This window comes from Oncorhynchus kisutch, linkage group LG18 (genome assembly GCF_002021735.2).
Source record: "Oncorhynchus kisutch isolate 150728-3 linkage group LG18, Okis_V2, whole genome shotgun sequence".
In the NCBI taxonomy this organism is placed as follows: domain Eukaryota; kingdom Metazoa; phylum Chordata; class Actinopteri; order Salmoniformes; family Salmonidae; genus Oncorhynchus; species Oncorhynchus kisutch.
Genome location: NC_034191.2, coordinates 48,992,140 through 49,280,497, shown reverse-complemented (window position 1 = coordinate 49,280,497; position 288,358 = coordinate 48,992,140). Strand labels below are relative to the sequence as shown.

Here is a 288,358-nt window from a genome sequence, read left to right as displayed (position 1 = left end):
ACACCGGTCAGACACTATATCCTCAGGCACCCCATAGTGCCGGAAAGCGTGTGTAAACAGGGCTTCCGCAGTTTGTAGGGCCGTTGGGAGACCGGGCAAAGGGAGGAGACGACAGGACTTAGAAAACCGATCCACAACGACCAGGATTGTGGTGTTACCCTGTGAAGGTGGAAGATAAGTTAAAAAATCCACCGACAGTTGTGGAACGGGTAAAGGTTGTAGTTTACTTCTGGGCAGGTGTCTAGGAGCCTAGCACTGGGCGCACACCGAGTAGGAGGAAACATAAATCCTCACGTCCTTAGCTAAAGTGGGCCACCAGTACCTACCATCAAGACAGCTCACCGTCCGACCTATCCCAGGATGACCAGAGGAGGGTGACGTGTGGGCCCAATAGATCAATCGGTCACGGATAGCAGACGGAACGTACAGACGACCAGCTGGACACTCAGGGGGAGAGGGCTCTGCACGTGATACCCGCTCAATGTCCGCGTCCAGCTCCCACACTACTGGCACCACCGAACACGAAGGTGGGAGTATGGGAGTGGGATCCATGGACCGCTCCTCTGTGTCATACAGCCGGGACAATGCGTCTGCCTTAACGTTCTGGGAGCCTGGTCTGTAAGAAAGAGTAAACACACAACGAGTGAAAAACCTGGCCCACCTTGCCTGGCGAGGATTCAGTCTCCTCGCTTCACGGATGTACTCCAGATTGCGATGGTCAGTCCAGATGAGAAAAGGGTGTATAGCCCCCTCAAGCCAATGTCTCCACGCCTTCAAGGCTTTTACGACAGCTAACAGCTCCCGGTTCCCCACATCATAGTTTCGCTCCGCCGGGCTGAGCTTCTTCAAAAAGAAAGCACAGGTGCGGAGCTTCAGTGGCGCACCCTCTGAGAGAGCACTGCTCCTATCCCAGCCTCGGATAAATCCACCTCCACCATGAATGGCAAAGAGGGATCCGGACGAGCCAACACAGGAACCGAGGTAAACAGAGTCTTCAGCTGCCTAAAAGCCCTGTTCGCCTCAGCCGGTCGGCTGCAAGTGCACCGGGCACCCCTTTAGCAGTGAGGTAATGGGAGCAGACACCTGACCAAAACCCCGGATAAACCGACGGTAGTAATTGGCAAACCCTAAAAAACGCTGCACCTCCTTTACCATGGTTGGAGTCGGCCAATTACGCATGGCTGCAATGCAGTTGCTCTCCATTTCCACTCCTGATGTGGAAATCCGATGCCCTAGGAAGGAGATGGATTGTTGTAAGAACAAGCATTTCTCAGCTTTGACATATAGATCATGCTCCAACTGGCGACCAAGCACTTTGCGCACCAGAGACACATGCTCGGCGCGTGTAGCGGAGTATATCAGGATATCATCGATATACACCACTACACCCTGCCCGTGCAGGTCTCTGAAGATCTCATCTACAAATGATTGGAAGACTGATGGAGCATTCATCAACCCATATGGCATGACAAAGTACTCATAATGACCTGAGGTGGTGCTAAATGCCATCTTCCACTCATCCCCCTCCGAATACGCACCAGATTGTATGCACTCCTGAGATCCATTTTTGTGAAGAAGCGTGCCCCGTGCATTGACTCCATAACTGTAGTTATAAGAGGTAGCGGGTAACTATATTTCACCGTGATTTTATTGAGACCTCGATAATCAATGCATGGGCGGGCGTAAACCGCCATCCTTCTTCTTCACAAAAAAGAAACTCGAAGAGACGGGTGAAATGGAGGACTGAATGTACCCCTGACGCAGGGATTCAGAGACATATGTCTCCATAGCCACCTTCTCCGCTTGCGACAGGGGATACACGTGACTCCTGGGATATGCAGCGTCTACCAGGAGATCTATCGCACAATCCCCCCGTCGATGGGGTGGTAATTGAGTTGCCTTCTTTTTACAGAAGGCGAGAGCCAAATCGGCATATTCTGGGGGAATGCGCACGGTGGAGACCTGGTCTGGACTTTCCATCGTAGTAGCACCAACGGAAACCCCTAAACACCTACCTGAGCACTCTCGCAGCCACCACGTGAGAGCCCTCTGTGGCAAAGAAACAGTGGGGTTATGACAAGCTAACCAGGGTAGGCCTAGCACCACAGAATACGCAGGAGAATCAATAAGGAAAAGACTCATCTTCTCCTTGTGACCCTCCTGCATTATCATACACAAAGGAGCGGTGACCTCCCTGATAAACCCTGACCCTAATGGTCAACAATCTAAGGCATTAACAGGGAAAGGCATATCCACAGAAACAATAGGGATCCCTAAATAATGAAATTCCCAGCCGCGCCTGAATCTACTAGCGCTTATACTGGGAATGCAGGGAAAAATCAGGAAAAGTGACAGAGACAAACATTAGTGCAACAGAGGGCTCTGGATGAGAATGGTACCTACTCACCTGGGGTGATGCCAGAGTGCCCTGCCTGCCGTCTCTATTCCCACAGGAACCAACCCGGCACCGACCAGCAGTGTGCCCTCTGCGACCATAGATGGTGCTCGAGCGGGAACCCCCTCCGGTCTCCCTGCGCACCATCCCTCCCAACTCCATGGGTACAGGAGAGAGGGTGTGGGTGGATGGAACAACCAGACCCCGATCTAGACGTCCACGAGTAGCCAGCATGTTGTCCAGCCTGATGGAAATGTCCACCAGCTGGTCAAAGGTGAGGGTGGTGTCTCTGCAGGCCAGCTCCCGACGGAAGTCCTTGCGTAGACTACAACGGTAATGGTCGATCAGGGCCCTGTCGCTCCATCCATAATTTTAATGGTAGGTTTATTTGAACAGTGAGAGACAGAATAACAACAACAAAAAATCCAGAAAAACGCATGTCAAAATTGTTATAAATTGATTTTCATTTTAATGAGGGAAATAAGTTTTTGACCCCCTCTCAATCAAAAGGGAGTGCTCCTAATCTCAGCTTGTTACCTGTATAAAAGCCACCTGTCCACAGAAGCAATCAATCAATCAGATTCTAAACTCTCCAACATGGCCAAGACCAAAGAGCTCTCCAAGGATGTCAGGGACAAGATTGTAGACCTACACAAGACTGGAATGGGCTACAAGACCATCGCCAAGCAGCTTTGTGAGAAGGTGACAACAGTTGGTGCGATTATTCGCAAATGGAAGAAACACAAAAGAACTGTCAATCTCCCTCGGTCTGGGGCTCCATGCAAGATCTCACTTCGTGGAGTTGCAATCATCATGAGAACGCTGAGGAATCAGCCCAGAACTACACGGGAGGATCTTGTCAATGATCTCAAGGCAGCTGGGACCATAGTCACCAAGAAAACAATTGGTAACACACTACACTGTGAAGGACTGAAATCCTGCAGCGCCCGCAAGGTCCCCCTGCTCAAGAAAGCACATAAACATGCCCGTCTGAAGTTTGCCAATGAACATCTGAATAATTTAGAGGACAACTGGGTAAAAGTTTTGTGGTCAGATGAGACCAAAATGGAGCTCTTTGGCATCAACTCAACTCGCCGTGTTTGGAGGAGGAGGAATGCTGTCTATGACCCCAATAATACCATCCCCACCGTCAAACATGGAGGTGGAAACATTATGCTTTGGGGGTGTTTTTCTGCTAAGGGGAGAGGACAACTTCACCGCATCAAATGGACAATGGACGGGGCCATGTACCATCAAATCTTGGGTGAGAACCTCTTTCCCTCAGCCAGGGCATTGAAAATGGGTTGTGGATGGATATTCCAGCATGACAATGACCCAAAACACACGGCCAAGGCAAGAAAGGAGTGGCTCAGGAAGAAGCACATTAAGGTCCTGGAGTGGCCTAGCCATTCTCCAGGGAGGGAGCTGAAGGTTCGAGTTGCCAAATGTCAGCCACGAAACCTTAATGATTTGGAGAAGATCTACAAAGAGGAGTGAGACAAAATCTGTCCTGAGATGTGTGCAAACCTGGTGGTCAACTACAAGAAACGTCTGACCTCTGTGATTGCCAACAAGGGTTTTGCCACCAACTACTAAATCATGTTTTGCAGAGGGGTCAAATACTTATTTCCCTCATTAAAATGCAAATCAATTTATAACATTTTTGTTGGATTTTTTTGTTGTTATTCTGTCTCTCACTGTTCAAATAAACCTACCATTAAAATTATAGACTGATCATTTATTTGTCAGTGTGCAAACGTACAAAATCAGCAGGGGATCAAATACTTTTTCCCCTCACTGTATGTGTCTAAATGGGGGAGATAACAGTCCTCTGATGTTTTGGATTGAAGTTTACTCACCTAGAGTGATATGTGAAGGAGTGTATTGTTGTGTTGGTTGTGTTGTTTGTTCTGTTCTGTTTTGATACAAATCTCACACGATTAGGTTTGCTGGATTGTTGGGATTTCTCCCGATGGGTTATACGTCTAACTTCCTGATCCTGTGGCTCTGCGGTGAAGTTGACAGTGTGATGGGGAGTATAAGCCAATTAAAATAAAAAAAATATTTGATTGAATGTATTGTTATTCCCTTAACATATTATAGATATTGGTAGTAAGAATAATTGGTAAAGTTATAATTTATCATATACAGTGGTGTCACGTTCTGACCTTTATTTCCTTTGTTTTGTCATTATTTAGTATGGTCAGGGCGTGAGTTAGGGTGGGCAGTCTATGTTTGTTTTTCTATGATTTGGGGATTTCTATGTTTCGGCCTAGTATGGTTCTCAATCAGAGGCAGGTGTCATTAGTTGTCTCTGATTGAGAATCATACTTAGGTAGCCTGGGTTTCACTGTGTGTTTGTGGGTGTTTGTTTCCGTGTCTGTGTTTTTCACCACACGGTACTGTTTTGGGTTTCGTTCATTCCACGTTTATTGTTTTTGTATTCAGTTGTTCATGTGTACTATTTCTTATTAAAAGAACCATGGACACTTACCACGCCGCATATTGGTCCTCCGATCCTTTTCGCCTCTCCTCTTCGGAAGAAGAAGAGGAGGAAATCCCTTACAAGTGGTTCCTCCTTTAAAAGTTGCGAGCTTACACCGCGGGACTTAGAGGTACCCAACGGCTTCATTGCTCCAGACCACGACAAGGGGGAGTTAGAGCACTCATTATGCATTTGGGTCCCAAGGTTTTGATATGACCAATCATATCGAATGGTTCCAATGATAAATATTGATGCGAGCCACCCTTCCCTGGTGACTTTCTTTAGCAAATATGGCTGACAAAACATTACAGGGGAAGCAAATGTAAGTAGTTTTAATGTCAAAACACGTCAAACTGAAAATGTACAATTGAGAGGAATATGTTAGTAAATGTATGGACAATTGATTGTGCATATTTTTTTGTCACAAAGTTCATTTGCGAAAATCGCTAATTCGCAAGTTAGCTGATCAGCTAACATTAGCCAGCTTGCTAGCTGGTTTAATGATATGAGTATGACATTGTAATTTGTGTTGTTTCATGTTTTAGGGACTCCTGAGAACCAGCAAACCAGGCTGTCATCTTGGGAAACAGTGGATTTAAAGAATCTAGCTAGCTAAAGCATTTAGTGCAAATTTTATGTACAATTGTGTAAACTTGCCTTACCGTGCAATGCAGCTGAAGTAACATAGCTAGCTAACTATTTACCTGCTTATTGTGTAGTGGAGGATAAAAATAACTGTATGCCTATGGATGTGTAGCTAGCTACAGTAACGTAAAGTCGTACATCGCCTTGGTCCGTACAATTGCCCTTATTTTAGCGCCCCAAAACGTAATACTTCCAGATCAACTGTAATGTCAATACCATTGTAAAGCACAATTTCTCTCCTTTCGAACAGAATCAATTACATGAAACACTGAAACGCTGCATGAAACGCTGCCCATATCTGCCTAATTCAAGCAGGCAATGAGCCCCGTCGGGTCTTTTTAAAAATGGCGGGTGGGGAAGCGAAACTCATGCATGATAGTGACAAGGAGAGTTGTTGTGTGGGAAAATTGCTTTTTTTCCCTCGATCTGTCCAACTTATCGCCTCTAAAATGTAAATAAAACACTATAAAGAGTTTATATAATGTGTCATTACATACCTATTTGAAGGTTTGTGTCGAATTTGAATTGGGTTTTTAGGGCGGTGCTAAAGTGATCTTAGAAGTAAACAGCGGCTTTGAGAATGATGATCGCATGCAATGATGATGGAAAAAATGACTAGGTATCCCCCCCTTACCCCCGTCACTGTCCATTTCTTGTTTTTAAAGGATGATAGAAGTGCTACACCTGGTGGAGAGAGATTGTAAGACAGAAATAGTTGCTTTGTGCGTGCTGTACGTTATGACATGACACGTCAAGATGTAACAGAGGGTCAGTTTTTTTCAACTTTTCTCCAATACTATAGAGCCATTACCATGTCGATCAACGCTTGAATAGAAACCTAGTTCACACCCCCGATTTTGACGTCAACACAGTCGCTATAGTCCCATTTAGTTTTCTTTGTAGCCTCGTTTGAATGTTGCGGTTGCGCACATTTGTACGGAATGGGGTGAGTTTACATTATGTATCCGATCTGTGTATGGGCCCTAAAACGTTAGGTTCTGAACTAATATTCATACCAATCTATGAATCTAAGCTATCATAGTTTCTGTATCAAATTCAAGTCTGAATGGCATTAATAAAGCCTATGGATTGAGTAGAATATAATAACTTTGTTGTGCCAAGGATGCAAGTCCTACATACATGGACTGTAGTTATTACCAAGTATGAGATACCCACATTGTAGCCTGTACATTGAATAAATTCACTGATCATATACTCTTCCTTAGCAAATAAAGGTGTGGTTCAGGTATGAATCTCTGTGAGACATTATTTTTCAGTCATATCCAATACCATATGTATCAATCTCCATTCTTTGAATGATGCTGTGTCTGCATGTATGTATTGCACTTATACCCTTCAACAGCGTTTACCACTCCTGCTCCTGGGACATCAATGATTACACATTGTAACTATGCAATTGACTAGAAACATGATTTAAGCAAAGGCTGATTTGTAATTCATATATACAGAAAAAAAACTCCCTTCATCTGCATTAATCTGAGGACACCGGATAGTATTTCAATGAGACACTTAATTTCAACCAGTGGAGAATGTGAAACGTTGTATTGAAAGAAGTTCATTATCCAGGTGTTAGAAATACGTAATACATGCATTATAATTATGATAATTGTAATATTATATTATAAATACATGTTCAATCTGTACTTCAATGCACATATGGTGTGCATTATAAAATGAGGAAGAAAGACGAGGTGGGAGAGAGGTGTAGAAGACAAAGTGTAAGAGGTAAGAACAGAGGCAGACAGCATATGATTAATAAATTAGTGCTACCCTAATATTCTCCCTAGTTCATCACAATTACAGCGGTGTGTCCTAACCAGCCTTGGGCCCCCAGTTGGCTCGAAGGTTATCTTAAGAGAGGGTGAGGTGGCGATGATGGGACTGGCTTCCTCTCTCACATCAAAACGTACCTGGAGAAGAGAGACAGATGGATAGAGAGAGAGCATGATTAAGCCTTGTTTTTTAAATTCTAACACGGTCAGTCATCATAATCATCAGGAGGTGAAATGCAAAACTGACCTTAGATCATGAACTCTGGGACTACTACATCTCTATCTGTTTTTCAATGTAAAGCATCTCTTTTGGAATAGTTCCTGTTCACCCGACCAAGTGACCTCTCACCTATGATCATGCTGTGCCCTCTGTGTCAGCCAGATGCGGGAGGGGTTCACCAACACAGCTGAAATAACCTAGAGGATTTAGGGAGGAGAGGGATGAAGTGAAGGAGAGAGACTTATTGTGTGGGTGTGGTCTCACCTGGTGTCCACACTAAATGGCTACAGAGTACTTTATGCCGAAAAACAGACACATGAGGACAAACAATAGAAGATACTGTCATTATTAGACATAAATACCACTTGAAGCTTGATGATGACTTGATCATTTGAATCAGCTGTGTAAGTGCCAAGGCAAAAACAAAAATGTGCACAGGTTTTTGGAGCATTCCGATATGCCACAGCTGGTGAGGTGTCAGGTTCGCCTTTGTACTTAAAGGCTGATTATTCCAACTCTCTGTGAAATGCTGCAGATCTGCCCACAGACAAGGTAGGAACACATACCCCACACAGAAGAGGTGGATAGAATATGACAGGTCAAGGTATACTTCTTCCTCCAAACTGTGCATGTCAGACAGGTTCCATGTACAGCAAGACAGGCAGAGAGGAAGAGAGAAAAATAACACAGAAAGTTGAATTACCTCTGGTTATGGACACTTTTGCCAGCAATAAAGCTTCCACGGCCTGTACCTCGGACAGTGAACAACTGGCAATATCTACATTTTCAACCCCTTGATCAGCTCACACTCTGAAAGTTAAAAAAATAGCTTATTTTTTGTAGATATGAAAACAATAACTAAGAAATGACCGTTCCATCTAAAGCAGCAGATGTAATTTTCAGGATACGTCAATACGCTTAACACCAGACTGGTATTGTGGTTGTTCATTAAACAATGGGAAATATGCATACAAAATATAATACTTACCTGTTGTATCTTGAAAAAAAGCATTGGAATTAAAACCTGTTGCGACTCTAGGGGCAGAATTTTCATTTTTGAAAAAAAAAAACGTTCCCGTTTTAAACTGGATATTTTGTCAGGACAAGATGCTAGAATATGCATATAATTGACAGCTTTGGATAGAAAACACTCTAACGTTTCCAAAACTGTAAAGATATTGTCTGTGAGTATAACAGAACTGATGTTGCAGGCGAAAGCCTGAGAAAAATCCAATCCGGAAGTGCCCCAGGTTTTGAAAGTGCTGCGTTCCAATGAGTCCCTATTCAGCTGTGAATGTGCCATCAATGAGCTTATGCTTTCTACGTATTCCCCAAGGTGTCTACAGCATTGTGACGTAGTTTTACGCATTTCTGTTGAAGAATAGCCGTAGGCGGCCACATTGCGTAAGTGGTCACATGGTGGCTCCGAGAAAGATTCTCGCGTAAAATACAGAGGTATCCATTACTCCAATCGGTCCTAGTGAAAAACGAATTGTCCCGACGGATATATTATTGAATAGATATTAGAAAAACACCTTGAGGATTTGATTCTAAACAACGTTTGCCATGTTTCTGTCGATATTATGGAGCTAATTTGGAATATTTTTCACCGTTTTCGTGACTGCAATTTCCGGTTGATTTCTCAGCCAAACGTGAAGAACAAACGGAGCTATTTCGCCTACAAAAATAATCTTTTGGAAAAAAATGAACTTTGGCTATCTACCTGGGAGTCTCGTGAGTGAAAACATCCGAAGTTCATCAAAGGTAAACGATTTAATTTGATTGCTTTTCTGATTTGTGACAAGGTTGCCTGCTGCTAGCAAGGCATAATGCTATGCTAGGCTATCGATAAACCTACACAAATGCTTGTCTAGCTTTGGCTGTAAAGCATATTTTGAAAATCTGAGATGACAGTGTGATTAACAAAAGGCTAAGCTGTGTCTCAATATATTTCATTTGTGATTTTCATGAATAGGAATATTTTCTAGGGATATTCATGTCCGTTGCGTTATGCTAATTAGTGCCAGGCGATGATTACGCTCCCGGATCCGGGATGGGGAGTCACAAGAAGTTTTAAAAGTGAAATGTTTAACATATTAGCCTGCTTCATTATTTATGTATTACCAGTTGATGAAGAACAACTCCAATTTCATACATCATTGAAAATTTGTCTACGAATAAGTAAGAATAAAACAGTTAAAATAACTTCTTAGATTTGAAGGAGACATTATACATCTTAGTAACTTATCAATTTATGATTTGTGTCAATGTGGACGAGAGACAGGGGAGAAGTAACAGAGTATTTTTTCACGAGCTACGCAATGAATCTGGATCATTCTGGCAATGATACCTGCACCATCTACATGCTGCCGAGACTCCCGAACTCTTCGCCATTGTACACAATGGACCATTGCTCTGAGACTTCCTCTGACCATGTTAAAGCCCGCATGGGGCATCCTTGCCTTAATGGCGCTGACTTTCTGGTCTAACTCTTCATCTGACATATCAGAATAGCATTTCCTGACAGACATATTGAGTTCTTTCATCCGTCTGTAAAAAAAAAAGCTAACCGTTACACTGTCATAAAATACGATTATATATCAACTGTGAAACAAATAGGACATGGCCTGCTTATGAGTTGCCATGAAAGAAAGTTAGATGAATTCAACTGAAAATGGCAAGTACAGGCATTCACAGCTAAATGCTTTTGGTTAGCTTGAGAATTATAATTGCATGATTTATCATTCTATGGTATGTATGTATGTAATATAGTACAATGTTATGAACCAACACTGAATTGTAGGAGCTAACTACTATCTATGTAAAAGTTGGACGGAAGAACACTCAGTGCTGCTTACCTGAGATGCCATCATCACACAGCCCTTCTTCGTAGTTGTCTACTATGACTTCCTTTGTGTCGGCAAGAAAGGCTGAACAGTATTGGTTGTAGCCAAACTGACACTCAAAAATGGCCAAAACGGAAGGTGGATGATAGCGAAATTAAATTGGAGTTTTGTTTTCAAATACATTTTTTGTTCTGGGGAATAAAATGCATAAAGTTTTGCGCTTTACAAAATATTTGATTGCAACATTTCTTTTTTAGTTTGAAGCCTCGTTTTTGCCTTCAGAACAAGGATTTTTGATTGAAAATAAAAACGTTTTGCTCTTGTCAAAAAGACATCCATTTGTTGCAAGTTGGGGAGGGGGCTAATAGCTGAACAATAGACTATTCAACCTTTACTAAAGAATAGTCTAATAGCCGAGCTAGGTGTGAAAAACCTGTGTCCTATCACAGACCAGATTTGCCCTAACGACCAAGGGGGAGTTAGAGCACTGACTATGCTTTTGGGCCCAAATGCACTACTGTGTCTCTAACTGACAATGAATGGGCAATATAAACCAAATGATAAACTGATAATTGTGCACAACTTCAAATGAAACGAGCAGGGAGCAGGTTTCGACCCCTCAACCTTCGTGCCCGAAGTCCAGCGCGCTATCGACTGTTCCTCTCTGTAGCTTGCTACTCAACGTAATAAAGTAATTACTTTTCAAATAAGTTACCTTACACATTATGCTGGCTGACAATTTGTTAGCTACTCTGTCCTTACGAACCACATAGCATATCATTACAGCAGTATGTACCGGTATGTTAGCTATCTACCTAACGTTAGATTCCGGCAGCACCGAACGGACGGGAGATTCCGGCAGCGCCGAACAGACGGGAGATTCCGGGCGGGCGCCGGACAGGCGGGAGACTCCGGCAGCGCCGGAGTGAAGGGCGATTCCGGTGACGGGAGTCAGTAATACACAATAATACATTACCAAACATAAGCTCTTTAATCCCAACCCTCAGCCACTCTCAGCCCATCCCACCTATCACCATAAACCACCCATGTTTGGTTTCCATGTGCCATATATTTTTCAAATGTGCTGTGATGTTTTACTTATTCTTTTTACCTTTCTAATCATATAGTATCCACAGACTGTGAGCTAAAGATGAAAACCTTCCTATGAGTATTATTATATAATTTATTCACTGACTATGGCTTTCCAAATCACCCAACACTGTAAGGTTCATTTTAAGTGCATGTTGTGATTTTTGAACCATTCCTGGATCTGTGACCAGAAACAAGCTACATTGGGGCAATACCAGAATAAATGATCTATTGATTCTGTCTCTTCACAGAAAAATCTACAGAGCTGAGATTGTTGTATGCCCGGTATATATAGCATTCTGTTGGTGGCAAGAATTTTATATAATAATTTAAATTTAAAAACTCTTAAGTGTTTAATCAAATGTTGTTTTTTGTACAAGTTCATAAACAATGTGCCATGGAATCGGTACATCGAAAATCTCTTCTCATTTATTTTTAAACCTGTATGCGCCAGCTGCCAACAACTTTGTCCTGAAATGAAACTGGTATATTTTTCTATTTATGCCAATTCCTTTCAGCCAATTTGGTCTTTAATATATGGCAGGCAAACAAGTTCCCTACCTCCCCACCTTTTCCGCTTGCCTCCTCCATTTTTGTGGTAATGCTGCAATCAGTAGGTTGTACATTTGGATTGAGCAGATATTCCCATATATTTCCGATAGCTGCATATGTGACAAAACTCCTCCGTTTCTATTCATAATATAATTCATACAAATAATACCTTATTTTTTTTAAATTCCAGAAAGAATGATTTTCATTCATCAGTATATATTTGATTTTAGCCACAACATTTGTTGTAATATTTGTTCTATATTTTCTGTATGACAAAACTGAAATTGTAACCAGCTTTGTAAGGCTTGTTTAAGAAAGGGTGATTATTAAACAACATTAATTTTCAATTAGTCAGAAATGAGAAGTTGTAATCTGTATAAAGGCAAAAAGGCCATTTTTAAATAAAGGATGAGACTAATCTACTGGAGAACCATTTTGGGTTTAAGTATAACTTATATATGAGTGAAGCTTTTAGTGAGAGATTTAAAGATTTAATATTTAGTCATTTCAGCCCCCCCAAACTCATATTCATTATATAAAAAGGCATGAAATGAAATATTTTTTGCTCATATGATTTAAAAAATGACTTGTCTGGAGTAGGCAGTGCCATTAGTAAATAAGTAAACTGTGATTGGACCAAAGAGTTAATCAATGTGATTTGTCCATTAATAGACAATTATTTACCTCTCCATGTTTGCTGAATCTTATCTATTTTTGCTAACTTTCTATTGAAATTGAATGTGGAATTTCATTCATATTTTTTAAGATGTAAATACGAGGTATTTATACTTCACCATCCGCCCATTTTATTGGTAAACTACAAGGTAGTGTAAACACAGATTTTTAACGATCCAATGGGTAATATGGTACACTTGTCATAATAAGGTTTTAGTCCAGAGGCTAGAAAAGTGATCTTCAATGAGACTGTGCAGGGATCCAGATTGCGGAAATCAGAAAAAACTTGAGTCATCGGCATACACTGACTCTTTTGTTTTATCTCCTGGATTTCTAACTTCTTGATGTTCTTGTTGGATCTCATTTTAATATCTAGCATTTCAATGGCCACAATAAATAGATATGGAGACAAGGGACAGCCTTGTTTTACTCCTCTTAAAAGCTCAATACTTTCTGAGAAGTAACCATTATTTACTATTTTATATCTATGTTTGGTGTACATAACTTTAATCCATTGTATAAGAGATTCACCAAAATTAAAGTAAGCCTTCCCACTTTCTACAGTGTAATTAATCATAGCCTCCAGAGATAGAAGTACGGTAGATAATTAGTATGGAATCCATTGACATATCTACTGAGGGTCTGAGAGACAACAAGAGACATCATATTATTCATTATTCGTCATTATCTCAAAATTAGATGGGCTACTTCATAATCCTGACAGCTCATTAACACTAGTTGGAAGCTGCGAGCATGTTGCACTTTTCTGCTCCCTATTATTATCCACAGATCCACTGCTTTCTGAACTTCAGAGAGTTGACTGAATGGTAGGCCACTTCCCAGTTTTCAGTTAGTCCATATTACAGTGGCTTAATTGACACTTGCATGTGTTCAGCAGATTACATTTTTCTAGTCACCCCGTTGTCCAGGTATTTATGGATGTTCTCTACACTGAGTGTTCAGAACATCAGGGTAAGGACTCAGGGCAAGGTGGTAAAAGAGTTCCCATGTTAGCTCCAATGCTTAGCAGCGTTGCAGTTCTTGACACACTAAAACCGGTGTGCATTGCACCTACTGTACTACCATACCCCGTTCAAAGGCACTTCAATCTTTTGTCCTGCCCATTCACACTCGGAATGGCACAAATACACAATCCATGTCTCAATTGTTTAAAGGTTTAAAAATGATTTAACCTGTCTCCTCCCTTTCGTCTACACTGATTGAATTGGATTTAATAGGTTTTCCTAATGTTTTGTACACTCAGTATATATGACAGTGGCGTAGAACCTGCTGTCCATTGTGCACAATGGTAAAGACAGATTTGGTTTACAATGTGAGTGCATGTGTCAGTTGTGGGTGAAAATATATTTTATTGTTTCTCTTATGACAGAGGGATGGTAATTTTTGATCTAGGGTGAGCTCTAGTGGCAATACACAGAAATAGAGAGTCAAAACATCCAGCTATGCATAATCCAGCCCTACCTTCACAAACATTCTCCAATTGATTTAACATTCTCCACTATTTCCATTTTATTCCTCCATACTCCTACTCCATTCTGCACTATGTTCCCCTGCCTCCCTTGACAGACAGCTCAGAGAAACTCAGTGAATCCTAGAGGTTTTTTTTCTCTGTTTAGGTGTCAGATGGTGTTACAGTGTTGTGTTTTACCGTGCTTGCGGTTGATGTGTTGATGTTGCTGTTTTAGAGGGACTGTTGCTTATCAAAGGGATACCCTCGATGTATTACGAAACGTCTTCCATAAATAACCGCTTAACTGCACACAGGCACAGGCATCACCCATATACCGCCATCCCGCGGGAACATGCTATTCTGGGGAGCCTTTCCTTCTCCTCCTCTCTAATATTTCACAATGTGCGGGTGCAGTGTTTAATGTAGCTACGCTGGCTACACCATCCATCCGTCCTTCTCCTGAGGGATGGAGGGAGGGAGGAGGATGCTTTCCACAAGGGTTCCTTTTCTTTGAAGGCTTAAAGAAATTAAAATCGCCTGTTTTTCAGGGGGTTTTAAAGTATCGCCTAATATTGGCTTTTAGTTCAGAACTGTATGTAGGGCTTAAGACAAAGCCATCCAGTCCACAGGTAGTGTGTGTCCCAGATGGCCCCTATTCCCTACATGTACTACTTTTGACCACTACTTTTTGGGCTCTGGTCAAAAGTAGTACACAATGTACAGTCCCTTCAGAAAGTATCCACACCCTTTGAATTTTTCGACATTTTGTTGTTACAGCCTGAGTTTAAAATGTACTATATTATGTTTGTTTTTTTATCACTGGCCTACACACAATACCCCATAATGTCAAAGTGGAATAATGTTTTTCAAAAAGTTGACCAATTAATAAAAAATGAAAAGCTAAAATGTATTCAATCCCTTTGTTATGGCAAGCCTAAATAAGTTCAGGAGTACAAATGTGCTCAACAAGTCACATAATAATGGACTCACTCTGTGTGCAATAATAGTATTTGACATGATTTTGTAATGACTACCTCATCTCTGTACCTCACACATACAATTATCTATAATTTCTCTCAGTCGAGCAGTGCATTTCAAACACAGATTCAACCACAAAGACCAGGGACATTAAATATCCCTTTGAGCATGGTGAAGTTATTAATTACAATTTGGATGGTGTATCTATACACACAATCACTACAAAGACACAGGCATCCCTCCTAACTCAGTAGCCAGAGAGTAAATTAGATATTTGTGTATTACATTTTCAAACTTTCAAACATTTCTAAAAACATGTTTTCACTTTTTCATTATGGGCTATTGTGTATAGATGGGTGAGACCCCCCCCCCCCCCCCCAGATTTCATCCATTTTGAATTAAGGCTGTAACTCAACAAAATGTGCAATAAGTCAAGAGGTATGAATACTTTCTGAAGGCACTGGGTTCCATCTGGTATGCAGCTGAAGAATGATAAATTCCTTGCAATAGAAATAAACACCCCCCCATCTGATCCCTTCAATGTTTCTCTCAGCTCTGCACACTTTCTTTTCTGGTTGCACATGGAGATTTGATTGAGTAGTTTGGAGACCCGTCCTGACAGGTTAAGTAGGGCACAAGACGGTGCTTTCGGCAGGTCCCGACCCAGTACTAACTCAAATTACGACATACATCCTTTTCCAGCTTTTAAAAAAAGAGATCATAAGTCATGTCATGGGTAATTTACCTGGGCAGGTCTTCATTTACATACAGGACTTGTGTAGGACGTTGGACTTGGCAAACGTCGAGACTCGTGTGAGAATGAGATTCGTGTTTGAAACAGTCTTATTTTTTGAGTCAGAGCCGAGAAAGTCTACCCAGTGAATGACGCAGGAACAAATAGAAGATGCTTTAAAAATGTTTATTGAATCCCACGCAGAGTTGCCATCCTCCTCTTTTGATGGAGGGTAACCCTTGGCTTTTTTCCCAAGCATTTATTCAATTAGAGAAAATTAGCAGTCCTAAAATTTTGGCAGAGGACAAACTCAAGATGAGAAATGTGTGTTTATGTAATGTTTGTCCTTGTCCATTTCCAACGCAATCATCACAGAGACAAATCACCTGCAGCAAACATCTTTATTAGCCCCATTCATTCTTGTCTAATTATGAGTATGTCTTCAAATGTGTAAACTTGTTTCGTATCAGTGAAATTTTAAATCCTAGCTAACAATTTCACTGTTTATAGATTCTAATGCTTATTTACATCTAATTTGCCATTTGTCTAACTGACTAACAACAGCCAAGAGGAGGTAGATTAAAACTCAGCCAGTCTACACTACCCAAGTAAAGGAAAATCTACATTCATTACAGAAATACTTCAGAATACAAGGACATTATACAAAGTGCTTGAAGACCATAGGATTAGCATCTGTAACATTATCATGCACACATTAGACAATCATTGGATTCATGTTACAATACAACACTCCATAACACACATTAGTGGGCTCCCAAGTGAGTCAGCGGTCTAAGACACTGGATCTCAGTGCAAGAGGCGTCACTACAGTACCTGGCTCAAATCCAGGCTGCATCACATCCGGCTGCGATTGGGAGTCCAATAGGGCAGCGCATAATTGGGTTTGGCCGGGGTAGGCCGCCATTGTAAATAAGAATTTGTTCTTAACTGACTTGACTAGTTAAATAAAGGTTACACATTAGTTCCAACCACAAGGAACAATTGAATTAATCCCAGATTATGTTTGTGAGCCCGAACAGACTATGTATTTTTATATTTACTCATACATTTTTTGGGTGTGGCACAACAAGACAAAAGGTCCATAAGTAATGACCATGACAATAGGTGTTAATAATGGACACCTCGGGGTTCTAGCTGGGTCAGTGTCGACAAGCAGTGATGCACTGATGGATTGTCTAATTAGACTGGAATTAATGCAGGGACACTCGGCACTCGGAGCCCTGCCTGCTCCACAGGGATGGAGATGACTGTTTAGTCAATGGACGGGAGACCACAATCTGAACTGGGGGTTTGAAGGAGGAAACAGTCTAGGGTTACATTGGCAGGTAGCCTAGTGGTTAGAGCGTTGGGCCAGTAACCGAAAGGTTGCTGGATCGAATCCAAGCTGACAAGGTAAAAATCTGTTGTTCTGCCACTAAGCAAGGCAGTTAACCTACTGTCGATTAAGGCAGCCCCCTGCACCTCTGATTCAGAGGGGTTGGGTTAAATGCGGAAGACACATTTCAGTTGAAGGCAGTGGATGTCGATTAAGGCAGCCCCCTGCACCTCTGATTCAGAGGGGTTGGGTTAAATGCGGAAGACACATTTCAGTTGAAGGCATTTAGTTGTACAACTGACAAGGTATCCCCTTTTCCGAATGGTACCCAATTCCCTCAGGTAAAAAGTAGTGCACTGTGTAGGGAATGGGGTGCTAGTTAGGAGGCAGCCTTCGTCTGGATTGGAGGGCTATGTCTTACTTTAAAATCAAGCGATAAGTAATGCAATGAATAAGGAATTTGGGAGGCAACCACAGTTTAGGCTATACGAGTATAGAGGAGCGCAAGCTGGCCATAGGGGGAGAGCACCATCTCTTGTCAATGGTAAAGAGTCAAATTTGTGATTTCGACTCAAGGGAAACACAGTTTGGTATGGAGAGAGGTAGAGGGGGAATGCTGCACACAGTCTGGAGAGAAGGTGATGGAGGATAGAGAGGGAATGACGCACATGGGTTAGGCCTATAGAAAGAGAGAGCACAGTCTGAGGTATTGCGTGTGTGAGTGTGGGGGATGGAAGCAGTGTAAAGTGGGCTAAAGTCTGCTGTGTGCGAAATAGGGTGACACCGCACATTGGGAAATGGGGTGATTCTAGGTTTCTTTTGATTGGGTGGCCAAGGGGGGACCAATAACCAGTCATGGCCATTGAGAATTAGCCAATTGTATCACAAATAGCATTGAACATTTGCTCAAATTACAATGCATTGAATAGAATAAGTGTTTCAAGTGTTAATTTGTACCTGACCTAATTTATTCAAATAAATCCATTTGGAAATTAACAAAAGGAAAATATTCAAGTCAGAAAGAGCGAGTGTACAAAACATTAGGAACACCTGCTCTTTCCATGACAGCCTGACCAGGTGAAAGCTATGATCCCTTATTAATGTCACCTGTTAAAGCCACTTCGGCCAGTGTGGATGAAGGGAAGAAGACAGGTTAAAGAAGGATTTTAAATCTTGAGACAATTGAGACAGGGGTTGCAACTTTCACTGGGAAAGTCCCCCCCCCCACACACACACATTCTGAAGATGCGTTTTTGTCCTCGGAATGTGATACAAAATGAGGCAACGTTGTGCTTTAGAACCATGCGGATGCCTCCGAGCAGTCGGGTAGGCTGTTCGGAGTGTTTAATAATTATGTCCCCCCCTCTTCTAAAACCAGAGTTGCACCCCTGAATTGAGACATGGATTGTGTATGTGTGCCATTCAGAGGGTTAATGGGCAAGACAAAATATTTAAGTGCCTTTGAACAGGGGTATGGCACTAGGTGCCAAACGCACCGGTTTGAGTGTGCCAAGAACTGCTACGTTTTTCAAGCTCAACAGTTTCCCTTGTGTATCATGAATGGTCCACCACCCTAAGGACATCCAGTCAACTTGACACAACTATAGGAAGCATTGGAGTCAAGATGGGCCAGCATCCCTGTAAAACGCTTTCGACACCTTGTATAGTCCATGCCCCAACAAATTGAGGCTGTTCTGAGGCCAAAAAGGGGTGCAAGTCAATATTAGGAAACTGATCCTAATGTTTTGTATACTCAGTGTACATTGTGGTAACAGCCCCTCCAATAAAACATTTTTCCACAGCCTCCTGAGTGGCTCAGAAGTCTAAGGCACTGCATCGCAGTGTTGCAGCGTCACTTATTCTCACTGATTCCCACTTTAGTGACTCTCTGGCCCACTCAAAAATGCATGGACAGATACACTTTTAATCAGGTTGTTGCTAATAACTCATTATAAACTGGATGGTTCGAGCCCTGAATGCTGATTGGCTGACAACCATGGTATATCAGACCGTATACCACAGGTATGACAAAACATGTATTTTTACTGGCCTAAATACGTTGGGAAACCAGTTTATAATAGCTATATGGCACCTCAGGGGTTTGTGGTATATGGCCAATATACCACGGCTAAGAACTGTTGCGGCATCACTACAGCCTGGCGGACCTGCAGGCTGAATTCAATCGTCAGTTGAACTGTGTTTCCTCCAACACATTGGTGCAGATGGCTTCCGGTTGAAGCGAGCGGGTGTTAAGAAGCGCAGTTTGGCCTTCCGGGTGGCGCAGTGACCAAGGGCGCTGTGCTGCAGCGCCAGCTGTGCCACCAGAGACTCTGGGTTCGCGCCCAGGCTCTGTCGCAACCGGCCGCGACCGGGAGGTCCGTGGGGCGACGCACAATTGGCCTAGCGTCGTCCGGGTTAGGGAGGGCTTGGCCGGTAGGGATATCCTTGTCTCATCGCGCACCAGCGACTCCTGTGGCGGGCCGGGCGCAGTGCGGCTTGGTTGGGTTGTGTATCGGAGGACGCATGACTTTCAACCTTCATCTCTTCCGAGCCCGTACAGGAGTTGTAGCGATGAGACAAGATAGTAGCTACTAAAACAATTGGATACCACGAAATTGGGGAGAAAAAAGGGGTCAAATTCACACACAAAAAAACACACAAAAAAATCTAAGAAGCGCAGTTTGGCGGGTCCTGATTTTCGGGGGACACATGACTCGACCTTCGCCTTTCCCGAGCCTGTTGGGAAGTTGCAGTGATGAGACAAGATCTTAATCACGAAATTGGGGAGAAAAAGGGGGGTAAAAAATTACAACCAAAAATAATTGAAATAATAATAGTATTTTCCACTCCAATGAATTTTTACAAAGCTGATTTAGGCCTACTGCATTTCTACACAATTTAAGTGCTATTTGGAGAACAGCAAAAACAAACCATTATCACCTTGGCTGCTGTAGCTTCATTCACCTCAATCGAATGATTGATTGTATTTGCCAGTAAAAGAAAAATACATACGTATATACACAGTAGATTGATTTTTTTTAAGTCGGGGAGTTAAATCCATTGATGTCCCTATTATTATAATTATTAGATACAGACAAAAAATGTTTTTACTTTTCACTCATTGGCCAGCTTTTTACATTATTTTTGAAAGAGGGTAGGGTTGGTATGTCTTTGAGTTGCTGTAGTAGTTTGTTTCACTTAACAATGCTTGTATATAAAAGGGTTTTACTTACCATTACTCTTATATTTCAAACTGTGAATATTAGTATTATGCTGGTGGACAGATAACATTCTAGTACAAACACATGCCACACAGCAGTTAGCTGCTACACACTAGCTCAACACCGGGATTAAAAACTCTAGTTTCCTGTCAAGTCAAACAGCAGTTACCCAGCCATTTTCCACCTCTGCACTGCTTTTGTCAACTCAACTGAGAGAGATATTGTACGGTTCAAGATTAACTGACTGCTGTTGCCTCTCCATAGTCCTAAAGCCAGCCAGACATTCACAGATGCCCACTCCAAGGCATCCGCATGGCCCTAAAGCCAGCCTCTATAGTACCAGAACAAGCGCACCATCTTTTCTCTCAAATCTGAACCAGTTTGACTCAGGGTGGCCAATCATATTTGAGGGGTGGCTAATGCCAGCCAGGGCCTCCCTTCTGCTACCGCCCCTGGTGACTCCTACCATTTATACCATCAGCCGAGGCTGCAATTCACGTACTGAATTACCTGTCAGTCTCAGTGATCATAACCACGAGTCATACTGTACATGACAAGGAGTTCCAAGGGGAGGGGAAGAGGGAGAGAAAGAAAGGGAGGGAGGGAAAAAAATGAAGGAATTCATGGATAGAGAGAGAGAGAGAGAGAGAGAGCTGTGTGACTGATGCAGTAGTCCAACAGATGGTCTTTCAGATGCAAAATATAGAACATATGGAAACTGCATCCCAAATTAGCTCTTACATGACAAGTTGTACAGCACACCAATTAAATATTAAGATATGATTATAAAAGATGAAAACTTTATATGGTTTGAACAAATCTATGCTTCAGCTTTTTGTTTGTTGCTATTGTTGCTGCAGTGTCACATAACGCAATCGGCAGTGGAATCGCTAACAGGTTCATCCTTCCACTTCTGATTCCTCAACTTCACAAGTCTAAAGCAGCTACTGGTGTGTATCGACCCCTTTTGTTTTTTGCATCTAAACCAATATGGTATGACAATGATTTGGAAGCCAGAGAATTGAGTAGCCCAAACATTATCAGAGTGGTTGTTTTCCCTTCTTTTCACCTTGTTAAAGCAAAGGTCCAAACCCAGTTATGGTTCAGTCCTTGGGGGATTCCACTGTTGTGTTCAAATAAAGATAAACATTGGTCTGACAAAGTAGGTTCGATCATGTGGTGAGGTAAATGCCAAGGCTTTTGGACTAACCCTCAGATTCAAATGACTGTGGCCAGAAATGCCAGATGGGCTGTTCCATATTTAGCCCAGTGGCCCTGTCTACCATGTTTTTTTTTTGCAAAATTATAATTATTTGGCTAATGATGGGGGCCTCGAGTTTCAAAAAATGGGCCAGTGTGGGGGGTTAAAAGTAAAAGAAATTGGCCTGTGTGTTAGATTTCTGGTCCCACGCTGTCCCTGATTGTGGCCATAGCGGCATACTCATTACAGAGTTTTGGGTGAGCTACTACTTTGAAATAATAGTGTTTGCCTTTCACTTTTCAGTACCAAATGTACTAATGATGTAGCAAAAGGTGAACACCTTAGCACCTTAGGTGTGACAGACATCGCTGTTTGCGATTTCTCTTAGCTAATGAACCTTCTACCTGATATTGTAAGTCTGACTAAAGTCGCCCATGCATATTTTTTGCAGAATGCTTTAGGACCCAAGGAGTTACAGACTGACAGTAATATCGTGCTTCCTTCTCTTTTTAAGCTTTCAGGGAGAAAATCAATGGACATAATTAGCATGTGTGCAGGCTGTACATCATACTGTTTTATTCTCACTGATTCCCACTTTAGTGACTCTCTGGCTCACTCAAAAATGCATGGACAGATACAATTTTAATCAGGTTGTTGCTAATAACTCATTATAAACTGGGTGGTTCGAGCCCTGAATGCTGATTGGCTGACAGCCATGGTATATCAGACACGTATACCACGGGTATGACAAAACATGTATTTTTTATGGACTAAATACGTTGGTAACCAATTTAAAATAGCTATAAGGCCCCTCAGGGGTTTGTGGTATATGGCCAACATACCACGGCTAAGGGCTGTGTCCAGGCACTCCGCATTGTGTCGTGCCTAATAACAGCCCTTATCCATGGTATTTTGGCCGTATTCCACACCCCCTCGGGCTATATTGCTTAAATATAGCCTGGTTAAAGAGCAGCAAGATTAAGTTACAGGTCATATATCTTGCATATAAATAAATATATGTATTCATTTTTAAAATGGCACCTCACTTTGGATTTACTAATTGGAATGCTTGTTTGTTAACGCACAACAATGGGGCACTCAGAATAAACCCACGTAAGATGCAGCTTAAAAATGATAACAAATCTCGACGTTTCACTTATTTAAAGAATGTTCTGGCACAATTTTGTGTCTTTTAGGAAATATAGCCATGACTCTCTTTCAGCCAGTACATCAGTAGGGAGCTGAATGACAATTGAGGACCTTTTGCACAAGGATACTTAAAAGGCCTCCGAGCTGTGATAAAATATCCAAGGTCAAGACGTAATATTGCCACTGCGTGTGTGTGTGTCCATGTGTGCGTGCGTGCGTGTGTGTGTGCTTGATCCATTTACTTGAATTGGTGTGAACCACCAGCCCCCATAGTGTTCTATGAATACAAAGCCAACAGTGGGTCGGACACATGAAAACATTGGACTAATCAGGCTGAAGTTTAGGACGTGCATTATGAAAGAGGTAAAAAATTATAATAATGAAGTAGCACACGTAATCAGCACTTTTGAAAAAACTCTGAGAGCCTGCTCGCTGTTCCCTCGCCTGCTGTGCTGGGATTGGGCTAGCTCCACAAGGCTAGTCCCTGGCATTGAATGGGTGCTTACCAGCTTATTCACTGTGGCTCCACACTTCACAATGGATTAAACTCACCATGGCCTTCTGCCTGACATCTCTGCACACTCTCAGCTCTTACAGATTGTTGTTGTCTAATTGCCTGGAGACATTCTACACACATAGCGGTCTTTCTGGAAGTCTGTTTTTGAAAGATCAATCAGATAATTATGGGCTGTTATCTAACAGACAATAAGTAAGTGATTAACGCCAACGTTCTGTACATTATATTGGAAATAATGAATGACGCAACAGGACGAGAAGGAGACGACTCCCTTTGCAGAGTTCATTTTTACAAGGTAATGTACAGCACGGAGGCGTTAATCCTGCTTATACCACAGTTGCCAAAGAAACCAATATGAAAGCACACATCTAAGGGTAGAATAAAAAATCATCTTTGTAAGCGAATTCATGCGTTCCCATCTTTTGGTTGCCAGAGACGCGACCCAGTCGTTCGTTCGATTCGTTCGATATTTACAGACGCAGCCCAGTCGTTCGTTCTTTATGTTCCGTTGCCATGCTCAGTTGGAACGTTCTTATCCCTTGTTTGTTGCTAGCTAGCCAACTAGGTACAGCTACACAGTCACAACCTCTGCAGCCAGAATAAAAGCAAAGTTTATTGCTTTGCGTTTGTTTAAGCTGTTTATCTCACTTATACCACAGCTGCCAAAAAAAAACAATACTAAGCATACATTTACCGGTATTTTACATATATACAACACCAGTCAAAAGTTTGGACACACCTACTCAATCAAGGTTTTTCCTTATTTTTACTATTCTCTACATAATAGTAAAATAGAATAATAGTGAATAATAGTGAAGACATCAAAACTATGAAATAACAGGACCATGACCCAACACACCTCCAGGCTGTGTAAGGGCTATTTGACCAAGAAGGAGAGTGATGGAGTGCTGCATCAGATGACCTGGCCTCCACAATCACCCAACCTCAACCCAATTGAGATTGTTGAGATTGTTGGAGATGGTTTGGGATGAGTTGGACGCAGAGTGAAGAAAACACAGCCAACAAGTGCTCAGCATATGTGGGAACTCCTTCAAGACTGTTGGAAAAGCATTCCAGGTGAAGCTGGTTGAGAGAATGCCAAGAGTGTACAAAGCTGTCATCAAGGCAAAGGGTGGTTACTTTGAAGAAACTAAAATAAAACATATATTTTGACACTTTTTTAACACTTTTTTGGTTACTACATGATTCCATATGTGTTATTTCATAGTTTTGATGTCTACACTATTATTCTACAATGTAGTAAATGGTAAAAATAATGAAAAACCCTTGAATGAATAGGTGTGTCCAAACTTTTGACTGGTACTCCATGTATATAAATATATATTTTTTATATATATGAGCAAACTCATACTTTCTCATCTTTTGGTTGCCAGTCGTTCAATTAGTTCGATATTTATGGATGCAACCCAGTCGTCTGTTCTTTAAGGTCTGTTGCCATGCTCACTTGCAATATCCTTATCCCTTGCTTGCTAGCTAGCCAGCTAGCTCTGGCTAACACAGTCACGACTAGGGCTATTGTGGTGACTGTAAGGCCGCCACACCGGCAGTCGTGAGTCATGACCGCAGTAAAATTCAATGTGACTGTTGAGTTATAGTAGTCTCCTGTTATGCACTCTGAACATGCTTTGTTTGTCATGTCTGTTCCCGCTTCCCCCCGCCCTGCATCATGCACTCCTGCCATCTATTACGCACACCTGCCTTCCCTCGTCACGCGCATCAGCGATATTGGACTCACCTGGACTCATTCATCACCTGTTTATTTCCTCCCCTATATTTGTCAGTTCCCTTGCTCTGTTCCCTGCTGCTGCATTAATTGGTTTTTGTCTGTATTACTCGTTTGCTGACGCTGTTCCTGCCTCATTCCATGTCCGTTCCTTATTACATGTTTGACTCCCAGTATTTGCTTAGTCTCTCCAGCGTCATCCCATGTGACAGAATGCAGCAGCCAACATACGAAGCGTCGGGGTGTACAGGCGTTTCCGGTTGGTGGTGACATCGGCTCTGGGCCGCCGCCGATGGAACCGGGGGTGCCTAGCCAGCTCGTCGGGCTTCCACACCCAAGCTGGCTCGAGAGGTTTCCTTGCCTCGGTTGGCTCGGCAGGTTTCCATCCCACGTCATATACATATAGCATAGTTATATGGCATTGTTTAAAAAAAGTTTGCATTCTCGTCAGGACACTCATCAACACTGACTGTTAATTACGAGGAGATTGCATTGCATATCGAACACTAGGCTAGAAGCTAGCTAAATAGTTTGTTGCTAGCAAACCTGCCAATGACAACCGAATTCAAAAAGATCAGTTGCTGGAAACAGCTGGTGAAACTATAAACACGTGGGTGGATTTGACAGCTTTAGCGGCGGAGGGGACAGGAGAAATTCATGTTCATCACTCACCATGTTAGGTAAAGTGCTCCCCAAAAAATATGTCAATGCAATAACAAATTAATGCTCGCGTTCTTTCCTTGTTGGACCTGCGTTTACAATGTATCCAATTTCAGTTTGTGTAGTTGTTGGTTTAGCTTCCTGTAACTTTGTAGCAAGTATGGTCTGCATGTGTAGGCGCATATTGTGTCATGTTTGCAAGGTGTCCCTGTCTCATTATCTGGTTTTAATGTCCATTTTAGAATGCCATTCTAGCCAATCAGAAATGAGTATTCAACAACGCTGTGGTATAATTAAGCAGTAAGGCCCGAGGAGGTGTGGTGTATGGCCAATATACCACAACTAAGGGATGTTTTTAGGCCATATATATCACATACCCCAGAGGTCACTTATTGCTATTATAAATGGGTCACCGGTGTAATTAGAACAGAGAGATATATAGAGAGAGAGCAGGAGGGAGGGAGAGGCTTGTACAGTACATTATCTGTCCATCACTCTGCTTGTGTGATTGAACATGTACTGTTATTCCCAGACACATTTGTGAATGTGCCAGACATGAGAGGCTGGAAAGTATTCCCCTGAGTGAGGAGGCTAGGTGGAAACATTTAGACATCCGCTCCCTTTACACACCAAAAGGAACATGTTATAAAGTATTTTTTCCCCTTGTTACTAGATCACACGTTTTATGAGTGCTCTTTCAGTGCAAAAAAAAAACAAGGGAAAAGGTTCAAGCAAATTTTGCCAGAGGATGGTGTTGCTTGTCCTAAAGATATGTTTTCCTCAATTGGTACGACTGATAGATGGTAAACAAACCAATAAATTTAAAGTGGCAATCTGGGATTCAAACAACAGCAACGCGGTCGCCCAGCTACTTTAACTAAGCTCAGAGGCATTTCTAAGTTACATTTAAAAGTCCAATTACCAATCCCAGATTTCCCCTTTAAGCATTCTAGAACTCTCTGGTGAGCTCCCTGGTGTGACATAACTTTGAGGAAAATGTATGAATAAAAGTATAGTTTTGATGCTAACATCATTAAAGAGCTTTTACCGAAATGATGCCTGTGCCCTGAAATGAACTTGAATGTAAATTACAAATCATTAGATAAATGATCAGTATTAATATTGGCACCAATAAACCTAGGAGTGCAAGTTCTCCAAAGCTTCATCATATTACAGGCTATATACTGATTAATGGTTATCATATCCACAAACTATTGAGTGCAAAAACACCATCAGGTGATGGGTCTAGAGGAATGCAATCAAGTCATCATAATCTGTAATTCATTCATGACAAATTATTTGTGATAATGTGATCAGCATGGCTTGCTGATGTAACTCTGTATGATCTGATTGTATAGTACAGAGCAAATTGATAGATACAATTTTTTTTTAAAGCTGTTGTTGTCATCTAACTACTTCTCTAATAAACATTTGCTAATTACTTAGACTCTCCTACCAGATGCATTTGAACACATTTGTTGGTTTTAATGTTGTTATAACGGTATGCTATAGATAAGGACATGTGAGGAAACCTTTACAGTGTATAATAAATGCTTTTTACATTCTGGTTAAACCTGTCACTTTTTTCAGAATTTAGTGGAGAAGTTTTTTCTTTACAACGCATAATGTAGTCTAGTGGTTAAAGCCTTGGGCCTGTAACCGAAAGGTTGTGAGATCGAATCCCTGAGCTGACAAGGTAAGAAATCTGTTCTGCTGCCTCTGAACAAGGCAGTTTACCCACTGACTTGCCTAGTTAAACAAACAAAAAAAGCTTTTTTACAGAGTAAGCCTTCCACTTTTTTTCTCTCTTTATCTCTCTCTCTCCCTCTGTCAGTTTCCTCTTCAGTGGGTCCTCTCTAAAATAGAGCCTTAGAGCCCTGGAGAGTAGCCGCTGAAGTGTTGGTGTCATCCCTGTCCCATATCACTGACTCACTGAGCCCTGTGTGTCCCAGCCTGTCACAGACCTGTCGATCTCCAAGGCTACGCTGTCTACCAGGAGGACACATCAGCTCCCCTGTTGTGATTACCACGGAAATAGGGTCTCAGGGCAGTGGATTTATTGTTTCCTTGTTCGCCCTCTGAGGCATTTTACCTCAAAAATGTATCTTTCTTTCTTTTCCCCAACCATCCACAACAATCCATCACGTTCCAACCGTTCTCATTTAGGTAACATTTCCTTGAGTTGGAATTATTCACTGAAACACTTAACACAGTCCTGTACATCATTTGGCGATTTGTCTTGGATCATCTGCTCACTGCCAGACCTGTTTAGTAGTGGATTTGTGAGCTGTCAGGGAGGAGGGGGGGGTATAGGTGGGCTATAGAGTTTTAGAGTGAGTTTTAGACAGGGGCTACAGGGTATCCAGCTCAAAATGATTGAAAAAAAACTGTAATTTGTGCATTAATATAAGGTACAATGTGGGTGTAATTTGTGTCACTGATCTATGATGACGGATCCGAGTGGAACACTGGACTGACCAATATTCCACAACGCTTTGCGGATTGTGGGGGAGGGGGCGGGTTAGGTCCTATGACCATTTCATTTCCAAACGTCAGAAACTAACCTCTGAAGATCCACTGGGCATCTCTTATTTTGGCCTTTGGCTGTCATCGCAGTTCAATGAAATGACCCTGAGTTGAAATTGGATCCATTTGCCTCATCTCTTTTTGTTGTCTGTGTTATTTTGATAGGGTGCATTTTTTTGTTGATAAATGGTTTTCAGGATCTGAAACCAAAATGGACATTTCCCATCAACATACATTATGTGTTGTCAACTGTCATACTGGTATGTAACAATCCGTGACAGTTGGTTGTCCATAATGCAATTTAAATCAATGTAAGGAAATAACTTGCGACATGCAGCAAAATGAGGCTTTGAACTGAAGCGAGTAATTAAGCCCATGTAATGAGTTAACATTTCTGCGGAGCACTGTGAGTGAACCCTTCCGCTCTCTTAACTCAGGATGTACCGGCTTGGCCTGAGACAGATTATAGAAGGGTCCATCACGACCGCTCACCATTACGACCGCTCACCATTAAAGGTGAAACTAATTAATCTTGGGTGAGAAACAGCCCCTCTCATTGCATAAGGGTTAGGGCTCTGACTGATTGTTCTGCAGATGCCACCAACTTTCTTTTTCAACTGACAGGAGAAGAACAATTGAAACAAAACAAATCTTGGCAGCCATGATTGCTTCGTGATTGCTTCGTTAGCATTAATACTTAGCTACGAATGTAACCATTTTTGTCCAGTTGAACATTCTCACACTTTTTGTTTTGTTTTATGCATGTGAATATGAAAGAAGTGTCACTTTACTTTACATAAATATTTTTCAGTTAAAAGCAAAAGGCTCTATTGGTTTTGGTGGACATATACAATTTACTCTTTTTATAGCTGCGACAAGAGCATTGGCATCTTTTCACTGCAGGTCTTCATTAGTTGTAATGGCAAATCCTCTAGGTCTAGGACACTGCTCACTGAGGGGCTGGAAAATAGCTGAGTGTACGAAACATTATGAACACCTGCTCTTTACATAGACCAGGTGAATCCAGGTGAAAGCTATGATCCCTTATTGATGTCACTTGTTAAATCCACTTCAATCAGTGTAGATGAAGGGGAGGAGACCAGTTAAAGAAGGATTTTTAAGCCTTGAGACAATTGAGACATGGATTGTGTAGGTTTGTTATTCAGAGTACATCCAGCCAACTTGACACAACTGTGGGAAGCATTGGAGTCAACATGTGCCAGCATCCCTATGGAACACGTTCGACACTTTGTGGAGTCCATGCCCCGTTGAATAGAGGCTGTTCTGAGGGCATTGCTGGATGTGTAAACCATTGCTGGATGTGTAAATCTCCTCATCACTGTTTTTCTCCCCAAAGTGTCCACAGTGCAAGTCTCTCACAGCCCTCACTGTCTCCTCTTTCTCTGCTCTCCCTGCTGGCCTCCCTGACCTGAGCCGACACAGCCACTAATTACTTTCAGCCTGCTCCCTCCTCATAAATCATAGGAGAACTTTAAAAATGGCCGACGTTGTCTTTTGGTGGGAGTAGTTGGCAGCGACCTTTAATTTGGCAAACTTTTCTCAGTGACTTCAAACAAGCATGGATTTTTGAATGGAGTTGTGCACTGACGCATTTGTCTGCACTTAGGTGGTTTAGATCAGGTATTCCCAAACTGGGTTACACCCAATGCCGTCGGAGGTACGCCAAATAAATATGTGATTCACATAAAAATAAAAAAAATTATAACTTTTTTTTCTTCACATTTTCAAAAAGTCCATTTATATTTTCCAACGGGGCAATATATTTGGGTGAGTTTTTTTTCTTCTTCAAGCATGAGTAGCCTCATTTCACTGCCAAAAATAAAATTAAAACAGTGTTCAGTGTTCAGCGAAATAACAACACAATGTCAAATACAGGTAGCCTAGTCAAATAATTAACATCCAATCACATGAACCGTTACTCCACCTTATGTAGCCAAACATAGCTGCTGCTCATTCCATTTGCTCGAAATTTGATAAATGGTTAAAAAAAGTAAGGCCCGTGTTCATAGAGACATATACCAGCTAGATTGGTAGTACTGCTACTACCAACAGTACTACATCTGCACCTGTCGACGACATAAGTTGTTCTGCTTCCGCGAGCACCTCCAATGCTAGCATCAGTAATTCTACTGATGTAATTCTCTTAGCCCAGCTAGCATGGACACTGACAGTAGTGAGCTACCGAGTGGCTAGGACAGGCAAGCTCCATACTATTGTGGAGGACTTCATTCTTCCTGCTGCTGCGGATATGACTGGGACAATGCTGGGGGAAAAGGTTTTAAAAAACTACACAGACAATGCCTTCATCAAACAACACTATTTTACAACACATCAGTGACATAGCAGGAGATGTGTTGACACAATTACTGCTTCGCTTACAAGCCAGTGAATTCCATGCGTTACAGCTGGACGAGTCAACATGCGTGGCGGGCCTGGCACAGCTCCTGGTATATGTCCGTTACGTTTATGGGGGGTCAATTAAGGAAGACATCCTCTTCTGCAAACCACTGGAAACCAGGACAACAGGAGAGGATATGCTTTAAGTACTGGAAAGCTTTGTGACATAAAATGAACTTTGGCAGTCAAGATGTGTTGGTATCTGTACTGATGGTGTAAAAGCCATGACAGGGAGACATAGTGGAGTGGTAAAGGGCGTGCAAGCAGTTGCTCCAGACGCCACTTGGGTACACTGCAGCATCCACCGAGAGGCTCTTGCTGCCAAGCGAATGCCTGACAGCTTGAACGACGTTTTGGACACTACAGTGAAAATGGTTAACTTTGTTAAAACAAGGCCCCTGAACTCTTGTGTATTTTCTGCTCTATGCAATGATATTGGCAGAGACCTTGTAATGCTTTTACAACATACAGAAGTGCTCTGGTTATGAAGGGGCAAAGTATTAACACGTTTTTTTTTAAATTGAGAGACAAGTTTAAAGTTTTATTTACTGACCATAACTTTCACTTATCTGACCGCCTGCATGATGACGAGTTTCTCAAACGACTGGCATATCTGGGCGATGTTTTTTCTCACCTGAATGATCTAAATCTAGGATTACAGGGACTCTCCGCAACTATATTCAATGTGTGGGACAAAATTGAGGCTATGATTAAGAAGTTGGAGCTCTTCTCTGTCTGCATTAACAAGGACAACACACAGGATATGAACTCAAGCTTACGGACCATGTCAAATGTGATATAGCGAAGCACCTGAGTAAGTTGGGTGCGCAATGACGCAGGTACTATCCCGAAACGGAAAAGTACCTGCCTCCAGTCCACTTACCGATATCTGAACAAGAGAGCCTCATCGAAATTCCAACAAGCGGTTCTGTGAAAATGTAATTTAATCAGAAGCCACTGCCAGACTTCTGGATTGGGCTCCGCTCAGAGTATCCTGCCTTGACAAATCGCGCTGTTAAGACACTGATGCCCTTTGCAAACACATACCTATGTGAGAGTGGATTCTCGGCCCTCACTAGCATGAAAACTAGATACAGGCACAGACTGTGTGGAAAATGATTTAAGACTGAGACTCTCTCCAATACAAACCAACATTGCAGAGTTATTTGCATCCTTTCAAGCACACCCTTCTCATTAACCTGTGGTGAGTTATTCACACATTTCGATGAATAAATAAGGTTTTATATGTAAGATGGTTAAATAAAGAGCAAAAGTATTGATTATTATTATTATATTATTATTTGTGCCCTGGTCGTATAGGAGCTCTTTGTCACTTCCCATGAGCCGGGTTGTAACAAAAACTCACACTCATTCTTATATTTAATAAATGTATCATATAGTGTGTGTGTGACAGGCTTACAACGATGGCAAAAAAACAACATTTGAGAGTGTGCTGACCCTGGTGCTAGAGGGTGTACGCAGCTGGAGGCTGAATGTTTGAAGGGGTACGGGACTATAAAAAGTTTGGGAACTACTGGCTTAGATGGTGGGCAAACTATGTCTTATTATAACTTTCTAATTTCACCGCTCACTGCCCAAGTGGAGCTTTTAAAATATTTTTTTAATAAATAATTCATAAGGAAAGATATTGGTGATTGCCTTGATTTTAAAGGTACTTTGAATTAGGGTGTTGGAATTTAAGTGCATACTCACTGCCCAAGCTGTGCACGTGCAACTTCAAAGTGAGACGCTGCTCCTCATGACACATGGTAGAACAAACAGACACAACACAATCTTATAATAGATTCAAAATGCACGCATCCTTTTTTTCCAGCTTCAGTGCCCTTTCATGTAATACTGTAAGTCAAAAAAGGAAGTAAGTTGGGCAAAGGGATAAGTTGAGCCACCCTTGTTTGTCACGACTTCCGCCGAATTTGGCTCCCCTCCTTGTTCAGGCGGCATTCGGCGGTTGACGTCGCCGGCTTTCTAGCCATCACTGCTCCATTTTTCATTGTTCCATTTGTTTTGTCTTGTTCACCGCACACCTGGTTTACATTCCCTAATCACACTGCATATATATAGTCCTCTGTTCCCCCCATGTCTTTGTGTGGAATTGTTTTGTTTTGTGTTTGTTGCATCGCGCCAGTCTGGTTTTTCACCCTGGGCATTGCCTGTACCCTATTTGGGGAATTATTGGTGAACCTTATTGTTCTATTATTGACGGTATTTTGCGCTTGTCACTTTTGCCGGTTGGCTTGAGTTGTAGCTGTTTGCGCACGTCTGTTTGTTGCTCTTGGCTAATAAAGTCACCTGATCACCTGTTCTCTGCACTTAACTCGAATGACCAGCAGCGAAAACCCTGACATTGTTTCTCGGAAATCATACACAATATTAATCATTTCACCAAATATTTATGAAGAGGTCATCATTTCATGGAGTCTGTGCAAGAAGAAACCGCATGGAAAAAGTGAATCAAATGAATGTATTGTGTTTGAGGTTTCATGATGCTTGTATACATCAGGATCTCTTTAAGCTTCAGTTGGAGGTCCTAAACCTAGCATGAAAGTGCATCCTCAGCTGTGTGGGATAATATAGTCAAATGCTTGCTTTGGGGTAAGTTTAGACAATGGCCAAGGGGTAAGTTGATCCAATGGTTGAGCCAATGGCAAGTTGAGCAAATCTAAGTATTTTCTAGGGACATAAAGTGCAAAGAGTTTGTTAGGTGTTAAGCCTGTGTTTTAAACTATGCTTCAAACTATTAAAATACATTAAAGCGATTTTGATTGTGTTGAATTGTGTTTGGGAAATAAAGATAGACATGGTTTTTAAAAAGGTAATGGTAATATTTAATTCAGTACAGAAATTTGTAGGAAGTTTAACTTACCCTGTCCCGCAGGCCCAACTTACCCCACACCCGGGTTAGGTTGTGCCAACAGATCACTTTTTTTGGACAACCCAGTTTTCAAAACTGTAATGTTTACATGAATTCTAATTATTTCCAGGGATACACAACATCCTGAAATATCTGTAAATATCTTTGTTATAGAAAGAATATTATATTTCCCTTGACGGAGTGATGCTAAAAATAAAAATAAATAAAAATTTAGCCCACTCTCCCCTAGGTAATTAAAAAGGCAATGTAGGATTGATCCATCCATTTCTGGACTTTTAAATGAATTATCTATCGTCATTGATTCGTGAAGAATATAACTTAGAAATGCCTCATGAGCTTAGTTTAATATTTTACTTTCTACAGGTCAAAAATTAACTAGCATTTTGGAATTTAGATATATATGCTACACCTTCAAGGCACTACCCACTGGGCACCCACTGGTTGAATCAATGTTGTTTCCACATCATTTCAATAAAATTACGTTGAACATGGAATAGACGTGGAAAGACATCTGTGCCCAGTGGGAAGGTAATGTATTCTTGCACTGTCTTTTTGGCTAAGTACCTCATCTCAGTAACTGACGCCCATGTTGTGTTGATTTCATTGAGTTTTAGTCACTGAGCTGTCTACCAGACATGAAGAAACATCTTTGCGTGGGCATCTTTCTCTGGTCCAGCAGCTCCATGGAGAATGGGAGTCACTATCCACACCATCTCACATTCCTGTCTCCTCCCCTATTCTCTTTGTCTCTCTAACCAGGGGGACTTGGAGAAGACTCACACACACACACAACAGATGGTTATGTTCTCTTTGAATGCCCTCTGGTATCCACAGCTATTCAGAATGCATGATAAGTCTCGTTAGACTCAATACGAGCGATTCATCTTCCTTTGGTACTGTAAATTGGCAATAGATTATGAGACTATTCCTTTTTCTTCTCCTTGGCTCGCTGGAGGTAACGACTAATGTCCTCAGACCTCTCTTCTGGGTGGAGTAATCTATTTTGCAAAAAGATTAACACATTTTCAGCCCCCCCCCCCCAAATGCTCTGCAGAGGCAGGGAAGTTGTCTTTTCAAATATTGCCCTTGGACTCGCTAACACAAACTTGTTTACACCCACCACTGGTGATTGTTATTTTTGTGTTGCGTGACTAGCCTTCTACTTACACAACAAGTGCCAAGGCGAATGTAACAATGGCTGACTGTTCGATCTAAATCGAAAATGTTTAAATTACCTCGAGCCCTTGAACCAGCCCTTCATCTCCTTCGTACATGTTACTATTCACCTCTCTTCCCTTCACCCATTGCGTAAAAACAAGATGAGGCAAAAAAGAACAAAGGTTCTTCAGCTACAAAGTCTCTCTTCTCTCCTTCTCTCAGACAATGCCAGAGGATATATCAGAACAGTTGAAGTCAACCCTCTAAAGGAGCTAGCCATCAGCTTCTCCTTCCCATAACCCAAAGAATGCCAGGGAGGCATTTATTTCCTATTTATCAAAAGCCACCTTGCACGCCACGGCATTGCCTCTCAGTGATATCGGAGAGCTCTTACGGATGTGTGCTTTAAAGGTCACAGTATAAAATGGAGATCTCTGTTCTTGTCCGACTGGCAGGGTGGGGGGGTGACATACTGCTGGGATTGTGATTGATGGAATTCCCCTGGGCTGGCTCAATGTCTGTCTTATTGGCTCCCAACCGCCTAGTGCTACAGCCACCTCACACCCACACACTCACTCCCACACTCCTACACTACATACACAATGGCACGCTCACCGATGTAGCCTCATTCACACATATATATACACACTCCCACAGTGACAGCCATGTATAGTGTATTCATTTTCCTTCATATTTCACCGCAATCAAAGCAGAATGTCATTTTCTCCCGGGATCTCGAATATGATCAAGACTTTCTTTCACTGCTCTGTCTATTCTATTGCCATCCTCGTGGATGTTTGTGATAACATTAGGAAGATAGAGAGGAGGGGAAAGAGCAGGGGAATGGTTGGAACCTGGCCAATCCACAGCTGAGTGTGTATTTGTCCCAATGTGTTTCAGGTCAGTAGAGACAGGGATAGACGGGCAGCTCATAGAGAGGTGAGGGGATAGTGGAGGTGTGGACCATTGTGATCTTATTATTAGAGGCTGACAGTGCTGCTCTTGGAACACCACTGACCTTTGCCTGGGAGAGATTGGAGGATTGGTATTCTCGGCCTGAACCTTTCTCCGCCTGTCTCCAGCGCAGGAAGACCGACCGACATCGTTGCCGCCGGTGACTCAGTGCACTGAGCCCAAACGGGTAAAGAGATTTTGATACAAGCAATCCGGCCCTTTGGCGAGCCAGACCATCACCGCTGACACATTTCAAGTAACCAATTTATCCACATTGATTGTGTTAAGGAGGGGAAGTGTTGTTGGTGCGTGTACGTTTCCTGGGCTGACGCCTCTGCTGACCTCTGGTGAATACAGTGAGCCTAATAAGGCGAGGGAAGATTCACAATGAGGCTGCGTACCAAATGGTACCCTATGCGGTGCACTACTATAGACCAGGGCCCATGGGGCTCCCTCTGCAGTAACTGACAGAGAAGGGACACGGTGGTGATGGAAGGTTGGTAGCAAAGGACAAGCATCACATAGCGTTTGGAAAACAGTTTGAAGCGAGCAAGATAACTTCCACTATGTTGTTGCAGCCTGATGACTCATAGCACATTATGCCTGGGACAGCTCTATATTAAAACATAATCAACTTTAAAATGCCTAATTATGAAAACAGGCATTTAGCTCCTCATGCGTCTGTCCCATAACCATTTGCCATGGATTGATAACTCCAGATGACAGGTGTTTCCATTACTAAACTAAACTAAACCCAGGGCCCTGTGCCTGAGTTGTTCAAACATGTACCCCTGCATCAGAGGTTTTTTCTGCTGCCAGTGGAGAGAGAGTGGGCTCTGGAGAGCTGGGTAAAGTTATTGAGCCTTGTGTGGAAGAGTGAGAGTGAGAGAGAGTATTATCAACTGGCCAAGAACTAACGGTTGATCATCCTTTTAAAAAATGCCTCAGCTCAAGGAAAGGGGCATTTCACACCTATGGTCATACAACATTACGTGTAACACCAGCAGGCATTACAGAACAATGAAGTAGTATTAATCAAACATGAGTGCCATTTCATCATCTAGTCTAAATCGTATAGTCTCAGGTAGCATCTCACAATGGAAATCTGGAATGTCATATTTATTCAACAGAAGCCCTTGGCTTTTGTGCATTTGCATTAGATACATTTTTCTCCCACAGATTTAAAAAATAATAATAATAATAAAATAAAAATTCCTCTCCTGACTAGATTTATTTCCAACCCCACGGTGGAATACCCAGCGGCGGCGTAAATGTATGATGATGCAATGTGACCATGCATTGATTTGGAATCATTTTTTAAATACTTTGAGGCATAATTACTGTTTGTGATTCGTAACGTTGCACCAGATCAACAGCAGAACAAAAGCGCTGTATTTGTGTGTCTGTAGTCCCTTTTTGTTGTTTTATGTAGCTCTAAAACACTTAGGCTAGACACATAGGGAGGGAGAGATGGTAAACTTGCCTGTGCTTCCAACCAGGAGAAGAGTGTCTCTCATTTCAGGAGGACTCCACAGATGGGCCTCGTTCAAATCCTTTTAGATGAACAACTGGCACCTTGTTCTAACAGAGAAAAAAAAAGAGTAGAGGGGCAGCTGCTGTGAATCCTCTGTTTCAACAAAGCCAAGCCTTTGTACATCCAACCCAGAGTGTTCTCCCTACCGCCTGCTGTCACAAACTGTGTGATCATCTCTCTGTCAGTCATTCTGACATCCAGCCTGCTCATACTCCCCCATTTGTCTTTTCCCTCCTATTTTTAGGATGTCCACTCATTTTGAGATGCTCAAACACAGGCTTTCTTTTCTCTGAGTCTGAATCCCCTCATTGACTCACGGACACATGCTGCTGCTATAGTTGACAGACAGACCTGTAAATCCAGGAAAGACATGACTTCTGTTGTGAATGAATATGGATACAGGCCTACATCTGTCTACCTGACAACTGAACCTGCATGCTGAGTGAGGGACCTGATGCTGACAGATGAGCTGAACAGAATTGTAAAATTAATCTGATGTGAATCTAAAATATAGGTCTGATTTTTATTTTAAGATGGAAGGGACAAATACATACATTGCTTTCAGACCTTAAGGTGTCTTTTCTATTCTCGGCCAGACACCAGATTTTTAGATTGGCATTCATAGTGATTGATTTTCTCTAAACCCATGGCTCAATCGGACTTCCTATATTGCTCTGTAATCTAGAGAGCAAATATCAGCGCCAAGCTCTCCATCAGACCTGGCAAAGTGACTGTCTGAAGAAAGAAAGAAAGAAAGAAAGAAAGAAAGAAAGAAAGAAAGAAAGAAAGAAAGAAAGAAAGAAAGAAAGAAAGAAAGAAAGAAAGAAAGAAAGAAAGAAAGAAAGAAAGAAAGAAAGAAAGAAAGAAAGAAAGAAAGAAAGAAAGAAAGAAAGAAAGGTAGGGGACAGAGTGTCTGTGCGTGAATGTGTGCACGCCTGCATATGTACTTATGGAATGCATACGCTCATGATTTCCCCTATGTCTCTGGCATCTCTTCCAATAAGCCACCAGAGACATTCACTTTACCTGAAAGTTATTTTCCCAACTAACTTCAACTGGATATTGCACATGGCACAACGAAGACCTTTGACCACACCTCTCTCAGTCTCAAGCCACCTCCGCTAGTGGTGCTGCAATGTGCCCATTATGAACAGGTCAAGGTTTTTAAATCTCATTTGTGTATTAGTTACTGTTAAGTGTCTGACACACAGGGTTCAGGAACTGTCTGAATAGTGTACCATCTGAATAGATGTCTTAAGTTGGTTCTCAGCCTGGGAAAGTTAGAATCGGTGCCCCAACAGGATGTGCCATCTGCAATATATCAAATATACCCAAACTTGACTATATTACAGCCCCAAGACAGAACTTCTCTTGTATTTTTTTTCTTTATTTTTTTTTCTTCATATGTATATTTAATGACATCCAGATAGATCTGCATTTAGCAATGTCCCCTGGGTGTCTGTGAAACATTTGCAGAGGGAGAACAGCACCATTTTATATCAGATTAAATGACCAGATACTACATATTTAAGGGGGGAGAAAGATACCAAGAAAATCCACCATCTATTCTTATCCTAAATTTAACAGAAAGAAAGTCCTTTTGAAGAATAAAAATAAAAAAAACACTTAGTTGGTGGTATCGAGTGAAAAACAGATCTTAGCCTAACTGCGTACTGATTGCAACTGTAGCTATTTCGAGAAAATCTCGGTTTGAATCGATACATGGTGTAATACTCCCTCATGATGTATTTTTCTGTGTGCGTGCCAAGCGAGTGCTCGGGGCTATGTTCTGTCAAGGTCACACCATCTGACGGACTGAGTCTTTATTAAAGTTGATTGACAGGCGTACAGTGAGGTGCCGGGTCATCGATCATATTTCTCCTTCTTTGGAAAATGCAAATGTGACCCTCAACCCCGAGCTTGCCAACATCACACACACCACAAGCAAAATCATAAGCCACTCTTGGACTTGGACATCTACTCACAAGCAGATCCTAGATAGGAGCCTCAGTCAACACAATAGTGACTCATGCCGCAGTGACTTTCCCTATAAAATAGCAACTGTTAGATAATTATGTTTGATGGTAGTTTTGGTCAGTCAAATTGAACACTACCCCATTGGATGCTCTTTTCCGGGTTGGATGGTGGTAAAGGTGGTGGCAGTGGGGGTTAGTAATTGTGTGTGTGTGTGTGTGTGTGTGTGTGTGTGTGTGTGTGTGTGTGTGTGTGTGTGTGTGTGTGTGTGTGTGTGTGTGTGTGTGTGTGTGTGTGTGTGTGTGTGTTCCAACATCTGCGTGTGTGCATATGTGTGTTGACTAACTGTCCGTCGGTCAGGGTTTTTGGTGAGTTTCAGCAGACTGGGGCCTGGGGAGTCAAGACGACCAGGAAGAGCTGCAGCTCTGAGGAAATAATTATCTCTATCTCATCTTCTCCCAAGCCCCTCTGGGAAATCTAACAGTGTTGGCTGCCAGTTTGCTGTAGCGCTTTCTCAAAAACCTTTGTTTGTCTGTCTGAGAGAGAGAGAGAGAGAGCGAGAGAGAGAGAGAGAGAGAGAGAGAGCCGTGGACATAACTCTGTAATTCTTCCTTTAAAGTCCTCAGAACTGCACTGCATCCTCTATCTCCCTACCAAACAATGAAATTCAGTTGAAATAGACCTTTTGGTCACACAAAGCTAAACCAAGTGAAATTGTGGCACAAAGACAAGAGGCAAGAGTGTGACCAGAGGCATCCAAGTCCAAGCAAGTCCTAGAAGTGCCTCTAACAACCAAACAATTTCCCCTAATATTAGAAATGTATAAAGCATTTAGGAAACCTGTGAATAATTCATTTCCCAGAAGATGTGCTTAGACCATTCTGATCACAACTAGCTGTTTATCAGTTTTCAACTGACTTATTTCATGCTAAATAAATGGTTCTAAGACAACATATTTGTGGAACGTTAGTGTAAACATCCACTGATTTTCCTTCCAACTTTTTAAAGAGGAACGTATCTCTTCTTCCACCTTATATTTAGCCGTCTATGACTGGTGAGCTGTTAGAGCGCCAGACTGGAGGGGGGAGTGGTGTGCTCGGCTCCCTTTTCAAGAGCTTGATCCTGGGGTGGACACTTCCAGTTCCCTCTGGGCTGGCGCCTGGAGGCCTTAATGACCACAGTGACATCAGGGAGAGCAGTAAATTGGAAGTTTTGGAGCAAGCGTCTTCGTCAGGGATAGGGGGTGTAGAGGACGTGCATGGCAGGTACAGGGGACGGGGGACAGGGGGGAGGAGACCAGGGAGAGTCAAGAGCTCTTTATGCTGGTTAACAATCAGTCCCATAGGAGAGAGAGAGACAGAGGAGGAAGCAGGAAGGGAGATGTAGTACTTTTCATTCTTTCCTTTTTTTAATATAGGACTAAAACATACTGAACGTATTCACTCCCCTCCATATTGGAGTCACTTTTATTGTAAATAAGAATATAAGATGTTTCTGAACACTTCTACATTCGTGTGGATGCTACCATGATTACGGATAATCATGAATCATAAATAATGATGAGTGAGAAAGTTACAGAGGAACAATGATCATACCTGCAAAAATGCTAACCTCCCATGTCATTGTTAATGGTGGGAGGTTAGAATTTTTTGCGGTATGATCTTTATTCCTCTGTAACTTTCTCACTCATCATTATTCATGATTCATTCATGATGATCCATATTCACCATTCAGTTCCTATTGGGCAAACCATAATCTGAAACACAACCAAAACAAACTGCAAATGCATCCAACAAGTTTGTAGAGTCACACGCTTGATGTAGTCATTGCGTGCAAGGAATATGGGACCAAAGACTTAACCTGACTACTTTAATATACTAGAAGTGAATTTGTCTAAATACTTGTGAGAAAAAAAACACATTCAAATGATTTCTAAACGGTAAAACAGATATGCATGAAAATACCCTCAAATTGGTGACATTCTGTAATGTCGCCTCATATGAAACATCCCACTGGGCACAGACGTCAATTCAACGTCTATTCCACGTTGGTTCAATGTAATGTCATTGTTTATTTTAAAAAGAATCTGTAATACTACTAGTCACATAGAAATGTAGGAAGTAGGCTTCAGCTAGCCCAGATTGGGAACCTATTTCTCAACCTCATAACTAGCTACCAAGAAGCCATTTTAGGCTATCAATCAAGTTAGAGTAGCTAGCTTGTCTAACTATCTTAGCTGACATGCCTGCTGGCAAGATTGGTCAATTTTAGAAAAGCAAGCAATAACTAAGTAAGAATCACATTCCTTTAAATCTTTTACCCAGATTTTTGCAGGGAAGAATATTTAGTTTATATATATAAAAGAACCACCAGTCATGAGGATACAGACAGGTAAAGAGGTATGCTTAGATATGCAGAAAAATATACATACTTGTTTTTTTTTTTTTACACAGAATTAAGCATAATGATTATGGCTGTAGATTGCAGGAAAAAGCTGTTTCAGGTGTTTAAAAAATGGAAAATTCAGAGGGTGCCCCCCTCCGGAACATTCCTCCTACTTTGTGCCCCCTCAGATTTTTGGGGTGCATCCCTGTTGATTGGTGTTGAATCACTGTTGACCAGAAGTAAACGTATTTGGCCTTCCTCCTCACAGTACAGTCTTAAATTCATAGCCAAAATGAATGATGTCTGTGCGATGCTGTTGTGTAGAGATTATTTTTTTATATTTATTTTCTCAGGGTAATAATACAGACTAACCACACAATGGGAGAGTTGTGTGGGAGCTCGTCTGAATGTGGGGGCGCACGAGTGTGAAAGAAGAGTGTAGATCGACAGAAGAACTCCAAGAAGACAACTAAAGCCTAACAAGATCTTTACGAGGAGGACGAGGTCGATAAAGTGCGTGCTGGAATACCACACCATGGTTTGAGCTATTATCCATCTGAAAAACATTGAGTCAGTAGACAATTTCAAAATGGAGGCTGTCTGAAAAAGTCAAGGCTGAGGGGGGAGCATTTCTATGGCATGGCCTACGTTACCGTGGGAACGCACACAATACCTGGATCTGTGGCAGTGCAGAAATCCTTGGCGACGAGTACCTCAACCCCTCCGCCACCTGGCTTAAAGAAAGGCATTCCGTTGCAATGTGAAAGTCCAATCAGTATCCTGTTTATACACGTTTATTCATCACCCAGAGGCTTGTACAATGGCTTGAAACTTTTGAAAGTGAGGTATGCTGCGCGTGTCATAAAAGTGAAATAGCTGGGTGACCTTCAACAGTAGACATGTATTGGTAGTGAGCCGTAAGCACTGTGTGTACGCAAACCGAGAAGGCGAAGACGTCCGTTGCACTATTAACACGAAGACAGTAAAAAGAAGACAGTATTAGCTAATTGAAGTGAAAACACAAGGTCTTGGTTTCTATGAAAGGGTCTGGTACGGTGATGACGCACAATAAACACTGTAACAAAGCTCTTTGTGGATAATGATTACTGGTGATCATTACCCCAAGTGCATCATGGATCAGTTCAGGAAGTGAAACACTGTCATGGGAGAAGGAAGCAGGCCATTACCGATTGGATTATAATTTATTTTACATCATCTGGTCAGTTTGGTGCTTACGGATAGTGCCAAGCTCTACAGCAGTATGGTTCCGACCAATATTTTGTGTCAAACCAAGAAAATTCAGTCCTTATCCTTCAAATTACACTCTACAATCTTTAACCCCAAGTCTTCTGACCAGCACTGTTTTGAAACAAGTCACGGACCAGTCTTCCAGATAGTTTATCATTAACGAATTGAGTAAGTATGTCCTTTGTGCAACGACAGTTGAGAAACACTGCCCTATGAACTTCTCTCCGAAAGTCCATACCGATTGTCATGAAGTCCTTGAGTATCTTCAGCTTTCTAATTTCACCCCTTCCCCCCCCCCCCCTTGTTTCATTTTTCCCTTGTCTTTTTCTCTGTGTTGAAAAAGTATCTCTCGGGGAGATGAGTTGGAAAGCCTCCTTTCCTCTTTATGAGCTTTAAACATCTATTATTGATGTGACCTCCAAAATAAGTGTCCGCGGTAATTACAATATCTCTGTAATGCTAATGAGAGAAACAACAGGCCTCTTTTTTTTTACATAGTATTACAACACTGAGGGTTTTTGGAGACGTTCAACACTAATTGGCTGCCTTTGAAATTGATGCAAACAGAGTTGCAGCCTATGTGAAAGCCAATGCTCTTTATGTTGCTTTAACAATGACTCCAGCTACATTATAGTCCCCACATTGATTCTGCGAAGAAGTTTGGTTTTCAAATTCATGGTATTTATTTTTGCCACATCTCCATGGGGATTTCAAGGATGCAGGATTTTTAGGGGGGATTCAATGACTCCCAATGAATCAATCAGTTCCCCACCTGCAGAGCAGGCTAATAAGAAAACTCCTTTAATTAGATCTGTGTTAAGCGTCCAATACCTCAGTCTACCTTACACAGACAGGATACATTACAATACATCTAACCTCTCATTCGGCTGTTTCCCATTCATTCATTCTCCTGTTGTGAGGGAAGGAGGGAAATAAATTGATGGGGGATAAGAAAGGGAGAAAGAAAGAGAGAGAATGTGTCTAATGCCGAAATGATCCTGCAGGAGTACTGTTCTGGATTCATTAGTTGGTGATTGCTGTGCTGTGTGCTGCAGTGGCAGTAACTCATCCTCATCTGGCTCCGTGACAGCCACCCAGAGAGACCAGAGACCCATTAGACTAGCCCCACCTAGCCCATACTCAGACAGACAGAGAGGGGTCGGGGTGCAGAGAAAGGGATGAATGGGGGTGTGAGAGGTGGCAAAAAAAAAGAGGTGCGTTTAGGCACCTTCCAAACTAGTTGGTGGGAATAGCATGTGGGATGGTGTGAGGATGATGTAACCTCACAGTTTCTGGCTCAGCTACTATTTTTTAATGCGGTTCCAGTGCTTCAATACACGGGCTCTGTAACCTGGTCGACCATGACAGCCCCATTGTGTGTCCCAAATGTCACCCTAATACCTACATAAAGCCCTACCTGACCAGAGCCAAATGGGATACAGACGTACACATTGCACTCAGAAAAAAATATCAAAAGGGTGCAGGGTAGATCAAATCTGTCTACAAGGGGACAGAGCAAATGTCCTCATAGAATCCAAGCATCTATGGCTGCTCAGCCCACCCGTCTCAACATTAGCTTTCTTTATTCAACTCTTGGATGGAAATGGATACACATTACATAATACCTTTTCAGCACATTTACATAACATGTAGAAACCATGAACGTACACTTAGAGAATTATTACACCAGACGTTGTACCAGCAATGCTCCATCGTCAATTTTTTTATTATTTTTTTATTTTTTATTTTACCTTTATTTAACCAGGTAGGCAAGTTGAGAACAAGTTCTCATTTACAATTGCGACCTGGCCAAGATAAAGCAAAGCAGTTCGACAGATAAAACGACACAGAGTTACACATGGAGTAAAAACAAACATACAGTCAATAATGCAGTATAAACAAGTCTATATACAATGTGAGCAAATGAGGTGAGAAGGGAGGTAAAGGCAAAAAAGGCCATGATGGCAAAGTAAATACAATATAGCAAGTAAAATACTGGAATGGTAGTTTTGCAATGGAAGAATGTGCAAAGTAGAAATAAAAAATAATGGGGTGCAAAGCAGCAAAATAAATAAATAAATAAAAATTAAATACAGTTGGGAAAGAGGTAGTTGTTTGGGCTAAATTATAGGTGGGCTATGTACAGGTGCAGTAATCTGTGAGCTGCTCTGACAGTTGGTGCTTAAAGCTAGTGAGGGAGATAAGTGTTTCCAGTTTCAGAGATTTTTGTAGTTCGTTCCAGTCATTGGCAGCAGAGAACTGGAAGGAGAGGCGGCCAAAGAAAGAATTGGTTTTGGGGGTGACTAGAGAGATATACCTGCTGGAGCGTGTGCTACAGGTGGGAGATGCTATGGTGACCAGCGAGCTGAGATAAGGGGGGACTTTACCTAGCAGGGTCTTGTAGATGACATGGAGCCAGTGGGTTTGGCGACGAGTATGAAGCGAGGGCCAGCCAACGAGAGCGTACAGGTCGCAATGGTGGGTAGTATATGGGGCTTTGGTGATAAAACGGATTGCACTGTGATAGACTGCATCCAATTTGTTGAGTAGGGTATTGGAGGCTATTTTGTAAATGACATCGCCAAAGTCGAGGATTGGTAGGATGGTCAGTTTTACAAGGGTACGTTTGGCAGCATGAGTGAAGGATGCTTTGTTGCGAAATAGGAAGCCAATTCTAGATTTAACTTTGGATTGGAGATGTTTGATATGGGTCTGGAAGGAGAGTTTACAGTCTAACCAGACACCTAAGTATTTGTAGTTGTCCACGTATTCTAAGTCAGAGCCGTCCAGAGTAGTGATGTTGGACAGGCGGGTAGGTGCAGGTAGCGATCGGTTGAAGAGCATGCATTTAGTTTTACTTGTATTTAAGAGCAATTGGAGGCCACGGAAGGAGAGTTGTATGGCATTGAAGCTTGCCTGGAGGGTTGTTAACACAGTGTCCAAAGAAGGGCAATGCATAACACACCACTCTGAATTAACACACTGAATTGTGTGTCTGAACGTGACGTGGAGCTATAGGAGCGTCGGCACCAAATATCAACCTTGATCTGAGCTCCGGAGCGATGCACTTTCATCTCCCCTCCATCGCATCATGGGCTCTGTGATTCCCCACCTCCCAACATACTACAAACCAGAAACACAGATCAAGAGTCCCAAATGAAAGAAAAGAATAGATCAAAGGAGATGAAGATGGAGGGAGAGACTTCAGGGGCTCCTTGACTTTATTAAAACAAATTGGGGATTCGGATGTGGAAAGCCTTGACGGCACACAGTTCAACTGCATTCATTAAGTCCGGTGTTGGAGGTAGAGAGAAGAGAGGGCTCTTCAGGTGAGGGGTCTGTTGGCTTCACGGTGTAATAACTGACGTAACTGAAACTTGATCATCTCGTTGCCCCAGCTGGTCCATCCTGACTGCAGGCTTTCGGGCAAACAGTTCCAGGCACTGGGCGTCTACTGGTAGTGCTGCCGACTTCGGACAGCCTGTACCCCTTGAGGCAGAGTTTTGATCCGTTCTGTCACTCAGTTTCGGGAATTCTATCCCTCTAATTTATCTCCCCATCTCATTCTAATCTATTTGTCAATAAAGGTGACGATGGGGAGTTCAAGAAAGGATGGTTTCATTTTAATATACATTTTAGTTGTCCTCAGAGGAGATGTAAAAAATATAGATTCATCTGATAGGCAGAACTTTCTCAGATAAAAAAAAAAAAAAAAAGTATTAATTTATATGGGGGAGCTTTCAGTTGGTACAGCAGGGGAGTGGCAGCTTCATGTCTGGCTTGCCAATGAATGCTGGGTTTGTGTGTGGGTGTTCTGGCTGTCCTTGAGTGGGTGAACAATGGCATCCCAGGAACAGCATTCCTGAAAGATAGGCTTCACTTTATCTCTTCCCCTGTGCTGGGGCTGTCAGCTCGCTCACATGCGTGCTCACGCCCCGGTTGCACACTCCACTCACCCTACACTCAGCAGGTTAATGAGCGGCAAAACCCTGGAGTCTGAGCTCCCCCTTCCCCCACCAATCCCACCTAAACCAGCCCAGCCTACAACACTCTCCACCTCCTCTCTTACGAAACATGTCAGAAAGACAAAAGTTGAGGGCAGAGAGAAAGGCCAAACTTTAAAAAAAACTCAGACTCAAGACAGAAGAACAGGTCTGATCGGTGACTCAGCTCTCAGAATTTGGAGCGGGAATAAAAGCTCTAATTATCTATGAACTCAAAACAAGACACAAGAGGCAGGAGATCGGGTGTGAGACTTGCCGCTTGCCTCTCTATGGTGGGGAAAGACAATGTGCTCAACTTGTGCTCACAATTATAGGATTTTATGATGTTCCTCTCAGTCATGTCAGTATGGCTGCCTTGAGTTTAGACTCTCCACATTTTGTGTATGTCCCAAATGGCATCATATTGCCTATTCAGTGCACTACTTTTGACCTGGACCCATCAAAGGTAGTGCACTAAATAAACAGAGTGCAATTTGGGACAAGACCTCTGTCAAACTAATCCTGGGACAGTCAGGTTAAGGGTTATGATGACATCGCTGTTCTATTTACCCACCTGATCTCAACCCATTAATTTAGAATGTGAGGTATCTCAGGAAATGAATACTTTATGAGCAATGGAGATTATGGAAACCATACAAACACTCACAAATAATAAACTAAAATGTGTGCAGTCCTGTGTGGTTCAGATGGTAAGTGTGTAGCGCTAGCAACGCCAAGGTCATGGGTTCAAGTCTCACAGGGAAAACATACTACAAATGTATGCTCTCACAGAACTGTAAGTTGATTTGGATAAAAGTATTGGGTCTAAAAAGGGTGGAAATGTGTGCAGGAATACTGTAGAGTGAGTAATGTTTTCTTCCCTGCCTTTCTAACCTCTCCAATATCTCAGGTTCTCCTCTGTCACAAGGAGCTGGAATCCTTAATTGAAAAAAATAACAAAATGGTCAACCGGCCAGAGATTTGGTAAAAAGCTGAGGGATGGGCCTGGAGAAATTCATAGACAAAGCTATGGTTGCACGGATTGACCGTCCCATGATATCAACATTATAGTTTAAGAAATGAAATTGAGACTATACAGTGTTTGTTTACATTTACATTGTACGACATTTGACCTAAGCTCACGAGGCATTGATAAGTTATATTCTTCACGTATCAATATTTAACTCATTTCTAAATTACAAAAAATGGATGTAATGTACCAACTAAGGATTCTAGCTTTGACAGTAACATCTTTTCACCAGTCAATTAGAATTCCACACATGCTGACTGGGTGCCAATGCATTGGGTGGGCATGAGGAGGGCACTGCCAATTAGCCGCTGATTACAATACACAGCTGGGAAGGAACTATTAAGCTTTAGCCAATTACCAAGGATTTAGCAGCTCCAAATAAAAACAAACATCAAATTATGAGAGGCAGCATTGGGATCCATCTGCTCCCCCACTGCAGCCACACACTCATGTCTAATGTCACTGACAGGGTCCCTAGCGGAGAGGTGGACAGTCAGAGAGCTATTGGGTCACAAGGTCTCTCTCAACTCCTCACTCTGTGTTTAGGACATCCGTGCTGTGATGTCATACCGAGGTCAGGGGTAAGGAGTTGCCCACTGCTTCCAGACCTGGCACATCCAAATACTTGAACTGCACACATTATTGCTGCTTCAACCCTCTAATAGGGATAATGCCCTGTGGCAACAGTAACTGAGAAGGAGGTGTTTTAGAAGGGGGCGGTGTAGGGACTTGTTGGCACTGTTGATATTCACTATTTTCAAGCTGTTGCATAAGAATCCACCAGAGGGGGTGGGAGAAAAGGACAGCAGCCCAATTCCTTTTCTCTCCCCTGGGTGCTACAGAGTGAATATTCAGCAATAATTCCCACTTCCGTATGTTCCTTTTTTGCCAACTTCTCGATAGAACCTTTCGGAATCAATAATGGTCCGCAGTTTTATCATGGTTTATGTTAATGTGCCATGGCACCTCTTTGCGGCACCAGCTCCTCTGACATGTCATCCCGACAGCATTGCGTTCCACCACACCCGCCACAGCCTCCCTGCTACCCAGAGGAGGTGAAGGGGGATTTGCTATAAGGCCAGAGACAGGGATGAGAAGGGGATGACATCACCAAAAAGTGATATATCAAAACGCACAACGCATGGAATGATAGAGACTCGAACGCTGGGTTACTTGGAGAGTGTGAAATACCGTGCTCTTTGAGTTTGGCTATGGATTTAGACAGTGGACTTGCTATACAGGAATAGGTCTAAGCATATCTGAGCTTTCAACAAGTATCACACTGTCTTGCTACAACACTTGCCCAGCCAAAGATACAGTGTGTCCCATTAAAACCCTGAGACCCAATAGTTACAAAAAAAAAGCGGCAGACTTCTACAATCCCGTCATAATGAATTTAAATCTCACAATATCCTGCCATCTTTCCCAGTGTCATCTTGTACATCTAGCTGACAGGGCACTGACAAACCTCTTCCTTCTGCTCCCCAAGTAAATATAGAGTGCAATAAATTGCTTTCCCTAGAGAAGGAGAGTTGACGTCAAACCTCACTCATAAATAGACTCTGCATAATCATTGTCTTCAAGGCCTCTCATCCTTTCTTTAGAAACATTTGATGAATCCGAGGCAAAAGTTTGACTTGTTAATAATCAAATGCAAATCCGATCGTACAGATAAAACACCTATTTGGCGTGGTTAAGTTCTCAATCGGGCATTTGAAACCTATCGCAGGGCGTGAATTTAACACAAGGGTGCGTGTCGTATAATGCAGCACATCGTGACAAACTGTATTGCTAGTCATTGGGCCAGGTTGGAGTAGAGACCCTGCAGCCGATGTAATTCATTTTAATCGCAAGACATTGTCTTGTGCTTCTAGTGAGGGAGAGAGAGTGAGTCATTGAGAAGAGAGCACTGATACCGAGACCCAGATCAAAATGCAGTGCTGTCATTTTTGTCGCAGCATTGCCCTCTAGTGGTGAAACTCAGTTAATTCGAACTCTATTTCGCCAATTACTGTATGAATGTCATGACTGGAATTTCATTTATGAATTCATTCCTATGCACTTCACTACCATACTGGGTATTGATGATGCAGAAGTTCTTATGAGGCTCTATGACGGTGTTGGTAGAGCCAGGACGTGTTGTGAATATCTGACCTGAGAGTGAAGGTTCATGGGAGTGTAGTGCCGATGGGACACTGACGATCACACACTGCTCTTCCATAGGGAGCTCTGTCTTCCCCAGAGAGCTGCAAAAGAGACAGAAAGAGCACGTTGTGTTTCACAGGAGATCAATCGTTCCGCTAATGGAAACAAATATACAATTCATGTAGAAATGGAGTCTCGTAAGGCTTCTTATGTGGAGAGTCCAGTAGACTCTCCTTCAGATCTGGTGACCTGAAGGAGAAAACAAACAGACAATAAATCAGAGGAGAATTGATGCATATGTCCACATTCCATTTCAGAAACAAACTGTCAAGATTATAGGTCCTAGTTTAAAACATTCAGATATGGTTTCATTAGTGTCATGTAAACTAAAGAGATTGCATACAAATAGTCCTTGAGAAACAAGTATAATGACTTATAAAAATGGGAAAGCCAAATGGCACTGTGACCACTAACAACCACGCCTTCTCAGACACAGTGCTACAGAGGAGTGAGACTGACACTTAAGTGGATTTTAAGCCATCAAAAGGTAGTGAAGTTTTTTTTAGCCGCCACGGAGTTGAGAGCAGACTAGTATTCTTTAAATGAACCTACGAATTAGAAAAGGGAAAGAGTGTCACATCGCAGACACCGACTCCTCGCCCCAGAGAGGACATTTTCAAGTTTTAGAGTTAATTTTGTGTAATTCTACATATTTTGGGGTGTAGAGAGGATTTAGCAATTTACTAACTAATTTGATGCACATTTTTATGTTTTAGAGTTAATTTTGTGCAATTTTACTCATCTTGCCATGGGGGAGGAGAGGAAAATGTGAAGCTTTTACAGCTAATTTCCCTCAGTTCTAAACATTTTGCCATAGGGTGGAGGGAAAGGTTGGATTATATTTTTTGTACTTTTTACCCCTTTTTTTCTCCCCAATTGTGTGATATCCAATTGGTAGTTAGTCTTGTCCTATCCCTGCAACTCCCGTACAGACTCAGGAGAGAAGAAGGTCGAGAGCCATGCGTCCTCCGAAACAGGACCCTGCCAAGCCACATTGCTCCTTGACACACTGCTTGCTTAACCCGGAAGTCAGCCGCACCAATGTACAATTTGCTACTAAAGTCAGCGTCCATGCGCCCAGCCCGCCACAAGGAGTCGCTAGAGCGCGATGGGACAAGGACAACCCGGCCGGCCAAACCCTCCCCTAACCCAGACGACGCTGGGCCAATTGGGCACCGCCTCATGGTTCTCCCGGTCGTGGTCGGCTGCGACACAGCCTGAGATCAAAGCTGGGTCTGTAGTGACGCCTCTAGCACTGCGATGGAGTGCCTCAGACCGCTGCGCCACTCAGGAGGCCTGTTTGCAGTTTTTAATATGATGTCTGAGTGAGTCTGACTGAAAATATCAATGGAGTTACCCCAGGCTCTAAATCGACCTTGATTACTACAAGTTTAGATAGTCACTCAATTAGCCCATATCAGCCAGCTGTCAGTGACTGACATAAGAGGGAAAAAAACTGTTGATGCACGACCAAATTTCGAAATTTCACCTTGTGTATTCTACGTCGCAACAGTAAGTTGAGATCCAGAGAGTAGTTTTTTGGGGTAAATTGATCAGAGGGCCTTCAAAAGGGGCCTCCAGTTCCCCCATCCCTTAATTTTCACAGTTTGTATGATGGCAATTTGCATGTACTCCAGAATGTTATGAAGAGTGATCAGATGAATTGCAATTAATTGCAAAGTCCCTCTTACCCACGCAAATAAACCGAATCCCCCAAAAACATTTCCACTGCATTTCAGCCCTGCCACAAAAGGACCAGCTAACGTCATGTTAGTGATTCTCTCGTTAACACAGGTGTGAGTGAGGCTGGAGATCACTCTGTCATGCTGATTGAGTTCAAATAACAGACTGGAAGCTTCAAAAGGTGGGTGTTGCTTGGAATCATTATTCTTCCTCTGTCAACCATGGTTACCTGCAAGGAAACACGTGCCGTCATCATTGCTTTGCACAAAAAGGGCTTCACAGGCAAGGATATTGCTGCCAGTAAGATTGCACCTAAATCAACCATTTATCGGATCATCAAGAACTTCAAGGACAGCAGTTCAATTGTTGTGAAGGAGGCTTCAGGGCGCCCAAGAAAGTCCAGCAAGCGCCAGGACCGTCTCCTAAAGTTGATTCAGCTGCGGGATCGGGGCACCACCAGTACAGAGCTTGCTCAGGAATGGCAGCAGGCAGGTGTGAGTGCATGTGCACGCACAGTGAGGTGAAGACTTTTGGAGGATGGCCTGGTGTCAAGAAGGGCAGCAAAGAAGACAATTCTCTCTAGGAAAAACATCAGAAACAGACTGATATTCTGCAAAAGGTACAGGGATTAGAGTGCTATATCCATCCTGCCCTGCCTTTCTAAAGTATTTGAAAGCCAAGTTAATAAACAGATCACTGACCATGTCGAATCCCACCATACCTTCTCCCCTGTGCAATCCGGTTTCCTGGTCATGGGTGCATGGGTGCACCTCAGCCACACTTAAGATACTAAATGATATCATAACCACCATCGATAAAAGACAGTGCAGACAATACTGTGCAGCTGTCTTCATCGACCTGGCCAAGGCTTTCGACTCTGTCAATCATCGTATTCTTGTCGGCAGACTTAATAGCCTTGGTTTCTCAAATGACTGCCTCGCCTGGTTCACCAACTACTTCGCAGACAGAGTTCAGTGTGTCAAATCGGAGGACCTGTTGTCCGGACCTCTGGCAGTCTGGTTCAATTTCTCTGTATATATCAACGATATCGCTCTTGCTGTGGGTGATTCCCTGATCCACCTCTACGCAGACAACACCATTCTGCATACATCTGGCCCTTCTTTGGACACTGTGTAAACTAACCTCCAAATGAGCTTCAATGCCATACAACACTCCATCCGTGGCCTCCAACTGCTCTTAAACACCAGCAAAACCAAATGCATGCTTTTCAACCATTCGCTGCCCGCACCCGCCCACCCAGCATCACTACTCTGGACGGTTCTGACCTAGAATACGTGGACACCTACAAATACCTAGGTGTCTGGCTAGACTGTAAACTCTCCTTCCAGACTCATATCAAACATCTCCAATCCAAAATCAAATCTAGAATCGGCTTCCTATTTCGCAAACAAAGCCTCCTTCACTGACACCACCAAACTTACCCTAGTAAAACTAGGGGGATCACTATCCTACTGATCCTCGACTTTAGCGATGTCATCTACAAAATAGCTTCCATTACTCTACTCAGCAAATTATCACAGTGCCATCCGTTTTGTTACCAAAGTGCCTTATACCACCCACCACTGCGACCTGTATGCGCTAGTCGGCTGGCCCTCGCTACATATTCGTCACCAGACCCACTGGCTCCAGGTTATCTATAAGTCTATGCTAGGCTAAGCTCCGCCTTATCTCAGCTCACTGGTCACGATAACAACACCCACCCGTAGCACTCGCTCCAGCAGGTTTATCTCACTGGTCATCCCCAAAGCCAACACTTCCTTTGACCGCCTTTCTTTCCAGTTCTCTGCTGCCAGTGACTGGAAAGAATTGCAAAAAAAATTATATATATATATATATATTTGCTGAAGCTGGAGACTTACATTTCCCTGGCTAAATTTAAACATCAGCTATCTGAGCAGCTAAGTGATCGCTGCAGCTGTACATAGTCCATCTGTAAATAGGCCACCCAATATACCTACCTCATCCCCATATTGTTTTTATTTACTTTGCTGCTCCTTTGCACACCAGTATCACCACTTACACACAATTGTCTGCTCATCTATCACTCCAGTGTTAATCTGCTAAATTGTAATTACTTTGCTACTACGGCCTATTTATTGACCTACCTCCTCATGCCATTTGCACACACTCTATATAGACTTTATTTTTTTCCATTGTGTTATTGACTGTACGCTTGTTTATTCCATGTGTAACTTTGTGTTGTTGTTTCCGTCACACTGCCTTGCTTTATCTTGGCCAGGTCGCAGTTGTAAATGAGAACTTGTTCTCAACTAGCTTACCTGGTTAAATAAAAGTGAAATAAAATAAATAAATAAAAAGTGCTGAGGAGTAAAAGTCATTTTCTCTGATGAATCCCCTTTCCAATTGTTTGGGGCATCTGGAAAAAAGCTTCTCCGGAGAAGACAAGGTGAGCGCTACCATCAGTCCTGTGTCATGCCAACAGTAAAGCATCCTGAGACTATTCATGTGTGGGGTTGCTTCTCAGCCAAGGGAGTGGACTCACTCACAATTTTGCCTAAGAACACAGCCATGAATAAAGAATGGTACCAACACATCCTCCGAGAGCAACTTCTCCCAACCATCCAGGAACAGTTTGATGACGAACAATGCCTTTTCCAGCATGATGGAGCACCTTCCCATAAGGCAAAAGTGATAACTAAGTGGCTCGGGGAACAAAACATCAATATTTTGGGTCCATGGCCAGGAAACTCCCCAGACTTTAATCCCATTGAGAACTTGTGGTCAATCCTCAAGAGGCAGGTGGACAAACAAAAACCCACAAATTCTGACAAACTCCAAGCATTGATTATGCAAGAATGGGCTGCCATCGGTCAGGATGTGGCCCAGAAGTTATTTGACAGCATGCCAGGGCGGATTGCAGAGGTCTTGAAAAAGAAGGGGCAACACTGCAAATATTGACTCTTTGCATCAACTTCATGTAATTGTCAATAAAATCCTTTGACACTTATGAAATGCGTGTAAGTATACTTCAATATTCCATAGTAAAATCTGACAAAAGACACTGAAGCAGCAAACTTTGTGGAAATTAATATTTGTGTCATTCTCAAAACTTTTGGCCACGACTGTACATTGTCCTTGAACACTGGTCACTTTAATCATGTTTACATACTGTTTTACCCACTTCATATACATATCCTGAATTCTAGTCAAGGCTCATCCTATATAACTACTGCTGTACAGTGTACACCTTTTCTGTCCATACTCCACAACAACACACACCACACACTGAACAAAACATAAACGCAACATGTAACAATTTCAAAATTTTACTGAGTTACAGTTCATATAAGAAAATCTGTCAATTGAAATACATTAATTAGACCCTAATCTATGAATTTCACATGACTGGGAATCTATGGATTTCACATGACTGGGAATACAGATAGGCATCTGTTGGTCACAGATACCTTAAAGAAAAGTTAGTGTGGATCAGAAAACCAGTCAGTGTCTGGTGTGACCATAATTTGCCTCATGCAGAGCATCTCATCTTCTTTGCATAGAGTTGATCAGGCTGTTGATTGTGGCCTGTAGAATGTTGTCCCACTCCTCTTCAATGATTGTTCGAATTTGCTGGATATTGACGGGAACTGGAACACGATGTCATAGTCATTGATCCATAGCATCCCAAACATGCTCAAAGGGTGACATGTCTGAGTATAAAGGCCATGGAAGGACTGGGACATTTTCAGCTTCCAGGAATTGTGTCCAGACCCTTGCGACATGGGGCAGTGCATTATCATGCTGAAACATAAGGTAATGGCGGCGGATGAATGGCACGAAAATGGGCCTCAGGATCTCGTCAAGTACCTCTGTGCATTCAAATTGCCATTGATAAAATGCAATTGTGTTTGTTGTCCGTAGCTTATGCCTGCCCATACCATAACCCCACCATGGGGCAGTCTGTTCACAACGTTGACATCAGCAAACCGCTCGCCCACACGATACCATACTTCGCGGTCTGCCATCTGCCCAGTACAGTTGAAACCATCCGTGAAGAGCACACTTCTCTAGTGTGCCAGTGGCCATCGAAGGTGAGCAGATGCCCACAACGGCAAACTGCAGTCAGATCAAGACCCTGGTGAGGACAATAAGCACGTAGATGAGCTTCCCTGAGACAATTTCTGACAGTTTGCACACTCACTTAAAACTTTTTAGATTGGCCTTTTGTTGTCCCCATCACAAGGTTCACCTGTGTAATGATCATGCTGTTTAATCAGCTTCTTGATCTTGGCAAAGGAAAATTGCTCACTAACAGGGATGTAAACAAATTTGTGCACAAAATTTGAGAGAAATAAGCTTTTGATGTATATGGAACATTTCTGGGATTGTTTATTTCAGCTCATGAAACCAACACTTTACATGTTGCGCACACACATATATATACATACATACATATACATATACATATACATATATACATACACATATATATATACATACACATATATATATACATACACATATATATATACATACATACATACACATATATATATACATACACATATATATATACATACACATATATATATACATACACATATATATATAGTGCCTTGCGAAAGTATTCGGCCCCCTTGAACTTTGCGACCTTTTGCCACATTTCAGGCTTCAAACATAAAGATATAAAACTGTATTTTTTTGTGAAGAATCAACAACAAGTGGGACACAAGCACGCCCAATTTTTCAGTTTTTGATTTGTTAAAAAAGTTTGAAATATCCAATAAATGTCGTTCCACTTCATGATTGTGTCCCACTTGTTGTTGATTCTTCACAAAAAAATACAGTTTTATATCTTTATGTTTGAAGCCTGAAATGTGGCAAAAGGTCGCAAAGTTCAAGGGGGCCGAATACTTTCGCAAGGCACTGTATATACACACACCGGACTCTGACATTGCTCGTTCTGATATTTCTTAATTAGTTCTCTTTTTCGGATGTGTGTATTTTCTTCCTGCAATGTTCGAGCTACAAACATAAGCATTTCTCTGCACCTTTGATAACATCTGAAAAATGTATGTACTCAACCAATAAAATGTTATTTGATGTAATGGATAAGGGAGTAATGGTAAACTAACAATTATTACCTTTTGGTGGAAAGCCAGTGAATTGATTTCTCCTTGATTCAGAACATTGGGTTTTTCCTTTTTCTTTTCTGTGGGATTGAATGAACCAAAGATCAGTGGTGCAAACAAGTTTCATGGAATAAATTGGATCAATCTCCAGACAGACTTCTAGACAAGTAAAACTCCACAATGGCTGCGTTTACACAAGCAGACCAATTTTTTTCTTTTGACGATTCAGATCACCTCTGATAAAGATCTGATGTGATTGGTCAATATATATATATATATATATTGACCAATCTCGTCTCACTTCTTGGGGTAGACCTCGCTGAAACTGGTTGAGTACGATGGTCTCAACGATCTCGGCGGAAGACGGGGTCTCTGGTCGCAACCATTTCCGTGCCAGGTGAATCAAGTCGAACATCTGTGTTCGTGGGGGTTGTCCCGGTCGGTAGGACCACTGGTGGAAGCGGTGTGCCCTCACGGTATCGGTCACTCCCAGTCTAGTCAGGATCTCTCCCTTTAGTTTATCGTAATCATGTGCATATTTCAACTCCAGGTCGAAATACGCTTTTTGAGCGTCCCCTGCCAGGTATGGTGCCAGAAGCCCTGCCCATTCTTCTTTCGGCCACTTCTCCCTCTCTGCCGTCCTTTCGAAGGTGGTAAGGTATGCTTCCACATCATCCTGTGCTGTCATTTTTTGAAGAAAATGATTGGCCCGCCTCTGGGTATTTGCAGCTGGTAATTGAGCCCCAATTTGGTCCACTAGTCCCTTTAGGCCTTCTCTTAACTCCCGGGTGTTTCTCTCTTGCTCTTCTCTGAGCAGCTGGTTGGTGCGGTGCTGGACCTGCAATGTGTCCTGATACATTCGCATTGCATCCTGATGAGCTATTTGTTGAGCTCTGGTTGCCTCTTGTTGGGCGGCCGCCGCTTGTAACAGGCCCTTATGGCTCCCTCCATACTCATTTTCCTGAGAAGCTGTCCTAACCAAACAAAGCCACAAAAAAAACCTGACTCCCCTTTGGAGTGCTAACTGAAAAATTTTCTTTTTCTTCTACCTAACCAGTGGTATGGTTAGTCCATGCCCGCATTCTCCACCACGTGTGGCAAACCTCTTCAAGGTTAGGAGCGTTTGTCACAAATTAAGTGGTAAACTGTCACCAAATCACCCAAGAATGAGAGTTCTTTCGAACAGGACAGTACCTGTGCGTTTGTTTTTCCGTCCTGGTCCACCCAGGCCGTAGGCGAGGTCAAGGATAGCAGGGTTCGGTACACGAATCGGGTTCTCGGTAGGTCCAGGTCCAAACGCCAACAGGTAAGTCCAAAACAATCCAGCTCATACACGGTAAATCCAGACAATCTCTATGGTCTCTTTCTGTATTGTTCATAGATCCTTCCAGCACACCCTCTCTCTCTCTTCCTGGTTTTTCTTGACCCTTTATCTGTGGGTCGGCTCCACCTTCTGAGGGTTCCCCTTGCTTCTGGGACTTGTAGTTTTTGGCGGTCGGACATTTTGTGATATGTAGTTCTGACAGGGGTGGCCATTTTAGTGATTGGGCAGGGCCCGTTTATTAGTTCTGCTCTCACATATATGCCATTTATCACTCGACCCCCTTCTTCGCCACAATATATATATAGTGGGAAAAGGATCAGAATTGGGCTGCCTTTATAAACACAACTGATGTAGGCCAACTTCACCTAAATGGAGTTAAGCAGAGAGGAGTGGGCTGAGTGTACTTCCAAGTAGGCATCAAACTTGGAGATTTCATTTACCTTCCGAAAGTCGTTACAGAACCGCAAAGACCCATTGGGCTTGGAGACCATCACAATTGGGCTAGACCACTCACTATGTGACTCTTCGATCACTCCAGCTGTCAACATTTTCACTGTCTCTGCTCTAATCGTGGCCTGTCGAGCCTCGGGTACCCGATATGGCCTCATGCTCACTTTTCTCCCTGGTAGGGAAACGATATCATGAGCCGTAACCTCAGTTCAGCCAGGTACCTCTGAAAACACATCTCTGTTTTTCTGGATCAGGGTCTTTACTTCCTGTACTTGTGCTGGGGACAGAGTGGGTGAAATATTTACTTTGGCTGTCTCCTGAGTGTGTGTGGGGTATGTGACCATTAGTGTTTCTCTCTCTCTCCATGCTTTTAACAGGTTTATGTGATAAATCTGTTCCTGGGGCCGTCGACCTGGCTGTCGGAGCCGATAATTGACTTCTCCTATTCTCTCCAGTACTTCATATGGTCCTTTCCATGTGGCTAGTAGTTTACACTCTACCGTGGGGATCAGCACTAACACCTTATCTCCCAGTTGAAATTCCCTCAGGGTAGCCTGCCGGTTATAAGTGTGCCGCTGGTGCTCCTGTGCTTGTCTCATGTGCTCTCTGACGATGGGCTATCCTGTCTTGCATTGCCGTGACGTGCTCTATGACACTAGTATACGGGGTGGATTGGTGCTCCCAGGTTTCCCGGGCGATGTCTAAGATTCCCCGGGGATGCCTCCCATATACCAGCTCAAAGGGAGAAAACCACAGCGAGGCTTGAGGAACCTCTCTAATGGCAAACATCAGATACGGCAACATGCAATCCCAGTTTTTCCCATTCTTATCGATTACCTTCCTGAGCATTGACTTCAGGGTCCGGTTGAATCTCTCGACCAGCCCGTCCGTCTGAGGATGGTAAACCGATGTCCTCAACTGTTTCACCTGCCACAGTTTACAAAGGTCCGCCATAAGGCGGGACATAAAGGGGGTCCCCTGGTCGGTAAGGATCTCCTTTGGAACCCCTACCCTGGTGAACAAGAGCACTAATTCCTTTGCGATATTTTTGGAAGCAATCGTCCGAAGGGGAATGGCTTCTGGGTAGCAAGTGGCATAATCTAGAATGACCAGAATGTATTGGTGCCCTCTGGCGGATTTGGTTAGTGGGCCCACTAAATCCATGGCTATCCTCTCAAATGGCGTTTCGATTATGGGGAGTGGCACTAACGGGCTTCTAACAGCTGGTCGGGGAGCTGTTAACTGGCACTCTGGGCACTCTCCACAATGCCGAGCCACTTCAGCTTGAATTCCTGGCCAGTAAAACCTCCTTACAATCCGGTCTCAGGTTTTATCGATACCAAGGTGTCCACCCAGAATGTGCCCATGAGCTAGATCCAGTACTGTCCTCCGGTACCGGGTGGGAACCAACAACTGTTCCACCACATCAACCCCTATTTTCGAGACTCTGTACACCAAACCCTTTTTCATGATGAAGTGGGGAAAACTATAAGGCATCATCCCAACATTTATGGGAGTACCATCTATGACCTGCACATCTGCTCTGGCTTGCTGCAGGGTTGGATCCTGGTTTTGGGCCATCCCAAAATTTGTCAAGGACCCTGCCAGGTCTGCTGGTTCTAGATCGTCGTCCTCTGGACTCAGATCGACCCCAGCCCCACTAGTACCGGGCTGTTCGTTATCAGCGAGGTTTGCCACTTCATCCTCCTCCTCCCCTACTAGCACCTGTGATGTTGTCCCCTGGGAGATCTCTTTTCTTGGCTTTGGTTGAAGGCCCCATGCTTCTTCCTGCTTGGTCAGGGTTGTTGGCTTCTCAAATATGCCATTCTTGTGGCCTAACTTCGCAAAGTTAGGAAAGTATCTACCAAATATTACATCATATGGCATCTTTGGGACCACGCCGACCTCATAATCCAGCAGACCGTCCTCTGTTTGTATGCTCACTAAGGACGTGGGGTACAGACGGCTATCCCCATGAATGCATGTAACACTGATATCCTGTCTTGTATCCAGGTTATGATTTGGCACTAGGCTTGCAACGACCAGGGTTAGCATACTGCCGGAATCCAGCAGTGCTTCAACTTCTTTCCCTTCAACCTTCACCCTGCACATATGTTTGTTTATTGATCTTTCAAGTACAGTGGTTACAACAGGACATGCATACCAAATATCATCTTCATTTTCACCGAGGTTACATTGCATTGGCTCTTCTTTAATAGGGCAGTAGGCTGCAATATGTCCCGGTTGATTACAATTGTAACAGATAATAGGGGTTCGCGGGGAAGACCCCCTCGATACCCAGTCCCGGTTTCCGTTTTTTCACTTAGTGTCTCGGCCTGATTCTGATTCTTTCCTCATGGCCCCACACTGCTCTCTTCCCCCTCCATATGTTGGGACAGCCTTACCCTGTCCGCTGGTTCGCCCAGACCTGGGGAATGGGAATCTTTCCTCCTGTGCCTGCTCAGCTGTTCCTGCCGTACAATACCGTTCAACCAGGCCCACGAGATGGTCGGCGGCAAGTACCTCGTTCTGGCCAACCCATCGTCTCACTTCTTGGGGTAGACCTCGCTGAAACTGGTTGAGTACGATGGTCTCAATGATCTCGGCGGAAGACGGGATCTCTGGTCGCAACCATTTCCGTGCCAGGTGAATCAAGTCAAACATCTGTGTTCGTGGGGGTTGTCCCGGTCGGTAGGACCACTGGTGGAAGCGGTGTGCCCTCACGGTATCGGTCACTCCCAGTCTAGTCAGGATCTCTCCCTTTAGTTTATCGTAATCATGTGCATCTTTCAACTCCAGGTCGAAATACGCTTTTTGAGCGTCCCCTGCCAGGTATGGTGCCAGAAGCCCTGCCCATTCTTCTTTCGGCCACTTCTCCCTCTCTGCCGTCCTTTCGAAGGTGGTAAGGTATGCTTCCACATCATCCTGTGCTGTCATTTTTAGAAGAAAATGATTGGCCCGCCTCTGGGTATTTGCAGCTGGTAATTGAGCCCCAATTTGGTCCGCTAGTCCCTTTAGGCCTTCTCTTAACTCCCGGGTGTTCCTCTCTTGCTCTTCTCTGAGCAGCTGGTTGGTGCGGTGCTGGACCTGTAATGTGTCCTGATACATTCGCATTGCATCCTGATGAGCTATTTGTTGAGCTCTGGTTGCCTCTTGTTGGGCGGCCGCCGCTTGTAACAGGCCCTTATGGCTCCCTCCATACTCATTTTCCTGAGAAGCTGTCCTAACCAAACAAAGCCACAAAAAAAACCTGACTCCCCTTTGGAGTGCCAACTGAAAATTTTTCTTTTTCTTCTACCTAACCTAACCTGGTATGGTTAGTCCATGCCCGCATTCTCCACCACGTGTGGCAAACCTCTTCAAGGTTAGGAGCGTTTGTCACAAATTAAGTGGTAAACTGTCACCAAATCACCCAAGAATGAGAGTTCTTTCGAACAGGACAGTACCTGTGCGTTTGTTTTTCCGTCCTGGTCCACCCAGGCCGTAGGCGAGGTCAAGGATAGCAGGGTTCGGTACACGAATCGGGTTCTCGGTAGGTCCAGGTCCAAACGCCAACAGGTAAGTCCAAAACAATCCAGCTCATACACGGTAAATCCAGACAATCTCTATGGTCTCTTTCTGTATTGTTCATAGATCCTTCCAGCACAACCTCTCTCTCTCTTCCTGGTTTTTCTTGACCCTTTATCTGTGGGTCGGCTCCACCTTCTGAGGGTTCCCCTTGCTTCTGGGACCTGTAGTTTTTGGCGGTCGGACATTTTGTGATATGTAGTTCTGACAGGGGTGGCCATTTTAGTGATTGGGCAGGGCCCGTTTATTAGTTCTGCTCTCACATATCTGCCATTTATCACTCGACCCCCTTCTTCGCCACAATATATATATAGTGGGAAAAGGATCAGAATTGGGCTGCCTTTATAAACACAACTGATGTAGGCCAACTTCACCTAAATGGAGTTAAGCAGAGAGGAGTGGGCTGAGTGTACTTCCAAGTACATCGAGTCACAGTCCTCTACTCATAGTAACGGGAAGTAGTATCAGTATTCACAAAGAAATATTATTATTATTTTTTTTTTTTAACATTATTTTCTCTCCCAAAAGTAGTGTACTGGGCCTTTACGTGTCCTGCGCAGTGGAATTAGATTGGTGTCTGTAGTGCGAGCATGATTATTTTCTTCACAGTAACCCTACACAAAAGAAAATCCCGCTGCTATGCCTCTACTGTTCCCGTTCACATACCGTGAGTGTCCATAAGGCTTAAGTGTACCTTGGAGTTGACTGTCTAGCTGCTAGTACAACATAATATAGCATATTATTTTGTTTCTTTGATTTTCTACATGCACATGATTGCTGTGTACCGCCATGACTCTTATTGTCACGTGCATCGGTTTCTCCATATCACCGCGTGCAGTAGTCATTGTTATTATACCTCAGACGGTAGATGCTCAGAACTTGTTCATAAAGAAACATGGCAGAGTCAGGGGATGTGAAAATCTTTGCCAGTGACAAAAGATGTACAACACCATTTTTTTGTAAAAATGAAGCTAATGGGTCTGCTAAACCATTTAAAAGAGTGGTGGTATTCGACTGTCTCATTGAAATCGAAGATGCAAGTTCTGGACATCAATGGCTTGGACTTCAACGACTTCCTTCAAGTTGTATCAAAGGTAGCTAGCTAGTTATCCAGAGATCGGGAGATTTGTCATCTAGCCAGTTTCCTGCTTAATTGCAAATTTGCAACACCTTGCTCTTGCCAATGAATTCATTCCCACCATGTTTGCCAATTAACTAGGTGGCTCACATAGATGGCTTGGCTAACGTTATTTAACATAGCTAGGACAGAGGATGGCAAATGCGGTTGCTGAAAAAGTTCAGAGTCAACAGGCAAGACATTCCAGGGTTTGACTTCAAACTAGGATGCGAAATAGAATCCATCGTTCTATATTGTAGGCAGTTTTAGCAACAGCTGTGCTGGACTGTTGTCAACATGGATGATAGTTCTGATGATATGGGTCGGGATGATGAAAGTCATGGATCTGGATGGTCTGTGGTGAAAAGGAAAAATAATGGCCCTGCTATTAGTGCTACTGACAGCAGTGGCACTTCTACTAGTGTTGAGAACGTGAAGAGGGTTAAGGTGGTAATGATGTGTCGAGTGGAAAGTTGCGACCAAGGGGTCTCATCTACACCCCCACACAATTTGTTTATGCATGCTAGCAAAGCCACTAAACAATACATTAATTGTACTATAATGGTGACAAATGGTGCCCACAAACGGTTAGGACCTACATAAAGCTGTCCCAACAGAAGTGCTTTCTTTCCAGCACCTTCGTACCACTGCTACACCTAGTTATCAGCAGAGCCTTGTCTGGCAGTGCATTCAGCCTCATTTACTGCCTTTTAAAAAAGCATAGCTGATATGGCAGACTTGCTTAAACAAATGTGGTTTCTACTGACAATTGAGATGTACAAACTATGGAATAAGGGGACGACGAGCAGATAAGAGGCAAACTGTAATTTCGATGAAGACAATGAGTGAGCTAGGACAGACGTAGTCAATATAACTATTTGTTCAGCACTTTCAAAATATACAGCGACAGAATTCAGAACATGGGCTGTTCTTACAGTATTTTCCCTGTACAACAAGTCAGAACCAAATGATAAAAGAAGGGGGTATATAATCAGACAATGAAAGCTCTTACAATATTCAATGATTACATTTCTGTAAAACAGGCTATAGACTACATGTGCACCACAAAGTCAGAATAGTAGGCTAAATTATGATGGGGAAATGGACCAAATTATTAGGGTGTGGCACATTGGCTGCTAACAACTTACAACACAACATACACAAATTATTACTTTCTTAGCTACAGTATACATGTCTCACTGGCATATTACATAATATATGCAGCAGCATACAATACATTTTTGGACACCTTGTTGTGCTTAACTCACTTGAGCAGGAACTTGGCATGGTGGTCCTTCTTGTGGGCACATTTTGTCATCAAATTCTGGGGTTCTCTGGATATATGATGCTTTCAAGACCACTGGAATCTCGGAGGAAAAAACAAGGTCGAATCATGGATGTCAGTGATCTTCAGGTTGGAGCTCTAGAAAGAGGGCCAGAGTTCCCGACTTGGAATATCCAGAGTTGGATGACTGTTCAAAACATATTTTCCCAGTCGGCACTAAATTTTTTTCCACAGTCCCAGTTGTCTTGATCTCACTGAAGTCTGAGATTTTCCAATTGTTTGAACGCAGTAGAAATCATGCTGGATTGACAGCATGTCCAATGCCCATGGTGTTGAATGTTTATCCTTTTAAGCTTGGAAAAGAGACCCTTAAACCCAGACTTGGACCACACACACCCACTACACTCAATAGCAGGCTAGTGATTCATTTGCAATGCTTGCAGTTAGTCACTGGTTTCTTCCAAACCACTCTTTTTATATTTGCGATTTCCAACTTGTTGTGTAGTGTTTATGTACTATGGCCGATGAGAACCGATGTGCTTTATCTATCATTTATCTTCATATGACAAGAATTGAAAAGGATTTGCCAGTAGATTGTCGACGTGATACATGATGATCGCTTGTCTAGCTTGCTAGCTAATATTTTAAAAGTATCAGTCAGTCCAATCAAAGCTACTGTAGATTTAACATGATTTGACGTCATTTTATCTATGACCTTGAGCCTTCTTGGATGGGCACTTCTAATGTAACTCTATGGCAGCACCCAAGGGGCTTGAATTTGAGCTAACCCTGTAGATTTTGTGGCGATGTAGTGACAGAATACTGAGCCAATCACGGCACAACTAGAGAACATTACCAAAACCTACGCTCAGTATTTCCGCTGGCTGCCCCACCACCACAGAAAGCACTGAGCTAGGCTGAAATGCCTGAATTTCGGAGCTGCCTTACTCAAGAAAGCAAAAGACACCATGTTTGTATGCAGCTTTATTAACAACATTTTTGTTTTTTGCAATTTGATATTTCACACGTATTAATGCTAAAATAACATGCTAAATAGGTGGGGCTCAAAACAGGCTCTGCCCCACCTGCCCTGAATGAAGGGTCTCCACTGGTGCAGACCATGTTCAGCAAGGCAAGATTATGAAAATGAAAACTCTCAATGGGAAGAAAATCACAAGTCATGTCCCTGGAGCCTTTGGCTAAGCTGAGGGGGGTCATTTCTGGGGTTCCACTATCGATGTTCATGGATAATATAAAATGTAGAAGGGGTATAGTGGTTGAAGCCAAAAGGCTGTTCAGTGAAGGTGCAGCGAAGTGAAAGCCTGGCAGTACTATTCATGTATGAGAAAGTTGTACCTAAGAAAGTACAGGTGGGCTTCATGGCTTTAACTGTTAGAGAGTTTGTCCCACCTCCCATTAAGGTGTTTTAACCTGTAGTGGCTCTGTGCAAAGGAAAGAAAATGTGTGCCATGTGTGGAGGGGAACATGATTACGGTGAATGTGTGAACAATGTCAAGGTTAACTGTGGTAATTGTGGGGGGGGAACACAGTGCAGCATTTGGTGGATGCCAGAGAGGCCCAAAGATATAAAATCACAATGTATCTTATGCAGAGGCTGCAAGGCAGATTGGTGGAACTATTAAGCAGAATGATGGCGATAATAGGGTAAGTCTTGGAATAAGTGGGCCTACTGTAGAAAATGTTCCTTATGTTGGTCCTGACACAGATAGCAGACCTGTTTAGAAATCTTGTTCTCACAAATGTTGTGTCAAAGGACACCTTAATAGTTAATCAGATTGACTTTATAGCCTTCATTGGAAAGGTTATCAACCTGACTGCGTTTGTGGAAAGAACTGCCAAGTTGTGGAAGCAGCAAAATAGTTTTTTAGGAGTAACAGATGTTACCGTCGCCATTATTGTTGATATGTTGACTCCTAATGATGGTATGATGATAGTTAGTCATGGTTTTTGTTATCCTTCAGTGGAATGCTAGAAGCCTAATTGCTAACAGTCAGGACTTTAATAAATATATATATGCATACATACGTACAGTTGAAGTCGGAAGTTTACATACACCTTAGCCAAATACATTTAAACTCAGTTTTTCACAATTCCTCACATTTTAACCCTCTAAACAATTCCCTGTCTTAGGTCAGTTAGGATTACCACTTTTATTTTAAGAATGTGAAATGGCAGAATAATAGTAGAGAGAGTGATTTATTTAAGCTTTTATTTCTTTCATCACATACCCAGTCTGTCAGAAGTTTACATACACTCAATTAGTATTTGGTAGCATTACCTTTAAATTGTTTAACTTGGGTCAAATGTTTCGTCTCGCCTTCCACAATAAGTTGGGTGAATTTTGGCCCAATTCTTCCTGAGAGAGCTCTTGTAACTGAGTCAAGTTTGAAGGCCTTACACTCGCACACACATTTTCAGTTCTGCCCACAAATAACTGTCGTTATGGGTTATTGTGTGTAGATTGGGTGGGGGGGGGGACAGACAATTTAATCAGTTTTAGAACATGGCTGTAATGTAACAATATGTGGAAAAGTTATAGGGTCTGAATTAGAGGTCGACCGATTAATCGGAATGGCCGATTAATTAGGGCCAATTTCAAGTTTACATAACAATTGGAAATCTTTTTTTTTTTACACCTTTATTTAACTAGGTAATGACTGCCTAGGAACGGTGGGTTAACTGCCTTGTTCAGGGGCAGAACCTTGTCAGCTCGGGGATTCAATCTTGCAACCTTACGGTTAACTAGTCCAATGCTCTAACCACCTGCTTTACATTGCACTCCACGAGGAGCCTGCCTGTTACACGAATGCATTAAGAAGCCAAGGTAAGTTGCTAGCTAGCATTAAACTTATAAAAAACAATCAATCAATCATAATCACTTTTTAACTACACATGGTTGATGATATTACTAGTTTATCTAGCGTGTCCTGCGTTACATATAATCGATGCGGTGCACATTCGCGAAAAAGGACTGTCGTTGCTCCAACATGTACCTAACCATAAACATCAATGCCTTTCTTAAAATCAATTCACAAGTATATCTTTTTAAACCTGCATATTTAGTTAACATTGCCCGCTAACATGAATTTCTTTTTAACTAGGGAAAATGTGTCACTTATCTTGCAACAGAGTCAGTTTGGGCCGCCTGGCTCGTTGTGAACTGTGAGAAGCCAATTTAGCCAAATGGGGGATGATTTAATTAACAAAAGCGCATTTGCGAAAAAAGCTCAATCGTTGCATGACTGTCCCTAACCATACACATCAATGCCTTTCTTAAAATCAATACACAGAAGTATATATTTATAAACCTGCATATTTAGCTAAAAGAAATCCAGGTTAGCAGGCAATATTAACCATGTGAAATTGTCACTTCTCTTGCGTTCATTGCACGCAGAGTCAGGGTATATGCAACAGTTTGGGCCGCCTGGCTCGTTGCAAACTAATTTTCCAAAACTTTACGTAATTATGACATAACATTGAAGGTTTTGCAATGTAACAGGAATATTTTGACTTATGGATGCCACCGTTAGATAAAATACGGAACGGTTACGTATTTCACTGAAAGAACAAACGTTTTGTTTTCGAGATGATAGTTTCCGGATTCGACTATATTAATGACCTAAGCCTCTTATTTCTGTGTGTTATTATGTTATAATTAAGTCTATGATTTGATAGAGCAGTCTGACTGAGCGATGGTAGGCACCAGCAGGCTCGTAACCATTCATTCAAACAGCACTTTCATGCGTTTTGCCAGCAGCTCTTCGCAATGCTTCAAGCATTGCGCTGTTTGTGACTTAAAGCCTATCAACTCCCGAGATAAGGCTGGTGTAACCGATGTGAAATGGCTAGCTAGTTAGCAGGGTGCGCGCTAATAGCATTTCAAATGTCACTCGCTCTGAGACTTGGAGTAGTTGTTCCCCTTGCTCTGCATGGGTAACGCTGCTTCGAGGGTGGCTATTGTCGATGTGTTCCTGGTTTGAGCCCAGGTAGGAGCGAGGAGAGGGATGGAAGCTATGCTGTTACACTGGCAATACTAAAGTGCCTATAAGAACATCCAATAGTCAAAGGTATATGAAATACAAATGGTATAGAGAGAAATAGTCCTATAATTCCTATAATAACTACAACCTAAAACGTCTTACCTGGGAATATTGAAGACTCGTGTTAAAAGGAACCACCAGCTTTCATATGTTCTCATGTTCTGAGCAAGGAACTTAAACTTTAGCTTTCTTACATGGCACATATTACACTTACTTTCTTCTCCAACACTTTGTTTTTGCATTATTTAAACCAAATTGAACATGTTTCATTATTTATTTGAGGCTAAATAGATTTTATTGATGTATTATATTAAGTTAAAATAAGTGTTCATACAGTATTGTTGGAATTGACATTAATACAAAAACAAACAATCGACCGATTAATCTGTATCAGCTTTTTTGGTTCTCCAATAATCGGTCTCAGTATCGGCGTTGAAAAATCATAATCGGTCGACCTTTTCTCTGAATAGTTTCCTAATGCACTGTACAAAAGAAATAAGAAACGAGTGACAAGAAGTTGCTGATGTCTCATCTCTTTTAGAGGAACTTCAAGAAGGGAACACTCCATCTGTTGCAGAGTGAGGACCAGATTCTGCCAGTGGCAACTACGGAACGCATTGCATTCCTCCCTCACTACGACACACTGGTCCAAAGTGGCATGTATGAGTACTATGCTAGCAAGGGCCAGAAGTCTTTACACGAGTCCCTCAGTACAATATTTCAATCTCCAGGACAAAAATTATACAATCCTATTTGTATTCATTAGCTATATTCCCACTGCACTTAGCCAAGGGGCAAATTTGTACCCAGCGGATGCAGTATGAAAAGGTGTATTTTTTTTTCTCTTATCTCATATCTCTTATTCTCCATTGCTTTCTAGCTACTGACGGCTTCTTCACTAGTAGCCAGTTCAGATCTGCCACTTTCACACAGTCAGCTGCTGCACCAAGTACGTCTAGATACTGTGGCAAATATGAACTGAATGGCATTTTCCTTACTGTGTAAGCAGTCTATGGTCAAGGTATGGCAGCAATCAATGCTTTGGTGTTATGCCACAAATACAAAATAATTTGCATTTGAAACAGTGGCCAGGTAAACAAAAAAATTGCTTGCTGTCATACCTTGTCCATAGACTGCATACATGGTAAGGAAACCAATATGTAATTTGGGTAAACTATCCCTTTAAGTAACTCTGTAGATACAGAGTACATATGTCTTCCTACAGACACATTGTCTTAATTCTGACCTTGCAGTACTGGGTTCACTGTCTGGAGTGGATGGGGGATCAACAGAGTCGTTCCTGCTCACAATCTGTCTGTCTTTTTTCTGTCTGACCTGCCATTTTTTTGCTATAGCTAATTAAAAGCCTTGTTGTCCCTCCCAGCGTATGGCTTTGCAGAACTAATTGACAATGCACTGTCAGTGACATCACACAGCACAGGAGTGAGGACAATAGACATCCGATTGGTGAGTTAGTGTTTTAATATTTGTAAACCTCACTTTCGTTATTATGGTCTTGAATAAAAGTGATGCATAAGGATTGAAGTGTTTTAGTAGTCCTATGAAGTTCAGAACCTCAATACTGTGTCGATGGAATGGGACACAACAGTTGATTGTTTCTCATCTTTTCCCCCAGCTGTTCAACGAGTCCTTGGGGAAACCGGCAGTGGTTGCCATGGACAACGGCTGTGGAATAACCTCCAAGGAGCTCAATAACTGGGCTGTGTACAGGCTCTCCAAATTCAACAGGAAAAACAACATGTTTTCAAGGTTGGTTTACCAAGTGTAAAGCCAGGAGTTTCTGATCACATGACCTGGTAAGTCGATGAAAACAATGCTACAAAAAATATTGCGGAATGTATAATGGAAACAACAGCTATAGGAGAAATGTTCTAAAAATCAACAAAATGTTTATCCAATCGACGGGTGGAGATCTTTTGTGATTTTTTTTTTTTTTGTAACATTAGAAATAATTGAGGTTGAGTCATCAAATTGAATGATCATATCCTTAAAATGTTTACTAATGAATGTAGCAACATGTCATCGACGTGTGTATAGGTGGCAGGGAAGTCAGGCGTAGGAGAATCGAACTTGGTATAATGGAGTAGTTTAATAACTTAAAAACACAGCTCCAAAACCAACAACGTGGGTACGAGGACCCGTCGCGCACCAAATACAAACTACACGATCATGAACAACAAACAATCTCTGGCAAGGACTTGAGGGGAAACAGAGGGGGGGGGGGGGGAATCCGGAAAGGTGACAGACAAACATATGTGCAACAGAGGTCTCTGGGTGAGAATGGTGCCTACTCACCTGGGGTGACGCCAGAGCTCACTGCCTGCTGCCTCAATTCCCAGAGGAACCAACCCGGCACCGACCAGCAGTGTGACCTCTGCGAGCACATATGGTGCATGAGCAGGAACCCCCTCCGGTCTCCCTGCGCACCGTCCCTCCCAGCTCCATGGGTATTGGAGAGGGGGTGCGGGAGGATGGAACAACCAGACCCCAATCTGGAAATCCGCGAGTAACCAGCAGGTTGTCCAGCCGGATGGACAGGTGCACCAGCTGGTCGAAGGGGAGGGTGGTGTCTCTGCAGGCCTGCTCCCGACGGACGTCCTCACGTAGACTACAGCGGAAAGGGTCGATCAGGGCCCTGTTGCTCCATCCAGCACCGGCAGCCAGGGTCCTAAACTCCAGAGCAAATCCATGGCTGCGCTCAGATGGTAAATCTTCTCCTGGACGCGCTCCTCCACCTCCATGGCTGGGGTACCTTCTCCTGCTGACTTCATATATTTGGTCAGAGATTCTGTCATCGATGTGTCTGTATGGGTGGCAGGGAAGTCAGGCGCAGGAGAATCAAACTTGGTATAATGGAGTGGTTTAATAACTTTTAATAACACTTTCAATAACACAGCTCCAAAACCATAATACATAATCAAAGCAAAGTGGGTACGAGGACCCGTCGCGCACCAAATACAAACTACACGATCATGAACAACAAACAATCTCTGACAAGGACATGAGGTGAAACAGAGGGTTAAATACACAACAGGTAATGAATGGGATTGGAACCAGGTGTGTAGGAAGACAAGACAAAACCAATGGAAATGGAAAAATGGATCAATGATGGCTAGAAGACCGGTGACGTCGATAAATTAGGCAACTCTGATGCCAGAACACCAATATGCCATACTGTAACACCAGTGGCACAATGTAACACCAGTGACACGATGTAACACCAGTGACCCAATGTGAAACCAATGACAAACATACGATTATTTCAAACAAATTTTATCAATTTATTAGTAATATGTTTAATTACAAATAATTTCAGATTTCATAAGATGGGTTCATTTTTAAATATGAACAATAAAATGAGGGTTATTCGTTAAAGATTAAGACCAAAAGATGAAGCCTATTGACTAAAATGTCTTTCATAACACATTGTCATACAAACATCTAAAACATGTCCACTAGAACATTAGAAACACTAACTTTGAAAATAAACAAACTGTTTTCCTAACCACACTGATACAAACATTTTGTATGCAGTTAAACATGTTCATGTCATTTTTTCCTGTATTATTCTTCACTTTTACTTCAGATATGTTTGTCCTTGTGTGTTGCGTCCATATCTCTTGGAGATATGTGTCGCTCCTGTCTTTTTTCCCTTTCTTTGAGATCCTTCACTATTTATTTTTTGACTCTCTAAATCCTTTAAGTAAGTCTGGTGTTTTTGTTTAAGGTAGGCTGCTGTCACTGACGTCGTCGTGGAAATGACCGGACCAAGGTGCAGCGTTGTAAGCGTATATTTTCCTTTATTTATGTCAATGTCGCCAACAAAACAAGAAAAAAAGAAACGACCGCGATGCTTACTAGGGCTATAGTGCCACTAACAAGATAACAAAAGGAAAAAAAGCTGCCTAAGTATGATTCCTAATCAGAGACAACGATAGACAGCTGTCCCTGATTGAGAACCATACCCTGCCAAAACATAGAAACACAAACATAGAAAACAGAACATAGAATGCCCACCCAAATCACACCCTGACCAAACCAAAATAGAGACATAAAAAGGCTCTCTAAGGTCAGGGCGTGACAGCTGCTCTGCAGTGTGGGTCAGCATCCCTGCGCTGTCTGTCGTCTTTGCTTTTCAGCAGCACCTAATTTTGCCATATCTATCAAAAGGAAAGCCATATTATGTGATTACAATATTGAAACAGTAATAAAACTCTAATAAGTCTTAATATAATTGTTGAGGGTTTTATAAAACGTTATGTTGAGAAAAAGTTAGGCTTTATCGTCACTTCACTGGTGTTACCAGCAAAGAGTAACACCAGTGCCGATTATACCAGTGACAAATCTGCAGATAAGATGGCAAATCTAAGATGGCGGCCACTGTAGCTCAAACAATGCTTCTTAAATTGTAAGTCACCTATTCATGCAATTTTATCAATAATTTGAATCCAATTTCCTTTCCCCTTACTATAAACTGGATAACATCAGTGACACATCTTAAGTCCTCGCATGAAATTACCAAGTTAATCATCAAATTGTTAACATGTGAAAAGAGTGCACACTCTCCATGTGCTTTTCAAAACAGTCCCGTCTCCAATAAACCCAGGAAGAATTTGGCAAGGATGTTGCATTTTTTTCAAAGTGGTGTTTTTTATACATTTCAACACCAGTGACATCAAATTGAGGGACAGCAATTACTTGTAAATGATTTGTAATATTTATTTGATATTTTCGTTTTTTAAGTAGTCCACTAAATAACTATAATACTTTCCTTTGTATTGTGACATTTAAAGAGGGAGAAAAAATATATTTTTAAACTCAAAATATGTCTTTAAACCATGGCTCCTGAGCTGAGAGACAAGACAATTTCATGTTACTGACCATGCTTTACAATATATATATATAAAAAAACATTTAACATTTAACTGTATATATGTTTTATTAACTTCTTAGTGATCCCGTCCCGCTCGAATCCCGTTAACGGGATTGATTTGACAACATCCAGTGAAATTGCAGTGCGCCAAAATCAAAAACAGAAATACTCATAATAAAATTTCATAAAACATACAAGTGTTACACATCAAAAGAAAGCTTAACTTCTTGTTAATCCAGCCGTCGTGTCAGATTTCAAAAAGTATTTACGACGAAAACAGACCATGCGATTATCTGAGGACAGTGCCCCGCATACAATCACATGAAAATCAGATTTCAACCAGGCAGGTGCGCGACAAAAGTCAGAAATAGCGATATAATTAATGCCTTACCTTTGAAGATCTTCTTCTGTTGGCACTCAAAATGTCCCAGAAACATCACAAATGGTCCTTTTGTTCAATAATGTCCTTCATTATGTCCCAAAAATGTCAATTTATTTGGCGCGTTTGATTCAGAAATACACTGGTTCCAACTCGCCCAACATGCCTACAAAGTATCTAATAAGTTACCTGTAAACTTGGTCCAAACATTTCAAACAGCGTTCCTAATCCAACCTTAGGTATCCTAAAACGTAAATAATCGATACAATTTAAGACGGAATATACTGTGTTCAATACCGGATAAATACAACGTGAAGCGTGTTTCAGTTCACGCACACCAAACAGAGGAGTCCACTTGGCTTGACACTCACAAAGAACAGCCCTACTTCCTAATTTCTCAAAATAAAAAAAATCAACCAATTTCTAAAGACTGTTGACATCTAGTGGAAGCCATAGGAACTGCATCCAGGTTCCTAGAGCTTCCCATAGAAAACGAATTGAAAACACAGTGAGCTCAATTCATTTTTTTTCCTGGATGGTTTGTCCTCGGGGTTTCGCCTGCCAAATCAGTTCTGTTATACTCACAGACATTATTTTAACGGTTTTGGGAACTTTAGAGTGTTATCTATCCACATCTACCAATTATATGCATATCCTAGCTTATGTGGGCCTGAGTAACAACCAGTTTAATTTGGGCACACTTTTCATCCGGACATGAAAATAGTGCCCCCTAGTTTTAATAATAAAACACTTCAGTTAAAACATTAAAAAAATGTTAAATGTCATCTCACACTTGTAAGTGTTTTTCCTGGTGAATAAGGCCGGGACAGGAAAGCCACTATTTTCGTGGAATGACCCAACAGTGAAATGCTTACGGGCCCTTCCCAACAATGCAGAGAGGGCGGGGAAAGAGAATTAATAGAAAAAAATACCACGAGGAATAAATACACAATGAGTAACAATAACTTGGCTATACACTGGGTACCAGTACCGAGTTGATGTGCAGGGGTACGAGGTAGAGATGTACATATAGGTAGGGATAACGTTACTAGGCAACAGGATAGAAAAACAGTAAGAGCAGCGTAGGTGATGTGCAAAAAGGTTCAATGCACATTGTCCGGGTAGCTGTTTGTTAACTATTTAGCAGTCTTATTTATGGCTTGGGGTCCTGTTGGTTCCAGACTTTGTGCATCGGTACCGCTTGCCGTGTGGTAGCAGAGAGAATTCTATGACTTGGTTGGCTGGAGTCTTTGACAATTGTTTAGGGCCTTCCTTTGACATTGCCTGGTATCGAGGTTCTGGGTGGCAGGGAGCTCGGCCCCAGTGAAGTACTGGGCCATACGCACTACCCTCTGTAGTGCCTTGTAGTTGGATACCAAGCAGTTGTCATACCAAGCTGTGCACTCTTTACAACTGTTAGTGTGTGTGGACCATAATCATTCCTTAGTGATGTGGACACCAAGGAACTTGAAGCGCTCGACCTGCTCTGCTACAGCCCTGTCGATGTGGATAGGGGTGTGCTCGGCACTCTGTTTTCTGTAGTCCATGATCAACTCCTTAGTCTTTGCTGACGTTGAGGGAGAGGTTGTTGTCCTGGCACCACACTGCCAGGTCTGATCTCCCTGAAGGCTGTGCAGGGCATGTGATTTCATCACGTAAATATAACGCTCCACTTCACTATTTCATTCTTAGTGCTTACTGCTTGCTAAATGAATGTTAAACTAAAAAATACAAATCTTTGCAGGACTCAAATTGTTTTGACTTGAATTGCTTTTCTGGCTGGCTGGTTGCAAGTTTCACTCCACATTGTTGAAACATTTTTTTTATCTAGGCTACAGGAGAGCAAGTTTCACCATGGCACAGACCGTGGCGATATGTTGGCACATGAGAATTGTTTGAATATTGCAAATATGAATCAATTCTTACATTTTATGCATGCTGGCTTTTGCGGGCTACGTGAGACAATAAACAGATGTGGGAGACCATAGGCAACAGACTGTCCCAGTTGTATAAATGCGCAATTTTCCTAAATGGATCATGAGAACACTACAATAACTTCATTTCTCTTCGACACTAGTTTATTTTTATGTGGGACTTCATTATGTCCAGCTGTTTTTGTTGACACAAGACAGTTCAATGGAAACACACCATAGCAGGCAATTGTTGCATCGATTTTTCTATGCAAACTTTCTAAATGTCGACAAAACATCACTGGACAAGTTAATGGAAACGTAGCTAGTGACTCACAGTAAATGTAAATTGCAGTGCGCTTTCCAAATAATTAAATACGGGGATGAACTAGAAAATTTGTTTTTGACGCATTCCCTATAGCTATCGTCACAGTCATGATCCATTTTGTCTCACTAGTGATCACGCCGGGGAAGGTTCGCCCTGATCCAGTCCCTCGTTGTCTCAACAGTGATACATCATATTTTGGTATAGGAGGGACACAAGCAGTGTTCTACTATGGACAGTCAACCCGGGTAAGTGTTTAATTATTGGCCATTTTCCTCTGTTTTGCCATATTCCCCTAATGGACTTTGAAACACAATGTGCCTTGATATGTCTTTTGTTAAAGATTATCACCAAACCAGCGAGCTCCCCAGGTGTCCATGAATTCGTCATTTCAGAAGAAGAGTTTGAGAGGAAGGAGCGGAACGATGAGAATATTTACAGTGGTTTCATCAGAAACAGGAAGGGATTACCAACAGATCACCCAAAATGTTGACTATGTAATCAACAAAACTAAGGTTATCTCAATCCATCCATACTTTGAAATATAAATCTGTCTGTGTTAGGTCCAACTGCTGCACTACTATCCTTCCCACAGCGACCATCTTCTATGTAATGACATCCATGTTAACTCTTCCCCCATGCAGATGGGTGACTCGTCTCACGTGCGAGATGACAAGGAGTGCTTGCCAAGGAGGTGGGAAAGGAGAGCTTCACAGCCGTGGTGGTGACAGGGGTCCAGCCTGAACACATCACCTTCCTCAGGCAGGACTTCCACCTGTGGACCAGAGAACTGGCGTGAGTCAGCTCAGAGTAGGGTGAAGTTGTCTTTAGCCGCTGATCTTGGCTCAATTTAGCATTTTCCCCCAATGGTTAAGGTTAGTATTTTGGTAGGCGGGTCTGACTCTAGATCTGTACCTAGGGTGAGAACCCCGGAATGAGTAATCACCCTACACTACCTGATCCCATATACCCTAACCCTCCAATCTGATTGAATTGTTGTCCTCTTTAGTTCTTTTTAATTTCCACATCTTCATTGGTTTCAGTCTGTTTGTTTCAGCCACTTGTATTACTATTACATTCACGGCCTAAATGGGAACGACATGAAAGCCTCCTACCGTAACTCTGATTGTGTCTCCAACATTGACATTCAGGTGAGACGATCAGTTACACAAAAGTGACAATTTTGATCAAGTAGCCATGTAATCAGTGCAGTGCCTAAAATTAACACCTGCCAAATGCGGGTAGATTTTGGCATAAGATGTCTATTTGTCTATTTGCCCAGTCACATTGGTGAGTGGGACTTCAGAGTGTGAGAAGTTTCACTTGTATTTGTGAATAAAATATAGTCAAGCATGATCCCATTTGTAGCAAAGCTATGCTTCTTTTCAATGTTTGAGTTTCAACTGTCAGGGATGAGAAGACAACGTGGCTACTTGTCAAGCCTTGTTCACATTACCCATAACCACTCTGTTACGTTGCGCCGGATGTCATGTATTTCAACAGAGACATCCACAACGGAGTGAAAACGTAACACCCCGTTGCGGTTGAAGGCTCCGTGGCGAGACGGACACCGCATACTTGTACATTTTTCAAACTTTGCACCTTCAGTCCAGAGTCCGTCAAAGAACAGGAAGTTATCAAAACAAAGAAGAAGAAAATGTGGTTTTCGGTGATGGCTTTATGGCATAGCTAGAAACGTGTAAACGATTACCCATTACTATAATTGAGGACTATTTTAATACTAATGTTAAATAATACACATTGGGTGTTAAGCCAATTATATTATGACCTACCGACCAGCTTTTTATATTATATGAACAAAAAGTATTCAATTTTATTTGGAATGGCTAGCCAGACAAAATTAAAAGGGCCTATTTAAATAACGTTTTTTTTTTTTTTTTTTTATTTGTCACACTGCCTGGTGGACCAAAAAGTACATTTTAGGCCCTGCATGTAATTATGTGTTAATTTATTTTATGGTACTCCAGACAAGTGCTACAGACAATAGTCATCCAAGAGCATCTATACAGTCTTTGAAGATGCCTATTTTCTGACTCTATTCTTTTGTGATATTATTGATCCTCATCTCTATCTGCCATTTTAGATCTCTACTGGAGAATTTCCCCCAGATCCCTCGCATGGTGAGCCTCCGAGAGATCGACAACGACATGCAGATGCTCTACATCAACGCATCAGCTGACACATTTGAGTTCAAAGTCTATGCAGACGCTGATGGAACAGTGGTGGGGGCCCTGAGGTACCACCTCTCCCTCTGTGACAGAGAAACCTACCCAGAAGACCCCAATGCCATACCAGGTAACCTAATCTGCGTCCCAAATGGTACCCTATTCCCTACATAGACACGTGTGTTTGGACACATTGGTCACGGTCAAGTTTTTAAATCACAGTTGGCCGTGTAATATCATGTAAGTGTCATAGCCTAGAGTACTGAGTAAAGGTCGACCGATTATGATTTTTCAACACCGATACCACTACTGATTTATTGGAGGACCAAAAAAATCCAATACCGATTAATCGGCCGATTTTTATATATATATTTCTAATAATGACAATTCCAACAATACTGAATGAACACTTATTTTAACTTAATATAATACATCAATAAAATCAATTTAGTCTCAAATAAATAATGAAACATGTTCAATTTGGTTGGTTTAAATAATGCAAAAACAAAGTGTTGGAGAAGAAAGTAAAAGTGTAGTATGTCCCATGTAAAAAGCTAACGTTTAAGTTCCTTGTTCAGAACATATGAAAGCTGGTGGTTCCTTTTAACATGAGTCTTCAATATTCCCATTAATAAGTTTTAGGACTATTTCTCTCTATACCCTTTGTATTTCATATACCTTTGACTAATGGATGTTCTAATAGGTACTTTAGTATTGCCAGCTTAATCTCAGGGGTTGATAGGCTGGAAGTCATAAACAGCGCAATGCTTGAAGCACAGTGAAGAGCTGCTGGCAAATGCAGGAAAGTGCTGTTTGAATTAATGCTTACGAGCCTGCTGGTGCCTACCACCGCTCAGTCAGACTGCTCTGTCAAATCGTAGACTTAATTATTATATAATAACACACAGAAATATGAGCCTTAAGTCATTAATATGGTCAAATCCGGAAACTATCAGAATCGAAAACAAAACGTTTATTATTTCAGTGAAATACGTAACCGTTGCGTATTTTATCTAACGGGTGGCATCCCTAAGTCTAAATATTCCTGTTACATTGCACAACATTCATTGTTATGTCATAATTATGTACAATTCTGGCAAAATAATTACGGTCTTTGTTAGGAAGAAATGGTCTTCACACTGTTTGCAACGAGCCAGGCGGCCCAAACTGCTGCATATACCCTGACTATGTTGCACAGAATGCAAGAGAAGTGACACAATTTCCCTAGTTAAATTCATGTTAGCAGGCGATATTAACTAAATATGCAGGTTTAAAAATATATAATTGTGTATTATTTTAAGAAAGGCATTGATGTTTATGTTGGTAGTCAGGTAGTCAGCCTGCCATGCAGTCTCCTCGTGGAGTGCAATGTAATCGGTGTCCAAAAATGGCGATTACTGATTGTTATGAATACTTGAAATCGGTCCTAATTAATTGGCCATTCCGATTAATCGGTCGACCTCTAGTACTGAGTAGTAATGATATAATGTAGCATCTGAAATATACATTTTATTATAAAGCTCATATAATCTCATCTTTGATTTCATTTCATTTTCGTAATAACACCTTTGATTGGGATCGATTTCCCTGTTTGTGAGTGTTTGAAGGATCTACATTTATAAGTGCCATTGCATTGAGCACAGCCATTTCACTTGTAATTTCCATCCAGTAGGGGCGAAAAAAAAAAAAGTTCTCTCCTCTTCCCTAGCACCTAAGGGTGATGTGGAGATCAACTTTCACATTGCAGCACATTCAGCCAAGTGGGCATTCTGGTTCAGAACCATGGGTACTTTCTTGTTTCAATTCACTGGAAATTCATTTATTTCTAACTTTATTGTAATGATTTAGAGTTTCCTCTGTTAAGTATGGTAAAACTGTATTTTTATGTTCTAAATTTCCTTAAATTTAGAACAGAATTTTAAGGGAAAAAATTCCCTAAATAAATAAAAAAGCTAATTTTTATGTTTTTAATATGCACGTTTTTGTTACTAGCTAATGATGCAATGTTTGTCATAATGTCTGACTCTCTGGTGGTTAAACAGTGTTGTTCCCCCTGTGTAGGGAACCTAAACAGGTTGGGGAAGTATACCCTGCAACTGAACACAGTACTCAACAAGAGCAACGCTGCTGTCTGGGCTGGGGAACAGCTGCCCAACCACACACTGGACTTCTCCATTACTGGTAACCAATGTTCCCTGTAAACTGTGTGCTCGGCCTCGCAGCTCCTGAAGCAGTCCCGTGCAGAAGAATTGCCAGCCTCTGCAGAGATGCATGAGATTGAACTTCACAAAAATGTATCTTTCCTGGCGGTAAACAGATTGAATCAATGCAGCAAACCCAATCTAACTTCAAGACTGAGTTGGTGATTTTGTTGGAGCCTGAGGAGTGCATCTGAGTAGCCTTTTTCTATTTCACAGCCCAAACGGTTTTTCCATCACGAGCGGTCAGAGAGTAGCCTAGATGCGCATTTGTTGATTTTCTTTGCTGGTTAGTGCGTTACTCACCTGGTTATATCGAATTTTGGTCAGCAATGGGGGAGTGATTTGCTTCCTTACAAAATCACAAAAGTTGTACATATCTAACTGTCTTTGAAAGCGAGTCAGGAAAATATATATTTTTGTTGTCTTAAAGGTCTTGATATTTTGTCTTGATATTTTGAGACTGAAAATGCAAATAAGCCAATTGGCAGAGGGTTACATACATTTTTGTGTGTTTCTCTGAATGGTAGTAACAATAACCATTTTTACTTTGTAAAGTGGTTTCTTGCATCATAACTCAATGCAATTTTCAGACCTATTTGGCCAATTGTTATAGATCATTGCTTATTTTTATATAGTGATTTGAGCTTGAGTAAAACATCAGTGACAAGCCATGCATGATGTTTTTTTTAAGTATCATTGAATGTATGCCTACATTGACCACCACATATTGGCTATTGTAGTCAACAGCTATATTTTTTACTTTATTTGAACCTTTATTTAACTAGTCCAAACCCTCCCCTAACCCGGACGAAGCTGGGCCAATTGTGCACTGCCCTATGGGACTCCCGATCACGGCCAGTTGTGATACAGCCCGGGATCAAACCAGGGTCTGTAGTGACGCCTCTAGCACTGAGATGCAGTGCCTTAAACCGCTGTACCACTCGGGAGCCCACAAATATACTTGAGGAAACATATAACCATGTGGAAATGTTATGGCATTTGCCCCATTGGTTTTGTTAGCCCTACATTATGGTCAAAAAACCACAATAGCCTATTGGCTGCTGTCTGAAACTAACTTAAAGCCCAGTGCATTCAAAAACATGACTTTCTGTGTTTACTATATATTTACACACTGAGGTTGGAATAATATTTAGAAAATTCTGATTGCCTGAAATTTCAGCCTGATTTGTTGGGAGGGAATTTTGGCCTTCCATGGTAACATCACCATGCAGTAAATTGATAACAGCTAATATTCAGTTTTCCCCTCCCCACTCATGCCATTCCAACAATCATAGCAAAATTACTGCTTGAGAAATTGCTCTTTGCTAAGAAGCTATTTTTGAACTCGGAGTAAGGTACTTAATTGTTACCCAGAAATGATTTCACATGGAGATGAAAATGCTTGAGTTCAACCTTTTTTAAAAGTGGGTACAGCCTCCGTGTTCACTGTTAACGTGTGCAGGACTGCTCGCAAAGTTATATAGTTTCAGCTCACAACCTGAAATTAGCTCGGTGCTGGAAAAATCTGAGGAAACATTGCTGTTAACCATCTTTGTGAAGTCAGACTGAAATACATGAAACGCTTTGGCCCTCTCTGGTAACAACAATCAGATATATCGCCTAAAGACCCATCTCTTTTCTCCCTCTCTCGCTGTCTCTCCTCTCCCAGAGGGCAGTGCAGATAGGTTTGTGGTGGGTATTGTGAACACACCGCTCTATGTGGGGGTGCCTTTTAAAATCCCACTGAAGCTGGTGGATGAAAACAGTCACCCTGCTTGTCCTTCTCCCAACCTCAATCCCTTTCTGGAATGCAGGTAGGTTACACACAAAAATAGTTTGAATTGTTACTAGGGTTGGGCGGTATGCAGATGTTCATAGTCATACTGTTTCTGTACCATACCGTATACCATACGGGTATACCGTTTTGGCGAACATGGACACAAGGAGCTCTTCTTTTTTAATGCACTAAACTATTTAGGCAACAGGGATCTTAACCCAGGAGGGGATTGAATGTCTCTGCTGTGACCAAGAAGCTTGATCTTGACATCTAGCCGGAAGAAATCGGTTATCTCTTCCCTGCAGGGCTCAGCCCGAGTCTCAGGTTATTCATGGTGCCAGACAATTTCAGCCCCTCCTTGTTTAGCTGGTGGTTGTTACTGTGTTTCAGTTCACTGGAATTGAGATATGAGGGGGTGGCCACTAGTGGGACCACTTTCAACATCCAGGGCATCAGAGCCAGGGGCGCGGTGCACAACTACCAGAGCAAGGTCAGAGACGCTGGTTTTCAAGGCTGCAGGGCTCTCACTTTAACTCTGTCCAGATGAACCGCAAAGAGACAGACAACTGAAAGCTCTCTCAAATTACGTCCTTGGCTAATGTTTGGTAATATCGTCTCGGCAGACGCACGACATGAAAGTGGTCCTGCCTGGCCTCAAACAAGATCAGCCTTCTCCCTGGTAAAGTGATTGATTTATGTTGAAGAAGTCACAAAGTAAAATAATGTTTATACTCTTATGTCCACCTGGATATTCAGAGGAAAACACATCTTTACTTGAAAAACCATGAATTGACCTTTTTGCTTTGAAAAAATCTAAATAATAAACTATATATTAAAAAATAACTAGTTATTTCCAGCACCACATTGGGCGGGGGACTGCTGCTCTGCTATAATAAGAAAAATTATATTTAATGGGGGTTGTGGGCACAGTAGATCCTGATAAGGGATTTTAAGTAAATGATTCCCCTGGTGTTGCTGATGCTGTCCAGCTGTGGCTGGAGAGCTACTTAGGGGTGACATGGGATAGAAAAATACATCAGCCAGCCTTTAGGCCTTTATAAAAACATGTGTAGCTTAAACAGGGTTTTACAAGCAGCACTGTGTATATTGTGTACATGTACATTCCATAGTAGTGTGTCAGCTGAGTGTGAATGTTTTGCGGGGTAGCCTAGTGGTTAGAGCGGTTAGAGCTAGTGGTTAGAGCGTTGGACTAGTAACCGACTAGTAACCGAAAAGTTGCAAGTTCAAGTTGCAAGTTCAAATCCCCGAGCTGACAAGGTACAAATCTGTCGTTCTGCCCCTGAACAGGCAGTTAACCCACTGTTCCTAGGCCGTCATTGAAAATAAGAATTTGTTCTTAACTGACTTGCCTCGTAAAATAAAGGTAAAATAAAATAAATAAAGGTAGCCCAGATTCACTCAAAGTGAAACAAGAGAATCCAATCACTGTGGAGAATGTTTGCTTTCATTTGGAGGTCCATGACCAAGCAGGAAACGTCACAGTTCAACCCACTGCCAGGTAAGATCATACTAGACCCTGACTCCGGAGGTATGAATACCCAAGTCTTCCAAAGCAGAAGAATTACATATATATTGCACTTTATATGCCCATCACGAACTTGGCAACTTGGCTTCTTCCAGTTCATATTTTTCCCAAATCTGAAGTTCAATCCAGTGTTCTGTCTTTGGTGTTCCATGCTCATACATTTGAATGCTTTTACTCAGTTCCAAAAGTGCAAAACACATTTTGATTCCTCCAAAAGCACTAAATAGGCAGTCTGCCAAAGCACCTTTCCAACCCGACAGGGTTGAGTAAGAGGGTGTGTCAATTGTCCCAGAGTATGTGCATTTTAGGGCCACTGTCCATTCAGCGTGTTACCAGGGTCGTATTCATTAGTGTTTTGCAACGGAAGACGAAATGCAGGGGGGGGTTTTCTGGCGCAAAATGGAGCTTGAGGCCCTCTTGTTGGCCGCAGTGACAAAATGTAGCTGCTTTTTTAAAGCAGATTTCCTGCAATTCTGCACATCTTGCCATGTGGCTGAGAACTGTCTGAGTGACTAAAACAATATCAATGGTGGCCCAATGCCATGAACAAAATACTCCTGAATGCATCATGTTTTCAATGTTTTTCATTCTCCCTGACTGCCAAGCTTTTATTTGGGTGATTTTCTAGTTCTCAAATGTAATCTTATTTAAAAATATATAGGTCCATTATCTCTTCTACATTCTTTATTTTAGTCTTAAGTTTTAAAAAATAAATTAAAATCCTGTTTGGAAATAGGCGGCCTGAAAACACTTAGTGAAATACTTTTCTATGAAGAAAATCCCCTGAAACAAGTGTTTATTGGACAAGTGAAGGTAGTCCATACCCTAGTTTCATTCCTTGTTATTTGGGTGAGGGTAGGATCACAATATTATTTTGGATGATATTGTATCGATACTTTGACTCCAAGTAGAGATTTGTTTCAAAAAATATATTGATTATTAAATAAAAAATCAATCTACAAACAATACCCCATAGTGGTAAAGTGAAAACAGGTTTAGAAATGTTTGCAATTGTATAAAAAATAAATCAAATGCCTTATTTACATCTAGTATAAGCATTCAGACCCTTTGCTATTTGACTTTCCATTGATCATCCTTGATGTTTCTATAACTTGGAATCCAGCTGTGGTAAATTCAATTGATTGGACATGATTTGGAAAGGCACACACACACCAGTCTGTCGATATAAGGTCCCACAGTTGACAGTGCATGTCGGAGCATATTGTCCGTGAAGCTCTGAGACAGAATTGTGTCGACGCGCAAGTCTGGGGAAGGGTACCCCCAAAAATTCTGCAGCATTGAAGGTCCCCAAGAACGCAGTGGTCTCCATCATTCTTAACTGGAAGAAGTTTGGAACCACCAAGACTCTTCCTAGAGCTGGCCGCCCAGCCAAACTGAGCAATTGTGGGAGAAGGGCATTGGTCAGGGAGGTGACCAAGTACCCAAGATCAAGGGACAGGTGAACTGAGCAAAGTATAGAGAGATCCTTGATGAAAAACTGCTCCAGAGCGCTCAGAACCTCAGACTGGGGCGAAGGTTCACCTTCCAACAGGACAACGACCCTAAGCACACAGCCAAGACAACGCAAGAGTGGCTTCGGGACAAGTCTCTGAATGTCCTTGAGTGGCCCAGCAAACCCCGGACTTTAACCCGATCTAATATCTATGGAGATACCTGAAATTAGCTGTGCAGCAACACTCCCCATCCAACCTGACAGAGCTTGAGAGGATCTGCAGAGAATGGGAGAAACTCTCCAAATACAGGTGTGCCAAGCTTGTAGCGTCATACCCAAGAAGACTCGATGCTGTAATCGCTGCCAAAGGTGCTTCAACAAAGTACTGAGTAAAGGGTCTGAATACTTCAGTTATTAATTTTTGCAAATGTATTTAAAAAAATGGAAAACCTGTATTCGCTTTGTCATTATGGGGTATTGTGTAGATGAGAAAAAAAGATGTCATCAGTTTTAGAATAAGGCTGTAACTTTTTCCACATTTTGTTACGTTAGCTTTCCGAATGGTGTGTGTATGTCTGTGTCACTCATGCACACACATACAACCGGTCAAAAGTTTTAGAACACCTACTCATTCAAGGGTTTTTCTTTATTATTGCTATTTTCTACATTGTAGAATAATAGTGAAGACATCAAAACTATGGAATCATGTAGTTACCAAAAAAGTGTTAAACAAATCACCCTATGCTGTGATGACAGCTTTGCACACTCTTGGCATTCTCTCAACCAGCTTCATGAGGTAGTCACCTGGAATGCATTTCAATTAACAGGTGTGCCTTGTTAAATGTTAATTTGTGTCATTTCTTTCCTTAATGTGTTTGAGCCAATCAGTTGTGTTGTGACAAAGAAGGGGTGGTAAACAGAAGATGGTCCTGTTTGGTAAAAGACCGTGTCCATATTCTGGCAAAAACAAATAAGCAAAGAGAAACGACAGTCCATCATTACTTTTTAGACATGAAGGTCAGTCAATCTGGAAAATGTCACGACCTTTGAAAGTTTCTTCAAGTCAGTCGCAAAAACCATGAAGCACTATGATGAAACTGGCTCTCATGAGGGCCGCCACAGGAAAGGAAGATACAGAGTTACCTCTAATTAACTTATCCTCTGCAGCACAGTTAACTGCACCTCAGTTTGCAGCCCCAATAAATGCTTCACGGAGTTCAAGTAACAGAAACATCCGAACATCAACTGTTCAGAGGAGATCGAGTGAATCAGGCCTTCATGGTCGAATTACTGCAAAGGAACCACTACTAAAGGATAGCAATAATAAGAAGAGATTTGCTTGGACCAAGAAACACAAGCAATGGATATTAGACCTGTGTGATGAGATTTTTGGTTCCAACTGCCAAGTGTTTGTGAAATGCAGAGTAGGTGAACAGATCATCTCTGCATGTGTATTTTCCACTGAAGCATCGAGGAGGTGTGATGGTGTGGGGGTGCTTTGCTGGTGACAATCTGTGATTTATTTAGAATTCAAGGCACATTTAACCAGTATGGCTACCACAGCATTCTACAGCGATACGCCATCCCATCTGGTTTGGATTTAGTGGGACTATAATTTGTTTTTCAACAGGACAATGACCCAACACACCTCCAGGTTGTGTAAGGGCGATTTGACCAAGAAGAAGAGTGATGGAGTGGTGCATCAGATGACCTGGCCTCCACAATCACCTGACCTCAACCCAATTGAGATGGTATGGATTGAGTTGGACCGCAGAGTGAAGGAAAAGCAGCCAACGAGTGCTCAGCATATGCGGGAACTCCTTCAAGATGGTTGGAAAAGCATTCCAGGTGAAGCTGGTTGAGGAAATACCAAAAGTGTGCAAAGCTGTCATCAAGGCAAAGGGTGGCTACTTTGAAGAATCCAATATCAAAAATATATTTTGACCCTTTTTTTCTTTTTGGGGGGGGGGGGGGGTTACTACATGATTCCATATGTGTTTCATTGTTCTGAGGTCTTCACTATTATTCTACAATGTAGAAAATAGTAAAAATAAAAACCCTTGAATGAGTAGGTGTCCAAACATTTGACTGGTACTGTAATTCAGTTTAAAAATAACAAAAATTGTTATTTGTTTAGATAGTCAAGGATATGTTTTGTATAATTCTACACAGTCCTAGAAAAAACGTACGCCTATGGCCTATTTTCGTTTCCCTTACAATACAAACAGTGTAATCCATTTGATCAACTTGATTTGTAGATTTGATGATGATGATGATATAACAGCCAGGTGATCAGGTGAGATCATTTGCTGTATTCCTAAACAAAATCACCAGTGAATGAACAATTGTAAAAGATGAATTGCATAAATTCAAATATTTAAATTGTACGTTTCTTGTGTTACTAGCCAGAGCATTGCAGGCCACGCGAGTGGTAATGTGCTGAATGCATGGACAGCACAGATATTCTTGGAAATAGAGCTGCACCTCCTTGAATTGAGGTATTTGACAAAGGTAAGTGTTATAGAAACTGCAGAATATGCTCTTTCTGATACTATATAGAAATCTACATGTTTTACCTGCATGTGACTCTGAATGAGGATATGATAAAGTGATTATCCTTTCTCTGCATCTATAAATTACAAGATGTGCCAATCTCTTCATTTCCAATTTGATAACTGATAGGCCTAATATTGTCACACATCCAATTGTTTTCAATGTATTTTTGTCTATAGACTAGCTCTTGTTATGTTTGTAATTCGTTTTGATGGGCAGGCTAACTGGCATCTTTTGTCAAGGATATGTTTTCCATTATTCTAAAAGCCTACTGCATCACACATCATGTTTTCCTTCAAATAAATGTGATTTAGTTTTGGTAAATAAAACAGTCCTGTAACGGCTTTTTCCAATTAAAATGTAAAAGAGAATGGTAACAACCCCAAGGCGCGCGGGCAAATTATTTGCTGCTGATAAATATGTATAACACAAACTCATCATTATACTATTGTCTTTCTAAATTAAATCAACCTCTTCACCTTCCTTATCATTCAGTAAGGCCTGTTTAAAAAATAAAAAACAATTGTGAAGTAAGATGCACGATTATCGCTCATTCATCCATTTTTCATTCAGTGAGGTGAGAGACGCATTAGCCTCTGGCTGGGTACCAACGTCCTACAGCACATTGTCTTGGCGGGTTAAGTTAGGGATAGGTGTCTTCTAAATACCTTTTTTAAAATGTGTGATAAAAAAAAATGAACGCAAATTACCAGTGTAAAATACAAACATTTAGGGAAAGTCAGGGAAGGAGCAGGACAGCTTTTATTGGGTGGGTAGATTTTTATTTATTTACAAAATCAAATGTCAGTGGCTTTATGCCTATGGCGGTTTTAGTGCTAAATTGTGAGCCAACTTGTTTTCAGTACCTTTTTTTTTATTACCATGACAGATCAAAATACATTTTCTCATGCTCTCACCTGCGTTAGACGTATCGTGAGCAATATGTTTGGAACATAAAATCGCAGTCTCGAATTTCTCACGATTTCTATGTTGTATCGGCACTTTGTTGTATCGGGTGTTCAAGCACGCACATTGTTTTTCTTGAGGCAAGTCTAAGTTCGGAAGCCGTAGTCTACGCCCCTTCGTCGGTGATTGGTCAACAGTTCTTCTCCTAGTAGAAGTGGGAACTATGGACGGGATTCTTCAAGGAAGTGTTGTCATTCACCAAGAGACCACTAGTTTTCATGCACATTTTTTGTTCACTTGAAGTACTGCACCAAACATCTTATTGCAAAATAGTGTGACTAAGACCTTCTCTGCAAATGTTATTATCTTAGATTAAAGCAGACTATTTTAATGAAGTGTATACTGTCGGTGTTGCTACAGTGTCTCAAGTGGGACAAGCATTAATATTGCTGAGGCACTGAGTTCTGCTAGGAGTAAACCGACCCTAGTATACAGACTCCTTTAACCTGGTGGAGCCATTGTCTCCATCCCTTTCCTTCCTCACTGTGAAGAGGAGTTCACTGCTTGCCGACAGTGCCCAATGGGCCTGATCGTATGCCCTCCATAGACAATCTCAGATTTCTGGAGCCAATCTTCCCTTCCAGATGCATGGATAAAGAGACTGTTGCCCACTTTGGCTGATAGATTGTCCTTAAATAAACATCAGTCTTCTGGAGCCACTCTTCCCTTCTAGATGCGTAAAGAGACTGTTGCCCAAATGGAAGGAATTACTTTTTGATTTTGTGATATTTGAGTCCTGGAAGTTAGTGAGTTGGCTTGACAATTTTTTATAGATTTTTGCAGTATGTATTTTTCTGTGGTGTCTCGGTTGCAGGGGATCTCTGGTTCGTCTTCCATGGTGGCTGTAGACTGCAGTAACACAGGGGCCGGGACCCTGGTGCTCAAACCAGTCGCCCTCAAAAACATCACGGGAGAACAGATGATTAAAGCTAAATTTGATATTCCTGTAAGTAATCAATTGTCATCTGAAAATACCTCCTTTTTTGTCTCATTTTCTTTGTTGTTGTTCTTTGTCCTTTTTAACTTTTTAACTTTTTAACTCAATGATAGAAAACAAGACACTCCTGCACACTACCATTCTTTAATGTTTTAATTTTTCAAAGATTACTTTGGGATTTTTTGTTGTTGTTGTTTAAACACACACAAAAGCATTTTGTCAAGTGAAATGATACATTTTCACGAATTTGTTTTACCAATCAAATAAATAAATGTGGCATATGAGTGCTGATCTAGGCAAAAAAAATTGCCTTTTTTTTACGTCATAATGAATAAGAGATTGTGTCTGATCCTAGATCAGAATTTCTTTATGAATACGGCCCAGCACTGTGCTGTGACACTGTCAGGTGAACTGGACGGCTGAGGTGAGTGTAGCGGAGCTGGCCCAGGGGAAGCTGCCCAACGTACTGGTTCCGTCGCAGGTGAAGGAAGAGCACTTTTACCAGGTCTCGTACAAAGACCAGCTGGTGTCTGTCGACACCTCCTTCACTATATTGTAAGTCTTCTACTTTAACATGGCTAGAAACACCTTGTGTAAAATTTTGGTCTGTATTTTGATGTGGCAAATTTTTTGCCTCCCATGGTTATCTTTTATGCTGTTCAACGTTCATTTGCTTATAGAAGTAGAAACAAATGAAGTCTGATTGTGCTTGTCACATCAGCTGGTGTGCTTGTTCTGATTCATTGTTTTTTGGTTTTAGGCCCCGCCCTGACAAACCAAAACACATGAGGATGGCAGAGGTCCTATCAGGAAAGGTCCGTGAGTCCGGATCCACCAGCAGCAGTTTTACTGTCAACTTCTAACCATTATACTGCCTTCCTGACACACATTCACATTTAGGACTTCTTCTTGATTACCTTCCAAATGAGAAACTGGTAGTTCCCTCTTTCAGACTTAGCGCTTGTGGACCAGTATGGGAATAAAAGTCAGACGCTGTCAGAGCTGTGCAGGGGACCCCTGCACAGCTCAAACTGGTGGACGGGCACCAGGAGGTGGGCATTAAGTTAGGGGCCAAGACACTCTGGCTGCGTCAATGGTGCCTTTTGGGACATCATCTTTATGGTATTGGTCATGGCTTTCCTTTCTCCCTCATTGTAGTCCATGTGTTTTGTTTCTTCAGCCCCTGCAAGTGCTGAAATAGCAAGAAATAGCAAGCCAGATGCCCTTTCTCCTCCAGCTGTTTGACGAGTGGGGGAACCCCTCCCCCGACCAAAGGGTTGTCGTGGCGCTGAAGGCCTCCAATCCGGCCCTGAAGGTCAGACACTCTCACCACCACTGTTGTAAATTGGGACATGGGGATCATATGCAGTGGGGGATACTGATGCTGCATACTATATATTTACACTTGGTAAATGAGTCAAGTCTATTGGGTGGTCTATCTTCTTGATTCAAAATTGTGATGACATCTTTTGTTGTTCAGGTGAAGTCATCTGTTACTTCACAACCAATAGACGAAGACTGAAAAGCCTGTTTCGTAGTGGACCATGTGAGAGGGCCCAAGTGAGTTCCTAACCGTATAATTCCTAACTACTTGCCATAATGACCCTGTAACCATATATTAATGGAGGGCAGTGTTCACGACCTGTTGTTCTGTCAGGGTGGAGTATGCCCTGGAGTTCAGAGGGTCCTTCAACAAGCAGCCCATCCACGGTCCATCTGTGAAGCTCACCATTATCCCAGATCCCAACCAACCTGTCAAACTGGTGGTGGAGTACAACACTAACTCAGTGTTTCCTGCTGGAGCCACACTCGCATGTCTGTACTTCCCTGTTAGTCTGTAAATCTACCTGTTTGTCTGTGGCGCTACCTGTGTGTAACTGTGGATCGAAGTGTCTGTGGCGCTATCTACCTGTCTGTGGCTCTACCCGTGGGTCTCTCTGTGGCTCTACCCGTGGGTCTGTCTGTGGCTCTACCCGTGGTCTCTTCTGTGGGTCCATGGGTCGGTTGATATGTGTGTGCCACTGGCATCTCTGTATCAGCTGACATGGTTATCTGTTTGTTCTCTGTATGTCCAGTGTGTGTCAAGGTGTGTCATGGTGTCTGAGGAGGGCAGCACCATAAAGAACCTGAACCCTGTCAACATCTCCATGCTGATGTGGAAGGGAGTGCCATCAGGGACATCACGGCCCACCTCAGGGGTTAGTTACTGGACAAATGGCACCCTGTTGCCTATATAGTGCACTACTTTTAACTACATACTTAACTAGACCCAGAGGGACTGACTTTGGCTCTGTAACACATGGACACAACGTTTCACATTACTTAAGTATAAAAATTGATGACAAAGATTCTGTATCTGATGAGAATAATCAACTCATTGTTCTGCATGCTTTTCTGAAGGCTGCCCAAATGCAATGCAGCAAACCAATGAAAGACAAAAGGGAAGAGTTTTCACTTGAGGTGTCTGATATTTTTTTATATTCGGGCGCAGCTGGTGCCAAGTGCTGGGTACATCTCCTGTCTGAATGACTTAAGAAAAGAGACACCGCCAATACAAAAAGTCTTAAAGCAGTGTGGCCGTAGTGTGTTAGCGATCACCAATTCAACGTGGGATTGCTGGGAAATTCTTGTCAGAGGGCTTAGCCACTTTGTGATGTCTCTTCTCTTAGGTTTGTATCAACACAAAGGTAGTCCTGTGATATGTATGTAAAAGGATTCATGGTCATCTAACAGAGACAACGTCATCCCAGAACGTGTTGGTAAGTACACAATCCAGTTTGTGCTGTGTGTGGACGAGACAAAAGTGCTGTGGAGTCACCAGGTTAAGCTCAACCTAAACCATGTGGCTTAGAGCCGTAAAGTCCACCTCCAGACACCCCCTAACTGGGCTTTGAATGAAACGCCTGGATATGGTCTCCACTCTCCAAATTGGTCCGCTGTTTATTTGATCTAGAAGAAATGTATTTCATGTCGAGTGGCTGGATGTCTACAGGCCCTATAGGTTATTTTGGGCCACTTGAAGGACTAAAGTTATCATGTCTCTCTCTTTCTTGTCCTCGCCTAGTATGTCATAGACGCTGTGCCCAACAATCCTGCCAGGCCTTCAGCCACCAACCCCAGTGGTCTCCAACAACATTGTCATTGCCAGTCGTACTCTGATGGAGGACGTGTCTGAAAATAATGGTGAGACGATTAGATCCTCTGGCCAGCGGTGAGACAAAAAAGTATACTTTTTTTCCACCATAATTTGCAAATAAATTCATAAAAAATCCTACAATGTGGTCTTCTGGTGTACCTATGATGAAAATTACAGACCTCTCTCATATTTTTAAGTGGGAGAACTTGCACAATTTGTGGCTGACTAAATACTATTTTTCCCCACTGTAAGCATGAGTTGAAGTCTACCAATGGTCAAACTATATTTTGTATCATTTTTGGTGATCAAGCCTGAGGCCGTAAAGGTAGTAGAAGCTCTGACCATGGCAATTTGACGTCATTGACATAAATAGGTTCTAGTGATTTATACAATATACACTGCCAAAAGTATGTGGGCACCTGCTCGTCGAACATCTCATTCCAAAATCATAGGCATTAATATGGAGTTTGTCCCCTCGCTGTTTTTTGTCTATTTATGAGGCTGCTGGTTTGTGTTGCTTCCATCCAGGATGTGTATAATAACCCAGTCGGACTGGAGCTGAGTGGGAAGGTGGTGGTCACCATCAAGAGCTCCAAGGGCTCCAGTGACAAAAGCCTGCCTCTCTTTGAGGGCAAAGCCTGCAGTTTAGCCTTGCTAATGGAGAGGCCCACATCACTGTGAGTGGGGTGGTGGTGCGGTGTGCTTGTACATCTTTTCTTCAGGCTTTGCATGCCAACCAGGATTTTGCATTGGATATTGTCTATATATTGTTTGAAAACATCTCTCTCCCTTCTAGAATCTGTCCATCATGGAGAACAGTCCTGGTCAGGATGGGAATGAGTACGTCCTGCACTTCAGACCTGTCATCCCAGGGTTTGGCCCCAAAAAATCCCCTAGTAGTGTTTTGAGCTCCCCTTCCGCTTCTACAATGGTTAGATCACATGTTTTATTTTTTTAATGTTAAATCACACCAATGTCAGTTTGTCATTTTAATGCTAGATTTTTGAATAACATTGAGTGTTTGCCATCCAAAAGGGGTTGACACGCTGTGATCATGAGTGTCCAGCCATCTTAAAAGGGACATTTCACTCAAAGTAAAAATGTGTTGGATGTTTCAGACCTGAGAAGTAGACTTTCCACATCCTAGGCCATCTATTTTGTAGCTCCAGCTATGTGGCTCAGTCCCAAATCTGTGGAAAAGAAGAGCAGTCTAAATTCCGGGTTGTATTCGTTGGTTATCTTTTCCATTCATGTTGGGTGGGAGCAAATAGCTGGATCGACACAAACGATGTCGTGGGACGTGGATCCATCCTAACATTGGACTACTTTTGATTGGCAAGTGTGGTGTTCATTTTTAAGGCCAGTCTCTTGGCCCCTGGAACAGTGTGTCTCAGGTGATCCCGACTGTTCTCCTGTCCCCTACTAGATGTGGAGAACAGGGAGCAGATGTCTGAACTGACCAGGAAGAAGAACCAGATAAACCAGACGATTGACATCTACAAGAGTCTGTTTGACACCAACAGGCAACTCATCACGGAGCTCGATAGTAGGTGTTGCGTTCCAAACGTGTTATGGCAGTGTTAACTGAGCTGCAAGAGAGAATGGAAACATACAATTTGGTTCCAGTTTGGTGCCAAGCTATCAGTGTTAAAACATGTTCCTGCTGTAGAGCTAGGATATCTCTATCTTTTGATCAAGTGCTCAATGCCACCAACAAAGAGGGTCATCTGAAATCGGAGCTCAGGAAGAATAGCATGAATGTAGCACAACTGTCAGTATTTGATTATACCCACATTCCATCCAATTGACAACAGTTTTTCATGTGAATATTCTCAAATCTGAATGAAAACAATTGCATTTTCCCACCAGAGATGTTTCCATAGAGTTGACTAAAAGGCGTGATGACATAGTGCATATAAAATAACTTTTGCGGTTAAATTCCCATATACAAAATAAAAAAAGAAATAGAAGTCAAATGGGTTTCCATCGTAGAAGTAACTTCACTGATGGTTTTGTCTAAACAAATGTTGTGTTACAGTGCCTTTGGAAAGTATCAGACCCCTTGACTTTTACCAGATTATTACGTTGCAGCCTTATTCTAAAATTGATTACAAAATCTACACACAATACCCCATATTGGCAAAGTGAAAACAGGTCTTTAGAAATGTCTGCAAATTTATTAAGAACAAAAACATAACTTATTTTCATAAGTATTCAGACCCTTTGCTATGAGACTTGAAATTTGAGCTCAGGTGCATCCTGTTTCCATGGATCATCCTTGATGTTTCTACAACTTGATTAGAGTCCACCTGAAGTAAATTCAATTGATTGGACATGATTTGGAAAGGCACACACCTGTCTATATAAGGTCCCACAGTTGTCAGAGCAAAAACCAAGACATGAGGTTGAAGGAATTGTCCGTAGATCTCCGAGGCTCCGAGGATTGTGTCGAGGCATAGATCTGGGGAAGGGTACCAAAACATTTCTGCAGCATTGAAGGTCCCCAAGAACACAGTCGCCTCCATCATTCTTAAATAGAAGAAGTTTGGAACCACCAAGACTCTTCTTAGAGCTGGCCACCTGGCCAAAACTGAGCAATCGGGGGAGAAGGGCCTTGGTCAGGGAGGTGACCATTAACTAGATGGTCACTGACAGTGCTCCAGAGTTCCTCTGTGAAGATGGGAGAACCTTCCAGAAGGACAATAGTCTCTGCAGCACTCCGCCAATCAGGCCTTTATGGTAGAGGTACCAGACGGAAGCCACTCCTCAGTAAAATGCACGAGTCCCATTTTTATTTCGTTTTTAGTTTTTTCCCCACATTTATTTAACCAGGTAGGCCAGTTGAGAACAATCTCTCATTTATGGAAAGGCGGCCAAAGGAAGTGTTGGCTTTGGGGATGACCAGTGCAATATACCTGCTGGAGCGCCTGCTACGGGTGGGTGTTGCTATGGTGACCAGTGAGCTGCGATAAGGACCTGGAGCCACTGGGTTTGGCGACGAATATGTAGTGAGGGCCAGCCAACGAGAGCATACAGGTCGCAGTGGTGGGTAGTAAATGGGGCTTTGGTGACAAAACGGATGGCACTGTGATGGACTACATCCAGTTTGCTGAGTAGAGTGATGGAGGCTATTTTGTAAATTACATCGTCGAAGTCAAGGATCGGTAGGATGGTCAGTTTTACAAGGGTATGTTTGGCAGCATATAAGTGAAGGAGGCTTTGTTGCGAAATAGGAAGCCGATTCCAGATTTAATTTTGGATTGGAGATGTTTAATGTGAGTCTGGAAGGAGAGTTTACAGTCTAACCAGACACCTAGGTATTTGTAGTTGTCCACATATTCTAAATCAGAACCGTCCGGAGTAGTGATGCTAGTCGGGCGGGCGGGTGCGGGCAGCGATCGGTTGAAGAGCATGCACTTAGTTTTATTAGCATTTAAAAGCAGGTGGAGGCCACGGAAGAAGTGTTGTATGGCATTGAAGCTCGTTTGGAGGTTTGTTAGCACAGTGTCCGAAGAAGGGCCAGATGTATACAGAATGGTGTCGTCTGCGTAGAGGTGGATCAGGGACTTACCAGCAGCAAGAGCGACATCATTGATATATACCGAGAAAAAAGTCGGCCTGAGAATTGAACCCTGTGGCACCCCCATAGAGACTGCCAGAGCAAGTTTCTGCAGGGGGTGCTGAGATGTTGGCTGGGTAGGGGTAGGCAGGTGGAAAGCATGGCCAGCCGTAGAACAATGCTTATTGAAATGATTGTTTATTGTAGATTTATTGGTGGTGGCAGTGTTTCCTATCCTCAGTGCAGTGGGCAGCTGGGAGGAGGTGCTCTTAATCTCCATTAACTTTCCAGTGTCCCAAAACTTTTTGGAATTAGTGCTACAGGATGCAAATTTCTGTTTGAAAAAAGCTAACCTTTGCTTTCCTAACTGACTGAGTATATTGGTTCCTGACTTCCCTGAAAAGTTACATATCACGGGGGCTATTCAATGCTAATGCAGAATGTCACAGGATGTTTTTGTGCTGGTAAAGGGCAGTCAAGTCTGGGGTGAACCAAGGGCTATATCTGTTCTTAGTTTACATTTTTTGAATGTTGCATGATTATTTAAGATGGTGGGGAGTTGGAGTTTGCATAAAGGCACCTAAAGACTCTGACCATGAGAAACAATATTCTCTGGTCTGATGAAACCATGATTTGGCCTGAATGCCAAGCGTCACGTCTGGAGGAAACCTGGTACCATCTCTACGGGGAAGCATGGTGGTGGCAGCATCATGCTGTGGGGGTGTTTTTAAACAGCAGGGACTGGGAAATTAGTCATGATTGAGGCAAAGATGAACGGAGCAAAGCACAGAGATCCTTGATGAAAACCTGCTCCAGAGTGCTCAGACTGGGGTGAAGGTTCACCTTCAACAGGACAACAACCCTAAGCATACAGCCAAGACAACGCAGGAGTGTCTTTGGGACAAGTCTCTGAATGTCCTTGAGTGACCCAGCCATAACTCCCCATCCAACCTGACAAAGCTTGAGAGGATCTGCAGAGAAGAATGGGAGAAACTCCCCAAATACAGGTGTGCCAAGTTTGTAGCGTCATACCCAAGAAGACTCAAGGCTGTATTTGCTGCCAACGATGCTTCAACATGATCCACCTCTACGCAGACGACACCATTCTATATACCTTCGGCCCGTCTTTGGACACTGTGCTATCTAACCTCCAAACAAGCTTCAATGCCATACAACACTCCTTCCGTGGCCTCCAACTGCTCTTAAACGCTAGTAAAACCAAATGCATGCTTTTCAACCGGTCGCTGCCTGCACCTGCATGCCCGACTAGCATCACCACCCTGGATGGTTCCGACCTAGAATATGTGGACGTCTATAAGTACCTAGGTGTCTGGCTAGACTGCAAACTCTCCTTCCAGACTCATATCAAACATCTCCAATCGAAAATCAAATCAAGAGTCGGCTTTCTATTCCGCAACAAAGCCTCCTTCACTCAAGCCGCCAAGCTTACCCTAGTAAAACTGACTATCCTACCGATCCTCGACTTCGGCGATGTCATCTACAAAATGGCTTCCAACACTCTACTCAGCAAACTGGATGCAGTCTATCACAGTGCCATCCGTTTTGTCACTAAAGCACCTTATACCACCCACCACTGCGACTTGTATGCTCTAGTCGGCTGGCCCTCGCTACATATTCGTCGCCAGACCCACTGGCTCCAGGTCATCTACAAGTCTATGCTAGGTAAAGCTCCGCCTTATCTCAGCTCACTGGTCACGATGGCAACACCCATCCGTAGCACGCGCTCCAGCAGGTGTATCTCACTGATCATCCCTAAAGCCAACACCTCATTTGGCCGCCTTTCGTTCCAGTACTCTGCTGCCTGTGACTGGAACGAATTGCAAAAATCGCTGAAGTTGGAGACTTTTATCTCCCTCACCAACTTCAAACATCAGCTATCTGAGCAGCTAACCGATCGCTGCAGCTGTACATAGTCTATTGGTAAATAGCCCACCCTTTTCACCTACCTCATCCCCATACTGTTTTTATTTATTTACTTTTCTGCTCTTCTGCACACCAATATCTCTACCTGTACATGACCATCTGATCTTTTATCACTCCAGTGTTAATCTGCAAAATTGTAATTATTTGCCTACCTCCTCATGCCTTTTGCACACATTGTATATAGACCCCCCTTTGTTTTCTACTGTGTTATTGACTTGTTAATTGTTTACTCCATGTGTAACTCTTTGTTGTATGCTCACACTGCTATGCTTTATCTTGGCCAGGTCGCAGTTGCAAATGAGAACTTGTTCTCAACTAGCCTACCTGGTTAAATAAAGGTGAAATAAAATAAAATAAAAAACAAAGTAAAGGGTCTGAATGCTTATGTAAATATTATGTTTTTGTTTTTTATTTAAAATGATTGGCACACATTTCGAAACCGTTTTTGCTTTGTCATTATGAGGTATTGTGTGTAGCTTGATGAGGGGGGAAAAACAATTTCATACATTTTAAAATAATGTGGTAAGGTAACAAAATGTGGAAAAAGTAAAAGGGGTTTGAATACTTCCCGAAAGCGCTGTATATAGCGAATGTGCCCACTCTGGTCTTGGCACGTGTGCTCTAGCCAACAGCTCGCAGATACAGTGCGGTTAGGCTACTTACATGATGACATTTTTGTGGGTAAGATTATTTTTATTTGTCAAACGGCAGCCAAGCGTTGATCATCATGTCACCAGAATTAAGACCCTCTATTTGTTGGAAAGGAGCGTCAAACTCATCACTGTGCACATTCACCATGTGAAGTTCATCATTGATTTAATCTGTAGCCTAGTCGTAGAGGACCACACAACATGTCATCGCGTTACTCCAAGTTTACTTCGATATGATGGTTATTATATCAACGCATAAAGGCGTTTCCGTCACCATTTCTTGCATAATAAACTATACAGACACAAAAACATTCCACCTGTCCTAGTGTATTTTGTTTTGTCGACATTTGGATATTTTAGACAAATGTGCTGTTTCAATCAGCCTTTTGTGATTTTTTTTCTTTATCCGACATGAACTTTACTCACAGAAAGGTTGGATGGAAACCTGGTTACTGAGAAAGACCATAGATACTCGAACACATTCACAAGACTGTCATTTGTACTATATATGATGCATGCACTCTCAGAAGTTGAGAGGTTTGATGGATCCATTCGGTGTTAATATAAATCCCAGCGATCGACGCCCTCATCAGTCAGAAGACAGCCGACACTGAGAAAATGAAATTCCAGGTTCAGAGAGTCTGCTCCATAGGGGCACCCCCTCTACATCCTAGGAAATGTAATATCGTAATATAGACATTTTCTCTGTTTCCCAAATGGAACCCTAATCCTTATATATATATATATATATATATATTTTAGTGCACTACTTTTGACCAGAGCCCTATTGGTGCCATTTGGGACCTGTCCCCTGTCTCTGCAGCGTTCTGATGCTTCATCCTAGTAGTGGTTGACTAGAGAAGAACAGTGTGTGGCGTGTGCTTCAGTTTCAGCAGGATTTAAAAACGTGCCGTCCTTCTGGCTCCGGTGCAGATTGGCCACCTGGTGCTGGTGGAGGACGATGACGTGGCCACCGTCATCTCCTGGGAGACATGGACTGTGTGGTCACCATGACAACAGTGGCGGCACGGAAGATCTACAACGACACCCAGGGGAGGCAGCAGGTCATGCCCCTGGACACTGTGTTCTGGAGAAACAACAACAGCAGCAGCAGGTACACACACACACACACACACACACACACACACACACACACACACACACACCACACGAGTACCTTTAATATGACAACATGCAATTGTTGCTTCCTTTCAATGTAGAAGTAAATTAAATACCTCTATAGTTTGAATCTTTGTGACCTGTGTTGGGAAAGGTTCTTGGAGTTTTGTTCTCAAAGGTGTTCATGCTTTAGTGAGTTGTACTTGTTTATTTTTTCAGACCCTTGCCCCACATAATAAATGGCCAGGCCAGATTTCTTCCCATTAGGAACCCTGTGTTTGCCCGAGACCTCCTTATTTTCCAAGAGAATGCAGAGGGCTGCCAGATGGGTGAGTCAGTCTTCTTCAGAATTTATATTTGGATCAAATATTCCCCAATATGTAACCTCCCCCTTAATGTAACTATGTCTATGCTGAGAGGGTTTCTCTGTAGTTCCAGAAGCTTGCCCCACTCTTCCTCATTGGTCCCAGGAGATTTACAATCAGTCTTGCCTTTTAGTTCACAGAGAATAAGATGACCCGGACGAGGGACCTGATCCTAGATCAGCACTACTACGCTGAGACGCTTGTTACACCCGACCCTAGGTCCGGTCTCTGTTTGTTTGCAGTTGTTAGGCTAGTTTCTCTCCCTCTCTCTCTTCTCCACCCCCCCCCCCCCCCTGTTCCTGGGTTTGGGGGTTAAACTGTTCCAGAATGAACCCCAGGCTCTTAACTCACTGGGGGAGGGGGGGGGGGTTATGGGCTCCCTCTCTTGGGGACTATGCTACTGGAGTGTGAATTGGACCCCAGCCAGCCCTTCTCTTTAAAATGATTGTATATAATGATGCTGTTTGTGTAATTAAAGGTTTATTATCATTTGCATGTTTAAACTTTAGTTGTTGTCTTTTTTCTCCCTTATCTAATGAAAGGGCCTAGTTTTCAGTATTTCCAGATTTGGGACTGATGTCATAACGAGGGCTTCTGGAACAGTTTTGCATTATTCTTTACTTTATGCTTCTCGGGGCTCCACTTGTAAGAGGTTTTTGCAGGGGTATAATATCAAACTAAAATGGTTAAAACCATCAAAGAACACCTGGAGTTGAACTGAGTTTATTTCTTGTACAGAAGTAATTATTTGATATCATACACCCCTTGTCTTTAGCCAGTTAATGAAACATGATTCAAACAGTAAATGGAGGGTTAGTGATCAGTTTCAAGTAATCTGGTAGTAGTTTGGTGACTACGCATGTAATTACCCTTTGATAATCATCCCTTGTTCTCGCCAGTATTTGGGAACGTATTGGGAGACACCATTTTGATTGATGACCTGGACTCTGCTAACCACTACAGGAAGGGGGTGAGTCAAACAAGGCGTGTTGATTGGATGGCCTTAACCAAGCCATCGAACAATACTGGCCAAGTAGTGTTCTAGTTTAAAGTCATTGCCTCGGGTGTAGCAAACCGTTTCGCAGAAACAAGAAAGCATTTTGCAACAAACTTTTTTATTTTGGACAAATTCAGCTAGGTCCCTCCCCTTTTTCATACCGTTTGAGAATGTTTGCTTTCATTTGGTTCCCAGTGAATACATCCCTGGCTTAGGCTGATAAAAATATGTATCTAGTGTGCATCTGAAATGGCACCCTATTATTCCCTATTTAGTGCCCTACTTTTGACCAGGGACATTTGGAATGCAGGGGGTAGTACAGGAACTTGTCCTAAAGTCAAGTCAGTATTTTCTTGTTTAAAGAACAGGATCTTGTTGTTTTGGTTTTGGCCAGGTGGTCCAGAGCAGAATCCCATTCTCCACCCTCGTGACCCGGCAGGGAGAGAGGATCCACAGCTACGGCAAGTTTGGGGGCTTGCAGAACAACGCCACCCCAAGAGAGAAACTGTGTGGCCAGGTGTTTCGGTGCACCCCTCCCCAAGCAATACCAAACCTTTATCGGCCAGATTGGTCAGTCACTGGATTTTAGTTCTGTTTGTACTGGTGCGTGCCTGTGTACATTTCGTTGCATCGTATCATACATGGTATATATTTACAAATGCCTTTCCCCTGTTTTTAACTTGCTCCAGCAGTACCGGTTGGCCATGCAGAAGAGCATACAGGTGAAGGAGGACTTTGAAGGCCACATGCAATACCTGAAGTCACCAGAGATGGCACAGAAAGAGGAGAAGACGCAGCTCAAAGACATTGAGACAAAGCTTGGTACGTGTATGTGGGGAGGGGTACATTTCAACATTGTAATAAAATATATACAGTAGCAGTCAAGTTTGGACACACCTACTCATTCAAGGGTTTTTCTTTAGTTTTACTATTTTTTACATTGTAGATTAATAGTGAAGACATCAAAACTATGAAATAACAGGTGTCCTTTAGTAGTGGTTTCTTTGCAGCAATTTGACCATGGAGGCCTGATTCACGCAGTCTCCTCTGAACAGCTGATGTTGAGATGTGTCTGTTACTTGAACTCTGTGAAGCATTTATTTGGGCTGCAATATGAGGTGCAGTTAACTACAATGAACATATCCTCTGCAGCAGATGTAACTCTGGGTCTTCCTTTCCTGTGGCAGTCCTCATGAGAGCCAGTTTCATCATAGCGCTTGATAGTTTTTGCAACTGCACTTGAAATTTTCCAGAATGACTGACCTTCATGTCTAAAAAGTAATGGTGGACTTGTTTCTCTTTGCTTATTTGAGCTGTTCTTGCCATAATGCACTTGGTCTTTTACCAAATAGGGCCATCTTATGTATACCACCCCTACCTTGTCACAACACAACTGATTGGCTCAAACACATTAAGGAGAGAAATTATACAAATTCACTTTTAACAAGGCACACATGTTAATTGAAGTGCATTCCAGGTGACTACCTCATGAAGCTGGTTGAGAGAATGCCAAGAGTGTACTACTTTGAAGAATCTCAAATAAAATATATTTTGATTAACACTTTTTTTTTATTACTACATGATTCCATGTGTGTTATTTCTTCACTATTATTCTACAATGTATAAAATAAAGAAAAACCCTTGAATGAGTAGGTGTGTCCAAACTTTTGACTGGTACTGTGTATATATACACTGCTCAAAAAAATAAAGGGAACACTTAAACAACACAATGTAACTCCAAGTCAATCACACTTCTGTGAAATCAAACTGTCCACTTTGGAAGCAACACTGATTGCCAATAAATGTCACATGCTGTTGTGCAAATGGAATAGACAACAGGTGGAAATTATAGGCATTTAGCAAGACACCCCCAATAAAGGAGTGGTTCTACAGGTGATAACCACAGACCACTTCTCAGTTCCTATGCTTCCTGACTGATGTTTTGGTCACTTTTGGCGGTGCTTTCACTCTAGTGGTAGCATGAGACGGAGTCTACAACCCACACAAGTGGCTCAGGTAGTGCAGCTCATCCAGGATGGCACATCAATGCGAGCTGATGGTTTGCTGTGTCTGTCAGTGTAGTGTGCAGAGCATGGAGGTGCTACCAGGAGACGTGGAGGAGGCCGTAGGAGCAACAACCCAGCAGCAGGACCGCTACCTCCGCTTTTGTGCAAGGAGGAGCAGGAGGAGCACTGCCAGAGCCCTGCAAAATGACCTCCAGCAGGCCACAAATGTGCATGTGTCTGCTCAAACGGTCAGAAACAGACTCCATGAGGGTGGTATGAGGGCCCGACGTCCACAGGTGGGGGTTGTGCTTACAGCCCAACACCGTGCAGGACGTTTGGCATTTGCCAGAGAACACCAAGATTGGCAAATTTGCCACTGGCGCCCTGTGCTCTTCACAGATGAAAGCAGGTTCACACTGAGCACGTGACAGACGTGACAGAGTCTGGAGACGCCGTGGAGAACGTTCTGCTGCCTGCAACATCCTCCAGCATGACCGGTTTGGCGGTGGGTCAGTCATGGTATGGGGTGGCATTTCTTTTGGAGGCCGCACAGCCCTCCATGTACTCGCCAGAGGTAGCCTGACTGCCATTAGGTACCGAGATGAGATCCTCAAACCCCTTGTGAGACCATATGCTGGTGCGGTTGGCCCTGGGTTCCTCCTAATGCAAGACAATGCTAGACCTCATGTGGCTGGAGTGTGTCAGCAGTTCTTGCAAGAGGAAGGCATTGATGCTATGGACTGGCCCACCCGTTCCCCAGACCTGAATCCAATTGAGCACATCTGGGACATCATGTCTCGCTCCATCCACCAACGCCACGTTGCACCACAGACTGTCCAGGAATTGGCAGATGCTTTAGTCCAGGTCTGGAAGGAGATCCCTCAGGAGACCATCCGCCACCTCATCAGGAGCATGCCCAGGCATTGTAGGGAGGTCATACAGGCACGTGGAGGCCACACACACTACTGAGCCTCATTTGGACTTGTTTTAAGGACATTACAAAGTTGGATCAGCCTGTAGTGTGGTTTTCCACATTAATTTTGAGTGTGACTGCAAATCCAGACCTCCATGGGTTGATAAATTTGATTTCCATTGATAATTTGTGTGTGATTTTGTTGTCAGCACATTCAACTATGTAAAGAAAAAAGTATTTAATAAGAATATTTCATTCATTCAGATCTAGGATGTGTTATTTTATTGTTCCCTTTATTTTTTGGAGCAGTATATATAAGCACATTTCTCACACCCAAGGCCCTAAAGAGCGTTGTTAGGTGATGCATTATTTTCCTGTCGCTTTGTTTTAATCTGTGAGTGATTACTTTCTTATTTGTTCCAATATTTGTCTGTTCTGTATTTGTCCAGTTCAGTTCAGACGCCTCCTGCCATTGGGATGAAATGGAGTCTTGATGATGGCGGAGAATCGTCCGGTATGGTAACCAAGAGAACAAGGCGGAAGTTATTGGGACAGGACTTTTGATCATGCTTATTTTGCTCAGTTTACGATTAACTGTATGTTTGGGAGGTATTGGACAATGTCCAAAGACTATTTTATATCTTGAAATAAAAATTATATTTAATGACTTATACAAAACAAACGTAGTATTACTCTCCTCTGTTTATCACACGTCCTCCAGCTATTTAAAAAAAAAAACTTTTCCTTTTGAATGGCGATATCCCAAGTATAAATACACACAAGGGTAAAAACAAATGTTTTGAGCAAAATAAGTATTTTTTTTAGACAACTGCAAACTTCAAGAAGTTGGTCTGATGTGATATAAATTAATGACAAGTCCAAAAAGGGATAGCAACTAAGGCTTTTCTGGTTCGTGATTTACTTAAAGGCAATGTTGCAAGTTACAGTTAAATACAAATAGAATATACACCTCTTGTAGATGGGAAATTTAATTTGATGCTATTATTTGGAGAGTTTCTCCCATTCTCTGCAGATCCACTCAATCTCTGTCAGATTGGATAGAGATGTCATTTCTGCACAGCTATTTTCAGGTCTCTCCAGAGATTCAAGTCTAGGCTCTGGCTGGCCCACTCAAGGACATTAAGACTAGTCCCAAAGCCACTACTGATGTCCTAAGCGCTCTAGAGCAGGTTTTCATCAAGGATCTCTCTGTACTTTGCTCTGTTCATCTTTCCCTCGATCCTGACTAGTCTCCCAGTCCCTGCCGCTGAAAAACATCCCCACAGTATGATGTTGCCACCACCATGCTTCACAGTAGGGATGGTATTGGCCAGGTGATGAGCGGTGCTTAGTTTCCTCCAGACGTGCTTGGCATTCAGGCCAAAGAGTTTATTCTTGGTTTCATCAGACCAGAGAATCTTGTTTCTCATGGTCTGAGAGTCCTTTAGGTGCCTTTTGGCAACCTCGAAGCGGGCTTTCATGTGCCTTTTACTGAAGAGTGGCTTCCGTCTGGCCACTCTACCACAAAGGCCATGATTGGTGGAGTGCTGCAGAGATGGTTGTCCTTCTGGAAGGTTTTCCCTTCTCCACAGAGGAACTCTAGAGCTCTGTCAAAGTGACTATCTGGATCTTGGTCACCTCCCTGGCCAAAGCACTTCTCCCCTGAATGCTCAGTTTGGCCGGTCTGACAGCTCTAGGAAGAGTCTTGGTGGTTCCAAACTTCTTCCATTTAAGAATGATGGAGGCCACTGTGTTCTTGGAGAACTTCAATGCTGCAGACATTTTTTGGTACCCTTCCTCAGATCTGTATCTCAACACAATCCTATCTCGGAGCTCTACGGACAATTCCTTTGACCTCGTGGCTTGGTTTTTGCTCTGTGGGACCTTCTTTCTATAGACAGGTGTGTATGACTTTCCAAATCAATTACATATCCCAAGTGGACTCCCAAGTTGTAGAAACATCTCAAGGAGGTTCAATGGAAACAGGATGCACCCTGGCTCAATTTTGAGTCTCATAGTAAAGGGTCTGAATACTTATGTAAATAAGGTATTTCTGTTTTTTTTTAACTTCTTTTCGCTTTGTCATTATGGGGTATTGTGTGTAGATTGATGAGGAAAAATTATAATTTAATCTATTTAAGAATATGGGAACATACAGAGGCCAAAATGATAGTATCTTCTCATCTAACTACACAATAGTCTGACTATATGACTGGACATTTGTCTCCTGTAAGAATGACACTGGGACAATTCATCATTACCAATATATGGGTAGTGCAAACCAGCCAACAGAATGGCATGCAAAATGAATACACAACTGTTCTGTGTGTAATTTAGCATGTTATCTTGCAGGGTAAGCTAGTGATTTGAAATCAGTAATCCTATATTGGAACCAACAGTTCAATCTATTGATGTTGCTAGAGATGTGACAGAATAATATAAACAAACTATAATAATTGTTGCAATGCGACCTTGTGCACGCCAGTCTGTTAGTAGCTCTGTCAGCCGTTGAAACCAATAGATAGGAGAATAACTTTCATTTGTTTTAATTATTAGTGTCGGTCGAACAGGGCGAAAATGATCATATTCATTCTGCAACCCGTTCTGCAGCCATGTGACGCACATGTGCATCAAGTACGGAAAATGCGGGCTAGACATCCTGCAAAAACAACATATGGTAAAATGCATGTGCATCTGGTGGACATATGGCGTCAGAAAAAAATTAAAGCAGACGAGTGATGTGAGGAAAGTGGGAAAAGGATGGTTGTTCAGCTTGGAGCGCATTTTTCTATTTGGGAGGGGGGGGGGGGGGGGGGGGGTCGCCGCTTTGCCCCAAAAGTCACACTACAGGCACCCTGGAAGTAAGTTTGCATGATCAGCCTTTCGAGCTGCTGCTGGGAGAGGGAACAAACGTCTAACCTCAATGCTTGAAATACATTTTTAATATTTGTCTACTTGTCGTTTATTTTCGTTGTCTAAAAATGAAGTGCCTTCCCACCGGATTCATCCTTAAAAGTGCCTTATTTTCCTTATTGCTCACCTTTCAATTGATCTATGGAACGCGGTCCCGGTATAACCAGGGGTATAACATGTTCCAGGGAAGCGCATACTCTGGCTCAGAACAAAGACAAAGGAATAAGTGAGTGAAGTTTTCATTAAAGTGTATACTGTTTATACAGTAATTTGATACTTGTGTGTAGTTTTGACATCATTTATGGTGATTGTCTCTAATAGGTATATTCTAGACAATTTAGACTATTTTAATTATTTCTTATGCCTCACAGTAGGCCTATACTGAATTAAATGTTTTTATTTTATTTAGCATCGACAGAACAAAAAAAAGCAAATTCGTATAGGCCTACACATATAACTTTCTCTTTTTTCTTTTTTGAATGGAATACACATTGGCATGTACAATTTCGCTGCAATCTCATGAAATAATGAAATCAACATATTTATGGTAGGCTATAGAATGATTTAGATTATTCGACTTAATTTCTATAGAATAGGCAGCATTTTTTTCGTCGTCATTTTGTGTGACACAATAAATGCTTTTCCAGAAACTGGTGCGCATACGTTGTGCACAAGAACGTGAGCTGTGCGGTCGTGGGGGGTATGGAGAGCTTTGTGCAGCCGGAGTCAGCGCCTTGCCGGAAGCATCAGCCCAACTGCGCGCAACAAGTGATGTAAGTGGAGTGCTGCTATTTTGATTAGTCTAAAGAGCGGCGTTACAGCAGTGACTCAACATAATCAAGTATGATGACTTTGAACACTTATGCCGCATTCATGTGCTAGTAGGAAACTCCGCTATGTTAACGGTTGAATGCAACACCCGTTAGCAAGTCGGCATTTGAGTTTCGTAATTCCGACTAGTACATGAACGCAACATTAACTTTGAACGTTCATTCCGTGTTTCAAACAGAGCTAGCCAGCGTGTAGTCTTAAAACCCGGAAATTAGTTACCTTTGGTTCATTCAGACATCCCTATGGGGAAAGAATATGGTTTTGGAATAAACACCGAAAATAAGGTCTGAGGTTAACACAAGCTCAGGAGATCTTATACGTTTTGTTCTATGAGATAATAGCAGTCAGTTAACATAACCTTTATTAATTATGAAGCCTTTGTGCTTTTCCCCCCACAACTTCATCAAATTCACAAATTGATGTTCGCTGATGAATATGATTTCATAGAACAAAACATAAGATCTAAGCCCGTGTTTACCACAGACCTTTTCTGCGTTTATTCAAAAACCCTACAAAAATGCCATTCATTTTCCTCATCGGCATTGTCTAACGAACAATGGCGGAGTTGGTGCCTACAAAAAGAGCCCATTACTATTTCTCTCTAGTGTTAAGGATCCATGGTTGGTCCCATCCTCTGCCTGAGACGGTCTCTAAGAAATAGTATTCAAAACACTGTCACATGATTGCATTGTTTATGGGCATACCGACTCAACGTGTGCAAATGTCTGTGATCTTTGCACCCACTGGATGGTGTGTAGTGATACCCCCAGGACATAGGCCCCTACTTGTCCCGTCATCCTCTGTAATCTGCCTTCACCCCATTCGATCATCAGATTATTCTATATTTACGACAGACAAGTGAATTTGATTGACTTATTCTTTGCGGTCTATTTGTCAGTGTCTGCGACGAGTAAAATGTCAACGAGCCATTGAGCTTTATGGAAGATAAGGGGGGGGATAAAGGATTGTGCAGCTGAGAAGAATAGGTCCTTTATCTGCCTAGACTGTAAATAAGCAACTGCCTGTACTGGCATGCATTGGCACTGTTACTCACAGCCCCCCTGTGCAACATCAGAGGCATCTGACACATTTCTCCCCGGGTTGGCTGCTTTCGTGTGTGTTATTATTGAACACCATGTTGGGCAACAAGCAGCCAGCTCTGTGAGAATGTCCTGGGGCCAATGACGAAGCGTGGTTCCACATTCGACTGGGTGTGAGTGGTGGAAAATTTGAAGCAGCGTTAAAAGGAGTGCGTGATTAATTAGGAGTGTGACTGGCTAGCTAGCCCATCTGGAGTTTGTCGTCATAAATAAACAGATCGTTAATCGCCTGACAAAGCATTGTTCACATTTCATGAACATAAAGACCCATTTGAAATTTGGAAAGCAGAAGGTCACTGTAGAATAACACTGAGGGGGTTTATGCTGTGCTCATAATTGCTAGAGTATGTCTTGGTTGAAGTCTTTCCTTTGAGATGTTCCCAATATCCTTCATGGTTATATTGATTAAATCTGTTGTTAAACTATGAATATCATTCAAATTCCTCATTTGTGAGGACTGCCAGTCAAGTTAAATCAATACAATCTCCCCCATTGTAGACAATGTGAAGGCAGCTTTTGGTCATCCGTTTCTTTGCCATCTTTCTTTTTTCCAGGTATCGGATCCAATTCCGCCCCATGTATAAGGTTGGCTATAAGCTGGTGACAGAGCTGGAGTGGAGGTGCTGTCCAGGTCACCAGGGTCAAGACTGCAAAGACTTGAAAGGCATCCCATCCAGTCAGACAGTGCTGGGGCCTCGGCCCACCCTGCCTCCTGCCCCAGAGACACAGGGTAGGGGAGTTGCTCAAACCCACCTCGCCTTGTAGAGACAGATACCTGACCCTAAACATGACTAATATGCTTGTTTTCTCATATGATTCCTTTAGGAATGTTTTTGCACTAATGGAATAATGTTAAACATAGATTACACCCACAATTAGATGTAAGTTTCCGAGATGAAAAGAGGATTTATCCTAACCATCTGATAATCCCCCTGTAGACCCGGGACAGCAGGCATGGGGTCAGAGTGGCCACCCCTGGGGGGCAGGGAGGCAGCCAGGAGGTCCGACGGGCCAAGAGCCGGCAGGGGGCCAGGGAGGGAGTCAGACGACACAGCAGCTGGAGGAGGTGGTACAGCGTCTGTCCCAGCAGATTCTAGACATACAGTCAGCCATGACCAGCATGTCGGCCAACCTGAGGGTGGACCTGCAGGAGGACGCCAGCAAGATGCTGGTCACGCTGCTCAACGTCTTGCGGCAGCCAGACCGCGTGCGTGGGGAGCAGCAGAGCATGCTGCTGCATGGCCTTTCACTGGAAAAAGAATACAACACGGTGGACATTGACAAGTTCACGAGCAAGATCAACCACCTCACCGACACCATAAACACCAAGAGCAATGTACTGGACGACCTCCAAGCCAGAGTCAACCACCATGACGGACAGCTCCACCTGCTAATGGAGGCCAGTCCGGCCTCACCCCCTCCCTCTCCTCCGGCCAATGATGCGACCCTGCGCGCCTATGTGGACACAAAGTTCCACGCCCTGAAGGACGAGATGATGGAGGGCATGGAGATCAAGATGGCAGACCTGAAGAACTCATGTGACTATAAGATCCTGTCGGTGCAGGAGCAGTGTGCGGGCCAGGAGAACAGCTACCGGAGCCTGACCGAGCTCCTCGAGTCCAAGGAGATGAACCTCCGCAAGGAGATCCAGGACTTCAAGAACCAGCTGCCTAATTCACAGAGGGGAGACGGAACCCCTCCAGGGGTGGAGGAGCTGCGAAAGGAGCTGTTCCGAGTCGCTGAGGCCCAGCTGATCCTCCAGTCCAGCCTAGAGAAGAAGTCCAAGCCTGACCCACTCCTGCCCCGTGTGGAAGAGCTGCAGGCCCGTCTCAACATGTCGGAGAGGAGCGAGAAGGTGCGCAGCCTCTTCCTAGAGGAGAAGCTGAGGAGAGAGGGGGCGGAGGGGGCCGCAGACCTGAAGAAGGCTATGGAGGACAGGATGAGCTCCATGGAGGACCGGGTCACCACTCTACTGGTGGAGATAAGCAGCCCTGTATCTGGGGCGCAGACTGCGCTAGAGGCACTGCAGAGTGCTCAGGCTCTGGAAGACAGACTCAATTCCCTAGAACAGCGGTGCTCTACAGAGTGCAAGTCTGACCAACCGGCCATAGAGCGCATTCAACAGAACCTCCGGGTCTACAGAACTAGCCTAGACACAATTCAGTCTAACATCAATGGGCATTCAGCTAGTCTTGCATACATGGAAGAGTTTGTCCAAGGGCAGCTCCTGAACCATACCGCCAGTCTTACAGATGTGCAGGAAGAACTAGGAGCTCTTAAAGAACGTATTGGAGGACAGCAGGGTTCTCTGTCAGCCTTGGGTCTCTCTCTTAGCCAGCAGTCACTGGAGCTCCAGGGGCAGCTTCTGAACCACAGTGCCAGCCTTACAGGCGTGGAAGAAGCGCTAGGAGCTCTCAGTGGGCGTATGGGAGTACAGAAGGGCTCTCTGTCAGACTTGGGTATCTCTCTCAGTGATAATCTTAAAGATGTGCAGGAAGAGCTGGGAGCTCTTAGTGGGCGTATGGGAAAGCAGGAGGGTTCTCTGTCGGCCCTGGGTCTCTCTCTCAGCCAGCAGTCCCTGGAGCTCCAGCAACTGAACACCTGTTGCCTGAGCAGTGCAGGGCCAGCCCAGGAGGCCAAGGGCCTGCTACAGCTCTACCTGACCCAGAGAGAGGAGCTGAGGGCCAGGCTGGAGGAGCCGGACAAGGAGGTGAAGGCTGAGGCAGACCACTGCAGGAACAGGACCGAGGGCGTAGCTCTGGACGTTGCCAGCATGGACAGCCGGGTTTCCAGCTTGGAGAACATGTGTGGTAGGCTGGAACCCATCTCCAGCAGCCTGCACAGGATCAAGGAGGGGCTGAACAAGCATGTGACCGGCTTGTGGAACTGCATCAACCAGATCAATGGCACCCTGCAAGCCCATACCAAGGACATCAGAGGACTGAAGGGAACATACCAGAACCTCCAGGACCACTACTCAGGTATCACCCAGGCCCTACATCATCTGACCACCAGTCCTGAGAACAGTGGTAAGACTTGACATTGAGATTGACAACTTTGCTTGCTTAAAATTTGCATGATTATTCCAACACTCCAGGTTATATCTCCCATATGTTCTTAAACCTACAGCTCCCCCCTGCGACAACTTCTCCAGCTAAGTTTCCTACTGGTTACATTGCAGTAATATAATAATAATAATAATAATAATAATAATAATAATAATAATATACACTGTGTACAAAACATTAGGAACACCTTCCTAATATTGAGTTGCACCCCCTTTAGCACCCCCATTAGACTCAATTCGTCAGGGCATGGTCTCCACAAGGTGTTGAAAGCGTTCCACAGGGATGCTGGCTCATATTGACTCCAATGCTTCCCACAGTTGCTTCCATTTAGCAGATACCAAACTTAGTCATGCGTGCATACATTTTACGTATGAGTGGTCCCGAGAATCGAACCCACTATCCTGGCAGTGCAAGCACCATGTTCTACCAACTGAGCTACAGAGGACCACTACAATATAAGGGCAATTCCACGGTAACGGAATTGTGCAGAGAATCACATTTTTCACTTTCAAATGTATAACAAACAAAAACCATTGATTTCAAAGTTTAAGAAAACCATACAACTCTATGCACAAGGACTACTTTAAAAATGTTACTGGACATTTTTACAAGATACACTTACTGGAAGAACTGTGCGGATGCAAAGTTTGGTAACAGAATTTCTGTAAAATCTCTTTTTTTTTTTTTATGTGACCACGTTTTCCAAAAACTCTTTGGAAAGAATGGGGTGTCAGCTATGGGGGGGGGAACATTTTGGTTAATGAACTACAGTAAGTGAAGTTCACTCGGCAACAGAATTGCGGTAACGGAATGGGTCCCCGATCTATACTGCACAGAAATGCATAATTATGGATATGAATGTCATTCTCTTCATGGTGATGTATCCTGAATAGGTACACACAGGTAGAAATATGCAATATCCTCCTTTATGCATATTTGGGTATTATTCTACACACTGGCTATTATTTTAATGTTTGGGAGTGGAAAACAAGGCCAAATCAGAATCTATCATAGATGTCTGTTTCACAAGTTAGAGTAGAGTTCATTACATTAGAGTCTACTCAACTTATTTTTACTTTACTATGCTCTCCATCTTTGATTTGGTTTAGTTTTGGTCATGACGGGACCAAAAATCAACATCTGTGGATATTGAAATTAAAGCCAGTCTTGACTATACCAAAAACGACATCTGTGGACGTTGAGATCAAGGCCAGGGTGGACCAAATTTCAACTACTTTTAAGCGTCCATGGACATCCGTTTGTTGGTCAGTGTTCAGTGGATAAGAATGATAGTTGCAGTAAATGGAAAGAGAGGGGGCTCATGGGTAAGTGTCAGTAAGAGCCGGGAGAGGTGACATTAACTAGCAAGAGCGAGGTGGAGCGAGAGGTTGTTTAATTTAACCTTTATTTAACTGAGCAAGTCAGTTAAGAACAAATTCTTATTTACAATGACGGCCTACCCCGGCCAAACTCTAACCCGGACGATGCTGGGCCAATTGTGTGCCGCCCTATCATGGCCTGGAATCGAACCAGGGTCTGTAGTGATGCCTCTAGCACTGAGGTGCAGTGCTTTAGACCGCTGCGCTAGCCTTAAACACCAGACAGAAAGAAAAAGAAAACCTTTGAGTTGAATGTAACCGTATGCCAGTGGAAGGGAGGACTGTAAGCAGGTGTCCCAACGGTAGTTGGTGACTACTATGATTTCCCATTGTAGCCAATTCAATTACATTAATTCCGTGACGGATTTTCCAGAAATTCAATTACCACTTTGGTAACAGAGTTGAGTTTTAACCACTTAGTAATTCATAAACCAATATATCAGTAAAAACACCAACTAATTGGTAGATCTACTCTTACTTGTTACTTCTGTGAACTTTCATTGTACTACTTCCTCATGAAGGGGAGACATTTGAAAATATCTTAACGATATGCAGGTTTTTGGTACCAGAATTAAGGCAAAGGGCAAATTGTTCTTAAACTTACACAAGGCAAATCATTTCTCCAAAACTATAAGTGTTGTTTTTAGTTAGTAGGGTTGTTTACCTCAACATTATTGGGTTTTGAATTATTTTTAAATATCCTTTAAGATTTTCTGGTAGATGTTTTCTAAGACCCCTTTTTCACCTGTTTGACCAGAAATCAAAGCCTTTGCTAATATTTAGGATGGAAAATGATTGAATTTTTTTTGTATTTTTATTATTTTCTCTTACTTTTCATTTGACATGCTCCTATAAACTTCACATGTCGGTGCTCATGGGTCCTTTTTACATGGAAATGACCATCATCCGGGTGTTCCAGTAGCAGAGACTGGAGATTGGAGAATCAAATGGTGCTAATAAGATCAACTACAGAGCTGCAGCTGGGGCCAATTTGAGTTGTGTTGAATGTAGGACGTTTAGTTGAGTGTATGAGAACAGAGCTAGAGAAAAGAGGGGGGGAAGCTGGATTTCCATCTCACTGTGTTCTGACTCCGGGGCGGCAGCAATGATTGAACACACATGGTCTTTTTAATAGACCCGGTTTGTGTTAAGCAATGCCTGGGCTTTAAGGGATTATCACCGTGCATGCATTTCTGTAGTAACTACTTCTGTCGTGACTAATCTTGCTGTCCCATGGTCATCTGTGAGTTCAAAAACCCCATATCCTTTTACATGACGGATAACTAGTGTGGACATGGACTAAGTTATAAATGATGGTACCCAGGTGACTCAACCGGGAATAAAGGCACCGGAAGCACACTCCATAACATTTGAGCATAGTGCCTCTTCTGAATACAGCTCAACATGACTGGTTTACAGAGCAGCTCTGCACGCTCCTGTCTGGAAGTCCCACGGGGAAGGGGCCCTGGTCCTGGCTGTGAAGCCGGAGACTTTAGATCGGAGTCACTATTTCTCAATTCTGGGTGTAGCTCTGGAAGTCAAGTGTTCGCCTTAATAACAGTCTTACTTAGAAAGACAGATGTCACACTTTTCCCATCGTGCGAAACATGCACATGGAGACTAAGAAATGAAGTGTCAGTAGCCCGCCCTTCACTTGTAACAACTTATGTTTAAAATCATTATTCTGTCAGCTGGAATGTTTGAGTTGTACTCCTCAGAGGGCAGCTCACTATTCATATGTTCCAGACTGGATGCTGTTTTACCACAGGTCACATTGGGATGTCTTTGTCTCAAACTTGGCTCACTGCTTCACTTTTGTCCTGGACTGGCTTGCACAGTTGACTACTTATAAGGACGTGGAAAGTGATGTCCGTTAATAGGGACGTCGGTCATTGGCTTATCAATTGTCTACTTATAGGAACCAATCAGATGATTTGTTATTTGAGAGCAGAGGGGCCCAAGTATCTCAGTGGGTTCAGATCAGGTGCTTCTGGGTTGACATGACATCGCACCCTCCTACCTCCTAACTCTTCCCCCCCCAGAGCCCTTGTGTTCCATCCCGCTCTCCATATCTCCCTGCACCCTTTTGCTCTGGTGTTGTTGAATCCGTTTAGCACACTGGCCTGGCCGTGTCTCTCTCCTCTCTCTAAATAAAAACACAAGGCTCTATTTTCGACTGCCGCTAAGGAAGCGCTAATGTCAAATGCACGTTGGTTTGCCATTTCATCATGCAAAAAATGGCGCACCGGCATATTCCAGCCCTGACACCAGGTTTGGTATTTTACCTGTCTAACTTCAGCTTGCTTGCGCTGAGGTGGCAACATTTGAGCGGTGTCCTTAGAAACAAGTGCAAAAGTTTCACATTTCATGCAGCTGTAATGGGAAGTTGAGACCCACAAAGCAGGTCATCAGTAACGCAGTTGATAATGGCATGGATTTTTAGAGCGGGAGCGTAGCCTTTCCTGTCATGTTGCACAGTGCCCACGGAAGGAGAGATGTGCCTTTTGTCCTGGTGAATCTCATATTTAGAAACATTAAAAGAAATATTGGTTTCCTCCATTTTATTTGATTAAAAACCAAGCATAGCCTACCCTCCCCTTAATTAATCAAGGCTGGTTTAGCAGCATTACACAGCTGCAGGTTTTTATCCTGGCCATTAACCAAAAGTAGCCTAAAAATAAAGGAGTTTTGAGTGGTCTACTGAGAATCCTTTGAAATATGATTTGCCTTCATGCTTTTCCTTATTCACTTCACATACCTCAATCAATCAAATGTTTTTATAAAGCCCTTTTTACATCAGCAGATGTCACAAAGTGCTATACAGAAACCCAGCCTAAAACCCCAAACAACAAGCAATGCAGATGTAGAAGCACGGTGGCTAGGAAAAACTCCCTACAAAAGGCAGGAACCTAGGAAGAAACCTAGAGAGGAACCAGGCTCTGAGGGGTGGCCAGACTTCTTCTGGCTGTGCTGGTTGGAGATTATAAATGAGTGACTGCCATTAAGGCAAGAATGTTCTTCATGATGTTCATTGATGACCCAACAGGGTCAAATCATAATCACAGTGGTTGTAGAGGGAGCAAGAGCTCAGTACCTCAGGAGTAACTGTCAGTTCGCTTTTCATAGCCGAGCATTCAGAGGTCGAAAACAGCAGGTCCAGGACAAGGTAGCAGAACAAGTCAGGGTTCCATAGCCGCAGGTAGAACAGTTGAAACTGGAGCTTCAGCACGACCAGGTAGACTGGGGACAGCCAGGAGTCATCAGGCCAGGTAGTCCTGAGGCATGGTCCTAGGGCTCAGGTCCTCCAGGAGGGGAGAGCGGGAGACACCACTAGCCCCCCCGGGTACATAGACTTTTGCAGCATAGATACCTACATTTCGCTTGTTCAAGTAGGTTGTCTATCCCCATTTTCAAAGAGCACCCCTCGTCCTATTACCAAAGACACACTCCTCCAAACTATTCAGTCACCCTATAATGTCATATCAACGGCAGATTATTTTGAGAATCTGCGACGCACATAGGCAACTATACAATTGACAGGGACCTAGCAGTTTGTATGGGACGGCAGGTAGCCTAGTGGTTAGAGCTTTGGGCCAGTAACTGAAAGGTTGCTGTATCGAATCCCAGAGCTGACAAGGTACAAATCTGTCGTTCTGGCCCTGAACAAGGCAGTTAACCCACTGTTCCCCGGTAGGCCGTCATTGTAAATAAGAATTTGTTCTTAACTGGCTTGCAGAGTTAAATAAAGGTTCAATAAAAAAATGTTATAAAAAATAGGTGTGTGAATGTTATGCGTAAAGACATTTAGGCCTACAGTATGTGTACACACAGTGCCATGGAACGAGAGAAGAGATTTATGCATCTGACCCGATCCTTTAAAAAAAAATATTGTTGGTGGTTGAACATTTTTTTTCTTCTTTGTTTAATTGGATTAAAAACCAACCTTTTTAGAAAGTTTGACCGTCCATGAATTTAGGGTGAGGACAGACATGGCTCGAATGCAATGCAATTTCATCTACTAGTTCTAGAAAAGTGCAAATATGATCTGTAAGATGGTTCCAACATTACATTTGCGAACAGTATAATGGTGAGTGGACATTCCCCCTCTTTATATTGGATCTTTATCCAGCTGCTGTGACAAGTTTGTATGTGTGTAAAACCCTACATAGTCTTAAGTTTCCTTGTCTGTATAATACACCCACGGGTAGCAATTATGGTGCCTAGAACTGTATTTAGACAGCCTATTTAAAACAGGTTTTAACATTTTTTTTTATTTGAATTCTACACTTTCTTTTTAGGCCTAATCAATAGCCTAGTGAATTGAATCTTGCTTATTGACTACATGTGGCATGTCCCCTCTCCAGACTGCCATTTACAGTAGGCATAGCCCCTATATCAGTGTGAATGCTCTAGCCTATGTATGTTTAACAATGTAAGTCCATATGGCACAATGCAATTACAACAATGTGGACCGCAGACATGTTCAACATATATTTAGCAAATATGGGCCAGGCTATTTCACAAACTAAGCTATAATGGACTAGCATTCGAATTGGAGTTGATGACAAAGTAATGCATATGTAAAAACACAACTTGAAGCAACCACATATTTAGCCATAGAGCACGTTTTGATTGGCCAGTAAGGGGCATCGACACACCCACAACTTGTTTATTCATCAAAACCCAGCCCTTTCGCACCACCACTCACTACTGCACCCATAACTCCAGTTGTGAAAATAGCCAAAAATATTTGACACAACCCTGAATCTAAAACGCCAGCGCTAAGATTTACCATTGTGTTAGGTTTGTTCAAATGTAGCCCACAGGTTGCATTTCAAATGGAACCCTATCCACTATATAGTGCACTTCTTTTGACCAGAGCCCTAAGAACCCTGGGGACGCAGACACAGTGAGCAGTCAAGGCTTTCCCTTGAGCCACATGTTCTGCTCTGTACTGCCATGACGTCATACACACCCTACCCCCTAAAGTTAGAGCGCGTGTAAGCGCTGGATGGAGGGACCGAGATTAGGGATCCTCAATTTTCCTCAGTGGTTTAGATAATAAATGTCTTGATTGCTGAAAGGAAACAAGCAGATTTTCCTAAAATGGCATGTTTGGCTGCTCACCGACTGACAATTCCGGCTTGACAAATGCCAAATTTAGCTTGGCTTGTTGACCGGTCTGAAAATCAGGTCCAAACTGCTAACAGATTTGGCTCGGCTATTTAGGTTGTGTGTTCATTGGTTTGGAGCTCTATTGCAAAACACACATTTTACAGGGCCAACCTATCCACCCGTGCTCGGGAGAAAGATATTTTGTTAGGATTATCAAAATTGTAGTTTTAGGCAATTTCCCAAACCATTAGTGACAACCAAGCAGCTAATAAGGTCTCTCCTGATCCTACCAATCACTCCCCAGAGATTAGCTGTGTGTGTGTGTGTGTGTGTGTGTTCTTGTTTGTTCTCCCATGTGTGTCTGTGAGAACCACACATGCAATATGCCCAACCTTGCTTTGCCTCACCACCATCCAGAGGTTTCCTGACAATGGGATCTCCACATTACACTAAGGACCACTTCCTCAGTGTGTATGATATCTTGTGAATGTGCAGATGTTTGTGTCTGAAGCAAGTATGCTTACTTAACAGCACATCCTTTTCATTGTGTTTGACAGAGTGGCCTCGGGTCACTAAAATCTTGTTACCAGACAACACTTAAGGGTTCTGTTATGGCCAGTAAAGAGAACCTCTTGTGCCGCCTCAGAGTCTATAATGCTCAGGTCAATGACCCTATGATAAATACGGAAGGCTGTAGGATGACAGTCCGACACACTGGCCAATTGTGAAAACCCTGGGAGAGAGAGATGGTTGCATCCCAAAGCGGCAATCTATTCCCTTTACAGTGCACTACATTTGACCAGGGCACCATGTGCTCTTGTCAAAAAGTGCGCTGTAAAAGGAAGAGGGTGCCATTTGGGACGTAGGGCTCTGGCATCACAGGTGCTGGCCCAGATGGTCCAGAGCAGTGGCGGTCGGTGGAGGAGGACAATATTTAGTTTTTATGAGCATGGCCTTCTGACAAATCACTTGGCTCCCGCGGCAGTAAACACGTCACTTTAGTCTCTTGCTAAAAACCACCTTGTAACTGCTCATTTTTATTCCGCGCTGTCCCACTAAACGGATGTGATGTATTAATTGTTACAGGTTTAAGATGAAGATAACCAATTATCACTTCTTCCCCTGAAAGTAGACTTCAGGTCCAAATTCTGGGAGTGAATGCATTTATTTCCGAAATCCCAGGTTCTGGATCGTGTCCGTTTTGGCTCAGGATGACTCGTAAATCTGGTCTGTGGTACTAAACTGCTGTACAGTGGTTATGATGTGGTATGTAACATGGGCGACCACACGGATTATTACGTGTCCTCAGACTGGTGGAGGGAATACTGTGCGAATGGCCCGGATGTGAGTGTAGAGTTATCCGGATACATTGTAACACTCCCTCCAAGGCTACAGCTGCAATTGTTTACATCCACCTCTTTAATCATGGTGCACACATGCACACACACGTTGGCGCTCCATCCTTTAATAATTACCCTGGGATTGGGGCTGAGATTGGCATTCAGTCGGAGTCATCCAGGCCCAACTACACACACACACTAAACGTCACACGTGGAAATGCCGCCTCAGTCCCTCCTGTGGTGTTTTACAGGTTGCTAGTAGTCGCTTCTCTGTGTCGTGTTTAATAGGGAGTAGGGTGAAGCTGCCCCTAGACTGTGATCTTAGTTTCAGTTCAGCATTTTCCACACTAATGGTTGGGGGAAGTTGATCCTAGATAAGAGCTCCCTCTTAAAAAGTTTTAGTGTTGATTTTGGGGATAGGCCGCCTGGTGACTTGGTATGCAGGTATGCTATTAATGTACAGCCTAGTCCCTTTCTGAAAGAGTTTGGACATATTGCCTGTGGTCTCTTTCAGACTGCTCAGGAGAATAATGTTGTAGGAGTAGGCTGAAGTTGCCCCTGCCTGGACACTGATCTTGGGCAATTAAAGGGCAATTCCGCCACTTTTCAACTACATACTGTATTCATTTTCTCCAGCACCATACCAGTATATATACAAATTAGTGGATTTGGTTATTTCAGTCACACCTGTTGCTGCCATATATAAAATCAGGCACACAGGCATGCAATCTACATAGACAAACATTGGCAGTAGAATGGCCTTACTGAAGAGCTCAGTGACTTTCAAAGTGGCACCATCATAGGATGCCACCTTTCCAACAAGTCAATTTGTCAAACCTCTGCCCTGGTCAACTGTAAATGCTGTTATTGTGAAGTGGAAACGTCTAGGAGCAACAAAGTGGTAGCCCACACAAGGTCACAGAACGGGACTGCCGATTGCTGAAGCACCTAAACATAGGCCATACTCAGTTACAACACTCACTGCTGAGTTCCAAACTGCCTCTGGAAGCAACGTCAGCACAAGACCTGTTCGTCAGGAGCTTCATGAAGAAATGTGTTTCCATGGCCGAGCAGCTGCACACAAGCCTAAGATCACCATGCGCAATGCCAAGTGTCGACTGGAGTGGTGTAAAGCTCGCTGCAATTGGACTCTGAAGCAGTGGAAACGGGTTCTCTGGAATGATGAATCACGCTTCACCATCAAATCAAATTTTATTTGTCACATATACATGGTTAGCAGATGTTAAAGCGAGTGTAGCGAAATGCTTGTGCTTCTAGTTCCGACAATGCAGTAATAACCAACGAGTAATCGAACAATTCCACAACAACTACCTTATACACACAAGTGTAAAGGGATAAAGAATATGAATGAGTGATGGTACAGAACTGCATAGGCAAGATGCAGTAGAAGGTATAGAGTACAGTATATACATATGAGATGAGTAATGTAGGGTATGTAAACATTATATTAAGTTGCATTGTTATGGCAATCCAAATGGACTAATCTAGGTTTGGCGGATGCCAGGCGAACCCTACCTGCCCGAATGCATAGTGTGCCAACTGTAAAGTTTGGTGGAGGAGGAAAAACAATCTGCGTCTGTTTTTCATGGTTCGGGCTAGGCCCCTTAGTGCCAGTGAAGGGAAATCTTAACTCTACAACATACAATGACATTCTAGACGATTCTGTGCCTACGACTTTGTGGCACCAGTTTCAGCATAATGCTCCCGTGCACAAAGCAAAGTCCATACAGAAATGGTATGTCGATCAGTTTGGAAGAACTTGACTGACCTGCACAGAGCCCTGACCTCAACCCCATCGAACACAGTTGGGATGAATTGGAACGCCGACTGCAAGCCAAGCCTAATCGCCAAACATAAGTGCCCGACCTCATTAATGCTCTTGTGGCTGAATGAAATGGAGAAATGTTCTAACATCTAGTGGAAAGCCTTCCCAGAAGAGTTGAGGCTGTTATAGCGGCAAAGGGGGGACCAACTCCGTATTAATGATTTTCAATGAGCACGTGTCCACATCCTTTTGGTCAGTGAGAATATTTGAAAATGGACGTTTCTTAAAAAGATAGGTCCTAAAAAATGCTTCTCTGTGACATCACACGATAGGATTAAAAGTAAGAAACTGATTTTCAAAACCTGCATCCAGTTTCTAGCTCCCCACATCACCTGCAAATCTGTGTTTGAAAATCAATATAAAAAAATAACTTTTGATTATGTCATCAGATACAACACCTCTTAACTTTATTTCCCCCCCCCCTACAAAACGTTGAAATGTGCCATTTTCACATATTGGAAATTCCATGGTAACGGAATTACGCTGAGACTGTCTCACTTCAAAAAGTTACAAAACAAAAACTATTGATTTCAAAGTTTAAACAAACCGTACACATTTTTACTATTTCCACAAAACATTTTACAAACACACACTTACTGGAAGAACTGTGCAGATGCAGTTTGGCAACAGAATTTTGGTAAAATCTCCCTCAGTTTTTGACCACATTTTTCAAAAACTACCTGCCCTGAATTAAGATTAATTAAGATTAAGATTCAAAGATGTCTGCAGAAAGAATGGGGTGTCAGCTATGACATGACACCTAGACTTTGATTTTTTTTTAATTTTGGTTATCGAACTACAGTAAGTGAAGTGGATTTACATCTGGTAACAGAATTATGTGAACTGAATTACATGATCTGTACCAAATGCATAATTATCACTCAATATCAATCTTTTCATGATGTATCCTGAATAGGTACACAAAGCTTGAAATATTCAATAGCCTCATTTGCATATTTGGGTATTGTTCTACGCATTGGCTATTATTCTATTGAGTTCCGCCCCCAAACAAGACCACATTTGGTTGGTCCAGACCAAATCTGAACCAATCATAGACATCTGTTTCACAAGATTTGACAGTACAGCAGAGTTCAGTACAGTAAATTATAATGCACTTTGCTGTGCTGTACTAAACTCTACTGTACAGTGCTGTGCTATTCTCTACTTTTCTTTATTGTACTCTACTGTTCTCTACCATGCTTTACTGTACTGTGCTGTCCAAACTTATGATTTTACTAAGTTACAGTTCATATAAGGAAATCAGTCAATATAAATTAATTAATTAGGCCCTAATCTATGGATTTCACATGACTGGACTACAGATATTCATCTGTTGGTCACAGATACTCTTTAAAAAAAAAGTAGAGGCGTGGATCAGAAAACCAGTCACTATCAGATGTGACCACCATTTGCCTCATGCGGCCTGACACATCTACTTCGCATAGAGATGATCAGGCTGTTGATTGTGGCCTGTGTAATGTTGTCCCACTCATCTTCAATGGCTGTGCGAAGTTGCTGGATATTGGCGGGAACTGGAACATGCTGTCATACACATCAATCCAGAGCATCCCAAACATGCTCAATGGGTGACATGTCTGGTAAGTATGCAAGCCATGGAAGAACTGGGACATTTTCAGCTTCCAGGAATTGTGTACAGATCTTTGCGACATGGGGCCTTGCGTTATGCTGGCACAACAACGGCATTCAAATTGGCATCGATAAAATGCAATTGTGTTCATTGTCTGTAGCTTATGCCTGCCCATACCATACCCCACCGCCCCCATGGGACACCCTGTTCACAACGTTGACATCAGCAAACTACACGACACCATACACGCAGACTGCCATCTGCCCGGTACAGTTGAAACCGGGATTCATCCATGAAGAGCACACTTCTCCAGTCTGCCAGTGGCCATCGAAAGTGAGCATTTGCCCACTGAAGTCGGTTATTTTGTTGCGCAAACTCAGTTTCAACAGCTGTCTGGGTGGCTGGTCTCAGACGATCCCGCAGGTGAAGAAGCCGGATGTGGAGGTCCTGAGCTGGCGAGGTTACACGTGGTCTGTGGTTGTGAGGGTGGTTGGACGTACTGCCAAATTCTCTAAAACAACATCGGTGTCGGCTTATGGTAGAAAAATTAACATTAAATTCTCTGGCAACAGCTCTGGTGGACATTCCTGCAGTCAGTATACCAATTGCACTCTCCCTCAAATTTGAGGGTGGCCTTTTATTGTCCCCAGCACAAGGTGCACTTGTGTAATGATCATGCTGTTTAATCAGCTTCTTGATATGCCACACTTGTCAGGTGGATGTTTCCAGTCTGTCAGTCCTGAGATTGCTAAATAAATGTTCTTCTTAGAAAAGAGTTTGCAGCAGAAGCAGAAGAGGCTGTTTCTTTCAGAATACACCAACTTCTAGGGATTTTTTCACCACTTACCAAGGTCTTCCTGAAATACTGGTGGTGGCAACTTCTTCCATCACTCTCATTCCTTAGGGAAAACAAAGTTAGGTGTTACCTCACTTGGTCCTCTGCAAACTAGTTGTGTCTGAATTCTGACAGTCAGAACAGAAGGCCAGTCAGCAGGTTCTGTAGACAGTGGTTCATCCTCAGCAGCAGGATTTGGTGGGGATTCTGCTACAGGCATTTCTAATGGAGAGCACAGGGGCATTTGTTTACCCACGTTATTCACAGCATTTATAGTGGTGGAACATACCACATACATACCCAGTAATAATAAAATCATCATTGTTACCTACAATATGGAAACGTAAGACTTTGCATAAAGGAAATTATTTATTTTGTTTATGTTATGCACACAAACACATGCGTGTACCCACACCTGAAGAATCCTGCTGGGGAGAAATGGAGGCAAATAGGTATTCATCCTCAGGCAACATTTGTGAAAGCACCGGTGTGGCTGAGGAGGTGGATGGCTCCTCAGCCTGAGGTGCCGAGATCATTTCTGAAGAAGCCTGTGTGGCTGAGGAGGTAGATGGCTCCTCATCCTGGCCAGTGCCAGAGGGTGCTCCAAAATATTTCAGAAGTGCCCCTGAATTTGCATTGAAATACAGTATGAGTCTGACACCCTAAATACATTTGTTGCACAATTAAATATACATGTCATTATGCACAATTTATCAAACTTTCAGAATAAGAACCAAATGAACCATACAACCTCCTTGGCTAATTCTAGGCATAAGACACCCCGAAATACTAAATATATCACAAAAGATACAAAATATCAGCATAATATAGATGTATTTTAAGTTAGCCTACAGCATTGGAAATTCCTCTTACTAAGCTCAGGACCTAGTCAATACACTCAATGAAAACCTTTGATGTCACCTCAAGTTAACCAAATCAATAATACATTCTGCAGGATACACACATTATCATGATGAAACTGTGAAATTATATCCAATGTTACGTAAGCTAGCTGGACAGAAAACAGAATATTGTCACCCTATGCGTAATAGCATAGCACGCAACATATTTGTTAGCCTAAGTGTTATACAAGCCTATTTCATGACATGCATAATATTATACTCATAAAGAGATGACATAGCTACATACCTTTAATATTTTGCACTTTCCTCATTTTCCTAAACTGGGCACCTGATGGCTTAGATCTTTTCTTATCCATTTGTGTGGATTTGGCACTCGAGCATCAATACATTACCCATCCCCCAACACGGTCAACCAAGAGTCAAGACTAACCCAATTCACCTTGGTGGTGATCACACTGGTTTTATTCTTAACGATTTCGCACAAAGCAGAAAAAAATGAAACAATATGTCTGTGTAACTATTTATATTCACAGTATTATGAATGAATTGTGGTTTATTTAGTAGCATTTCGTAGTGTGTCTGATTTTACTAATTGCATTAGTACTGTACAAAGTTAGAGGTACGCTATTTGATAGATTCCCCCGCTCCCCCTACCTCGGGCTTCCAGTGGGGAGACCAGAGGTCAACCTACCCACACCCCCCTCCCCATCTCGTACTTCTGAGTGGGAGACCTTCCCAGGCAGTAGCCTGCCTAGCTCACAAACTAGAATCAGGGTGCCCACTCCGACACGGTTAAATGACCCACAGTCCCACACGGTGACATGATATCATTGACGTAACGTGCAAATGAGTGATTGAAAACCGATCGTGCAAATGTCACCATTCCACATTTTTGGGTGCGGTCGCCTGGTGCCGCCCCCGGCAAGATACCTAAATCCACCACTGACTGTGTCAGTAGTTGTTAAAAGTTGTGCAGCATTGTGAAGTTCCTCTCTGACATCGAATGCATGCGTTCCTACAACACAGAAGTAAGACTTGAGGCTACAGGGCTGCTGAAGGCAGTGAATGACCCCCGGCTTTAAGTTTAGAGCCGCCATGGTGTACAGAATCGTCGGTCTTCTCGATCCTCCAAACAAATTACTCCAGGCAAAAGCAACGGATCTTTACACTGGAGTCAAAGTGGGTCCTCAGTGCGTTCGGCTGTGTCAAGAAGCTGAGGTGCGACAGAGATAGAAGCCATTTGGGAACAGTGGCACTGATGCACCAGCTTCAAGCAAATGACAACGTTATGGAAGTACAAATCCTCAGCAATACGTGGAGGACAGTACAGTAGGCCAGCAGGACAGAGGAGAAGAGGCTGAGTGTAAAAAAACTGTTCTTCAGCATGTTGGATGCTGTCATTGGTGAAATGTCAGAACGATTCAGCGAATGTAACAGCCAACTACTGGTGGAGGCCATGTGTGCCCTTGACCCAGAGATACATGACTTTCTAAAAAATAAAAAGATGAAACCACTGCAATGGATCTAAGCAAAACAGATTTGATGGAAGCTAGGTTTAGTGACGCCAGCTCTGGCTCCAATGACTGAAATCGCCCGCTCTGGCTCTAATGAGGACAGATGGCCCAACTTGATATCCTGCAATGATTCTCTGGGCCCCTCTCCACTATTCCTGCCGTGCTTACTACACTGAAACATGGACTGACATTTTGGGCATCCACAGCTACATGCGAGAACTCGTTTTCCACTTTGACAAAGGTGTTCAGTCAGCACAGAAGAAGCATGCTACACCTAAGGAAAGCTCAACTAATCTAACTGGCATTTTAGGGGGATCTTACGTGAAGATTTCAGGGAGAATGGAATGATCGATGACTCAGGAAGTTCCACAGAGCATCAAAGAGGCTGCAACTCTTTTGAAAAGTTATAGATTAAAACCATGTAGCTGGTTTATTCTTTTTACCCTGTTTCCTCCCCAATTTCATGGTATCCAATTGGTAGTTAGTCGTCTCATCGCTGCAACTCCCGTATGGACTCGGGAGAGGCGAAGGTCGAGAGCCGTGCGTCCTCCGAAACACAACCAACCAAGCCACACTGCTTCTTGACACAATGCCCATTTAACCCGGAATCCAGCCAAACCAATGTGTCGGGGGAAACACTGTGCACCTGGCGACCGTGTCAGTGTGCACTGCACCCTGCCCGCCACAGGAGTCGCTAGTGTGCGATGGGACAAGGACATCCCTGCCGGCCAAACCGTCCCCTAACCCGGACGGCGCTGAGCCAATTGTGTACCGCCCCATGGGTCTCCCGGTCGCGGCCGGCTGCAACAGAGCCTGGACTCGAACCCAGAATCTCTAGTGTCACAGCCTTAGACCACTGCTCCACTCGGGAGGCCCGGCTGGTTGGTTTTTATTGAAATCTTGCTTTAGTTTGTAGGGCGCCGCCCGTGGTGTTGATCGAGCGTGGCGGAGATTGTGCCATTGAACCGGTCACTTCTTGGTCAAAAGCATTTGAACGTGTATGTTTTATTGTGGTATAGCCAGATATAAGGGGAATTCAATAACATTCCAATGCAAGAACTCCCAAATATGTGTCACTTTATCCTGACATCGGGTCTGATCTGTGGTGTGGTCTTTAATAACCTCTGTTTAGGTCACTGATGACAGGGAGAGAGAATTACTCACTGTTTAGATGCTAATGACAGAATCTTTCAGGCATATTGAGAAACATTCTATACAATAACTGTACTTTCATGTAAAATGACTAGAGAAAGTACAGTAGAAGGTGTAAGAGTGCAGAGCCGTAGTCAAGTGGGTAACACTCACAGCACATGATGCCTCTGGGGTTAAATCCCCGTATCCATCCTTCCTCATGTGTCTCCCACCTATTTATCTCCCCATCTGTTTCATGCCTGTCAAATAAAGTAAAAAAATACTGAGGGGAGAGGAATTCCCCCCAAAATTGAAAGAAGATGTACTGTAACTAAAAACGACACAGAAAATGGGCCAATAAGGAAAAAGATACAAGCCATTACAATGGCATACTGTCAGTACGCAGACAATGTGCTGCATGTAGGGCCCCATCCACTAGAAAGTCAGTCGGAGTCTCAACTTACAATAGCAGTTTTCCTCTGTCAGTTACTGACAGTCAATCAATTAGCCCATATCAGCTAACATTTTATTGATTGCTAGGTAAGTTAGTCTAGCCAGCTATCTTGTAGTAATCATGGCCGAATTATTGACCTGGCACACAAGACACATGCCCAGGGACCCTCATTGATTTTGTAAGAAACTCTAGCTCAGATATCATATGACCATTGCATAAGTCATGGAAAAATGTTCTTCCTATCCCATAGCAAAATCTGTTAAATCACATGAAATTAGTTTTAAAAAATGCTAAAGTTTCTTTCTGCCCCATGAAATGTGTAGAATGGCAGCTAAATGTACTTTAAAACTGCAACATTTTCCCTACGCCCCATGGCAAAATGTGTAGAATTGCAGGACATTAACTTTAAAGCTGCAATATGTCACTTTTTGGGAGAGTTCTAGATCTGTCAATCTCAATGAAAGCAAATCTAAGAAGTGGTAGATATGTCCTATGTGTGCTATTTCTATGCGCACATAAGTTACTTTCTGTTTTGTACACCAGCTGAAATACAATATATTTGGTTATGGAAACGTTATTTCACAGCGGTTTAAATGGTATAATTATTTTCCACATTGCTTGTTTTGTCACAAACTGAAATTAGGCGAACTATCAGAATTTTTGCAACCGGGAAATGGCGACGCAATTTCTGTATATTGTACTTTTTTAAAGCTGCACATCTCTCCACCGCCAAGAGGGGGGGGGGTCACTAAAATGTTCCAACAAAATCTTGCTTAGGGCCCCCAAAACGCTAGAGGCGGCCCTACATACTGGTGTTAGTTCTCCCAAATCAGCTTTTACTGTAAGGAAAGTGAAAGCTTTCACTCCAGAAGCACAGAGGCTGTTTAAGAGTAATGACAGTGACAACTTGACCTTTCTGTCTGAAAGGAATTCTCTCTCTGATGCCGCTCTTTTGTCTAGACATTGTCTTCACTGTCATTTTTGGCCCATAACTTAATGCTGAAGGGGACGTGAGACTGGGAGAGTCCTACTGTCTATCACTGTAAGGATTCAACACACCAGCTGGTTTGTTAACACGTGTTGACCTCTCCACAGCTGGTCTGTGGTTTTATCCCTCGCTCCATCCTCTCCTTCTTTTGACACCCTGGTTTGTCATTACCCCCTCTTTTCAGGTGTTCATGCAGGTGTGAAGGAGTCTGGTAATCCCACCGAGACTAAGCTTGTCCCTCAGGGCCCTGTCCTACCCATTGGGCCAATACCAGATGGGGCCCTACTACATATGATGGAGACTGGGGAGGCAGGAGCCCCCGGGATCACCATCTCTTCCAAACCTCCCAAAGGGGCCGACGGCAGCATGTCCACCCTCAAGGGCTTCGCTGGAGCCCCAGGTGAGATCTAGGGGTAGCTAGGAGAGAGGCTAGGACCAAGTACAGAATGCATTTGCACATCTACACACACCCCAAGCACATGCAAGTAGGTATGTTTGCAAGATTATTTGCATTCTTTCAAAACTTCATGAAATGTATCTTGGTTATTTTACAGCCTCCCCACCCTCTACAGGGTATTTAAAGCCTAATATGCCAGTGATTTCTGGTAAGTGCTATTTGACTCATTTGATTTACTATCAATATACAATGTTGAGTCTCCTGAAAATGAACCTCTTTCAACAGTTGCCCACATTCCTCTGAGGCCGTCATTACACAAATCATGTTTCACTTTAACAGGCAAGATATTTAGTACTCTTGTTCAGATAAATTCCATAGTATTCCAATCTGCTACTGCATGGAAAAGAAATGTCCCAATAACCAGTTTTAAAAAAATAAGTGAGAATGTGTGTAAATGTGACAGATTTAAACTTTAACCATTTATCAGGTGAGCGGGTGTCCTTCTCGGCTGGTCTCAACCGCTTGCCCTTCCCTGGGGAGGTGGGAATCATCCGCTTCAACAAGGTGTTGGTAAATGATGGGGGACACTATGACCCTCACACAGGTAACGACTATAACACCATCACACACATACATCACCACACTAATCTAGATGTCAACTACAACCTATAACATCTAGGTGACAATACAGATTCATGTTTGTTCCCTCCCGCAGTTTACATGTATGAGTGCCCCCTTGTGGCTGATAGGTTTCCTCTGACCCTCTTCATGTCTTCCAGGCATCTTTCACGTTCCCATGGAGGGCCGCTACCTGCTGAGTGCCGTGCTGACAGCCCAGAGAGGTGCCAAGGTGGAGGCGATGTTCTCTGTGTCCAACCGCAGCATCCAGAGGCTGGACACGGCCGGTTACCTGCCTGATAATGGTGGAGGAGGTGGGGCTGGCTCCACCAGCTGTGACTGCGGAGGCTCTGCCTCCCTAAGCCTGGTTCTCACTCTGATGCGTGGGGACAGGGCAGGTTTAGTCATGACCGCAGGCAAACTTGCCATCTCGGAGAACACAGAGTTCCTCTCAACATTTAGCGCCGTGCTTCTCTACCCCACCCCCTCAAAAAAATAGCTGCCATGTTATAGACAAAGTTATCCCCTAAAAAAAAAAAGAGAATCCCACCAATGATATTGCTTTATGTAGCTCCACCCTCAAAACAACACCCATTCTACTTTAGATGTATGCCTCCTTCACGTGTTAGCCGGAACTAGGAAACTCTGAAATTTGACTTGCTAATCGGTTGTAGTTCTACACGTGTCGTGTTCAACCAGTTAGCAAGATGGTAATTTCTGAGTTTCCTAGTTCCCGACAAGCACGTGAATGTGGCAGTAGTATGCCCAACATTGCATGCCTTACAGGAATTTTAGTAAAACAGGTAGATTGCTTTAACGTACTATCATATGACAGAGCTTTCATACAAAAAGAGATGTATCAAATATTTGATGATAGGATTCTTATGGAGGGGATGGGGCAGGCTACTGCCATTTATGGAGTATTAACATTTAGTGATTGATTATATTTGAAATGTTTGAATGTGTGCTTGTGTTGATGTGTTCAATTTGTTGTAGTTATTTTGAAATGACTATTTTATGAGAACCATCAATTATAATACTGTACATACAGGTAACTGACAAAATAAAAGAAACCACAACAAAGTTTCTTAATAGGGCGTGGGGCCACCACAGCTTCAATGCGCCTTGGCATAGATTCTACAAGTGTCTGGAACTCTATTGGAGGGACGCGACACCATTCTTCCACAAGAAATTCCATAATTTGGGGTTTTGTTAATGGTGGTGGAAAACTTTCAGGCACCGGCCCAGAATCTCCCATAACTGTTAAATTGGGTTGATCTGGTGACAGACCACAATGGTATATGGTTTACATTGTTTTCATGCGCATCAAACCATTCAGTGACCACTTGTGAATGGGGTCTTAGTCATGGTAGCCCAAAAAATTGCTAAAATAATGTATAAAATGCCCAGCATTGTATACATGATGGGATGTTGATTGCTTAATTAACTCAGTGTTCCACCTGTGTGGAAGCACCAGCTTTCAATATACTTTTGTATCCCTCATTCATCAAGCGTTTCCATTGTTTTGGTAGTTACCTGTAGCATCGTTAGAGGAACTAACGTTAAACAAATAAGCTGGTCATTTTTCTACATGACAAGGGATACAGAACTTTTCAACAAGGACAGTTGTTTTGAAAGGTCTTTTTTGTATTTCAACACATTCCAATGAGTCAATGTTCTTTAGGACCAATGCCTGAAAAGGAAATGTTTCAGTACCTTTTCTTGGATCAGAGGACTTGAATTCAGCCCTGGGGGCCAGTAATAAAAGATGTGTTTAAACAGTGGCCATGAGTGTTTATTAACTAGGGTATTGTGTAATAATAATAATAATAATAATAATAATAAATATAGGCCTACTGTTTATAGTATCACTATAAATTATGACCGAATGGTATCACAGGTGTTTCTTACATGAATTACAGTGAGTTTTGTTTAGGAAAAAGTGGATTGCATGTTCGAACAGTAGTAGGAGGTGCTCATTTAAATAATGGAATGATGTATCAGAAGTTGGTGCAACACTCCATTCTAACACATCCTTATCCGACGAAGGTCTCGGAACAAAATGTCACGCTGTGTTTTTAACAGATCCGTTTAGCTAGATGAAGAGCTTTTCCAAAACTCACACCCTCATTTACACCAGACATCTGCATGGAATCTTCAAATGTATTTATTCTTGTGGTAACCATTCGTATCCCAAAACACACACTTCAATGTACACGGTGACACACGCAAAAAGGCATTTTGAGATTGGAAAGAGTGAGAAGTGGGAAATGAATCTCTTAACAGATACACTGATCACGATCCAAGCAGCTGCTGAAAAGAACTACAAATACCAGAGCGTTAGGATGTGTATAACTCTTCCACACACACACACACAATAGCTCTTTCATAGAAAGAATGACATCTTTACCGAGGAACTCTGCAACACCATCACATACAACAGCCAAACGAGGATGCCAAACTAAACCTAAATATTAGTTCCAAATATACAAGACTAACCCAAGCTATAACAGAAATATATCCAATGAAGAAGAATTCATTTCATAAACATTGTAAAGGTAACCCATAAAATGTCAGCTAAAAGTTTCAACATAATACTGTAATTGTGCTTTCAGTGCAAATTAGTCCATCTCCATCCAAAATCTCCCGTGCTGTGTGTGTGAGCAACATCTACACTTTAGAAAGTGCTTCCCTTCACCTTTAACCTGACTACAGCTACCTGTCTGTATGTCTTAAACATTGAGCCAGCTCAGATATATTACATCTCTACCAATTAAGACTTGTGCCAGTTCCACTGGCAGCTCAGAGAACAATCTCAGTTAAAGCTTAGCATGCACTGTATAAGTTAAGGCCTTTCCAAGCAGCGTGATTCTCCAAATTAACATCTAACCATATTGCAACAACATAACTGTTATAATTATAAGCAGACTGAACCAAATGAGAAGTGAAAAGTCAGCATTAACACTCAAGCCAAATAATCAACTGACCTTACAACTAAGCTGGCCTTCTTTCTCTTCACATTGTAAGGCTGTACAGTCTGTTAGAATGTATGCCTACGTGTATTATGTGAGGCAGTTCTTATTGATATCTTCACAACGAGTGCTTTTGTACCTGGGGAGCACTAAACAATTGAGTAAGCATCAGCATCAGTAGACGCATAGTATACAGTCATCAAAGCTGATATTAAGGAAGTGCAAGCAATCACGGAAAGAGCCATGAAATTATTACGCAACACACAATATTGCCTATGCTGATTTGAGGTTGATTTCAAGTGATTTTTTTTTCCATCCAAAAAACAAAGTTTATCTACCGTACCAAAGTGTCTGTTAATTACTACCTTAATACATGAAAATAATACCACAGCTGTGGGAATTGTCCAATCAGAATCAGGGCAGCTCCTGAAGACAGACTTCAGCGATTGGTTGTCTCAGAGCAGCTCCTCAAGACAGACTTCAGCGATTGGCTGTCTCCAGAAGCAGAAAGAACTGAATTCTGGGAAACTGAAGGTGGCGCTCTGCTCCTTACTGCGTAAAGGAAAAACGTGCTCTACCAGTTCACTCAGTCGGCCGTACCTACATTGAGACAGGCAAGGGGTTAGATAACAGTTACTTACTGACCAAGGTCGTAATTCAAAGGCACATGGTCGACAAATGCACTGCACTTGACTTTGAAGGTAATTTACGCCTGAGCCGAATTCCAGCCCAAATATTTCCAAAGAAACCCACACAACTGACAGACAGATAAACAAACCTGCAAAGTAGCTACTTACGATGTTTTATTGCCTTTTGATTGCTCTAGGATGAGCTCTCCTTTGGGATTGACTGTGAATATCCGACACACAGGGACACCCACTTGCTTATAGGCAAACACATCCTGAGCCAAAAATGGAAGAGTCATCTTAACAGTCTCCCTATTCTGATATTCAAAATTAGGTATATAATTACAAGATAAAACAAAGCTTACATTTGTTCGGTTTCCAAAGGCTGCATAGAAGGGATGTGTGTTTGGGTAGAAGAGGTTCTTGATGTCTGTGAGGCATTCAATCTTGAACTTCTCTGGCTTCTTTTCAATTACCTCCCTTATAGAAGTTTAAAGTAAAATAAAATGCTTGAAATGTAAGCATATTACAAGACTATTACAATGTTTAAATCAATCAATTTTGCAACACCATCATAACTGTATCAGAGTTTCTAAACCCAGATGCCCAACAGCTTCTACCCCCCCAAGCCATAAGATGCTGAAAGATTAATCAAATGACCACCTGGACTGTTTACTTTGACTGTCAAAAACAACTGTATATCTAAGGAGTGCCTTGGACATGACGGCCTGCACATGCGCAGTTCGGCGCGAGACAACCGTTAAACCCAATGATGTGTTTCTGCGCATGAACTTAGCTAGGCAACGTCGCCATGACATCACCCATTTCAATTGACCTGATTGCGCATTTCTACACATCTTTATACTAAACCATATGACTGTATTACAATAATAAACAGACTGACCAAATGAGAAAGGAAAGGTCCGTTTTACCTATGAAAGGCAGAGAAGAGGCTGCTAGGGGAGAGCATGAGGGGTCCTTGAGGCAGGATGGTACCCCGGTCGTTCACCCAGTGCAGGTACCCTCTGGTCATGTCGGCCATGCCGATGGCCCGCGCCGAACAGTACAGGAACTTGTAGCCATTCCTGAAGACAGTAGACATGCGTACTGAAGTAACTGCAACCTCAACATGCATATAGAGCCTACATTGGATCATTATCCTAGCCACTCACTCGAATTGTTGAGCTACTGGATTTTATTATTATTTTTAATGTGGAACAAGAATGTGAATAGTCATGCATAAGAGGTGAATGTCAGAAATGGTAGCTCTGGGGCCGTATGTATCAAATGCTTCAGAGTAGGAGAGTTGATTTAAGATCAGTTTCGCCTTTCAGATAATAAATAAGAACAGGCTCTATTCAGTCTGGATCGCTGAAGCGTTACAGATTGCGCAATAGAAATGTAAAGTAATTTCCAATATACACAGCGTTTAACTCGAATGCAGTCGCCGCTAACGTGGGAACATTGCCTTTGCTTTATTTAATTTTTTAAAAGAGTGCTGAACTTCCGCGATACAGATTGAATAGAGGCCCTAATCCTAGATCAGTACTCTCACTGAGACACTTTACACATATAGCCACTGGCCTGGGGCCTACTTACTCATGCACTGAGTGGTAGAGCTTAGCGATGCCTTGATGAGTCCAGTCTTTTCCAAGCTGAGGGAGGATTTGGCCAAACACATCTGACCTAAGAAAATAAGCATTTTGTCAGGCTTCAAAACGAGATTCACCACCTGGAGGAATTAGCTAGTGTGAATGCCTTCCAGGATTATAATAATAACTTAAGAACTGATTAATTAACTGTAATCATGATCTGATTACCCGACAGACCTCCAGTACCAAACAAACAAACTGTGAGATTAAAAGATCAGGAGAGGACCTTAATCCAACTCCCTATATAGTGCACTAGTTTTGACCAGGGCCTTATGGTGCACTAAGAGGGGAATAGGGTGCCATTTGGGACACTACCTCAGACAGTAGGAGTTGACATTGAGTGGTGTTACAGGCTTTTGGTTTTTGTCTCAAAGTGAATTTCGAAGGATGGTTCTGTGTGGGTGTGGCACGCTCCGATTGGAAACCTACTCACTGATCAGGATGGGTTGCACTTGTCGTCCTCGTTAGTCAGAAGAGGTTTCACATGTGCTATTTTTTTAGCTCGTTCTCTTTAAGCTGATAAACAAAGCCTTTTATCTTGCATCTCCCCTGTTTGGTTGTTTGGCAACACATTTATTTTCAGTCCCTAACCCAAGTTGGTGTGGGTTTACTTTTGTTTTAGCTTGTCTGTTACTGGGAAAAGCTAGTGGGTGTCCATGGTTGGTGTTTTAAGACCATAGAGAATGATGGAGGCTTTAAAGTGGCCAAAAAGCCATTTTAGCATGGGCAGAGCCATTGAAGGCTTCTGCCATTTTAAAGTAGTCAAATGGGTGGGGATTCCTATGGGTTCTAGCCTCAATGGCGCTGGCCATGCTGTCCCAGACGCTATAATGGCACAGATGTAAAAATGAGTTCTCTATCTCTATGATTAAGACCCTACTCAAGTTTGCTTGGCCGGCACTCAGTAGGCACCCACTTGTATGCCTTTCAGAACCCATTTTAAAACCCCACCTGTTTCGTTTTGGTTGTCCGCGGCTCATGTTTGTACTATTTTTCTGTTGAGCTAAAGTATTTTTGTTTTCTTATTGGGGAATGTAACACTGGTAATGTAGTTCAACAGCATTGAAAGCCAATTTACTTGGTGATGGTGCCGTCGATGTCGGAGATAATGACTTTGTCATCCCAGTTCCACAGGTAAATGGTGCCCTCGCAGCGACACGTGCCCTGGTACTGAGTGGTGATGCTGAAGGTGACGTCATTAGGCCCCTCCCTCAGTTTCAGACTCACCTATGAGAAGACAGAGATGAAGTGGTGCGTGACAGTGACAGCAAGTGGTTTTCCAAATATCTGCTGGGTATTGACAGGTGCTATAATACAGATTAGGAGAGAGGGTGCACTTGCCCCCAAAAGCCTTTAATGGCGCTGCCCGAGAAGCCATTATGGCAAGGATGGCAAAAAAAAAAAAAAAAAAAAAAAGGATGCAGCAATGTGCACTCTGTCCAACTCTGTGGTAATATAACTTCATAAGTTATGAACGTGGCTCTTACTATCTGGTCAGATGAGAGGCGGAGAGACTTCTTGTAGGAGTGTGATCCGGTTGGTGCTGAAATCTCTGTCTGCACACGCTCAGTAGGTGCCAGTGCATTCAGCTCTTTAGATTCTTCATCACTGGAGGAGTCTGCTGCTGCTTTCTGCCTGCATTCCAAATAACAACAACCTCATTTCAACATCAGACTTCCTAAAAACAGTCTAAGGTTAAACTAATATGAGTAAAGATGAGTGAGTAGTTGAGTGAGTAGAACTAGTATATGTTGCCACTAGAGGGCAGTGTCCCAACAATCTGAATTGTCATTCAGGTTCATTTACTACTGAAAGACAAAATGCTGATGAGACTTCTAAACCGGGTGCCTCATGCATTTTCTCAGGGGCACTTCCGATGAGTCACTGTTATCCCAGAGCTAATCCAGTTTGTCATTTGTTGGTGTCAAGAATATGGATGAGGATGGTGACATCAGTGTGTGACTAATTGGGCTTCCCCTTGTGAAACAATGCCAGGGCTGGTGGTGGGGGACAGACAGGGTGGTGCTGGGCTGACTCACTGTGGGACTGCTGGACTTTGTTGATCAAGTACAGGGCTCTCTGTGTCTCTGTGTGTCTCTGACAGGGACTCCTGTCTGTCCAGCTTGGCCTCTGAAGACTGGCGAGAGGAGCAGACATTAATTACCCCATAACGGATCATCATATCAACATTAATTTGAGTATTTATTCGATGATTTATAGTGTAATTACTGCCCATTTTTACATTAAACAACTCCTTCCTATAGTCATGCAGTACAATGAGCACATGGTTCTCCTCATTCTGACTTGATTAGGCTCATTTACAATGGAAATTAAAACAAATCCAATGCGATTCACATGGAAACTATTTCCTGCCCACACAAACAGAGGCATGAAGAAAAAGAGGGGGAACACCATGAACCATCTGTTCAAGTTGACGAAGCACAGTATCCAGAAAGTAGTTCAGCTAGGGTCAATTTCACTATGAGAACTACAAAGTATCAATACCAGTGGACCTAAAGCGTACTGCAAGAACACCCTGTAGTGCGTCCCAAATGGCACCCTATTCCCTATGTAGTACGCTCATTTTGATCAGAACCCCTATATAGGGAATAGGGTGCAATTTGGGATGCATTTCCTACCTGTTTGACGCTGCTCTTCCTCCAGAACCACCAGCGGCCAGACTTCTTAGGCATCTTTTCCTTCACCCACGCCTCTTCTGTGGCCTGAGATTAAGTATTTATGAGTACACGCACAGAATGTTGAAGTTACAACATACAGTTCTAATGCATTACTTGTGATCTACCTTGGGCAGGTTCTTCTGGAAAGCTTGCATACTCAGTATCAACGGAGCTGCCAATGTCCAGTTGTAATATCTGTAAAAAAATAAATAATAATAATAAAAATAAAATATATATATATATATATATAAATATCAAACAGTACCAGTCAAAAGTTGGAAACATTTGAAAACCTCAAAACTATGAAACATCAAAACTATGAAATATCACAAGGAATCATGTAGTAAGCAAAAGGGTGTTCAAATGTAAATATATTTTATATCTGAGATCATTCAAAGTAGCCACCCATTGACTTGATGAGAGCTTTGCTCAGTGTGTAAATATACACACTGAACACAAATATAAATGCAAGGCAACATGTAAAGTGTTGGTCCCATGTTTCATGAGCTGAAATAAAAGATCCCAGAAATGTTCCATACGCACAAAAAGCTTATTTCTCTCAGATTTTGGTCACAAATTTGTTTACATCCCTGTTAGTGAGCATTTCTCCTTTGACAAAATAATCCATTCACCTGACAAGTGTGGCATATCAAGAAGCTGATTAAACATTTCCTCATATGAACTGTAATCTTAGAAATTGTCGCATTTTGCATTTATATACATGGCGTGTATAAAACACAATATTGAGTTGCACCCCCTTTTTCTCTCAGAACGGCCTCTATTCGTCGGGGCAAGGACTACAAGGTGTTGATAGCGTTCCAAAGGGATGCTGGCCCATGTTGACTCCAATTCTTCCCACAGTTGTGTCAGATTGGCTGGATGTCCTTTGGGTGGGGGACCATTCTTGATACACACAGGAAACTTTTGAGCGTGAAAAACCCAGCAGCGTTGCAGTTCTTGCCACACTCAAACCAGTGCGCCTGGCAACTACTACCATAACCCATTCAAAAGCACAAATCTTTTGTCTTGCCCCATTCACCCTCTGAATGGCACACGTACACAATCCATGTCTGAATTACCTCAAGGCTTACAAATCCTTCTTTAACCTGTCTCCTCCCCTGCATCTGCACTGATTGAAGTGGATTTAACTAGTGACATCAATAGCTTTCACCTGGATTCACCGGGTGAGTCTATGTCATGGAAAGAGCAGGTGTTCTTAATGTTTTGTAAACTAAGTCCATATAAAGTATATTGTATGTGTGTAATAAAAATAATTGTCATAAGTTTCAAGTTCAAGGAAATCTAATTGTGATCTTATGTTCAAAATGTCATAGTCTAAGAATTAGTACAATGTAGTAAGATGAATTAGTATGAATATGACGGCTGTAACGACTCACCGGTTTGAAATTCTAACCACCAAATTGGGATTGTCAATAATTGCTGGATTTTCAGCAAATTCGTGATATGTGATGATGTGCTCCATGAATTTCTCTGCAATAAAAAACAAATCAAAGCATTTGCATCACTATTATCATAAGTCTTATTATTATTTGTGGCATTAGTGAGTAATAGTGTACTAGTTTATGATTTGCGTACTTATCAAGGTCCTAAGCTACATCCCAAATGGAACCTATTCCCTACAGGCCCTGGTCAAATGCAAGGCATTATACTAGGGAATAGGGTGCAATTTGGGAAACAGCACTAGTCACTATAATTCAACACTTACACAGAGTAGGAAACCTTACCTTTGGAGATTTCAGAGTTCTCTCCGACCCCTCCACAGAGAGACAGGGTGACATCTGGTAGATCCCCAGCCGAGTCAGACAGACAATCGGTCCCGCTGTCGGCCGCTGCACTGCCCACAGACTGGGGAGACTGGGACCCATCGCGCCGGCCCACCTCTACCCAGTGCTTAGGGACCACCTCGGACTCACTGCAACACACAGACATAACCACAGACTGGTCAGTCACTACAACAGAATACAGGCCCTCGTCAAAAGTAGTGCACTATAAAGGGAACGGGGTGCCTATAAAGGGAATAGGGCTACAATACATGCGATGAAAGACATGATGAGTTACCTCTTGGGACCTAAGTAGCGTGCAACAATATCAGGCTCCATAGCATTCAGGTCATCCAGGTAAATATCCTCAGGACCCTGGTGTTGACTCCTCTTTCTCACACCTTCGTCACAGAGAAACCGTCAACATTCATAAAAATCATCAATGTTCACATTCTTATAAACCATTCACAAATACTGTTGTTCACCTTTTTCACTTCTGGGAAATCTCTAAGCATTCTGTAAACCATTCAGACGGAGGGTACATCCTAAATGGCACCCTATTGCCTATTATAGCACACTACTTTTTACCAGAGCCCTATGGGTCCTGGTCAAAGGTAGTTCATTATATTGAGAATAGGGTGCCATTTGAGACACAGCCTGAGAGGCAAGTAAGAACTTCCCAGACCTCAAAGCAAACCACTTCCTTCCTGTTATTGTATTCTAAAACACTGCTCTACCAAACACTGTCTGGGTGTAACGTTAGTCAATAACACTGTCTGAGCTCATGAATAAGTAATTTCCTCTCTGTTGCCATCACACCATTCTGAAGTGACAACGCTATGGGGTTCTTAAAATAGGGGACACAATATCAAATAAATAGGGGACATAAAGGTCCTGTGAAGACTTCATGTTCATGAAGACTCTGTCATGGACAACAGAGGGCTATACTTTAGATGTGGTTTCTTAAATAAGCTTGGTTGCTTTTACTCTGCGCAATTAGTACCTCTCCTCTTGGACGGGGAGTCAGTCTTGGAGCCAATGGGCCCCAGGTCCCCAGCCATGCGGCTGGCCCCACAGGCAGCAGAGCCACTGTCCCTCCGGCTGGAACCAAGCACACTGGGGGGAGTGGAGGTCCAACGAGCCCTACGCTCAGGCTTGGGCAGAAGGGGGGTGGGGTTGGGATAGGGCTCTGCTGTGAGAGCACCTGGCTCTAGTTTGAGGGGACACTGTTCAGGTTGGGGGGGACAATGGGTTTCAGATAGAGAGTCAGGTGGGTGGTGTTTGGAGCTATGGAGGGCACTTTGTTTGGGAGTCCGGGGTTCTGGTTTGACGATGGCAGGTCCACACACAGGGTCCAGAGTGTTGTGGATGCCCCCTGCCTCCACCCCCATGGCCTCAGAGCTGAAGATGACCCTGAAGTGGGTGCTCTCTGATGGAGTTATAGTTACAGTCTTAGTCAGCTCCGAGCGCTCTTTCTTACAGACCTGGACAAAGAGAGCCAATATGAAATAAGTGGGTATGGGTATATTCATGTCATGACAATTCTGGCATGTTTCCATCTCTGAGATGGAGGACATACAGTCTATACTTCCCAAATGGCACCCTATTCCCAATAGTGGCCTATGGGCTCTGTTCAAAAGTTGCGCACTATATAGGGAATAGGGTGCCATTTGAGAAGCAAGACCCAGGCCTTACCCTGGTGGATTCTGGGAACTCTCCCCAGGACCACTGCATGTGCGACTCTGCTCTGAGCATGCTCTCTGATGACTTCACCATCAGCTCAGAGTCGCTCTTTGGAGACATGGGCTCGGACAGGGATCTCGAGGATCTGCTGAAATCAACAACAAAAAAACTCCCAATACATTCACTTTGAACACAAGATGACATGTATACACAGCTCCACAGGCCTATTTTTTTTACGTTTGTCGTAGCACTTCAATTTAAATCTACCTAGGGCCAGGATTGACAGCAATGCATGTTTACAGAGCAGTAAACTGGACAGCCGGCAACACACCTTTTAAGGTCATTTTTGCTTGAACCAACATCACGTCAGAGACATTGCGCCTTTAAAAGGTGCATTGGCAGTTGTCCAGTGCGCTGCCCCACAACGTGCCTTGGATTGACTCCCCAGCCCTAGTATCGGTTTCGTCAAATCCTAAGAAACTAAAAATCTCTAATGATCCTGTCTGTGTGTATGATCTGTGTAAATATTTGAATAAGAAGTTAATAAGTGACTGACTGACTGAGGGGGTCATACCTGAGGCTGCCGCCGGTAGACCAGTCTCCATCAGAGAAAGGATATCTGTCCAGAGAGTGGAGGGTGGGGTGCTGCCTGTTTTCCACTGTGTCCTTCACTGTAGAGAACGAAGAGGCCCTGAGGAGGTAAAGAACATCACACCATCAACCGCAGGGTTAACACTAAACACTATGCAGAGCAGACCCACCCAGACCCAGAATACATACCAAATGACACCCTATTCCATACATACAGTAGTGCACTACTTTTGACCAAGGCCCATAGGCCAAAAGCAGTGCACTATGTAGGGAATAAGGTGCCATTTTGTAGGTACCCCAACTTCCATGGATTTACCTGCTGTTGTTGTGTGTGCCACCGTGCTCATCGTCTGAGCTCAGCTCACAGACCTCCTCCCCACAAGCAGTAGGGGTCTGTTGCTCCTCCTTCCGGGGATCTGCTTTGTGCTTCCTCCTGCGTCTCTTCTTCTTTTTCCCTGCTGTGGTGCTGGGGGGGAGGAGGGTGGCAGAGGAGGAGGCTGGGTCCTCTGAGCACCCCTGAGGGGGCTGCAGCCCACCCTCCAGACCCGACCCTCCAGCTCTAGACTCTCTGCCCCTCCACAGAGCCTCCTCTGTCGGGATGGGCGAAGTCACAAGGTGGGCAGGGACGATCTCCTGGGACGGGGTGACAAAAAGAGAGATGAGTCACAAGTTTACGTTATAGAATGCATCCCCATTGGCACCTTATTCCATACATAGTGCACTACTTTAGATCAAAATAAGTGAATTTTTGGGGGGGAATAGGGTGCCATTTGGGATACATAGTCAGTAATAAGCTGTGTCAACAGTGGTTGACCAATAAATAAATAAAAACTCACATTATGCTGCTCCGTTTCCTGAACAAAGAAGGCCTCTCCGTTGTCCCCCAGCTTCATGTGCAGCTCCACTGGTTCTCCATTGATCTCAATGTCAATCTGCAGAGGTAATGGAAAGGTCAGCCACCGATTTATGGAGGAACTCTGGGGCAATAGGTATCAAGCATATCAGACCAGAAGTGCTGATTTAGGATCAGTTTTGCCCATAAGATTACATGGACAGGGGGGGCACTCCTATTCGAAGGTGCTTGATATACTGTATACAGCCCGTAGTCTACTAACTGGAAGATGCAACTGAATTACTAGGTGAAACTGACGTTTAACTGAGGCCTGGTAACCACATGAGAAGGTATGACTGTGAATTTATCAAACATTCTCAAAACAACACTTTACAATAACATCCAGTAACAAACCAAGGCATTCATAAACAAACAGCTTCCACACAATGTTATAGTGTGCTTGCTTAATTCAGCAAGACCACTCTAGATATTAGGCATAGGCCTACTTCTTATTATTGTGTGCTTGCAAGCTCAAAATAACACTTTTTTTTTATTTTTAGGCTAACACTATGCTATGGTTCCTGAATGCAAACTTGGCCAACCGATGATGACCTGCCTGCAGTACATCATAGTGTTTACTGTTAAGCTTAATGGGATACTTTGTGATTTTGGTAATGAGGCCCATTATGTACTTCCCCAGAGTCAGATGAACTCATGGATACCACATGTATGTGTCTGTGTCCAGAATAAAGGAAGTTACAAGTAGTTCCGCGATCTAATGCTAGCAGATACCCATAGACTTCCAGTCATTGCACTAATGCTAGTTAGCATTGTCTTGCAAAACTACCTCTAAATTCCTTCATACTGGACACAGAGATGTAAAAATGGTATCCACGAGTTTATCAGCCTCCTCCTTGACTGTTTGTGCAGAAGGAATTGCCCTTCTGTCTATTGTTAAAAAAATGATCCTCCGAAATTGTTGCAACCTCTATTACTAGCCTATTCAACCTCTCTTCCGTATCGTCTGAGATCCCCAAAGATTGGAAAGCTGCCGCGGTCATCCCCCTCTTCAAAAGGGGGAGACACTCTAGACCCAAACTGTTATAGACCTATATCCATCCTGCCCTGCCTGTCTAAAATCTTCGAAAGCCAAGTTGATAAACAGATCAACCATTTTGAATCCCACCGTACCTTCTCCACTATGCAATCTGGTTTCCAAGCTGGTCATGGGTGCATCTCAGCCAAGCTCAAGGTCCTAAATGATATCATAACCGCCATCGGTAAAAGACAGTACTGTGCAGCCATCTTCATCGACCTGGTCAAGGGTTTCGACTCTGTCAATCACTGTATTCTTATTGGCAGACTCAACAGCCTTGGCTTTTCAAATGACTGCCTCACCTGGTTCACCAACTACTTCTCAGATAGAGTTCAGTGTGTCAAATCGGAGGGCCTGTTGTCCAGACCTCTGGCTGTCTATGGGGGTGCCACAGGGTTCAATGCTCGGGCCGACTCTCTTCTCTGTGTGTGTGTGTGTGTGTGTGTGTGTGTGTGTGTGTGTGTGTGTGTGTATATATATATATATCTATCAATGATGTCGCTCTTGCTGCTGGTGATTCTCTGATCCACCTCTACGCAGACGACACCATTCTGTATACATCTGGCCCTTCTTTGGACACTGTGCTAACAAACCTCCAAACGAGCTTCAATGCCATACAACACTCCTTCCGTGACCTCCAACTGCTTTTAAATGCTAGTAAAACTAAGTGCATGCTCTTCAACCGATTGCTGCCTGCACCCTCCCGCCTGACTAACATCACTACTCTGGACGGTTCTGACTTAGAATATGTGGACAACTACAAATACCTAGGTGTCTGGTTAGACTGTAAACTCTCCTTTCAGACTCACATTAAGCATCTACAATCCAAAATTAAATCTAGAATCGGCTTCCTATTTCGCAACAAAGCCTCCTTCACTCATGCCGTCAAACATACATTCGTAAAACTGACTATCTTACCGATCCTTGACTTTGGCGATGTCATTTACAAAATAGCCTCAAACACTCTACTCAGCAAACTGGATGTAGTCTATCACAGTGCCATCCATTTTATCACCAAAGCCCCATATACTACCCACCACTGCGACCTGTATGCTCTCATTGGCTGGCCCTCACTACATATCCATGGCCAAACCCACTGGCTCCAGGTCATCTGTAAGTTTTTGCTAGGTAAAGCCCCACCTTATCTCAGCTCACTGGTCACCATAGCAAAACCCACCCGTAGCAGGCGCTACAGCAGGTATATTGCACTGGTCATCCCCAAAGCCAACACTTCCTTTGGCCGCCTTACCTTCCAGTCCTCTGCTGCCAATGACTGGATCGAATTGCAAAAATCTCTGAAGCTGGAGTCTTATATCTCCCTCTCTAACTTTAAGCATCAGCTGTCAGAGCAGCTTACTAATCACTATACCTGCACACAGCCAATCTGTAAATAGCACACCCGACTACCTTATTGCCATATTGTTACTTATCCTCTTGCTCTTTTGCACCCCAGTATCTCTACTTGCACATCATCATCTGCACATCTATCACTCTTGTATTAATGCTAAATTGTCATTAATGTTGCGTCTAGGGCCTATTTATTGCCTTACCTCCCTACTCTTCTACATTTGCACACAGATTTCTCTATTTTTCCTTTCTTTATGTTATTGACCGTACGTTTGTTTATGTGTAACTCTGTTGTTTTTGTCGCACTGCTTTGCTTAATCTTGGCCAGGTTGCAGTTGTAAATGAGAACTTGTTCTCAACTGGCCTACCTGGTTAAATAAATGTGAAATAAAATAAAATGAAATAAAAGGTGCTCTAAGGAAGGATACTGATACCGCCTTAGTTTAGTCAGGCTGAGGCGGCTCCGGCTAAACATCTATTTGGGATGCAGACAGAGTATTAATGGTCTGTTTCTGTAAAGAGAATAAAGAGACACTTGACTCAAGAGAAATGCGATGAGGGGAAATGTTTTCTGTCCATCAATAATGCAACCTGTGGAGTAGCTATACGAGTTTCAAAAAGGATCTTATAAAAAATAGCACCATCAACAAATCCACTACCTGATGCTGGGTCAATCCTCCCACACTGTTTCATTACATTCCTCTCTGTACTGTATAAAAGGCCAGCTCTCCTCTTCGCTATGCAGAGGCAAATCTAAAATTGGGTTGCCATAGTGACTGAGGCTAACGGTAGCAGAAGCAGTAGAGAGATGTTCCTGCCAGCATCCCAAATGGCATCTTATTCCCTATTTAGTGCACTACTTTTGACCAGAGCCCTAATGGACCCTGGTCAAAAGTAGTGCACTAAATAGGGAACAGGGTGCCATTTGGGATACAAGCCGCAGTGTCTCAGGGATGATGAGCTAGCCTGGTTGTCCTCCCCCTATTCACTCTCCGCTCTCAGGAGGAAGGTTAATACCTGGATCTGTGTCAGGCAGAAGCACCTCTACACAGCAATATGAAAGGGCCATAATTGCATGCCAGTTATGCATGTGACAGAGGGTAACAAAGACATGCAACCCTGTCATACTAAACTGCCATGACAGACCTGGGGCAAAGGTTGTCGACATCAAGCGGCCAAAGATAATGGGGAATACAGCAACAAGGTATGCATCCCAAATAGCACACTATTCCTAATACATTGTATCACTTTTAACCAGTCTCATGGGCCCTGGTCAAAAGTAGTGCACTGTATGAGGAAATAGGGTGCCATTTGGGACATATGGGGGTGAGGTCATCCTTGGCCATGTGCGTTATGCTTACAGTTTGAGGAAGCTCTGCTTGACTATACCCCCAACCCTCTCATTCTCTCTTCCTCAGTTATCCACAAACTCACCACTTTCTCCTTGGAGCGCAGCACGCCAAGTTTCCCGAAGCGTACATGGAAGGGGGAGCAGTGGAAGGTCCCGTCAGGCTGTCTGACCACCACCACGTCGATGCAGCCGGAAAGCGTGGCCTGATTGATGCCCTTATACAGCTCCTTCACAGTCACCAGCACCTGGCCTGCCAGCTGGCCCACGTAGTTCATGGTGTCTACCTGTGGATCACACTGCCAGAAGTGAAGATCAAATTATTTATTATTGTCTGATGTCCAGTCCTCTCTGAGTTGAAGGGGTAAAATGGCTGCCTATTGTATTGCTGAGCAAAGGGATGGGCCATTCTTGGGAGATTGTCAATTGGTTTTGATTACTCCACTGTCCTCTCCTCCTTTGAAAAATGGCAATGGTAATTGACGAGAGGAAACGTGGAAACAAATGCACTTATATGAAATGAGAATGTGTGAAGTGGTAATAATTCATTTTAGAGTTAAAAGGACAATTAACATATTGTTTTTAAATGTGTGCATGCTTTTCTCCTCCGAGAAAAAAACAGCTGATTCAAGGGGGTGTGGCAGATTTCAGCTGAGGAGACTCCACGGGAGGAAGCAATCGAGGACAGAGGCAGACTGCTCCGTTCACCTAATAACGATAGACACTTGTCGAGCACTCAACCACTTATCTGTTTCTAGGTCACGGAGGAGAGATGACAGAGGAGTCGGAGGAGAGGACGGTCTTTTTCCTAAACGAGAATCGCCCCTTGATTCAAAAGGGTCATCATCATCATTTGAAAGCTATCAGGTCAAAAGTTTAAGGATCTAAGGTCAGCCAATCACAAGACACGGTAATCTCTGTTGCCGAGTAGATCCAGGAAACAAAGCTTGCGTACCATAAACCCATCAATCTATGAGTTGCAGGAAATACAGTGATGATTCACACAGTGTAACGTGACAATTTTCATTTACCACAAACGCAGACGAGAAAGACAAAGCACAAGAGAACAGAGCCATGCTGCAACCACTGCCAGTTGAGGGGAAAGGAAACTAGAAATTGAATCTCACTCTGTCTGAAACCAAAAGTTTCAAACGATCAGAGCAGTTGAATCAAATTGAATGGAACATCTGAAAACAAATAATACAGAGAAAGAAAAAGAAAAAATTGTTCTGAAAGAGCATTTCAGATTCAGCAGGGGATTTTGGGCTCCCAAGTGGTGCAGCGGTCTAAGAGGCAACACTAAAGTCCCTGGTTCGAATCCTGACTGAATCACATCCGGCCGTGATTGTGAGTCCAATAGGGCGGTGCACAATTGGCCCAGCGTCGTCCGGGTTTGGCCGTCATCGTAAATAAGAATTTGTTCTTAACGGACTTGCCTAGTTAAATAAAATAAAAATGAATGTGTAAAGACCATGTTAGCTAGGCCTAATGTATTGGTAAAATGTCCCCAATTCTGTAGAGGAAAATGGGACCAAACACTGGCTTCGGTTACTGCTGTGGTTACTTACAGATTCACGTTTAAAAGGACATCACACTTACAAATCAACGTATGTTTTCAGACCTCCAAAGTACTCTAACGTCAAGATGCAATCACATCCCAAGACATTGGTTGTGTAGATCCAGTTATGTACCTTCACCCCAAATGAATGGAAAAGATAAGCACTGAATAACTTTCCTGCTATTGGGACACTGATTCAACTAACCTTGTTGTTCCGGAGGTCCCTAAACACAGAGGGTCTGTCCCATTTCCTTCTATGGCAGTGCTGCATTCAGAATCAGATCACACCAGCAGCATGATGGCTGGGGCCCAGGCCAGGTTCCCATTGGTCACCATATGCATTGCCAATGGCACACTATTCCCTAAATAGTGCACTAGGACTCTACATTGATACCATTTTAAGAGACATACGCTCCTGAAGATTTTGCTTTGCTACCTGGAACTTTTATGTGGGAGCACCAGTGCCCCTAGAAAATAAATCACCAAGGTAAAAATGATTGTAATGATTTCTTCGCTGTCCCGCAGCCTCAGTAGTACATGAACATGTGGTGACACAAAAAGAAAGGAACAGGGAGAGCTTCTGTAGGAGATGAGCTTGAAATGTAGCTAGGATTCATATTGGCTCAGCCAATGTAGGCTGTTTTTTTGTGTAAGCTATATTTTGTTATTGTGTTACTTTAGTTTATTTGGCAAATAGTTTCTTAACTCTTTCTTGAACTGATTGTTGGTCAAGGGCTTGTAAGTAAGCATTTCACAGTAAGGTCTACACCTGTTGTATTCGGCGCATGTGAAGTTTGATAAAGTTTGATATGATTTGATAGCTCATTATCAAAATCTAAAATACTTTTTTCTGGTGCTCCTAAACTCTATTATGTTATTGCTGGATATCCTTATTTAAAAAAATGCAATATGCATTTACTACTAGAGGCCAAACAATTATGATTTTTCAACGCCGATACCGATTATTGGAGGACCAATAAAAAAACAAATACCGATCAAAATCGGCCAATTTTTTAAATATATTTTTTTATATATATTTGTAATAATGACAATTACAACACTGAATGAACAATGAACACTTATTTTAACTTAATATAATACATAAATCAAATCAATTTCGTCTCAAATAAATAATGAAACATGCTCAATTTGGTTTGGAGAAGTAAGTAAAAGTGCAGTATGTGCCATGTAAAAAAGCTAATGATTAAGTTCCTTGCTCAGAACATGAGAACATATGAAGGCTGGTGGTTCCTTAACATGAGTCTTCAATATTTCCAGGTATGAAGTTTTTGATTGTAGTTATTATAGGACTATTTCTCTCTATACCATTTGTTTTTCATATATCTTTTACTATTGGATGTCCTTATAGGCACTATAGTATTGCCTGCCTAATCTCGGGAGTCGATAGTTTAAGTCATAAACAGCGCTGTGTTTCAAGAATTGTGAAAAACTGCTGGCAAACGGAGGAAAGTGCGGTTTTAATGAACGCTTACGAACCTGCTGCTGCCTACCACCGCTCAATCAAATCATAGCCTTAATTATAACATAATAATCACACAGAAATATGAGCCTTAGGTCATTAATATGGTGAAATCCAGAAACTATCATTTCGAAAACAAAACGTTTATTCTTTTAGTGAAATACGGAACCGTTCCGTATTTTATCGAACGGGTGACAACCCTAAGTCTATTGCTGTTACATTGCACAACCTTCAATGTTATATCATAATTATGTAAAATTCTGGCAAATTAATTACGGTCTTTGTTCGTAAGAAATGGTCTTCACACAGTTCGCAACGAGCCAGCTGCATAAACTTAAACTGCTGCATATACCTGGACTCTGCTAATTTATTTCACCTTTATTGAACTAGGCAAGTCAGTTATGAACAAATTCTTATTTTCAATGACGGCCTAGGAACAGTGGGTTAACTGCCTTGTTCAGGGGCAGAACAAGAGAATTTTACCTCAGGGATTCAATCTTGAAACCTTCCGGTTACTTGTCCAACGCTCTAACCACTAGGCTACCTGCCGCCTCATGCTTACACTGATCGCAAGAGAAGTGACACAGTTTCAGGCACCGCATTGATTACATGCAACGCTGGACAAGCTAGTTAAATTAAAGCTAGTTAAATTAGTAATATCGTCAACCATGTGTAGTTAACTAGTGATTATGTTAAGATTGCTCTTTTTTTATAAGATCATTTTAATGCTAGATAGCAAATTACCAGGGCTCCTTGCTGCCTGCACTCGCATAATAGGTGGTCAGCCTGCCACGCAGTCTCCTCGTGGATTGCAATATAATCAGCATCCAAACATGCTGATTACCGATTGTTATGAAAACTTGAAATCTGCCATTCTAATTAAATCGGTCTAGTTACCACATCAATTTTTTTTAAACTCAAAAACGTATGACATAAACCCATAAATGCCCAATGAGCTTATTTCAACTGTGGTATCCCAACAGAAGCTAAATATAACCTTGTTTTACCAATGTTTGTAAACAAAGTAAAATGTAAACAAACAGTGTAGCCTCAAAATATGTTTAAACTATAATGTTGATATCATGGAGGGTCAGTCCTTGCATCCAAAGCTCTATGAATTTGAGTGCCTTTACATTTCTCCAGCCCCATCCCTTAACCTTTAACTAAACAGTCGTGGGGAATTGCTTTGTTGTTGCTTCAACTACTGATTGCCGCTTTAATAGCTAACAGTTTTCATGGTGTTCCTAAATGTTTCTGTGTAAGCCTACATTTTCCTTAGGAGCACAAGTGCTCAAACCATGCCTTGCGTGTGGTGTGGGGTGTAGTGTAGTGTGTGTGTGTGTGTGGTGTGCAATAGAGCAGAGATGGGACTGCATAGGAAAATGCTGTGTGCTCAAACCATGAAATGTGTGCATGAAATGTTTGCATGCTCAAACCATGCCTTGTGTGTGGTTTGGTGTGTGCAGTAGAGCAGAGATGGGACTCAAGGAAAATGCTGTCTAAGCTCTCTTTGTTCACATGGTGTGTGGTGATAGAAGACCACAAACATTTAAATCCTCACAAACTCAGAGGCCAACCAAGCTGACTGTGAATGTGGGCATTAGAATACAAGGCTACTTCTTCTCAAAGCTTGCAACCCTACTTAGAATGCATTAGGTGTGATCTAGTTCACACTGACTGAGGAGGTAGGTTGGTAGTGAATGCCTTTCTCGCCCACATTCAGACTTAAGCGAGGCTCACAGTCAAGGAAGAAAACAGTTTTACTTCCAATCTGGGGCCATAGATATCAAGCGTCTTAGAGTACGAGAGAGAGAATAGAGTAGATGTCACGGGTCAAAATTTTGATTGATGACCCTATGTGAACTCTATGGGAACCCTATGTAGTGATGACGTGTGCATGTCTTCTGGTCAGGCAAGCCTGGTTAGGTGGGGGCTATGGGGTGAGTAAGGGTCCCTTTGACAGGCCGTTAATGATTGATGACCCAAGCCTGATAGACAAGCCTGGTTAGGTGGGGGCTATGGGGTGAGTAAGGGTCCCTTTGACAGGCCGTTAATGATTGATGACCCAAGCCTGATTTATGACCCTATGTAATGATTTATGACCCTATGTCATGTAGAAGGGTGCATGCCCTGGGTTGAGTAAGTGACCATGTGTCAGGTCAACCTGTTACTGTTTCTCACGGTTTGGGTTGGTTAAGGCCCCTTATAAAGCCGCTGAACAATACCTGTTTAAGACTGTACATGATAACCCCCCTGAATATTAAACAAAAATGACACCTATGCCAATTTTAGGGATGTTATGCTCGGCTTGTCATGAACCCAGTGACCAAAGCCTTGAAGAAGTTCTGTGTGAAGCTCCAGAATGTTTTAAAGGATTTTTGGGGACGAGTGAGGGCCACATGTCTTACATATTCCACCCGGAGGATTCTACGGTAAAGATATTCACAGACCGTGGACCCAAACCCCTTTATCCTGCAAAACCTGGGAGTTTTCCCCCGGCTCTGGGGATGAGAGAATGGCTAAACATCAGGCTGGCTCTTTGTAAAATTGAACAGGTCCTAAGTGTTACAAATGTGCCAGGATATGCGTTGGAAGAACAGGTCTGCGGCCGCAGTGATCTCAAGGCTCTAAGAATTGCTTCAATGGACTATAGCCCTGACAACAAAGTGACAATTTTAGCCTGTGACCTTTATGATAAGGCTAATGCTACAAAGTCTGTCAATTCTCCGGTAGCTTCCAGAGCCCGCAAACATGTAAACTTTTTTATTCCTGTGTTTAGTTTTAAATGGGTGGATTATCCAATTTTCATAACACTTATGAATAAGCTGGACATTCTCTTCCAAAATGGGGAACAGTTAAAGCGCTGGGCGAGGCTTTCCTTGAGACAGAGTCAAGACCAAAAGGCCCGACGGCGGATCTACCCCTGGAGTGAAAACTTACCATGTGTTGATGGACATAGCAAGAGAGCCTTGCCTTTTGAGGGTGAACTCGACACGGACAATTGCGGTTGGTTGCATAAGCTCCCAGGATCTGTAAGAAAGGCATCGTAAAATACCTTAAGAATGTAACGATATAAAATGTATGTACTAAATATTTTGAATGAAATAAATGGTTTTAAAATCAGAATCTCACCACGTTATGAACTCTCGCGTTTGTTCACTCTTAGCGCAGTCTGTCCCTGAGAAAAATCTTGCGGAAAAAGCCATGTGCGCGCGCATGTGCGTGAGGGAGTTTTCTGTAGTGGCTGTGTGTGTGTGTGTGTGTGTGTGTGTGTGTGTGTGTGTGTGTGTGTGTGTTTCAAAAACAGAAAAAGGGGGGCGGGTTGTTTGTTAAAAAAATACCCCTGCATGCCTGGTGGGTCGTTTGAAACCAAGGTTTACACTAGCCTGCAAAACAGATGCCTACCCCCCAACAATAATATTGTGTCTTACGACTCCTAATCTTAAAGGCCTTTCATAAAACTATTTTTTTAGGGGGGCTAAAAAGTCATTCATCCCAGCGATGTCGAGAACAACACACCCCATGCATCTAGGTGCTAGCACCCCGGAGATTTTAGAAGCTCCAAAAGGATCCTAATGTTTAGACACACCCAATACCATGTGTTTGAAATGTGTCAAATATACCATGGGCGGGGGTATAGCCCGAAAAAAACGACAAACCCCAAATGCTATGTAAAAAAATCATTCAGGGGTTTTTCTCTAGGTCGTAGGGTACAAAAGCGCTAGAAACCATGGGCAATGTTAGCAGCGTTTTAGTTCCGATGCAAACAGCACCTCCAGAAACTCCAAGAATCGTTATCGGACTGAAGCGTTAAAAAAGATAATCGGGGAAAAAAGTCTAATGGATCTATCACAAGGTGAGTTCTTGAAATAAATCTTTATTAGATTTGGTTGTTGTTGGGGAATTGTTTGAAAAGCGTGGGATGTTATAGAAATATTAAACAATCATTAGGATCAGTATGCTTACCGTATAACAAGGCAATATTAGCTAAAGTGATTATAGCTTTAATATTGTCGAATGTTTTATAGATTCTGAAGCATTCACGCAGATACTCCGAGGTATAACTGAGCTCGAATCATCCCATGGGTCTCCGAAACAAACGCCTGCCCTGAATTGTCAACGTAAGTAAGCTCCAAGAATTCCATACATAAAAATATTTATACCTTAAAAACAAAAAGTGTGGGCATCTTATATTAAAAGTTATTTTATATGTTTACAGAGGACCTAAAGCCTAGAAGGTTAAACGATGCCCTATGGAGCCTGAACGGTTTCTGCGAAGCATATGACTACGAGACAATTCTGCCCTACTCCCAGGATGTATTTACCCAAAAGCAGCGAACAGAGACTTTAAACGGCAGGTCAACTCCCCTTGGCCAGGACAACGTTGTCCCCCATATTTCTAAACACCAAAGGATAATTAGTGCTCAGATCCACAGTTCCGCTTCACCCGAACAATTCTACTTGGCCGATATTCACGAGACGTCGTTCCAAGGACTAGGTATGAATCAATTATATATTATTATTTATATATATTATTATTTTAATATTTATATATTTTTTTTTTATGCCGGAATATGTTAAAACAAGGCCTAATGCTGTTTTTTTGTTTTTTTCAGGCTCCCCATCTACCGGACCTGCAGATGTTGTAATACAGGTTGAACAAACACAACAGCCCTTGGTTTCAGAGCTTCTTCAGAACAGCCCTCGTCAAAAAAGCCGAGGTATTTAATTAATGTATTGTTAATATATAGGCTTATATCTGAAATGTATTTGGCATTTTTAACATATTTTAGGGTTAATAACCTATTTGTGTATGTATTATTTTTATTTCAGACTCCTCACCGGCTTATGAACACAACGCACAAACATCGGAGGATGCCCAGACAAGCATCCCCGAGGAGGCTCCAAAGACACCAGCGAAACCTGATGATGTCAAAGATTTAAATGACATTTCTGAGGTAGACGATTTGATGTTCTGTGAAGCTGCCAACCTTCTTGAATCGGCCAATTCTGTGGGGGAAACAGCAGATTCTGAAATAGACCAAGAACGTTTTTTCAAAGCGTTTACCCTGGGTTTAAAATCACGAAAGGCTCTACTCCAGAGGCGCATGTGTATTCTACTCGAGCATCAATACAATCAGGATGTGTCATTCTGGCGTAGCGAGCTACCCCGTATGTTAAAAAACATTAGGGCTAAAACAAGCAAATACCGCCGTTAAAAAACACACATGTAAACACACACACACACACATCCTTAATTAGACAGATGGCGCCCCCTATAGACCAAAGTGAGACAATTGAAACACTCTTAGCCAGGATCCCTACAGAGCTCCAAGATATAGTTAACCATATGAATGATTCGGGGGTAATTGACATAATGACAATAGATGAAAATCTATTATCCCAGATTCCCTCCGAACTCATAGACATTATTACACGTATGAATGAGTCAGGGCCTTCCGAGGAAAACATGTTAACACAGATTCCCGAAACCATCATATCTCTAATTACCCAGCTTAACGCGAGCCCTAGGTTTAATACGGCCCCACAGACACCTCTAAGACAGCCTTTAACAACATTGTCCGAAGAGTCTGAAAGTCAATATGATGTTTTTGAACAGTTGGACAAATGTCTAGCAAATCTGGAGGGGGGCGGTCTTGAGATCAGTGTACAGAACGAGAGCGCTAGGTTTAATTCGGCACCCCAGACACCTATAAATCAGCCTTTAACACCAATGTCCGAAGAGTCTGAAACCCAATACGATGTTTTTGAACAGTTGGACAATTGCCTAGTAAATCTGGAGGGGGGAGGTCTTGATCGAAGTGTACATGTTTTGCGTCGAAATAAATTCAACAATATTGAGGTTCGCCAGTTTTTCAATTTCGCATGGGGGGGTCAGATTCGGGAATATGCTGTGTTTTACGTAATGCTTATGGACACTTTGAATGAACTGTTAGCGAGGATCAGAGATTATAGCGAACCTAGGGATCTCTTACAGTTGGAAATTTGTGGAGACAGTCTACAGAGCAAGGTATCGCTTATTTTACAGAATGGTGAAGCAGAGCTTGAACAATTTGTTAAACTGCTAGAACGCCTTGTACAGTCAAATTTAAACGTGCTAGCAGATAGGACCCTCGAACTTGTAGTACAATTAGTACGCCAACCACAAGGGGGCGGGGGTCAGAGACGAAAGCTCGAGAGTTTAATGCAGTCCGAAATCATAAGCAATAAAAGGGCCTATCTCATAAACGTTCACAATCCAGGTAATAAGCTATGTTTTGCCATAGGTTTGGCCCACTTACTCAGCCCCGGATGTACTGATCAAGCCGCGTTACATAAAGCTCTCGAGCTACAAACTGCGGTGGGTCTCGGTATACAGGATGCTGTGGCTTTCTCAGACATAGTCAAATTTGAAAACTTTCTGAACATCAAGATTGTGGTTTTGTACCACAGTAGGGCTAATGACGCTCTCCTCAAGTTCCAAAATATACCCGAACCACATCCTAAGACTATGTACTTTTATGTGCAAAATGAGCATTACTATGCCGTAACTAACATCACAGCCTTTTTAGGCGCGCCATATGTCTGTCCAGCCTGTCATACCGGCTACACACGCATGGGGGGGCACTCGTGCCGTTACAACTGTTCAGTATGTCTGGATAAACATTGCCCTATGCAGCCGCTAAACTTGACCCCCTGTGCGGATTGTCACCGCACATGTCGTTCGGCCTACTGTTACGAAAAACACAAAACTGAAACATGGCATCCCAAGGCATGTAAATCTGTAAGCAGTTGTGACATTAACAAGAAATGTCCAAAATGTCATTGCAATTACAACCTTAAAATAGATAGCCCTAAACCTCATGTTTGTGGAATTATACACTGCCCAATCTGTAAAGGTCCTTTGAAAAGCAGAGACGCGGAAGCAGTTCAAGAAGTAACACATGAGTGTTACATTCAGCCCTTGGCTGAAGATGAACATACAGAGAAATATGTGTTTTATGATTTTGAGACAACTCAGCAATCAGGGGTTCATTTGCCTATTTTTGTGTCAACCATGACTTTCAAGGGTGAAAAATGGTCGGCCGAGGGACCCGATTGTGCCCAACTCTTTCTAAAACATTTTAGAAAAGCCCAGTACAGAAACTTCACGTTTATAGCTCACAATGCTAGGGCCTATGACTCCTATCTGCTTCTGAACCCTTTGATACAGCAAGGCGTGGCACCCAGTGTCATAGCTCAAGGGAGTAAAATATTATGCTTTGTTGACCCCGCCTTCAAACAGAGATACATTGACAGCTTAAGCTTCTTACCCATGAGATTGGCTCAAATGCCAGAGGCCTTGGGTTTTGAAAACTCTGTCAAAGGCTATTTCCCTCATTTCTTCACATCTGAGGAGAATCTACATTATATAGGATCTTATCCAGCCCCCGAAATGTACGGGTGTGATCAAATGTCTCCCAAAGAGCGTGAGAGATTCATGACATGGTACGAGACCGTAAGACATGGCACTTTTGATTTCCATAAAGAGATGGAATCATACTGTGACAATGACGTTGTTATACTTCGTGAAGGATGCCTCAGATTCAGAGAAGAGGTAATCAAAGATGCGGGCATTGACCCCTGGAGCTGTACAACTATTGCATCAGCGTGCATGAAAACCTATCGTACACACTATCTAACTCCTGAATCTATAGCTATCCCATCGCCAGACAACTACCGACGCCAATTCAAGGCCTACTCTAGTGGTTCCATTCAATGGTTGGAGTACTTGGCCCAGGATAAAGATATTTTTATCCAACATGCTTTGAATCGGGGGGAGAAGGCTTTTGGGCCTTACCATGTAGATGGATACACACAGATTGACGGGGTTGAGACAGTGTATGAGTACAACGGTTGTTTCTTCCACGGTTGTAAATTATGCTTTGTCCCCCACACCTTGTGTGTCCTAACCCAAAAGACTTTTGGGGAAATGTACCAAGAGTTTCAAGACAAACTGAATTCTTTAAAGGCTACTTACGGGTTAAAAGTTGTGGTTTTCACAGCATGTGCGACAAAGGGGAAAGAAAAGTTTTCCTTTAGGACCCTTGTAAGGCAACACAGGTATAAACAGCCCCCTAGGAGGGTAGACAGTCGCTTTGATTAAACCAAAATAATTTTGGGGTTCGTCAAAGTCGCTGTGAATAATTTCAGGATGCCCTATAGGATAGAATGAGGAACTCATTACATGAGGATATAGGGATGTAAAATCTACATAGCCTATTGTCTCGTCGGGTTGAGCTACATAACGCAATGTCAAAGCATTGGTCCGGCCTCCAAACAAGGCCTGTCGCGGTTCCAGGGGCTCTGGAGGGTCATAATGGGTAAGGAAGGCCTTAACACTAGGATCTGCCTTTTTGAGGGCTGTCCATTCGTGCTCCCACAAAACCACAACTTTTAACCCGTAAGTAGCCTTTAAAGAATTCAGTTTGTCTTGAAACTCTTGGTACATTTCCCCAAAAGTCTTTTGGGTTAGGACACACAAGGTGTGGGGGACAAAGCATAATTTACAACCGTGGAAGAAACAACCGTTGTACTCATACACTGTCTCAACCCCGTCAATCTGTGTGTATCCATCTACATGGTAAGGCCCAAAAGCCTTCTCCCCCCGATTCAAAGCATGTTGGATAAAAATATCTTTATCCTGGGCCAAGTACTCCAACCATTGAATGGAACCACTAGAGTAGGCCTTGAATTGGCGTCGGTAGTTGTCTGGCGATGGGATAGCTATAGATTCAGGAGTTAGATAGTGTGTACGATAGGTTTTCATGCACGCTGATGCAATAGTTGTACAGCTCCAGGGGTCAATGCCCGCATCTTTGATTACCTCTTCTCTGAATCTGAGGCATCCTTCACGAAGTATAACAACGTCATTGTCACAGTATGATTCCATCTCTTTATGGAAATCAAAAGTGCCATGTCTTACGGTCTCGTACCATGTCATGAATCTCTCACGCTCTTTGGGAGACATTTGATCACACCCGTACATTTCGGGGGCTGGATAAGATCCTATATAATGTAGATTCTCCTCAGATGTGAAGAAATGAGGGAAATAGCCTTTGACAGAGTTTTCAAAACCCAAGGCCTCTGGCATTTGAGCCAATCTCATGGGTAAGAAGCTTAAGCTGTCAATGTATCTCTGTTTGAAGGCGGGGTCAACAAAGCATAATATTTTACTCCCTTGAGCTATGACACTGGGTGCCACGCCTTGCTGTATCAAAGGGTTCAGAAGCAGATAGGAGTCATAGGCCCTAGCATTGTGAGCTATAAACGTGAAGTTTCTGTACTGGGCTTTTCTAAAATGTTTTAGAAAGAGTTGGGCACAATCGGGTCCCTCGGCCGACCATTTTTCACCCTTGAAAGTCATGGTTGACACAAAAATAGGCAAATGAACCCCTGATTGCTGAGTTGTCTCAAAATCATAAAACACATATTTCTCTGTATGTTCATCTTCAGCCAAGGGCTGAATGTAACACTCATGTGTTACTTCTTGAACTGCTTCCGCGTCTCTGCTTTTCAAAGGACCTTTACAGATTGGGCAGTGTATAATTCCACAAACATGAGGTTTAGGGCTATCTATTTTAAGGTTGTAATTGCAATGACATTTTGGACATTTCTTGTTAATGTCACAACTGCTTACAGATTTACATGCCTTGGGATGCCATGTTTCAGTTTTGTGTTTTTCGTAACAGTAGGCCGAACGACATGTGCGGTGACAATCCGCACAGGGGGTCAAGTTTAGCGGCTGCATAGGGCAATGTTTATCCAGACATACTGAACAGTTGTAACGGCACGAGTGCCCCCCCATGCGTGTGTAGCCGGTATGACAGGCTGGACAGACATATGGCGCGCCTAAAAAGGCTGTGATGTTAGTTACGGCATAGTAATGCTCATTTTGCACATAAAAGTACATAGTCTTAGGATGTGGTTCGGGTATATTTTGGAACTTGAGGAGAGCGTCATTAGCCCTACTGTGGTACAAAACCACAATCTTGATGTTCAGAAAGTTTTCAAATTTGACTATGTCTGAGAAAGCCACAGCATCCTGTATACCGAGACCCACCGCAGTTTGTAGCTCGAGAGCTTTATGTAACGCGGCTTGATCAGTACATCCGGGGCTGAGTAAGTGGGCCAAACCTATGGCAAAACATAGCTTATTACCTGGATTGTGAACGTTTATGAGATAGGCCCTTTTATTGCTTATGATTTCGGACTGCATTAAACTCTCGAGCTTTCGTCTCTGACCCCCGCCCCCTTGTGGTTGGCGTACTAATTGTACTACAAGTTCGAGGGTCCTATCTGCTAGCACGTTTAAATTTGACTGTACAAGGCGTTCTAGCAGTTTAACAAATTGTTCAAGCTCTGCTTCACCATTCTGTAAAATAAGCGATACCTTGCTCTGTAGACTGTCTCCACAAATTTCCAACTGTAAGAGATCCCTAGGTTCGCTATAATCTCTGATCCTCGCTAACAGTTCATTCAAAGTGTCCATAAGCATTACGTAAAACACAGCATATTCCCGAATCTGACCCCCCCATGCGAAATTGAAAAACTGGCGAACCTCAATATTGTTGAATTTATTTCGACGCAAAACATGTACACTTCGATCAAGACCTCCCCCCTCCAGATTTACTAGGCAATTGTCCAACTGTTCAAAAACATCGTATTGGGTTTCAGACTCTTCGGACATTGGTGTTAAAGGCTGATTTATAGGTGTCTGGGGTGCCGAATTAAACCTAGCGCTCTCGTTCTGTACACTGATCTCAAGACCGCCCCCCTCCAGATTTGCTAGACATTTGTCCAACTGTTCAAAAACATCATATTGACTTTCAGACTCTTCGGACAATGTTGTTAAAGGCTGTCTTAGAGGTGTCTGTGGGGCCGTATTAAACCTAGGGCTCGCGTTAAGCTGGGTAATTAGAGATATGATGGTTTCGGGAATCTGTGTTAACATGTTTTCCTCGGAAGGCCCTGACTCATTCATACGTGTAATAATGTCTATGAGTTCGGAGGGAATCTGGGATAATAGATTTTCATCTATTGTCATTATGTCAATTACCCCCGAATCATTCATATGGTTAACTATATCTTGGAGCTCTGTAGGGATCCTGGCTAAGAGTGTTTCAATTGTCTCACTTTGGTCTATAGGGGGCGCCATCTGTCTAATTAAGGATGTGTGTGTGTGTGTGTTTACATGTGTGTTTTTTAACGGCGGTATTTGCTTGTTTTAGCCCTAATGTTTTTTAACATACGGGGTAGCTCGCTACGCCAGAATGACACATCCTGATTGTATTGATGCTCGAGTAGAATACACATGCGCCTCTGGAGTAGAGCCTTTCGTGATTTTAAACCCAGGGTAAACGCTTTGAAAAAACGTTCTTGGTCTATTTCAGAATCTGCTGTTTCCCCCACAGAATTGGCCGATTCAAGAAGGTTGGCAGCTTCACAGAACATCAAATCGTCTACCTCAGAAATGTCATTTAAATCTTTGACATCATCAGGTTTCGCTGGTGTCTTTGGAGCCTCCTCGGGGATGCTTGTCTGGGCATCCTCCGATGTTTGTGCGTTGTGTTCATAAGCCGGTGAGGAGTCTGAAATAAAAATAATACATACACAAATAGGTTATTAACCCTAAAATATGTTAAAAATGCCAAATACATTTCAGATATAAGCCTATATATTAACAATACATTAATTAAATACCTCGGCTTTTTTGACGAGGGCTGTTCTGAAGAAGCTCTGAAACCAAGGGCTGTTGTGTTTGTTCAACCTGTATTACAACATCTGCAGGTCCGGTAGATGGGGAGCCTGAAAAAAACAAAAAAACAGCATTAGGCCTTGTTTTAACATATTCCGGCATAAAAAAAAATATATAAATATTAAAATAATAATATATATAAATAATAATATATAATTGATTCATACCTAGTCCTTGGAACGACGTCTCGTGAATATCGGCCAAGTAGAATTGTTCGGGTGAAGCGGAACTGTGGATCTGAGCACTAATTATCCTTTGGTGTTTAGAAATATGGGGGACAACGTTGTCCTGGCCAAGGGGAGTTGACCTGCCGTTTAAAGTCTCTGTTCGCTGCTTTTGGGTAAATACATCCTGGGAGTAGGGCAGAATTGTCTCGTAGTCATATGCTTCGCAGAAACCGTTCAGGCTCCATAGGGCATCGTTTAACCTTCTAGGCTTTAGGTCCTCTGTAAACATATAAAATAACTTTTAATATAAGATGCCCACACTTTTTGTTTTTAAGGTATAAATATTTTTATGTATGGAATTCTTGGAGCTTACTTACGTTGACAATTCAGGGCAGGCGTTTGTTTCGGAGACCCATGGGATGATTCGAGCTCAGTTATACCTCGGAGTATCTGCGTGAATGCTTCAGAATCTATAAAACATTCGACAATATTAAAGCTATAATCACTTTAGCTAATATTGCCTTGTTATACGGTAAGCATACTGATCCTAATGATTGTTTAATATTTCTATAACATCCCACGCTTTTCAAACAATTCCCCAACAACAACCAAATCTAATAAAGATTTATTTCAAGAACTCACCTTGTGATAGATCCATTAGACTTTTTTCCCCGATTATCTTTTTTAACGCTTCAGTCCGATAACGATTCTTGGAGTTTCTGGAGGTGCTGTTTGCATCGGAACTAAAACGCTGCTAACATTGCCCATGGTTTCTAGCGCTTTTGTACCCTACGACCTAGAGAAAAACCCCTGAATGATTTTTTTACATAGCATTTGGGGTTTGTCGTTTTTTTCGGGCTATACCCCCGCCCATGGTATATTTGACACATTTCAAACACATGGTATTGGGTGTGTCTAAACATTAGGATCCTTTTGGAGCTTCTAAAATCTCCGGGGTGCTAGCACCTAGATGCATGGGGTGTGTTGTTCTCGACATCGCTGGGATGAATGACTTTTTAGCCCCCCTAAAAAAATAGTTTTATGAAAGGCCTTTAAGATTAGGAGTCGTAAGACACAATATTATTGTTGGGGGGTAGGCATCTGTTTTGCAGGCTAGTGTAAACCTTGGTTTCAAACGACCCACCAGGCATGCAGGGGTATTTTTTTAACAAACAACCCGCCCCCCTTTTTCTGTTTTTGAAACACACACACACACACACACACACACACACACACACACACACACACAGCCACTACAGAAAACTCCCTCACGCACATGCGCGCGCACATGGCTTTTTCCGCAAGATTTTTCTCAGGGACAGACTGCGCTAAGAGTGAACAAACGCGAGAGTTCATAACGTGGTGAGATTCTGATTTTAAAACCATTTATTTCATTCAAAATATTTAGTACATACATTTTATATCGTTACATTCTTAAGGTATTTTACGATGCCTTTCTTACAGATCCTGGGAGCTTATGCAACCAACCGCAATTGTCCGTGTCGAGTTCACCCTCAAAAGGCAAGGCTCTCTTGCTATGTCCATCAACACATGGTAAGTTTTCACTCCAGGGGTAGATCCGCCGTCGGGCCTTTTGGTCTTGACTCTGTCTCAAGGAAAGCCTCGCCCAGCGCTTTAACTGTTCCCCATTTTGGAAGAGAATGTCCAGCTTATTCATAAGTGTTATGAAAATTGGATAATCCACCCATTTAAAACTAAACACAGGAATAAAAAAGTTTACATGTTTGCGGGCTCTGGAAGCTACCGGAGAATTGACAGACTTTGTAGCATTAGCCTTATCATAAAGGTCACAGGCTAAAATTGTCACTTTGTTGTCAGGGCTATAGTCCATTGAAGCAATTCTTAGAGCCTTGAGATCACTGCGGCCGCAGACCTGTTCTTCCAACGCATATCCTGGCACATTTGTAACACTTAGGACCTGTTCAATTTTACAAAGAGCCAGCCTGATGTTTAGCCATTCTCTCATCCCCAGAGCCGGGGGAAAACTCCCAGGTTTTGCAGGATAAAGGGGTTTGGGTCCACGGTCTGTGAATATCTTTACCGTAGAATCCTCCGGGTGGAATATGTAAGACATGTGGCCCTCACTCGTCCCCAAAAATCCTTTAAAACATTCTGGAGCTTCACACAGAACTTCTTCAAGGCTTTGGTCACTGGGTTCATGACAAGCCGAGCATAACATCCCTAAAATTGGCATAGGTGTCATTTTTGTTTAATATTCAGGGGGGTTATCATGTACAGTCTTAAACAGGTATTGTTCAGCGGCTTTATAAGGGGCCTTAACCAACCCAAACCGTGAGAAACAGTAACAGGTTGACCTGACACATGGTCACTTACTCAACCCAGGGCATGCACCCTTCTACATGACATAGGGTCATAAATCATTACATAGGGTCATAAATCAGGCTTGGGTCATCAATCATTAACGGCCTGTCAAAGGGACCCTTACTCACCCCATAGCCCCCACCTAACCAGGCTTGTCTATCAGGCTTGGGTCATCAATCATTAACGGCCTGTCAAAGGGACCCTTACTCACCCCATAGCCCCCACCTAACCAGGCTTGCCTGACCAGAAGACATGCACACGTCATCACTACATAGGGTTCCCATAGAGTTCACATAGGGTCATCAATCAAAATTTTGACCCGTGACATCTACTCTATTCTCTCTTACGAGTGTTGATTTGGGATCAGTTTTGATTTTAGATTATAATGAATAAGATGGACAGGACAGGGGGAGCTGATCCTAGATCAACACTCCTACTCTGAGAAGCTTGATGCATATGTAATTGAAGTGTAGCTATGAACTGCCAGTAGCAAAGGTCAATAATGTATTATTGTCTGATGTCCAATCCTCACTGAGCTGATGGGGTAAAATGGCTGCCTATTGTATTGCTGAGCAAAGGGATGGGCCATTCTTGGGAGATTCTCAATTGGTTAAGTTAACTCCTCTGTCCTCTCCTCCTTTGAAAAAGGTCAAGGGTAATCGAGGAGAGGGTGGAGAAGAAACGTGGAAACAAATGCACTTATATGAAATGAGAATCCCAAAATATACATGTAAATTGGAAATAATTCATTTTAGAGTTAAAAGGATAATTAACATAGCACATTTAAAAACTGCTTTTCTCCTCCAAGAAAACAGCTGATTCAAGGGGGTGTGGCAGATTTCATCTGAGGAGATTCCATGGGAGGAAGCAATCGAGGACAGAGGCAGACTCCTCCGTTCACCTAATAACGATAGATACTTGTCGAGCACTCAACCACTTATCCGTTTCTAGGTCACTGAGGAGAGATGACAGAGGAGTCGGAGGAGAGGACGGTCTTTTTCCTAAACGAGAATCTCCCCTTGATTCAAAAGGGTCATCATCATCATTTGAAAACTATCAGGTCAAAAGTTTAAGGATCTAAGGTCAGCCAATCACAAGACACGGTAATCTCTGTTGCCGAGTAGATCCAGGAAACAAAGCTTGCGTACCATAAACCCATCAATCTATGAGTTGCAGGAAATACAGTGATGATTCACACAGTGTAACGTGACGACTTTCATTTACCACAAACGCAGACGAGAAAGACAAAGCACAAGAGAACAGAGCCATGCTGCAACCACTGCCAGTTGAGGGGAAAGGAAACTAGAAATTTAATATCACTCTGTCTGAACCCAAAAGTTTCAAACGATCAGAGCAGTTGAATCAAATTGAAGGGAGAATGGAACGTCTGAATTCATACAATACGGGATCTGTAAAAACCATGTTAGCTAGGACTAATGTATTGGTAAAATGTCCCCAATTCTGTATAGAGGAAAATGGGACCAAACACAAATCTCTAGATGTGGCTGCGGTTACTTACAGATTCACGTTTAAAAGGACATCACATTTAGAAATCAACGTATGTTTTCAGACCTCCAAAGTACTCTAACGTCAAGATGCAATCACATCCCAAGACATTGGTTGTGTAGATCCAGTTATGTACCTTCACCAAATCTCTTGATGTGGCTGCGGTTAAAGCAACACAAAAACATGTTTATCAGAGAGATGGAAACGTTAGCATATGGGGTTACGATGAGCATTTGGACAGAGACAAACACTCCATCCTCAGATGGCAGCGGTAACCAGGTCTAGTTACTGAGCCTTTATTTGCACACGTGCTACCAATTAAGGCGATCGACAGTCAGTGTCCCAGCTGGCAGAGTCATGAGGCTGCTGGCTTTTGTTGAAGCCTTTTGTTTGTTTGAGTCTTTAGTTTCGGCATGCCTTTTTGTATTTTTTTTCTTAACATCAAAGAGGATAAATAATTAAATACTGGACTGAAACAGAATCTTTACTTAGTGCATGTTTGGCTTAGTCTAACCAAACACAGTGACAAAGCCATAGCCCTAACGTTATTCAAACTTCAACAACCGGCAATCAAACTTGTCAAGGCACTGAAAGAAAAAGCACCCTGCCTGCAAAAAACCCCAATGTCATCTTAAATCTCAACACTGTACATTCCTCTAGGTTTCGTCATTCTAGGGTTTTTCCTGTCCACTGTGCTTTCGCTTTGCTTGCTTTGGGGTGTGGCCGTGACTGTATCTGCTCATTAGACAGGTACAGTGATGATTTTAGCATATACATCTTGGTGGGGCAAACTCAAAAATGGTTTTTGGGGATGCATGCCAGCAAAGCCACTACACAACACTAAACAATACATTAATTGCACTAACACACAAACGGTGCCCACAAACTGTTAGGGCCTACATAAAACTGTCCCAACAGCAGTCCCAACACCTTACCACTGCTACACCTGGCTTTCAGCGGAGCCTTGTCTGGCAATGAAAAAGTTAATTCAGCCTCATTTACTACCTTTTTAAAATAGATAGCTGAAATGGCTGACTTGCTTAAACAAATGTGGTTTCCACTGACCATTGAGATGTACAAACTATGGAATAAGGAAACGATGAAAGGATAAGAGGCAATCCGTAATTTTGATTAAGACATTAACGAGCGAGCTAAGATGGACGTAGTCAATATAATAATTTGTTGCTAAATTATGAAGGGGAAAGGGACCAAATGATTGGGGTGAGGCACATGGGCTACTAACAGCTTGCCTCACAACATACACTTAGTATTACTTTCTAAGCTACAGTATACATATATACCTTGTATATTACATAATTCATGCAGCAGCATACAAGACATTTTTGGACAGTTGTGCTGTGCTCACGTGAACAGGAAGGTGACACAACGGTCTTTCTTGTGAGCAAATTTTGTCAACAAAGTCTGGCACTCTCTGGATTTATGGTGCTTTCAAAACAACTAGAAACTCTGAAATAAATAAGGTTGAATCATGACATCAGTGATCTTCACGGAGGAGCTCTAGAAAGAGGCCCGAGTTCCCGACTTGGATTTCCGAGTTATTTTCCCAGTCGGAGCTCATTTTTTCCCCCAGAGTTACCTGTTGTCTTGAACTCACTGAAGTCTGAGATTTCCCGGTTGTTTTGAAAGCAGTAGAAGTCTGGATTGACAGCATGGCCAATGTATTCAACCTTTTCTGGACCATGGCATTGCATGTGAATGTTTATCCTTAAGCTTGGAAAAGAGAGCTTTAAACCCAGACTTGGACTACACACCCTCTCCACCGAATAGCAGGGGAAGCAAAATAGTGATTGCTTGCAACGCATGCAGTTAGTCACGGATTCCTACCAACCACTCATTGTTGAATTTGCGATTTCCAACTTGTTGTTTAACCTCTCTAGGCTAGGGGGCGGTAATTTCATGTCCGGATGAAAAGCGGTAGGAATGGTAGGCAAAACCCCGAGGACAAACCATCCAGGATTTTTTTGTTGTTGAGGTGACTGTTTTCAATGGGGTTTCTATGTGGATCTAGATTTCTACGGCACTTTGTTGCAGTTCCTATTGCTTCCACTAGATGTCAACAGTCTTTAGAAAGAAATTGGTTGATGTTTTTCCTTTGAGTAATGAAGAAGTAGCCATTTCCTATCTGGGTGGATAGCCAAGTGTACTGTTGTGATTGGTGCACGCGACATGAAGCTCACTCCACTTTCATTTTATCCGCTATTGAATGCAGTTTATCCCGTCTTAAACTTTATCGATTATTTACATAAAAAAAATACCTAAAGTTGGATTAAGAAAGTTGTTTGAAATGTTTGGACAAAGTTTACAGGTAACTTATTAGATCATGTGTAGTCATGTCGGGAGAGTTCAAACGGGTGTTTTTCTGAATCAAACGCACCAAATAAAATTGAAATTTTGGAGCTATAACGACGGAATTAATTGAACAAAAGGACCATTTGTGATGTTTATGGGACATATTGGAGTGCCAACAGAAGAAGCTCTTCAAAGGTAAGGCATGAATTATACCGTTATTTCTGAGTTTTGTGTCAGGCCTGGCGGGCTGAAATATGATTGTCATTGTTTGCTTTCGCCATAAAGCTTTTTGAAATCTGACACGGTGGCTGGATTAACAAGTAAAGCTTTAATTTGGTATATTGCACTTGTGATTGTATGAAAGTGAAATATTTCTAATAATTTAATTTGGCACTCTGCCATGTCACCGGATGTTGTCAAATCAATTCAGATAATGGGATTTGATCCATAAGAGGTTTTAATGTTTGTGTCCAATGGCTGATGAGCACCGATACATTTTATCTATAATTTCTGGTAGCAAAGGGTTGAAAAGGATTTGCCAGTAGAATGTCAATGTGATTCATGATTTTGTAATAGAGGTCGAGCAATTAGGACCGATTTCAAGTTTCTAACAAATCGGTAATCGGTATTTTTGTACGCCGATTATGGCCGACTGGAGTGCATTCCATGAGGAAACTACGTAGCGAGCTGAATACCTGTTACGCAAGTGCAGCAAAGAGCCAACTTAATTTATTAAAAAACAAATCAATCTTCACATAATCACTAGTTAATTAGACATGGTTGACATTATTACTAGGTTAACTAGCTTGTCCTGCGTTGCATATAATCAATACGGTGCCTGTTAATCGTTGATTTAACAAAAGCACATTTGCGAAAAAAAAGCACAATAGTTGCACGAATGTACCTAACCATAAACATCAATGCCTTTCTTAAAATCAACACACAGAAGTATATTCTTTTAAACCTGCATTTATAGTTAAAATAAATTCATGTTAGCAGGCAATATTAACTAGGGAAATTTGTGTCACTTCTCTTGTGTTCATTGCACACAGAGTCAGGGTATATGCAACAGTTTGGGCCGCCTGGCTAGTTGCGAACTAATTTGCCAGAATTTTACATAATTATGAAATAACATTGAAGGTTGTGCAATGCAACAGCAATATCTAGACTTAGGGTTGCCGCCCGTTCGATGAAATACGGAACGGTTCTGTATTTCACTGAAAGAATAAATGTTTTGTTTTCGAAATGATAGTTTCCGGATTTTACCATATTAAATTACCAACGGCTCGTATTTCTGTGTATATTATATTATAATAATGACTTCAAGCCTATCAACACCTGAGATTAGGCTGGGAATACAAAAGTGCCTATTAGAACAACCAATAGTCAAAAGGTATACGAAATACAAATGGTATAGAGAGAAAGTCGACATAATTCCTATAATAACTACAACCTAAAACTTCTTAATTGGAATATTGAAGAACTGAGAATATTGAACCACCAGCTTGTATATGTTCTCATAGATGTTTTTTAAAATGGCACATATTGCACTTTTACCTTCTTCTCTCACACTGTGTTTTTGCATTATTTAAACCAAATTGAGCATGTTTCATTATTTATTTGAGATTAAATCGATTTTACTTATGTATTATATTAGGTTAAAATAAGTGTTCATTGAGTATTGTTTAAATTGTCATTCATTTGTGTGTACACACACAGACAAAACTCGTCCGGTTAATCGGTATCGGCTTTTTTTGGTCCTCCAATAAATCTGTATTGGTCGACCTCTATTTTGTAAGTAAGATGTTGACATGATCAGTCCAATCAAAGCTGCTGTAGATAACGTGATTTGACGTATTTAAAAAAAATCTGTGACCAATGACCTTGAGCCTTTCTTGGATGGGCACTTCTACTGTAACTCTAAGGCAGCACCCAAGGGGGCTTGAACTTTCTAGCTCTCCCTATAGATTTTTTGGTGATGTAGTGTCTCCATGAGTGAGAACACTGAGCCAATCACAGCGCAACTAGAGAATATTACCAACCCCTACGCTCTGTATTTTCCTCTGGCTGCCCCTCCACCACAGAAAGCACCGAGCTAGGCTGAAGCAGATGCATTTGAGCTGCCTTACTCAAGAAAAAAAAAAAAAAAAAAAAAAAAGAGACCATGCCGCTTTATTTACTCAATAAAATAAAAATATCTATATTTTGTTTGCAAACATACTGTATGTGACTCGTATTAATACCAAATTAACATGCAAAACAGGCAAACAAGGAGGGGCTCAACACCCTTTGAATATGACCGATGTCAGTAAACGTCGGGCAAAAAAACCAAATAAATTCAGTCACCAACGCTCTAGATAACATGACAACAGCCTAACCAGCTCTGCTAGGGACAGTCTAATGGTCAGAGTGAGGTGTTCTCTGATTTGTGTCTGGAAGTAGCTAGCAAGCTAGCCAACTTTAGCCAGTTGGCTCGGCTGCAGAACACTCGGCTCAACCCTAATTCTCAACCAGAGCTTCCAATGTGCGCTCTGAACGCTCGAAGAGCGAAATGCTCTGGATTTACTAACAGAACGAAAATCTGACAACTCCCAGAGCACACTCTGGCACTCCAGAGTGAATTTTTAGAACACACCCATTATAACCACCTTCATTACAGAGGCCATCCTGGCATATGAACCTAAAATATTGAGTTCTTCATAGCCGACTGGCATAATACTCTGGGCTCATCCATTAACACCAGGTAAAATAAATCAAAATCATACATTTGCTGTTTACCAGATTGTGTAGGCCTTAATGAGAGCAGAAAGGCATTGAAATATATTGAAAGTTGTAGAGGGATTGACTGAGTGTACAAAACATTAAGAACACTTGCTCTTTCCATGACATGGACTGACCATGTGAATCCATTGAAAGCTATGATCCCTTATTGATGTCACTTGTTAAATCTACTTCAAATCAGTGTATATGAAGGGGACTGGTTAAAGAAGGATTTTTAAGTCTCGAGACAATTGAAACATGGATTGTGTACGTGTGCCATTCAGAGGGTGAATGGGAAGACAAAATATTTAAGTGCGGGGTATGGTAGTACGAGCCAGGCGCACTGGTTTGTGTAAAGAACTGCATGCCACGCAGCTGGGTTTTTCACGCTCAACAGTTTCCCGTGTGTATCAAGAATGGTCCACCACCCAAAGAACATCCAGCCAACTTCACACAACTGTGGGAAGCATTGGAGTCAACATTGTCCAGCATCCATGTGGAATGCTTTCGACACCTTGTAGAGTCCATGCCTAGATGAATTGAGACCGTTTTGAGGGCAAAAAGGTGGGTGCTCAGTGTATATCTATACTGGGAAGGGAAGTAAAGGGGACACCTAGTCAGTTGCAAAACTGAATGCATTCAACCGAAATGTGTCTTCCGCATTTAACCCAACCCCTCTGAATCAGAAGTGCGGGGGCTGCCTTAATCGATGTCCACATCATCGGCACCAGGGGAGCAGTTGTTGGGGGTTAACTGCCTTGCTCAAGGGCAAAAACTGTAGATTTTCCCACCTTGCCGGCTCTGGGATTTAAACCAGTGACCTTTTGGTTACCGGCCCAACGCTGTTAACAGCTAGACTACCTGTCGCCCACTGTAGGGGCCTGTAAGGTCATATTGTCTTCTGATAATCGCATAATGCTGTCCGTGTAACTCTAATAACCTGATGGCACTTGTGTTGTTGGTAACAACAGCCTCAGCAAATATTTAGTTTTATCTGCTGCCCCATACAGTTTATAGACAAAGGGTTTAGCAGTCCCTCGTGGCTGCAGCCCGGGCACAGATTACTGCTGTCTGCAGCACAGAGGTCAGTTAGGCCTATAGGCTGTGTCTAACATGGCACCCTAATCCCTATGGTCCCTGGTCAAAAGTAGTGCACTATGAAGAGAACAGTGCACAATTTGGGACGCATTCATAAAACTGTACTACAGTACGCAAAGTTCACTAATAAAAACCAAAAGCCAACAGTAACAGTGGCACTTAAAAAGCTATTTTGTTTGGGGAGGATTTTGCTGATCTGGATGCTTTTGGGCCCATTCATTTACATGTTCCACTGTAGAAGAGTGAATTGATGGATAAAAAATTTAAAATGCATGATGAACACAAAAAGGTACACAGTACAGGGCACACAAACGCTGTAGAGGTCATTGCCAAGGCATAACTCCAAAACAAAATCTTTGCGTGTGGTATAGGAGAATGTGTTGAAACTGCACTCTTCATTAACACAAAAGTAGGACACAGAATATGGCAAAATAACATAACTCCACAATAGCCATGTTTAAGTACAGGGCCAGATCCAGACATAAGCGGTCGCTTAGAACAACCCCTGGCACCAATGTGCAGCACCCACCTGGGTGATGCATGTCCACCATTTTTGAACCAGTACGCTCACCACACATCAGATGGAGTGGTGAGGAGTGATATGCCAATTAGGAATGAGGGGGATGATTAGGTGGCCATGATGGAATGGGGCCAGGTTGGGAATTTAGCCATGACACCAGGGTTAACACTCCTACTCTTATGGTGTGGGATTTATTATGACCACAGAGAGTTAGGACACCCATTTAACGTCTCATCCGAAAGACAGCTCCCTACGCAGGGCAATATCCTTAGACCAGAGGGAAGAGTGCCCCCTACAACCCTCCAACACCACTTCCAGCAGAATCTGGTCTACCATCCAGGGATCGACCAGGATCAACCCTGCTTAGCTTCAGAGGCAAGCCAGCAGTGGTATGCATGGTGATATGTTGCTGACAAGTCAGCTAGGCTTGAGCGGTATACTGTATATACCGTATACCGGGGTATTAGGAAATAGCCACAGGATGGTTTTTCAATACCGTCAAATCTAATTTTATTGGTCACATACACATGGTTAGCAGATGTTAGTGTGAGCGTAGTGAAATGCCTGTGCTTCTAGTTCCGACAGTGCAGTAATATCTAACAATGACCTAATACACACAAATCTAAGTAAAGGGATTAAATAAGAATATGTACATAAAAATATATGGATGAGCGATGACCGAGCGGAATAGGCAAGATGCAATAGATGGTATAGAATACAGTATATACACATGAGATGAGTAATGCAAGATATGTAAACATGAATAAAAGTGACATTATTTAAGTGATTAGTGATCCATTTATTGAAGTGGCCAATGATTTTGAGTCTGTATGTAGGCAGCAGACTATCCGTTTAACAGTCTGATGGCCTTGAGAAAAAAAGCTTCTGTCTCTCGGTCCCAGCTTTGATGCACCTGTACTGACCTCGCTTTCTGGATGGTAGCGGGGTGAACAGGCAGTGGCGCATCTGTAAAAGTTTGTGGGGGTTTTAGGTGATAAGTCACATTTCTTCAGCCTCCTGAAGTTGAAGAGGCGCTGTTGCGCCTTCTGCTCCACACTCTCTGTGATGTGTACGCCGAGGAACTTAAAACTTTCCATCTTCTCCACTGCTGTCCCGTCGATGTGGATAGGGGGGTGCTCCCTCTGCTGTTTCCTGAAGTCCACGATCATATCACCTGTAGTTTGTCTCGTTGTTGTTGGTAATCAAGCCCACTACTGTTGTGTCGTCTGCAAACTTGATGATTGAGTTGGAGGCGTTCATAGCCACGCAGTCATGGGTGAACGGGGAGAACAGGAGGGGGCTGAGCACACACCCTTGTGGGGCCTGTGTTGAGGATCAGCGAAGTGGAGATGTTTCCTACCATTATCACTGTAACTAATTCTTTGAAGTTTTTCTATAAATGTTCATATTTCTAGCTACTTTAAGTAAATACCTGCAGTCAACTTATGCAATATGTTAGAAGATAAAGCAGATTGCGTTCTTCATTTCACTTGTCACATTATTTTCCATTATGAAGCTTACCGTAGTTCCCCAGAACAGTTGAGCCAGTCACGTGTGCGTTTGTAAATAGCACAACTGGAGAAAGAGGGAGCAGGTGAGTCCAACTATGTATTTGTATTGATTAAGGATTCACAAGGCAGCAGCTTCTCTTCCTGGGGTCCAGCAACATTAAGGCAGTCATATACATGACATTTCATAAGACATTAAGTGTGTTCCCTCAGGCCACTACTCTACTATCACATATCTGCAATACAAAATCCATGTATACGTGTGTAGAGAGCATGTCCTATCATGTGTATGTGTGTCTTCACAGCCCCCACTGTGTATTTTTATCTGTTTAAAAAAAATCTGACTACTGCTTGCATCAGTTACCTGATGTGGAATTAGAGTTCCATGTAGCCATGGCTCTATGTAATACTGTGCACCTCCCATAGTCTGTTTTTGACTTGGGGATTGTGAAGAGACCTTTGGAGACATGTCTTGTGGGGTAAGCATGGGTGTCCAAGCTGTAGTTTGAAATAGACACCTCGACGCATTCAGCATGTCAACATTCTTACAAAAACAAGTAATGAAGTCAATCGCTCATCCACTTTGAACCATGAGATTTACATGCATATTATTAATGTGAGCTCTTCATGTACATTTATGGGCCAGCTGTCCTGCCCTGTTCTGAGCCAATTGTAATTTTCTGAGCTCCTTCTTTGTGGCACCTGACCACACCATTGAGCAGTAGTCCAAGTGTGACAAAACTAGGGCCTGTAGGACCTGGCTTTTTGATAGTGGTGTTAAGCAGCACTTCATTATGGACAGACATATCCCCATCTTAGCTACTGTTGTATCAACATGTTTTGACCATGACCGTTTACAATCCAAGGTTACTCCAAGCAGTTTAGTCACCTCAACTCGCTCAAGTTCCACTGTAAATCCTGTGATATTAGGATCGGGCAGTATCCAGATTTTCATGTCAGCCACCCAAAAAGAAATTGGGGGTTTTCAAATGGGGGGGGGGGGGAATAACATTTGATGAAATCAAATATCTGATTCAATGCCAACTGTTCTATTTTATTATTAACAAGTCTATATTTCAAGTTACAACCTATTTCTTTCAACACTAATCTTAAATTCCCCTTTGGTTAAAGGCCCAATGCAGAACATTTGATATCAAAATCAAATAATTTCTGGGTAATAATGAGGAGACCTTACTGTAATAGTTCTCCATTATTAAAAAAAAAAAGCTTCTAAGCAAAAACATATTTCTCAATAAAGACTTTTGTTAGGACTGTCTGGGAGTGGTCTTTGTTTGGACTAGGTGTTATTGGCAGACACATTAGGGAACTCTGTTATTGGTCTATTCACCAATTTCCTACCTGGTGATGTCGCCAGGCAAGCGAAACACCCGCCCATGCAAACAGGATGATTAGAAGGTCCTGTGTACATTGTATTTTTAAAGGCAACTATCAGGAATTCACACTAATATTTTTTCCTCTTACACTTTTATAGTGTTCGTTTCATTAGCTATTGCACAATATGATAAACTACATTCAATTTTTGGGGGACCGCATTGGGCCTTTACACCTTATAAATTAATGGATAGTCCTATACAACACATTTTTCATGTTGTACCAAGTAGATGTTTCACTTTGGAATTACCTATACACATTTTTTCAATTGGGTTACAAGCAATTCAATAAATTACCTGTTAAGATATTCCAAAAATGAAATCAGACTTAGACGTACACATTAATTGGTTACAATATTGTAAATATATAAATCATATATTTTGTTTAAATAAACAGAACACAGGTGGCCAAAAATAAACTGAAAGCCATGCCCCCAATAGGCTATGCCTCCAACTCTTCTGATAGGCTGCCACTGCTACATTACCCCCCACTGTGTAATGCGAATGCACATCAGGCGTTACAAGCAACTTAGAAGATTTCATTCAATAAAAACAAAATAAAAATCACACTGATCTGTCAAATTTGTTATTTGATTTCAGACAAATTTAATAGAATAGGTTGAACGGACCAAAGTCAAATTTTGGATTATAACAATCAGAAAAAGCACTTTAGATGAACAGTGCCATGCCACTTTTTATAGTGCATGTCAGAATTCTGGAGGATTCAGTTGGCTACACATCTGCTAGGTCAGAGACCTGCATATACTAGTACAATGCCTAGGTTTGCAAAATTCTGGGAACGTTCAATAAATTCCCCTTTTTTCAGAAATGAGAAGTAGAATTTCAGTAAAGCAGACATCAAATTAAGTTTGACGAGGAAACTAACAAAAAAATCTCATGCACACACAGGAAGCCACTACATACTCTTGCTGAGCTCAGCTTATGTGAACTATAGAATGGCAAGACCAGACAACAGAGACTGTTAAAAATATATATTTAACTAGGCAAGTCAGTTAAGAACAAATTCTTATTTACAATGATGGCCTACCAAAAGGCAAAATGCCTCCGTCGGGGACGGGGGCCTGGGATTTAAAAAAATATAAATAAATACAATATAAATATAGGACAAAACACACATCACAACAAGAGAGACAACATAGCAAGGCAGCAACACATGACAACACTGCATGGTAGCAACACAACATAACAACATGGTAGCAGCACAAAACAAGGTACAAGCATTTTAAATGTGTCGCTTGCATGTGGAGGTATTTTTCTATCTGTGAGGCATTGCACCCATGGGACTGTATCCTATTTTGTGAATCAGAATATTCTGATGTATGTTGCGGTCAACAACAATAAGCTCCTTCCAGAGTATCCTATTGGTGCTTGATGGTGTATTCAACTAACACAAATACTCTTATCTGTTATCATCCTAGATTCTCTGGCTGCTAGGATGATTAGAGAGAATCTTGGGTTATCTTTATTTACAAAATTACAGTACAAATCAGTCTTTCCCCGTCTACTGCTGGCACATTCTTCTACTGCTCCAAGTCCAAGTGGCCAGCAATGTGCTTTTCAAAGATTGTGTGTTCAGTTCAACCAATTGAATGGCAAAACACTCCATCACACGTTGATAATAGTTAAAGCCACATTCTGTAAGATGCACACATCAAAGAGTGGGCCACCAACAATAATGTAAACAATAGACTATAGAGCAAATGCATCCCGTTACATTTCATTTCATTTTCAAATGGAAATAGGTGTTGTACAATCTGTAAAGTGCTTTCTAAAATGGAGTTGCACTCCCTTTTGCCTGCCAATCAGTCTCAATTTGTCAGGCCATGGATGTTGGCCCATGTTGACTCCAATGCTTCCCACAGTTGTGTCAAGTTGGCTGGATGTCCTTTGGGTGGTGGACCATTCTTCATACACATGGGAAACAGCAGCGTAGCAGTTCTTGACATACTCAAACTACTACCATACGCCGTTAAAAAGGCACTTAAATGTTTTGTCTTGCCCATTCACCCTCTGAATGGCAACCATACCCAATACATGTCTCAATTGTCTCAAGGCGTCTTTAACTTGTCTCCTCCCCTTCATCTACACTGATTAAAGTGGATTTAACAGGTGACAGGTTCATAGCTTTCATCTGGATTCACATGGTCAGTATGTCATGGAAAGAGCAGAGGTGTGTTCGAATACTCATACTAACCACACTATTTGTGACATAAATTGAGTATGTAGTATGCTAATCAGTCATAGTATGGATATAGTTAGTATGCCAAAAGTTCCCGGATGTCGTACTATATTCGCCAAATACGAAGTATACAAGTAATGCACACTATTTCCGTGCTTTTAGGGCACATAATGCAATTCTTCAGAAATGGGCGTGGCTTCACAGCGTTTTCACATTTTAAGAAAAGTGCAGAAAATATTTTGCCGAAGTCCGACGAGAGTGGATACAAATTCGTTGCTTTAACTCAACATTATTAAAATGTTGAGTAATGTAATAAAGTAATGACTTCTCAAATAAATTGCGTTACACATTATGTTGGCTGACGATTTGTTAGGTAAACTATCCTTACGAACAGCATATCATTACAGCAGTATGTACCGGGTATTTTAGCTACCTACTGTAACGTTAACTGGATACTAATACATCGAACTTGCCAGTATATTTACTTTATGCTAACTACCTACCCAACGTTTATTGACTTGATTATTCACAGCTTAGCTAAGTGGTATAGTGGTTTGGGTGTGTTCGTAAATTCACTCTGGCTATCTACTCCAATTTCAGAGCACTCTCGTCTGACCATGCCAGAGCACAAAATAACTGATGAATTTACGAACACTCAACACCCATTGAATATGGCCGGTTTCACTAAACGTCAGAACAAAAAGCATAATTTAATTGCCAGCAGCACATTTAGTCACCAATGCTCTGGATAGCAGAGCTGGTTAGGCAGCTTTCATGCTAAGGCAAGTAAAATGGTCAGAGTGAAGTGTTCTCTCATTTGTGTCTGGAAGTAGCTCGCAAGTTAGCTTGGGTGCTTGACTGCCGTTGGGAGGTCAGAACGCTCGGATCAACCCTACTCCTCGGCCAGAGCATCCAGTGTGCGCGCGCTGAACACAGAGCGAAACAACCGAATTTACGAAAGGACAATCTGTCAACGCCCGAAATTCACAAATCTAGCTAGTAATTTCTTATGCTAACAAGGTAGCAAGAGGTTCCATAGCAACAGCATCAACTTCCAGTAGACAGGCGAAGTGCTAGTACGATCAACTGAAAGGATACAGCGCATTTACAGTATACTAAAATGAACTAATATTATGTAGTACATACATACTCATTAAGTATGTAGTATAAAGTATGTTAGTATGGGTATTCGAACACAGCTCAGGTGTTCCTAATGTTTTCTACACTCAATGTATATCATACTGCATCTGTAATGCTCAAGGAATGACATTCATGAGAGCAACATTACTTTGATTTAAAGCAATATAATTTGTTTACAAAGTATCTAATGAAAACAATCAAGTATTATATGTCCTTAGTATTTATGACAAGATCTTATTCATCAATTCGCGGGGTATACTATTCATTAATAAAAATTAGACTGTGGAAATCTTAAGGGTACTTGCGTAACCCATTTTCTGATATTACAAGTGAGCTCTCACTGTGGGATTTACCAGTGTTCACATTGACAGTTTGAAGTGACTCAAATAATTTATTTGCTTACCCGATTCTAATCTGTTATTTTTCTTGAATAGCCAAAAAGCACATGAATCGGACATTTCAAGCCACATTTAAAACCACTTTCGTAGGTGGTTTGAAGTCTGATACAAATCTGATTCCTGGCCATGTGACTTGTGTCTGAACGGTAAAATCTGATCTATTTGCCCGCGTGATTTTAAGACTGTTATTCAGCATATCTTGTTGCTTGCTAGCTACTCTGTTGACAGTTTGACAAGAGCATGTGGTAGCTAACTAGCTTGTTAATCATTTAAACATATTTGTGAATGTGCTAGAAAGCTAAACAGCTACCTAGCTAGCTAGTTGACTTTTGTAGCTAGCCAAAAAGGACTAATTTTGAAAGTTGGATCATCTTATCCTTTGAGGCTTTAAAAAAAGTGTTCTTACCCTATGATTTTGAACATTCAAAGCAACTGGGAAATGTCCATGGCAGGCATTGTTGTCACCTTAGCTTGCTACATTAGGATACCTCGTCAGTTGTTCAACTGAAAGCATTCAACTGAAATGTGTTTTCTGCATTTAACCCAACCACCTGTCAATCAGATAGACATGGATGTCGATTATGTCTTCGGCACCCGGGGAACCAGTGGGTTAACTTCTCTAGGGTAGGGGGCAGCATTCGGAATTTTGGATGAAAAGCATGCCCAAATTAAACTGCCAGCTACTCGGGGCCTGGAAAACACAAAAGTTTCCAAAACTGTTAAAATAGTGTCTGAGTATAACAGAACTGATTTGGCAGGCGAAAACCTGAGAAAAATCTATTCAGGAAGTAGTTTATTTTGTTGGTTTTGTAGTATTTTATTCAATGCCATTACAGTATCCATTGACTTAGGACTCAAATTGCAGTTCCTATGCCTTTCACTAGATGTCAACAGTATTTAGAAATAGTTTCAGGACTGTATTCTGAAAAATTAGGGAGTAAGAGCAGTCAATGAGTGGACGCTGCCGTGTAACAGAGCTTTTTCATGCGCAATCCCGAGAGCGCGCCTTTCTTGTTTACCTTTTATATTGACAACGTTATAGTCCGGTTTAAATATTAATGATTATTTAGGCTAAAAACAACCTGAGGATTGAAAATAAACTAGTTTGACATGTTTCTATGAACTTTACGGATACAATTTGGATTTTTTTGTCTGCCTGTTTTGATTGCGTTTGAGCCTGTGGATTACTGAAGAAAAAGCGAACAAAACTGAGGTTTTTGAATATAAAGAGACTTTATCGAACAAAAGGAACATTTATTAAGTAAATGCATGTCTTCTGAGTGCAACCATATGAAGATCATCAAAGTTAAGGGATTAATTTTCTCTATTTCTGACTTGTGTAACTCTTCTACTTGGCTGGTTACTGTGTGTAATGATTTGTCTGCTGGGCTATGTTCTCAAATAATCGTAAGGTATGCTTTCACCGTATTTAAAAGAAAAAATCTGACAGTGGTTGGATTCACAAGAAGTTCATCTTTAAACCTATATAAAATGTTTTGTTTTCTGAATTTTTATAATAAGCATTTCTGTATTTGAATTTGGTACTGCGCAATCTCACTGGATGGGTGGGACGCTAGCGTCCCAGATACTCTAGAGGTTAACTGCCTTGCTCAGGGGCAGAACAGATTTTTACCTTGTCAGCTGGGTATTCAATCCAGCAACCTTCCGGTTACTGGCCCAACGCTCTAACCACTATGCTACCACCACCAATAATCAGCCTACACTGTACACCAATGCACACACACTCGCCATTACTATGATAACTAGTGTATCTTTGTCAGCAAATGACAAGTCTGAACACACAAATCCGATTTGGTCACTTGTAACTTGCTGTTTGGACAGTCAATAGTCCAAAACAGATTTGCAAAACAGAACTAATTTGAGCAGTAAGGCCTGCAGTGTGAACAAGGCTTAAGTAACTCAAATAACTAATCACACACATGTCAGAGACAGACAGGTCAAGTGGCAAATGAAGGAGCCCCTCCTCTCATACTAACGCAACACTAGTCTGCCCTCTAGTCATTCTCAATCATGCCAAACTTCCTCACTCTTGCGAGTAGGTTAATGTGGTGAGATATTGCACTCAGAGAACCAGGGTTTCGCAAGTAAACGTATGTTCTCTTTCAATTATTTGTTTCAATATCTCACCATGCGACATGGCCAACTCCCATATCGGACATGCTCTCCGAAGCCAGGCAGTTATAACTATCAGCCATCAGAGGCCCAGACATTGAGGACAGCATGCGCCAAAGACGCAGTGACATCTAGCCGGTAGTACCTCATAATAGTATGAGGGGATGCCCAACAAGCCATATCACAAACCTCCTTTAAGAAGATGCGCTTAAAAGTTCAAGAGGTAGCTATAATTCTGGTTGAGTGAGCCCTCAGGCCTTGTAATCAATGTCTTCATATTATAGGCAAATGTACTAGACAAACGGTGGAGTCGCTCCTCTTCCGAAGAAGGGAAAGGCAGCAGGTGGAATGCCATAATCTCCAAGGCATCACAATTGTAATTGCCACTGACCTTAGCTTGTTTCCCAACCCCGCCTTTATGCCTAACTTTGGAAAAGCCCTGGGCAAACTGTAGGCACGAATGGTGAACTGACAGTGCATGTAGTTCACTCACTTGCTTTGCAGATGTAAGGGAAACCAGTAAAGTGGTCTGAAAGGAGAGATATTGGCATGGTGAAATCCCTGAGTGGTTTCCTTCCTCTCCGGCAACTGAGAAAAGGAAGGATGCCTGAATCTTTGTAGTGACTGCGTGTATTGATACACCATCCAAAGTGTAATTAATAACTTCACCATGCTCAAGGGTATATTCAATGTCTACATTTTTATTTTTTACCCATCGACCAATAGGTGCCCTTCATTGTCAGGCATCGAAAAACATCCCTGGTCTTTGTGTTTGAATCTGTGCTTGAAATTCACTACTCGATTGAGGGACCTTACAGATAACTGTGTGTGGGGTACAGATATGGCTAGTCATTCAAAGGTCATGTTAACCACTACTATAGAACACATAACGAGTCCATGCAACTTATGTGATTTGTTAAGCACATGTTTTATCCTGAACTTATTTAGGCTTGCCATAACAAAAGGGGTTGAAAACTTTGACTCAAGATAGTTCAGCATTTCATTTTTATAAATTTCGAAATGTTTCAAAAAAAAAAAATCCCACTTTGACATTATGGGGTATTTATTTATTTTACCTTTATTTAACCAGGTAGGCAAGTTGAGAACAAGTTCTCATTTACAATTGCGACCTGGGGTATTGTGTAAAGGTCAACTGATTATGATTTTTCAATGCCGGTACCGATTATTGGAGGACCAAAAAAGGCCGATACCGATTAAATCGGACGATTTCTTAAAATGTAATTGTCATTATTACAAATACAACAATACTGAATGAACACTTATTTTAACTTAATATAAAACATCAATAAAATCAATTTAGCCTCAAATAAATAATGAAACGTTCAATTTGGTTTAAATAGTTTTTGCACTAAGTGTTGGAGAATAAAGTACAAGTGCAATATGTGCCATGTAAGAAAGCTAACGTTTAAGTTCCATGCTCAGAACATGAGAACATATGAAAGCTGGTGGTTCCTTTTAACATGAGCCTTCAATATCCCCAGGTAAGAAGTTTTAGGTTGTAGTTATTAGAAGGATTTATAGGACTATTTCGCTCTCTACGATTTGTATTTCATATACCTTTGACTATTGGATGTTCTTATAGGCACTTTAGTATTGCCAGTGTAACAGAATAGCTTCCGTCCCTCTCCAGGAACACATCGACAACAGCCACACTCAAAGCAGCGTTACCCATGCAGAGCAAGGGGAACAAGCACTCCAAGTCTCAGAGCGAGTGAGGTTTGAAACACTATTAGCACGCACCCCGCTAACTAGCTAGCCATTTCACATTGGTTACACCAGCCTAATCTCTGGAGTTGATGGGCTTTAAGTCATAAACAGCGCAATGCTTGAAGCACAGCAAAGACCTGCTGGCGAAAATGCACGAAAGTGCTGTTTGAATGAATGCTTACGAGCCTGCTGGTGCCTACCATCGCTTAGTCAGACTGCTCTATCAAATCATAGACTTAATTATAACATAATAACACACAGAAATACGAGCCTTAGGTCATTAATATGGTAGAATCCGGAAACTATCATCTCGAAAACAAGACGTTTATTCTTTCAGTGAAATACGGAACCGGTCCATATTTTATCTAACGGGTGGCATCCATAAGTCTAAATATTCCTGTTACATTGCACAACCTTCAATGGTATGTCATAATTAAGTAAAAACTCTGGCAAATTAGGTGGCCCAAACTGTTGCATATACCCTGACTCTGCGTGCAATGAACGAAAGAGAAGTGACAATTTCACCTGGTTAATATTGCCTGCTAACCCGGATTCCTTTTAGCTAAATATGCAGGTTTAAAAATATATACTTCTGTGTATTGATTTTAAGAAAGGCATTGGTGTTTATGGTTAGGTACACATTGGAGCAAGGACAGTCCTTTTTTGCGAATACGCACCGCATCGATTATATGCAACGCAGGACACGCTAGATAAACTAGTAATATCATCAACCATGTGTAGTTAATTAGTGATTATGATTGATTGTTATAATTCTAGCTAGCAACTTACCTTGGCTTAATGCATTCGCGTAACAGGCAGGCTCCTCATGGAGTGCAATGAGAGGCAGATGGTTAGAGCGTTGGACTAGTTAATTGTAAGGTTGCAAGATTGAATCCCCGAGCTGGCAAGGTAAAAATATGTTGTTCTGCCCCTGAACAAGGCATTTAACACACCGTTCCTAGGCAGTCATTGAAAATAAGAATGTGTTCTTAACTGACTTGCCTAGTTTAAGATAAAAAAAATTTAAATTTCCAAAAATACCGATTTCCGATTGTTATGAAAACTTGAAATCGGCCCTAATTAAATCGGCCATTCCGATTAAATCGGTCGACCTCTAGTATTGTGTGTAGATTAGTGACAAAATGTAATTGTAATCATTCTGAAGGCACTTTAATTTCATCTCCACACTTTCCAGCAGCTTCAAAGGCTGCTTTGAAATAGCCTCAAGCAATACTAAAGGCTTGGAATCTGGACGTAAGCGAAACACCCCATTCATGAAACTACATAACAAGGGGTCAATGTCCATTTGGAAGACCCATTTGCAACCAAGCTTTAACTTCCTCACTGATGTCTTGAGATGTTGCTTCAATATATCCACATCATTTTTCTTCCTCGTGATTTCATCTCTTTTGTGAAGTGAACCACTCCCTCCTGCAGCGAAGCACCCCCGCAACATGATGCTCCCACCCCCGTGCTTTACGGTTAGGATGGTGTTCTTCGGTTTGCAAGCAACCCCCTTTTTCCTCCAAACATAACAATGGTCATTATGGCCAAACAGCTCCATTTTTGTTTCATCGGACCAGAGGACATATCTTCAAAAAAGTATGATCTTTATCCCCATGTGCAGTTGCAAATCGTAGTCTGGCTTTATGGCGGTTATGGAGCAGTGGCTTCTTCCTTGCTGAGCAGCCTTTCAGGTTATGTCGATATAGGACTCGTTTTACTGTGGATATAGATACTTTTGTGCCCGTTTCCTCCAGCATCTTCACAAGGTCATTTGCTGTTGTTCTGGGATTGATTTGTACTTTTCACACCAAAGTAGGTTAATCTCTAGGAGACAGTACACGGCTCCTTCCTGAGAAGAATGACGGCTGCGTGGTCCCATGGTGTTTATACTTGCGTACTATTGTTTGTAAAGATAAACATGGTACCTTTGGTACAGGTATTTGGAAATTGCTCCCAAGGATGAACCAGACTTGTAAAGGTCTACAATTATTTTTCCTGAGGTCTTGGCTGATTTCTTTTGATTTTCCCATGATGTCAAGCAAAAAGGCACTGAGTTTGAAGGTAGGCCTTGAAATACATCCACAGGTACACCTCCAATTGACTCAAATTATGTCAATTAGCCTATCAGAGGCTTCTAAAGCCATGACATCCCTTCCTGGAATTTTCCAAGCTGTTTGAAGGCACAGTCAACATAGTGTATGTAAACTTCTGACCCACTAGAATTGTGATACAGTGAATGATAAGTGAAATAATGTCTAAACCATTGTTGAAAAAATTCCTTGTGTCATGCAAAGTAGATGTCCTAACCGACTTGCCAAACTATGGTTTGTTCACAAGAAATTTGTGGAGTGGTTAAAAAAAACGAGTTTTAATGACTCCAACCTAAGTGTATGTAAACTTCCGACTTCAACTGTATCTGAAAATAACCATCCTTTCGGTCGACTGAGGTGAACCAGTTGCCTCAATGAATAGAGCGAGACAGCACGTTGAACATAAGTATACAGAATGTGAACTTATTCAGATAGCTGTTGAGGACCCGTAGGTCTCCTCCCTCTTTTTGGGAACCAGGAATCACCAGGAATAGAAGTCGAAATGGCTCTCTGCCGCTGGTATCGCCCTGATAGTCCCATAAAAGAGAGGAGAATGCCTGCAGAGTCGCGTCACCACTGATTTCAAAATGTTGTTGAAAATAGGTGGTCCCAGAGCAAACTGCAGTCTGTACCCCTTCGTAACCGTGGACGAGACCCAGGGCTGGACTGCAAACGTACGCCAGTTCCCTCTGCTCTGGTGGCGACTAGCCTACAGGTTGGTAGACTCTTGATCACCAGTGGTGCCAAAGGCGATGGAGCGAGTATCCTTTCTATTGTATTTTTGCTTTGTCCTTGGCATGATGCCTGGTACAGCAGACACTTTTTATTGAAAAGGGCAGTGATGACACACTGGAACAGTGCTTGGGGGCGACTGACAATTTGGGCTCTATTCAATCTGTAAAGATTCTGCAAAATAAATGTACAGGTCATTTCTGATTGAGCCAACATAAGCAGTGTTTACAGTGAATGCAGTCTCCACCAAATTTATAGGCAATCAAGCTGTAATGCGGAACTTCTACGATACAGATTGAATAGAGCCCTTAATCCTCCTGCCCTGGATGATTCAACTAGAGCCGGGTGGAGAGCCTTGGCAAGGAGAGCACTCAAGGGTAGAATGGATTCCCTCAATCTTCCTTGAGAGCAAACGCATGAGAATGGATCACTGCACAAAGGGGTCTAGGAGCATAGATGTGCCTCTCCCCCATTGTCTTTGTTCCACTCTAGATGGGTTTGCCCAGAACACGGGGTGAACTGTTGGCTGCGCCTCCCTGCCACAGGGGGCACTGTTGGCCCCTATTTGGGGGATCCAAACTAATGTCGATGCCTGCTGCGTCACTGGGAGCTTCCCTTGGCAATTCACTGGCACCAGGGCTTTCCCTCTCCCTGCCACAGCCGACAGCCTGCAAGGCAAGGCCTTGAATGGTGCCCCTACCCCTTGAGGCTCAGTGGTTGAGTTCTGTGACCACACAGATATCATTCCAAAGGTCTGCCGATAGATGATGCATATCTAGCTAATTAGCCTGGTAAGCCAGAAGTAGGGACGTAACGTTCAACGCCCATCCAGAACGTGTGGCAGACGCGTAGACCTTTTGGCAGATGGATGCGGAGCCTTGTTCCGTCTTACCAGGGAGCGAAGTGCCTGTTAGTGACAGGGTACTGGGGTTGAGGTGCTTGGCCATTGACGGCTTGACCATCGGTGATTTGCTCCTACATATCCTTGACATTCATGCTGGCAAATAGTCTTGTTTGAACCTTGCTGGTCAAGCATTTGTCCCAATTGTGTTTGGCTTCCGCCACGCAAGTTTGGGGGGAGTTGCTTGCCTTGGACGGTGCGAGAGGGGAGTTTCCTCACGTCGTACCAGTCCCTCTTCGACGGAGGGTGTTAGCAGCAAAATCCCCACAATAGATGCATGATTTGGGGTCGTCGAACACTGCTTCTAAGTCTTCAGGATCCAGGCAGACGACACACAGTCCTTGCTTGATATGGTTGCTCTGCATGGACAGATGTGCAGGTGCTGGGCCAAGGGCCGAGGCCTTGCTCTGTACCCCTTGGGCTGAGCTAACAGGCTCCATGGCTCCAAAAAACAGTTAATCCGAGAACAAAATTAATTGTAACTAGCATTCGCACTTGGGCTAGTAGCCTAGCTAGTTAGCACAGGACTAACTGGAGAAGCTAATAATTAATGTGAACGTAGCTAGCGTTCACCTCGTGGGCTAGTAGCCTAGCACAAATTAAAGGAAGCTAGCACTATGTTGGTCATGCAGCGAACACAATCGTGGCTCTCAACAAATAAAAGTGAAGCTTGGATGATCGGTCTCGTCAACAAGCCACAGTAAGTGGGTTGAACTTTACCTGAATACGATTGGAAATTAAGTATCTTGGCCGGGTCGCAGTTGCAAATGAGAACTTGTTCTCAACTACTTACCTGGTTAAATAAAGGTGGAAAAAAATGAATGTTGAAAGTTCCATTTTTTATTCTAAAACTGCCAAAAAATTGGTTGTTAGTTTCAACTTGTCTTCTATCAAGAGGACAACTTGTAGAAGACAGACAGCTACATTTTCGATTGTTGCATTTTGCTTCAAGTGGGAAAGGTAAACGCAACACTATTTTGTTAATCACTCATATTGATTAGGGATGCATCGATATCCAGTGCAGTCATCTACCCACCTTGTTCCTTTCTTTTAGCATGTGCATGTAGTAAGTACACCATCATGCTTTCAGGATACGTGTCTTTTCAGATCGCACAATGATTGTTTAGTTGTGGACACTACATCACCGCACTCCCTCTCTTACTCTTGGTCCTCATCTTTGTAAGTCACCTTGAATTTGCACCTGTGTGTTTTATCAGTTTCTTTATGAAAATATTTTGCAAACTCCATGGCAGTAGCTAAAGGGGCTATAGCAGTGTAACAGTATAGCTTTCGTCCCTCTCCTTGCCCCTACCTGGGCTCGAACCAGGGACCCTCTGCACACATCGACAACAGTCTCCCGCAAAGCATCGTTACCTATCGCTCCACAAAAGCCACGGCCATTGCAGAGCAAGGGAACAACTACTTCAAGGTCTCAGACCGAGTGATGTCACCGATTAGTGTGCCCCCCGCTAACTAGCTAGCCATTTCACACCGGTTACAGCAGCAAAATCTATACAAGTAGACTACAAATGCATGCTGGGCCGGGCATGCCCTGAGCTCGTGAAGTGACCGCTACTGGAGAGAAATTGGAGCGGGCGAGAAGGCTAATGGCGCTCCAGCCTTTGGGAATCTCGCTCCAGTCAAATTGGGGACGCTCTGCTCCTCGCTCTGCTCACATACTCTGGGTATTGAATTAGCTAAAGACAGTGGTCTAGATTCTAGGAGGCTGCAGAAACAAATCAGTTGCTTTGTTATCACGACCTGACATAGTATATTAACACTGACAAGGGTTGGCTGTTAATTGACTCTCAAATCCATGTATCGGTGTGAGGCAAGTGACTTATAGAGAGCCAGCCCTGACTTCTCCGTGCCATTGGAGTTCGAAAATGAGAGCAAGAGTTCGAAGTCCAACAACCTCCAGCGCAGTATGACAAAATCAACAGTACAAAACCAATGATATTAAACTGTTTTAAGCAATTGATCGTGTCATTGGCTATGAAGTTGTATACTAACATCACCAATCTGCTGTCAAAAGGATGTGTAAATAGTAACACATCCTGTCCACATCACGGAAAGTAGCATAATATAAATTACTTTTAATTACTTTTAACACCTAATTTCCGTTTATGTGACAAAACAAGCGTAGCGTAGATGATTCTACAAGTGTAGAAACCGCTGTGAAATATATTTTCAATAACCGAAAGTAAAAAAAGACAAACTACTGGAAGCTTAGAAAAAGAGCAAATATGACACATCTAACACTTCTTAAACATGCTTTCAATGAGAATGACATAATTCTCATTTCTATATGAATTTGGTCGGGTCACCCAAAATCTTACATATTGCAGTTCTTTAAATAATGATGTCAAAAAGTATTCAATATTTTAATCTAGGGTTATAGTAAATGAAGCAAATCCACAGATTATTGGAACGATTACATATTGATCGCTATTTTAACCAGTTTGAGAGACTAAAAATGCTCGTATTCACAATTGAGTTCTAGAAATAGTTAACACGAGTAGTTTCCATAGTGACTGTGCAGCAGCACCTTAATTTGCCCTCCCTATTCGGAGTAAGATTGTGTGATATTTAGCTGTGATGATATTCACATTTCCTGAAATGCGCCAGGACAGACAAACTACAGAGACAAGCCTACCCTAACCTACACATATGCTTAAACATATGTATGTATGTTAAATTTGCCAACCATTTAGAACTACAGGAGCGAAAGCTCGCAGAAACTGGTCGTCAGAAATCCTAAAAAAAACATTTCCTTATAGCTTCATACAGCAGCATAAAGCCGATACTGTGTTGCCCTACATAGCCCAGTCAAACGTGAGCTTCACACCAAAGGCTCTATGAAAAACCTACTGTTTCTCAGAAAACTGGAGCTTATCAACTTCACCGGTGAGAGTAGTACTTGTATACGTACCGTTTGCAGACAGTCATTTGCCAGCCGGTATCCCTAATTTGTCACGGTCGTATCTCCTCAACAACCGCAGCTCAATTCAGCTCGACATTGAATCGTCTCGCGGCACTATGATCTGACCATGTGACCAGGTAAACGCTCTTCCACGTGATACAACGTTATAGTCAAAGATGATGGATAAATAAAGATGTCCCACTCAGTCCGTTTAACATTAAAAAACTGTCAGTTCCGGTCTGCTTAACGGGGTGTCTCTCCCATAGGCAACAATGTATTACAGCTGGGTCTGGTCCCGCAAATACCGAAAGTATTCTGGGCTGGGTCTGGTCTGTTTGACACTGGGCACATACGTCAATTCAACGTCTATTCCAAATTGGTTCTACGTCATTTCCTTGGCATGACGTGAAAACAACGTTGATTCAACCAGTGTGTGCCGAATGTGTTAGTTCATTGACTCTATATGAATCACAAAAACGAGGGAGTGGGATGTCTCGCTTCCTCTTCCAAATCGTTTTTTGACCAATATCATGTTACATACAGATTCACTCTGGAGTGTCAGAATGCGCTCTGGGCGTGTGTAAATTAGGTGCATTGTCAGATTGTCCGTTCGTAAATGCCGTGTATTTCGCCCTCGGAGCTCACACTGGACGCTATGGCCGAGGAGTTGTGTTGATCCGTTTGTTCTGACTTCATAACGGCAATCAAGCAGCCAAGCTAACTGGCTAAAGTTGGCTAGCTTGCTAGCTACTTCCAAACACAAATGAGAAAACACCTCTGAACATTTAACTCGCCCTAGCAGAGCTTGTTAGTGTGTTCATGTTATCAAGAGGTTTAGTGCCTTTAACTGTGTAACTGGCAACAAGTTAATAAAAACATTTTGCCAATGTGTACTCACACATGTCATAAACGGTTTGGGCATTCATCAGCTCCATTAAAACCATTGACAACTAACTACATGCCGTTTTCAAGGGATTGTTAAATAAATGTTATAACTATGTGGTTTTAATATAATCACCTCCTAAAGAACACAGTCCGAACCACAGGAGGCTGGTTGCACCTGAATTGGGGAGAACTGGCTCATGGTAATGGTCGGAGAGGAATGGGTTGAATGGTATCAAATACATCAAAAACATATATATTTTTATTTCACCTTTATTTAACCAGGTAGGCAAGTTGAGAACAAGTTCTCATTTACAATTGCGACCTGTCCAAGATAAAGCAAAGCAGTTCGACACATACAACAACACATAGTTACACATGGAGTAAAACAAACATACAGTCAATTATACAGTAGAAAAATAAGTCTATATACGATGTGAGAAAATGAGGGAGGTAAAGGCAAAAAAAGGCCATGGTGGCAAAGTAAATACAATATAGCAAGTAAAACACAGGAATGGTAGATTTGCAGTGGAAGAATGTGCAAAGTAGAAATAAAAAGAATGGGGTGCAAAGGAGCTAAATAAATAAATACATACAGTAGGGGAAGAGGTAGTTGTTTGGGCTAAATTATAGATGGGCTATGCACAGGTGCAGTAATCTGTGAGCTACTCTGACAGCTGGTGCTTAAAGCTAGTGAGGGATATAAGTGTTTCCAGTTTCAGAGATTTTTGTAGTTCGTTACAGTCGTTGGCAGCAGAGAACTGGAAGGAGAGGTTTTGGGGGTGACCAGAGAGATATTCCTGCTGGAGCGCATGCAACAAGTGGGTGCTGCTATGGTGACCAGCGAGCTGAAATAAGGGTGACCTGATGACCTGGAGCCAGTGGGTTTGGCGACGAATATGAAGCGAGGGCCAGCCAACGAAAGCATACAGGTCGCAGTGGTGGGTAGTATATGGGGCTTTGGTGACAAAACAGATGGCACTGTGATAGACTGCATCCAATTTATTGAGTAGGGTATTGGAGGCTATTTTGTAAATGACATCGCCGAAGTAGAGGATCGGTAGGATGGTCAGTTTTACGAGGGTATGTTTGGCAGCATGAGTGAAGGATGCTTTGTTGCAAAATAGGAAGCCAATTCTAGATTTAACTTTGGATTGGAGATGTTTGATGTGAGTCTGGAAGGAGAGTTTACAGTCTAGCCAGACACCTAGGTATTTGTAGTTGTCCACATATTATAAGTCAGAACCGTCCAGATTAGTGATGCTGGACCGGCGGGCAGGTACAGGCAGCGATCGGTTGAAGAGCATGCATTTAGTTTTACTTGTATTTAAGAGCAATTGGAGGCCACGGAAGGAGAGTTGTATGGCATTGAAGCTCGTCTGAAGGGTTGTTAACACAGTTTCCAAAGAAGGGCCAGAAGTATACAGAATGGTGTCGTCTGCGTAGAGGTGGATCAGAGACTCACCAGCAGCAAGAGCGACATCATTGATGTATACAGAGAAGAGAGTCGGCCCAAGAATTGAACCCTGTGGCACCCCCATAGACACTGCCAGAGGCCCGGACAACAGCCCCCCGATTTGACACACTGAACTCTATCAGAGACGTAGTTGGTGAACCAGGGGAGGCAATCAATTGAGAAACCAAGGCTATCGAGTCTGCCGATGAGGATGTGGTGATTGACAGAGTCGAAGCCTTGGCCAGGTCAATGAATACGGCTGCACAGTATTTTTTCTTATCGATGGCGGTTAAGATATCGTTTAGGACCTTGAGTGTGACTGAGGTGCACCCATGACCAGCTCTGAAACCAGATTGCATAGCGTAGAAGGTGCGGTGGGATTCGAAATGGTCGGTACTCTGTTTATTGACTTGGCTTTTGAAGACCTTAGAAAGGCAGGGAAAGATAGATACTGTATAGGTCTGTAGCAGTTTGGGTCAAGAGTGTCCCCCCCCTTTGAAGAGGGGGATGACCGCAGCTGCTTTCCAATCTTTGGGAATCTCAGACGACACGAGAGGTTGAACAGGCTAGTTATAGGGGTTGCAACAATTTCTGCAGATAATTTTAGAAAGAAAGGGTCCAGATTGTCTAGCCTGGATGATTTGTAGGGGTCCAGATTTTGCAGCTCTTTCAGAACATCAGCTGACTGGATTTGGGAGAAGGAGAAATGGGGAAGGCTTGGGCGAGTTGCTGTGGGGGGGTACAGTGCAGTTGACCGGGGTAGGGGTAGCCAGGTGGAAAGCATGGCCAGCCGTAGAAAAAATGCTTATTGAAATTCTCAATTATAGTCGATTTATCGGTGGTGACAGAGTTTCCTTTCCTCGGTGCAGTGGGCAGCTGGGAGGAGGTGTTCTTATTCTCCATGGATTTACAGTGTCCCAGAACTTTTTTGAGTTTGTGTTGCAGGAAGCAAATTTCTGCTTGAAAAGGCTAACCTTGGCTTTTCTAACTGCCTGTGTATATTGGTTTCTGACTTCCCTGAAAAGTTGCATATCCCAGGGGCTGTTTGATGCTAATGCAGAACGCCATAGGATGTTTTTGTGTTGGTTAAGGGCAGTCAGGTCTGGAGAGAACCAATGGCTAGATCTGTTCCTGGTTCTAAATTTCTTGAATGAGGCATGCTTATTTAACATGTTGAGTGTAGGGGGCAGTGTTTTGATGTTTGGATTATTATTATTTGTACCTTTATTTTACTAGGCAAGTCAGTTAAGAACAAATTCTTATTTTCAATGACGGCCTAGGAACAGTGGGTTAACTGCCTGTTCAAGGGCAGAACGACATATTTTGTACCTTGTCAGCTCGGGGATTTGAACTTGCAACCTTTCGGTTACTAGTCCAATGCTCTAACCACTAACCACTGCCGATGACAAACATACCCAAATGAAACTGCCTATTTCTCAGGCCCAGAATCTAGAATATGCATATAATTGTCAGATTAGGATAGAAAACACTCTAAAGTTGCCAAAACTGTCAAAATATTGTCTGTGAGTATAAATCCTCTAGTGACTCCCCATCCCGCATGAGGGAGCGTAATCATCGACTGGCACTAATTAGCATAACGCAACAGACATAAATATTCCTAGAAAATATTCCTATTCATGTATATCACAAGTGAAATATATTGAGACACAGCTTAGCCTTTTATTAATCACCCCGTCATCTCAGATTTTCAAAATATGCTTTACAGCCAAAGCTAGACAAGCATTTGTGTAAGTTTATCGATAGCCTAGCATAGCATTTTGTCCAGCTAGCAGCAGGTAACTTGGTCACGGAAATCAGAAAAGCAATCAAATTAAATCGTTTACCTTTGATGAGCTTCAGATGTTTTCACTCACGAGACTCCCAGTTAGATGCCAATGTTCCTTTTTTCCAAAAATATAATTTTTGTAGGTGAAATAGCTTAGTTTGTTCTTCACGTTTGGCTGAGAAATCGCCAGGAAATTGCAGTCACAAAAACTTCGAAAAATATTCAAAATTAGCTCCATAATATCGACAGAAACATGGCAAACGTTGTTTATAATCAATCCTCAAGGTGTTTTTCAAATATCTATTCGATAATATATCCACCGGGACAATTGTTTTTTCAGTAGGACCCATTGGAATAATGGCTACCTCTGTATTTTACACGAGAATCACTCTGAGAGTCATCAGGTGACCACTTGCGCAATGTAGCCGCTTACGGGTATTCTTCAACATAATTGCGTAAAACTACGTCACAATGCTGTAGACACCTTGGGGAATACGGAGAAAAAGTAATCTGGTTGATAGCCCATTCACTGCTCAATAGGGACGCATTGGAACGCAGAGCTTTCAAAACATGAGGCACTTCCGGATTGGATTTTTATCAGGCTTTCGCCTGCAATATTAGTTCTGTTATACTCACAAACAATATCTTTACAGTTTTGGAAACTTTAGAGTGTTTTCTATCCTAAGCTGTCAATTATATGCATATTCTAGCATCTTGTCCTGACAAAATATCACGTTTACTACGGGAACGTTATTTTTCCAAAAATGAAAATACTGCCCCCTAGTCACAAAAGGATAACAGATTTAATATTGCAGGTGGAAACCTGAGGAAAATCCAACCCAGACGTGCTGTTTTTCATGAAAGCTCTCTGTTCCATTGACTGCCTTCCCTCCATTTAAAGGGATATCAACCAGATTCCTTTTCCTATGGCTTCCACATGTTGTGAACAGTCTTTAGACATAGTTTCAGGCTTTTATTTTGAAAAATGAACGAGAAAGATCACATCGCGTCATTGTATGGCTTGGGTGCCAGCAGCGTTTTGCATGCGCAACAGCTTGGAGCAGACATTTTCTCTCTCTCTCCTATTGAAGAAGGTACAGTCTGGTTGAAATATTATCGATTATATATTGTAAAAACAACCTGAGGATTGATTATAAAAAACGTTTGACATGTTTTTTACGGTACAACGTTTGACAAACTTTACGGATACTATTTGGAATTTGTGTCTGCCCGGTCGTGACCGCTCGAGCCTGCGGATTTCTGAACATAACGCGCCAACCAAATGGAGGTATTTTGGATATAAAAATAATCTTTATGGACAAAAGGAACATTTATTGTGTAACTAGGAGTCTTGTGAGTGCAAACATCTGAAGATCAAAGGTAAGCGATTCATTTTATTGCTTTTCTGACCAATCTACTTGGCTGCTAGCTGTTTGTAATATTTTGTCTGCTGAGAGAGATGTCATTACATAAACGCTTGGTATGCTTTCGCCAAAAAGCTTTTTTGAAATCTGACACCCCAGGTGGATTAACAACAATCTAAACTGTGTTTTGCTATATTGCACTTGTGATTTCATGAAAATTAAATATTTTTTGTAATTTAATTTGAATTTGGTGCTCTGCAATTAAGCGGATGTTGACGGAAATGATCCCACTAACGGGATGGGTGCATCAAGAAGTTTAAGACGGTGAGGAAGGTCAATATCCTTCCAGGATACCCGGGCCAGGTCGATTAGAAAAGCCTGCTCGCTGAAGTGTTTCAGGGAGCGTTTGACAGTGATGAGTGGAGGTCGCTTGACCGTTGACCCATTACGGATGCAGGCAATGAGGCAGTGATCACTGAGATCTTGGTTGAAAAGAGCAGAGGTGTATTTAGAGGGCAAGTTGGTTAGGATGATATCTATGAGGGTGCCCGTGTTCACGGCTTTGGGGTGGTACCTGGTAGGTTCATTGATAATTTGTGTGAGATTGAGGGCATCAAGCTTAGATTGTAGGATTGCTGGGGTGTTAAGCATGTTCCAGTTTAGGTCACCTAGCAGCATGAGCTCGGAAGATAGATGGGGGGGGGGGAATCAGTTCACATATAGTGTCCAGAGCACAGCTGGGAGCAGAGGGTGGTCTATAGCAGGTGGCAACAGTGAGACTTGTTTTTAGAAAGTTGGATTTTAAAAGTAGAAGTTCAAATTGTTTGGGTACAGACCTGGATAGTAGGACAGAACTCTGAATCTCTGCAGTAGATTGCAACACCACCCCCTTTGGCCTTTCTATCTTGTCTGAAAATGTTGTAGTCAGGGATGTTTTTGGTTGGTCTTCCTAAACCAGGATTCAGACACGGCTAGGACATCCGGGTTGGCAGAGTGTGCTAAAGCAGTGAATAAAACAAACTTAGGGAGGAAGCTTCTAATGTTAACATGCATGAAACCAAGGTTATTACAGTCATCAAAAGAGAGTGCCTGGGGAATAGGAGTGGAGCTAGGCACTGCAGGGCCTGGATTCACCTCTCAATCACCAGAGGAACAGAGGAGGAGTAGGATAAGGGTACGGCTAAAAGCTATGAGAATTGGTCGTCTAGGACGTCCGGAACAGAGAGTAAAAGGAGGTTTCTGGGGGCGATAAAATAGCTTCAAGGTATAATGTAGAGACAAAGGTATGGTAGGATGTGAATACAGTGGAGGTAAACCTAGACATTGAGTGATGATGAGAGAGATAGTCTCTAGAAACATAATTGAAACCAGTTGATGTCATCGCATGTGTGGGTGGTGAACTGAGAGGTTGGATAAGGTATAATGAGCAGGGCTAGAGGCTCTACTGTGAAATAATCCAATAAACACTAACCAGAACAGCAATGGACAAGGTATATTGACATTAAGGAGAGGCAACATGGTTTCCATTTGTTTGTGTCCTTTCTATTTATTATGAGCCGTTCTCCCCTCAGCACCCACCACTGGCTTGGAACTACACATTTCCAATGAGTCCACGTTTACCCAAGTCGCACAAAACATTCCTGGAACCTAAATCAACGTTGAACTTAAGTTGGAAAAGGTTGTATATTGGTGTTGCATAAACAAACGTTGTAAAAACGTCCTCTCAACATTCCAAAATAGAGCTTTTTAAAAGAAAAAAAGTATTTCAAACCTATTCCAAATGTATCCAATAGGTTGGGATTTGGTACTGTTTGACACATACAAAAAGGAACTCTTGGCCAACGTTAATAAACGTTGTCAGTAGGTTTCAAATAAACGTTTAAAAATAAATGTATTTGAAACTTATTCCAACGTAGCCAATAGGTAGGGATTTGGTACCGTTTGACACATTCATGCTTTCAAACCTCAAAAGATTTCAAACCACTGGAGCCACAGACTCCAAATAAGTGTCATGATGTTGTAAAAATTGCACACAACATTGCCTAGCTCCACTCCTATTCCCCAGGTCTAATCTACAGTCAATCACGGACTACAAGAAGAAAACCAGCCCAGTCACGGACCAGGATGTCTTGCTCTCAGGCAGACTAAATAACTTTTTTGCCCGCTTTGAGGACAATACAGTGCCACTGACACGGCCTGCAACGAAAACATGCGGACTCTCCTTCACTGCAGCCGAGGTGAGTAAGACATTTAAATGTGTTAACCCTCGCAAGGCTGCAGGCCCAGACGGCATCCCCAGCCGCGCCCTTAGAGCATGCGCAGACCAGCTGGCCGGTGTGTTTACGGACATATTCAATCAATCCCTATACCAGTCTGCTGTTCCCACATGCTTCAAGAGGGCCACCATTGTTCCTGTTCCCAAGAAAGCTAAGGTAACTGAGCTAAACGACTACCGCCCCGTAGCACTCACTTCCGTCATCATGAAGTGCTTTGAGAGACTAGTCAAGGACCATATCACCTCCACCCTACCTGACACCCTAGACCCACTCCAAATTGCTTACCGCCCAAATAGGTCCACAGACGATGCAATCTCAACCACACTGCACACTGCCCTAACCCATCTGGACAAGAGGAATACCTATGTGAGAATGCTGTTCATCGACTACAGCTCGGCATTCAACACCATAGTACCCTCCAAGCTCGTCATCAAGCTCGAAACCCTGGGTCTCGACCCCGCCCTGTGCAACTGGGTACTGGACTTCCTGACGGGCCGCCCCCAGGTGGTGAGGGTAGGCAACAACATCTCCACCCCGCTGATCCTCAACACTGGGGCCCCACAAGGGTACGTTCTGAGCCCTCTCCTGTACTCCCTGTTCACCCACGACTGCGTGGCCACGCACACCTCCAACTCAATCATCAAGTTTGCGGACGACACAACAGTGGTAGGCTTGATTACCAACAACGACGAGACGGCCTACAGGGAGGAGGTGAGGGCCCTCGGAGTGTGGTGTCAGAAAAATAACCTCACACTCAACGTCAACAAAACTAAGGAGATGATTGTGGACTTCAGGAAACAGCAGAGGGAACACCCCCCTATCCACATCGATGGAACAGTAGTGGAGAGGGTAGCAAGTTTTAAGTTCCTCGGCATACACATCACAGACAACCTGAATTGGTCCACTCACACAGACAGCATCGTGAAGAAGGCGCAGCAGCGCCTCTTCAACCTCAGGAGGCTGAAGAAATTCGGCTTGTCACCAAAAGCACTCACAAACTTCTACAGATGCACAATCGAGAGCATCCTGGCGGGCTGCATCCCTGCCTGGTACGGCAACTGCTCCGCCCACAACCGTAAGGCTCTCCAGAGGGTAGTGAGGTCTGCACAACGCATCACCGGGGGCAAACTACCTGCCCTCCAGGACACCTACACCACCCGATGTTACAGGAAGGCCATAAAGATCATCAAGGACAACAACCACCCGAGCCACTGCCTGTTCACTCCGCTATCATCCAGAAGGCGAGGTCAGTACAGGTGCATCAAAGCTGGGACCGAGAGACTGAAAAACAGCTTCTAACTCAAGGCCATCAGACTGTTAAACAGCCACCACTAACATTGAGTGGCTGCTGCCAACACACTGACTCAACTCCAGCCACTTTAATAATGGGAATTGATGGGAAATTATGTAAAATATATCACTAGCCACTTTAAACAATGCTACCTAATATAATGTTACATACCCTACATTATTCATCTCATATGCATACGTATATACTGTACTCTATATCATCTACTGCATCCTTATGTAATACATGTATCACTAGCCACTTTAACTATGCCACTTTGTTTACATACTCATCTCATATGTATATACTGTACTCGATACCATCTACTGTATCTTGCCTATGCTGCTCTGTACCATCACTCATTCATATATCTTTATGTACATATTCTTTATCCCCTTACACTGTGTATAAGACAGTAGTTTTGAAATTGTTAGTTAGATTACTTGTTGGTTATTACTGCATTGTCAGAACTAGAAGCACAAGCATTTCGCTACACTCGCATTAACATCTGCTAACCATGTGTATGTGACAAATAAAATTTGATTTGATTTTCACAATTTGGACCTTAGCTCCTTGGTCATGTGACCTACTGACTTCAAACAAGGTTCAGAATGTCCACTGACTACCCTTCTATGTTGCACACCCTTTAGTTTGTCAATTTTCATCTCACACAATTTTACATTAATTTTCAATAGCTCTTTGGTCACTCACACACCTATTCACTTGGGCCTTCCTGACCTGGTGACCTCTGACTCCAGGCCTCAAGGACTACACTCCCTGCCCGCCCTCTCCCTGGGCCTGAGAGTGTATAACTTACTCCCTGGAACTACAGACCTCCAGGCTTCCACACCTACTCTCCCAACCCGTTCAACACCCCTCTCCCTTGGCCTTGGTAATTACAGGGAGTAAGCTATACTCGAAGGCCAAGGGAGAGAGGTGTTGACTGGGTAGGGAGTGTAGGTGTGGAGGTCTGTATTTCGAGGGTGTAAGCTATACTCTAAGATGTCTACAGTCCCGCTGTCAGGAACTATGTGCACAGAGCCTGTTATGGGTTAACAGGTGCACGTGGTTCCTGACAGTGGAACTGTAGATGTCTAATTAGAAACAGGATCTGTGCACCTGGTAACCCGAAACAGGTTCTGTGTTCCTGGTGACCCGCAAGATTTTTTCTGCTCACAGACTAAGTCCCCACTCCAACATCCATGGCCTGAGTGTTGCCCCCAGCTCCAGAGTCCGGCCGCTCCTGCTTGGACTCGGGGGTGCCCCCTGCCTTGATGGAGACCTCCTTATGCACCTGGTAACCTGAAACAAGCTCTGTGCACCTGGTGACCCATCCACTTTTATGCGCTCAGAGACTAAGTCCCCAACCCAACCTCCACAGCCTGAGTGCTGCCCCCAGCCCCTGAGTCTGGCTGCCCCTGCTCTGAGTGCTACCCGCCTTGGTGGATTCCTCCTTGTGCACCTGGTGACCTTTTAACTTCCACAGCAAGTCCCAACCTGACTCACAGTCCCACCAGAGGACAGGACCGGGCGGATGGGCGACCACCACCTAGTCCCCTATCTATCCAGAGCCCAATGTCAATGCCTTCTGCCCACCTGCCTGGGCTCTCTCACACTGTGTCTGGCCCCTGGCCCTTCTCCGTGCACCGTGTAACCCGTAAGTAAAGAAGGAGGTGGTGGAAGACGCCTTCCATCCCCGACAAAATCTAGGATCGAGGGCTGACTTTCAATAGATCGCTACGTACGAAACCCTGACCCAGAATCAGGTGGTCTACGAATGATGTAGCACCAGGTTCTCCACAAACATGCGGTGCACATCAGGAGAGGGGCAGCAACTCATCCGGCCGCACCCCAACCCTGTCACGAACGGCTCCACTCACCTGCCAAAAGAGGCTCTCCCGACGGCCGAGGCCCCCCACTTATTCTACACCTCTCATAGCTCTCCACAGTGGAGGGGTTGAATGCACCCCAGAAAATGGACAAACTAACAGGTGTGCAATGTGTAGGACCACTGAGTGTACATTCTGAACCTTGTTTGAAGTCAGTAGGTCACATGACCAAAGAGCTATTGAAATTCAAAAATGTAAATAAATAATTTTAAATAGTGCGAGATGTAATCGACAAAAAAAAAAAAAAGTTTGTGCAATGTGTGTCTATGCCATCGGGTTAGCTAGAACTAGTTTTGAAAGTTTTAGGAGTAATGGTTAAAGAGCTATTGAAATGTGAAAATTTGGATTTGTCACTATGTTGACGGTCCCTAACTGCTGTTGGTAGACATCAGGAAAACCTGAATCTGTCTTTACCTCGGTCGTTACCCCTTTGCCTTGTGTTCTTTGGGTCATCATTCTCCTTTTGCCAAGTATTGCGGCTTCGGATTTCTCAAGCCAAGCCTCTGGTGCGTTCGCTGACACAGATGTTTCAATGTAACTTAGATCAAGTCACCTTGAATTGAAACATGGCAATCTCTGTTTTCTGCCTACAGTTACAGCCTGCCAACCAGCCAATCAACGAACCAGCTGTAGCCCTTGGTAACTTACTCTTCATAAGAGTCTTCCTTCTCCAGCCAGCTAACGTAAGGTGATTATCTGAATTGTCGAAATGAATTAACCCACCCAATTACTCAACTAAGCACCCCACTAGCCACTGTGTATATATCCCAATGACACAACCAATACATTTATTTCAGGATATAATGGATAGAGCGAGAAAACGCTGCTACAACAGGAAATGGATTGCCTTAAGCAGAAAGCTACTAAAAGGACTGTAGCTTAAATAGGCCAGGCCAAGAAAGGAACATTCATCCTGCGGAGTCAGAGATTGCTATGGAATGCACACCAAGTCCTTATGACCTAGACACATCAAACAAAATTAGAGAAAGTGACAAGCATTGAGTCAACACTGATGATGATGGGGAGATCATTGAAGGGGACATTCATGGAGCCGATGATGATGGTGAAATCAGTGAAGGGGACATTTATGGAGCCGATGATGACGGTGGTGGGGAAATCAGTCAAAGGGATATTTATGGGGACTCAGATAATGACACAGTGATGGAATCCACTCTAAGAGAAGACTTAGCCTCTTGGTTTGTTGTGAATAATATAAAGCACACCGTAAGCAGATGGTTTTCTCAAGATACTGAAAAAACATGGAGTTGATGATCTGCCATGTAGTGCACGTACATTGTTAACTGATCAACATGTGCGGGTCGAAATTAAGTCTGGCATTGACTATGTGTTTTTGGGAGTAGAGAACATGTTTAAGAAGAACTTAGACAAGTGTCCCAGTTGCTTCACAGATGAGACTGAGTATTTGAATGGGTCTCTGAATGCTGATGGACTACCCCTATTCAAGAGCTCAAAAAACATAACCTGGTCCGTGTTTTTTCATGTGGAAATTCTAAACCGAATGACCTAGACTTTCTTAATGATACCATACAAGAGATGAAGAAGCTTCAAGATGAGGGAATGGTGTATAGGGGCAGGCAAGTAAAAATCCTTCTGACATGTGTAGTGTGTGACACACCAGCCAGAGCCATGGTAAAATGCATTCTATTCTCAGGATACTTCAGATGTGAGAGATGCAGCCAGAATGGAGTCTGGTTTGGGTGAGTTACATATCAGGATGTAGAAGACCTAGAGGCACGCACTGACCAGTCATTTAGAGAGCACACTCAACAAGAACATCACCAACAGGTGTCTCCATTCATAGAGTTGGACATTGGCATGGTGAAGGGCCTTCCCAGTAGACTATATGCATCAGGCTTGTCTGGGTGTCACAATGAAGTTGATTCTGACTTGGATGCACGGAAAGAGGGAAACAAGAATGTCTATGGGTCATATTATGAATATCAGTGCCCGCATGTTGGGGATGAAACCGGCAGTGCTCAACATCTTTGCTCGTAAGCCTAGGAGTCTAGATGAAATCGAAAGATGGAAAGCCACTGAATTCCGTCAATTCATGCTGTACACAGGCAAACTTGTACTTAGGGCATCCTAAGACCAGACCTATATAACAATTTTTTGACCTTCTCAGTGGCTATGTGTATACTTGTCTGTCCACACCTCATTGAGCAGCACTATTACTTTGCAAAAGAACTGCTAGCCTATTTTGTCAAGAAGGCCAGTGAGCTAAACGGCCCAGAGTTTGTTGTTTACAATGTGCATAGCATGCTCCACATTGCAGATGATGCAAAGCAATTTTGTGGACTGGACAAGTGTTCTGGCTTTCAGTTTGAAAACTACAATCAGAAATGAAAGAAGGTGGTCTGCTCTGGACACCGTCCCTTGGCCCAGATTGTCAAACGTCTCTCTGAGTCTGTCGCTGTGGTTAAAATACCTATGTTTGCCAAGGAACAACAAAGTGTGAAATGCAGGAGGCCTGACAATGTGCTCCAGACAGGGAACAAGTTCTGCGAGTTGTGCGAGGAAGTGTCACAGGGCAGTGGGTTACTCTGCAGGTTGTACCATGACCTTGAGTCATTATTTTCTGAGCCCTGTGTCTCAAGATTGATTGGAGTGTACCATGGTAGGACAGGGACTACCTCAATAAGAGTCCTTCCACTGGCAAGCCTAAACAAACCAGGTGAAGGAGAGTGATGACTCTGCTATATTTCTGAGAATTCTTCACAAGATGTAAGAGGTTGTAAGTGCAATACTGAAATAACAGTATAATGATGTCTTCAGAGTAGCCTAATCAACAGAGTTCTCTGATGTGTCACTCAACTGCTCAATGAATAGAGGCTTGTTTCATTTTGCAGATGCCAGTGTATGCAGTGGTGGAGTTCCACAGTGAAACTCCAGTCACGGTGGCAGCAGTGGTCAAGTCATGGATCGTGACCACCAAGAAGGTGCTAACTTCTTTAGAAGCTGCGAAATAGAACCATAACATTAAGCTAATTCATATTTGGTCTGTACTGTGCTGTTAATGCCCGTGGATGACAATCAAGTACATTTTCCTTTCAGGGATTCCTGTGCTACTGGCCATCAACAGGCTACAACAAGAAGCTGACGAGAGGTGACACTAGGGCTGGGCGATATGGCGATATGTATCGTGCGACGAAAGAAAAACGCATATCGTTTCACATTATGCTGTATCGTTTATTTCGATGTGTCGCAAATCACACTCTTTACGGCAATATGTTTCGTCAATTGGACAACACTTTGCGTGCCGTGTGGAAGGAAATGTGCAACACTAACAAACATGGAGGAGAGTGAATGTGACACAGAGCACGGAGACACAGACCTCGTACCTAAAGGAGGGGTCACATGGACGTGGTTTGGGTATGAAAAGTCTGACACAGACTAGAAAACCGCCTTCTGCAAAATATGCCGCAGGCCGGTCCTGACAACAGGCTCAAACACCACTAACCTCTTTCACCACCTACGCAAGAATCACGTGAAACAGTACGGAGAGAGTCTACGGATGAGACCCCAAAAAGTAGAGTTGAGTGCTCAAAACAAACCCCCGACTCAGACGCTGCAAGAGGATTTTTCCCGCGGCACATCATATGGCAAGGAATCACGAAGATGGAAGGAGGTAACAGCTGCCGTTACAACTTACATCTGCAAAGACATGTCCCCAATTTACACTTTGAGAGAAACGGGGGTTTCTTGATTTGGTGCCAACACTCGACCCAAGGTACCAAACTGATATGTGACACGTATTAATACCAATATACATGCAAAACAGGCAAGCCCCCCAAAATATATATATTTTAGGCCTATATTTATTTTGTTTGCAACTATAGTTGCAGTGTCTTCTATTTACCTTTTTAGATTTTATACATAAATATTTTATATTTTGTTACATGCTAAATAAAAAAATTGCACAAAGGTTCGAAATAAATCAAAATGAATAAGTACCTTTTATTTGTTGTAATTGAAAATGTAATAAGAAATAGGCCTTTACATGTGGTCATTTTATATAAACTATTTATTAATTGAATTTACAGAAAATGTGCTATATCGTGATATGCATCGTTATCGGGATATGAAATTACCTATATCGGGATATGAGATTTTGGCCATATCGCCCAGCCCTAGGTGACGCTCCTGACAAGGAGAGGTGGCCTAAATATTGCATCCGTGTCATCCCTCACACAACAACTGGTAAAAGTGTACCACCGATGTAGTTGGTCCATTATCAACCAACAGTCACTGTCACGTTTCTGTTCTCCCAAATGTAATCCTATTTGTTCAAATTTCTCAGAGGACTGCTCCAAAGCACGCCAATTTGCAAAAAAAGCTGGGGAAAAAACTCAAATGTGGAAAGCACTTTGAAATGGAGGCACGACCACACACCATCCCAGCTCGTTACCAGACTGGTTGTTCTGATGACAGCAGCAGTAAGTTGATTATACACTGAGTATATTAACATAGGCATAGATCCAATGCTTATGACACGTTTTCTGTTTTGTTTTTGTATCTAGCAACTGATAAAGATGAGTTCTTTATGGAACCCTGCTTTCCAGAGAAAACTTGACGTTTACCTCTACCACCCAGATGTCAGGACACAAATGAAGGTGTCTAACATGGAATAATTATTTATTACGAACAGAATTTTGTTCCAATGCAATAAATCATGCATCTTATGATTTGTAATTACCCAAAGATATCCCGCAAAAAAGAAAAGCCTACAAAGTGTCCAGTGAACCACAAACTGTGTCATGCAGTGAGTATTGAGAGGAACCAACATTTGGGACAGTGACCTACACTCTATGGCCAAAGGTATGCGAACACCCCTACTAATTATTGAGTTCAGAAGTTTCAGCCACACCATCGCTAACAGGTGCATAAAATCCAGCTAAGCCTTTGCATCCAGTGAAGGGCCATCTTAATGCTACAGGACACCAAGACACTTTAGACAATTGGGTGCTTCCAACTTTGTGGAAACAGTTTGGGAAAGGCATGACTGTGCACAACCTACACACTCCAAAATCTTGTGGAAAGCCATCCCAGAAGAGTGGCGGATGTTATAGGCGCAAAGGGGAGCCTATTCCTTATTAATGCCCATGGTTTTGGAATGGGATGTCCAACAAGCTCATATAGGTGTGATGGTCAGGTGTCCGCATAGTTTTGGCTGTATAGTGTATATAGGATATCATCAAATTAAGTTGACACATTAATTTCAAATCTGAGGTGGAGAAGTGCAGATCTAAAATATGTGTCACTGTCCATTTATCTTTGGTGTTGACTGTACTAGCATATTGAATTCACGTACCTGAGTTATCTAATCTTCTACAACTTCCTACAGGTCTACCAGCCAAAACAACAACTGGCGGAGTAGCGCTACCTGCAGCATCCAGTAAGGATTTTACATGTGTTACACTACACAGGCAACCTCCCTTAGTAGTGCCCAACAGTATCAACACATCCCTCTCTATTTTCCCCTCAACCAAAACCGTTGTTTTTTCTGAAATGTCATAATGCACTGTTAAGCATGAATGAATTGCTTTACGCTAAACCTCCTATCCATCCTCATAGGTCTCCAACAAAAGGAATCTGCATCCACAAGTGCCGTGCAGTCTCAGGAGATAATTGCAATGATGTCTTGTTAGTACTGTACATGTTCATCTGTGATTTAACAGTACTTTGGTCAAAATAGCAACTCCCCTTTAATCCTTTCTGCTTAAACCCCTTGTTTAATTACTATGTGTTATGTGTCTCTGTTCTAATCAATGATGTCTTGCTAAGAATTCCAGACACAGATACTTATGAAGCTAGACATTATAATTGCTAATCAGCAAGAGCAACTGAGGCTCCTTAATGCTACAAGGCCATCGACCACAGCTGAGGACCTCGACATTCTGCAATCACCGTTAGACTCTGTGGCTGACCTGAAGCTACTGTGTAGCGGATCTCAACAGAGGAGAATCTTCGCAAACAATTGGTATGTTCTCACTCTTCTTCAAAACGATAAACACCGGCCCGATGAAGTATTATAGGGCTACTAATGTAGGTCACATCTTTTTCATTGTTTCTGTCAGACATACCAGTAATCAAACTCTCAATTACTCGACATGCCTAAATATACATTAGTAACTATACAACCTATTAAGTTGTCGACGGGTCTATTTCATGGGTACAGCCATGTTTGTTTTACTTCACCACTATCCCATAATGCTAGGTGACTTTCTTATTCTGTAACGTTACATCGGTCTCCAGAGAAGAGGAATCGCAGATAAACAGGACGAGCTCTGTGTGCCCAAATGGTGTGAGAGAGCACGAGCTGACTGTGCCCCTCAAATAAATGTTACTAGGCCAATGATGAGTTCTAACACTCAGTTACTTTGTTTCAGACCACAGCACCTGAAATAATGGAGAGAGACAGAAGGAGCACAAGCACAGAGTCGACCCTAAAGCTTTTTGACTAAAGAGGACATTTTTATTAAATGTCCAGTGGGAAAAAGGGAAATAATGTAATTCATGGCTAATCCAATTATAGTTCATCAAGAGTTAGTAATTAACAGTTATGTATTGCATTTTGTATTTCCTTGTTGGTTAAATAAATCAAATGTTATCTATAATAGTCCCCTTTTCAGTCATGTAAATAGTTAGCAATCCAATTATAGTTAATCAAGAGTTAGTAATTAACAGTTTTATTTTGTATTTCCTTGTTGGTTAGAAATAAATAAAAATATAGAGTTGAAATTTCCTGTCTTTATTAGTTGAAGCCATCATCGCATATAACACATATTACCAGCATTTGTTAAACATTGGCGAACGTTGGACGTTTGAAACCAACCAACGTTGTAAAATACACATCATAAACGCTTGCCAACGTTTGTTAAACGTTGGTGGATGTTCATTAATGTTTAAAAAGGAACTAGAAGCCAACGTTGTAAATTACACTAATACCAACGTTTACCAAACGTAATCTGACCCCTACACTTGAACCAAAACCGAACGTTTATCTGAATGCATTCAGAATGTTCATACAACCAATCCAACACCTAAAAAAAACTTTATAAAGCCTATTTTTGTTGCTACCTGGGAAGCTCTATCATCAGTGTTGTACCAAGTAACTGCATGCTTTTCGTGACCGGTAAACATCAATTGATCATGTATTTTCAGATACGCGAGGGTAGAATATCCATTTGACATGTAGCTAACGTTAGCTAGCTAGCTAAGCAAACAACGTGTGTCATTTATCTTATTTCATCATAGATTGGACTTTTGCCATTGACCAGATCCGGGTTTTCGGGGACTTAGCCCCGAATGATTTTGTCTCAGCCCGAGCCTTTCGATTGTGTTAAACAAAATAGACTACAATGCAATTAATAGTCCAATCATGAACCCCGGCCTGCACTGCCTTTTTAGTAATGCCTAAAATCAGCACTTCTGTGTACGGTGGCACTTTAGGAGGCGCAGTCAGAGTGGTTTTTGAAAGTAATTTTGGATTTGTCCAAAGATATTCTATTTCGGCACATTTTCGTTCTCTGACGGAGAGCGCGAAGATGAGAACCGGAAGTAAACTTTGTTAGCTTGCTACTAATATAGCTAATTTTGTTAGCCCATGATGATGAGGCTATTCAGTTATTGGCCTCACGGTAAGCCAGATTTGAGTAACTTCCATTCCAACATGTTGACTCAATGTGCAACTGACAAATAACATTAATGTTAAGATAGCTAGTTAGACAAGAAACGGCCATGTGGGAATCGTAAGTGGCTCATTTCTTGTTGAGGTGTTGACTGATTTCATGTCAATGCAAATATGGCAAAAATTCCCTAGCTAGCAAATCAACAACTGTAATGATGTATTTGAGAGACAACAAATTGGTCATTGTGCAAATGTATATGTTTTCAATAAACATTGGAGACGAAATATAGCTTACACATTGTCAACAATCTAAGCCAACCTCTGTTTTGCCCCATGGTTGCTTGTGTCGTTTTTGTTGCTAAACAACCAACCTGTCTATATATAGAGACAAAAGAGCGTACAGGAGAAAATAGAGAAAGAACACAGGTATTGTGGTGAGTGATAGGTTGACAATGTTAAATCAGGTTTAAAATTGAGTGCTGCTAATATCATTAAGGAAGAGAAAGGATCCCAGATTTTTACCTTTAGTTCAATTCAGGTAAACATGATTTGCCTGTTGTTCATATTGCTTGTGTGTGTGTTCAGAATACCTGTAATAATATAAGAGATCCAGGAAAGCAGAACTTCAGACAGCAAGGAAGAGAGGGGAGCAGACAGGACAGAGAGAGAACAGAGATAGAGGGGAGGCCAACCTAAGACAAACATGTATCATATTCCTCTCAAGCCAAAGGAAGTAGTTGTTGCTAAACATTACCTATCAAGAAAAGAAAGATGCCATTTCTGAAAATGTCCTTTGTGTATACACTGTTAGACCCGGATCCCACACTGACCATCCCAGTTAGCAGCTGCAGTATTAAGACGTCAACATACCTGTCTTAGGAGCACAATGACTCAAGATAGAATGCATCATCATGACAATTGACAAAGATATATTAACATGCTTGGGAAAGAGTGATATCATAGACAGGATTGCACAGCTGACAAATGCTACCCTCAACTGGTAAGTAGCTTTGTTTTACTGTAGTAAAGCAACACACACAAAGAGTTGAGGTTTTACCTACAGTATAATTTTAAAAATTTCATTTCTAATCTGCATGGATGGACTAACATCCTATTACTGTGTAGTATAACCCCCAGTTATAATACAAGTCTACTGTGAATGTGAGTTTACGCAGTTCCATTTACAAAATAGCCTCCAACACTCTCAACAAATTGCATGCAGTCTATCACAGTGCCATCCGTTTTGTCACCAAAGCCCCATATACTACCCACCACTGCGACCTGTACACTCTCGTTGGCTGGCCCTCGCTTCATACTCGTCGCCAAACCCACTGGCTCCAGGTCATCTACAAGTCTCTGCTAGGTAAAGCCCCGCCTTATCTCAGCTCACTGGTTACCATAGCAGCACCCACCCGTAGCACGCGCTCCAGCAGGTATATCTCACTGGTCACCCCCAAAGCCAATTCTTCCTTTGGCCGACTCTCCTTCCAGTTCTCTGCTGCCAATGACTGGAACGAACTGCAAAAATCACTAAAGCTGGAGTCGTATATCTCCCTCACTAGCTTTAAGCACCAGCTGTCAGAGCAGCTCACAGATCACTGCACCTGTACATATCTCCTCTGTAAATAGCCCATCCAATCTACCTCATCCCCATACTGTATTTATCTATCTTGCTCCCCAGTATCTCTACTTGCACATTCATCTTCTGCACATTCTACCATTCCAGTGTTTAATTGCTATATTGTAATTACTTCGCCACCAAGGCCTATTTATTGCCTTACCTCTCTTATTTGCAAATGCTGCATATAGATTTTTCAACTGTATGTTTGTTTATTCCATGTGTAACTCTGTGTTGTTGTATGTGTCGAACTGCTTTGCTTTATCTTGGCCAGGTCTCAGTTGCAAATGACAATGAGCCTACCTGGTTAATAAAAATAATAAAAAACATAATCCAAAAGGATGGCAGCCTACAATCTCAATCCTGCTATATTGCATAACCACAACATGTTGTGGTCTAGGCTGCCACCCTTACGACGGAACTGTACAGTGTGCGCAGCACTGACAAACTCACATTAGTTAGCAGTAATATGACCAACATCAACATTAAGCTTTTTTTATATTGCCAAAATAATGCTAAATACTTTTTCTTCATGGAAAATTACAATAGTCATGCACTTGTTATTTGTACTTGCTAATAGATTTTATCAATTTTATTAACAGTAGCTATGGGTTTACTGACCACAATCCATTGAATTAGTATTAAGACGTGTTGATTATTACTGCGCAAGTGTTAGGGGGGTGACAAAAGACTTTAGGCAAGCCATTTGCTCGACTCGCAACCACACAGCACATCGATGACTTTCAAAAAGTTGAGCACAAGCGAGAGTGGGGACTGTAATTTCACATTTATGTCAGAATAATTTGAAATATTTTGTGATCTGTTCAAGTCTCTAGAGTGCAGCTGCTAGCTAGCTAAGTAGCTAGCAAACTTTACAACAAAGACAGAAGTGGGTAGCTAAATATATTTGGCCAGCTACAAGGCGGGAAAGTATAACTAAGTCAAATCAAATCAATTTATATAGCCCTTCGTACATCAGCTGATATCTCAAAGTGCTGTACAGAAACCCAGCCTAAAACCCCAAACAGCAAGCAATGCAGGTGTAGAAGCACAGTGGCTAGGAAAAACTCCCTAGAAAGGCCAATACCTAGGAAGAAACCTAGAGAGGAACCAGGCTATGTGGGGTGGCCAGTCCTCTTCTGGCTGTGCCGGGTGGAGATTATAACAGAACATGGCCAAGATGTTCAAATGTTCATAAATGACCAGCATGGTCGAATAATAATAAGGCAGAACAGTTGAAACTGGAGCAGCAGCACAGTCAGGTGGAAGTTGTGAACTAAGTGATTTGCTAACTATTTAACTTGCTGTATGGGTTAACTAGCTATCATAGTTTGTGAGAGATGGACATTAATAAGCCACTAAGAAGGGGAGATGAAGACAATGAGTTGTCCATATGTAACTACTTAGATAGCTAAGTACTAATGTAGTGGAAATATCCTGTATTACCAAATCACAAGAGAGCAAAACCCACACACAAGTCAGAGTTATCATAAAGTCCATCTTTAATTTTATGAGCTCCATCACAACCCTGTGACTCTCAGATCAATTCAGTGTCTATACATGAATTCTCTGAGAGTGCTTACACATTGCAACTGAGATCCTTTATAGCAAAGACACACATAGCCAGACAGCATTAGCTATAAATTATCATTCAGCTTTGTCTCCTAAACTATGCTCTTATCTCGCTCTTGGTACCACTCAGGACCAAAACCAAAACCTCATCCACTAGCATATATCAAATACACCCCTCCTGGACAACATCACAGAGACAGTGAGCCTCCTAGGCCATATACTAAATCAAGATAAGGGCAACCTCAGAGGGGACATGTAAATAGTTAGATACATTCCCATAAGAAGACAAGCCTAACCTCTCCCCAATGGGAAAAGTAGGGAGTGACTGGCACACAGACATTGTGGAGTCAAGAGATAATTGGTTCCCCCTCAATCATCCCTTCACATGGTTTAAAAGATACATTTACATATGAAAATTAATAAAACATCTTATTTATAAATGTTACCTAAAGGTTTCTGATTCTGTCACGACACTAATCAGGCCAACATTTTGTTTAAACTTCCACCCCCTCTCGGTGTGTGCATGTATGTCTGTGCGCACTCTCACTGACAAAAGCTTGAAAAAAAATTGAGCTGTGTATTCGCCTTACCAGAGTTTTGTTAGGCTGTTCTGCACTTCACTTTATTGCTGAGTGACAACTGTAATAGCTAGCTAGTGATATTGTCACACCAGTGGCATAACTGATAACAGTCATGGTAGGATAATATCAACAGAACTGTTTTTACAATATGTTGCTATGCCAAAGCTTATTTGAGCTTTTTTCACAGATCAGCATGGTTTTGGTGGGCTGTTACACAAGTTACTGTGTTGGGTTTTTGCATAAAACACATTTGAATAATTTATTCTAAAACACTATACAGTATATTAGGACAATCCGATACGTAATGTAGATACGATACAAGACTGTGTTTTATTTATTCATGAAGTCTCAGTTTTACAAACAGAGATAATGACAGCAAACAATACATTGAGAATACCCCCCCCCCCCCCCCCCCCACACAACATTGCTCTTAAAGAATTGGCACCTTGCTTCATTGATATTTGACATACAGCACAGTATAAGGACTATGCTTGGCATTTAAAATAATGACTGTGGATCAGGGTTGGTTGCATGTTGTGTTGCCCATCATCACGTGAAAGATAGCCATTTATTGACTGACATATCCAGAATGTGTGCAGTTTGGTGCATGACCAGAAGAGGTGACCTAGGATACCCTCTGCAGAAATGCACTAAGGGCATATCGGAGAGACCGAGGGGTAAAATGAGTAATTTGGTACAGGAATATTGAAGTTTGTGAATCACTTTGTATTGAATAAGTTGGTGTCGGGAGTTTATTGAGCACAAGTGAATATCTTGAAGGCAATCAGCCCAACATTCATCAGTAATTTCCATACCAAGGTCTTCCTCCCAGGTCTCCTTCAAATGTTGTGTGGATACAGAATAATATGTTGTAAAGTGATCTACAAATATGGAGATCAAACTCTTGGAACCAGGGGCGAGGTTCATGAAAATATACAATTGGCGGGCAGTTGTAAATGTGGTATATTTAAGCGAACGTAGTTTCTTATCTGAAGATATCGGGAAGAAGTTAGATGCGGGGAGATCCTACATTTCCCTCAACTGTGCGAATGTGGCAAAAATATTATTGATGTAAAGGTCTCCAATAGTAGTAATGCCCTTTCTCTTCCAAAATAAAAAAAAGTGTTGTCAGTTAGTGGGGCGAGCATGGTCATGGCAAATAGGACAGACAGAGGTCTCCGGGAGACCAAAATGTTTTCCTTATTTGATACCAAATTTGTCATGATTTTTTTTGCATAAAGTTATTGCCGTAATAGCTGTTAGTTGATGAAAAGAGAAGTGCTGGAAGAGAGATGTGTATATCTTGTTCAATAGCGAGCCATGAAGGGGTGGACCTACACCACCTGATGTTACAGGAAGGCCATAAAGATCATCAAGGACAACAACCACCCGAGCCACTGCCTGTTCACCCCGCTATCATCCAGAAGGCGAGGTCAGTACAGGTGCATCAAAGCTGAGACCGAGAGACTGAAAAACAGCTTCTATCTCAAGGCCATCAGACTGTTAAACAGCCATCACTAACATTGAGTGGCTGCTGCCAACACACTGACTCAACTCCAGCCACTTTAACAATGGGAATTGATGGGAATGATGTAAAATATATCACTAGCCACTTTAAACAATGCTACCTAATATAATGTTACATACCCTACATTATTCATCTCATATGCATACGTATATACTGTACTCTATATCATCTACTGCATCCTTATGTAATACATGTATCACTTTAACTATGCCACTTTGTTTACATACTCATCTCATATGTATATACTGTACTCGATACCATCTACTGTATCTTGCCTATGCCGCTCTGTACCATCACTCATTCATCACTCATTCATATATCTTTATGTACATATTCTTTATCCCCTTACACTGTGTATAAGACAGTAGTTTTGGAATTGTTAGTTAGATTACTTGTTGGTTATTACTGCATTGTCGGAACTAGAAGCACAAGCATTTCGCTACACTCGCATTAACATCTGCTAACCATGTGTATGTGACAAATAAAATTTGATTTGATTTGATTTGGAGGGTTCTACTATGCCAGGGTATGCATCCTGCCAATAAAGTCAGTGCTCTAGCATTTGCTGCCCAATAATAATGCTGGAAATTTGGCAGGCTCAGACCCCCTAATTGTTTGGGCTTGATTATATGTTTAGAGATACGGTGTACTTTGTATCCCCACACAAAAGGCAGATAACAAAATCCAAGGATTTGAAAAAAGCTTTACTTAAAACTTTAGGCAGATTCTGAAAGAGAGAAAGAAATCTGGGGAATGTAACCATTTTAATAGCGTGCCTCTATGTTGCGCTTCAACTTGTCGAGGTAGTTCAATATATAAATCAATTTAGAGTCCTTAGGGATGATAACCCCTAAATATTACATTTAGTCACCTTTGATTTAAAAGGTATATGTTTAATGAACTCTGGGTTTTAAGTTACCTTTAGGAGGCATGAATTCACTTTTATCCCAGTTTATGGTGTACTGAGAGTTCTCCAAATTATTCAATGAGATCCAACAGCGGTGGAAGTGACTCTTCGGGGCGTGAGACCAACAAGATGATGTACATAGGCAAGATAGAGCGAGAATCGGTGATCAATGTTTAGAGGAGCAATGGCAGGATGGCTTCTGATGATGATAGGGGTTCCATAGCAATGGCGAATAGCAATGGACTCTAGGGGCATCCCTGGCAGCAGGAACGTGAAAGTGAAAACAGAGGTGATTTATTGTAACTAGTGAAAACTGAAGCCATCGGGCACGCATAGAGTATTTCAACCCAAGAGACAAAACTCTCCCAAACCAAACTTGGTCAAATGCTTTTTGAGCATCAAGTGCAAGTATTGCAACTTTAGAATCTTTGTCATGTCTGGAATACATGATATTCAGTCGACTAATGTTGTAAAATTAAAATCTGCCTGCGATAAAACCAGTTTGGTCATGATGAATTATAGTCGAAATGCATTTATTTAGTCTGTTCGAGAGTATTTTAGTAAACACCTTGAGTTCACATCCGAGGAGGGCAATAGGAAGATATGAAGATGGATCGGTTTCATCTTTATCTTTCTTTAATATTAGGGAGATATTAGTTTCAATGGAGTGTTTAAACAGAGGAGTAACCTTTTCTGAATAAACTTTGTAAAACTTCATACCAAAGCCGTCAGGGCCAGCCGCTTTCCCATTAGGGAAGGAACGTACTGCAGAGACAACCTCTTCGAAAGCTCTCTTCATTTAGCTCCCTTTGAGCAGCGCCACATAATTTAGGTAGGGAAAGGCGGAAATCAGACATTTTTGCGGTATCTGCAGTGGTCTTTGAGGTGTAGAGGTCTTGATAAAACGTTGTGAAACGCCTTAATTCCTTTTGGGTCCGTAGTAACAGCTCCTGTACTAGATTTAATTCTATGACTAGCTCTATTGATTGGCCTGTATACCTCTCAGCTGGCGCGACCAGTAGTTTTTCCCGGTTTGTCACCCAACTCAAAGTGTTTGTTTAATCTTTAATAGCATTGTGTTTACTTGGTTAGAGAAAATAGTATTGTATTCATATTTGAGTTTTGTGATGTCATTCAACTTGGCGCTTCTACATAGACTCTCTCAAGCTCCGGGAGCTGGGCCTCAATTTCTAATCTTCTCTGCACCGAGGTAAAGACAGTTTCAAGTTGGATTTTAGATGGATATTCCCGCTTCAAGCTTCAATAGCTTTCAAACCACTTGAGCCAAATAAGTGTCATGATGTAGGAAAAATTGTGCGAAACATTGCACTGGTCATATTTTCACGAAGCTAATTAACATTTGGAAATGTGAGTGACATCTTGTATTCCTAGTTGAATTAGTTAGGGAGTGTAAACTAAGTACAAACTTTTTTTACATTCTATTTTCAATAGCTCCTTGGTCATGTGACCTACTGACCTGGGCTTGACAATCTGGACCCTCTATTTCTGAAACTATCTGCCACCATTGTCGCAACCCCTATTACCAGCCTGTTCAACCTCTCTTTCATATCGTCTGAGATCCCCAAGGATTGGAAAGCTGCCGCAGTCATCCCCCTCTTCAAAGGGGGAGACACCCTGGACCCAAACTGTTACAGACCTATATCCATCCTGCCCTGCCTATCTAAGGTCTTCGAAAGCCAAGTCAACAAACAGGTCACTGACCATCTCGAATCCCACCGCACCTTCTCCGCTGTGCAATCTGGTTTCCGAGCCGGTCACGGGTGCACCTCAGCCACACTCCACGGGTGCACCTCAGCCACACTCAAGGTACTCAACGATATCATAACCGCCATCGATAAAAGACAGTACTGTGCAGCCGTCTTCATCGACCTTGCCAAGGCTTTCGACTCTGTCAATCACCATATTCTTATCGGCAGACTCAGGAGCCTCGGTTTTTCGGATGACTGCCTTGCCTGGTTCACCAATTACTTTGCAGACAGAGTTCAGTGCGTCAAATCGGAGGGCATGCTGTCTGGTCCTCTGGCAGTCTCTATGGGGGTGCCACAGGGTTCAATTCTCGGGCCGACTCTTTTCTCTGTGTATATCAATGATGTTGCTCTTGCTGCGGGCGATTCCCTGATCCACCTCTACGCAGACGACACCATTCTATATACCTTCGGCCCGTCTTTGGACACTGTGCTATCTAACCTCCAAACAAGCTTCAATGCCATACAACACTCCTTCCGTGGCCTCCAACTGCTCTTAAACGCTAGTAAAACCAAATGCATGCTTTTCAACCGGTCGCTGCCTGCACCCGCATGCCCGACTAGCATCACCACCCTGGATGGTTCCGACCTAGAATATGTGGACGTCTATAAGTACCTAGGTGTCTGGCTAGACTGCAAACTCTCCTTCCAGACTCATATCAAACATCTCCAAACGAAAATCAAATCAAGAGTCGGCTTTCTATTCCGCAACAAAGCCTCCTTCACTCACGCCGCCAAGCTTACCCTAGTAAAACTGACTATCCTACCGATCCTCGACTTCGGCGATGTCATCTACAAAATGGCTTCCAACACTCTACTCAGCAAACTGGATGCAGTCTATCACAGTGCCATCCGTTTCGTCACTAAAGCACCTTATACCACCCACCACTGCGACTTGTATGCTCTAGTCGGCTGGCCCTCGCTACATATTCGTCGCCAGACCCACTGGCTCCAGGTCATCTACAAGTCCATGCTAGGTAAAGCTCCGCCTTATCTCAGCTCACTGGTCACGATGGCAACACCCATCCGTAGCACGCGCTCCAGCAGGTGTATCTCACTGATCATCCCTAAAGCCAACACCTCATTCGGCCGCCTTTCGTTCCAGTACTCTGCTGCCTGTGACTGGAACGAATTGCAAAAATCGCTGAAGTTGGAGACTTTTATCTCCCTCACCAACTTCAAACATCAGCTATCTGAGCGGCTAACCGATCGCTGCAGCTGTACATAGTCTATTGGTAAATGGCCCACCCTTTCTCACCTACCTCATCCCCATACTGTTTTTATTTATTTACTTTTCTGCTCTTTTGCACACCAATATCTCTACCTGTACATGACCATCTGATCATTCATCACTCCAGTGTTAATCTGCAAAATTGTAATTATTTGCCTACCTCCTCATGCCTTTTGCACACATTGTATATAGACTCCCCCTTTGGTTTCTACTGTGTTATTGACTTGTTAATTGTTTACTCCATGTGTAACTCTTTGTTGTCTGCTCACACTGCTATGCTTTATCTTGGCCAGGTCGCAGTTGCAAATGAGAACTTGTTCTCAACTAGCCTACCTGGTTAAATAAAGGTGAAATAAAAATAAAAAAACTCAACCAAAGTTCAGAATGTCCACTGACTACCAGTTAGTTTGTCCATTTTCACTTGATTTTACATGGATTTTTATAAAATGTTACATTTCAGTAGCTCCTGGGTTATGTGACCTACTGACTTCAAAGAAGGTTCAGAATGTACACTCAGTGGGCAAGTCAGATCCGTCATGTCAGAATAAGGATTGGCTCTATGGGCTAGGTTGGTCGGGCTGGGGTGCGAAGTGGGACTCGAGCCGCGGCTGGGGAGCAGTCGCTCCGTCGCCCTCTCGCCGCCGGAAGTTCATTGTGCGGCCCATCTCGCGGTCTGTTGTGCGTGGTCTCGCAAGTGGATGCGTGCGGATTCGTCAGGGTGGTGTCCGTCAGCGGGCTTGGATCCGCGGACAGGGGTTGGAACCGGCTTTTTGGTGACGGCGACTCTGGACCGCGCCGGGCCCTTCTCGCAGATCTACCCAGCTACGGCTCTCGCCAGTCCTGTTCGTGCTGGGTCTCATCGGCGCCTATCAGCTGACTTAGAACTGTTGATGCAATGTGTTTTCTCCCCAGTGCTCTGAATGTCAAAGTGAAGAAATTCAATGAAGCGTGGGTAAACGGTGGGAGTAACAATGACTCTCTTAAGGAGTCCTTAGCCTTAGTAAGGGAGATAACGAGGTAGCCCTCTAGCAGGGCTCTTCGAATCCCTCCCTGTATGTCACCTGTTGTCGCTAACGATGCAAACCAAAACGTGAGTTACCTCGTCCGTACGCAAAGAGAGTCTTGCAGATGGTGATGGGTGTTGATTGTTAACGGTAGGCGGAAGTCGGTCCTGGAATATGGGACTTTCGGTCAAGCATAAAAATGTGAGGGGGGATTCCACCAGACTCAATGATTTGCTGCGGGACTCTTGTAAACGAATCCTGACCTTGACAGGAAGCCAATCAGAGAATGTCTCTCAAAATCATCCCTGGCTTTGGATGGGAGGGGGGGGGGGGGGGTTTAGTCCTGCGAGACGGCTGATGAAAGTGTACTACTGGCATCAGTCTGATCACAGAGCGGCTGTGGTGAAACGTTTAAACACGCGTCCCTTAGCTAACTCTAAACTGCGAAGGTTTGAATAGAATGCGGGCTTCGGCTGGACCCGCTAACAGTGGAGCACTAAATTGAGATGGAATGTACTTAGCGGTTATGGACACCGCCATGTCTCAGGTCCGCCTGGGTGCGGGACTCCACACATTCTATGTGGGAGCTCTCCTCCACGCTCCTTGGAGCATGTAGTGGAGATAGCTAATGGTAAGGCACATGCCGACACTACCAGGCCTCAGGCTTGCCTGAGTGCAGGACACCACACATTGTAGGTCGGGAGGTCTCCTCTATGCTCACTAGACTCGAGGCGGAGACTAAACCCATTGGCCCTGCAGTGATAGAGCATTGCATGGATCTGGATCATGCCCTACGAAGTAGGAAGAGGTATCTCCAGCTTGTCTGGGGAGGGAGGCCTACATATGTTGTGGGTAGTACCATCCACGTCCATTGATTTGCTGTGGACCCTCTACAAAGTATTGACTTTGGGAGGGTGAATAGATATGCATGCTCAAGTTCTCAATTTTTTTGGTTTTATTGCTTGTTTGTTTCACAATAAAAAATATTTTGCATCTTCAAAGTAGTAGGCATGTTGTGTGAATCAAATGATACAACCCCCCCAAAAATCTATTTTAATTTCAGGTTGTAAGGCAACAAAATATGAAAAATGCAAAGGGGCACTGTACACATTCTGTATGACTCAAAAAGGATAAACATGACAATGAGGCTATCCCCACTTCTTCTGAAGGTGTTTAACTAAACTGACACATTGTAGTGAGATAAGCCCAAGTCTCTTGTGACAGACCGTTACCAGTACTGGGTTCTGAGATTATACACTGCACAAAAAATAAAGGGAAAACTAAAATAACATATCCTAGATCTGCATGAAATATTCTTATTAAATACTTTTTTCTTTACATAGTTGAATGTGCTGACAACAAAATCACACAAAAATTATCAATGGAAATCAAATTTATCAAACCATGGAGGTCTGGATTTGGAGTAACACTCAAAATTAAAATGGAAAACCACACTACATGCTGATGCAATTTTGATGTAATGTCCTTAAAACAAGTCAAAATGGGGCTCAGTAGTGTGTGTGGCCTCCACGTGCCTGTATGACCTCCCTACAACGCCTGGGCATGCTCCTGATGAGGTGGTGGATGATCTCCTGAGGGATCTCCTCCCAGACCTGGACTAAAGCATCCACCAACTCCTGGACAGTATGTGGTGGAGCGAGACATGATGTCCCAGATGTGCTCAATTGGATTCAGGTCTGGGGAACGGGTGGGCCAGTCCATAGCATCAATGCCTTCCTCTTGCAAGAACTGCTGACACACTCCAGCCACATGAGGTCTAGCATTGTCTTGCATTAGGAGGAACCCAGGACCAACCGCCCCAGCATATGGTCTCACAAGGGGTCTGAGGGTCTCATCTCGGTACCTAATGGCAGTCAGGCTACCTCTGGCGAGCACATGGAGGGCTGTGCGGCCCCCCAAAAAATGCCACCCCACACCATGACTGACGCACCGCCAAACCGGTCATGCTGGAGGATGTTGCAGGCAGCAGAACGTTCTCCACGGCGTCTCCAAACTCTGTCACATGCTCAGTGTGAACCTGCTTTCATCTGTGAAGAGCACAGGGCGCCAGTGGCGAATTTGCCAATCTTGGTGTTCTCTGGCAAATGCCAAACGTCATGCACGGTGTTGGGCTGTAAGCACAACCCCCACCTGTGGACGTCGGGCCCTCATACCACCCTCATGGAGTCTGTTTCTGACCGTTTGAGCAGACACATGCACGTTTGTGGCCTGCTGGAGGTCATTTTGAAGGGCTCTGGCAGTGCTCCTCCTGCTCCTCCTTGCACAAAGGCAGAGGTAGCGGTCCTGCTGCTGGGTTGTTGCCCTCCTACGGTCTCCTCCACATCTCCTGATGTACTGGCCTGTCTCCTGGTAGCGCCTCCATGCTCTGGACACTACGCTGACAGACACAGTAAACCTTCTTGCCACAACTCGCATTGATGTCCCATCCTGGATGAGCTGCACTACCTGAGCCACTTGTGTGGGTTGTAGACTCCATCTCATGCTACCACTAGAGTGAAAGCACTGCCAGCATTCAAAAGTGACCAAAACATCAGCCAGGAAGCATAGGAACTGAGAAGTGGTCTGGTCACCACCTGCAGAACCACTCCTTTATTGGGGGTGTCTTGCTAATTGCCTATAATTTCCATTCGTTGTCTATTCCACTTGCACAACAGCATGTGACATTTATTGGCAATCAGTGTTGCTTCCAAAGTGGACATTTGGATTTCACAGAAGTGTGATTGACTTGGAGTTACATTGTGTTGTTTAAGTGTTCCCTTTATTTTTTTGAGCAGTGTATAAGGCCTGCCTCATGGCTGATCAGAAATTAGTCTACACAGTTTGAGACAATTTACAGATGTAGGATCTTAAGGAATGCAGATGAGCCTCATGATTTCCATAAATTCACTGAAAACCAGGCCTTCCGGGTGGCGCAGTGGTCTAAGGCTGTGACACTAGAGATTCTGGGTTGGAGTCCAGGCTCTGTCACAGCCAGCCGCGACCGGGAGACCCATGGGGCGGCGCACAATTGGCCCAGAGTCGTCCGGGTTAGGGAGGGCTTGGGCCGGCAGGGATATCCTTGTCTCATCACGCACTAGCGACTCCTGTGGCGGGCCGGGCGCAGTGCACGCTGACCAGGTCGCCAAGTGTACGGTGTTTCCTCTGACACATTGGTGCGGCTGGCTTCCGGGTTGGATGGGCATTGTGTCAAGAAGCAGTGCAGCTTGGTTGGGTTGTGTTTCGGAGGACGCATGGCTCTCGACCTTCGCCTCTCCCGAGTCCGTATGGGAGTTGCAGCGATGAGACAAGACTACTACCAATATTGGATACCATGAAATTGGGGAGAAAAAAAAAGGGGTGAAAATAATAATAATTCACTGAAAACCCACACTAACACATGGTTATATTAACTCTATTGCACTTTTCATGTAGCCTACTTTTGACCAATAAAAAATATGACCATTTTGGACAAAACGTTTTATTCACATTAAAAGTATTTCGTCTTAGATATAAGACATATTTTCTTGCACACTTTGTTGTTTCCTCACCCTCTCTCTTCTGCATGTTCTTCCCAGTGACTGACTGCCTCCTTCTCTGATGCAGTGGTACGTCTACTTTTAGAACCAATGATCACATTTCCTTCAGTATCAGTCACTCCCAAGTCCCCTTTGACTTCTGTTACAATTAACTGGCAATTAGAAAAGGTTTTAGGGTTAACGCGCACGCACACCACACACACTTTGCAAACACATTCTCTAGCTACTTTTAAAACTTGTCTCGTGAATTAAAAGTTCAATTTCATCGAGCCATGTTTGCAAATGTGCTCTGCTTCAAAGACAACTTTGTTTGCATTTGAGATTACTTACCAGACTGAAAAACATTCCTAATGTGATTTATACAAATGTAATTACACTAAAACATCTTCTGAAGAGAGTTTAGCTCATGTCTGAAAGCAGAGAGAAGCCTTTTCTACCACATAGAATTGCCTACAGCGAAAAATCTAAGAATACAACAGAGATAAGTGACTGGAACCTGGGCCCCTATTCATAAAGCATCTCAGAGTGCTGATCTATAGGATCAGTTTGTTTTAGCCTTTCAGACTATAATGAATATGAACAGGTGGGACCTCCTACTCTGAAACTCTTTATGGATACGGGCCCTGGTATGTTTGTTTCAGACCGATGGTCATATGGTTCATACTGGCTAACCCACATCCTGGTCTCTCCACATGTTAGAGGTATGTGACAGGCTGCTCTCATTATATTCTGGTGACTTAACGCATCATATGTTTCTACCATCCATCTTTTCTGGTGGCCCAGACAGACACCCACGCTAGACTTTTTCTATTCAGCGCTCATAACATGGTCATGTGTGTAAGATGCGGATACGTTGTTTGTTTCCTTTATCATGGGGGATTGGAGCACTGTTGCATCATAGACCCTATATAGCAGTTTACAGTGCAGTCGGAAAGTATTCAGACCCCTTGACTTTTTCCACATTTTGTTACCTTACAGCCTTATTCTAAAATGTATTAAATAGTTTTTTTTTCTCTCAATCTAGAATTTTTTGCAAATGCATTAAAAGTAAAAAAACTAAAATATAAGATTTACATAAAGTATTCAGACCATTTACTCAGTACTTTGTTGAAGCAGCTTTGGCAGCGATTACAGCCTTGAGTCTTCTTGGGTATGACGCTTGGTACACCTGTATTTGGGGAGTTTCTCCCATTCTTCTCTAAAGATCCTCTCAAGCTCTGGCAGGCTGGATGGGAAGCATCGCTACACAGCTATTTTCAGGTCTCTCCAGAGATTTTCGATCGGGTTCAAGTCCGGGTTCTGAATGGGCCACTCCTGGACATTCCGAGACTTGTCCCGAAGCCACACCTGAGTTGTCTTGGCTGTGTGCCTAGGGTCGTTGTCCTGTTTGAAGGTTTTTGCTCTGACATGCACTGCCAACTGTGGGACCTTATATAGACAGGTGTGTGCCTTTCCAAATCATGTCCAATCAATTAAATTTACCACAGGTGGACTCCAATCAACTTGTAGAAACATCTCAAGGATGATAAATGGAAAGAGGATGCACCAGAGCTCAATTTCAAGTCTCATAGCAAAGGGTCTGAATACTTATGTAAATGTTACATTTTCTGTTGTTTACCTTTTTTTTTTTTTTTTAAATACAGGTCTAAAGCTGTTTTCGCTTTGTATTTATTCAGTATTGTTTGTAGATTGATGAGCAATTTTTTTCATTTAATCCATTTTAGAACAAAGCTTTAACAAAAAGTCAAGGGGTCTGAATACTTTCCGAATGCACTGTATAATGTCTGCCTCCCAAAGACTCCCTATTTGTTGCACTATTTTTGACAAGGGCCCATAGTTCTGGTGAAAAGTAATGAGGAATAGGGTGCCATTTGGGACACAGGCAGTGTAAGGTCCTACTCGTGGTCAATCCTTGATGAGAAAACATGTCATGAACAATAACATGAAGGGTGTCTGAGGGTCACTCAGGTGATTTGTGCTTACCTTTCAAACACTCAGTACAGAGAAATGTGATGAGGACTGGTGCTCACTGGAAGTGTGGGTGGACAGAGACAAGGTACAGTTAGCTGATTGTATTGCGAGACAAAGTATATGGCATAAAGCAGCTGGGTTGTCAAGCTCAAGTCCTCAAGGGCCAAACATCTGCAGTATAAACACACCCAATTTCCCAGGTGTAAATGAGACAAAGCAGCAGGAGTGCAGTCCTCAAGGAGCAGAGTTTGAATCCCTGGTGTAAGAAGAGAAGTGTGTGTGTATGTTCCTGATAGATGCCTTCTTGGCCTTCGGAGACTCGATGACCAACAGACAATCAGACTAGGGACCAGGAGTACATTGGTGAAAAGGAGACTGAAGAAGAGTGTGAAGAGTGGAGGTAGAGAATGGAGAATGAAGAGTGGGGTGCCATAGAGAGGGAACAACGCAGTGAAAACAGAGGTGGTGAGGAAATACATGCTCCATTTTATTAGCCCTTCTCGTGAGATGGGACAGAGGAAGTTAATTCATAATCACTACTACGTGTCAGGGGAAGTGATGTCATAATCAGAAGGCGTGGTGTCATAATTCAAGGAGGTGGAGTAAATCACTACAGTGACAGGAGGAGTGATGTAATAACTACTGAGTAATTTGAATTCACACAAACTGTCTACGTGCCTTTTAAGTACTTAAATTAATATTTTTTTAGCTATAGCAACATCCCACTGGGCACAGACGTCAATTTAATGTCTGTTCCATGTTGGTTCAACTTAATTTAATTGAAAATGGTGTGGAAACATTAATTCAACCAGTGTGTGCCTAGTGGGATATTGTAATTAGGGCTGTCAAATGATGAAAATATGTAATCGAGTTAATTCCAGGATTTGCTGTGATTAATCACAAATTCTGAATTTGCTCAAATTGAGCTGTATTTTAAGATTTTGTCTTTGATTTTGTCCAAAGTAACAGTATTCAAAATCAAGTAGATGAATTAAGCACTTTCTTTAACCTAAATGTCAACTTGTTTTGACATTGCATTGTTTTTAGATGAATAGGTGATGTATCTGGGATGTTTTCAGTGTATTTTGAACGCTTTCAGACAATGTGATTAGTTGTGAAAAAGAAGTGTGGCACTTAAATGACAAAACATTAACTCGAGTTAGCTGATTGACAGCCTTAAGTATAATACATGGGGAAAATGCTATGAATGTATAACTAAACTCATAGTTGTGTCAAGATAAAGGACGATTGGACCGTTAGTATAGTTTTTTTTTTGTAATTCTGAAAGAAAATGCTGAAACAGCTCTTCTCTGATTTCTCTCTGAACCTTTGGACATTTCATGCTCAGAGTAAAACGATACACCTTTTCAAACTGGAGTTAAATACTTTGTATAGTACCATAAAAACCATCTCAAACCAATGCTCAGGACTCAATCTGTTTTTTATACATGATATTTACGCAAAGATTGAGGTCTCCCTTATTTCTTCCCAGCCTTCTTTCTTTCTCCCTTATTTCTTGCTGTCGGGGCTGAAGACACTTATGGTGAAGTCTGCGCTCTCTGTGCCGTACTTGTTCTTCACCAGGATGCTGTACTTGCCCGAGTCTGTCGTGTTCACCGTGGTGATGGTGAAGCTGGCGTACTTGCCCGACTCAAACTTCATGATGTAGTGGTCGTCCGACACTATCTCCCTCTCGTTCTTCAGCCAGACGACCTCAGGCACGGGGTCGCCTGAAATGTTACAGGTCAGGTTCAGGGCCTGGTGGGGGAGAGAGACGGGATCACATACATATACAGTAGGGTATATCTGAAATGGCAACCTATTCCCTCTATAGTGCACTACTTTTGACAAGAGCTCTGATCAAATGTAGTGCACTATGTAGGGAATACTAGGGTACTGTAATGGGACATTTTTTGAGTTCTCCTTTTCCTGTATTTGTTATGTAATAAACATGATTGTATGTGCGGGGAGATGCACACCGATGCATTCCCTTGGGGAATGGAAACAGGAGTTAACATTTTAATCAAAAAGTAAATAATAAATATAAAAATAAACAAATAAAATAAAAACAAAAACAAAAAAACGATTTGTCAAAAATATACTGGTGTTCTTTTGCCCATCTTCATATTTTATTTTTATTGGCCAATCTGAGATATGGCTCTTTTTTCTCAGCTGAGGACTTGAGACGTCTGTTTCTCAAATTAGACACTCGAATGTACTTGTCCTCATGCTCAGTTGTGCATCGGGGCCTCCCACTCCTCTTCTATTCTGGTTAGAGACGTTTTGCGTGGTCCTGTGAAGGGAGTAGTACCCAGCGTTGTATGAGATCTTCAGTTTCTTGGCAATTTCTCGCATGGAATAGCCTTCATTTTGTTTCTGGACATTTTGAGCCTGTAATCGAACCCACAAATGCTGATGCTCCAGATACTCAACTAGTCTAAAGAAGGCCGGTTTTATTGCTACCTTCATCAGCACAAGTTTTCAGCTGTGCTAACATAATCGCAAAAGGGTTTTCTAATGATCAATTTGCCTTTAAAAATGATAAACTTGGATTAGCTAACTCAACGTGCCATTGGAACACAGGACTGATGGTTGCTGATAATGGGCATCTGTACGCCTACGTAGATATTCCATAAAAAATCTGCCGTATGCGAATTGGAGTGGGTCTAGGGTTTACGGGATGATGGTGTTGATGTGAGCCATGACCGGCCTTACAAAGCATTTCATGGCTACCGACATGAGTGCTACGGTGCATTAGTCATCTAGGCGGGTTACTTGGGCAAGAGTGATCATACAGTCGTTCGGAACAGCTGGTGTTCTCATGTATGGTTGGGTGTTGCTTGCCTCGAAGCGAGCATAGAAGATATTCCGCTCATCTGGTAGGCTTGTGTCACTGAGCAACTCGCAGCTAGTTTTTCCCTTTGTAATGATAGTTTGCAAGCGCTGCCACATCTGACAAGCGTAAGAGCCAGTGTAGTAGGATTCAATCTTAGTCCTGTATTGATGTTTGATGGTTCGTAGGAGGGTTCTCCTTGAAAGAGGCAGCTCTAGCCTTTAGCTCAGTGCGGATGTTGCCTGTAATCCAAGGCTTTTGGTTGGGGAATGTATGCCGTCGGGACAATGTCGTCGATGCACTTATTAATATGGTAAAGTCCTCAATGCCATCGGATGAGTCACGGAACATATACCAGTCTGTGCTAGTGAAAGTCCTGTAGCTTAGCATCCGCTTCATCGGACCACATCCGTATTGAGTGCATCACTGGTACTTCCTGTTTGAGTTTTTGCTTGTATGCAGGAATCATGAGGATAGAATTATGGTCAGATTTACCAAATGGAGGACGAGGGAGAGCTTTGTATGTGTGTCTGGAGTAAATTTGTTTTTTTCCACCTCTAGTTGCTCAGGTGACATGCCAGTAGAAATTAGTTGACAGATTTCAGTTTTCCTGCATTAAAATCACCGGCCACTATGAGTGCCGCCTCTGGATTAGCATTTTCTTGTTTGCTTATATACAGCTCGTTGAGTGCGGTCTTAATGCCAGCATCGGTTTGTGTTGGTAAATCGACAGCTTCGAAAAATATGGATGAAAACTCTTAGTAAATAGTATGGTCTACAGCTTATCATGAGGCATTCTATCTCAGGCGACCAGAACCTTGAGACTTCCTTAATATTAAATATTGTGCACCAGCTGTTAACAAAGCGACCCACACCACTCCCCTTGAGCTTACTGACATTCTGCCCTGCCAATGCATAGAATAACCAGCTAGAATATTATCCATGTTTTTGTTCACCAAATATCAGAGAAACACAGGATATTACAGTTCTTCAGGTCACATTGTTAGGATAGTCTCGAACGGAGCTCGTCCAGTTTGTTCTCCAGTGATTGTACATTCGTCAATAGAATAGAGGGTAGAGGTGGATTATTTACTCGCCAGCGTAGTTTCATCAAGACAAATGCTATTCAATTACATTAACGACAGTAGTTATAATTTGTTACTTTACACCTCTGTTTGCACCCGTTAGTCTATAATTATCTGTTGTTACTAAGTATTGACCTGTTTAACTGCCAGTATCAAATGTCTGCCAGTGTTGAAAGTTATGTTTAAAGTTTGACACCAGACTAGATTCAAGGACACACTGATAATATATCTGTGACACTGTGTGATTCTGTATTAGCTGATGTTATGATTTCCTACAAGCCTGACAGGCTGGTGTTTACAGAACATTCGGTGCTGTGTGATTAATATATAAAAGGGCCTTCTCAGAGAGGGCCCTCTAGACATTTTCTCTGCTTCTGTTCTGGAGGTGCCTCCCTGTTGCAACTTGTATTAAACCAGATTGATTTTGATTGGCTATCTGTGATTGTTCTGCTCTTTTATTCACTTTGAAAATCCCTATTACAGGTACCATTTCAGATGCAACCATAGTAGTGTCATACACTATCAAGCCTGCATGGCCAGTTTGGGACTGTGGACATGCATAGACAGATACAGATCCATCCAGACATGGTTACCTTGAGCTCCTGTATGGTGACAACATCAGGCAGGCCTCCCGCCACACGAGCACGATCTGAAAAAAGGAGCACCAAAATTAGGCCACTGAAAGTTTGAAAATATCAGTACCCACTAAAAATACAGTGAGCAGTCCTCTCATCCCCATCTTATAATACCGTTTTTAAAAGTTGAGGTGTGTGCCGTATGTGTGTGTGTGAGACAGAGAGAGTGAGAACTTACTTCTCTCTGCAATTGCGGCCGCTCTGACAGTGGAAGAGACAGAACAAATTGAAGAACAAAGGTAAGAGAAATGAATGGAGAGAAAGTGTTTGGAGCCAGGAAGCGTGTCTAAGCAAAGACTTCATCTGTCTACCCACTTCCTTTCCTCAAGTCCTATCAGAGACTGCCTGCTATTTAAACAGTACATGCAAAGAGAGAGAGAGTGGCTGGGCAAACAGGGAGGAACACCAAAAATAGCAATGACATGAAAAGAAGGACAGTACTTACTGACACATCCACAACATGTAGATAGGCTTATACAATGTGTTTTTGTTGTTGATGTACAACAATCCACACATTTTAGGTCACTTACTTGAGCCTCTGGAACTCAGCATATGCGTCATCAAATGCTGCAATAAAAAAAAGATGGTTAATAAGCCTATCAAAGCATTGGTGTGGTGGGAAGCTGCCTAATTCAAACCTAGATGTAGGTCGCATCCCAAATGGCACCCTTTTCCCAACATAGTGCACTACTTTTGACCACACAGCCTTATGGGCCCTTGTCAAAATTAGAGCACTATATAGGGAATATAGGGTGCGATTTGGGAAGCAGATGTAGTCTCACCCTGGCCGGCCAACTCCACAGTCCTCTTCAGACCGCCCTTCCCATCGTGGAACTCAATGGCATATTTGCCCTTGTCTTTCTCTGTGGGCTCTGTGATCTGTAGCCACAGCTGCTCTCCTACCACACCACTCTTAATGCGGTCTGTGAAGGCTATCGCTGAATCCCTACGAGAGAGGAAAACAGGTCACTGACTTACACACATATAGGCTGCATCAGACGACACACCTGACAGTGAAATTTACTTGCAAATATACTCACACATGCAGACACACGCGCGTAACATACTTCACACTGTTTGCTTAGCGAGTGCTGCTTCCTCCTGATTTCAGCTCACACCGAGGCTCAAACCCAGGACCGCTGCCTTGCTTGCACACGTGACCGCTCTCCCAAAGCGTCTTAGCGGTCAGCACCACCGAAAAGCTAGCTATTCTGCAGTGCTAGTAGGGACACTTCAGGCTGAGGAGCATGTTTCAAAACATCTCCATGCACTACATTCACCCTCCAAACTTACAACACAGCGGCCCCAGTGTTGAGCTGAGCACAACTGCAAATCCGGGTCACGGCACCATCTGTAACTGACATCACGCTGCTTGCTTAGCGAGTACCGTTTCCTCCTGATTCACCTCACACAGAGGCTCGAAACCCAGGACCGCCTTGCTAGCACACGTGAACGACATCCCAAAGTGTCTTACCAAGTCGGCGCCACCAAAAAGCTAGCTATTTGGCAGTGCAAGTGGGGAGACTTCAGCTGAGTAGTAAGTCTGTGTGCTACATGCACACACACACACCAGAGGATGGTGGCTCGAGCTATAGGAGGTCAAGCTCATTGTAATGGCTGGAATGGAATTGATGGAACAGAATCAAACACATGGGAACCACGTTGCACTCCGTTTAAATTAATCCATTCTAGCCATTAAAAAGTGGCCGTCCTCCTATAGCTCCTCCCACCAGCCTCCATTGACAGACATAAAACACAGAGAAGTAAGGAGAGTACACACTTGTGGTGCCAGGTGACCTGGAGCGCTTCGTTGTAGTAGCTGACAAAGGAGTACAATCTGATGCCCTCCTCTGTGCTCTGGATCTTCAGTGCGGTGGAGGAGTTGGCTAGCGGAGGTTACAGAGACGTTACAAAGTGCAACATTAAAGACTTCACACAGCACAATGTTACACAGCTCAACTTTACAGAGGGACACTTTAGGGATGTTTTGAACACAAGTAAAACTTAAGATGATGCTTCTACTACGACAGTGACACATGTACTTACCGATATGACTGAACATTTCATTCATCAAGTCTCTGAAACCTGGAGAACAGAAATGTGACCATAATATAACTTTGTAAAAATGACAGACTTGTGGCGTTACTGTACAGACAATGAGGTATGGCTTTGAGGGTTTAGTCACCTTGTTCTGTCAGATTCAACGTAGAAGTGTCCTTCCCTCTGTCATCCTTCATAACAATCTCATAGACACCGGCATCCTTCTTTGAGATCTATAAGAGAAGGCTAGGTTTGAGACACATCTAAAATGAACAGCCACCATTTTGTAAGCTTTTAAGCTTTTCTCCCCTGCTATGGGTGCTGCAGGACACATTTATAGGACGAGAAAGCAAAAAAGCATTCTCAAAACAAACAAAAAACAAGATGGCAGAATGACCACTTTTGGCAGGGCAATTATTTTCCACGGAGGGCCATATTTTTGCCATAACGGGCCAGAATCATATTACATGATTATACATAATGTGCATGACTGTGTTAACAGATATATCTACTGTAAATCATATCCAGATATAGTACTTATTTTACTTTTTTAACATGCACAGAAATAAACCACATCCCTGGTCTCCTTTTGATAGGAAGTTTCATTATTAAAACATGCAATGAACTACACTTAGGTAAAAGTACACTGTGCATTCAACACCACGGACAGAACTCTTGTTAACGGGTATACACAAAAACATAAGAAAGGGAGAGCTCAACATTACGTTTAAACAACCCAATCAGTGTGAGGAGTGAAGTCTCTGATGAGCATTGACTACAGCAAAGTCAGGTATAGTTTTTGACGTCGCTATGCGCAGGATTGCTGAGAGGTGAGTCAGTAAGAGATGATCTGTGCCTTGACCTGTTATAGTTCCTCACAGAAAATGTCTGTTCATATACATAGGTTGGTGCAAACATCTCCTGAGCATGACTCATAATCTTTGGAAAGTTTTGTTCATCGAGAGATGCATAGAACCTCGTCAGTGACGTGGAGAACTATTCAAAACAATCACTGCATCAGATTGAAGAAGGATCAGTTCAAGTTGCAGGTCAGTGGGAGCATTATCCACATTGAAGGTGGAAGGAGAGGAAACCAACAGCATGTCATTTTCCAACACTTCGAAATCCTCAAAACGACGACAAAACTCACCTTTCAAAGCACGCATCAGCGATGTATACGTCTTCCGCTGGTCATCTGATTGGGAACAGACTAGTAGTGTCGGAAGGTGGGTGAGATTGTTGGCTTCTACTTGATAGGTCAGTAGGAGTCATTTTCCCTTGAAGGCTTTGATAAGGCTTTACATCTGAAGTGAAAAAAGTCCCTTCCCTTGTAGTTTGGAATTGGAGTTTATTCACGAGGGCCATGATGTTCATGGTGAAGGCAAAATCAGCCATTCTTTATCTTGCAGTTGAGGGAAATCCACATGTTCTCCTTTCATTTGCAAAACTCCTACACCCTCTTAAGCACCTTCCCCAAACTCAGCCATCTCACGTTTCTGTGGTAGGGAAGATCTGCAGGACCCGACTGTCTCTTCCAACAGAGAGACTAACTGCCTGTGGTTTAAAGATTTTGCCACTTTAGTGACTGCATCCACAACATGGCTCGTTTTCAGAACACCTTAACAGAGCACCTCCTGATGAGTAATGCAATGCATGAAAATACTTTTCTGATCTGGGTTCAGCTCAGCTAATTGATCTCGCATCCTTTTCAAAAGGCCAACGTTTTTTTCCTGTCAAGTTTGGTCACCCGTCAGTGGTCACACTCAAAACGCAGTCCCAGCATTGCCACACACTTCTATGAACCTCCCCCAATAAGTCTTTCCCTGAGGTTGTGCTCTTCATTGACTGCATTGAAGCTCCTCTGTCATTTCTAAGTCTGGGGTTTTGCCTCGTAAGAATATCAACAACTGTGCCATGTCACGTGCATCACTGCTCTCATCCAGGGCCAGTCTTTCAACTGTTGTTCCATATTCTCAGTGACGATGTCCTCAACGCGCCGTGTGTCACTGTTCAACTTGACAGGGAAACATTTCCAAACAGCTCTTTCTTGTCGGGGCAAAGTATTGCTACCGAGTCAATTAAAACATTATTAAATTAATTCGCCCTCAGCGAATGGCTTGATATGTTTAGCAATTTTGTGGGACAGTACATAGCTATCTCTCGCAATTCTGTCATTTGCTGAATGCAGTTTTGTGAAAAGTCCTTGCTGCTTTTGTGTGCGCGAGCATTGCAAAATAAAAATGTACACATACATGTTTTTCAATCATTGCACCCACACTGCTCACGCCCGCCAATGAGCGTCTGTGTTGCCAAGCGCTAAAATAGAAGTCAGTTCTATTTGTGACGCTGAACCATCTCCTCATTGGCTTTTAGAAGCACACACAGTCAAAACATTTCAGAACACATACTCATTCCAGGGTTTTTCTTTATTTTTACATTGTAAAAAGTGAAAACATCAAAACTATGAAATAACACATATGGAATCATATAGTAACAAAAAAAAAAGTGTTAAACAAATCAAAATATAAGTAGCCACCCTTTGCTTTGATGACAGCTTTGCACTCTTGTCATTCTCACAACCAGCTTTATGGAATGGAATGCATTTCAATTAACAGGTGTGCCTTGTTAAAAGTTCATTTGTGGGATTTCTTTCCTTCTTAATGTGTTTGAGCCAATCAGTTGTGTTGTGACAAGGTAGGGGGGTATACAGAAGATCTCTATTTGGTAAAAGACCACATCCATATTATGGCAAGAACAGCTCAAATAATCAAAGAGAAATGACCATCCATCCTTACTTTAAGTCATGAAGGTCAGTCAATTGGGAAAATTAAGAACTTTCAAGAGCTATGATGAAACTGTCATGAGGACCGCCACAGGAAAGCAAGACCCAGAGTTACCTCTGCTGCAGAGGAGAAGTTCATTAGAGTTACTGTAACTTCACCTCAGATTAGAGCCCAAATAAATTCTTCACAGAGTTCAAGTAACAGACATCAACTGTTTAGAGGAGACTGTGTGAATCAGGCCTTCATGGTCGATTTGCTGTTAGGAAACCACTACTAAAGGACACCAATAATAAGAAGAGTCTTGCTCGGGCCAAGAAACATGAGCAATGGACATTAGAGCGGCGGAAATCTGTCCTTTAGTCTGATGAGTCCAAATTTGAGATTTTTGGTTCCAACCGCAGTGTCTTTGTGAGACGCAGAGTAGGTGAACGGTTTATCTCCGCATGTGTGGTTCCCACAGCGAAGGTGGTGTGATGTGTCATCAGGGTGGCTACTTTGAAGAATGTCAAATATATTTAGAGTTTTTTGGATACATGATTCCATATGTGTCATTTCAGTTTTGATGTCTTCGCTATTATTCTACAATGTAGAAAATAGTAAAAATTAAGAAAAACCCCTAGAATGAGTAGGTTTGTCCAAACTTTTGACTGGTACTGTATAAGGATGTTAAATTTTTTACATAAGCGTGGCAAGAATGTGCCCCAAAAGCTGTCAGAATCACCGATTTCTGAAGATGTTAGGATCAATAATTGTTAAATTAAATTTTCATAATAGACGGGTTGGTTGTTTAGCAACAAAACCGACTGGGTTGGCTTAGACTGTTTTCATGTAAACTATATTTAGTCTCCAAACGTTTATTGAAAACATAAATACATTTGCACTTGTTGTCTCAAATACATTGTTGTGTTTGTTGTTTAACTAGCTACAGTAGTGAATCTTTTCCATATTATTACCATAAATATGACATGAGTCAAAACAAGACATGGTAGCAATAACAAGCTACAACGAGCTGAAACGAGCCACATACGATTCCCCACATGACAACTTCTTGTCATTGTTGCTAGCTATCTGACAGTTCAGAATCATAACGCCACATGGCTCATTGATGTGCAGGCACGCATCATTTTTGTGACCGTCAGCCAACCACTCTACAGCAAGGACTGATGATTTGGTTAGCCAAACTAACAAGTCTGTTTGTTTGGTTACAAAGGCAACTACTGTAGCTACCTAGTAAAATTGCTAGCTACTTCAGTGGATGTTGGAACACATTTCTAGCAGCAAATGGGTTACATTATAGTGTGGTATAATCAAATCGGGTCTCTATACGTTCACCTTCCACGTCATGCATTATTCTCCATAGAACACATAGCTAGCACCTCATAGACTTGGGTTAGATGCTGGGACTGGAAATGTGAGAAATGTTGATCAATTCAGTTAAGAGTGACGTATTAGGCTATTGTATAAATACATTTTTTTTAAAGATTACTGTCAAATAAACTTCTTTAATATAATAAAACTTCAACCTCTTTAGACCACCTGATGCTCAACTTATCACCAATGAATCTTGCAGCCAGAAGATAGTATCCATGACGTGTGAGGAACATATACAGTATTTATACAGATATATGAATATAGACGTGCAATGCTACAGTTTCATAGTTACATACAGTATGCAAATGAACAACACATAATGTTTGTATAACATCACTAAAATATTCAATACGTAGTCTGTTAACACATGTGCCGTATAATCTTTGAAACATGATATTTTCCAACCTTTACCTAGCCTTTAATGTACACAAGAGCCATTCAAATAGTATACAGAAATCTGCAAAACAATACTCTCTGAGCTGTAAAGACGGGTGTTGTGCAGTATGGTCTTACAGTCCCTGTAGTTTCTAATGTTTGAGATGCATGAAGCATTAGAATTCCTCTCACCTGAGCGATCTCCAGGTTGAGTACTCCCTCTGCGAAGGTGAGATTCCCGTCTCCCTTGACCTCACGCCCATCCTTGTACCACAATGCAACAGTCTCCTTCTTTATGTTTCCAACCTGCGGGAGGCGAAAGACACCTATAAATGTTCAGGTTGTTGTCCAGATGTTGCCCGGCTGCACCCTGGTAATACCATCTCATCTGGAAAGTTTTTTCATTAAAACCCATACTTGACTTTGTGTGTGTTCTTTTCCTACCTTGCACTTCAGGAAAACACAGCATTCTGGGGTCACTTCATAACTCAAGTACTCAACAAAATGAGGGCCTGCAAAAAAACAAAACAAAGCAGGAACTATTCAGTAGTCTACAATTTTGTGTCATAACATACCGCTATTCTATTTTCTTAATTTAAAAAGAATCCCATACCTTGCTTTCTGTGCCACTCTTTGCACATGAACTCAGACTCCTTCTGCAGCCCTTTGAACACTGGGGAAAGGAAACAAAACTGTATCTATAAATCATATTCATCTTTCTTGTAATATAGTTACTATGATGTGTTTCGTACATTGATGTGGATATTATTTAAACAAATACCTTTTTCATACACTTGTATGTAGTTCATTCATAGTAATATTTTACTGCCCCCTAGTGGAGTATGTTAAGATCTAACTTCTGATCCATAGTGAGCCTTGTTGTTTTTCTTTACAACAGAGGGGTGATAGCCTGGTCCCAGATCTGTCTGTGCTATTGCCTACTCCATTGCTGTACTTGTCAAGACATGACAATGAGCACAAACTGGCACTCAGGCGAGAGTGAGAATGATGGAAGGTGATTGGAGGAGGCGAAAAGGACAGCCGGAGTTAATCCTACCTTCTCCAATCAGCACCAGGCTGGACTGGTTGGTGGCTTTTCCGTCCTGCAGCTGGAAGGTGAAGGTTCCCTCGTCCTCTTGGAGCAGAGACTCCATGATCATCTCAATCACACCTGTGTCCTTGTTAAAGTTCATCTTGTATTTCTGAAAAGAAAAAAAGGCCATAGACAGAGCATTTTCAGTATTGTCTAATATACTTTACCTGAACAACATCAATTACAGTAGTTTTTAAAAAATTCTATTTATTTATTTATCCAAGACGTCGGAGGTCAGAAGACCTCTTTTACACATATGTCGGAGAGTATTTTTTCATTTCAGTCCCAAAGCGTTGCCTTACTGACCTCTCCCTGGGAGAGAGTGTTGTCGTTAAACACATATTCTATTTTGCCATTAGCAGAGATCTTCTCAGCCTGCAGCCAGAAGCGAACTCTGCCCTTCTCCTGCAGCTCCACAGCCAGCTCGGTCTTCAAGGGAATAACTGGGGGGGGGGGGGGGGGGGGGGGGGGGGGGGAAGCGCAACAGTACGTGAGAGCAGGGACGGAGGAACATGTAATAATGAACAACGGGAAACATTTTCGAGAACTATAATGTGTTACTTACTGGGGAATTTGTGGTCATGGCTGATCTCCAGCAGTTTTTTCAACTCTGTCAAAAAAAAAAAAAAAGGACACAAAAATTAATCAGAGATTAGAAATGAAACCAGAAGCAATGGAGCTCTGCTAACCTCTTAGCCTGCTAAGTTAGCTTCCAAAGTGATAACGTGGACAGTGTTACAGTACCACGGACACAGTGGGACTCACCCTCCGCTGAGAGGGTGTAGCTGGAGGATTCGCCATTGGTGTGGGTGACGGCACAAGAGTAAATGCCGATGTCATCCTCAGCAGGCATGTTAAAGATGGCCTTGGACCTGAGGGGATACAATTAACACAGGCTACTGTAGAAACGTTAGCAAACCTTATATTCTTTCACACACACACACACACACACACACACACACACACACACACACACACACACACACTTCTCCCCACTGGTTGCCACAGTAATGCGGGTTTCATCAGTGATCTCTTTGTAGTTCTTGGACCACACAAATTTAGAGTCTGGAGTCAGGTTTGAGCAGGCAAAGTTCATGGAGATCACGCCATCATCATCAATGTCCACAACAATCTCCGTAGTGCCTGAGAGAGAACACAAGAGTCAAATATGGCTGGAGACTCAAAAGACACAAATATGCAAAGGTGCAGGAAGACTTAAAGGTATGACTTTACTGGTATAACAATGTCATTCTCTGTCCATCCCTCTCTCCCACCTGCTCTGTTGAGGGGTCTTTAACATGGTCCTACCTGGTTTGGTTTCTGCCAGGACTGGTTCTGTGGGCTCAGAGGCCTTTCCGACACCTGCCTTATTCTGAGCACGCACACGGAACACGTAGGTCTCCCCCTCCTTTAGAATCTTAATCTGTTTGTGAAAGAGTCACATTATAGACATGTTAGTCACATACATCAAATATGTTACTACTGATACAAACTTTCTCACATAGAAAAACAGTAGTGTTGAAAATCCCTTTACACGCACCCTCTAACTGACCAACACCTCCACCAATCACATCCTATTTACATGTCGACTATGTCACCATATTGCATCACACAATCTGGATTCAAATGTTTAATTAGAATGCTCAATGGTATGACTGACTAAGTGGATAGTAATAGTGTAGTTGCCCTTAGACGCTGATCCTGGGTCAATTTAGCATTTTCAACACTAATGGTTAAGGTTAGTATTGGAGAGGGGGAAGCTGATCCTAAATCAGCTTTAGTGATTGGAGGGGATAGGGTCCTGACCTTCATGTAGTTGGTGGAGATAGCCTTCTCATTGACTCCTCTCCAGGCCTCCTCCTCAGCATCAGCCTCCTTAATGTCAACGTAGAATCCGTTGACTGGGTCACGGCCCTGGTACACTGGTGGCTTAAAGAGCAACACCAGAGTGTTGGCGCGCACCTCTGTCACCTGCAGATCATGGGGAGGTCCTGTGGGAAATTAGGGGTAATTAGTTTCAGAGTTGAAGAAAACAGACATATCATAGGCTAGTGTCCCAACTCGCACCCTATTCCTTTTGTAGTGCACTACTTTGACCAGGGGCAATAGGGCTACCATTTGGGACGTAACCATGGACAAGGTAATGTACAGAAATAATGTCCTATTACCACAAAAGATTATAATACAAGTCAATGATTTCATTTTTTAAAATGTATTTTTACACGTATCTTTGAGGTATAACTTGTACTGTGATGTGTTATTAATTGTTATATGTTAAAGTGTAATTATCATACTTCATCAGGCTTGCGAGTGAATTATAGTGGCACTACCCACCTGGCACAGCAATGGTCCACTCCTCACAGATAAACGTCTCACTGGGCAGAGACGGGATGCCCACACCTGCCATGTTGGCAGCGCGCACTTGGAACTGGTACTTCCTGTTCTCCTTCAAGTCGGACACCTGGACAGACCTTGAAAAATCATTCTCCCTTTTCTCCCGATATGACAAAAGGTGGCTGAAAATTCAGGTTAAAGAGGGTAGTGAAATCACAAAGAAGCAAAATGGCTGACTCACTCGGTAGGCTCGGTCGCTAACAGCTTTGACATTGGCCTCGTGCCACTTCCCTGGCACCCCATTGATGACCTCACGGTAGTCCACGAAGTAGCCGGTGATGTCAGCACCTCCGATGAAGGTGGGCTGCTTCCAGGCCAACACCATAGAGTCCCGCACGCACTCCAGAACGCTGATGCCATAGGGTGGAGTAGGGGACGCTGGAACAGCAGAGGACTCCAGTTAGCATCATGCTGTGTCAACTCTGACACTATGAAGTCATGGGAGACGGAAAGCTTAATGCTCTTGGTTGAGCTTCAGTCTTCCATCACTTAGACCTGCTAACATTCTCTTTTCTTAGAGCAAGTATTGGGCACTCATTCCCTTGTACATTTCTGAACATTCCACTGAGCACAGATGTCAATTCAACGTCTATTCCACGTTGGTTAGCAGTATTTTCATTGAAATGAAACAGCATTGAGTCAACCAGTGTGGGTCCAGTGGGTTGGTTCGAAGTTCTTTAAAATGTCAGTTAACATTATTTTGCCATACAGTTTGTGTCACAGATAATTTTTGTAAGATAACCTTTAACCTTAAGCTATGGTTCAACCAGACACTATGTCATAACACATTGACACAATTATGGGGACACACATTTCAGGGACCTTGACTGAATGGGACAAAATATTTTAGCCACAGGAGCTGTGAGGACACATATGATCTCAGTGGCTGGTCTTCGTGGGGGGGGGGGGGGGGGGGTATTTGATAGAGGGAACGCATATAGCTGACTGGATAATATTACATATAATAAATTGACCTGTCACAAAGTCACATGGACATGGTGTTCTCCATAATTTGGGGGTGGGGGTATGGCGAAGAATCTGACTTGGAAGTACACTACCAAAAAGGTCTCAGGTCATAGGTGTCCCTTTCTGTCTTGTGATTGGCTGACCCACTTCAGAGACAAGCTGTGATAGGCTAGCTCCAGCTATGTCGCAGTGCCTGTATGTTCATGTGCACTGATCTCCCAAGGTGATGGTGGGCCAAAAGAGCCCAGAGTGTGTGTGAGCCAGCCAGGCTGCAGTAAGTTGAGAGGTGGTCAGCACAGTGCCTGAACACTGAGGGTGTGGAGGGAGGACCAAAAGCCCCTCTGTGTGTGTGAGGCAGCCCTGTGCTAGAGGTGGCCAGTAGATAGTCTGAACGGCCACGTGACGGTGTAGTTAAACCTGTGACAGCTGTTATAGAAACTTACCTTAGGGTAAAAACTGAATTTTAATACATTTTTTCAAAATATTCTTCTCCCTTCTTACCAAAGTGATAAAAATGTTTCAAGACAGATTAATAAAACGGTTTAAAACACAAACAAAAATCCTTGAGGTGAAAAGATGACATTCTTATTTCAGATGATATAAGGGTTGGCGTGGCCTGACTGAGTGTAGTCCCATGTGGCTCAGTTGGTAGAGCATGGTGCTTGCAACACCAGGGTTGTAGGTTTGATTCCCACGGGGACCAGTACAAAAATGTATGCACTCACTACTGTAAAAATCACTCTGGATACTAAAATGTACATGTTCTCACCTGAGTCTGTCCTGGGCTGATTCTTTCTCTGTCCCCTGTTTGGCTGAAGCATCTACAGAGGACTTATGTGTTTGCCTGGCCACTGGAACTTTAACCTCATCGGAGGTCTTGGCCTGGCTCTGTGACCAGGCCCCTGCCTCCCTTGCTTTAAATTACTGCAGCCTTGAGGAGCTTGAGCTAGTGGCCACAGGCACACTGTCAGTCTGAGCATTGAACTTCAGCTTGGTTTAAGGGGGTTACTTGAACAGCCACATGCGTTCCCGTCCAGCGTTAGTCAGCCCACGTTACCACCCGTTGGTAACTCCCCCCTCCGGCAACACACCGTGAGGAATACCGCCCCCTACAAGGAGTTAGCAGAGAAAAGCGGAAAGCCATTTTACACGGGCAAAGAAGAACAACCACTCACACAACCAAACAGCTCAAATCAGAACACTCAGAAGGTAGAGAGAGCAAGAAATGTTACCAATACCCTATCAAATGCAGTAAAATATCTTCATCTGACAGACTATGAAAAATGAAGACAAGATGGCCAACAAGTGACATCTGCGTGAGGAAGCAAGTTGCGGAGTTAAAAGACAAAGCACGAGCGTGTGAGGGGAGAAAGTGAGTGTGTGCGGTCTTTGCGCCAACCCTTCATGAAAAAGCCACACTATATGCCAGTGGATTTCATTATATGCACTACATTGGCCTAAACTGATCAAGTGTATGTACTAGGAGACAACTATTGGAAATTGTTATGAGTAAAATCTATGGTACAGCTTTTCTTTCCTAATATATTCTGATAACATGTGTGACAGAAAAGTTCACTAACAAAGGAAGGAAAAGGGATACTTAGTCAGTTGCACAACTGAATACATTCAACCGAAAATGCGTCTTCCGCATTTAAAACCAACCCCTCTGAATCAGAGGTGAGGGGGGGCTGCCTTAATCGACGACGTCCACATCGTCGGACCCGGAGAGTAGTTGTTGATGGGGGGGGTTAACAATACTAACCTCGCCTCAATTGTGAGTATTATTTACCTTTCATCGTGTAAGACACTACCACAAATGGGTCTAAGCCCATCTACAAACTGCTATTGGTTGTAATGGACTGTGGAGAGAAATCCATTGACCTTGTCACTAAGTGTGGGGAGAACAGAGCCTGCTGCGCGGCACAAAGCTTGCCAATGACTGAGTGCCGTCTCACAGCTGGAAGCCTGGTTAGTCACAGAGCAAACTGACATTATGGGACAACTGTGTAAAGGAGCAGGGCTGTCAGGTTAGTATATATCCCTAGCTCTGGTCCAGGGCATTAGTGCGCCTTGTATCACTGAGCCGCACTAATGCCCTGGACCAGAGCTAGTATTCCCAGATGAGAGTGAGTAGAATGGACAGACACACACGGCATAAATCAGGGGGATTGGTGGTTGGGCGTAGGGGGGGGTACCTTTAACAACAGGTGGGGTGGTGGTGGCTGACACATCTTGTGCCCAGGACAGGTAAGGGGTGGGGATGGTTGGTTGTTTGGGTAGGGGGTGGATTGCGCGTGACAGAGGAACCAAGGGGGAACCAAGGGGGGCTGGTTTGTAACCACCGCTGAGCTGGATCACACTGACCCAAGTTAGAGGAAGTCTACAACTCCTGACCCTGGCCACGCCTCAGGTTGTGCAGGGAGGGGGGCATAGAAAATAACATGTGGGAGGAGTCTAATGCTGATGGTACACAGAGCCGACAATGTGATGTCTCGATGGACAGAAAAAATAGAAGGGTACAACACATCAGCTCAACCCATGTTCAGTGTGGGCACATTGCATTTCTTTCATCATGGACATATAAACTAAAAAGTAACAGTGAAGAATATGCAGAAGACTCAATAATCAAATCTCCATAGAGCTAAGAGGCTTCCCTGGTCCTACCATATCATACCTTACTGTAGGTCCCTTCATAGTATTTCATCAAACATAAACAAAAATAGGTTGCTTGTATAGGCCTGTGGCTCGTCATAGTCTTCCTAAAAAAACACTACCCATCCTATCCTGTTGTGAGGGTGTGCCATGACACCCTCTGTCTCACTCACCAATAGCAGCCTTCACCTTGATAGCCTCAGACTCCTGAGAACACTCGCTGAGCCCAGCGGCATTCAGCGCCTTCACTCTGAACACGTAGCTCTCTCCTGTCACCAGACCGTGGCAGACAAACCTGTGAGTACCAGGACACAGAAACGCTTTGAGAAAGACATGCTTTTTCGTTTTATACATTTTTTGGACATTTTCGTTTGAGTGAGGAAATTGTTTTGTCAAAAACTTAAGCTCAACATAATTTACGGTTTTAACGCCAAATTTGATTTACGGTCAGCATTTCAGTAAAACAACAATTGAAACAGAGAGGACAGTTAGAAGGACCATTGTACCTGGTGGCTTTGACAGGCTTGTTGTTGCAGGGTTCAAACGTGTTGCTACCCACGATGCTGGCCTCGATGTAGTATCCCACCAGCTCCTTTGCATTCCTGGAAGCCTCCCAGGACACCACCACGGACGTGTCAGTGTTCCTGGTGGGAACTACACGGCCTGGGGCAGATGGGATATCTGGGGACAGGAGAGGTTTATTCAACTAAGATCAAATGAAAGCACATTAGGATTCCATTTTGAATGAGTGCGTGTCAAATTAGAATTAGAATGTTTATTGATAGCTTGCTAGAACCCAGGTAGACTGATAAGGAGGGGATTGCACATTAGGCAGAATCCTAACTTGAGGTATAGATGCATTGATCTAAATGCAGGATGTACAGGATGGTTTGTGTTACATGTGTATATTTGACATTTTAGTCATTTAGCAGACGCTCGTATCCAGAGCGGCTGACAGTACAGTAGTGAGTGGATACATTTCTGTACTTTTCCTGTACTGTGTAGAATGTTAGGATTCGGTCCATAGGTATTCGTGTTGCAGGGCCGGAGGTTGGTGCCTGTGGCATGTGAAGTGTGACCTGTGACCCCTCACCCAGCTTGTCCCCGACAGTGGTGGCCTCGGTGGCCTCTGAAGGCTCGCCCACACCAGCGGAGTTGCAGCAGCGCACACGGAATCTGTAGGCCTTCCCTTCAGCCAGGTCAAACAGGGCGTAGCGAGGAGACTTCACCGGGATCTCTGTGTTCACCCTCTGCCAGCTGTCTGTACCAGACACACACTAACCACACAATGCAACGCAAAGCAGTTAAGAGTAGGGCTCCAACCCTCCAAACCTGCAGTACCACAGTATATAATACTCTATTTCCAGATAGATACTCTGAAATACAAAAATAACAGAATCATGATTCCTTATTGAATTATTTTGATATGGTGGTTGTTATGGATAACAGTGATGGTTAAGTTGATCAGATGAGTCACGCTACAGATAAGGTATATGATTTCAGTATTTATTCCTCACCTTCTCCACATAGTACATGATGCCCTCGTGGCCTCGCTCTCCAGGGGCTTTCCAGCTCAGAACCACATAGTTCTTGGTGGCCTCAGTTACCTCCAGTTCTTTGGGTCTGCCAGGGACTACACCCTCTGATAGGAAGAGTAATGTGAAAAATAATGTATAAGGGGTTTGATCTCAAAGCCTGGTCCCAGATCAGTTTGTGCTCTTGCCTATTCCAGTGTCATTGTTAAGCCAAACGTGACAATTCCACAAGGAGTTGGCAAGAGCAACAGACTGGCAACCAGGCTATTGATCTAGACTAGAGCTTTCATTATCCTTCCAATCAAAGAACACTAGGTCTTTTTTTGAGAACTATAGCAGCATGAGAGTATTGATCATCATTGAAGAGTGCAAACGCATTTCCTTCCTACCTGCAGGCTCCTCCTCAGTGACAATGATCTGGCCGGTCCAGGGTGCAGAGGAACCTGAAGGCCATGCGAAGAGGAGAATGTTACTGATGCATAGTTACAAACAAGAAAAGATATGCATAATACTAAAACCATTTAGACATCACAAAGTTACATACTCACAACATAAGACTTTAGCAGTACTATAAGACAATGTGAGAGAAGACAGACAGGGAGGGGCAGATGCCAGATCGGGGTGCCCACCATACCTCTCATACGCGTGCGGTCGGCAGGATCCATAGCTGCCACCACCTCAGAGGTGCGGGATGGCCGACTCATGCCAGACTTGTTGACGGCACGCACACGGAAGGTGTAGGAGCGCCCCTCCACCAACCCCGTCACGGGGAAACGGGCAAACTTAATGGGGGTGTCATTACACTGGCTCCAGTGTGTGGTACCAACCTCACACCTGAACACAGGGCGCAAAGAGACAGAATTCATTCCATCAGACATTCAGTAACAAACTTGGTACGGGCTTCTTGATAAGGCCCAGAGTTAGGTCTATTGGTAAGATCGGGAAAAACTCTGGGCCCTTGTTATAGCCATAACGAGGTCATTTCACTTTTTTTTTTTTAAGAGGTCAGGTCACATGATCAGGAAAAACATCTGTCCCTCTTCTAGGTTATCTGCAGTTGGGGCGGCAGGGTAGCCTAGTGGTTAGAGCGTTGGACTAGTAACCGGAAGGTTGCGAGTTCAAACCCCCGAGCTGACAAGGTACAAATCTGTCGTTCTGCCCCTGAACAGGCAGTTAACCCACTGTTCCTAGGCCGTCATTAAAAAAAACCAGGCAAGTCAATTAAGAACAAATTCTTATTTTTAATGACGGCCTAGGAACAGTGGGTTAACTGCCTGTTCAGGGGCAGAACGACAGATTTGTACCTTGTCAGCTCGGGGGTTTGAACTCGCAACCTTCCGGTCAAATGGTCAAATTTAAATAAAAACAATTTTAAAAAATGTATCTGCAGTTTTAACTGGAGTGAATGGCGGTACAAGGGGCGCTAAAAAGGGAGAGAAACGTTCTCCTAGCCGTGTCATGATAAGCCAAGGGTTTTTCCTTTCGACTCCACTCTTGAGGTCTCTCATCCGGGTGGCATTGTGGAGCCTAACCTTAAGGTTAGGGGCCCTACCAGAACGGGCATGTAGTGATGGGGGATGGTACTGACCTGTCCACAAAGTAGCCCAGGATGGAGTTGCCACCGTCCACAGCCGGCTGCTTCCAGGTCACGATGACGTAATCCTTACTGGCGTCCTGACACGTCACATCCAGTGGGGCACCAGGGGCTCCCTCCACCTCCGCATCGGCATCTGATACAGGAACATACACATTGCCAGTCAAATGTGCTGGTGTAGTATTTTCTTCCTCCCTTCTCATTAGTTCTCACTCTCTCTCGCAAACACAGTAAAATATCTTATCAGACTAACACAAAACACACAACCAGAGTGTGTACAGAACACAGTTGATGTACACTTCCTCGACTTTTTTGTATTGAGTTATAAGGCATAGAATTACATATAGAATCCATAGTGCATGATATGATCTCTATAGTGTACAGTACTTTGATTGAGGCTTGTTGTTTTGATACAGTGCCGACATATAGTGCTGTACCCCGCCTGCTGAACTACGTGGCTCCACAGCTAAGTGCCAGGAATGCTACTAGCCTTTAAGTTAAACACATCCCAGTAATAGCAGCAGCGTGCCTCTCAGTTAAAGGGGACAAGAGAGGTGATGCTTAAAAAGACAGAACACATGCTTTCAATAAAGTGAGAAACAAAATTAGCCACTTATGTGGTCTGGGGACTGCATGTCTATGTATATGTCTACGCTAGCTGTATATACTGTAGGACTATATACTGCCTGGTATTATATTTTACTGTGTGTGTGTGTGTGTCTGTAAGATAGAGAGAGTGAAAGAGACAGATAAAGATGGAGCGAGAGAGAGAACAAGAAAGCCCTGTGGCTTATAAGGAGACTCAGCAGGCAATTGTCTCTCCTGGAAGAAGAGACATATACAGTATCATCTACCTCTGTTCCCAGCCAAACCCATTTCAGATCTGAGCTCACTGAGAATAGCCTAGCCTTGTCAGTCTCTCGACTGCAATGGGGTCTCTGTGTCCACAGAGAGCGACCATACATGGCCTCTCCTTTACAGAGGAACCCTGAACCATGACAGAGAGAGCAAGGCCCAATTCCATCCACTCTACAGAGCACAAGTTTCATCTGTTAGCAAGAGAATGAGTAACATGGAACAACAGAGGTCAATACACTCTTAGAAAAAAGGGTGGTTCCAAGAGGGTTCTTCGGCTGTCCCCAATAGGAGAACCCCTTTGGGTTCAATGTAGGAAGCCTCTGTAAAAAGGGTTCTACATCACAGGAGGTTGGTGGCACCTTAATTGGGGAGGATGGGCTTGTGGTAATGGCTGGAGTGGAATCGATGGAATGGTATCAAATACGCCAAACACATGGTTTCCATGTGTTTGCAATTCCATTCGTGCCGTTCCAGACATTATTATGAGCCATCCTCCCCTCAGAAGCCTCCACTGTTCTACATGGAACCGAAAAAGGGTTCTCTTATGGGGACATGGTTCTAGATAGAAAAAAAGGTGCCAAGAGTGGACCTTAATGAATAAATTGGCAGCGTCAGTGTGCATCATTTTTCCCATGTTATACAAAACAAGGCCAGAGATTGTGACAGGAGTTGATTGACTCTACTACAGTCATAATGAGTGAGTTCCATTATATGCGGAGGTAAGTTTAACCAGAGACTGCTATGGTTCAACTCCAATGTATATTTAAGAACACACACACACGGACCATGATTACATTGTTATCTGGTGCCAGTTGAGATGTCTGTGTGACGTTGACAATAAACTCTTAATCACACTATAGAACATGAGACAGGCCAATGGAAACAGAGAGGGGGTAAACAAGTGGCCATACTGTCTGCACTCAAACACACACACACACACACAGTGAAAAATAAAATCAGTTAAACTTGCGAATCAGTAAACAAGGCATGTAATCAACTGAGGAGTGATAATGTGACAGAGAGCAGTGGTGTTCAGTTTTGCTCATGGTAAAGGTCCCCACCTCTGACAAAGACGTAAGCAGAATATGTCTCATATTTAGTCTTGGTGGTAATGCGCAGGGTGTAGAGCCCCTCGTCCTCCTTGTTCAGGTGTGTCAGGGTCAGCGTGGCCTTGTCTCCACTCCAGTGCATCTGACACCACTTGGAGGTCTGCAGAAGAACATCTGATAGACAAAGAAGCAAAGGAGCGAGATCAGGTTAAAATGGCTGCCCTACCATCGTCATGTAACCTTATTAAACCTCCGCCAAGAGTTCCTAGATCTCTGGGGCGTCACTTACCGTCTCTGTACCACTGCACCTCGGGCTGGTAACGTGCCAGGTTGGGGGAAATGATGACCATGGCACCCAGGCTCATGGTCTCGCCTTCCCGTCCGAATGACACGCCAAACCCGTCCACGATGTGGGTCTCGAAGGTGATGCCGTACTCAGAGACGATGCCATCTGACAGGAAGGAGCATCAAGTAACGTAAGGTTAGAGGTCAGGTTGCTATTTTGTTCCCATCATGCAACAGTATGCGTTGTGTGACACACCTCACATTTAGGAAAAAGGAAAGGGGGATACCTAGTCAGTTGTACAACTGAATGCATTCAACTGAGAATGTGTCTTCTGCATTTAATCCAAGCCCTCTGAATCAGAGAGGTGCGGGGAGCTGCCTTAATAGACACCGGTCTGCATTATTATTCAAATCAAAAGGGATGGACGAACAAAGAGCAAGTAAATGCTCTTAAAGGGATAGTTCACCCAAATTTCAAAATAACACATTGATTTACTTCCCTGTAAGTAATCTATGAACAAGGTTAGACAGCAAAGCCATGCATTGGTTGTGTTTACCTGGCCACTGTCTCTTTGCATGTGTCCAACAACCAAAGTCAGTATCTCCTATAGCAGTGTCCACGAGTATCCTCAACAGGACACTTTTTTTGTAACTCTGGAAAAGCACACCTAATTTAACTAATTGAGGGCTTGATTAGTTGACGAATTGAATGAGGTGTGCTTGTCCGGGGCTATAACACAAATATGTAGGGGTACTGACGACTTGGGAAACACTGGCCTATAGCATTTTCTCCCATTCACATTTCATGTCCATCTTATAGTAACTTTATTGAGCTACAAAATACATTTTAGACACTTTAGAATGATTGATGATGTAACTAAATATTATCCGGTAGCATTACATTTTACCCTTCCCCTCCCAAGAACAAGTGAAATAAAAAAGAACCCTACACAGACTCCAGCCAAGCTCTTCAAAACAGACAGAGAGACCATGTACCCGAAGGACAACACAAAACCCCCATTAACATCATTAAGTACAGTGTTCAGACACTAAAGAGTCACTACAGATTGTGTACAAACAGCACTGGGGAAACTGGGGGGGGGGGGGGGGGTCACATCATGCAGTAGACAGTGATGCACATTTGACATATTAAACCCAGTAGGAGATAAAGACTTCAAACCCACATGTGTCCGATTTTAGAATCCAAGTCCCGTTTATGAATCAAAAAAGGGTAATGAATGTGAATAAACAACTACTAAATGCAGTAATCTATAGTCTCAAATCAATGATCCAGGTTGTAAACCACAGTGTGTATGTCTCAATGTATTCTCGATGTCACTCTAGTTTACATTATTTAACTTTCAAGGCTCTATGACTTGCATACAATTTCAAAAACCCCACACTTGCCAAAATGTTCAGGTATTCTGTTGTTTATGACAAATGTGGTGCTTTTTTTGGTCGTGCTGAACCATCGGTGGGTCTTTCCCAGGCAATTGAAAGATATCATCACAGGATCTTTCCAAACAGATTCACATAGTGACACTCAGTGAATTCACCAAGTTGACGAAAACGTCATCAAACCAGCGCAGAGCTTTAGTGACCCTGTTACCTTCGTTGTCTGTTGACTTTCCTGCGCCCAGCGTCAAGGGAACGAAAAAGCTGTTCGTGCAATAGCACTCATAGCATCCCCAGGTCCCCCCCACCACCTCCCTCCAGCCCCCTCCTCAAAACTCACCACAGTGTTCCAGCTTAGCATACTCTGAATAGGTTATGTTAATACTGTTTAGTAAGGTGGTATGCACACATCCATAAATACATATGGATGGGTATTAATAAAATATATTATTATATGAGTATTGAGTATATTTTTCCAATAAATTATATTCCTCTGACTTACGTCTGGGCATGGGGAGAGCCTCCTCTACCTCTCCTTTGAATCCTAGAGTAGAATGAACACAGCTACTTATTATTAGCATGTTATTGCGGTGTTGTAGTCAACAAAAATAGGTGTTCCTTTCACACAGAGGAGACTTGAAACCGGACCAAGTTAAAGCAGCACTAAGAAAGATCGTAAACTAGGTTAAATCACTGCGTATCTACTCAATGGGGTGATACTGGGGAATATTGTCTAGTTTATTGTGGAAGCACCAGACTTTGAGAACTATACTTTATAAACATACTCTTAACAACGACAGAGGCAAAGGTAGAGAGTTCTCCTCTGCTGTTCATGGCAGAAACACGATACTGTGCAGTATCATCAAAATCACATCTGAAACGAGAAGAGAGAGAAGACCAGCTGAATCAATGTCTCGTATACACACACACACACACGTTTCTGTCTCCTAATGGTTCAAGTGTACATAAATACCCCCACCCCTCCCAACTCAGCCATATAAATCAACACACAGCTATGTGAGCTGGGACCGTAAAATGCTCCAGTACTCCAGGCCGGGAATACTCTGGGAATAAATAGACACTGATGTCATAACGTGTCAGGTGGTATGGGTTTCTGTATGAAAGTTATGTGTGGTTAGATTCTGTCACGGAAACATGCTATCCAACTTTCCATGGCTGATTACCTACACTGCTTAGTACATACAACACATATGGTGGAGTTTGAGACTATGAGAGAACTTCAAAAGCTGTTCGGTCTGAAACAGCTCGAAACACTTAAGTGTTTAGTCCTTGGTGAAATGACTTAAAAAACAAGCCACAACAGGATCCCTCTATCGCCAGAGAATTTATCTTAACCTTAACCTGGGGCTATCTTTTGATGTCCTCTTTGTTATCAAAAGGCAAGCTGCGAAAAGGCCCGGTTAATGTATGGCCTTCACCAACAGCTTTCTGGTGTCTGTCGATACACAACGGAGCAAAGGGCACTGACAGATGGACAGGCAGACAGACGGACAGACCGACAGATACAGTGTCAGTCAGAGAGGGGTATTGATTTCACACATTTCAAATCATATTTCTAACAACTGAAATCCACTGTCCCACGAGTTCACAGTGTGAGCCCATCCAAGCATTCCCAGGGTTGTCAGTCTGCCCACACACGCTGGCCTACTATGACCTTTCCTGAGAGGGGTGATTGTATTACACCATGAAGGGGTGAACTTCTACAGGATCGGTGGGTCCCTCGCAGGACGGTTGAGCTAACGTAGGCTAATGTGATTAGCATGAAGTTGTAAGTAACAAGAACATTTCCCAGGACATAGACATATCTGATATTGTCAGAAAGCTTAAATTATTGTTAATCTAACTGCACTGTCCAATTTACAGTAATTATTTCAGTGAAATAATACCATGCTATTGTTTGAGGAGAGTGCACAGTTATGAAAATGTATTAATAAACCAATTCGGCACATTTGGGCAGTCTTGATTCATCATTTTGAACAGAAATGTAATGGTTAATTGGATCAGTCTAAAACGTTGCACATACACTGCTGCCATCTAGTAAATTGCGCCTGGGCTGGCATAACATTATGGTCTTCTCTTGCATTTCAAAGACGGTACAAAAAGAAATACAAAAAATAATGTTTTTTTCCCTTTGTATTATCTTTTACCAGATCTAATGTGTTATATTCTCCTATATTACTTTAACATTTACACAAAATTCAAGGCGTTTCCTTTCAAATGGTATAAAGAATATGCATATCCTTGCTTCAGGTCCTGAGCTACAGGCAGTTCAATTTGGGTATGTCATTTTAGGCGAAAATTGGGAAAAAAGCGGCGGATCCACGTGGTGGTGACATCATACTGACATTATACCATGGCCAGAGATGGCTGTTGTTTAATAGTATCTGTTAATTCACAGCAATGAGCCACCACAGAGAGAAGACCTGGCCCATATGAAGTGTCAAGTTGTTTCCACATATTCTTCTTTAAAATAACTGATCTCAGTCCTCTTTAAAGTGAACTCTGTGGTAAAAAAAAAGAAGCTAAATAACTCTGTTCTCTTTGTATTCACACTGCCCTTACCTTTGAATGAGGACTCAACTCTTTTGCTAGTTAACTTCACCTATTTTGTGGTCTGAGTCCTATTTGCATTGACATTGCTATGTTTAGAAAGGAAACTAGATATTTTTTCAACATTCACTCAATGCCCCTCATTTTGGGGCACCAAGTGGCCTAGCGGTTAGAGCGTTGGGCCAGTAACCGAAAGGTTGCTAGATTGAATCCCTGAGCTGACAAAGTAAAAATCTGTCTTTCTGCCCCTGAACAAGGCAGTTAACCCACTGTTTCTAGGTCGTCATTTGTTCTTAACTGACTTGCTTAGTTAAATGAAAAGGTGAAATAAAAGGTGAAATAAATAAATAAAAAATGCGCTCTGGGTAAATACACAGTGCACGACAAGCCATACCATCAGAACCTGTTATCAGACAGCCAGAGATGTACCTACATACATTTTGGAAGTTAATAGTTTGCATTCAGTTAAAAAAAAGAAGACATACAAATTATAATTAAATATAATATTTACATGTAAAATTACTGGTAATAGGATAAATGGCAGAATAATAATTGCAGATTAAATAATGCTTTAATTGAAAATTGTGTACTCCAAATTGTACTGCCAACCTGCACATTTGTTTTTGGCACCAATCTGATGGGTTATAGCAGGGAAAACTGTGTTGCAGTAGCCTAGTGCTAGGTGTGAGAATAATGATAAATTAACCTGGTAAGCTTTGTGTTCACATTCTACTAAAAAAGGGAACCAAACCGGAGACTTCAAGTGAACCGAACTCAGACCAGCTCTCGAGATGGTCTCAGTTTGGTTCGCTTTGGGGTTCTTTTGAGGGGTTTGAGTTCCTTTGGAGCATTCACACTGCACATAAATTTAAGCAAACCGCACTCAGTACACAACAATTGGCTGAAAGGAACTAAAGTGTGAAAGCACCCTTAGAGTATGAATGCTGATCTAGGATCAGAGATCCACTGTCCATGTAATCTAATACATTGTGATCTAAAAATGAAAAACTGATCCTAAATCAGCACTAAATCAGGACGATTGATACATACTCAAAGACCCTGTGGCTTTGGGGGTGTGCCTACCTGTCGATCTCCAGTGAATGCACGTTGTAGCTGCTTTGTAGCTTATACTTGCCGGGGTGGGCCATTGGATCGATTGTCACATTGTTTTTGTACCTTGTTGTGAAATGAGGACAGGAGGAGACAAGAGAAGGCAAGGGAAGCAGAGAGGATTATGAAAAGGAGGAAAATAGAGTTTAAAAAGTACAGATCAGAATCAAGGAGAGACAAGACAGAGAAGCTAGGTAGACACCAGAGATGTATAGTGCGTTTTATAGTGTTTTAGTGCAATGACATGAGGATAGGATTGAGAGGACAACAATTGGTGATGCTCTATCCATAAGGGATTGATTTGGTGTGTATTGTGTTAGTGATCAGTTGGTCATGTCAAGGTTTATCCAGGGAGGTGTGTGTGTGCATGTGTGTAGTACTCACCAGACAACCCGTGGGTCAGGCCATCCAGAGACGGTGCAGTGCAGCCTGACACACTGCTTCTCCCACACCGTGTGGGAGCGAGGCTTAATCACAAACTCCGGGGCATGCATCAGGCTATCCTCATTCATACACTTGTGGTACTCCTCGCTCTCATAGATCTGGGGATCAGTGTGTTCAATTAACCTTGATAGAGCCTTCGTGTGGCATTTATAGAGCCTTTACAATAACACATTCTGAGGTGCAACTGTAAAACACTATACCCCCAGGAGCCTGTAGAAAACATTTGAGGCATTCCCCATGAATTCATAACACATTTGCGATGCATCCTTGAAGCAAACAAAGCATTTACTAGGCATTTGCTTGGCAATTCATTTCTTAGAGCCAAATCCAATAACCCTTAACACATAATCCTATAATGCTCTCTGAACACTGAATGTAGCACCCAGTGGCATGACGTGCTGGCAGAAAGGTGATAGACTAAAGTACAGTGTGTGCCCCAATCAAGGGACACTGTAGCTTTTATGATCCTCCTGAGTGAATGGGGCAGGATATGCCTTGACATAAACATTTGAATGAGGGACACAAGTAACCTTCCAAGGGAAGGGGAAGCAGAGTATAATTAATCCATGGAAAGAAACATTGCTCTTATGACAATACATTTCCTGTGATACTTTGCTAATAGATTTCTTACGGTATTCCCATCTATGATAGTAATTTAGTGATTATTCTCCTCTGATGTCACAAAGGTGAAAAGGTCATTATCAATAACGTGTCATAGTGTAAAACAGTGCAGAGCGTTTGATTTGGCTGCTGGGGGCCAAGGAGACCCCAGCTCCGCTAAAACCATTGATAACTACATGCCGTTTAAGGGATTGTTAAATAAATGTTATAACTATTTGGTTTTAATATCATCACCTTGAAGAAGAGTATAGTCAGAACTACGCATTTACGATTATTACACATTTAGCTCTATTATACTGCATGCTTTTCATGACCAGTAAACATTCATTTATCATTTATTTTCTATTTTAGAAGCCTTTTAAAACCTTGAATACATTACAAGTTTGAAATTACTGCTGTCTAATAAACAAAATGTTGATCAAATTAAGATCATACATTTGTACTCTTCTCTTTGTCGATGAGGGAAATAATGTTGCTCTGTGGTGTAACAAGAGAAGGTATTGTTCAGTCGGAAGTCAAACTACCCCATTATGATGTTACGAGGGAGAGCATTATCCAGCATTCCCCAATGTGATGTCACAAAGGAATTCCGGCATCTACTGTAGGGCTGCACGAAATGGGCCAAAAAACATAATTGCGATTTGTTTTACCAAATATTGTGATTGGACATGCGATATCATTCCAAACACGTCGGTGAACTGTTGGAATTCTAGAAATACAATTATTTATATTTAAAGAAGCAACGTTCATGTTTGGACCAATACAGGGGTTTGATTAATCTCGCCTGGCACCTGTGTAGGCGGGATTTGCACCGGGCAATAGTTGATTGCATTCGTTTTGGAACTGGGCTGCCTCCCAGGCGTGAGCCAGGTGCCCCGTTCAAAACACACCGCAAAATTGGCTCCAAACAAAGTGACGTAGAAGCAAGTGGAGTAATGAGTAGGATTCACTCAAAGTCTAAGAATTTTGTGTTTTCACATGCAAAACTGATTGCCCTCAAGCTTTATCTCCCTTCCAAATGAAAACGAGTTAGAATTTTCTAACATTTATTTTTTGGAAAAGAGATGGTGTATGTTTCTGGGCGATGCACCATGCTTCCTTGTTGACAAAATGTCAGAGCGGCACAGATCTGTTTGATTTGAGAATGGCGCTCCTCCCTCCCCGCTTTCGCCCGAGCATAATCTAATCCCACCCAATGTGTTGACTGCATTTGACCTAACAAAACAGCATGCAATTTTAGAGTGAATCTAACAACTAGGAGGAGTGACTGCGCTGCTTGAGTGACAGTGGGTGTGTCGAAAGTGCTCTGCTATAGGTTAGACGGTTTTGATTGAGCTGTGTTTTTTGTACTCACGTTTCTTACCATTAAACAACCTTACATTGATCTACCATACCGCGACAGATTGTGCGCGCAACTCGGTTCGCTCTGCAGCCTAATCAAACCCATAAAACAGTCCTGAGTGGCAACAAATATGCCCAATTAGCTGATTCGCTTTCCATACACCCTCTCCTTTCGACACACCCACTCGCCAATGATCCTGTCACCAAATTGGGCTGCAGCTAGAGGAGAGCCTGTTACATGCGGCTGAGTGGCGTTTCAAAATATTGAACGCTTCTGCAAAATGGATCATGCACATGTAAATATTGCGATTTTGATGTGAATTCGATTAATTGCGCAGCCCTACTGACATCTACGACATGACAAAGACTCAATATTCCCATTATGATGTCACGAATGAGCGCATTATGCCGTATTCCTCAATGCGATGGGATAAAGGAAAACTTCCCTCTATGACATCAAACTCCTGCACTAACCCGCTTGCTCAGGGAGATGTGCTCGGCTGAGTGGCGCACGGACACCTTCCTAGACGTCTGCTCCGTCCTCTCCATCTCTAACCCACTGGTGAACAGATTCCTCCGGGCCATGTATCCAGCACTCTCCTTCATCCGGGCCTCCTCCGTATCTGAAAGCCCACTGGCATACTCCTGACTAAGGTGGCAGAGCAAAGCCAGGGAGGAGAGTGGGCAGTGGGGTCATTTTCATGGTCATTGGTCAGAATCACTCACTGAAATCAAAATGTCCCTGACTTCTCCGCATCGCTAAGGCTCATAGGTGGTTGATTCGTTTACCTGCCCCTGAAGATGGGCACTACATAGCCGATGATCTGGTTCTCTTTGTCCATAGCCAGGTAGGTGGGCTTGGCTCTCTTGGGGATTGGGCTCAGTCTGCTCTCCTCCAGCCCAGAGTACGATGCACTAAGTCTAAGACACAGGATAATGTTAATACAGCAGTGTCAACCTAACACAATGTAATAACATCAAGTCATGTCAATGTAATCTGAAGGGCTGGATGAGGAGGAGAAAGGTTGTATTATTGGGTACATTAGTCATCAACAAGGGAGGGTGGCTTGGATGGGTTTAGCTGTGTTTATAATAAATATCTCAAACTGTGCAATGAAGAAAGAGAAAAGCCTTTGCACAGCAGAGCGATGACTACCAACAAACCTGGTCTAGCTATAAGAGATATGCATTGCTTGTTCATGCTGTGTAATGACATGTCTGCAATGACAAAATAGAAGACTGAATTAAGACCGGGTTGATCGTATGTAGTCACCAGTGTGCAGTTTTGAAACATCAAATTCTTTAAACATAGGACATTTTAAAAAAGACCAATGAGATGGAATGAAACTAAACACTGTGGTCATAGGAGAGTAGGTGTCCTGTCCTGTGAATAAAAAAAACTGGTGGCGATCATGACCAAATTTGCCCTCATGTACTGAACAAGCTTTTGAATGTTAATCTCCTTGATGTCCCTCACTTGAGGATGATAAAATCCCCCCAAAAAATAAACTCAGCAAAAAAAGAAATATGCCTTTTTCAGGACCCCGTCTTTCAAAGATAATTTGAAAAAAATCCAAATAACTTCACAGATCTTCATTGTAAAGGGTTTAAACACTGTTTCCCAAGCTTGTTCAATGAACCATAAACAATGTCCGTACTGTGAGATGCCTAAGACAGCGCTACAGGGAGACAGGACGGACAGCTGATCGTCTTCACAGTGGCAGACCACGTGTAACAACACCTGCACAGGATCAGTTCATCCAAACATCACACCTGCGGGACAGGTACAGGATGGCAACAACTGCCCGAGTTACACCAGGAATGCACTTTCCCTCCATCTGTGCTCAGACTGTCCGCAATAGGCTGAGAGAGGCTTGACTGAGGGCTTGTAGGCCTGTTGTAAGGCAGGTTCTCACTAGACATCACCGGCAAAAACATCACCTATGGTCACAAACACACTGGTCGCTGGACCAGACAGGATGGGCAAAAAGTGCTCTTCACCGACGAGTCGCGGTTTTGTCTCACCAGGGGTGATGGTCGGATTTGCGTTTATCGTTGAAGGAATGAGCATTACACCGAGGCCTGTACTCTGGAGCGGGATTGATTTGGAGGCGGTGTGTCACAGCATCATCAGACTGAGCTTGTTGTCATTGCAGGCAATCAACGCTGTGCGTTACAGGGAAGACATCCTCCTCCCTCATGTGGTACCCTTCCTGCAGGCTCATTCTGTCATGATCCTCTAGCATGACAATGCCACCAGCCATAGTGCTCGTTCTGTGCGTGATTTCCTGCAAGATAGGAATGTCAGGGCTCTGCCATGGCCAGAGAAGAGCACGAATCTCAATCCCATTGAACACGTCTGGGACCTGTTGGATCGGAGGGTGACGGCTAGGGCCATTCTCCCAAGAAATGTCTGGGAACTTGCAGGTGCCTTGGTGGAAGAGTGGGGTAACATCTCACAGCAAGAACTGGCGAATATGGTCCCGTCCATGAGGAGGAGATGCACTGCAGTACTTATTGCAGCTGGTGGCCACACCTGATACTGACAGTCACTTTTCATTTTGATCCCCCCCTTTGTTCAGGGACACATTATTTAATTTCTGTTAGTCACATGTCTGTGGAACTTGTTCAGTTTATGTCTCAGTTGTTGAATCTTATGTTCATATAAATATTAACACGTTAAGTTTGCTGAAAATAAAACACAGTTGACAGTGAGAGGACGTTTCTTTTTTTGCTGAGTTTACAAAGGATCTCAGCTGAAAACCCACACACCTGACAATACAAACCAAACATCCAAAACAACCATTATTTAGGTTACAACAAATTGATTCTCACAAGTAAATCAACACGTAATTAACAGTACAGTGCCTTATAGGCAAAAAATAATAATAAATCTAGACAATATGAAACATTGCCATATGTATCTCCTATGTGTGCATACAATGTACACTGAGTGAACAAAACTTGCTCTTTTCATGACAGACTGACCAGGTGAATCCTATGATCATTATTGATGTCACTTGTTAAATCCACTTCAAACCAGTGTAGGTAAAGGGGAGGAGACAGGTTAAAGGTTCTTATTCTTACTCATATTTTGTTTAAACTGCATTATTGGTTAGGAGCTCGTAAAGTAAGCATTTCACTGTAAGTTCTACCACCTGTTACATTCGGCACATGTGACGAATAAAAGTTCATTTGAAATTCCAAATCTGTCCCTCATATCATCCATCATGGCTACCTAATCACCACCAGCTTCCTATTGGCTCATTTATCCCCTCTCCTCCCCCTGTAAATCTTCTCCAGGTCATTGCGGTAAAAGAAAATAAGTAATCTTACCTGGGAAAATAAAGATCAATAAATAAATAAATGTTGATAGATTACGATAATGATGAATGGGAATGCAGGCAAGGCAATCCCCATTCAATGAGTATTCCTAACGGAACAATTGGTATGTCTGCACAATACCAGGAAAATCTCCATAACTTCTGTTATGTCACCATTCAATTCAAATATCAACAGGGGAGAAAATGTCACTTACTGAGGCTTTTTGGTTTGATTTGAATCCGTCTTGTCAATACACAATTTCTATACCCTATGCCATAAGTACATTTCTATGTGACAAGGTAAAGTACTATGGTTCAACCAATGGTGTCACTAATCTGAAGTCAGGGAAAGCTGGGTAAATTCCTGACAGCATGAGGTTCAACCATAAAGGCCCAAATGAGGGACCATTCGCTCCACAGACACCCTTTGACCTCCTATGCACACTGTCAAGGCCAGTGTATTTAGAGATGCCAGGTGTTCATAAGTGTGAGACCGCCAACATTTCAACACATAATTCAATATAGGCACAACCACTGTTGTTAGGCCGGCCATAGATTGCCAGAATAGTCTCGTAAATACTCCTATATGTCATCAATAATTCCTTAAATAAAATAATTCAAACAGCAAATAACAAACCACTGAAAGAGATTAATGACCACTGAATTCAACAAATCCACAGGTGGAAAGAATCCACCCCCCCAAAAAGGTTTTATGGTCACATACACCTGATAGGTGCAGTGAAATTGTTGTTTTACAGGGTCAGCCATAGTAACTTCACAGATCTTCATTGTAAAGGGTTTAAACACGGTTTCCCCTGGAGAAAATGTGGGTTAAGTGCCTTGCGAAAGAGCACATTGACAGATTTTTCCCCTTGTTGGCTCGGGTATTCAAACCATCGACCATTCAGTTACTGGCCCAACACTAATCACTAGGCTACCTGCTGCTGACCCCAAATACAACTTAACCCCAAATATAACTCATAGCCAACTTCAAACCATGTCTCCAGATCACAACACAGTAGAAGGCTCTAAGAGAAGCATGCTAAAAAGCCTTATGCACCCACGCAAAATATCATCTTTGTTAAGTGCGAGAGGAAGCCCCCAATGGATGTACTGGCTGAACAATGAACCAAGGTCATCGATCCAAGATGGCATAGCAGTCAAACGTCGGTTTTGTCTTGTCCCGTGTATATATAGTTTTCTTCGTATATATAATTTATATTTTTTATCTCAATTTCCATCTACGGACTGAACAGAGGTAACCCGCCTCTCCCAACGTAGTGCGGATCTGAACCCCCATCAGAAGCTAGCCAGCTAACTAGCTACTAGCTAGTAGTCAGTTAGCCACTGCTAGCGGTCATCACCGTTAACTCAGACATCAGCCAGCCTCAGCCTGGTCAATTCCGGCCAGTCTGCACAGCGTGATATCAACCCAGAGCATATCTGGACTGCCTTTTGTCTACCACATCTCCGGATTCCTACAGCAAGCTCTGAACCTTTACACTGGATCATAGCAGCTAGCTAGCGAGTGGTTACTCCTGGCTAACGCCTCTGTCCCGAAGCAAGCACCAGTTAGCCTGGAGCTAGCCTCGAGGCCCATCTCCCAGCTAGCCGAAGAGATCCTTCAGCCAATTCCTGGGCTACAATACCTCCTTTGCCAATTGGACTTGACCCTTTACTGCCGACACGGAGCCCCGCCGATCCATCACAACTGGTCTGCCGACATAACCGTCCGAGGGGGTTTCAACAGGCTCTTCCGTTGCGAAGTCACCCGGAGGCCCATCTGCTAGCCTGCTAGCCCCGGCCTGCTAGCTGTCTGAATCGGCGTGTCTCCAGCTCGCCTAGCTACTCACTGGACCCTATGATCACTCGGCTACACATGCCTCTCCCTAATGTCAATATGCCTAGTCTATTGTTGTTTTAATTAGGGATTGTCTTATTTCACTGTAGATCCTCCAGCCCTGCTCAAAATGCCTTAGCTAGCCCTTTTGTTCCACCCCCCACACATGCGGTGACCTCACCTGGCTTAAATGATGCCTCCAGACTCTCATCGTCACTCAATGCCTAGGTTTACCTAAATTGTACTCACATCCTACCATATCCTTGTCTGTACATTATGCCTTGAATCTTTTCTTCTGCGCCCATAAATCTGCTCCTTTTACTCTCTGTTCCAAACGTACTAGACAACCAGTTCTTATAGCCTTTAGCCGTACCCTTATCCTACTCCTCCTCTGTTCCTCTGGTGATGTAGAGGCTAACCCAGACCCTGCAGCTCCCAGCATCACTCCCATTCCCCAGGCGCTCTCATTTGTTGACTTCTGTAACCGTAAAAGCCTTGGTTTCATGCATATTAACATTAAGCCTCCTCCCTACGTTTGTTTTATTCATAGCTTTAGCACACTCCACCAACCCAGATGTCCTTGCCGTGTCTGAATCCTGGCTTAGGAAGGCCACCAAAAATCCTGAAATTTCCATCCCTAACTATAACATTTTACGACAAGATAGAACTGCCAAAGGGGATGGAGTTGCAAGCTAGTGCAGAGATAGGCTGCAGTGTTCTGTCATACTATCGAGGTCTGTGCCCAAACAATTTGAGCTTCTAGTTTTAAAAATCCACCTTTCCAGAAACAAGTCTCTCACCGTTGCCGCTTGCTATAGACCCCCTTCAGCCCCCAGCTGTGCCATGGACACCATATGTGAATTGATCACCCCCCATTTATCTTCAGAGTTGGTACTGTTGTTAGGTGACCTAAACTGGGACATGCTTAACACTCCGGCTGTCCTGCAATCTAAGCTAGATGCCCTCAATCTCATACAAATTATGAAGGAACCTACCAGGTACAACCCCAAATCCATAAACACGGGCACCCTCAGATATAATCCTGACCAATTTGCCCTCTATTTACACCTCTGCTGTCTTCAACCAGGAACTCAGCGATCACTGCCTCATTGCCTGCGTGCATAGTGGTTCCGCGGTCAAACAACCACCCCTCATCAATGTCAAACGCTCCCTAAAACAATATACTCAGTCAGTTAGGAAAGCAAAGGCTAGCTTTTTCAAACAGAAATTTGCATCCTGTAGCACTAATTCCAAAAAGTTTTGGGACACTAAAGTCCATGGAGATTAAGAGCACCTCCTCCCAGTGGCCCACTGCAATGAGGATAGGAAACACTGTCACCACCGATAAATCTACAGCAATCGATCATTTCAATAAGCATTTTTCTACGGCTGGCCATGCTTTCCACCTGGCTACCCCTACCCCGGCCAACATTTCAGCACCCCCTGCAGAAACTTGCCCAAGCCCCCCCCCCCCCTCCATCTGGACCCTCTCTTTCTAAAAATTATCCGCCAAAATTGTTGCAACCCCTATTACTAGCCGATTCAACCTCTCTTTCGAATCATCTGAGATCCCCAAAGATTGGAAAGCTGCCGCGGTCATCCCCCTCTGCAAAGGGGGAGACACTCTAGACCCAAACTGTTATAGACCTATTTCCATCCTGCCCTGCCTTTCTAAAATCTTTGAACGCCAAGTTAATAAACAAATTGCTGCCCGCACCATCCCGCCCGACTAGCATCCCTACTCTGGACTAGAGGTCGACCGATTAATCGGAATGGCCGATTAATTAGGGCCAATTTCAAGTTTTCATAACAATTGGAAATCTGTATTTTTGGGTGCATATTTTGCAGATTAAAATATATATATATTTACACCTTTTTTTAACTAGGCAAGTCAGTTAAGAACACATTCTTATTTTCAATGACGGCCTAGGAACGGTGGGTTAACAGCCTTATTCAGGGGCAGAACGACAGATTTAAACCTTGTCAGCTCGGGGGATCCAATCTTGCAAACTTTGTTAACTAGTCCAACGCTCTAACCACCTGCCTCTTATTGCACTCCACGAGGAGCCTGCCTGTTACGCAAATGCAGTAGAAGCCATGTTAAGTTGCTAGATAGCATTAAACTTATCTTATAAAAAACAATAAATCAATCATAATCACTAGTTATAACTACACATGGTTGATGATATTAGTTTATCTAGCGTGTCCTGCTTTGCTATAATCGATGCAACGCTGGGGGGATGATTTAACAAAAGCGCGAAAAAGGACTGTCCCTGCTCCAATGTGTACCTAACCATAAACATCAATGCCATTCTTAAAATCAATACATAGACGTATATATTTTTAAACCTGCATATTTAGCTAAAAGAAATCCAGGTTAGCAGGCAATATTAACGGCGAAATTGTGTCATTTCTCTTGTGTTCATTGCACGCAGTCAGGGTATTTGCAACAGTTTGGGCAGCCTGGCTCATTGTGAACTAATTTGCCCGAATTTTACATAATAATGACATAACATTGAAGGTTGTGCAATGTAACAAGAATATTTAGACTTAGGGATGCCACCCGTTAGATAAAATACCGAACGGTTCCGTATTTCACAGAAATAATAAACGTTCTGTTTTCGAAATGATAGTTTCCGGATTCGACCATATTAATGACCTAAGGCTCGTATTTCTGTGTGTTATTATGTTATAATTAAGTCTATGATTTGATAGAGCAGTCTGACTGAGCGATGGTAGGCACCAGCAGGCTCGTAAGCATTCATTCAAACAGCACTTTCATGCGTTTTGCCAGCAGCTCTTCGCAGCTATACTGTTACTATACTGTTACACTGGCAATACTATAGTGTCTATAAGAACCTCCAATAGTCAAAGGTATATGAAATACAAATGGTATAGAGAGAAATAGTCCTATAAATACTATATTAATTACAACCTAAAATCTCTAACCTTGGAATATTGAAGTCTCATGTTAAAAGGAACCACCAGCTTTCATATGTTCTCATGGTCTGAGCAAGGAACTGAAACGTTAGCTTTTTACATGGCACATATTGCACTTTTACTCTCTTCTCCAACACTTTGTTTTTGCATTATTTAAACCAAATTGAACATGTTTCATTATTTATTTGAGGATAAATGGATATTTATTGATGTATTATATTAAGTTAAAATAAGTGTTCATTCAGTATTGTTGTAATTGTCATTATTACAAATAAATCAAAATTGTCTGATTAATCTGTATTGGCGTTGAAAAATCATAATCGGTCGAACTCTATTCTGGACGGTTCTGACTTAGAATTTGTGGACAACTACAAATACCTAGGTGTCTAGCTAGACTGTAAACTCTCCTTCCAGACTCACATTAAACATCTCAAATCCAAAATGAAATCTAGAATTGGCTTCCTATTTCGCCACAAAGCCTCATTCACTCATGCTGCAAAACACACCCTCGTAAAACTGACTATCCTACTGATCCTTGACTTCGGCGATGTCATTTACAAAATAGCCTCCAACACTCTACTCAGCAAACTGGATGTAGTCTATCACAGTGCCATCTGTTTTGTCACCAAAGCCCCATATACTACCCACCACTGCGACCTGTATGCTCTCGTTGGCTGGCCCTCACTACATATTCGTCTCCAAACCCACTGGCTCCAGGTCATCTATAAGTCTTTGCTAGGTAAAGCCCCGCCTTATCTCAGCTCACTGGTCACCATAGCAACACCAACCAGTAGCACACGCTCCAGCAGGTATATTTCACTGGTCATCCCCAAAGCCAACACTTCCTTTGGCTGCCTTTCCTTTCAGTTCTCTGCTGCCAATGACAGGAACGAAATGCAATTTAGTTTTTTTTTATCAAATCACTGAAGCCTTGTATCTATCTCCCTCTCTAACTTTAAGCATCAGCTGTCAGAGCAGCTTACCGATCTGTGTACCTGTACACAGCCAATATGTAAATATCACACCCAACTACCTCATCCCCATATTATTGCTTACCCGCTTGCTATTTTGCACCCCAGTATCTCGACTTGCACATCATCATCTGCACATCTATCACTCCAGTGTTAATGCTAAATTGTCATTATTTCACCTCTGTGGACTATTTATTGCCTTACCTCCATACTCTTCTACATTTGCACACACTGTATATAGATTTTTCTATTGTTGTTTTTGTCGTACTGCTTTGCTTTATCTTGGCCAGGTCGCAGTTGTAAATGAGAACTCTCAACTGGCGTACCTGGTTAAATAAAGGTGAAATAAAATAAATAAAATATCTTAATAGGGAAACAAGTCCTCAAGGAAGTAAACCATTAAAACTGGGGTTTAGACAACTAGGGCAGAGAATCTACACCACAGCTCAGATTCCTAAAGACATGTTATGCATGGGTCAGGATGTTATTTCAGTCTATAGGTCATGGCAAAGGTCAATAACACTTCATTATGCAACACAGTGCATTCCTTTAAAGCTTGATTATACCCAGCCTGCACCAAACATTTATGACGACAGAGCCGATGTGAATCTGAGACGTTCCATTTCTGTTTAACTGAACTATAGTGGGAACTAGGAGAAGGTTGTCTTAAAAGAAAAAAAAGTGCATTAGTTCAAAAGCAGACAGAGCAGTGTGCAACAGACACCGATATACACAGTATCCATTCAACAGGCTACTTGGAACTTCATGCAGGATTCAGACATATTTGTGGAATGGTTTTAGAGAAAACAGATAAGGTTGAAGAATGTTACTGGGAGTGGTCAAACATTAATACCGCAGGTGTAGAAGCAGGAAGTAGAAGAGTAATTATTTAACGCAGAGAAATTAGGGTTACTAAGCATGACCGACTGATGTGGAGGCCATGGATGGCATGGGAAAAGTTGCCAGAAGTATGAGATAGGAAGTAAGGTGGGTGGGGGTGATGGGGTTACAAGGGCAGCAGGGCCATCTTCTGACACCAGCATGGAGGGGATGCATGGATATGAGCCAGAGCTACTGTTCTGCAGGGCATCCTGTTCCTCCTTACCCCCTGCTGGCACCGAGACTGGCACTGGCTCTGCTGCGGGTGGCATAGCTGCTGCTGCTCGACTGGTACTGGCTAACAGCCGACTCCACCTCCTTGCTGCGGTAGCAACGGTCATAGTGGCGGTGCTGTTTCTGGTAGAAAGGTATGGATCCAGACATCCTGCACAGTGTTCCTGGCACGAGCACTGAATTCTCAGTCTCTTGTAGTCTGCCTAGCTAGTGTCTGAGAATGGTTTTGTTCAATACAGTTAAAGCATTGCTTCGAAATGTACTTTTGTAAGCTATTAGTTGTTTTATTGTTTCGGTTTCATTTACAATTTGTCTTGATGATACTTGTTGTTATTGTATTATGTTACTTGAAATAATCACAGAGGAAAGGTCATGACCTTCATTGTCTCTATTGGATTGGGGGGGAAATTATATTGATTGTGCCTGATCAATATCTTCATGCTCTGTACACAACTCAAGTGTAGCCTACTATCAACATCAGTGGATAAGGAATAAAATGCACAACTTTTTCTGATAGTAAAATTAGCCAAATTGATTTGGTAGATGTAGAATTAAAATATTTTGTGGGTTTTTCCAAATAACTTGACTGGTGTAGCCTAGCCCTATTTCCTATTAATGGAAATCAATACATTTCCAGATTCCATTGCTTTGAAAATACTTTATGGCTGTTCTAAACGGCAGTAAGCATAGGATGTTAACTGACATGAGTGGAGGGCAACAGGTGCACTGGTTCAGTAGTTGTTCAATCCAATAGGCATGATTTTAATATGAGAAGAGCCTGTGAATCTGAAATTCCTAATTGCAGTGTGCGACTGAGGTTGGCATAGCACAGGATTCACATTGCAAACAATCACACCATCAAAATGCACACTAAACATAAAATACTCAACAACGAATTATGAAAAAAATGACCTCTGGTTACTTCTATTTAGCTGATGATGCAGAAATCGTATCAGATACTCGTATCGAGATAACTTACCTAGGCCCAAAAGCCACCAACTGCTGCAAGCAAAGGAAAAAGTGATCCAACTCCAGGTGTAAGTCAACGAAGCTTGATATCCAGGCAACGCCGCAGGTAGGTGCGGTAGCAGAGGACAGGGCAGCCGTCTATACAACAAAAATAATATTGGCACTCTATGGAATAGCCAAACCGCAGTTACGTCCTTTTATGGCGTGGAGACCCGATAAATATAGACGAGTGCAGAGCGGATTGAAGCTATCGCAACTCCAGGAAGAGAGCGGCAGACCCAACTTAGTTCCAGCGACGTTTGAATATGTTGGTCATTGACGAGTGCGACTATTTGCAACGCCAAAAAAATGACTCTAACTACCTGTTGGCCTATATTTTAGACAAGGCCTACTGTACAAACAATGTGTAGCCTTTCATCATCAGTCAGTGTTACTGTATTTTTGACACCACTTATTAGAAAGAGTATAGCCTAACTCATCATCAGTGTCCCTATAATGGAATACTTTATACATTTGGTATTTAAACATGGGTATTTCCTCTTACAGAAGACCTTAGATGTATTAATGCCTATCAGGGTTTTTGTCATTGTATCATATTCACATTTAGAAAGGTCACTTTAGGCCTCACACCTCAACATCTGGTTGCCTGGCAGCCCTATATACTACTCTGATCAACATTGGGCTGACCCCATAACTTGGACTTTATCTTAAAAAGGAATAAATGGTGTAATTTCCATCTCATATTGTGCCAATGTTCGATATCCTACACTTCACTAGCGGTTATCTTGGCTGCTCACAATATCTAAGAGAGCTTCAGATGTGTCTGTGACTAACTATAGCCATGCTATTGTTGCCTGTGTCACATGTAACAAATGTAAGTTAGCATTGTATGTGCTTGCATGAAAGAGAGAGAGCACATCCCCATGTTTTATCGTGTGGGTGGAGCCCTACTCCTTGCCTTTTGACCCTGCATGTGAAACTGACAAATGTGACATCCTCTGAGTAGTGAATGAATACTAAGGCTCCTGCTTTGATCTAACTTTATTTTTGTTTCAAATATTTTTTTGAACACACACAAGAATGGTGTATAGGAAAACAAGACAGGTATACAATTCTTATCTAAACATAAAAGAGCAGACAGGAACAACAAGACCCAGAGTTCTACAAATAATACAAAACATGACATACAGAACAAGGACATGTAGAAAGAAAGAGGGTAGATGTCACCCCCACACTTATTCCCCCCTACCCCCCCCCCCAACTGCTCAAAGGTAGATTAAAATATTACAATTGAGTGTGCGTTAATAAGTACAAATTCACAGCGCCGACTCGTCCAAGTAGGAGAGGAAAGGCTGCCAGATTTGATCAAATGTTGATAATTTATTGTTCAGAATATATCTAAGGCTCCTGCTTTGTTATGGCTCCTGCTTTGTTATGAGGCGATGAATGATCTTACAGATGACACAAAACACTATAAAACACTAGTCTGTGTTTCTTTCTTTGCTTGAACAACTTTCCATGACCGGTCATCCACTTTTAGCCTTTGCCTTATTCCTTGCATCACTATACACATGTCTTCATAATGCTATTTCCAGAATACAGATCATGAATGCATTTTTTGGAATCTTCAGTAGTTCCTACTGATAGAGAGAGCATTGACCAATCAGACACCTATGGAGGTACATTTACCATAGAACGTCATATTGAATCACATATCTCTATGGTACATACAACATAACAAAAGACCAGCTGTCTTTGTGTGACTGAACATCAAAGGAAATTGTGTTGCTTTTCAATAGGGTTTCAACTAAAACTACAGTAATTTACTCTAATCTAAAGATAACCCCCCAATTACCTGACAGCATGGCAATCATAACTCATGGAGGATATTTTCCTCAAAAAATTATTCACCCTTCCCAACCAGGAATGTGATACAATTGTGGGCTAATGACTTCATCCTATCACAACCTGCAGTAAATCATTGGGATGGTACTACTATGTTCTTTGTCCCAACTTTATTTAACTAGGCAAGTCAGTTAAGAACAAATTCATATTTACAATGAAGGCCTACTCCAGCCAAACTCCGATGACACTGGGCCAATTGTGCACAGCCCTATGGGACTCCCAATCACAGCCAGATGTGATACAGCCTGGATTTAAACCAGGTACTATAGTGACACCTCTTGCACTGAGATGCAGTGCTTTAGACTGCTGCACCACTCGGGAGCCCAAATGGCACCCTATTTCCTATATAGTGCACTACTATTGACCAGTGGGTAGGAGTGGGTGTGTTAGAACATGGAAAGTCAGAATGATTTCATGTGAAACTCCTACTGGAAGTTGATTGATTGTAATGATGAATGGAAACTTTGTTTTAGTCCCCCCTATGAGACTAGTACCCTCAAGTGGTTGAATATGGGTAGTGCAATATGAGGTCATGTTTCCAGGCAAGATTCTTTGATTTTGGTCAGACAGGAACAACACACTAAATTCACTAATCAATGACTTATTAATGAACTGAATCAAGTGTATTCGTATTGGTTTAATGGTCTAGAGATTTACTATTATTTTATACATGTTAATGTTATTGTTTGTCTTCATGGATCCCAGAAATACTTGAAAAAATGTATTGTTGTTACATGTTTAGACATAGCCTAGAGCTTGTTTTTTTTGCGAATGTGAAACCATGTTAAGCTCTCCTCACCATCCCAGTTTGGAGCAGCGACCCTCTGTCTCCTTTCAGTAAACATGAACACATTATGGTCTCAAGATGAGTTCGCCATTGCTCATTCCTGTCATTGTAGTGGTTCCCATCTGCTGAACTTGCTGATGAAGAAAGTGTTTTACTGTTCAACAGACTAAGAACCATTCCAGCTCTCTTGGGAACAGGCAGAAAAATGCTTTTTCATTTAAAAGATGGTTATTGGATCATAGTAGTAAACTAGCAGTAGCTCATACCATGAACAACCGAACTTATAAGTAGTTAAATAGAACTATTATGGATAATTCTGGTCATCTCTGTATACCCGTCGCAAGAACCACTAGTTGATGCTTATTTATAAAACCCTCTTAGGCCTCACTCCCTGCTATCTGAGATATCTACTGCAGCCCTAATCTTCCACATACAACACCCGTTCTGCCAGTCACATTCTGTTAAAGCACACACATCCCTGAGTCGCTCCTCTTTTCAGTTCACTACAGCTAGCGACTGGAACGAGCTGCAACAAACACTCAAACTGGACTGTTTTATCTCAATCTCTTCATTCAAAGACTCAATCATGGACACTCTTACTGACAGGTGTAGCTGCTTTGCGTGATGTATTGTTGTCTCTATCTTCTTGCCCTTTGTGCTGTTTTCTGTGCCCAATAATGTTTGTACCATGTTTTGTGCTGCTACCATGTTGTGTTGCTACCATGTTGTTGTCATGTTGTGTTGTCATGTGTGCTGCCTTGCTATGTTGTTATCTTAGGTCTCTCTTTATGTAGTGTTGTGTTGGGTTGTCTCATCGTGATGTGTGTTTTGTCCTATATTTATATAAACTCAGCAACAACAAAAGAATGTCCCATTTTCAGGACCCTGTCTTTCAAAGATAATTTGTAAAACTCCAAATAACTTCACAGATCTTCACTGTAAAGGGTTTAAACACTGTTTCCCATGTTTGTTCAATGAACCATAAACAATGAATGAACATGCACCTGTGGAACGGTCATTAAGACACTAACAGCTTACAGACGGTAGGCAATTAAGGTCACAGTTATGAAAACTTAGGACACTAAAGAGGCCTTTTACTGACTCTGAAAAACACCAAAAGAAAGATGCCCAGGGTCCCTGCTCATCTGCGTGAACGTGCCTTAGGCATGCTGCAAGGAGGCATGAGGACTGCAGATGTGGCCAAGGAAATAAATTGTAATGTCCGTACTGTGAGACGCCTAAGACAGCGTTACACCGAGGCCTGTACTCTGGAGCGGGATCGATTTGTAGTGGAGGGTCCATCATGGTGGGGCGGTGTGTCACAGCGTCATCGGACTGAGCTTGTTGTCATTGAAGGCAATCCCAACACTGTGCATTACAGGGAAAACATCCTCCTTCCTCATGTGGTACCCTTCCTGGTGGCATTGTCTCCAGCATGACAATGCCACAAGCCATACTGCTTGTTCTGTGCGTGATTTCCTGCAAGACAGGAATGTCAGTGTTCTGCCATTGCCAACGAAGAGCACGGATCTCAATCCCATTGAGCACGTCTGGGACCTGTTGGATCGGAGGGTGGCGTCTAGGGCCATTCCCCCCAGAAATGTCCGGGAACTTGCAGGTGCCTTGGTGGAAGAGTGGCGTAACAGCTCACAGCAAGAACGGGCAAATCTGGTGCAGTCCAAGAGGAGATGCACTGCAGTACATAAATGCAGCTGGTGGCCACACCAGATACTGACTGTTACTTTTGATTTTGACACCCCCTTTGTTCAGGGACACATTATTCCATTTCTGTTAGTCACATGTCTGTGGAACTTCTTTTGTCTCAGTTGTTGAATATTGTTATGTTCATACACATATTTACACATGTTAAGTTTGCTGAAAATAAACACAGTTGACAGTGAGAGGACGTTTCTTTTTTTGCTGAGTTTTTATATATATATTTATTAATCACAGCCCCCGTCCCTGCAGGAGGCCTTTTGCCTTTTGGTAGGCTATCATTGTAAATAAGAATGTGTTCTTAACTGACTTGCCAGGTGAAATAAAGGTACAAATAAATAAGTAATAATAATTATGTTTGCTGTTCCTTTGGCCTATGACAAGGGGGTGGGGCTCAACTAGTGTAGAAGTTTTTAAAATGGCTTAACTATAATCATTCTATTTTTGTATATGTTTTGTGAAATCCGAGTTTTAATATAATTAAAATCGTGTCACCAAAGCAACGTTATCTTACTCATGATTAGGCACAGGAAGATGCATTTATTTTCTCCGTATTTGGGCATATGTCAAGAATGTCTTTTGAGAAAACACCATTACCTCGTGGGTGTTTACCAAAGTAAAAATGAAATGATTTACGAGCATTTACATAAACTATGTATAGTCAAAGCTAAAAAACAACAACATTAAAGACATATCTAAATATGTATTTTGTTGTACGGTGCAAAATATAATTGAATACAAATACAAATGATTTAGACATTGTAAAGTCCTCCCCATTTCCCGAAGTTGGTTTGGCCTGCATTTCCTGTGCGAAACCATTATTAGGAAGTTAGGGCGGTGGTTGAGAGAGGGCAGCACGGGCTAACTGACTATCCATTTTTTCGGAATTAGGTAGGTCTTATATATGCTTATTTGAGCGTAAGAAGTATTATTTCACTTGTTAATTCCATGCTACCTTTGAACTGTCAGTTATATAGCTTAAAATGTCGAAGCTACACGTGTGTTACTATCAATGTATGTGTTTTCTGGCTGATTTAGCTAGCGGGGTTAGCAAGCTAGCTATATCGGCTTGTTAGCTGCCAAAATTACAGTATTTCCTGCATGGGGAGAAATTGACATTTCGTTCTAACTAGCACATTTATCGTTTTAAATTACATATAACAGACCGTACGGTAGCTGGGTAAATATTATTATAACGACGCAAATGTGTACCAAAACCAAGTAGCTAGCGTAGCGGACGTCCTGGGATTCGTAATGTTATCTCAACAATGTCGCTAACGTCACCAGTGTGTTGCGACCCGCGTGAACAGTGGAATCGGTGTTTGCCTTCAAAATAGAAGTTCCCCATTGAAACTGATGCAAACGGATAAAAATTGTGGCATCATGACACAATTGGACTTGATCATACTACCTACCCAAGGTTGGCATGTTATAAATTCAACAAGCTACCGTTAGTTTGACCCCATAAAATAAAATCTGAAATCGCGCTGTGGGTGTATTTTAATTCAGAGTTGCATTGAGGTCATACTTCTATGCACTGTACAGTCTGTGTTGTACACCTATGAAATGGGTTATCAGCCTACTCAGTGACTCTCAAGAAACAACTGTAGAGTTTACGCACATGTTAGCGTCTTGGCTCTTATAGCTGGACATTGACTTTGGAATGCACATTGGTTGACTGAGCTTAATTTAGCTGATTTCAGTCCCACGAGTTAAGATGCAAATACTTGTGGAAACCCTACATAGTTCTGTGAGTGTCTAAGTAGGGTGATAACCAATTTCATGGGTGTACATTGCAATATTAATGTTCCATACACAGGCTGACTGGGGTACTTCAGGATTTCGGCAATGAGTCAGGTTAACTTGTGGATTCCATTTTTATGTTGGTCCAGTATGAAGGAAGTTGGCATTGGCTCACGAAACTACCTCTAACTAGTGTTAGCACAATGAATGAAAGTCCATGGGTATCTGCTAGCATGACTTCCAGTGGCTGTTTCAGAGTCCGGCAATAAGAGCTAAGACGCTGATATTTGTGTAAACTCTACAAAGTTGTGTTCTGTGTCACTGGGTAGTCTGATACCCCATTTCATTGGAGAACAATTCATAGGTTAGACTGTAGAGTGCTTATAAGTATGCCCCCAATGAAATTCTGTATTCAAATACATTGGGACTAGATCATTATTTCATTTTGGTCAAATTCTAACTATTTCTATAATGTTCAAACCTTGTTTAGCGTTATCTAGTCCTATTGTGGCATGATCACAGTTCTAACTGTTTGCATCAGTTTCAATGGGTGTCTTTTATTTTGAAGGCTAACTGCAGATTCCAGTATTGTTGTTCATGCTAATGTTGTTCAGGACACAAGTCCTAACGTCAGCTGTCTATCTGTAGCTTATTGCTCATAGTCATTCCAAATTTGTGTAAATTGATATTTGTGCTTAATGTTAATTTCTACGATACTATCTACATTACTTTAGGTTACGCAAGTATTAACAGCTGGCAGCAGTTTTTGGCCCTATTCATGGCATAGCTCTAACTTGGCTAAGTTATTTCTCAAAATATCATAGTCTAGGCATCATTAACATTCTGTCACTAGATTTCTCACCTACCCTCAATAGAAAAGGATATGTGGTCTTGGAAAGAACTTCAGCCTGAATTCAGTCCCCCTATCATTGTTCAACCTCAAATTAGGTCACTGACTCAGTTTTATCCAGCTGTGTTGCCATAATAGTGAGTCAATGGCATGGACCACTGGCTCCCTCTTACTTGCTAGGAAGGGAGGCATATTCGAGGCAGGGGCCTTCTAACTCTTCGAATAAGATGGTGTTGAACTTGCCTGAAAAGGGAATTCTCACATCTGTAGTTTTTCCTATCCTGTGCAAAGGGAACAGCTAGAAACAACCTTCACAGCAGTAGAACATTTCCATTTATAGCACAGTGAGGACACATCTCCGGGGAATAATTTGCCAGAGTCTGACTTAGATTAGCCCATAGCCACAAAGCTGGGCATGACTAGTCAAATCTTATTTTGGGTAATGAGACAAGCCAGGTTCCCTGTTTTTGTAGACCCTTATGTATCCTCAAATGTTAATGTCCCTAGAATTGAACATCATTGACATCAGTCTGATTGAAAGGGTAAGTAACTTTCTAGGATTTTACAAATCTGGTGCTATGGTCTTATTCAGGAATATTCTCTTTTCAGCCTCGCAGGTAAACACACAAAACAGCCAAAATGTCGAGCAAAAGGGCCAAGGGAAAGACCACCAAGAAGCGTCCCCAGCGCGCTACCAGCAATGTGTTCGCCATGTTCGACCAGTCTCAGATCCAGGAGTTCAAAGAGGCCTTCAACATGATTGACCAGAACCGCGACGGGTTTGTCGACAAGGAGGACCTGCATGACATGCTTGCCTCACTAGGTGAGTCTCTGAAGCCCCCCTTAGCTGAGCTGAAATCTGTCCATGGTTTTCTCTTGAACATTGAGTGAATTAATGTGAAACTGAGGCACTGGATGATTTGTGATATCGCTTGTGTGGGACTCCCTTTTAAATGATTGCATATTTATTTTGTTCAATGCTTAGCGTTAAACTTTGTAGTGTTTGTGGACCCAGTCCGTCTTGCTGAAAGGGTGTAGGTTTGTTATGTAAGGTGTTGCAGTATATTTACCCCCAGGCTAAGGTTGGGTTTGTCTCCCACCTGGTAAGTTGGTTTTAGAAGAGGCATTCCATTGAAACAGTTGCGCATTCACAAAGAACATGCATTTTTCCAACATTCCCTACTACCCTGTTACCATTTTTTATGATTGAAACCATTTATGCTGATATTATTGTAAAACTAACGGAGTTGAATGCAATCTGTTCTAATGTGGCACTGTTTGTTCTTTAGGGAAGAACCCGACTGATGATTACCTGGAGGCTATGATGACTGAAGCGCCTGGGCCCATCAACTTCACCATGTTCCTCACCATGTTCGGAGAGAAGCTCAACGGCACAGATCCTGAGGACGTCATCAGAAACGCTTTTGCCTGCTTCGACGAAGAAGGCACAGGTAAGCCTATAACAAATCATTGGGTTTTTCTTCAAGGAATTATTCCAAGTGGAAAGGAATGTTGTCAGTGTCGGCCTGTATTGATTCATACTGTTGTAGAGACTGATAATGGATGCTGTAGTTGTGTAGAGAACTTAAGTTTTATTAGTCCTATGCATGGTGTAACGAAATGCTAAGTTGCAAGTTCCTTCTCGACAATGCATCAATGACAAATAAATGGCAGTAGAATAAAGTGTAAGTTACACAGGAAGGTGCCATTTATAGTCCAATATTTTCACGTGTAGTGGGGGCAAGTGTGTAAATTGAGCAGTATAATTGGTCTGGTGGCCGCAGTTGTGGTGTTGGTAGCATGCGTGTGCGTGCTAAGGTGCATAGAATCAGAGCAGGTGCTCAGTCCGGTTCAAGTGCTCAGCAGTCTAATGGCTTGTGGAAAGAAGCTCGCTGAGCCTGTTGGTATCAGACGTCATTCTTAGATGCCATCTGCCTGACCGGTAAGGGTGAGAATGTGTTTGTGGGGTTCTTGATGAAGATACAATTCCTGATGAGTCTGTCTTAGCTGCATAGACTGGATTTTTGGGCTGTCCCGGTAACATCTGGTCCGGTGGGTAAACCCAGGGGTTTATTCCCAAAATGATTAAACCAGAGGTGTATACTATGAAGCAAGCTAGATCTACTCAGGCTTTTATAAAGCAAGCCAGCTTCAGTTGGCTACACATTCCAGGTCATTGGAATGTGGAATTCTTGTATTTCTAGCAGGCTTGTAATTAATTGCGGGTGCATGTTGCACATGGCTAGTTGAACACCAAACTTTTCGTTGAGACAATGTTGAAACATCAATCCATGGGCCACTGTCATTTTAATTTGTGGTGTTAAATGGGCTTGTAGAATTGCTGTGTTTTTTTTACTTAATACTGTCTTTGGCGTGCTTTTTCCCACTCCTTTCGCTCCTATCTGTGGAACACGTTGTGGCCATAGACCTATCTATAGAAGGGTTTGGAACCTCCAACCCTGGCAATTTTAATAAAACTAGCCATGGCTGCCAGTCTTGATTTGAATGGGAACTGCCATTGATGGGTTATGTCTGGTTGGTTGGCTGTCAGTTATCCTTTCGCACATTTCTAAATACAATAGTGTGGAAAAACAGTTTGGAATGCAAATGCTGCCATTCAATGTGTAATGGCTATTTTAACATTGTTTTACTCTCAATTGTAATTACTTTATCAGGTGTCTTTCTCAAGTGAAGGGGATGATGATTATCTTTGCGAAAGGGAAGGTATCTGATTTCATTGGTCCCCAACTCATGGCTAAGAAGTTATTCAGGATAAAGGGGGTTAGCCCTGAGTTAGCCTGCCCCAGGATTTGTCATAGAAATTTACTAGGCTAAAAGGTGAGGGCTCTGGTCCATATGGGAAATTCATGCTTACAAATACACATTGGGCATTTGTTTTATTCCTTTAGTATCCCTACCCCCGAAACTTAATTTCAAAATATCACCCTTGAGCGGGCTGTGGATTGTAAATACAGAAATATGCTTCTGTCAACTTTGATAAAATATCTTGGTTAATGTTATTGTTTCATATTGGGTTGGCCAGATGCTTGGCATTTAAAAAATAAATGCTGATGGGTTGGTTGAGTCAACAAATGAATAACCCATGCATCACCACCCGATGGGAGTAACCATGACATGGGCATTTTCGCATACCTGTCTCACTGCATCACCCTGTCTATCCTCAGGTGTCATCCAGGAGGAATACCTCAGAGAGCTGCTGACCACAATGGGTGACCGCTTCACAGACGAGGAGGTGGACGAGCTCTTCAGGGAGGCACCCATTGACAAAAAGAGCAACTTCAACTATGTGGAGTTCACACGCATCCTAAAACACGGAGCCAAGGACAAGGATGATTAAATCCACAGCCATGCCAGTCGTATTATGGTTTCTCTCTGACCCCTCTACTCTTTTACCCCCAGCTAGACCATCTTGCTGCATGTCTCAGCTCTAATAAATCCATGTTTAGCAAGGTGAAACAATGGCTTTGACCGTATCTGAGGTCCCATTTCAATACTGCCAGATTTGCACATCTGTATTGAGAATTGTAACGGGTGATGGTGAATTTGCAAAACAATGTACTTGTCTGTGACGTGAAATGGAAAATACTCTGGAAGCAAGCTCCTATGCTACTCAAATGGTCTGGTCTAGCTGAATTTTTACATTTTATAATAAATATAAGCTTTAAATAAATGACTCAACTTGTATTTTGCTCTGTTCTTTACCCTATTTAAATCATGAATTAACTGTTGAAATATGCTATGTTTAGTAAGCTGATGGTTCCCTTCCTCCTGTGCTGGTATGTTATTTCCCAACAAGGAATTTTCTCAGTCATTACCCTTTCCACCTAGCGTGTATGGACGTGTCGAAGAGGGTTACAGTGATGGTTAGTTTGCAATTCCTAGATGATACTAAAATCGGTTAACTATACAGTCATCTTAAAGATGGCAACCACACATTTCAGAGGAATATCTAGGAAAAAGGATTGGCCAAAGATCTGAATTAAACTGCCTGTGTAAATGCAGCCTGGATGTTATCTAGATACGTTAGTTTAGTATCAGATCCTGGTCATCAATTTATTAATTCCTAAAGATGCACATAGCAGCAGTCAATCGTCTGGCACTGTTACCGCAAAAAAGACCAAACCATACTAACATTTGTTGCTTTACTAACAATCATTACCGCTTGCACTTTACTGTTTCGTCAATTATTTTGTTGCTATACTTAGTGAAATTTACTTTTTAACTTTCTCTTACACTTATTCTAACTTCAGTGAGTCTATTTTGGTAACTCTGGCATTGTAGTGGCTGAGTGAAAAATGTTAACCCAGCCCATTGGTTAAATTAAAGTGGCCAATCACTACTGAGCACATTCATTACAGAACCACGCTGGACCGGTGGCTAGATCTTACACGTGTTTTGCAGCATCCCCTGTTAGATTATGGGTTGCACTGTAAAAGCTGACATTTGTATGAATTTTCTAACAGTATGGCTAGGTCATGGTATGTTTAGTCAAATGTTGCTTGTGGTTAACCACCAGCAAGCAAAGGTTAATTAACATCAAAATGAACGGGGCATTCCATGAACCTGTATTTATGGAAAACATTTGAATCCAATGTAAATATTTCACAGCACTGTAGTCTTTCAGGTAACTAAAGGAGTTGCACACTATCTCCCAGTAATTTATTGGGCAAAAGAACAATGTTTTGGCCTCACTGTGCCTTCAGGGTGTTTTGGTAACTAACAGGGCTTTGAAGGTTCATCTTTTCTCATGCTCATGCAGGTTGGAACCACCTGGTGAGTCCTGGAACAGAACCATGGCTTGAAAGGTGATCCAGAGGCTTCCGCTACTCGGGCAGACAAGGGCACACCTCAGTCCTCCAGGTGGGCTGGGTCGCATCTCCAGACTTCTGTGTGCTCCGGTAGAGGAGCCCCTGTGTGTGGCGTACCGATGGACCTCAGCGGATCGCTGTATCCAGAGACCGTTGTCAGACTCAGCCAGCCAGCTTGTATGAGTTAGTCCACCATTGCCAAGGACTCTTTCTACGCCACTGGGTCAGTCGGCCAGGTGCACCGACCCACTGTCGCAGAAGAGAAAGCCTTCCTGGACCGCCTCGGCAGTTGCTCTCCTCCAGACAGGTCCTGCACTCCTCTGCACTGTGGCGATCACGTCTGCCACTATGGCAGCGGCAGCCTTGCACCGCGTGGCTGACCCAGAGGGACCCTTCAGTGTGCTGTGCTGCCAGCTAGAGTAGGCGAGTGAAGGAGACCGGACTGGTTTCTGCCCTGCTGGCCTGCACACACCTCTACGTGGACCCCTGGAGCACGCTGGCGGTGCGGCTGGTATCAGAGTGCCAGGAGCGGCTGGATGGGAGCCAGATGAGCGTGGGACAGCTGTGCACCTTTGGCCAGGCACTGTTGGCCCTGGAGGGCCCGGGCTGTGGGATGCTGGAGCAGGTACAGAAGCAGGAGCCAGGCCAGTGGAGCCTAGCAGAGCTCACTGCTGTATACGGACTGCTGCAGGCAGGAGTAGGGGAGGAGGGCAGCTACCAGGACCTCCTAAATGCTATGCACACTCCTTCTTGGTGGAGGTCATGGAGAGACACGTGCTCAAGATGGCTTTTACTTCCCACCCAGAGACAGTTACCAAGGTGATGCAGTACTCCTCAACCTGCTGCACTCCTACATCCTGGTAGAGAGGTTCCCTGTCAACTTTGTGGCAAAGGTCTTCAACCTCTACTTCCTCCAGAAATTACAAGGTACTCTCATTTTATAAGCCCACAGGGCAATTCCACTGTAATGGAATTATGCTGAGACTCACTTTAAAATGTATACCAAACAAAAACCATTGAAGTGTAAACCACCAAGTTTAACAAACAATACTACTTTACACACAATGACTACTTCGAACAATTTACACATTAAATAAAATAAAAAAAGATTTAAAGTTTGATAACCTAATTACAGTAAAATCTATTTTATTCTGTTACCAAACTTTGTATCTGCACAGTTCTTGTCTGGAAATGGTTAAAAGCTAGTTATTGTGCATAGTTATATGGTTTGTTAAACATTGAAAGAAATGTTTTTGTTTGGTATGTCTTTTTGTGTTTTACCCCTTTTCTCCCAATTTCAATTACAATCTTGTCTCTTTGCTGCAACTCCTCATTGGGCTGGGGGAGAGGCAAAAGTCGAGTCATGCGTGCTCCAAAACATGACCCGTCAAACCGCGCTCCTTAACACCCGCTTAACCCGGGAGCCAGCTGTGCCAATGTGTCGGCGGAAACACTGACGACCAAAGTCAGCCTTCAGGCGCATGGCCCACCACAAGGAGTCGCTAGAGCGTGATGAGTCAAGTAAAGCCCCCGGCCAAACCCTCCCCTAACCCGGGTGACGCTGGGCCAATTCTGCGCCGACCTATGGTACTCCCGGTCACGGCCGGTTGTGACACAGCCTGGGATTCAACCCGGATCTGTAGTGATGCCTCAAGCACTGCGATGCAGTGCCTTAGACCGATGCGCCATTTGGGAGGCTTGTTTGGTATATTTTAAACAGAAAAATTTCCATTACCATGGAGTTGCCCCACACTTACTTTACTCTTCTTCATAATTGCAATTGTTGCAGTATCTTTGGTTTATCAATTGTAAATTAATTTGTGTTCCAGAGCAAGGCGTGGGGGTTGACTGGATTGTACCGGCCCAACTCTACATGACTGTGAAGCTTGAATGCCCTTTCTATGAGGTAACGAGTTACTACAAATCAATATTAATTACAGTTGAAGTCGGAAGTTCACATACACATAGGTTGGAGTCATTAAAACACATTTTTCAATCACTCCACAAATTTCTTGAAAACAAACTATAGTTTTGGCAAGTCGGTTAGGACATCTACTTTGTGTATGACACAAGGAATATTTCCAACAATTGTTTACAGACAAAATATTTCACTTATATCATAATTTATATCATTTGTACCCACTGTATCATAATTCCAGCAGGTCAGAAGTTTACATACACTAAGTTGACTGTGCCTTTAAACAGCTTGGAAAATTCCAGAACATTATAATGGCTTTAGAAGCTTCTGATAGGCTAATTGACATCATTTGAGTCAATTGGAGGTGTACCTGTGGATGTATTTCAAGGCCTGCCTTCAAACTCAGTGCCTCTTTGCTTGACGTCATGGGAAAATCAGAAGAAATCAGCCAAGACCTCAGAAAAAAATTGTAGACCACCACAAGTCTGGTTCATCCTTGGGAGCAATTTCCAAATGCCTGAATGTACCACGTTCATCTGTACAAACAATAGTATGTAAGTATAAACACCATGGGAATACGCAGCTGTCATACCTCTCAGGAAGGAGATGCGTTCTGTCTCCTAGAGATGATTGTACTTTGGTGCGAAAAGTGCAAATCAATCCCAGAACAACAGCAAAGGACCTTGTGAAGATGCTGGAGGAAATAGGTACAAAAGTATCTATATCCACAGTAAAACAAGTCCTATATCGACATAACCTGAAAGGCCACTCAGCAAGGAAGAAGCCACTGCTCCAAAGCCGCCATAAAAAAGCCAGACTACGGTTTGCAACTGCACATGGGGACAAAGATCGTACTTTTTGGGAGAAATGTCCTCTGGTCTGATGAAACAAAAATAGAACTGTTTGGCCATAATGACCATTGTTATGTTTGGAGGAAAAAGGGGTAGGCTTGCAAGTCGAAGAACACCATCCCAACCATGAAGCACGGGGGTGGAAGCATCATCATGTTGTGTGGGTGCTTTGCTGCAGGAAGGACTGGTGCACTTCACAAAATAGTTGACATCATGAGGGAGGAAAATTATGTGGATATATTGAAGCAACATCTCAAGACATCAGTCAAGAAGTTAAAGCTTGATCGCAAATGGGTCTTCCAACCGGACAATGACCCCAAGCATACTTCCAAAGTTGTGTCAAAATGGCGTAAGGACAACAAAGTCAAGGTATTGAAGTGGCCATCACAATGTCCTGACCTCAATCCTATAGAACATTTGTGGGCAGAACTGAAAGAGCGTGTGCAAGCAAGGAGGCTTACAAACCTGACTCAGTTACACCAGCTCTGTCAGGAGGAATGGGCCAAAATTCACCCAGCTTATTGTGGGAAGCTTGTGGAAGGCTACCCGAAACATTTGACCCAAGTTAAACAATTTAAAGGCAATTTCACCAAATACTAATTGAGTGTATGTGATGAAAGAAATAAAAGCTGAAATAAATAATTCTCTACTATTATTCTGACGTTTCACATTCTTAAAATAAAGTGGTGATCCTAACTGACCTAAGACGGGGAATGTTTACTAGGGTTCAATGTCAGTAATTGTGAAAAACTGAGTTTAAATGTATTTGGCTGAGGTGTATGTAAACCGCCGACTTCAACTGCTTCAATGATAGCATTGCCACTTCTGCTCAACTGCAGTGTTGCAATCCTAGCACACTATCCTCTGATTCACCTTTAACACCCTGTATTAACCCCAGGGTCCAAGGCTCCTTCCTATGTACCGTGTCAAGTGTTTCCTCACTCCTGGTCGGTCTCTGGAGATGCCGGTTGACGGACACCTCTACAACTATGTGAAAACTGGACTAGTGGATCTACTAGGGGCCCGTGCTTACTTCACTTCCAGAGTTCTCACTCCATACTGCTACACACTAGGTAATGCAGACGGCACATTTTAAGATACAACACATGTAACCTTGAATTCAATGCCTCAGACAATGTTATGGTTATACCTATACTGAAAATAAAGGTGCAAAGACAAATCCGGCCCCTATTTTTGTTTCAGATGTGGAAATAAAGCTGGATGAGGATGGATATGTATTGCCTGCCAGTGACATCGACGATATCTTCAAGAGGTAAAAACAATGTATTTTTCCCCATTTTGTTACATTACAGCCTTATTCTAAAATGTATTCGTTTTTTCCCTTTATCAATCTACACTCAATATCCCATAATGACAAAGCAGTACATTGTTGAAGCACCTTTGGCAGCCTCAAGTCTTCTTGGGTATGATGCTACAAGCTTGGCAGACCTATATTTGGGGAGTTTCTCCCATTCTTCACTCCAGATCCTCTCAAGCTCTGTCAGGTTGGATGGGGAGAGTTGCTGCACAGCTATTTTCAGGTCTCTCCAGAGATGTTCAATCGGGTTAAAGTCTGGGCTCTGGCTGGGCCACTCAAGGACATTCAGAGACTTGTCCTGAAGCCACTCCTGTGTTGTCTTGGCTGTGTGCTTAGGGTCATTGTCCTGTTGGAAGGTGAACCTTCACCCTAGTCTGAGGTTCTGGAGCAGGTTTTCATCAAGGATCTCTCTGTACTTTGCTTCGTTCATCTTTGCCTCGATCCTGACTAGTCTCCCAGTCCATGCCGCTGAAAAACATCCCCACTGCACAATGCTGCCACAACCATGCTTCACCATAGGGTTTCATCAGACCAGACCAAAGAATCTTGTTTCTGATGGTCAGAGTCTTTAGGTACCTTTTGGCTAACTCCAAGTGGGCTGTCATGTGCCTTTTACTGAGGAGTGGCTTCCGTCTGGCCACTCTACCATAAAGGCCTGATTGGTGGTGCTACAGGGATGTTTGTCCTTCTGGAAGGTTCTTCCATCTCCACAGAGGAACTCTGGAGCTCTGTCAGAGTGACCATTGGGTTCTTGGTCACCTCCCTGACCAAGGCTCTTCTCCCCCGATTGCTTTGTTTGGCCCGGGCGGCCAGTTCTAGGAAGAGTCTTGGTGGTTCCAAACTTCTTCCATTTAAGAATGATTGATGCCACGGTGGTTTTGGGGACCTTCCAATGCTACAGAAATGTTTTGGTTCCCTTCCCTAGATCTGTGCCTCGACACAATCCTGTCTCGGAGCTCTAGGACAATTCCTTCGACCTCATGGCTTGGTTATTGCCGCAGATGGACTCCAATTGAGTTGTAGAAACATCTCAAGGATGATCAATGGAAAGAGGATGCACCTGAGCTCAATTTCAAGTCTCATAGCAAAGGGTCTGAATACTTATGCGAATAAGGTATGCTTTTTTATATTTGCAAAAAAATCTGAACGTGTTTTTACTTTGTCATTATGGGGTACTGTGTGTAGATTGATGAGAAAAAATAATTTAATCCATTTTAGATTAAGGCTGTAACGTAACAAAATGTGGAAAAGTCAAGGGGCCTGAATACTTTCCGAATGCACTGTAGGTTATACAATTGTTCTACTATAGCTATTTTATTCAGGCCCATGCGCTCTGTTATTTTGTTGTGTACTTGCAGGATAGCCACAAGAGGTTTACTGTGAACACAAGACAGCTGCTGGGAAAAGAGGCCATGAGGCTTCTGGGATATGAAGTTGTTCAGGTCGGAAATGCATGCCGCAACCCACAATACCCCATTTCACTGATGATTTGATCTTTTTGAGTGTTCTGTCTGCTGTAAATTCTGATTTCAGCCCCTTTGCTCGTGTTCTGCCTGTCTCTAGGCATCTACTCTTTCAAAAAGAGCATTCATTTGGATCTACTCTTTGCTCCATCTGTAACTAATAGAAGTCTGTTTTTGTAGATTTTACTATGAATTTGAGAAGCTTCGGAACAAGACCGAGGTTGTTGAACATCTTCACAAGAATATCTTCCCCCTCAGCTACAGGCTCAAATAAGGCCTTTGTTGCTGTCATACAACTATAACACTGTGCGCTATACAGTTTGGGCACTGTTTGTCATCTCAAAGTGCCACATTGTCCAACATTTCTACCTGAAGAGAAAGCATAAAGAAATCATGTATTTATATATTGAGTAATTGTAATTCTACACAGTACTAGTGTTCTATTGCAGAGTGAAATTACTTATTTAGTCTTCTCTACTTTAATCCACCATGATGGACCACCACAATTTGAAATATATAATACATGTATATTTATTGGTAGTTGGCAATACAGTGCTGCAGTAGAAAGTTAGAACATCTAAATACCAAGAATCACCTTGGAGGGGGGGAAAAAGTACATTTGTTCATACAAAGAACAATAATTTTGAATATAGCCAAGCATCACTATCGATTTTTGATTTATATTTTTGACATTATCAGTTATTCAATCAAGGTAACCTAATTAAGGCAAGTTGTTTTTCTCTGTCCACCACCATGTAATGCATGTCAGTCGGATATACACTGAGTATACAAAGCAGCCTCTTTCCATGACAGACTGACCAGGTGAATCCAGGTGAAAGCTATGATCCCTTATTGATCTGTGTAGATGAAGGAGAGGAGACAGGTTTAATAATTATTTCTTTTGGGGGGGGATTGGGTATGTGGAGGGGGCACGCAATTCAATATTAGGAAGGTGTTCCTAATATTTGGTATACTCAGTGTATATGTTGTAAAAAGGCTATACATAAAAATAAAAAAAGAGTTGGGAGTGTTGCCATTGGTTTCTGCCTGCTGTCCATCCATTATGTAGCAGGGATCTGTGGCAGGCCAAATTCATCCACCAGAACTCCATCCTGTAAAACAGACTAATTACAATTTTGTAGGAAACTCCAGTTATATCTAAATGGGTGCAGAATGTGTCTTCATCCAATGTCATGTCCTAAAAATGAACCCTTCGAACAATGCATCCGTCTTCTGTATTGACGAAACAGTGTCAGTTGTGATTGATTTTTAACATAATGCCCCAGTGAATTATTCAAGACTAAACTGGGTAAACATGAATACAGTGGTCAGAGAGAGAGATTTACCCGGTTTGGTGCCCTGTCACTGGGTATTCCCTCTGGGATGGAGGGGGCAGTGCTGGCCTCATCCAGGTAGGAGCTGTCATCATCAAGCAGGAGCTCATCTCCCAGGGCATCCAGCTCTGGGATCACACGCACACAGCCATTGATGCGCAGTTATTACATGCAGTCTATTGACATAAGGACTGCACTGACTGCTGTTGTATCACTGTGCTGAAGTAAACAGCACTTTATCTTGGACAGGTTGCAGTTGTAAATGAGAACTTGTTCTCAACTAGCCTACCTGGTTAAATAAAAGGTGAAATAAAATAAAAAAACTAAACTCTAGTGTGGCGGGAAATGATGAAATATTGACCTACAGCAATGTTCTAATATAGACCTATCCTGTACTGGAGCAACACCAACCGTGGCTGTGTCATACTCTTACAGCACTGACCTGCTTCCAGGTCATCATCATCGATCTCTGGCGTCCCGTAGCTTCTGCTCATCGCCTCCTGCACCTCATTGGCGTCCTCCATCATGTCCTCCAGCTGGTCTTGGAGATCCTGCATCAGGAAAACATGAAACTCTTAACCCAAACATCTCTCAATCACAATAGGCCATTCACGTTACACGGATGAATTATGACCCAGATGGCTGTCTTTCAAGACAAGAGTCGGTAGTAAAACTACTGCACTTCTACGTTAGACCACCAAATGGTGTTGTAGTGTATCAGGACTCGAAAAAGACAAATACCTCAATCTGATCGATCTTCACGTTCTTGTAGGCCGCCTTCATCTCTTTGGCTCCAATTTTCATGGCATCAACCTATAATGCAAAATCTGAGATTTTTAACCCAGAGAACAGCCTGGCATAACAACTACAGTAAATTGTGACTAGGTGCTACAGTCAGTACATTACTGTGGCCCCTTACAGTTGTTTTTGTGTCTTTGAGAGTTTGGATTGTGTAGTTAGCCTGTTCCATGTTGAAGGACTGCTGTGTGAGGTTGTCTCTCTGGCCCTCGTACCTGAAAAACAAGATTGTATTGATCAATACAGATGTTTTTATGCGCTCATATCATGACGGTTTACTGCTACTTGATGTGGTTCATTAGGTTAATGTGATATGTGTCCTGATTGATTTGAGGTTATTGGTGCGTTGACAGACTCCCTTCATAAGTTACTCACATTCTTTTCTGCTTCAGTACCCTCATCGCCTTCTGCTTGACCATGTTCTGATGAAAACATTAACAGGAAACAATTCACGTGACATCAGACCTAGCTAGATACTGCTGAGAACAAGTGGGTCCATACGTGTGTGTTGTTTTGTTCAAGAACAGCATTAGCCTACACGTGTAATAGAATGACTTAGGTAAACATATCTGTCAACTATCACAGCTCATCATCTGCTTCACTCAGGGTAGGGTTAAATCTTACTTTTGAAGGGCCATCTCTCATCTTCTTCATCTGATCCTTGTACTTGACCAGTTCAACATCTAGTCTGGCAATCTTCTTGTCAATAGATTCCGCTCGTGAGTCAACCTTATTAAGGGAGAAAGAACGGGCACAAGTTAACCATGTAGACTGTTTTCATATTTCAATGATCTTGTAAGAGTCAAAAATCTTTATGTTGGTAACAGAAAAAGTTATTTGAATAAATATTGGTAATTATAATGATTTTTTTATTTTTTTTTAAATCAATGTTATATTTTCCTTCAATCAATTTTTATAGTCAATAGCACTAGCTTAACACCTGATTTGGTCAAACATAAAACTGGTTGGAGCAACACTTTTTTACCGTACATTGGAAACCAGCATCACCCTACTGAACTCCCTATTGACGATTGGTCATCTAGCTAATTAGCTAGCTAAGTCACTTGGACACTGTTAAAACGCGAATCAAACTAACTTTCACGATAACATTAAGTAGCTAAAGAGTATTTTATGAGCTATAGGTCTTCAATGGGCTGTCACAACTTTCTCCCATTGTTGCTAGAACAATCAGCTGTCATTCAGTTAGTTAGCTAGCTAGCCAGCAAGCCAACTTATTTTGTTTGTCATTGACACTACTCTGTAAGTTATTTCCATATATACTTACATTCCCTATGCAGTCTGTGAGATTTGGTGGTGGTCCCTTCGGTTTTCCTCGGCCGAAAATACGGTTCATTTTTAAATAAATATCCAATAACTCAAAACAACAAAGAATCTACCTGAACGTCAGGGAAAATAAAGCAAACCCGGAAGCAACAGAGCTGACGTCACATACTTCTTCTTCGATTAGGTTTCACAGCGGTTGGCATCCAATAAATGTTGCATTTCTGCCGCCTACGAAACTGGTGTATAACGCCCTTATACTGCAGCATACGACAATTTATGCACTACTCTAACACTGGAAACCTAAACCTGCCTCTCTCGAACCGGACATGTCTGATTCCCAGCCCCATGGGCACCCCTACAATAGGCTGGACACATAAGATTTTTAACAACGCTTTTTTTCTGATAAAAACGAGTTTATTGCACGCCCACTTTTCGCCTGGGAACACGTTATTGTGACCCACAGCTTTATCGATGGCTGGCGCAAAGCCATCAAACATTTTATGGTCATGGTTAAACATATTTTTTTCAGAAAAGGGTGTAAACCTGAACAAAATGCATGTCCCTGCATGTTTTAATTAAAACCGAGGTTTTTTACGATTTGTTGTTTCTAAATGGCTGCTGGATAATTTGATATGCACCGAAATCTGTTTGTTCGTAGGCATCCAATTGAGCGAATGCTGCGCAGGTTCACTGAGTTGCACGCCAAATGGACAGGTCCAGTTCCTTGATCTGTAGATCTGACGCAGTTGCTACCTCAGATTATGAACCTAACAAGTGTCACAGAAGGCCACAGGGCGGAGCAAGAGCGCTATAAACCCATACAGTTTTTTTTAACCTTGAAACCCCTAAAATAGGTTATACCTAGGGTTAGGGGTTTCAAGGTAAAACCGTATAACAACAGTATTGCTTCCTTCCCTCTCCTCGCCCCAACCTGGGCTTGAACCAGGTATCCTATGCACACAGACAACAGTCACCAGTCACCCACGAAGCATCGTTACCCATCTCGCCACAAAAGCTGCGGCCCTTTCAGAGCAAGGGAAACAACTACTTCAAGGTCTCAGAGCGAGTGACGTCACAGATTGAACCGCTATTAGCGCGCACCACCGCTAACTAGCTAGCCATTTCACATCGGTTACATATAGCTGTAATGGTCACCATTTTTCTAACCCTAAACCTAACCCTAACCTTGATTGACATAAAATAGCATGCAACAAAAGACTATATGTTCCATGATTTTCTAAAATGGTCATTCATTACTTTACAGTTACACATATATCGTATTGGTTTTGGGAGAGAGAGAAAAATGAAGGAAAAAGGAAACCGCCCACCTCTCTTTATAGTATCACTGATCTTTAATAAG

General features: G+C 42.6%; 6 protein-coding genes, 1 long non-coding RNA gene and 2 pseudogenes across 15 annotated transcripts; 6 read left to right on the top strand and 3 right to left on the bottom strand.

The window, feature by feature from the left end:
• The first annotated feature begins 90,965 nt into the window (after positions 1–90,965).
• LOC109909323 (structural maintenance of chromosomes flexible hinge domain-containing protein 1-like) lies at positions 90,966–104,916 on the top strand (annotated as a pseudogene).
• A 2,412-nt stretch (positions 104,917–107,328) lies between these two features.
• Positions 107,329–112,407, top strand: LOC109909324 (EMILIN-2). The gene is made up of 4 exons (XM_031795242.1): positions 107,329–107,574; positions 107,996–108,121; positions 109,834–110,009; positions 110,218–112,407. The coding sequence occupies exons 1-4, from the start codon at positions 107,417–107,419 to the stop codon at positions 112,317–112,319; spliced, it is 2,562 nt and encodes an 853-aa protein (XP_031651102.1). The 5' UTR covers positions 107,329–107,416; the 3' UTR covers positions 112,320–112,407.
• A 17,783-nt stretch (positions 112,408–130,190) lies between these two features.
• On the top strand, positions 130,191–132,190 carry LOC116354693 (EMILIN-2-like). The gene is made up of 2 exons (XM_031795243.1): positions 130,191–130,401; positions 130,577–132,190. The coding sequence occupies exons 1-2, from the start codon at positions 130,242–130,244 to the stop codon at positions 130,912–130,914; spliced, it is 498 nt and encodes a 165-aa protein (XP_031651103.1). The 5' UTR covers positions 130,191–130,241; the 3' UTR covers positions 130,915–132,190.
• Positions 132,191–132,564: 374 nt separating this feature from the next.
• On the bottom strand, positions 132,565–190,027 carry LOC109908788 (phosphatidate phosphatase LPIN2). Of its 7 annotated transcripts, none has more exons than XM_031796221.1 (20): positions 189,720–190,027; positions 147,108–147,320; positions 143,235–143,330; positions 142,715–143,031; positions 142,382–142,498; positions 141,820–141,952; positions 141,128–141,608; positions 140,423–140,525; positions 140,089–140,276; positions 139,741–139,834; positions 138,469–138,538; positions 138,305–138,388; positions 137,705–137,802; positions 137,153–137,300; positions 136,744–136,892; positions 135,613–135,699; positions 134,946–135,098; positions 134,379–134,493; positions 134,185–134,288; positions 132,783–133,987 (listed from the first exon to the last, which is right to left on the bottom strand). In XM_031796221.1, exons 2-20 carry the CDS (start codon positions 147,297–147,299, stop codon positions 133,843–133,845), a joined length of 2,874 nt encoding a protein of 957 aa, XP_031652081.1. In that variant the 5' UTR covers positions 147,300–147,320; positions 189,720–190,027; the 3' UTR covers positions 132,783–133,842. The 7 variants fall into 7 exon arrangements, with proteins under 7 accessions (XP_031652077.1, XP_031652078.1, XP_031652079.1 ...); XM_020507487.2 differs by having other exon boundaries at positions 141,820–141,955; positions 147,108–147,308; positions 189,720–189,989; XM_031796220.1 differs by having other exon boundaries at positions 141,820–141,955; positions 189,720–189,988.
• Positions 190,028–203,845: 13,818 nt separating this feature from the next.
• On the top strand, positions 203,846–207,307 carry LOC116354778 (uncharacterized). The gene is made up of 7 exons (XR_004204011.1): positions 203,846–204,300; positions 204,973–205,108; positions 205,193–205,285; positions 205,375–205,490; positions 206,017–206,067; positions 206,247–206,652; positions 207,062–207,307. It is a non-coding gene; the product is annotated as an uncharacterized LOC116354778 (long non-coding RNA).
• A 17,172-nt stretch (positions 207,308–224,479) lies between these two features.
• Positions 224,480–266,420, bottom strand: LOC109909325 (M-protein, striated muscle-like). Of its 2 annotated transcripts, XM_031796215.1 has the most exons (36): positions 265,226–265,398; positions 255,836–255,967; positions 255,521–255,695; positions 253,025–253,182; positions 252,614–252,706; positions 249,745–249,833; positions 249,462–249,503; positions 247,569–247,730; positions 247,292–247,453; positions 245,367–245,508; positions 244,413–244,612; positions 244,168–244,221; positions 243,761–243,885; positions 243,337–243,520; positions 242,750–242,924; positions 242,417–242,538; positions 238,807–239,003; positions 238,566–238,692; positions 238,038–238,222; positions 237,540–237,654; positions 237,218–237,374; positions 236,997–237,103; positions 236,797–236,841; positions 236,538–236,674; positions 236,196–236,340; positions 235,752–235,811; positions 235,583–235,650; positions 235,331–235,444; positions 230,755–230,842; positions 230,616–230,654; positions 230,350–230,455; positions 229,352–229,515; positions 229,100–229,136; positions 228,748–228,770; positions 228,528–228,583; positions 224,480–225,774 (listed from the first exon to the last, which is right to left on the bottom strand). In XM_031796215.1, the coding sequence occupies exons 1-36, from the start codon at positions 265,381–265,383 to the stop codon at positions 225,526–225,528; spliced, it is 4,392 nt and encodes a 1,463-aa protein (XP_031652075.1). In that variant the 5' UTR covers positions 265,384–265,398; the 3' UTR covers positions 224,480–225,525. The 2 variants fall into 2 exon arrangements, with proteins under 2 accessions (XP_031652075.1, XP_031652076.1); XM_031796216.1 differs by lacking the exons at positions 255,521–255,695; positions 255,836–255,967; positions 265,226–265,398 and adding an exon at positions 266,213–266,420 and having other exon boundaries at positions 225,265–225,774.
• On the top strand, positions 265,348–276,899 carry LOC109908789 (myosin regulatory light polypeptide 9-like). Of its 2 annotated transcripts, none has more exons than XM_020507489.2 (4): positions 265,348–265,367; positions 273,813–274,026; positions 274,493–274,654; positions 276,389–276,898. In XM_020507489.2, exons 2-4 carry the CDS (start codon positions 273,843–273,845, stop codon positions 276,559–276,561), a joined length of 519 nt encoding a protein of 172 aa, XP_020363078.1. In that variant the 5' UTR covers positions 265,348–265,367; positions 273,813–273,842; the 3' UTR covers positions 276,562–276,898. The 2 variants fall into 2 exon arrangements, with proteins under 2 accessions (XP_020363078.1, XP_020363077.1); XM_020507488.2 differs by lacking the exon at positions 265,348–265,367 and adding an exon at positions 271,373–271,501 and having other exon boundaries at positions 276,389–276,899.
• A 1,316-nt stretch (positions 276,900–278,215) lies between these two features.
• On the top strand, positions 278,216–284,240 carry LOC109909326 (FAST kinase domain-containing protein 3, mitochondrial-like; annotated as a pseudogene).
• LOC109908790 (charged multivesicular body protein 5-like) lies at positions 284,096–287,360 on the bottom strand. Its single transcript, XM_020507490.2, has 8 exons — positions 287,000–287,360; positions 286,339–286,443; positions 286,090–286,136; positions 285,836–285,929; positions 285,658–285,729; positions 285,359–285,467; positions 284,929–285,044; positions 284,096–284,694 (listed from the first exon to the last, which is right to left on the bottom strand). The coding sequence occupies exons 1-8, from the start codon at positions 287,066–287,068 to the stop codon at positions 284,644–284,646; spliced, it is 663 nt and encodes a 220-aa protein (XP_020363079.1). The 5' UTR covers positions 287,069–287,360; the 3' UTR covers positions 284,096–284,643.
• Between the last annotated feature and the right edge of the window lie 998 nt (positions 287,361–288,358).

What these genes read in the sequence shown, in the direction of transcription:
- LOC109909324 (XM_031795242.1), top strand. Translation starts at nt 107,417, where the DNA reads ATGAAGTGCCTTCCCACCGGATTCATCCTTAAAAGTGCCTTATTTTCC. An exon ending in AACTGCGCGCAACAAGTGAT is followed by an intron (nt 108,122 to 109,833) that starts GTAAGTGGAGTG and finishes TCTTTTTTCCAG; the next exon opens with GTATCGGATCCAATTCCGCC. An exon ending in TCCTGCCCCAGAGACACAGG is followed by an intron (nt 110,010 to 110,217) that starts GTAGGGGAGTTG and finishes ATCCCCCTGTAG; the next exon opens with ACCCGGGACAGCAGGCATGG.
- LOC116354693 (XM_031795243.1), top strand. Translation starts at nt 130,242, where the DNA reads ATGTGTGTAAATGTGACAGATTTAAACTTTAACCATTTATCAGGTGAG. An exon ending in ACACTATGACCCTCACACAG is followed by an intron (nt 130,402 to 130,576) that starts GTAACGACTATA and finishes CATGTCTTCCAG; the next exon opens with GCATCTTTCACGTTCCCATG.
- LOC109908788 (XM_031796217.1), bottom strand. Translation starts at nt 147,299, where the DNA reads ATGAACTACGTGGGCCAGCTGGCAGGCCAGGTGCTGGTGACTGTGAAG. An exon ending in CTCCCCGTCCAAGAGGAGAG is followed by an intron (nt 140,526 to 141,127) that starts GTACTAATTGCG and finishes TCTGTGACGAAG; the next exon opens with GTGTGAGAAAGAGGAGTCAA. An exon ending in GCCTCTCATCTGACCAGATA is followed by an intron (nt 136,893 to 137,152) that starts GTAAGAGCCACG and finishes GTCTTCTCATAG; the next exon opens with GTGAGTCTGAAACTGAGGGA.
- LOC109909325 (XM_031796215.1), bottom strand. Translation starts at nt 265,383, where the DNA reads ATGTCTGGATCCATACCTTTCTACCAGAAACAGCACCGCCACTATGAC. An exon ending in CCTGACCCACGGGTTGTCTG is followed by an intron (nt 252,707 to 253,024) that starts GTGAGTACTACA and finishes TTTCACAACAAG; the next exon opens with GTACAAAAACAATGTGACAA. An exon ending in TCATGTACTATGTGGAGAAG is followed by an intron (nt 243,521 to 243,760) that starts GTGAGGAATAAA and finishes TTGTGTGGTTAG; the next exon opens with TGTGTGTCTGGTACAGACAG.
- LOC109908789 (XM_020507488.2), top strand. Translation starts at nt 273,843, where the DNA reads ATGTCGAGCAAAAGGGCCAAGGGAAAGACCACCAAGAAGCGTCCCCAG. An exon ending in TGACATGCTTGCCTCACTAG is followed by an intron (nt 274,027 to 274,492) that starts GTGAGTCTCTGA and finishes TTTGTTCTTTAG; the next exon opens with GGAAGAACCCGACTGATGAT. An exon ending in CTTCGACGAAGAAGGCACAG is followed by an intron (nt 274,655 to 276,388) that starts GTAAGCCTATAA and finishes GTCTATCCTCAG; the next exon opens with GTGTCATCCAGGAGGAATAC.
- LOC109908790 (XM_020507490.2), bottom strand. Translation starts at nt 287,068, where the DNA reads ATGAACCGTATTTTCGGCCGAGGAAAACCGAAGGGACCACCACCAAAT. An exon ending in GTACTGAAGCAGAAAAGAAT is followed by an intron (nt 285,930 to 286,089) that starts GTGAGTAACTTA and finishes CTTGTTTTTCAG; the next exon opens with GTACGAGGGCCAGAGAGACA. An exon ending in GTGACAGGGCACCAAACCGG is followed by an intron (nt 284,695 to 284,928) that starts GTAAATCTCTCT and finishes TCTGTTTTACAG; the next exon opens with GATGGAGTTCTGGTGGATGA.